Here is a 288,358-nt window from a genome sequence, read left to right on the forward strand (position 1 = left end):
CATATATTATTCATAAAAGGTTATCAAACGATTTTGCAATGAAATCAACGAGAGTCGTCAAATGCTTGCAGTTACTTTTTATAATTCGTCGTGACACTGCCTGAGCAAATGTTTTCCATAGCTTTCCACTTTCCGGTGTCTTCATATGTACCATTTTTGCCACATGTTTTTCGCATACACAGAAAAATACAGATTATTCATAATGAATCTATGACACTGCGTATTGTTTAAGATGGACTGGTACGATTTCGTATTATTTTCTACTTTAATGAGAGCTAATAATAAATTATTTCTGATTTCACTAATTCGATAGTGGCAAGAGGAGGTTGCAGGCGATACTCTGAGATGAAGATGTTGCCACAAGAATTCGTGGTCAGCTGCATCAAACCAGTCAGAAGACTGATGACTCCAAAAAGAAGAAAAAAAGAAAGAACTTTCAGTAACTTCTGCGCTTTTGTAGGAAGTAATTCACTCATTTAATCGTTACGTTTTTACAATGCGAACGCGCTAGTATCGTAATAACTCCGCAGCTAATGCAAACTTGCTTAAGTATTGGATTGTATTTCAAATATTGCAAGATTGTAGAAAAGGAGAAGGAAGATTGTAGCAAACTTTTGGCGTTCAGTTTGTCATTACATTTAGGCTTAAGTGGTACTACTAAAGTAGTGTATTTTGTGTGTAGATAAAAAGTAAATCGTTGATTCTTTATATGGATACCATTTAGAAGTTATCATCTCTACCTATTATGTTTCGGTTGTGAGAACGTTGTCGTTTTTGAAAACGACTAACAGTTATTTTGTCTCCGAAGTAAATATGTTAACTCAGTAACAGCATATACCTTTATTATGGTAGCTTTGCTCATAGTCGAGAGCTTTCTCATGTACACGAATCTCCTTTCAATAAAACAGCAAATCCGAAGTTTATACTTAAAATCAGTCAATGGAATAAGGCTGATTTGCAGCCCAGTAGAATTATTTCACTTCTGTTTTCCAACACAGAAGTGTAGGTGTATTACGCTTTCAGACTGCTCCCTGCATCCATCGCAGCAGGGTAGCGCTGTTGTCTCACAGTAGCCTCAAAGACGGAGTTCAAAACCAAAGGAACAGGGGGGAGCCAATGCTGATAAGTTACGTGGTGCACAGGTCTTTAGAAGACACTGTTCCTCGCTGACGTTGTTATAATGAGGCAAAACGGAACATACTTAATGTACTAATTGCATGATCAGCAGAAACAACAAAAGTCGAAGGAACACATGGAACGAAACGAAAGAAAATCTGTGCAAAACACCTGATAATGTAATACTCTCATTCGATGAGTATGTGGTAAACGACAGATATTGTATTGTATTGTATTGTATGATACTGGATGGACAGTCACACATCTAATCTCAGAATCGTCTGGCAGTTTCTAAGGTTTTTCCCATACATTTATCCTTGGTCGACTAGCTACTAGTTCTTACATATTTTTGGTAGTAAGATACTCACTGAAATTTTAGGCATCTTTTTTTCCCACTTCATCCAGTTGAATCTCTTATAGAAACAAATGGACAGTCTTTGAAACTAATTGCTAGCATCGTTTCCCCTTCATTGGCGTAAACCAGACTTAATTACTCAGTGTCGAATGGAATATACTGAATATACTGGATATACTAGAACTACCACAACTGTCACACAAGACCAAGTCGAGCGTCAGTCTGGTGTATACATTTCCCATCAGCCTGACGTCCGACTGGGAGCCTCTTCTGAACACGTTACGTGAAACAGTAACAAAAATGGTTCAAATGGCTCTGAGCACTATGGGACTTAACATCTGAGGTCATCAGTCCCCTAGAACTTAGAACTACTTAAACCTAACTAACGTAAAGACATCACACACGTCCATGCCCGAGGCAGGATTCGAACATGCAACCGTAGCAGTCGCGCGGTTCCGGACTGAAACGCCTAGAATCGCTCGGCCACATCGTCCGGCGAAACAGTAACAAGCAAGAAGAGAAGTATTGATGAAAAAAGTCTGTAATAATAATTCACTGCTGCAGATTATAGTAAGCAAGAAATTGCTTCTTTAACCCTGCAACTACTAAACAGTATTATCGTTTGAATGCGTGTGGTACATGGTTGACGTATGACATTAAATGTGCAAGAAATCACCATGCCGGTTTAATGGATTTTGCGTAGACAGGCAATCGTAATAGCCAATGAAGTGACAATTCGTTGGAATTAGGGGAAGCTCCAGTATCTAGATGGCGCTGATTAGGAAAGAAGAAAAAGAAGGAAATCTGATAAGACTGCAACAGCATGTACAACGTTGAAGCAACTGTGCAGAATAGTAACCTACTTGCGACACGCGTACTGCATTAGAGTGGAAGTTCGGACTTTTCTTATAGTTCAGTTGAACGTGTGAAGAACATGCTTCACAATGTATGACGAATGTATCTGGAAAGTGTCGAGCAAATTTTCAACGTAATATTTTGTGCTGAAAGAGAACTGACGACACCATACAATAAGTAAAAGGTAAATATCTACGTGTTGTGAAGTGGCAGACTACTGTTATGGTGAAAAGCAGTAGATGTAAATGTTTCCAGCTGTCATGGTGGCAAAGTGGTTGCAGCGTACCTATGAAACAAGCTCGAGGAGATTACGTGAATGTTAAAAATAGTACTGTACGTCTTATGTGCAATTTAGTGTCTATGGTAATCCGCAGATATTTATGTCGAGTCTACACTTTTCTTAATCTTGATTTAATACAGTATTTCAATAGTTATCACAAGCCTACAGTGCATGTATAGCTACGCAGTCTATGTTTTAGGTCTTGCGTATTTTCTAATAGTATAGTACATCATTATCCAATAGGTAAAAATTATAAACGTGCAGAATATCCGCGTGCCCGCTACGGTCGCAGGTTCGAATCCTGCCTCGGGCATGGATGTGTGTGATGTTCTTAGGTTAGTTAGGTTTAAGTAGCTCTAAGTCTAGGGGACTGATGACCTCAGATGTTAAGTCCCATAGTGTTCAGAGCCATTTGAACCATTTTTGCAGAATATCCATAAGAATATAAATTAAGACTGTAACACAGCAATTTACATTATAACAAGTATTAACTACGGATTCCATACTTACTAGAGAAATGACTTACTGAAGATATCATCAGTTTTCGTTACTACAGCGAAACGCTTTGCAAAAATGGTAAGAGTACGGTTACTAGAAAGGCTGAACGGTAGTATAATGAGTGACAACAGCAAAACAAAACATAGCTCCGAAATCTACATTTCGACCTGCTTTTGGGAACTCTCCAGATGCACTGAAAGTGAGTGAGGCGTACGTAACATTATTGTTAGGCACGGTATATGATACAGGGCGCGGCGTTTGCCGACGGCGGCAGAGGTGGGGCACAGTACCGGTAGCGGCATGACCAAGTCCCGTATGCAGCATAGCATCAGGTTAACCTGCGCGAAATTTTCAACATCGTTGCTGCTCATGGTCGTTCATCCGGGAAATATATGTTAATTTGAAAGAGCAATTACCCAATTCACATCTGAATGCTTTCCCCACAGACAGCCTCAGAAATAACAACACACAGTTGTTGCACTGCGATTTGACAGTTCGTCATTTGCTATCGATTAGCTGCATTTCTCCACAACGTTAAGGGAACTAAATGTTGTATTCCTTTTAAGTTACGAAATATGTCTGTCAGTCATATGCAGTACTCTATAGAATGGCAATTTCTCATTTGAAATCTACTAAAGGTCGCTGGAATTTGGTAAGTGTTCCTGTCTCTGTCACGCATTGAAGTCTCCAAACCCGGAAGCTGTTGTCGGCCTGTGTTCAACGTAACGTATTACATCCAGTCGCAGAAGCGGTAGTTTTAAATACTTTCAGGTCCCAAATGAAGGCAATTGCCTAGCAATTTAGAATGATAATAGTATGGACAGTGAAAGAATACACACTGAAAGCGCAAAAACCTCGTCCGTTTTCGACACAGAACCTCAGCAGAAATAGATTTCTGCGCAGAACCAATGTGCAGATGACCTGTTCCTAAAGTTTACAATATACGGTATACAAATAACACTAAGAATAATTGATAAAAATTTAATCACTTATCGATATAGTACCTTATCCTGTTATCTGTGTGAAAGCTGGGACTGCGTCGGGAAAATTTTGCACTCCTCTCTTGGACATTCGCCACGTCGATTCAGCCAGGGATGTCTTGCACAATACAAATAAATAAATCAATGAAAATTAAGTCTCACGGTCGAGCTCTCAATGTGCGAGCAATAAATGTCTTCGACACTTCGGGACGATAGAAAGTCTTCAATAATTTTCACACCTGTTGCTATTACATTTGCCAATAAAGCGTGCTGGCGGGACTTGTACGGGCAAAAATCGGTGCAAACTTGTATGCTGGCTCTGAGAAGCGACCGGAATAATTTTTGTGGTAGTTCACTATATGTACAAATGTATTTTCTCGATAATATTCAGTAATTTACGCGCCATTATTATTCACACGCAGAATACTACGCGGCTTTAATTGCTCATAAGAACGATAGTAAGATCAGTAAAAAAAGCGATAGAAATGTTTGTGTCTTGACCGTGCGTCGAAGTCTCCACTGCCGCGCTCGTTGTTGGTGCCTGTTCACCGAAACTTGACACGACGCGTCCTGAGTCACGCCCTCGCGTAGACCGGCCAGCGCGCAACGTTCCCGCGGCGCCTACCGCATCGACACTGACTGGACTGGAGGCTGGCTGGAGACGGGGCGGCGGCGGCACGCGCGCAGCATCCAGCGGGATCTGGAGCCGGTCCCCCACTCCGCACCGCACCGCCGCACCGCACCGCGCCTCGCCGCTCCACTGGCAGTCCGGAGAGGCGGGCCGCAGTAGGCGTGCGCTCGCGCTGCACGCGCCCGCCGCAACGCGCCGGTGGCACGCTTGCGCTCCGCTCATTTCACGTGTGACTGGCGGCGTACACTGGTGCCGACGGAAAAGGCAGCTGAAAGGGCAACAAAAGGAAACCTACTGTTTATGTTTTCCTGTTAGACACACTTCAGATACCCATGTACACAAATAGTGGGAGAATAACCGGCAGCTGTTTCTATGAAAGAAACTGTTATGAACTGACGAAACTACCATCGTGAGAGATGGTTCTCTAGGAGCACCTTCCATTCGCCATTGCGGATTGCAGCAAAACGTCTCCAATGTTTACGGTATAGACAGGCACTGTCGACTTTGCTATGGCACCGCGATCTTTCGACGATACCATTGAAATATTCTGCCATTCACATGAAGTGACCTATGGGAGATACGGAAAATCTGTGAGTAATTTTGTTTGCTCTGAGAGAAGACTGAGTGGATACTATAACACGTAAAAGATTAAGTCACTTTATTACAACATACATAAATTACTTAAGTGCACAATCCATTACCACAGGAATGTAACGAGTATTTACATCTGCTCTGAACATTGACGTATCACTTGACACAGACAAAATACAAGTCTCTCACTCAGTGTACATTTCACAACAATTTTTGATAGTTTTCTACTGATACACTGATCGCACGGCTGGCCTAATAGAAGACGATGCAATCGTCTTAGTCGATGATCGTGGACTAGTGCTGAGCGGTTCTGTGCTAGGCTGAAGTAGAAGGGCCGATGTGGTAGGCAGTGTCGTTCATTCGTCTCTGCGGCCTGCTGAGACTATCTTTTCGTGTGTCTGCGATGTAAGGTCCTACTTTGCTTTGGCGCCTCGTTCTTCAGAGGACTCCACAATTTGTTATTCCTATTAGAAGTATCAGAAGAAAGAAATGTAAAAAAGGAATTATTGAATATTGAAAGCAAGTAACTCAAAGCGAAAATATCTGAGTGCGAACCTGAACGACCAAACGAGTATTTAGAGTTGCTCAAGAAAATGTTCTTCGGTGCTGGATGCGGGTCAGTTCCGGAAGCAGGGCGCGCAGTCAGTGGTCTGCTCTTACCCGCAATAACTGCTGCTAGCTATGAGTGGAAATCCCCATTTTTTGAGATTACATTTCGGTATTCCAATTCCATAGCGTAGGCAGTCAAGTGCACACTGAGTAGTCTACTTCTCTTTGTGTCCAGGGCGGATGTTTCCGGATTGTTGAGGTCAATGAATGTCGTTTGCAACTTGTCCTTTCCACATTCTTGTCGTATTCTGGATGTAGTAAATTACGAGATATTGTTGGTATTTTATGAGGGTTTTCCTGGACGTTAATCTCTGAACGGCTGGTACTTGGTCATGTAATGGACAGCTAGGTTTGTATCTCCCTCTTGATCCTCTTGGCAAGCAGTTCCATACCTTGACCACCGGTTAGGTGAAGATCGATATAGGCTTGTAACAAAACTTACTTCTTCCACCATAAACAACATTTGTGTTCATATGTATCTCTGTGTACGTGAAATTCGAGAGACTAAAAAATGGAAAAGACTCCATATTGAATGTCGATGTCCTCTAACAGAAGGTAAGTGGCACTGGTCTAGACAATATGAACCTGTCGCTGGTCTGCTACAGTATGATTTAACTCTCCCCACGGCAGTCGAGAAGGTTTATATCATCCAGTAGGGGACCAATAGTGCTTGCTGTGCTCCATACTCGATCCCGCAGAGAGTGGCTGCATTCACGTAAGGTTTAGTGAAAAAATTTGTGGTACAAGAAAACTAACTACACTTTTGAAATCGGCGTGCCAGTTTAACTCTAATGCAGCTCAAAAGTCGAGCTCAAGAGAAAGTGTGCTACAATTTCTGCCCCATTGTTATAGGAAATCCTGTTGACTATGCTCAATCTCGCGGACAGGCCATTCCTGTGTTATCTACTGACAAGTTCTACAAAACATCGAATTTTAAGTGCATGCTGCAGCATCTGTCTCACTTAAAAACATCTTTACATTTTATGTCTTAAAGACCCGCCGTTGCCACCTACACACCGATATCTTGTTCCTTAAAGCACACAACATTTACCACAAAAATTCGGCTCGAGGATGGTTCATATAGACAAGCAATCATAGGAACAGTGTTACTTGCAGTCAACAGTTCAGTGGCTGAGAACATTTTTCCATTGGATACATTCACGCTGTCTGGATCGTCCATTCGATACTCGGTCTGTTCATAAAGTAACTCTACGATGCTGTAAATATACCAGTACTTCTTCGCTGCTCTAAAATCGACAATCGAACCCTATAAATTTACAGAATTCCGACGAACTCCCGAAATTTGTTGAACATTTGATATCTTTTAGCCAGTCGCCACTGTGGCTGTACAATGATTGGTTTGTTTCTTACCGAGAGGTATTGGTCCAAACCTCTTTACAACTAATAAAAACTCCATAGTTATTAGAGTCACTTTTAAAAATAATTTTTAGTTTAAGTTTGCTACCTAATGACTAGAAAAGACCCGTTGACATCATGTAAAACTTTCGCGCCAAGGACTAGCAAATTATCATAGCGAAAGTTAGACAGCTGCCGTGTGGTTCGAAACATCTACTCGGTATCTTGGTGATGTAATAGCCCGTATCAGCAACTGAGGTGGTCTCTTGCCTGCAATATAGGCTCCTGCACAGGTTGGTCAGAAATAGTCTGAAAAGATTGTAAGACTGGTGCAAAATAGGTCATGCTAAGAAACAAATGTAAAGAATACAATTCGATACGTAGCGCCGTTTCCGAGTCAATTGGAACTGAATTTAGCCAATCAGTCCGTTTCGAGTGAAAGTAGAGAAAATACATCATCATCTATGTCTACATGGATACGCCGCAAATCACACTTAAGAGCCTGGCAGAGGGTTCATCAAATCACCCTCACAATAATTCTCTACTATTTCAATCTGGAACAGCGCGCGTAAAAAACGAACACCTATTTCTTTCTGTGGGAGCTCTGATTTCCATTATTTTATTATGATGATAGTTTATCCCTATACAGCTCGGCGTCAACAAAATATTTTCGCATTTGGAGAAGAAAGTTGGTGATTGAAATTTCGTGAAAAGATTCCGCCGCAACGAAAAACGCCTTCGTTGTAATGATGTCCACCCCACATCTTGTATCATGTCAGTAACACTCTCTCCCCTGTTTCGCGATAATGCAAAACGTGCTGCACACCTTTGAACTTTATCGGCGTACTCCGTTATTCCTGTCCTTTAAGGAAAAGGCTTGCAAGATGCAGTTATACTCATGCCGTAGATAACAACACACGAGACTTCTCAGCCTTTGGCTGGGCTTCGACATTTACTACTGTCTCATGTCCAGTTTATATACCGCTCTCTTGTTCGGCTTCAGGAAACCAAACGAAGAAAGCGTTTGGAGACCCCGTCTCTAGTGGTCCGCTTGAATTTATGCGTGCAACGGCCTGATTGGCAAACTTCAGTGCTAACTAACTCGCAAACGGCTCAACGTGTCGGATTTTTTCCTGAACAGTTATTTCTCAGCACAAGCTACACTGCAACTCCCGTACAAGTTTTTAAGACTATTTCTGACCACCCTATATAAATCCTAAGGATTAAAATTCAGCGTAACAGGAATGGAATGCAGAGTCGGTCAATCGACACGTTATATAGATCGGCGCTGAGGACACATCTGGCACTACATAGCGCGTCTAAGGACTACAACCAAAAAGTTTGTTCGATCAGAGTTTGGCAGTTTGCTCTCTCCTGAGTGGTGATGGATCATTTGTAGCGTTCTAGGCAGCAGTTTCTTCCTGCACGTTGCTGGAGACACTGATACACAGTCAGCTGCCCTTGCAAAAAGGTTTGCCTGCTATGCCTACTTAATGAAGCTGTTTCGGTAACAAAAACACGCAGTGCTGTTAGGATGACTCAGATTCTCTAATGGAATCCATGGGTGACACGGTATGAAAATTTGCTTTTCTGAGATTATTATTTGTTATTTATAACTTGTAAATGGCGCTGCTGAGCGTTCATCTTCTCCCTTCTTGCCTACTTTTAGGTTTTTTGCTGTACCCAATTAAATCCCTACCGTCCACTGTCCCGATGTTTCTTTGTAACCTGACGTAGTTTGCTTACGTGGCTATTATCTTATAACTTCTTTTGCAAGTATGTGGTATATTAAGGACATAGTGCGGCTAACGGAGGAAGATTATTACATATTTTGACACAAATACTGAATTTTTTTTCCGTACTGTAGAAGATCATTACCGCAGTCGGGGAAGTGAGATTATTTTCTGAAAATATATTACTATGATGGAGTCTTTTCGAGTCATCAGCCGAGACAAAACGTTGTTCTGCGGCAACGTTTCGACAACTTTCCTATTCGTCATCTTAAGGTGAAGAGTAGGAAACTTGTTGAAACACTGAGCGACCCCTTGAGTCGGCTGATAGCCCAAGAAGACTTCATCATCGACATTTGTCGAGAAAGCCTGCATTACCATATTATATTACTATGTTTGCAGTAGTGGCTCATTACATACAAGAAAATCTTATTTACGTGAGCAGACTTGGTTTATGCCGCACTGAAGCACGCTGTGCCGCACAAAAATATATTTTTACAGTCTGATTTATGAAATTAAAAACTGACATACACCGTTATTGTTATTGATATGTATACTTCGTCGTAAATAATTGATTCTAGATGATACGGTATGGAACGTCGGAGTTCAAATATAAATGCGCTGTTCCGCTAAGTGGATTAGAAGCAGAGTTACGGCATTCGTTGAATTAGGCACGCCCAAAAGCCGCTACAGTGCAAAGCATGGAACATATGTTTTAGCGGCAATGAAGGCATGGTTTATAATGTACATGGCGTCTATACCTTACCTGCTGTGGCGTATAATTGGTGTAACTGCTACACGTGTGCTATTTCTTTTTCCATTTGCAGTCAGACGAGGCAGTACAGTCCGTTCCATAACCCGATGTTCGGCGACCTGTGGTTCCACGGTAGACACTGGATCTGTGTAAAAACTATTAGTTCTTTCGTAGAAAGTGGAAATGTTCATTGTTTTCAGATAAATTTCTTTGTTCGGGGGGGGGGGGGGGGGGAGATAACTTTCACAATGAGAGTATGAGGTATATAAGATGTTCCTGCTCGTGTGCGTCATTGGACTCATCTGCTTACAAGTGAAACAGAAATAACTGGTTTCTCACCAGGTACTGCGGAAACCATCGCAGTTATCTGGAGAAACAAGTTCTTAGATAAAGATAACTACAGTCCATGGAAACAATAAGAGTTAAAGTGGACTTAGAGGGCGCTTTCTCTCCGCGGAATCAACAGAAAAATCATCTGCAGTGAAAGTAATTCAACACTGTGCCACTGCAACGTTAACTTACTGTTGAAATGATAGAAATTGCACTTCGGCTGCCCCAGTGACGTATTCACCGAACAGAGGTTCACACTTGGAGAGTACAGTTCGCGATAATGTGTGGCACGTCTCTGTACCGTGAAGGAGACATATCACGTCGACACAAATGTTCACTTGTGTGAGAATCATCACTGTGGCTCCATTCCTTGAAAACGTGTTTCCTTTCGATATCCACTGTTTCCGCTACAACAGTCAGTGCTCCTGGTAAATGGTATTTTGAGTTACTGTCGATGCTTTGACAACCAGGATGTAGTGTATTCGCAGCCGGAGGTCTTGTTTCAGTATTTACCACACATATTCCGACAGAACATTAGTCTCGACACTTCTGATACTATTTCCTCATCGGTGCACTTTGCCTTAAGACTAACACAATTGGTTGACAAACACTTCTACAAAAACTTTTGACACTATATATTGCTATAGTGCTAGCCTCTAATTGGTGGCGTTCGTTTATATCTGAGAAAAAATTATTCTACTAACACGTAATACAATTTTTTTGGCCTTATTTCTTAATCAATAAAGCATAACTAGTTTACAGATATGATTCGGACTTATCACTGTAGAATTCCAATTACTTACCTGTAACGAAGGGTAAGACTGCAGCAGCATATCAATTCATATATCTTTATGTGTCGAGAATCAAACGGCCGATCACTAGAGGACAATGTGGAAATGAGTTGCTGTCAACACTTTATGATGGACATCTGACATGGTGCAAAAATTAATGGTATAGATCATCAAAGAAAAGGCTATTTAATCTCTGAGGTATCTGCGAGAATACGTTTTCAATCGTCAGTGCTAAAATGCATTAGTCTTAACTAATTCATTGTTTATTAACGTGGCTGGCTTATGCTAAGAGGGAGGGAATGTGGAAATTGGAGTATGAAGAAAGAGAAAGTGGGAGCTGGTCGAAAGATGTAGTGTACATTGCTTAGGTACTTCTCACCACGAGAGGCCTATGTCAAGACACTTGTTGAAGGAAGCCTGAGAGCGTTAGTAAATGCGTGCTGTACAACTTCCTGAAGAGGTGAAAATTGTAGAAACATAGAGACGAGAAGTAATTTACCATTGTACCCGTCACACGCTATAGGTATGTTGTTTTGCTCCTTCGGTTTCTTTAATCGAATTTCCGTTTCTGATCATTTACGAAATAGGTCTTAATTAGTTCAGTAACGACAAGCATTAGATATACATAGTAAATACACTAAACTCCAAAGATTATACGCAATATTTTTTGTCCGTAAGGGAATGTATGCTAAGGCGGATGACCACAGTGAGGTGGAGCGCTGACAAAGTGGAGACCAACGAAAAAGACTGAAATCAGATAAGGATGTCGGTTGAGAAAGTGATGCAATACTATACTTGAGCCGGCCGCGGTGGCCGAGCGGTTCTAGGCGCTTAAGTCCGGGACAGCGCGACTGCTACGGTCGCAGGTTCGAATCCTGCTTCGGGCGTGGATGTGTGTGATGTCCTTAGGTTGGTTAGGTTTAAGTAGTTCTAAGTTCTAGGGCACTGATGACCTCAGATGTAAAGTCCCATAGTGCTCAGAGCCATTTTTTACTATACTTGTTTTCTCTTAAAAATCAAATGTTGCTGCAGTTGTAGCAGAATAGTTTGTCGATGCACCACACTACTACCACTGAAAAAATCTCGGGTGATCAGCCGTGTGGTGGCGCCTTCTTGTCGCAACGTTTCAATGAGTTTTCTAACCATAATCTTCGCCTGAAGATGATTGTATGAAATGATTGAAACCTTGCGACAAGATGACGTCATCATTAGGCTGACCACTCGAGAAGATTTCGTCATTCGAATAAGCTGACAAAGCCTTCAGTCACAAATAATGTCATTGTAACAGCATCACTATATAAATGTAGTATTGTCCCCACCACCCCTCAAACTATAATTTTTGTTTTGGTTAGTAAAATAATAGTCGGACCCGCTCCGATTCAGTAATGCACTTGTCATGTTTCGAAAATTCTGATTTCTCAAGTATTAAATAAATAACTTAGTAAATGAGCGGTTTTGCAAATTCTTGTTGTACAGGTTCCGCAGAAAACTGTTGTTAATGTGATTTATTCTGACTAGCCTAGAATCGCAGTCCGCATGATATTTCAAACTGCCAGCTGATGTACACGTGTGTGAGACTGGTTTGTTTACAATGTTAGGCGAGTTTCATGGGTTCGGCGCGTCAGTGTGTTTCGAGTAATTGAATGCATTACTGGGTGCATAATTACTTATTGTTCGACAGTATACTTGCAGCAACTTAAAGTAGTAAAGGAGTTTTGCTATTTGGGGAGCAAAATAACTGATGATGGTCGAAGTAGAGAGGATATAAAATGTAGACTGGCAATGGCAAAGAAAGCGTTTCTGAAGAAGAGAAATTTGTTAACATCGAGTATAGATTTAAGTGTCAGGAAGTCGTTTCTGAAAGTATTTGTGTGGAGAATAGCCATGTATGGAAGTGAAACATGGACGATAAATACTTTGGACAAGAAGAGAATAGAAGCTTTCGAAATGTGGTTCTGCAGAATAATGCTGAAGATTAGATGGGTAGATCACATAACTAATGAGGAGCTATTGAATAGAATTGGGGAGAAATGGAGTTTGTGGCACAACTTGACAAGAAGAAGGGATCGGTTGGTAGGACATGTTCTGAGGCATCAAGGGATCACAAATTTAGTATTGGAGGGCAGTGTGGAGGGTAATAATCGTACAGGGAGACCAAGAGATAAATACACTAAGCAGATTCAGAAGGATGTAGGTTGCAGTAAGTACTGGGAGATGAAGCAGCTTGCACAGGATAGAATAGCATGGAGAGCTGCATCAAACGAGTCTCAGGACTGAAGACCACAACAACAACAACATATCTATTGAAAGAGGGTAAGGTTTATTTAACCTTTTTATTGCATTTTTTGCATGCGAGTAAAGATACGGGGAGAGTTCGTGAGTAATTTTATTCTTTTGTCTTGCGCAGTACGTTAAATGTAGTTCTTTTCGACTCAGATCCCACAACTCGAATTAATCACTCTGGATTAAGCCACATAATAGTTCAATGAGGTGACTCGATTCAGCTGTCAAGAACTGCACCTTTAGTGAAATCGAAACCTTGTGAAGTTCTTTACATTAAACTTATCCAATCGGTTGGCTGTGTACGGTACTGTATATACTGATAAACAGATTAAGTCACCATTTGAGCCGGGCGGTGTGGACGAGCGGTTCTAGGCGCTTCAGTCTGGAACCGCGCGACCGCTACGGTCGCAGGTTCGAATCCTGCTTCGGGCATGGATGTGTGTGATGTCCTTAGGTTAGTTAGGTTTAAGTAGTTCTAAGTTCTAGGGGACTGATGACCTCACATGTTAAGTCCTATAGCGCTCAGAGTCATTTGAACCATTTGATTTGTCACCATTTGAGCACACGGACACTTCCATTATTTAAATTTACGTCGACCAGTCCCGTTGTGTTATAGATTGACGTAACATCTGACTGAGTGTACAATATGTACGTGTCTTCATGTGGTGAAGAGGCGAAAACAGCAAAGAGTATCAGAGAGAACGAAGCGGAACTGCTAGGATCGCGCACCGTGCGTTGCGGTTAGCGGCCGGCAGGCGCCTCCTGTACATCACGTCTGCGGCGGTCTACGCAGTACATAGCCACCAGTACCCGCCATTGCGGAGCGCTCGCTTTTACAAAGGCACGTGAAGAAATCTCGCAGCTTTTTTCGCAGTCATAAATTATATATTTCTATAAAGCCGGGCCTCGTGCCGTTATTTACATAAATTTCGTCAGTTTTCTGTCTCTTCGTACGTCGGGTCCCTATATCATAATTTCGCCGGGAACCCGCCCGACGTGTTTTTGTCCGGATCAAATTTCGACAGCCGACGCTAGTTCGACCGGGAGGAGCGACACACACACACACTTCATGCGGCGGCAGCTCCCCGCTCTCACGAAATTAGGAGTTGAGCGGCGGAAAACAGGACAAACGGGAACAGCAGAAAACCGGTCACTCGAATCTGAACAGATCCGGAGTGACGCTAATTAAAACTGATTACAGATTCGAGCTGCTGACCGAATCGAATGGTGGGAGTTCCCGCCGGCCGGCGGTCCGGCCGGCTGTGTGGACGGCGCATCGGGCTGGAATCCCGGCGGCGGGTGACCTCGAGGCTGGACGGCGCCCGGCGCGCCGGGACGGTGGGCAGAGAGGGAAGGGAAGGGAAGGGAAGAGGCGAGGCAGGAGGCGCGTAGCGCAGGGGCCCGCCGCGGGAGTCACTAACCTCGGCGCGGCAACGCGTGCAGCCCACGGGCTCCACCCTTGCCCGCTCTCTGCCGCGCACTCGACCCGCCATCCAGCGGGAGGTCCCTCCGCAGCTAATGACCAAAGTCCGCTTCCAGCGGAGTGGAACACGCCTCCAGTAGTTATTCGACCAAAACAACAGAAATCTTCTACATCTTCACGAGTCATACTCCCCCCGAACTGAAATATTCCTAATATAATAATTCGTATTGAGACAAAATTGGAAACACTGGTTCCCATGAGATCATTGAAGTTAAGCGCTGTCGGGCGTGGTCGGCACTTGGATGGGTGAGCGTCCAGGCCGCCCTGCGCTGTTGGCATTTTTCAGGGTGCACTCAGCCTCGTGATGCCAATTGAGGAGCTACTCGACCGAATAGTAGCGGCTTCGGTCAAGAATAACATCATAACGACCGGGAGAGTGGTGTGCTGACCCCACGCCCCTCCTATCCGCATCGTCAACTGAGGATGACACGGCTGTCGGATGGTCCAGGTAGGCCACTCGTAGCCCGAAGACGGAGTGCTTTATTGAGACAAAATCAATAGTGCAGTTGTTCCCAGTCATTCTGAGACCATCACCCCTGAGTGCAAAATGTTACCTAAAACATACAACCCACTCCTTCAAACTCTCCGAACTACCATCAATATGAAGAGGGTCCTGCAATGAGTAATGCCCCACACTTTCTTCGAAGGCCATATTTATTGTTATGAGTCAGCATTTGGTGACAATACACATCAACATGTCTCGTCCATGTCCTATTTTTCTACGCAGTCTCCATCACATTCTATGGCCGTACGACAACGTTGTAAAAGAGCATGTATTCCCTGCTGGTAAAAGCTCTTGTCCTGTAGGTGTAGCCATGTTTTCACTACATGACTGACACTCTCGTTATCTTCAAAGTGTGTTTCCCGTAAAGAATCTTTAACGGGGGCAGGGGAGGGGGCGGGCGGTAGGACGTCAAACGGGCCGACTTGGAGCACGAGAGGCACCACAGGAGATTTTACTTTCCAGTGCCTATACTTTTACAAATAAATTCATAAAACTTTGTCAGCATGACCAGGAAGGATTCAGGATTCACACTCATAGCAGTGGAAGTTCAAGTTTTCTTATGTGTGAAATTTCATCATTTTTTCACTTACAGTTGGCTGCATTTGTTGCTATAGGTACATTTTTCTTCACAAGTAAGAGAGATTCTTTGATGAATTTTGCGCAACATACAAACCATACTTACAGATGTATGAAACTCTAGAATTTTCGAAATCTATTAAAAACTATGGTAAAAATTGAGATAATTAACTACATTTTTTTCTAAACATCAAGCTTAAAATGTAAGAGCTCATTCATTTTTTCATAAATTAAATAGATTCTAGAGTTTTAGACACCTGTGAGTATGGTTTGTATGCTGTGCAAAATTCATCGAACAGTCTCTCTTACTTATGAAGAAAAGTGTACCTATAGCAACAAATGCAGCCAATAGTAAGTGAAAAAATGATGAAATTTCACTCGTAAAAAATTTATTTTGTTATGTATTTGAACTTCCGATGTTATGAGTGTGAATCCTGAATCCTTGCTGGTCATGCTGAAAAAGTTTTATGAATTTACTTGTAAAAGTATAGACAGTGGAAATTAAAATGTCCTGTGGTGCCTCTCCTGCTCCAAGTCGGCCCGTTTGACGTCCTACCCCCCTTAAGCAGGCCAATGAGGTGGTATCAGAGGGTAGCAGGTCTGGACTGTAGGGTTGCAATGATGTCCAACCCAACCTCTTTGAATATCCGAGAGTCTCGATCGTTGCAGACGCACTTCCAATTCTGACCAACAACTGTAGAGCGAATTGTTGAATTGTGATGCGCCGGTCGCCACGAATAATGGCATCCGCACGATTCAGCACGCTTGGAGCAGCGACTGTGACAGGACGTCCCGAGTGTGGCTGATCATGGAGCCCCGTTTCTGCATTTACTGAGGCTGTAACTTTCTTTACCCATCGCCCAACTGTAACCCTATCAATTGCAACGTCGCCATAGATTGCACACATACGTTTATGGATGTTCACCACTGTTTCTTTTTCTGCACACAGTAATTCAGTAACAGCACGCTGCTTGTAACGTGACTCATATGTAGACGCCATTTTGACGCTGTACTACGGTTCTGCCATCTGCCAGAACGGTTCGAAACTTCACCGGTGCACAGAACAAACATGAAATGTGAAGTACCAACAGGGACGTTTCTCTTTGTGTATTAATGGCTTTTTTTTTAAAAAAAAAAAGTGAGACATTAGCTATTGAACCCTCGTAGCACCTTGCTAAACTTGCACGAAAAAACTTTCATGGAACACCTTTATTTCTAAACAGAACAATCATCAAATGTGAAGTACCAACAAGGACGTTTGTCTTTGTGTATTAATGGCTTTTTTTAAAAAAATGTGAGGCATTAGCTATTGAACCCTCGTAGCACCTAGATAAACTTGTATGAAAGAACTTTCAATGAACACCTTTGTTTCAAAAACGACGAAGGACAAATTAAATGTTTTACACTATTGGCCGTTAAAATTGCTACACCAAGAAGAAATGCAGATGATTAACGGGTATTCATTGGACAAATATATTGTACTATAACTGACATGTGATTACATTTTCACCCAGTTTAGATGCATAGATCCTGAGAAATCAGTACACAGAACAACCACCTCTGGCCGTAATGACGGCCTTGATACGCCTGGGCATAGAGTCAAACAGAGCTTGGATGGAGTGTACAGGTACAGCTGCCAGTGCAGTTCATCAAGAGTAGTGACTGGCGTATTGTGACGAGCCAGTTGCTCGCCCACTATTGACCAGACGTTTTCAATTGGTGAGATATCTGGTGAATGTGCTGGCCGGGGCAGCAGTTGAACATTTTCTATATCCAGAAACGCCCATACAGGACCTGGAACATGCGGTCGCGCATTACCCTGCTGCAATGTAGGGTTTCACAGGGATCGAAGGAAGGGTAGAGCCACGGGTCGTAACACATTTGAAATGTAACGTCCACTGTTCAAAGTGCCGTCAATGCGAACAGGAGGTGACCGAGCCGTAAAACCCAATGGCACCCCATACCATCTTGCCGGGTGATACACCAGTATGGCGATGACGATCACACGCTTCGAATGTGCATTCACAGCTATGTCCCCAAACACAGATGCGACCATCATTATGCTGTAAACAGAACCTGGATTCATCCGAAAAAATGACATTTTGCCACTCGTGCACCCAGGTTCGTCGTTGAGTACACCATCGCAGGCGCTCCTGTCTGTGATGCAGCGCCAAGGGTAACCGCAGCCGTGGTCTCCGAGCTGATAGTCCATGTTGCTGCCAGCGTCGTCGAACTGTTCGTGCAGATGGTTGTTGTCTTGCAAACGTCCCCATCTGTTGACTCAGGGACCGAGACGTGGCTGCACGATCCGTTACAGCCATGCGGATAAGATGCCTGTCATCTCGACTGCTAGTAATTCGAGGCCGTTGGGATCCGGTACGGCGTTCCGTTTTACCCTCCTGAACCCACCGATTCCATTTTCTGCTAACACTCATTGGATCTCGACCAACGCGAGCAGCAATGTCGCGATACGATTAACCGCAATGGCGATAGGCTACAATCCGACCTTTATCAAAGTCGGAAACGTGATGGTACGCATTTCTCCTCCTTACACGAGGCATCACAACAACGTTTCACCAGACAACGCCGGTCAACTGATCTTTGTGTATGAGAAATCGGTTGGAAACTTTCCTCAGCACGTTGTAGGTGTCGCCACCGGCGCCAGCCTTGTGTGAATGCTCTGAAAAGCTAATCATTTGCATATCACAGCATCTTCTTCCTGTCGGTTAAATTTCGCGTCTGTAGCACGTCATGTTCGTGGTGTAGCAATTTTAATGGCCAGTAGTGTACCATCAATATTAAGAGGGTTGTTCAATAAGTAATGCCCCACACTTTTTTCTAAGGGCATATTTAATTTTCAAGGGTCACCATTTGGTGCCAATATAGATCCACATGTCTCGTCCATGTTCTATTTTTCTCCGCAGTCTACATCACATTCTATGGCCGTACGCCAACGTTGTGGAAGAGCATGTATTCACTGCTGGTAAAAGCTCTTGTCCTGTAGGCGTAGCCATGTTTTCACTGCATGACTAACGTCATCTTCAAAGTGTGTTCCCCGTTGAGAATCTTTAAGCAGGCCAATGAAGTGGTAGTCCGAGGGTGGTAGGTGTGGACCGTAGGGTTGGTGAGGCAGTGATGTCCAACCCACCCCTCTTTGAATATCCGAGAGTCTCGATCATTGCAGACGCACTTCCAATTCTGACCGACAGCTGTATAGCCAATTGTAAAGTTGTGATGCGCCGGTCGGCACGAATAATGGCAACCGCACGATTAAACAAACCTGGATCAGAGGCTGTGACAAGACGTCTCGAGCGTGGCTGATGATGGGGCCCCGTTTCTTCTTTTACAGAGGCTGTACCTTTCTTTACCCATCGCCCAACTGTACTCCTATCAATTGCAGCGTCACCTTAGATTGCATACAAACGTTTATGGATGTTCACCACGGTTTATTTGTCAGCACACAAGAATTCAATAACAGTACCCTGCTTGTAACGTGAGTCGTAAGTACACGCCATTTTGACGCTGCACTACGGTTCTGCCATCTGCCAGAACGGTTCGAAACTTCACCGGCGCACAGAACAAACATCAAATGTGAAGCACCAACAAGGAAGTTTGTCTTTGTGCATTATTGGCTTTTTAAAAAAATGTGAGGCATTACTTATTGAACGTTCGTAGCACCTAGCTAAACTTGAATGAAAAAAACTTTATTTGAACACTTTTTTCTAAAATGTTGAAAGACACATTAATTGTTTTATTACAAAGCTAATGAGTCAACGAGACAATGGGTACTGCTCATTTTAATAACCTTTTCTTAAATAAAAATGTGAACCGATTCTCAGTCCATCGCGAGTCCTATCTACAATTTCTTCTCGAAAAAGAAAGCTAACTTTCCGCACTGAGGGTAGACACTTGTCACAAAACATGCTTCCTCTGCACGACTCCTCACCATACAGATGCTTGCTTCACTCACACCATGCACCCCGACCCTACCTAATCTAAAATGTATGCACTGTACGTACTCTTTGTAAAGCACTTGATTACTGGACTCTTTACTTCTTAAGTGGCAGAAACCGGAAGACTTCAGGCTGCCAGTGCATTGTATCTGACCAATGCCACTAATAATAACAGTGTAGGCTGTATGACAATGTAGCAGTTTTTACATAGTGTTATTTTGTTTTTGCCGTAAATTTGTTCGTTAACTGTTGCGAAGTGAATAACGAAGCAGTTCCTGGCCTATTGTGGGAGCTATTCACTACTAGGAAAAGGAATTATCATCAGATAATTAAGAACATGCAATATGTATGTCTCACATTTACTGTCACAGAAGCGTGGGACGAAGTACAGAGTATCTACGTAGTGGGTGCACTATGTGAGGAAGATGGTTATAGATTTGTTTCACAAGCTGTAACCTCCACTGCAGTGTGTTGCGCATTATTGTACGAGAAAAATTAGTTTTGTGACCGAAACAAGATTGAACCATTTTGTTTTTACCCAACAGAAAATTTCATTTTACCTGTCTGGTGGTAAGTACCCCCAGATTGGGAACCAATGCACTGGTGAATCGTTTTGAACAGGGATACCGCGGCATCTTTTCTAAAACATTTAGAAAATGACTACTACGGATTTGGAGGAAGATACGACAGCAGAGGATAGAAATAACTGAAATTTTGAAATTGAACGACATAAATCGGGAGTAACGTGTTAAATATTTAATAAAGTTGTGTGAAGTAAAAAATCACCAGACAACAAAGGAACTCAGAGACCATTACGCAAGCAAATGATAATGTAACTGCTTCGAATGGAGAGGTAGAAGAAGCTTTAAGTCTGTTAAAAAAACTGGAAGTTCCCAAGAAAAGAGAGCATTGCCAATGGACTACTGAAATATGGAAGATGTTCTCTAACTGAACAATTAACCAAGAAGGTTAATAACATATAACTAGTAATAAAATTCCAAATAAACGGAGAACTAGTATTAAAATTTTCACGTACGGATAAGGAAATAAGAAAGATCCGTCGAATCACAGAGGGATTAATCTACAGAGTTCAATTCTTAAACTGATTACAAGAAAATGGTAAATAAGATAAAAAGTATTACAAATCTTGAAGACGAGCACTATGGTTTTAGATCTGCTAGGTCATGCTGAGCTGCAGTAGAGAAGTTTGCTGAATACAACAGACCTATTTATGTTTCTTTTATGGTTTACAGACTTTCGACAGGATTCAGTTAACAGATCTTTTAAACTCGCTCTACAATAGGGGGATTCCTTCCAACTTAATAAAAACTGAAGACATTTGTCCAACAACGACATCCGGGCGATTATTGGTTCCAGGTTAACTATCTGCACAGCAGTTAATAGTGGTGCTAGACAAGATGACTCTTTGAGCCCGCTACTTTCTAAAATAGTCACGGGCGAGGTGATGAGAAAGTTATTGGGTTATGGTGGCTATAGCATAGGAACAAAGAAATAAAAACCATTTCTTTTGATCATGGTGCAGTTCTGCTGGCACACAGTGAAGACAGCGTGTAGAAACTTTCACATATATCCGATTTTTAGCCAAAACCTAAATATCGTAATATTCACTCAAAAAACCAAATGTGTAACCCAATCTCTGGAACAAATTCAATGCAAACTGTGAGTGGATGGGAAAATTATTTAGCCAGTAATGACATTTAAATATATTGATATTCTCACCAATGGAAATGACAAAAGGAAGTCGAAGAACAAGTAGGAAAAGAAAACAAAGTTATAGAGTGTTTAAATGATACTACACTCCTGGAAATTGAAATAAGAACACCGTGAATTCATTGTCCCAGGAAGGGGAAACTTTATTGACACATTCCTGGGGTCTGATACATCACATGATCACACTGACAGAACCACAGGCACATAGACACAGGCAACAGAGCATGCACAATGTCGGCACTAGTACAGTGTATATCCACCTTTCGCAGCAATGCAGGCTGCTATTCTCCCATGGAGACGATCGTAGAGATGCTGGATGTAGTCCTGTGGAACGGCTTGCCATGCCATTTCCACCTGGCGCCTCAGTGGGACCAGCGTTCGTGCTGGACGTGCAGACCGCGTGAAACGACGCTTCATCCAGTCCCAAACATGCTCAATGGGGGACAGATCCGGAGATCTTGCTGGCCAGGGTAGTTGACTTACACCTTCTAGAGCACGTTGGGTGGCACGGGATACATGCGGACGTGCATTGTCCTGTTGGAACAGCAAGTTCCCTTGCCGGTCTAGGAATGGTAGAACGATGGGTTAGATGTCGGTTTGGATGTACCGTGCACTATTCAGTGTCCCCTCGACGATCACCAGTGGTGTACGGCCAGTGTAGGAGATCGCTCCCCACACCATGATGCCGGGTGTTGGTCCTGTGTGCCTCGGTCGTATGCAGTCCTGATTGTGGCGCTCACCTGCACGGCGCCAAACACGCATACGACCATCATTGGCACCAAGGCAGAAGCGACTCTCATCGCTGAAGACGACACGTCTCCATTCGTCCCTCCATTCACGCCTGTCGCGACACCACTGGAGGCGGGCTGCACGATGTTGGGGCGTGAGCGGAAGACGGCCTAACGGTGTGCGGGACCGTAGCCCAGCTTCATGGAGACGGTTGCGAATGGTCCTCGCCGATACCCCAGGAGCAACAGTGTCCCTAATTTGCTGGGAAGTGGCGGTGCGGTCCCCTACGGCACTGCGTAGGATCCTACGGTCTTGGCGTGCATCCGTGCGTCGCTGCGGTCCGGTCCCAGGTCGACGGGCACGTGCACCTTCCGCCGACCACTGGCGACAACATCGATGTACTGTGGAGACCTCACGCCCCACGTGTTGAGCAATTCGGCGGTACGTCCACCCGGCCTCCCGCATGCCCACTATACGCCCTCGCTCAGTCCGTCAACTGCACATACGGTTCACGTCCACGCTGTCGCGGCATGCTACCAGTGTTAAAGACTGCGATGGAGCTCCGTATGCCACGGCAAACTGTCTGACACTGACGGCGGCGGTGCACAAATGCTGCGCAGCTAGCGCCATTCGACGGCCAACACCGCGGTTCCTGGTGTGTCCGCTGTGCCGTGCGTGTGATCATTGCTTGTACAGCCCTCTCGCAGTGTCCGGAGCAAGTATGGTGGGTCTGACACACCGGTGTCAATGTGTTCTTTTTTCCATTTCCAGGAGTGTATTTCGGAAACAAGCGTATAGGAAAAGATGCAGAAGGAAGAACATAGAACACAACAGTGAGACCAGTTATGACATACGTAGCTGAGACAATACTGGAAACATTAAAAACAAAAAGACTTTTGGTAGCCAAGGAAATGAAAATTCTGCGAAGGATTTTAGGGAAGACACTGAGATATAGAGAGAGAAGTGAAAATATTAGAAAAGGATATAAAGTAACTTGGTTAATGAGTGGGTACATAAGAGAACACATAGATTGGATGGATGAACGGAAGATTGTGAGGATAGTAAGAAATCTTAGCCGTTCAAGGAAAGAAGGAGTGACAAACTCAGGACAGACTGAGGGCTACTGAAGGAAATAGGCTTTAGCCAAGGAAGAAAGGAAGAAGAAGAACAAAAAGTGAAAAACAGAAGCTGGAATACAATGAAATGACCGCATGGCATTATTGGCGGAAGGACGCCTGTTGCTAGACTTCGCATCTGACGCCATTTTGACGACTTGTGCGTCGATGGTGAGGGGATTAAATGATGAAGACAACACAAATATTCAGTACCCAGCCGAAGAAAATCTTCGATATGGCAGGAAATCGAAAACGCGACCGAGAAGTAGCGACGCTAATCGCTTCCATTTTTTGTAAGTAGACTCGGAACCGCGATGCAATCTGACATCCTTCACTTGCCGTTACCAGAGCTGAAAGTTTTTAGTTTGTTGCAAATAAAATGCATCTATATCCTATTCTCATCCAATGCCGGTTGCGGTGATGGTGGCGTATTTGGATAATTTTTTACACGATAAATTTAACAATATTTTGTGTGTATGTGTGTGTGTGTGTGTGTGTGTGTGTGTGTGTGTGTGTGTGTTTTTACATACTTTGATTTTGCGCCGTTATTTGCATGTCTGCTATAATCCTACCCCGTCAAGCTCGTTCCTGGCAGTCCTATAGAGACGTCATTGTTTTCAACACGCCGTGACATCATTATTTTTAACACGCTAATAATGCACACTTCTTCCCGTGCTACGTAGTCTTCGTATGTAGCAACACTTTATTTATTTAAATACTCCATTAGAGTAGTTGTTATACATTTAAAGTCTCGTATTTACGAGCTTCTTCGATTGACGATCTTGAAAAGTGTATGTATTTGGAATATTAGCGGGGGGGAACTGTCCAAAACATTTAACAAATTACCACGAAACTGTAAATAACAATGGAAGATGGTCACATGTTCTTAGAGAAAATGCCCATTAATCTTCTAGTATTGGCACTAATAAAGATAAAAATACTGAAGACAACCTTTGGGAAAACTAATAATGGTGTTAAATAGAACATTTACCTTTATGTTTAAGTGACCCTGTCACTCAGTAGTGGTGTTGGTGGAGGGAACCACTTAACTCTCTACAAGGGGGGGGGGAGGGGAAGGGCTGATCTCTGCTGTCAGCCTTCATGATGATCCTTATTCTACAGCATACGAGCTCAAAGAGCAAGATCCACACAATTCGTCCAGTGAGAGATGGTGGAGGGCTGGGTGAGAGGGACTGATTTTGCCGCTGCTCTAAGTTCTCCTATCGGTCTAGATCAATAGCGGGAGGTTGACCTAGATTTTGGTGCTTGTATACCAACAGTGGATGGATGTCTCTAATTTTAGGCAATTTTTGTGTCACACAATTGTTCTAGAGGCGTGAGCGGGTGGGGTGGTTATCATGACACGTGACAGGCATAAGGTTACGTTGTGACATTCAGTTCACCACACGCAGTTGCTGCAGAGGTGTGGGCTGTGACCTTGACTCATATCATTATCTGTCTGTGTACCAGCATTGACATCCTACGGCCAGATTGCAACTGAAATGGAAGACACGTATTTTCGTTGCGTAGGCTGACTGTTTCGCTTTCGAATACTTTTTTATTAGTTTGTACGGAATTGTCGGGCAAAGGTTGTAGATAAAGTGATAAGGAGGCTTACATCAACTTAGATATTTAGAACAATATGCCACAGGTGTAAGAAATACTAATTAATGTTCCATTATCTTATAGACTAGAACTTCACGAAAGAAAAATAATTAAACGCTTGCGTTTAAACTAATGAAGGAGAAAACTAGGACATTAAGTATAAATTAAATGTTCCATGAATTAAGTGGAAAGAAAAGAAAAGGAAACAGTAATGGAGTAGAGATTTGGATAACCGTTCGCGTTTAGTAATTAAATGTTGAGTATGTTAAGTAGATAACTTGAGCTACTGCAGTTTTAAGAAAGTTCGCAACCAGACCAGCTGATAGTGGAGAAATCTCCTAAATTACAGTGTTCTAAAAGTAAAAAGCTTTTCTATTTTGAAATAGTTATACTTTTCTTTATTCAGTGAAGTACGTCGTTTCCAGGCGCTTGGGATATAACGTAACTAATTTTAAGGATGAAGGGGAATGAATTTTAGGATAACATTCAAAGCGTGAAGTTGGCAGTTCCATCGTGCGCCTCCTTGGTGGCCGGAAGGTGAATGGGTAACAAAGATGGAGGGTACTGGGGAAATAAAATACCAAGGGCGGACAAACCTAGCGCAGGAGGAGGACACATCTTGAAGCCGCAGAGAAGAAAATCTGTCTAGGACAGATAAACTCTGAAATAAAATGAGCTGAAATGAAGTTTTAAAGGTGGCAGCCCAACATTGTCCTATCCCTTCGCAACGTTTGCGACGCGGCCAGGGGACACTCGAATTGCTTAAAGCTCAAGGAAAATTACACGCAGGGTTGATCATTATATGCCGACGGCTGAAAGAAATAAGGTAAAGACGAGAGACAAATCACATATATCAGAAATGTTTGAAATAACAACGTGGAATGAAAGAAGTCCGACACATAAAGGAACAGAGTCCAAACAAGAACTACGCAAAGCTGAAATCAGTAACGCTTCCATCATGGAAACGGAAAAGAGATTAGAGGGAATGACTGAATTTTAGAATAGTGTGAAGATCTATTGTGGAGTGGCAAAAGATCAAACAGATACTTCTGGAGTCTCCATGTGGGTGCGAAAAGCATTAAAGAACGGAATACATTGTACTCTTTTATGAATGAAAAAAGAATAGTGCTGCGTTTTTAACTGTACACGTTCATAAATGAATGAAGAATAGTTCTGTGTCTTAAAGTTGGAGAGGATACGTCTCCATATTCTCTCTGTTTTCACCGGAAGAAGGAAGACTTCAAAATGCTAGAAAATACTAATGAATTTTATGACGTGATGCAGAACAATACAGGAAAAAAATTATTCTATAATTATCATGGTAGGCTTAAATGCCCGTGTGTTTAATGCACTGAATAACAATGAAAAGAAGTTTCTAGAGTTTTCCACATGTAATGAATTAAGAGTAACGAACACCTTTATTAAACATTGAGATATAATAAATTTACATTGGCAGCTCGAAGTACAATAGACTACATTCTCACAATGACAGAATCATGGGTGATAAGAAACTAAGAAAAAAGTTTTTAGTAAGATGTGACATACCTTTCTAAAAAGATGGAACAAACCACGCCTAACTTACAAGTTATACCTATTTCAGGAATATAGTATCAATTATATCTAGAGAGACAAGATGAGAAAACATGTGAATTGAAACGATTACGTAAAAATACAAGTGGAGAATGGGATATTATTAAAGAAAATACATCGCAAGATTCGCTGAAGGATTAGGAATGAGGAAAAAAAAAATATAAAACAGGATTAACGATTTGGAACGTCAATATCAACAAACTAATAAAATACAAAAGGAGGCGCATCTAAAAATTTTTCGTTAACTAAAAATACGAATTACAGGGGTAAATAGAAAAGCTAATCTGCTGTTGTAAGGAAGTGAATATAACGTGTAAGTTGGGGTCGAAATATAGGTCGACAGAATATGATATCCATGGAAGTATTCACGGAATACGAAACAAAACAAAAAAATTATAAAGCACTTAAATAAACAAGAATAAGATATTTTACAACGAAATATGATATCGGAAAAAGAATATTTGTAATACTTTAAATGATTATGGGCTAATAATGAAGAAGAACCAGAAAGAAACACCAATACCAGTGATTCTGTACACCTAACAAAAACGGAAGAACCGCAAAAAGCGTTTCATGTAACAGAAAGCAGAACGTCACCGCGGACTGATGTTATAAACATGATGAAATATGCATTTCACTAACTGATCTATTAAATTTTATGAATGTTTGATGGCTAAGTGCACACACGCCAGACGAATAGAATGAAGATTTGGCGTACCGTATTTGCAAGAAAGGCAATAAATCACTTTACACAAATCACGAGGGAATAACCCTACTAAAATCCTTTTACAATCCGTATACTAAAATTATAAACAAGCTATTACTAGCAAGAGTGGTAGCACATGTGTTAGAGGTATAACATTTAGAATAGGTAGATCATGTCCTGACAATCTTTCGACTTTCCCACAAGTAAATGAGAAAAGGGTTTGAGAAGGCAAAGCGAAAAATGCTACGTGAATCGCTAAAGGAAATGGGAGTATCAGTACTTCTGATAACGACAGTTCAGTCATTACTGAAAAATGATACAGTAAGGATCCATAATGCAAGGACCAGCCCAGAAGCTGCAGATATTAATGAAGCAGTTAGACAAGACGGGCCACTCTCTCCGACCTATTTCATTGTTTATATTGACAATATCACTCAAAAATTGTTCATTATACTGTTCAACTTATTAAGAAGTGATAATTTTAATTTAATGTTGCTCCTATTCACTGAATCTCAGCTTATGGTAGCAGAGACTGAAGAAAAGATTCTAATGGCTGTATTTCGGTTTAGTCAAAATACGAATGGGAATATCGGCAGATAACAGACATGATGGCATATGAAACAAATAAGAGCCAAAATTGTTGTAAATGGAGAAATAATTGAACAAGTAAGAGGATTAAAATATCTCTCAAATCAGCTAATGTAGAGCTAAAATTTGCTAGATTCCGATACTTGTGTGGAACTAAACAACGTACATTAAAACATAACGAACGCCAACAAAGATTAATTCAGCTTTACAAAGTAATAGCTTTGCCTCTGCTGCTGTGTGACGGTGGATGTTGGTCCCTAACATTCAAACAATTACGACGAATCGGAGCCGGCCGCTCTGGACGAGCGGTTCTAGGCGTTTCAGTCCAGAACCGCGCTGCTGCTACGGTCGCAGGTTCGACTCCTGCCTCGGGCATGGATGTGTGTGATGCCTTTACGTTACTTTGGTTTCAGTAGTTCTAAGTCAAGGGACTGATGACCTCCCTTAGTGCCTAGAGCCATTTGAACCATTTGAACGATTCAGACCATCAGTCATCAAGTTCTTCCGCTTTGTAGCGGCACATTCGCTGTAAAAGAAATTCACTATAAATGAAATTCCGATATTAAACTAATACTATATGTTGAGCCGATTTCAAACATGACAGAAAAATACCGATTGAGCTTGGAAGCCCATGTCCACCGTATGTCTAATAATAGGATAAGTAAATCTGGAGTACAATGTAGCAAAACAGGAAAACAATGGACGTCCCTTAAAGAAATGAATTGTGAGGTGGAACAGGCCAAAAGACCTAATCCTAGAAGACGACGATGATGACGATGATGATGATGATGTTCTGAAACAAAGATGGAAGGAGGAGTAATATTTTTTTAGCAGGTGGCACAACATGACGGTAAGTATCTGGATTTTAATGAATTTGTACTGCACCACGTATGACGATCACCAAGAAAATCAGAAGGCAAAAATAAATAGTTACCAAACACTGACACCTCTTCACTTTATCCCTGGTAAATCTGAAGGTAATATTGGCGAAGTAGCAGTTTATTTCCTTTTTTTCTACAAGCTTACATCCGTTTATGGAAGCAAACTCACAGATCGTAGCTACCACAGGGTGTGGGGTTGATGAAAAAAAGTGATGGAACCGAATTAGTGGATCCAGACGACGGATGAAGACAACTAGCGAGTCAAACTAAGCTGCGAGGGACAGATAACTGCCGGTATATCCGAATACATCGGTTACAAGCAAACTTTCAGACGAGCTAGAGTACTGGTAAACACACTGGACTCGCATTCGAACGGTCGACGGCTCAAACGCGCGTCTGGCTCTCCTGACTTAAGTTTTCTGTAATTTCCCTAAATCACTTCAGGAAAATGCTGGGATGTATATATGTGTGTGAAATCTTATGGGACTTAACTGCTAAGATCATCAGTCCCTAAGCTTACACACTACTTAACCTAAATTATCCTAAGGACAAACACACACAGCCATGCCCGAGGGAGGACTCGAACCTCCGCCGGGAACAGCCGCACAGTCCAAAACTGCAAATGCTGGGATGGTTCCTTCGAAAGGGCACGGGCGACTTCCCCACCCTTCCCTAATCCTGTGGGACCGATCACCTCGCTTTTTGGGGCCCCTCTACCCAAATCAGACAACCGACAAACGTTTCGCAGTGCTTCCTAACAGAACTGGAGGTTCCGTTATGCTTCTGACGAATGTTTACCTAGAGATATCCGTAACTATCCACGCGCAGAGCATTCCTGTTTCGAAACTTCCTGGGAGATTAAAACTGTGTGCCCGACCGAGACTCGAACTCGGGAGTTCGAATCTCGGTCGGGCACACAGTTTTAATCTGCCAGGAAATTTCATATCAGCGCACACTCCGCTGCAGAGTGAAAATCTCATTCTGCATTCTTGTTTCTACTAAACAATCCTCAGTCAAGGCGTCATTCCTACTTCACGATTTGCTTCCCAGATTTATTCCAGTAAGGAAATCCGCCTTGAACACTGATAGTGCCTGAAAATGGCTGCAATAATTCGATCAAGATATTAAAGGGTTTAGCGCATTCCCTATATTCCTCATCCTCTTAATCTGAAAGAATATCTGGGCACTCCACTAGGCCTCCCTAGATGGCTTTGATAAGTACTGGCACTGACGTTATCTCCGAATGCCCGCAGAGCCACAGTATCTGCAAAATACATCGATTCTAAATTGGTTACATTCCATGTTTCTGAATACCGTGCTACAGAATGAGCTGTTTTACATCTGGGTCGTTTGTCAGCCAAAACCGGGTGGTGAAGCGAGGGTATTCATCGAAAAGCCTGTTGAAGTACATCATAGCAATGTATCTGAGGCTAGTGTGTGTGTGTGTGTGTGTGTGTGTGTGTGTGTGTGTGTGTGTGTGTGCGTGCGTGTGTACGTGCGTCTGTCTGAACGTACGACTGTGTGTGCATGTGTGTGAGCCACAGTCGAATGAGTTGCAGAGAGACAAGTGGATGATTTGCTAAAGTAGCAATCCAAAAGTTAGGAGACGTTTAGAGTATTCGCTCCCATTGTTTACCTACTTATTCTACCGGTGTTTTGACTACTTTTTGGGAACAATTTCTTGTTTTCAAAACATAAGCGCCATGCTTCCCAGATCTACGAAACAATGGTCGGCTGAATTACCAGTACGTAATTCAGATCACTGAAGTACGGCAATCAGCGCAGTGCTGTTGTAATAGAAATTTATACCCTTCAATACCTGTAAAGCACAGTTCTCTTCGAGACTGGTACCGTATTACGCAAGACAGATACTTGCTGCTCTGTGTTCCAATTAACATTTCCAAGAACTTACTCATAACTGAAGTCAAAATAGAGATGGAATGCTAATGACACTCTCCGACTTCAGTTTGAAGATGACATGTTTCTATAAACAACCTCTTCATAAAACAATCTGCACTGCCACTTGACAGCTACGTAGGAAATTAACTGTACGATTTACATATATATACGGACACTTTACGTCGGACTTGACAGCTGTGATGCGCGAATAGATCTTTTGCTCCTCCTACTGCACGCTTACTCCTTGCATAATGGATTTTCACATCGCGTATGGTGCCCCATCACATAGCATCACGGCTTAGTAATATTGTTTTAACCTCTCATAAATCTTGACCCTCGCAATACCAAGGGCGTTGGAGGGGGAAAAGGGGGGGGGGATGGGTACTTCGTGTTCACCTTCGCAAAATATTGTAATCTAGTAATGTACGTAACGTTTCAAAATTTGGAAAAAAATATATGTTTTTAATGGTTTCTTAAACCAAATTCCGCAACGGTTTTTAATTTTTCAGTGAAACGTATCCGAAAAATGTAAGTCTTAGCAGGAAAAATATGACACTATTGGACTGCTGATCCACCTAGATATAAAACACTTTTGTTATTTATTTATTCTCCCCCACGAGTTTCAGTGACAAATTTCGCCATCATCAGTGGGTTCTTTCATTCTAAAACATGTGAGCTTTCGCAACAAATGCCATACTCACATCTTCAGGTTCAGGGATCTTCTTACACATCTACACATTAAAAATATGTTGTGAATAAAAGTCAAAGACACTTAACGGAATTTGAACTTTAAAAAACTACGGTGGTTATAATTGAGAGGCACCCACATGCCTTGCTCATACTGTGGCATCAAGCAGTCAGGCCTGCAAGATGAGCGGTCTGCCAAGCGAGTGGATTCATTTTTTATTTATCAAATAACATGAGCTCTAGTGCTCACAATCAAGTTACAAATTATTCTCCTGTTTGAATATTAACCAACGGAAACGGATAATGCACATCTCACTATTAAAAATTTACACAACTCTGATTGTTCACTACGCACCGGCAATACCACATTTTCGTTCTTATTCAACGGCTTTGATCAGCACGTGGCCATCGCACTGAATATGAATGGCGCACACATTATAAATTCTGGGTATCATGGCAACATACTATTCGAAGGAAAAGACCACCAATCTTTTTCTTTTCACCATCTTATTTATTCCGATAAATTCTATAACCTAAACACACAAATTCTATAACCTACAACAATAACACATGAGAAATTCCGCCCAGTGGGCATGGCTTTACATTGGTGATTCTCTATCTTATGGTCTCGTAATTATTTAAGGCTACAGTGCACTTTCTAGATAGGATGGTGGATCTTTTGCTATGTCTCACACTTCGACTCTCACAACCATCATCACGAAACTTTCCTCCAGACCGAGCGGTACAAAAGGAACATGCATAACCCACTACCTCTGAAACTACCCTGCTACTCTCCCATGCAAACCACACATACTTAAATTACATGACATACACCACACTGCAACATGGAATACAACACAAGGAATAGTCACAACATTATAATCACATCACTTTCAGCTTTCCCACTTCAATTAGTATTCATCCCAGTTCCACACGGCACTGCCCCACTTCGTAACTTTTCTTTCCTACTACGAACTCTGGAGGATATATGCACGTCTTCCTGTGCAATGCAAGCTAAGTGGCGTGGCTGGATAGACGGCTGGCTAACCTTGCTTCTCTCTCAGAGTATTATAGTTTGAATCAAGCGTCACACGGAAACATAACACGCAAAGTAATATTAAGAACATATTCATCACACATGCGAATCCTCAACTGATACCATGGACGAGTACTTCTCTTTATCCTTTGCCTCACACACAGACTGAGACTCACACAGTACTCACTACGTGGAAGTACTCGTCTCTAATTTCAAGTTCTGCACACGCCATTTCTGAAATATTTCCAACTTATAGGATACACGCCAGTAATTCAGCTTAACTTATGCACTCGGAAGTATTTCAACTTATTGCTACACGTGGTTTCCTTGTGATCGTTGGTCACTTCCGAAGATTACTACGATTCCCTTAATATTACCTGCCTGACATTTAATTCTCTCCACAAAAGTTCCTGAAATAGAGAAATTATTATTCCAAACTGCTCTTAAGTATTTCACATGCATACCATATCTCCACTCTTTTGTTTTTACGGAGCACACCTAAGACAGGTCTTACCAACACTACATCCAGCGGCAGAGTGCTGAAACATGGCCGATCATGGTGGGGGAGAACCATGCTACCATATTTGTCAGCCACATTTCAGGCGCTGAAAGCTCAGGTAAATTTCATCTCTTTGGTCCCACCAAAGGTAACCCAAGTACCGTCTCAAAGATGATTCATATATTGCATGGCTCTCAGCACTATGGGACTTAACATCTATGGTCATTAGTCCCCTAGAACTTAGAACTACTTAAACCTAACTAACCTAAGGACATCACACAACACCCAGTCATCACGAGGCAGAGAATCATATATTGCACATTCACTATCTGTGGTTAGCAGACGACCATACATTCATTCATTTCGCATATCTCACCAAACTGGATGTAGGGATTTATTTTGTGGGAGTGCACATGTGATCAATTAAATAAATAAATTGTCATTCTTTCCTACACTGGTATCCGGCTTCGGTGTATTAAGTGAAATTGAGATGTTATTACAAAAAAATGTTGTTCTGACAAGAATAACGATGAATGTTGTACCTATTTTCAATGTCGGGCGGTACTGTACCCTTCCATAATGTACCCCTCCCATCGGTGTACATATTACGTAAAATGCATTGGCACTGCTAAAATATTCCCAAAATTCGGGTTCTGGACGCTACTTATAGATCAGTACCTATTCAAAAAGTATTCTGTTAATAAAATTTAACAATTAAAGAAATTTGTTTCACTTAATTATTGATTTATTTTGTTTTTTTGTGGGACATAAAGTAACCCATTAGGTATTAGACGTTATGGAAATATGTTGCATTGCTAGGGTTAAAGCTATTTGTATAACTCCCCCTTGCTGAAAAACGATAGTTTATTGTTGCCCTGTTACATATCACAGTTAAATAATGGTTCTTCTGTAAGTATTAGCGTTATGTATTGGTCTGAGCGGTGTGGAATTAGACAGAACCAATCTTAAGAAGTCCTGAATGCATACCTCTAGCAAATTCTTAAAGTAGGCTGCTACTAATACAGTTTATGCAGGAAGTCTAGAAAGATCAGTGCTGAGAAATGTCTGACCAGAAGAAGCGATGGGGCGGCCGTTTGTCAGCACGCCATATATTAATTTGCTCTTATAATGATTAGGGTAGCCTAAAAGTGGCATCAGATACGTGATGAAACTGGTATCGCAGATTTTTTAGCTCGTTTGTTTAATAAGCACTCAGAGATTGAGTGATAGATATTGGTCGATAAGAAATGTAGGACTGCATAAAAAGACTGACGGCTCTAATACGGGAAGGAGGTATGCCTTACAAACAGGAACTGGTAGCCGCATTCCGTCAGAAGAATGGAATTCTGATATATTTTATTTCTGAAATTTTTGTGGATCTAATTAAACTGTTGGTTCTTTTCATAGACTATCCATTTCATCAATGTGTCTCTGTCAGATTTACCGATATGTGTCGTTTGCTTACCACAGTCACGGCCGGGACAGGTCTGGTTTCGATGAAATAATTTGATAAAGCAGAGGAAGCTGTTAGGCAGACAGGAATAACGAGACGAACTTTAATATACAAAAAAGAAGGCTCTCAGTGGGAGTTGACTTCCTTACGTGTACATAATTCGCCGCAGATTGGCACTGAGTCTGCTACACGCACTCTACTTTCAATACAAGTAAGTGGGTATCATACGTGATGTGGCATCCGCTAGATGTTGTTGCGAATGACAGCCATTCAGCAGAAATTACTTTCCCGAAAAACTGGTATCTCTTTCTGGAACACGTGATGGTATATTATTTTCTGGTAGTAAATCACTGTAATGGCCACGAAATATCACAATAACTACAGAAATTAATTGGACGAGTAAAATATCACCGTGAATCAGTTACAGATGTTAGTCATGTTGATCATATATATATATATATATATATATATATATATATATATATATATATATATATATATATATATATATATATATATAAAGAATTTTTATGTCAGTATTTAACAATGTCATTTGCAGACGGCGTTGTGTAAGAGTCCTCCCTTCCTCACAAAGTGATGGTCGTTGGCTAATGGTCCATATGTTAGTCCATATGTGAGGTACGCTGACTGTAGTCCGTATTTCACACAAAACCTTTCCTGACCGAAATTCAGAACTTTTGTTGATGGTACGTGTCATATTGAGCAGTAATAATAACAACAACATAACAGTAATGTACGAGTATAGACTTTCATCCGTTAGTTATCTCCCGTTTTCTGCTCGTGCTTCAGGGTGTTCTATTGGCTAAGGTTTCACATTTCTTCCACGCGCTATATGCGATTGAAGTAATAGAGAATTGTGAAGGTGGTTCGATGAACCCACTGTCAAGCACTTAAATGTGATTTGTAGAGTATCCATGTAGATGTAGATGAAGACGTAGATGTAGATGACTACTCTTGAGAGTAACCAAAACGATCGTCGATGTAACAAGACAATGAAACGCTCATATATCGGGAAAACATTTCGTTGAAAATAGTTGTATGTACAGGTAATCGTCTGATGCTACCACCCCAAGAAGCCGTGCATCTTAAAGGAATCAAGTGTTAAATGTGACTGCTAGGACTGTTTCTAAAGTGAGAATCGATTGTAGGTTTACTGATGGCAATCAGACGGAAGCGTGTGAATAAAGTCCTGCACCGGTACCATGCCTTGCAGTCTCGAATGGCCCTCGCATTCTGGTTTCCATCCGATAGATGCCTCACTAGCAGTTTTTTTTATGTCGTCCTTCAAAGAAGCACTGTGAAGAGGCTTCGAGCTTAACCCAGGACATGAGACGACGTTCGGCGATGGGAAATCTAACGCAGGAGTCGAGCTGGCTGCATCTTAACCAGTCGCTCAGATATCGATGCATGATGGGTGCCTGTAGTGTGAAACTGAGTGAGCTTGTCATGTGTTGCAATCGACTCTCGCTCCCTGTCAGCATGTAACCGGGAATAAAAGTTGTGATAGCTGTTGTTGTTGTTGTTGTTCCCAGTCCAAAGAATGTTTTAAATCAGCTCTCCTCGCTGCTCTGTACTGTGCAGGCCTCTTCATCTCCCAGTAACTATTGCATCCTACATCTTTCTGAATCTGATTACTCGTCTTATGGTTTTCCTCTACGATTTTTACCCCGCACGCCTCCCTCCAGTACTAAATTGGTGATCTCTTGATGCCTCAGACTGTTTCCTACCAAGCGGTCCCTTCTTCTGGTCAGGCTGTACCACAAATTTCGTTACTCTCCAGCATTCTTCTGTAGCACCACATTTCGATATCTTCTATTCTCTTATTGTGTAAACTGTTTGCCGTCCATGTTTCACGTACATACATTGCTACATTCAATATAAATACTTTCGGAAAGGACTTCCTAACACTTAAATCTGTTATACTCAATGTTAGTGAATTTCTCTTCTTCAGAGATGCTTTTCTTGTCGTTGCCAGTCTACATTTTATACTCTTCCTACTTTGACCATCATCAGTCATTTTGCTTCCAAAACAGCGAAACTCATCTACTACTCATTTCGTAATCTAATCTATTAGGCGCATTACGAATGTAGTGTTGTGGACATGTTGGGAATGTGGATCTCACGGGGAGCGTGCAAGGGATAAGTTCCTGCAGACACACTATTCTCTGTGCCCGCGGTGGCTCAGATGGATAGAGCGTCTGCCATGTAAGCAGGAGATTCCGGGTTCGAGTCCCGGTCGGGGTACACATTTTCAACATGTCCCCAATGAAGTGTATCAACGCCTGCTTCCAGCTAGGGTGTCTATTTAATTATCATTTCATTTCTAGCAAAGCTGCATGGTCATCCACGGTAACTGTTCTTTCGGGAACAGATACTACCGTCATATATACTTAATCTAATTCCCTCAGCATCACCTGATTTAATTCGACTACGGCTCTACGCCTAAGATTAAATAATTTCCCTTATTTCTTTGACGGACTGTGCCTGTATGGCTAGCTGAAGTGATGCAGTGAAATATAGTGTAACAGCGAAAATTCAGATATAATACCTTCTACATAATCCAAAATTTTCGCCGTTTAATATCCGCTGATAACTTGCACTGTACTTTTGATTCTGTAGCTGCAAGCTGTATTACAGAACCTACATTTAATAGGTGATCTGTTTTTGACTGTATGTAATTTATTGTAATTATTATTAAAATGTTGTAAATTGCTGGGTAATCTCCAAGGGTACTTTATTGAAATATATCGATAGCAAGCAAAAAATGGCAGTAGCTGTGCCGTTGTTTATCTTTTCGTATGGAGAGTCTCAGTCGCGTTGCGAGCAGAGAGGAGCGAGAGCAGCTTGAGCCATGAAAGAGTGCGGAAGTGTTTGTTGGGCGCTGCCGCCACCGCAGTGTGCGGCTATGCTCGCGCCTGGTTCGTTAACGCCTGGTTCGTTAACCTGGAGTGAAGAGGCGGAGGAAGCTGCAATTCCAACTACTGTCTGTCCCATAATTAACCGTGGCTCTGGAAACGACTCGGGGTTCTCATCGAACAGAAGCACCAGCCACAATGGCAGCTCGTCACTGGCGTCGGCTATATTCGCCGTCGTCCGCACAGCTATAAGACTATTCAGTTACAAATTATGAACTTACGGTGACATTGCCCAGCAACATTTCTTTCACAACGTATGAATAAAAAAATGGTTCAAATGGCTCTGAGCACTATGGGATTTAACATCTGTGGTCATTAGTCCCCTAGAACTTAGAACTATTTAAACCCAACTAACCTAAGGACTTCACACACATCCATGCCCGAGGCAGGATTCGAACCTGCGAGCGTAGCAGTCACGCGGTTCCTGACTGAGTGCCTAGATCCGCTCGGCCACCACGGCCGGCTGTATGAATAACTTGGATAATAATTGGCATGGTTAAAACTTGTAGGGCACCTGCGTTGTCGTTGTCCTCAGATATTATTACCATGCAGCGTCCCTTTCCTTTCCACGCAATCACCGAATGTTGTAAGAATATGAAAATTAACTATTTACTGCCAGTTTCGTGTATTTGCTAATGACCAGTTTCAGTCTAAATTTTCTGCCTCAGTAACTTTTCATTCTTTTATTGCATAACAGAGGCTACTAAAAGTGAAGTAAGATTTCGCTGGAAAAACTAACAGCTAAAGATACAGCACTAATTAAGAGTGTGCAATTTTATTTATTCTATATTTAGTTTAGCGAGTGACTTCTGCCGACTTCTTATGTATTTTACTGTTGTTATTTTAAAAACCAATTTCTCATTTGCTTAAAGTAAATTCAGTTCAATCTTTCAATAAATAAAAGTAAATTGCTTGCCTCTTTCCAAATTTTGCATTACGTTACACTGAGGTTACTGAAAGTAATTGTTTTACATAGCAAAATTTAAGTTAAGGCACTCATTCATTTAACAAGAAACTTTAATTAATTTTGCTTTCAAAATTTAATATTTCAGAAGACGTAAAAGCAAACTCAGTTCTTACTCATTCGTTTATTTTCTCGTGAACTATTGTTCTGTGGAAAAGTGTGACATTGCCCGGCCATGCAAGTGATTATTTTCCTAAATTTCTTTGCCATTACTTTTCCCTAGATTCTGGAGATTCATTGTCCTAGTCGGCTGGTGACTATTTAAGTATCCCTTCTTTGTGGCTAATCAGTGTTTACTTTGTGTTATCAGTGAATTTTGTTGTAAATATTCCTTGGTACCTTTTTTCCTCCCTGTGCGGTTCGTGAGCGAGTGCACTATATTCTACATATTTCAAAATTATCATCAGTATTTAGCTTAACTTAGAACAGATTCTTCCTTCAGAAGAGTCTGTTCTACACTTGCCTCCAACTAACTGGCGTTATTTTCCTTGGGTAACAATAGCCTTATTCATTGTAAAATTTGATTAGACATATGCAATCAAGGCAGTTATATCGCAATCCAGTAGGCCGATTAGGAAGGGGGAGGTTAAAACTGTATCCAGATTAATGTTATTAACTAATTTGTCTGAAAGATCAAACGTACATTAATCGAAAATGAAATGCTCTGGATAAAAGACCCTACTCGCAGGGATTAACCATTTATGTGAAGTGGCAACTTCTGCCACCGAATGTATCAGGATGACCCAATGTAGCGGTAGGAGGAAGACGGCACTGTATTAAGACTCGTCCGAGCTTTCCAAGTGATTCATTGCTTCCAACCACAGAGCCGTGTTCCCCTCGGTCTGTGTCACCGGGTCCCGAAATGCTGAGGACACAACTTTGCTGTCTGCGAAACAGCTTGGAGCGGAATAGCTGCCTCAGCGACCCGTGCATGCACCGTGTGTCGGCCTTGTACGTCAGCAGAGTTGCAGCGTCGTCAGGATGCCAGCAGTTGACTCAGCGGTCTGTGTCCCTGCCGACTTAGCGCCGCTCTATGTGAGGTGCAGGCGGCCAGCTGCGTGCTTCTTGCCGACGTGGATGAGATCGTGGCGACAACAAGCGCCCACGATCCGGAGTCCAGATCTGTGGGCCTCATCTGGGGATGCCCCCAGCGTGTGTCGGAAGCCAGGACGACTGCCACGGTAGCGAGACGTGGAGTGGCCCGCCGCTGGCTGGCTACGAACCCTGTGTCAGCCTCAAACGGTCGAACTAGCGACACACCGTAAACTTGAACGCTGCTGCGTGTAGGCGGTTATGCGACACGCGCCGCTGCCCAGGAGAGCTGGCACACTTGAATGAATCTCGTTAGAAACCCGCACCTATTTATACGCAGATGTGCGCCTCTGTTTTGCCATATGGGCCACTTCGCGTCACGTATTCATAACACGCTAGGTTGGCCAGTTGGCCCCTTCTGCCTGCTACGTACACTCTTTCAGCAATTTGATGGCCCTGTGTCCTCTATTCTACTTCTGGTGGAATACTTCAACTGTTGGTATGCGTTACTCACTGCAATCCGGCCCGCAACTGGCTGTAACTTGTGCTCAGAATCATATTAACAGAGCACAAAACTACCTTTCCCTATCCTAAACGGTGGTGCCGCTACATTATTCCCCTCTTCGAAAACACCCAGTCCCCGGGTCGACCCTTAACTAGCTCTTAACTTGTTTGGGTTGGCGCCTATGGCGTATTTCCTTACTATTAGAAAACTTAAATGTGGTCTGGTGCCTGTTAGAACCATGATACGAAACAATGTGGTTAGCACACTGGACTCGCATTTGGGAGGACGACGGTTCAATCCCGTCTCCGGCCATCCTGATTTAGGTTATCCGTGATTTCCCTTAATCGTTTCAGGTGAATGCCGAGATGGTTCCTTTGAAAGGGCACGGCCGATTTCCTTCCCAATCCTTCCCTAACCCGAGCTTGCGCTCCGTCTCTAATGACCTCGTTGTCGACGGGACGTTAAACACTAACCACCACCACCACCAATGACACGAAACAAAACGTAAAAATTCCTTGCTGGACGACCACTGCTCGATCAATCCCTTACGTACTCCTCTCACGCTCTTGGTATCCAATCCTCTGGAACTTGGAATACCCTTGGTTTTCCTCTTGGAATTAGCTCTCCGCCTGATCAGAAAGAAAACCACATAACAAAGTTAAGGCTGCGATGACACTTGGCACAGAGGTGTTCAAAATGATCGTTATTTGCCGTTGCCTTTCCCTATAGTGAGCGACATGCTTCACATGCTGTTCGGCTGACAAGCTCCCCTCTTGCTTTAAAATGAAGTGCTTTATGGATCTCAACAGACCTGGCTCCAGAGTTTGATTTAACAAGGTCGGATTCTGCATTGGCGAAAACTCTAAAATGGTTTCTGGCCATTACAGCTGTGGCTGCGTAACATTCAATTGTGTGACTCTTGAAATTGACGCTGACACGTGGAAGGTTGGTCCTATTATGTTACACTTAGTTCCACTGATTAAAATTCCGCTCCCCTCGAGTTCTATACGTTTCGCTTCTGCAAATACTCCCCGCTCAAAAAAACTTGCTACTACTATGAAATTCTCGTAGGTGGAGAATATCCAATGCATCCCAACCAGTTGCAAGCTCAATCTTGGCTCTACGATGTCCCTTGGACAGTCTATTCCTTTCCCCCCGGGAAAACAATAACTGCACCGTGCATGTGTCCGGATTGATACTTACCACCCTGGCTGGAAATACCGTTACCTTCCCTCTATGGCAGCCTCGTAATTCCTGCCTTACCATCTCGGCGTACCGGTTTCTAGTTGCCGAGATCAGAAATACCTCTTTAGTTTTCACTTCCACAAACTTGCTCAACGATCCATACTTCACTGGATATGGGTGGACCGTGTAACACTGAAACCTTGCGTTCTTCCCCATAACCAGGAATTGGACCAAAATATACACTCGCGCACGGTCGGTTGTTACCTTTACTGTTGCAACATCGTAAAAAAAACGGCAAATTTTGCTCGATGGGCTCCATTATTAAATATCACCCTGACGGTAGATCCTTCTGCACCTTGGGCAACCCGCGTAAATATTGATCCAGCGGTAACAAACTGATACTTATCTGGCCTTGCAATGCGTGATGCAGCGCTTCTTGCTGATTCGTTATTACTCCCTGCACATCCCACACGCTGTCAGCTACCCCTTGCAGAAGTCTGGTTAACACCACCCTGCTATCTAGCACTTCTAGATGCCCCTGTAGGGTTCCCGGGTTACGATTTATTATGTCTTCCGAGGCATTAGCGTGTTCCACAACCTGCCCTGCTAATGCGCGTAGCAACCGTGTGTTATTCAGGACTTCCCCTTCCAATGTCCCTATCTGAGTTGCATGCCAAGCTTCCGTTGCCTTTCTCTCCTCTGCGAGTTGTCTCACCACGTTCACCGTGTTGTTCACTTCTTTTATATCGCTTTCGTGTGCGGTTCCAAAAACTGTGTTTAAAATTTTTCCTCCTGCGTTCAGCCATCCATTACCCGTGGCACCGCTTCCCCCATCCGTCCTACTTGCTTCCGTAGCGTCTCATAAGCCTCATGCAATTTCTTTTAGTCCCATACAACTTCCTTCAGCATTCCCTTGCCCTCTGCACATTGACTAAGCTCTTCGAACACTTCCTCAAGCCTCCTTACTTCATTCCGCATTTCCAGTACTTCCCATACCATCCTTAATGCCCACTGGGGGATGTGAGCGACAACACACAATCTATTATTTGGGCTGGTAAAATAAATAACACAGGACTCCTGCGTACAGGATGAATCCATGGTGATGTTGCGAAGTTTTAGGGATAATAGAGAAGAGTAAATGTATCAATTTCAATGAAGGGACACTCGTCCGGGAACGGCAGAGTCGAAGTTGCAAGGCACGTTCAACAAGTAATGCATTTTTTTTCTCCGCCACCTTCGGTTGAAAAAAAATGGGGGTTTGTTGTGCGACATCCCAGAATATTCTCGCTCAGATCGGGTAGTTTCATACGCTACCGACGAACGGCGGAGCTATGCGTAGCCTTCAAAATGGCATGTGTAACAGACGTGCGTTCCAAGGATAGAGCTGAGTTTCCTTCGGAGGAGAGCATAGCAGATATTCATAGGTGCTTGAAGAATGCCTATGGACACCTGGCAGTGAACAAAAGCACGGTGAATCGTTGGGCGAGGTGTATGTCATCGTCACAACGAGCTGGCATCAACCTGTCCGATATCCCGTGTGCCGGCCGACAAAAATCAACTGTGACCCCTGCAACGATGGAACTTCAGCGCAGTCGTCGCCAAAAAAATACAAACGAGCTTCTCCTTGTCCATGACAACTTAATGCCTCACACATGTCTGCGCAGCCCAGACGGGCTCACAAAACTTCGTGGGACCGCTCTTCCTCGTCCACCCTACAGCCTGGAACTCGCGCCTTACAACCTCCATCTGTTTGGCGCAATGAAGGATGCACTCCGGGGGAAGCAGTAAGTGAATGAAGAAGAGCAAGAAAATCTGGCGCAGCGCTCTTCCCAGGTTGTCGACCCATTTGGCATCGTGGACACGCTCCTCGCACAGAAGCGACAGAAGATTTTCTCTGTGTGGAGTCTGTACGACGTCTGAGGCTGTCATTATGCCTGCCTTTTTTTCGCCAAATTTGAACTTAACGGCCTCACTCTCACTTCCAGTCCCAACAGGTGGCCATTGTGTTATATCCCCCCTCCAACAAGCGACAAAGGGCCATGATCAAAAAAGAAAAAGAAATATATCTGCATATGCCGCATTGCCTCAACATCTTAACACTCCGTGTTGACGAATGAAAATATTTGTGTCACAACAAAGCAAATATCTGTCGTATCTGTCAAAGGGCCTTTTCATACCACGTCTCAGTTTACCGTCCTACATTTTTGGGCGATTTAAGAAAACGGCACGTGCCCATTCACAAAGAGAAAAGCTATTTAAGACGAGGAGTAGAATTTATTCGCTACTTTTTGTTCTCAGCACATGCCTTTGTATCGGTGAAAGGATTACGAGGATATTATCATTATCAACAAGTACTGTCTTTTCTGTAAAATGAACTACAATCACCAGAAAATCTTTTGGATCGATCAGGATGACAGAGAGACCTTTGAAGCCAAGTAAAGGTTTCAACTTAATCTTGATCCTTTCCGTACCGGAGTCTACTTCGGAGGAGTAGTTCATCGTGACATTACTCTTAGAAAATCGCTTGTCTCGTAGATATACTTTCATATTTCTTTAATGCTCTTGGTTTCGTTGTCTTTTGCTACCCACATCTGTATGTAACTGACATTTTTATGAGATGTTTCCCACCGCAACGGTACTGCATTGCCCACAGCATCCGTCCAGTTTTTCGTTATCTTTGCCAAGTCTTCTGGAAAACTGGGAGTGTCACTTTATACAGGTACCCGTCACCCACAACATATAACTTCAATTAAAGATTTATATTCACACTGTGCAAACCAATGAGACGTGTCTGGTTCGGAATATTGTAACTCTGACGTGTGTAAAGGTTTCTTCAAGTTCCATTCGCATATGGATAAAGGGAAGAACGACGCTGTCAGATTTCACGAGATAGCGCCAGTTCAAACATTTCAGCATATCTAAGACGCCTCCCGCGAACCAATGAGTGAAACAAGCCTGTGACCATTGCTCCACCCTTACTTGCACACGTTCAAGATACTCTGTTAGTGCTGTTTTGTTTGGACTCCACACGCTTGAGCAATATTCTAGGATGTGTGACGTAAGTGCCTTGTAGCCAATTTCCTTTGTAGACTAACTGCATTGCCCAGTATTCTACGTACATATGTACCGAGTTCTATCATCTGTTTCACCTTCCATGGAGCCTATGTCATCATTACAAATCATATTCTGAGAAAATATTACAATCGGATATTTGCATAAGTCCACTGTACCACTTGTCTTAAATCATAACTTAATCTTAGGACCTTACGTCCACTCCTTGTGACCGAGTGAGATGGCGCAGTGGCTAGCACACTGGACTACTCGCATTCGGGATGACGACTGTTCGAACCCGCGTCCGGCCATCCTGTTTTAGGTTTACGATGAATTCCCTAAACCGCTTCAGGCGAATGCCGTGACGGTTCCGTGGATAGTTCACGGCCGATTTCCTACCTCGTCGTTCCATAATCCGAGCTTGCGCTCCGTCTCCAATGACCTCGCCGTCGATAATGTGAGGTAACTTAGCGGTCGCTGTACCGCCTTGAAATCTTATCATGCTCTACCTTTATATGCGTGCATATTTCGTAGGTTACTTTAATGTTGTCTGGCAGGTTGTTAATAAACAGCAAGGCTCCAAAGACAATAACCCGGTGTACACCTAACACGGTTTTGAGTGAAAAAAGAGGCGTTAAAAATCTAAGCCTTGCACAACGGCAACGGCAACGGCAACATACGCACAAGTGACCACCGATGCCGCAAGTGACGTAATCAAAGAAAGTTCGGTGGCTTCGTTACCGAAGATATGAACCTCTGGAGGCTAAAGATTTATGTGACAATGTGGCTGAAGTCATATCTTTAATAATAGTTGTCAGTAGTTTCCCATATTGCGGTGTGGAAGAATTGTGGCTTTCTCGTTGTTCGCCTCGACCCCCGATCACCAAGAGCACGGGAGGTAACCGATGCTACTACCACACCTCCAACACTAGGTTGTTATCTAGCAAACATTACTCGCAACAAAATTATCAAGTTTTTGTGCGTAAAGCTATAAATAACTAAAGTAGGGTAACAACCTGCAGAAAAGTTTCAAAAAAGTCCATTGTAATACATAGTCCACACGTTTAACACGAATATGTATCACACAATAACACAAAATTAGGCTCTCGTAGGTTAGCACTTTCCTCCACCGACACTTTCAGTTCTACTAACTGCAAGTTATATTCGATGAATCTATGTTTTAATTAAAGATATTACACATGTAAATGGTCTTTTCCTAGCAGAAGATCGTCTGTATACTTGTTATCTTGTGATAGAAATTCTTTTGCTGTAAGAAACATCCGGCTCTGAATCATTAGTGGAGTACAACTGGTATAATTGTGTGTGTGTGTGTGTGTGTGTGTGTGTGTGTGTGTTAGACGAGCACAATAGACGTTTTAAGACTCAAACCACAACCCAGTATCAATAACAAAACAATTACTTGGAAAGACAATGATATGTGTTATCAGTTTCGTAATCTAACCAGAAGGAAGCATGGAAGCAAGTGAATGATGATTACCAAATTAGCATGAAAGTACAGATCTCTTGTATAGACTGAAACATAAGAGTGAAGCTAAATTTCAGTTATATTTGGTCCTCAAATATGTCAGTTATTATCTGAACTCATAGCATGGAAAACTGATGAGATGTTACACAACACTCGGTCAGGATGCAGCTATCTGAATTTTCAAATTGCATTTAGCAATATGGTTAAAAGTAGAAAGAATATCTGCAGCTGTTGTGGTCTCACTTACAGGTTCCGCATTAGAAAATAACATTGATTTTATTTGTGGTTGTTACCTCAACTGAGATGCCAACAAACAGCTTTCTCGAAACGTGTAAATTGGAGGGAACAGTGAAGCTATTTTGTGATAACTTCCGCACCGTTCGTAAACAAAGATGGACGAGCCACTGATGTAGCAAACACGGCCGTTTGCGTTAGCCGCAGCTACCGAATCTCTCAACATTAATCAGAATGTGCCACTATAAATTCCGGCGCAGCATTTCCTTTTGCTGTAATCTCTGTAGCCGAATGCGGCCATGGTTTTTCAATCAAGAATCCAACCGGTTCCTTCAAATTGGATTCCAAAATCCAGACTACAAAGTTATCCTGTTAACAGCGCGGCAGTCGGAAGAATGTAAAGCTAAAATGCATAAATTAAATACGACAATCAACGGGTCCCGTAAATAATTTTGCTATTCTTAAAAGACCTGTAAAAACTGTAGATTGGTCGTGCAAAGGGACATGCTGGATGTCAAGGATAATGAACTGCTATCCGTGTAACTTTTTTTTTAAAAAAAAGGAAATATGTTTCAGTTTGCTGTACCTTTCTCCCAAAGATTAACTGTATCGTGTTTTGAGCGATAGATAACAGAATTATAACTTCTATTTTAAAAAAAGAACTGTATTCTGATTTTACTTCAGACACATCAAGAAATCATTAATAGGAAATGAGTAGCAATTAATTACCTTTCTAGCTACATACTAACTTCTCAATTAACTTTAAACTTCGGTCAATTAACACTTCAATGGATTTATGATTAAATCTCGCTGGTAACAGCCTCATTTGCTGCTGAGCGTTATACACAGCGTGTGTGGACAATATTTTTGAAAATATCTTGTTTTTAGACCTACAAAATTCATATTCATTTCTTCTTCCTTCGGTAATTATAATTCAACAAAATTCCCCCTACCGATGTATTTTTTGTATAAATATTTGGAAACATGTAATTTTACCCTGCCTTGCGTCGACTTTTCTTTTTTGCTTTATTCACTGTGGCACATTTGCATTTCAGAAATGCTCCTATAACTTAAGTCTTTTTTCATGTAAGCACCACAGAATATTCTTTATGTTAGAAAGTACACACACTGTTCTGTTACTCATATGTTTACGTTGCAAATAGACTAACAAGCAACGAAACAATAAATTTAAGCATCATTCCTGATGGACAGTTTTCCGCACGTCTCGGTGTTTATGATTTCATATCTCCTGAACATCGTGTTGTATCATGATTTTATTTTGAAGGTACATTAAACAGAGTACGTGAACACAGTCTCCTAAACTTATTGCGAATAGTTTTAGATGCGCAGAGGTAATAATATTGAAGTTTTTCACGAATCTCATGGTTTATGATGTTGCGTGATAATAAGGGATATGTGTTCCACGTTTGGTCGAAATTGATTCAGTGGTTTAGGGGGAGATGTGGAACACACACACACACACACACACACACACACACACACACACACACACTTACACACACATAGATACATACATTTTTGTAATATGTATGGATACTATTCGTTCTAAGTAAACAATTTAACTAGTAGTACAACCGGCAAAACATTTTATTGATTTATTACAAATGAACTGCTGATACAGTGCGAGCTAGTTATAATTTGCCAGTTATTTTCGTACGAATCTTTCAATTTTTGATCTGCATGTCGTGTGGTAGTACACTAGAACAAGGGGGAAAGGAAGCGAAATATGATGGTGCGTTCTTCAGCAGAATAATCCCAAACTCCGAAGAGATCCTGCGTTCAAACATAGTAATTTACGCGGACACAAGTGACACATAATTTAAACACAGGCAGTTGTGTTTTCGCGCCTACTACAACATTCGTTATTATGCCTCTCTGTCCGTATTAACTAACGTGTGTTTCATAGGCAAAAAAGTATGAAACGATACCCTCTCCCTAACAACAGTCCCATCTGCAGTATTCCATTTCATACAGCAGCAAAGGTTTAGTTCTAGCATGCGCGTTCCAGAGAAAATATTATATGGATGGTGCGTGAAAAATTATTTCTCCCTCTTTCGTAGAGTTCATCCCAAAACCCCGTGTCGCCGCAGTCACCAGTTAACCCAAAGGAAGCAAGTGTTGCATACCACCTGTCTGTGAGTTGTGTAAACTTCTTTATTTTTAACTGATTCTCTATCGGATTTTCTGAGACACAGATTGGGAATGAGCTCATCATTTACTTGAACCAGTGTGGAAAATCGCTTAAAAACCACACACTGTCTGGCTGGTGTACCAGTCCAGTACTTCCTTCGTGCAGGTTACCGCGCTATGTGTTAAAGTATACGAACAGGTGATATGTGATAAAACAGCAGTGGTAAAATAATAATTGAATACAATAAGCAATAAAAAATTCTTCGCGTGAGCATTGCTGCACCGGTAACAACACACGAGTGTATCGGTTTCTGTGGCTTCTCTCGTGAAACTGATAGGCCGTGTCCTTCTGTGTACGTAGCTTGGTAGATGGTTCATCCAGGACTGGTTTTTCGAGGGGCATTCAATAAGTAATGCAACTTTTTTCTTCTGAAAACAGATTTGTTTTTTTATTCAGGATTTCTATACACCATTTTACGCCCGACTATTTTGGTTACGAAACGTAGTCTCTGTTCAGTGCGACGGCTTTCACTACCTTAGGGGGCATGTATGCCCACGTGGTACCACTCTACTGGTCGATGTCGAGTCAGACATCTTGCTGCATCACTAGCCGCCCCATCATCGACGTATTGCATACCGAAGAGCGCATCCTTCACTGGGCTAAACTCGTTGCTCTTTACGGTCTTCCGTTTGCCAGCGAAGATACTAGGGGCACACTTTTGAGTAACGCAAATGGTGGACGAGTGTGTGAGCACTACTAGCAGAGACATCCACTTGTGAACCGTGGTGTTTGATTATGATACGTCGATACCTCGAATAAGAGTGACCGCAAGTTTCAGCATTGCAGGAGTGACACCAATGTGTGGTCTGCCGGCTCTCGGGAGACTGGACAGGTTTGCGCAACCTTGCGGTGATGACAGATGCCTCGCCAAACGGCTCACCGTGCTTTTGTTCACAGCCAGGTCTCCGTAGACATTCTGCAAGAGCCTATGAATCTCTGAAATGCTCTGCTTTTCTATAAAAAGAAACGTAATTACAGTTCTGTGTTTGGAATGCATCTCCGTTACAGAAACCAATTTAAAGGTTACGTACAGCGTCGCCATCTATCGGAATTTCATGAAACTGTAGCGACTGCAGCAGGAATATTCCACGATGCACCACAACAAATTACGTATTTTTTCAACAGAAGTTAACCGAGGACAGAAAGCGTTGCATTACTTATTGAACGCCACATATGATCTCGTCCACAACATTTCGAGAACTGATCTACTCATTTTAATGAGATGCTGCACAGTGTTAGCAAATGCCGGGAATCGAATACGAGTTGAAATAGCGGTGTAACACAAGAAACATCCTCCCAGCCCCCTTACCTGCTCACCCGCTTACAATCGTGGGCCTAGGCAACGAGTGCTTCGGAGTTAGAAATAACGTACCTGAAAATTGAATATTCGAGACAGAAAACACAATGATTTATTATTTTAAATCATTGTAGTACTATACGCAAGCAGTCCGTATGAGGCACGTTGCACCAGTTACAGTTGCGTTCAGCCAGTAGCACTTATTTGTGAGATAAGCAAAACCAAAAAGCTCTCTTCATAAATTAGTGGTAACAGCGTTTACAAAGAATCTGTAGTGAAATGTATTCACCTATAGTCGAGGTAAAACGTTTCGCAAGGGAAACAGGGTTTCATGATTTTATCATTGGTTCTTCTCCAACTGAAATGGATATTGCCTATTTATTTCAGTTGCAGACTAAGAATGTAATGACTACTGTTTCCATTTAGACAGGGTTTTCAGAAGTTAAAAGCTACGTTTTACTTACAGTCTGTCCCCTGGAGTCCTGCTAGCGTAGCTGAAAGCACAGAGCGACAGATTGTTAGAGGACCAGACCTGTGTCGATTCCGTTCGTTTGGTGGCGATTTTAGGCGGTTTTTGCGCTCATTTACAAAATGCTTGCCTCATTCCCGAGCTCCGTGTCGGAAAATACTGCATTAGAACATTTACACCACACAAAACAAGGTTTTCGTGACTCCAGACAGACGACGCACACAACTTCGCTCCCTTAGCTTCACTCTCGTCCGAGGCGTCAGGATGGGTGTCCAACAAGAAACGCACAAAATCATAAAAACAACGGACTTAAAGTGGCGAGATACACAGATTCCTTTCAAGTCCTCATGTCATTTCAGATTTTGCTTGTTATATATACCCCTGATATTTAATGGAAGATCTTCGTATAAATATAATCGCTCTTTCTTCTACCACTGCTTAAATTTCTGATAGATCGTTCGGTTTCACTTAGAACTGGACTTAACGACTTTTCCCCAGTAATATTTCATGTTACATTTAGGGTTCCGTATCGGGAAAAACGTAATCCTTATAGGATCATGTTGTGACGTAACAAGCTACTTACGCCACACTGAGAAGGGAGCCGAAAGGCACGCGTACACACACGCCGACTGGCGTCAAGTCTGGAACAGGATAACTACTGAATGGTAGCAAGAAAAGTACGTAGCTGCTTTATACTTAACTTTATTCTTTGTTGGTTTACAACGTTCTTGACATTTATACGATAACTCTCAAACTAGGTAAGGCTATGGCGCCTTGCTAGGTCGTAGCCATGGACTTAGCAGAAGGCTATTCTAACTGTCTCTCTGCAAATGAGAGGAAGGCTTCGTCCGTATTGTCGCTAGCAATGTCGTCCGTACAACTGGGCGAGTGCTCGTCCGTATCTCGAGACCTGCCTTGTGGTGGCGCTCGGTCTGCGATCACAGTGGCGACACGCGGGTCCGACATGTACTAAATGGACCGCGGCCGATTTAAGCTACCACCTAGCAAGTGTGGTGTCTGGCGATGACACCACAGATCACTTTGTTGTCCATCAGTCTCTGTGTCCCACTGTTGAAAACCCTTATTCTCAGGAACGGGTACACGTATCACATTGAAATTTTTTATTTTATTTATTTATTTATTTATTGTTCTGTGGGACCACATTGAGGAGAAGTCTCCATGGTCATGGAACGAGCCAATACATGAAATTATAACACGATTCTAGAAACAGATAAAATGAAATATAAAAAACATATTCAGGCGACAAGTCGTAAGTTTAAATAAAGAAAATCAACAATGTAACACTGGAATTTGCTTAATTTTTTAGCTCTTCCAGGAGCTCCTCGACAGAATAGAAGGAGTGAGCCATGTGGATACTTTTCAGTTTAGACTTAAAAGTGTTTGGGCTACTGCTAAGGTTTTTGAGTTCTTGTGGTAGCTTGTTGAAAATGGATGCATCAGAATACTGCACTCCTTTCTGCACAAGAGTCAAGGAAGTGCATTCCACATGCAGATTTGATTTCTGCCTAGTATTAACTGAGTGAAAGCTGCTAACTCTTGGGAATAAGCTAATATTGCTAACAACAAACGACCTTAAAGAAAATATATACTGCGAGGGCAATGTCAAAATTTCCAGACTATTGAATAGGGGTTGACAAGAGGTTTTCGAACTTACACCACACATAGCTCTAACAGCCCGTTTCTGAGCCAAGAATACCCTTTTCGAATCAGTAAAATTACCCCAAAAAATAATACCATATCACATAAGCGTATGAAAATATGCGAAGTAAACTACTTTTCGTGTTGAAATGTCACTTATTTAAGATACTGTTCTAATGGTAAATAAAGCAGCATTTAATTTCTGAACAAGATCCTGAACATGGGCTTTCCACAACAGCTTACTATCTATTCGAACGCCTAGGAACTTGAACTGTTCCGTATCGCTTATAATATGCCCATTCTGTCTTATCAAAATATCAGTTCTTGTTGAATTGTGACTTAGAAACTGTAAAAACTGAGTCTTACTGTAATTTAGCATCAAATTATTTTCCACAAGCCACAAACTTATTTCATGAACTGCATTATTTGATAATGTTTTAATATTACACACAAGATCCTTCACTACCGAGCTGGTGTCATCAGCAAACAGAAATATTTTTGAATCACCTGTAATACTAGAAGGCATATCATTTATGTAAATAAGAAACATCAGTGGCCCCAGCACCGACCCTTGGGGAACGCCCCACTTAACAGTGCCCCATTGGGACTGAACATCACTACCACTCTCAATATTGCGGAGAATTACCTTCTGCTTTATGTTCTTAAAGTAAGAGGCGAACCAATTGTAAGCTACTCCCCTTACTCCATAGTGGTACAACTTCTGCAGTAATATTTTGTGTTCGAGACAGTCAAAAGTCTTCGTTAAATCAAAGAAAACCCCTAACGTTCACAACCTTTTACTTAATCCGTCCAAAACCTCACAGAGAAATGAGAATATAGCATTTTCAGTTGTTAAGTCATTTCTAAAACCAAACTGTACATTTGACAGCAAATTATGTGAATTTAAATGCTCCAGTAACCTTGTATATACAACCCTCTCGATAACTTTAGCAAACACCCATGGCATAGAAATAGGTCTATAACTGTCAACATTATCCCTGTCTCCCTTTTTATAAAGTGGCTTCACTACCGAGTACTTTAATCGGTCAGGAAACCGACCACTCCTAAAGGAAAAGTTACAGGTATGGCTAAGTACATAGAACAATACTTCAGTATTCTGCTAGATACCCCGTCATATCCATGAGAGTTCTTGGGCTTTAGTGATTTAGTTATTAACTCAATCTCCCTCTTGTCAGTATCATGGAGGAGCATTTCAGGTAACAGCCTCGGAACACTTTTTTCTACGAGCGCTATATGATTCCCTGTTGGGACTAGGTTTCCATTTAGTTCACCTGCTATATTCAGAAAGTGGTTATTAAATACTGTACATATATGCGACTTATCAGTAACACGGACATTCCCACTACGCACTGATTCTATATCCTCGACCTGTCTCTGTAGACCAGCCACTTCCTTTACGACTGACCATATGGTTTTAATTTTATCCTGAGACTATTCTATCTGCATACCACATACTTTTTGCCTTCCTAATAACTTTTTTAAGCACCTTACAATACTGTTTGTAATGGGCTGCTGCATTTAGATTGTGACTGTTTCTAACGTTTTGATATAATTTCCACTTTGTTCTACAAGATATTCTTATACCTTTAGTCAGCCACCCAGGCTGCCTGTTTGTGCTAGTACCCTGTTTTGAACGTTCTAACGGAAAGCAACTTTCAAAGATCACGAGAAAATTCTTGAGGACTCTTGTTCCTTGATAATATTTACAAAGGTCTCTACAGCAACTGGATCAACTTTCCTAAAAAGATGATAACTATATTTAACATGTGTTGCAGCACAAAAATCTTTTAGAGTTAAAATTTGTGCATCATGATCTGAAAGGCCATTCACCTTTCTACTAACAGAATGCCCTTCTAGTAATGAGGAATGAACAAAAATATTGTCTATGGTTGTTCTACTGTTCCCTTGCACTCTCGTTGGAAATAATACGGTTTGCATAAGATTATATGAATTAAGGAGGTCTACCAGCATCCTTTTCCTTGCACAATCACTTATACAATTAAAATTAAGTCACCACATATAACTAACTTTTTGTACTTCCTGTAAAGTGAACCAAGAACCTCCTCTAGCTTTAGCAAAAATGTTTTGAAATCGGAGTCTGGGGATTTATAACTAACAACAGTAAGAAGTTTAGCTGCACTAAATTTAACCACACCTGCACATCATTCAAACACCTTTTCAGTGCAGTACTTTGAAACATCAATTGACTCAAATGGGATACCGTTTTTCACATACATGGCTACTCCCCCACACCGCAAAGAGCTCCTAGAAAAGCTGCCAGCCAACCTGTATCCTGGTAAAGGAAGCCTCTGAATTTTCTCCTTAGTTGAGAAGTGTTCAGATATACCAATAATTTCAGAGTCAACGTCTTTAAGCAGTTCACTAAGTTTATCTCTAATACCTTGTATATTTTGATGAAATATACTAATTCCCTCATTAATCGGATACCTAAGCTTTGTCGAAAGTGGTTTCTTTGTTAGAGAGACTTCCCTTAAGCAGGAATACCTATCAGCTGACTTCAATCTAAAAAAGGTACAGCTCTAACACCCACAACTACCGGAATTTTCCCATGAGTAATCCCAACACTCCCACCTAAGCTGTCACCTATATGCTTTGCCAACCTCCCGTTTCCATACCTGTTGAGGTGCAGGCCATGTCTAGTGAAACCCGCCCTGCTGATAGACTCCACCGACACCACTGAAGTGTGAGCCATTCTTTCTATCATCAGCGCACCCCCAAAACTCATGTTATTACGCCTGACGGCTGTATTAAGATGAGGCCGATCGTGACGCTGAAACAGTTCCACGAAATGCACATTCGTGTTGCCAGTCTGAGTGGCTATCTTTTGCAGGTCAACATCTATGTCATACTCCCCATCCCTGTCAATACTATTACCAGCCCCACCCACAATCACTACCTGATCCTCTTTAGTAAAATCCCTACATAACCCCCCTATGTTAACAGTCACCTGAGCCAATCCTGCATTAGGCTTCACAATGCTGGTAACCTGGTACTCACTCCCCAACACTTCCTGCAACTGGTGGCCTACACCTCTACCATGAAAACTACCTAACAGCAGAACCTTCTTCTTTCTCTTAGACTTTGCAACTGTCCTAGCCACCGTAACTGCTGAGGTCTGCTGCATACTTCCTACATCTACAGCTACTAGAGATTCCTCTCCACTAGACTCTGACAGTTGGTCATATCTATTACAAACACGAATAGTAAAACTGTCTGAAAATCTCCTTCTCCTAGCAGATCCCTTGCCAACAGCCAGCTCTCATTCCCCAACCCCCTTCGCCCTCCTCATCCTATGTAGCTCCTCCTGTGCGTTTTTCAACTGCACCTGAAGGGCACAGATCTTACGCTCCTGATCCTCTATCAACTTACTCTTGCTACATAACCTGCAGTTCCAGGAGAGGATCTCACCAGGATGCCCACTGGCTTCCCCACTGCATTCCCCCCGGTGAAAATACTTCGAACAAGTCTCATACCGCAATCCACTACTCACGAACCTACGGCAAAGCCCACACTTCTCACTCATGGTAAAATTTTACTTGGTGCCGTATAGTAAGGTTTACGGTTCCTTCCCGGTGAAATTAATTTAAGCATCTAAGTCAATGTAGTCAAAAGATACGGCCATTCACGTCACATATTTTGATACTCGAACAGTCAGTCATGAAAACCTGTAAGGTATCTCCCGTTGGCCTAGAATCATGACATTTGTTAGTAAGAAAGGTTTCGCAGTACAACTAAAGAAATAAACGCGAAAATGTTTATATCTAATTCTGTCACACGAAAAAAATGGTCATTTGATAACTAACAGTGTCCTTTATATTAATACCCCTTTCCCTCTGGAACGGGTAGACTATCAAGTTAGAAATGTGTATCACATACTGAAGTCTACGGCCACTTGGTTCCGTAAAAATGGTAAGCTTCTAAGTCAATTCAGTCAAAAGATACGGCCATTTATGTCACAAATTCTCAAATTCATTGATTAAATGCTACATAGTACTTTCCGTTGACCTAGAATAATGGAATTTGGCAAGAATCAATGTTTCGTTGAGAACGTAAAGGTATGAAAACTAAGAAAACTGATAACTGTATCACTCGAAAAAAAATTATTTTGCCATTTGTTATCCTACTTCTAACTTAAAATAAGAACATTCTCGGGACCGATAACTTGCCAGTATCAATATCGATAACAGGTAAAAATCGTTGAGATTCTCGCCTCCCAGGGTGGGTGGATTGTGTACGTATAATTGCGTTTGTGTGGAGCCCTCAGAGTATGGCCCATCGTTTTCTAACCAAATATGTTAACTTTTCCCTTTATCTCTGGTTTTCTGCAGAGAAGGTGTTCGTCTGCTATACCATAATACTCACTTATTCATGCATTCAATTTAAAAACCATGATTTCAGATATTGTTTCAATATAATTTCCCCCTTGCGGGTTCGGAGGTTATAATAGGCCCTAGGTCTTCCTGCCGGTCGTAAGAGGCGGCTAAAAGGAATTTCCTGCTTTTCGGCCTTGCATCTTCCGGTCCCCTTTAGGCTTTCACCTCAAAATTTTCTAAATTTTTTCAAAGGGCGGGTCTTTTGGGAAAGAAGGACTTCCCTGATGCGTCATATATCCATCGTGTACTTACACCTTTTGCACCGGTTATTGTCATGGCTCTGCAACTCACCTGCAATCCAGGTATATGTGTGAGGCCACGTTATGGAGTACATCATTACTTCCGCTGTTCACTGTCCTCTTTCGCCCCCATTTCAATGTTGGATTTCTCTGCACGCAATAGTCAGCACGGTAGCCACTCCGTCGTGATGCGGCCGTCATGTACCATCTTGGAAGCAGCTCTGTGACTACACAGGGATCGCACATCTGATACCTGAGATGCAACCTTCCCATGTATGCCAAGGGGTAGATGCCTGAATTCTTGGGGCTTCAGGAGTCCCAGCAACTACCATCCTGCCAGGTGGCCTTTGCTAAGGCTAGCTGTCGCCCGTGGGGAGAGCCCCTGGTCGGAGTGGGTAGCATCAGGGCGGATGACCCACAGTGAAGTGGACCAAGTCAGCTTTTTCTGGGGCTAGCTGGCCCCAACAATCAATAAGAAAGGCAAGCTTTAACTCCTAGAAAAATGACCCCCCAATCGTTCCCCTTCATCGCTACACCATGGGAGGAACGTTGGGGTACCGAATAAAGAGAGCCATATTCGCCTCACTACTTAGCATGCTGCAGAACCGATGGGGAATCTTTTCTGATTACAAAACAACTATTTTTGGTAGAACACCTAAAGAATAAGTTTGGGGAAGCGATGGCGCCATCCAAAATGTAAAATGGGTCAGTCCTGATTCAGACAGCATTCCCAGCCCAGCTGTGACAAGCTGGGTGATATTCCCAGTTTGGTCACTCCCCACAAAAGCCTCAACATGACCGAGAGGATTATTTTTCATTGCACTCCGACAACGAGCTAAAGATAATAGGAATGCTTTCATCTTGGCCTTTGAGGGTAATTCGCTACCTTGAAAGGTCAAGGTGATGGTATACCAATACGGTCCTCCGCCCCCCCCCCCCCTTTCGGTTCTTTAAGTGCTGTAAATTCGGGGGCACATGTCCTCCCGGAGCAATTCCAGCGCCACACGTCGAGATTGCAGATGTCCATTGCATCCGAATACTTCATGTGTCCCTCCTCCCTCGTGTATCAGTTGTGGAGAGCACCATGCCCCTGCTCACCAGACTGTGCAGTTCTCCAAAAGGAGAGAAAAATTATGAAGACCCTGGACAGGCTGACTTATCAAGAAGCTAAAAAGAAGTATGATCACCTGCACCACATTCGCTTAACATCATCTATGCTGCAGCTACAACGCCATCTTCCTCTGTGACGATGGTAGTCCCTTGGCTAAACCTCCTACAGTTGGCGCTCAGGCCCAGTTAACTACATCATCCAGTCTGGTGGTTGGAGGCACCTCTTTTCTGTTGCTCCCAAAGCATCTACTGTAGGAGTAACGCTCCCAATCCCCAAAATCTGGGGACATTGGTCCCCACACCCAGAGAAGCAACAGCCTCCTCTGGCTCCTCTCACATGGAAGGGATCTCTTGGGACTCTACCTTCCTAGGTCTCCCCGCCCCTCTCCCCATGCAAAAGTGAACACCAGCCAGTGGCTGAAGGAGCCACAAGCTGCTGGTCGAAGGGCTTCATAGCCTTCATCCATACTTCAAGCTACTTCAGAGAATACAGTTTCCTGCAATGTGGATCCCACCCTTCATGGCTACTGGGGTTATTACAAAAATCATACTGACTGTAACAGGATGTCAGGTGGAATCAGTAACTATGTCCTCTGGACGTAGTGCACCTGCGCCCCTTTAGAAGTTGAGGTTGTCAGAGTGAGGACAATGCAGGACGTCAGTATCTACAACATTTACCTTCCTCCAGATGATGAAGTACCACACCATGTAATGGCTGCACTAATATCTCAATTTACTTTTGGGTGATTTTAATGGCCATAACCCTCTGTGAAGTGGAACCAACAATACTGGCCATGGTAAAGATGCTGAGAATCTACTGACCCAACCCGACCTTCGCCTCCTAATTATAGTTGCCCCCACTCATTTCAGTGTGGTGCATGGCACATACTCGGCCACTGATCTCTCCATATGCAATCTTGGACTTCTACCGTCTACCCACTGGAGAGTTCACGACGACTTGTGTGGTAGTGACCACTTTCTGCTCTTCGTGTCCCTCCCCCCGCGTCACTCACCTGGACACTTACCAACATGGGCTCTGGGCAAGGCTGACTGGGACACTTTCACCTGCACTACCATCGCTGGATCTCCATACCATGGCAACATCGATGAGGTGATCCAGACCATCAATACTACTGTTGTTGCTGCACCTGAATCGGCAATCCCTAGTTCCTTAGGTTGCCCTCAGCAGAAGACACTGCAATGGTGGTCGCCGGAAATAGCAGCGGCCATTAGAGACCGTAGGCACGCCTTCCAACGTAATTAGCGGTAACTGTCCTTGGAACGCCTCATCTCCTTCAAACGGCTCTGTGCTCGGGTCCATCAAGAAATCAAACGTCGGAAACAGGTGTGTCGGAAGCAATACGTCTGCACCATTGGAACACAGACCTTTCCTTCCCAGGTTTTGACCACACTGATGCCTTTACGGATATCAAATACCTGCAGGCATCCCTGGGGTTTCCACGTATGGAGCTTTACACAGCGACCCAGACGGAACTGAAGAGCGTCTTTCTGAGCATTACCGCCGTGATTTTCGTTTCCTAAAACAGCAGGTGAAAGGAGAACACCTATTTTTGCTCCACGCCTCCCCGAGCCATATAATGCTCTCTTACGTGAGAGGGAATTTCTCACTGCCCTTGCTGATTGTCCTGATATAACCCCTGTATCAGGCCGCATCCATCTCCAAACGATTAAACATTTGTCAGCGGATTACCAGCGCTACCTCCTTGCTTCCTTCAACCGCATCTGGAGCGATGGCGACTTCCTGTCACAATGGCGAGGAAGTATCATCGTTCTAGTGCTAAAACCTGGTACGAACCCGCTAGGTGTGGATAGCTATCGTCCATCAGTCTCACCAACGATCTGTGCAAGCAGCTCGAATGGATGGTGAGACAGCGTTTGCGCTGGCTGCTTGAGTCTCGGGGCCTTTTGGCTCCGTTCCCGAACGGTTGTCGCCACCATCGCTCCACCAGAGACTGGGTCTACATGGGGGGGGGTCTGCCATCTGAACGGCCATTTCCCGCCGTCAACACGTTATTTCCGTCTTTTTTGACCGGACGAAAAACTATGATACCCTCAGATCAGATGACAGCAGCATAAGACTGTAGAAACCGGCCATCTTGTCATCTTGGAGCAATAAAAGTGTCTCCACTGCGACCGCAGCGTATGAAATGCGTTCATTTTCAAGAGCTTCAGAGCGTTCAGAAATTATGAACTGCAGTCTCGCACCACACTTTCGTCAGCTGGTTGCACAAGACCATCAGCCACTTCTGAATGTCTCCCTGCACTACTTTCATCACTGACCTCTGTGTAACCATCCTAGAATTCTCTGCACCACTCGGTCACAACACCACCACACACACCCTCATACTCATGCAGACTACACAATCGATGATGACTCTCGGTAGCACTGACGCATCCTGCTTGCAGGAAGTGAAGAACAGAACGAAATTCGCAATAGGTGGCAGCTCAGTAAATAACACCGTCGATTTTCATCGCTTGTTGCTTACACACTGATGAACGCAACAGAGAGCTGACTCACGCAAAGTGGCCTTCTGAGTCTACTTCTCCAGCTAAGGAAGAGTCATGAAGCTGCAAGCATTTGTTTATTTTTAATAGGCAGTCCTACATTAATTTATGAATAGTCTTATTTGGAGAGTTGCCTCAATACGTGGTGGCTCGGAGGAAGAGGGGCCATTCACTCCACTGGTGGCCGATACTTGCATTCCAATACGTGCATCTTCCTCTCAGTCGCTCAATCCCATATACATGACTTTTTTAGGAATAAGGATTTCGATTTCCCAGAGAGAGTGACAGCAATGCACAGTGCCCACAGCCGTAACGTGTGGTTGTGGTACTGCCTGACGAAGCTTCTGCCTGATAAAGCTTTCTTTGTTGAGAGTTTGGCCCCAGCTTTGATGAAGTTTCCTTCCCCCACTTGTAAATGGTGATAAAATGTTCTGAACCAACGCTGGAGTGAATCACGAGACCAGCCGAGGTCCGAAAACAAGTCAAAGTAGTCACGAGTCAGAGCAGAAAATCCTCAAGCGTAAACCAATTACCACAGCCGACGTACCAAACTACAGAGGCTTCCATGCACTACACTGCACTACTGTGTTGCTCTCAAGAGGACGTAATCTTCTAACGCAGGCTCACTACTTGGGGTCGAACACAGCATGCACCCTGTTCGCGTCCCGTGAGGGCGATGAGCAGGACACTGCTAACGTTTCTGCCTCGAAATCCAATTGACATCGCCGTCACAGTACACTAAAATTTCCATGAGCATGGTTGTACGTTGATCAACACAGTAAAGCTTCTCTTTGTGACACTTCTAACGGCATCTACCAATCGTGATCAGAACCACAGCACATTTCACTAGCACGCTTCCCTCCTCAGGCCGAATTCCCCTTCAAAACCCATAACGCTTGGTACTCCCCTCCCCCCCCCCCCCCCCCAAACTCGGACAGCATTGCAGAGGCTCTCGAACTTGTTGGAGTAGCATTTCAGCATTGAACAAAGCGTGAGATCCTGCTTGAAATCGAGGCGTAGGGTCTTTAATCAAATCAAACTATTGGTCCAGAGACGCCTACGATGCAGACTGAATTGGCGAATAAATATTTTCATTCGTCGCTTCAGTCGTTGCTTCAGTCTACATATACACACGTATCAAAAAAAGTTTTACATCACCTCGGTTCCGAGAGCTCAGAACCTGTACTGAAAATTGGAATAGAGATTAACATAAACATGATTTCCGCCCATTTTATTATTCATGAAATCCACACACTGCATGTTGTACCACCATACAGCGAGATCATCATAGGTGGTGGTCCAGATTACTGTACACACCGGTACCTCTAATACCCAGTAGCACGTCCTCTTGCATTGATGCATACCTGTATTCGTCGTGGCATACTATCCACAAGTTAATCAAGGCACTGTTGGTCCAGATCGTCCCACCCCTCAACGGCGATTCGGCGTAGATCCCTCAGAGTTGTTGGTGGGTCACGTCGTCCATAAACAGCCCTTTTCAATCTATCCCAGGCATGTTCGATAGGGTTCATGTGTAGAGAACATTCTGGCCACTCTTGTCGAGCAATGTCGTTATCCTGTAGGACGTCATTCACAAGATGTGCATGAAGGGGGCGCGAATTGTTGTGCATGAAGACGAATGCTTCACCAATATTCTGCTGATATGGTTGCACTGCCGGTCAGAGGACGACATTCGCGTATCCTACAGCCGTTACGGTTCATTCGATGACCACCAGCGGCGTAGATCGGCCCCACATAATGCCACTCCAAAACATCAGGGAACTTCCACCTTACTGCACTCACTGGACAGTGTGTCTAAGGCGTTCAGCCTGACCCTGACCGGGTTGCCTGCAGACGATTGTGTGGTTAAAGACATATGCGACACTCATCGGTAAAGAGAACGTGATGCCAATCCTGAGCGGTCCATTCGATATGTTGTTGGGCCCATCGGTACCACGCTGCACGATGTCGTGCTTGCAAAGATGGACCTCGCCATGGACGTTGGGAGTGAAGTTGCTCATCATGCAGCCTATTGCGCATAGTTTAAGTCGTAACACGACGTCCTGTGGCTGTACGAAAAGCATTTTTCAACATGGTCACTTTGCTGTCATAGTCCCTCTGAGCCATAATCCGTAGGTAGCGTTCATCCACTGCAGTAGTAGCCCTTGGACGGCCTGGGCGAGGAATGTCATCGGCAGTTCCTGTCTGTCTGTGTCTCCTCCATGTCCGAGCAGCATCGCTTTGGTTCACAGCGAGACCCCTTGTTGAAAGCCCATCCTGGCACAAAGTAAAATGCGGACGCGATCGAACCGCAGTATTGACCGTCTATGCATGGTTGAACTACAGGAAAAAGGAGCCGTGTACATCCTTCCTGGTGGAATGACTGGAACTTAGCGGCTGTCGGACTCCCTGTATCTAATAGGCACTGCTCATGCATGGTTGTTTATATCTTTGGACATCTCTGAATAGTGAAAGGGACTGTGTCTCTGATACAATATCCACAGTCAACGTCTACCTTCAGGAGTTCTGGAAACCGGGGTGATGGAACACGTTTTTTGATGTGTGTGTATCATAGATATCCGAGACCTGAAAACGTCTGTGGAACCATAGTTTCATTTTGTTGTGTACATAGTTCCGCGTAGTCAGCACGTACACAACTTTCCCACTAGAGCGCGCCCCGCTAAGCACAACAGCGCAGACGCAGCGCTCGTCCGTCTCCGCACTACGAGATCGCGCTGTCTTAGAGACAGAGCAAATTCTGCTTCCGCCGATCCGCGGATTAATATGTAACGCAGTCAGTGAGATTGCTGTTAACGTAGAACCTTTTCTCCTCGCGATCACACTCGCGCAGTGATGCCTGAACGCGCGAGGTATTATAACGAGTGTACAGACCTCCGATTAGTCAGTCTGCATTAGTCTGTACCAGTCTGCATTAGTTTGCACCAGTCTCCCCCTAATAAGATTACCATATTCCTGTGCATAACCATGAAGAGAAATGTATAGACACATTGTCAAGTATCAAAGATATGTGAGAATAAGATTAACGTATCAAGACCAAAGGAAGGTTGTCAATTGTAAATAGCATCCAGAATCAAGTTAAGTAAGGTTTATGATTATTATTATTTTAATAAATGTGTGTGAAAATTAATCAAGCTCTGTTTAAAGTTGGTCACCGTCAATCTGATGAATCTGACGGCAGCTTTAATAACACAAAATAAACTTTTTGACTGTAGAAATCCATAAGAAAAAAAACTATTGCCTTATTAGGTTATTAATCTGTCTTGCGGAGTGGATCTTTCGTCAGCCGGAATGCAGTATCAATCTCAGACGGAGTGGACACTAATTAGCACCGCCGCTAGCACGTAGGTGACATCCGGAGTGGCGGCGATGCCTAACGGAAAACAGAACGTTCGGGTTTAGCAGGAAGTGATTAGGATGTACGCGTCAGTTTTAACGTGGAAATCACATTACACCGCACGGAAACAGATGTCACACAACCCCTCTGCGATATACAGATATCAATTTAAAATGATGAGTGGGATATCATCAATAAAATTTAAACATGGAATCTTGCAAGTTGTAAAAACGAAACAGAACAACGCTAAAGGCTTTCAATACATGAAGTGAATGGCTTTGCTCTAAAGATAATTACCAAATGGTCATAATTTTAAAACCAATCACGATTATAGGATAAACTCCTTTCTTCCAGGAATGCTAGTTCTGCACGGTTCGCAGCAGAGCTTCTGTGAAGTTTGGAAGGTAGGAGACGTGGTACTGGCGGAATTAAAGCTGTGAGGAGGCGTCGTGAGTCGTGCTTCGGTAGTTCAGTTGGTAGAGCACTTGCCCGTGATAGGCAAGGTCCCGAGTTCGAGTCTCGGTCCGGCACACACTTAATCTGCCATCGAGTTTCAGAAATACGAGTATTTACACAGAGGTGACAGAAGTCATGGGATACCTGTTAATACCGTGTCGGGCCGCCGTTTTCTCGGCCTAGTGAAGCAACTTGATGTGGCATCGACTCGGCTTAGCCTGCCGCAGTGGCCGAGCGGTTCTAGGCGCTACAGTCTGGAACCGCGCGACCGCTACGGTCGCAGGTTCGAATCCTGCCTCGGGCATGGATGTGTGTGATGTCCATAGGTTAGTTTGATTTATAAAACAGGGATGGCCGTAGCATTTGTGAAACATGGATGCTATAACAAACATTATAAAAACAGGGAGTTCATAAAAGTATTAAATCAAAAAATGGTAACCATGAACTCCTATTTATTTCGAGTGAAACACAAGTGCACAAAGACAGGGAACTGTTTCGTTCTTAAATAATGGTTCAAATGGCTCTGAGTATTATGGGACTGAACATCCGTGGTCATCAGTCCCCTAGACTTAGAACTACTTAAACCTAACTAACCTAAGGACATCACACACATCCATGCCCTAGGCAGGATTCGAACCTGCGACCGTAGCAGTTCCGGACTGAAGCGCCTAGAACCGCACGGCCACCGGAGGGCCCTCTCTTTGCTGAAGCATTTGCTGGCGAGTATTGGGCGCTAGTAAGTTCTACAGTGCGCTCTTAGCAAGTAGCAGACTTTTTACTCTGTCTGTTCGAGTGTGAGACTTGTGCATGATTTTCATCACCAACGACAGCAGTTCTTCCCAGGGCTGACCAGTCAGGTCCATTATACACAGAGGTGACAAAAGTCACGTGATAGCGATGGGCACATATACAGATGTCGGTAGTATCGTGTACACAAGGTATAAAAGGGCAGCGCACTGGCGGAGCTCTTATTTGTACTCAGGAGATTCATGCTAAATGGTCCGCGACTTGATTATGGCCGCACAACTGAGAATCAACAGGCTCTGAACACGGAATAGTAGATGGAGCTAGAAGCATAGGACATTCCGTTTCGGAAATCATTAGGGAATTCGATATTCAGAGATCCACAGGTTCAAAAGAATTGCGTGAATACCAGACTTGAGACATTCCCTCTGACTACGGACGACACAGTGGCCCACGGCATACGTACGACGAACGTATCCGTTGGGACAGCGCGGCGCAATCCTGAGTTAATGGCCTACGGCGGCAGACGACTGACGTGAGTAGCTTTGCGATCAGTACGACATCGGCCGCAGCGCCCCTCTTGGGGTCCTGAGTATATCGATGGGACCCTGAATGGGAGGAAAACCGTGACCAGGTCAGATGAGTCCTGATTTCAGTTGGAAGAATCCGATGTTATTGTTAGAGTGTGCCGCAGGTCCCAGGAAGCTGTAACCTCCCCCTCACTTACCGACCTTAATGACAGTGAAAAATGAAACCGCGTGTACCTAATGGGAGTTTTGGAAAAGCAATCGTCACCGAAGTTAACCTGTCGGTAAAGAGGGAGGAAAGGGTTACATCTAAATGAAAGGAAATGTGCTAATGAAACTGGTGGAAATTAATTTTGAAAAGGGGTAAAGTTAATAAAGAAGGTAAATGTGCAGCCGTTACGTTAACAATTAACTAGCGGTAATTAGGTATTTGAGATTTGGGGAAATCACGGTCGCCAGTCCTAAGGACAATTACTATAGTAACTGAAAAAGAAAGGTTATTACACATATAATTAGCACTAGAAGCGTGGCAACTGAAGGTTGACACGTGTAGTGTGAAAACTGAAAGTTTGTCAGAAGTAATAAATTTCGCTACACCCTGACTTAATTTAGCAAAAGAATTAATAAAACCGGAAAATCGAAAGTTAATTTAGTGACTGAAGTTAATAGTGAGCTTTCTTTCTGAAGCACATCGACATTAAGTAAAATAAGGTTAGTCTTGGACTACCTCAACAATCATTTCAAAAGCAACTTGACTCTACGCAATTTAGAAACGAGAGATTTAACTTTGAACTTGAATTAAATGATTCTGAACAATTAACAATAGTAAAATGTAGTACGTACCAAGCTGAGCTGCAGTCACAGGTAAGCTAAAATACGGTAACAAAGCTCGCACTCTTAATTCGTGCTTGTGTAATCTGAATATTGTAGCCAGCTCTGAGACTTTAACTGAACTTTGAAATTAAAGCAGCGAAATAGAATATTACTTTAATGCTGGCGTTTGAATTTCAAAGTCACTCGGGTTCATTTCGGAAAAGGAAGGGACCCTGCTTGGCAATGCAATTGGGACAATGAGCAACAAAGGTTCATGCTAAGTTGCTGTAATTTTGCGAGGCAAATGGAACAATTTGAAAAGCTGAGGTCTGCCATACAGTTCTGAAACTTTACGTGCTTTTAGTCTTCCTTGTTGGTTGATTGAAGGTTTGAAGCCGTCGATCGAGGAGGTGGCGACAGTCACTCATTGTCGGCCGTCGCTGTTGCAGAAGCTGGATGTTGGCGCGCCTTCTTCTCGACACGGTCACCAGGCGAAACGGGCTCTTGATGTGCGCCAGCTAATGCTTCCCGTCCGCGACACCATGTCAGAAACTATCATCGCGAGTCGAGCGCAATTGCTTGCTGCCAAACCCCGAAAGCGCGGCAACTCGCGGGAGCGTCACACGACACCTGCTCCACTCGCTACTTCCGCCAGACTCTCACTCTGTTCCGCCCGCGCTCCACGCGGCCGAGTTAACACTACCAAAGATCCTACAAACTTTGATTCTTTACACGACCTATCGATGTAATCGTTCGATAGCAGTTTTCCCTAGGCAAGACCCAGCGTAAAAATACAAATAATATTTACGAAACAAACCAATTATACATCGACATGAGTGCATAAATATATATATACAAACAGTAAAACAATTACAATATATAAAGAGACAGAACTGTCATATCTTGAGGTAACAAAACAAGGAAAAAAAATAATAGTACAATAGATGGAAATAGGAGGATATGCATTTCCGGCGTTACACGTGCCCCACATTGTCTGAGGATGTTCGTGTAACGTAAACAGACTCAGAAAATGTCCCAAAAAAAGAAACAGCGGAAATGCATATGCTCAAAACATCAACAAAATTTAGCATTCTTCTAATTAACCATAAACCAATTTTTAGACAATAATAATTGAGTGGAGACACTCCTAATCTTATTCCACTCTGTCATCTTGCACAAAATAAAACAGGTTGACAACATATTAAAATTCATAGAAAACATAGAAAATGGTTTAGCTATCCAAAATCATTAAAATTCGTAACACTATGAGAAATGGAATACTATTTGCAAAATTAATTAGATTGCATGGTCATAAAAACAGGTAGATCAAAATACGCAAATTAATTATTAATTACATAGAATACACATTTTATATAACCTTTTCATAATTATTATCTCGTCATGAGATTCCACTTAACGCTAAACAAGAAAATAATATTCAGTAGATCGAAAAAAACGTAAATATTGACAGCAGAATTCTTTCAGCTGTCCAGGAAGAAAAACAATTCCGCCTTCCGTACTCGCAAGTACAAAGAATGCCGAGAACGGCACGGAGAGCCTACGGCGGCACAAGAGCCGACAGCGGCCCCGCCTCGTCAGTATTGTTGCGCCCGCCTGTGCGGCACGCTTGATCTCACTCGCCTGTCTAACGGCATTTCCAGAACGTCCGTTTCACTGAATTCTTTGGGAAAAACTCACTCCCGAGTAATCTCAAGGAGTCCATTAACACTATCACAGTGGATAACTCAACACTGTCCATCATCACACGCATGTACTAGCCTGAAACTTAAAACAGCGTCTAAGTACATCGGCAATGACTAGTAAATCACATCTTTATGGAATCTTACAGCTATTTACAAAATCATATTTACATTCCTTAATCTACTGTGACTCAGCTGAAAACTTAACTAGCAGCTTGGATTTTTCAGTTGATTAGATCATGATTAAATTGATTAAAATTAAATTGATTAATCAAAATTAATTACTTATTAATTACAACTTCTTTAATGACCTTGGTCAGTCAAAGGCATGGCAATCTAGCAAACCTTAAATCTTACACTCTATATTTACATATTGTACAAATTACCCATTGTGTGATATTAATCGATCCTAGGTTGGTACAATTTCAAATCTACTATATTTCGTATACCTAATAGCTTTCCAGAGCTTGGATACTCTAAGCAATAAGCATTTGTGTGAGGTATACCAATGACTTTATATGGTCCATTATAAACAAACTTAAATTTAGAGATTTCATTGTCTATCTCGCTCGATTTCTCATGAGCTTTTACAAGTACTAAGTCTCCGATCGCAAACTTAGCAAAACGCGCTTTAGCGTCATGACGACGTATGCGAGCATCGGCTTTTAGCTTCATTACTTCTCGCAAACGATCTTTTTTCACACCAATACTAATGTCAATCCGTGGAGGGAATTTGATTATCTCTTCCACTAAACTTTTACTTCTGTCATCCAGCAGGATTTCCTCTGGAGAAAATCCCGTCGATTCATGTCTCAAGGTGTTCATAATTCTCTCAAATACTGCTACATATTTGCCCCATGCCCTATGGTTGTGATGGCAATAGGTACGGCACAGTCGGCCTAGCTCGCGCATATACCTCTCAGCGGGATTCCCAGCCGGACAATAAGCTGAAATATGGATCACATCGACCCCATTACTTTCCATGCCTTCATTCCACAACTTAGAAGTAAATTGTGCCCCATTGTCTGATAGAATCGCCTTGGGCTTCCCAATATGAACAAAATAATCGTTCACCAGCTTGCTATAGACCGCTTTGGCTGTAGCTTTCCTAATCGGGTATAGTTTGATGAACTTGGAAAAAGCTTCTAGCACTACTAAAATGTAGGCAAAGTTTCCTGATGACTTGGGCAAAGGTCCGTACAAGTCCACGCACAGTAACTCAAAGGTGTCGTTAGGCCTTATACTTTGCATAGGACCACGACTCGTACAGTTGGTAACCTTCACCTTCTGACATAAATCGCAAGTTTTCACTCTGTCAGTAACTCGTTTTAACATGTTGTTGAAATGCACTACTTCACTCAGCTTTTCCGTACATTTCTTTGGTCCACAGTGACCATACGCCAAATGGTAGTAGTCTATTATTTCCCTGACGTATTTGCTGGGCCAGCATACCCGCCAAATATTACTATCTTCACCCTTACGTATGTACAAGATATGATCGTATATCTTGTAATACTTCCTTAATTTCTCTCCTTCTGGACTCTTTTCATCATATCGGGTTTTCACCATATTTAAACAACCATCCTCGTTCTGATGACGACGTAGATTCTTACAGATGTTCATTATTAATTTACGTCCCTCAACTTCTTTAAAATAGTACAATTTGACCACTCCATCTGCCTCATCTTTCAATAGACCTTGATTAGACTCGGGCAACCGCGACAGCGCATCCGCTACGCAATTGTCGGTCCCTTTTACGTAACAGATGTCATAGTTAAATTGCTGTAAATACAGCGACCACCTAGTCAGTCTTTCGTGAAGTAGTTTACAATCCTTCAGATAAGTGAGCGCCTTATGGTCCGTATGAATAATCACCTTACGGTCCCATAGGTAACCCTTGAACTTCTTGAATCCCCACACGATAGCGAGACACTCTTTCTCAGAAATCGTGTAGTTTCGCTCACTTTTTGATAAAGTTCGACTCGCGAACGCTATCGTCCGGTGTTCCTTATCCTCTCCTTTACCAACTTCTTGGAACAGTTCTACCCCCACCCCGTAATTCGACGAATCCGTTCCCAGATGGAAGGGTAGCGATAAATCAGGATGAAATAGTATGTTAGATCTTAACAACTCGTCTTTTAATCTCTCGAAAGCGGTCTGACACCCGTCAGTCCACACAAACGGAACATTTTTGCGTAAGAGGTTATTCAAATTTTCATCATTAAACACTTGTCCTTTTACAAATTTACGGTAAAATCCTGTGAGCCCTAGAAAACTTTTTAACTGTTTCCTAGACTTGGGTGGAGGACAATTCCTTATTGCCTCTAGTTTCTCTGGGTCTTTCGTAATACCAGCAGTGGTAATTACATGCCCTAAAAATTTCAGTTCCTGCTTCACAAATTCGCATTTCTTTAGCTTTAGAGTCATTCCGCCACGGCGCAATGCTCTAAAAACTTCATCTAACAGGTCACAATGGTCATGCCAAGTGGCATTGGCCAACAATAGGTCGTCAACATATACAGTTAATCTTGAACTCAAAGCCGGTCCTAGCACTTTATCTAGGGCCCTGATGAATACGGACACAGATATATTAAGTCCAAACGGCAGTACTCTATACTGATAACACCTGCCCGCAAACAAGAAGGCGGTGTATGGCCTAGATTCTTCTTCGAGTTCTATTTGCCAGTAACTAGCCATCAGATCGAGGCTAGTCATGAACTTAACGTCATGAAAACGTTGCAAAATCTCCTCCATACTCTCTGGTCTGTCTGTTTCACGTTGAACGACCCTATTCAACGTGCATGCGTCAATCACAATACGCACACTACCATCCCGTTTTGCTACAATGACCAAACCGTTATTGTATGGACTTGTACTTCTTTCAATCACTCCCCATTCGATCATCTTATCTATCTCCCGTTGCACTGCTTCCTTTTTGGACAGAGGTATAGCATACGGTCTCACGAAGAATGGTTCGTGCGGAATTACATGCAACTTGCATTTATATCCTTCCACAAGACCCGGTTTGTCTGAAAACACACTCTTATTCCTCATCATCACTTCATACAGGCCTCGTCTTTGTTCGTGTGTTACGTTTGACATACCGTCTACAATACTTTCCAATTCAGTTTCTACACTATTGTCAGTGCCGAGATTCCTCACATTACAGTAGTTCAAATTCATACCTACATCAATACCATTCGGCCAGTTAACAATGTGTATAGGCTGGTATTGCCTATGCACACCGTCTCCTGCCTCGTCAAAGCTAACTACTATCGTTTTATCTAGTGACATACATGTCAAAGTTTTGCTTTCGCAGTTAATCACTGCACGGTACTTTAATAGCCAATCTAACCCGATAATTACTTCCGTAGTTAAGTCTGGCACGACGACAAACTCTTGTTCAAATCGTGCCCCACATATCTCGAAGTTGACGAAAATCTGTTTTGTGACCGGTTTACTGGCCTTCCCAGTAGCACCGATAATTTTCACTCCTGTTACTGGCATAACTACGATGCCAGGTCTGTCTTTCAGTAACTCAAATATTTTCCCAGATACAGCACTCAATTCTGCACCGGTGTCAATCAACACGTTTAGTTGTAGGTCGTGCGTATTAACAGACACCACTATCTGTCTACACTTGTCCTCGACTGTTTCTTTATTTTCCCACAGTAAATCCTCGTCTATATCCAGGTCATTCCAGAAAAAACCATCCGGCTTTGATCCTAAATCCGGCTTATCTGGCGGCTTTTTCAGCCTCTGTTCAAATACAGTTTTAATTTCAACACGTTTGTCCTGAGGCTTAGTCTCTAGCTTCGCCTCCAATACCGAAACCTTTTCCTGTAACTCGTCAACTAGTGAGTGTTGCTTTGCTATCAATTCACTAATTGTCACCTTCGTTGATTCCACTTTGGTCAGATTGATCTCATCTGCCAATCTACCTGGAGGAATGTGCCCAGTAGCATCTGAAATTACTTCCTCTGGATCTGCGCAACCCACACTGCTATCGTCTGACTGTATAATGTCAGCTCTAACCTCATACACGCTGTAATCTATGTGCTTTTCTACCAATCGTGTCCGGCTATCACTAAAATTTTCGTAATCTTTCTCCTTAATACTCTCGCAATGTTTAAACTGGAGGTTTGCGTCGGATGGGTCGGCTACTTCTACCACTATAACTTTCGGTAAAGTCTGCCGGTTAGGGCCAGGACTTTCCGTTACTACTTCAACATCTAACTCCTGCGGGACGAAACACGACGAATCTTGCTCGTGCTCCCCATTAACATCAACTATTTCTGGTAAAGTCTGCCGGTTAGGGCCAGAACTTTCCATCACTTCACAAATACTATCTTCCTGTGGGACGAGACGCGGCAAATCCTGCCCGCGCTCCCCATAAACACTTCTCCCGTACAGGCCCCTATAATCTCTTAGTTCGTCGTATAAGCGACCGAACTGCCTTAACCAGACCTCATCCCTCTCTGCATCCCCTCGCTCGATGACGGACGTTTTATCCGACATCTGATCTTCTTTCAACACTTGCGAATCATTCTTAAACTCAATCTCCAGTTCCACTGTGGGTATTACAGCTGCCACTTTATAGTCGATTTCCGGAACACTACTTAAATTGTTCTCACTGACAGTGAATGTATTTTCTACTGCCGTGTCTACAGCTGATCTACTACTTGTGGGCGCACTCCTTTCTCCTAATACTGGCACACTCTCCCGCCGTTGATTATTCCATACGGAATTTTCATAACGACGACACCTGGGTTTTCTCCTGTTATTGGGCCGCCAAAATTTCTCCACGCCCGGTCGGCCCCTCACCGGCGCGGCTAATGGTTTCCCTGTCTCGTCCCAGCAGATACGCTCCCCGGATACTGCTGAGGCGGCTTGTCACACCCTCTGGCGTTATTACTATTCTGCGCAGCCCGTATCACGCTAGTATGATACTGGTTTCCGTCATTCCGGTTATTATTTGCATTGTACCGATTGTTATTACGGTCCGAACCATTATTGTCATTGCTGCGGTATGCATTATTCCCATGGTTATCGTTGTTATGGTTGGGGTGGTACCCGTTGTTGTTACCACGGCCTCTACCACTGTCGCGATTATTGCGCCAATTGTCCTCGTCCTCAACTCTTTCCAGGAAATCATTGATTGTCCTGTAATTGCTTCCTACGTAGCGTTTTGTATCATCTGGAAGCTTCTTGTAGAGTTCCCAGACTATTTCGGATTCCGTGCGGCGATCACGCAAATATTCCAACTTGCGGATCCAGCCCTCACAAAACTCCCTCATCGAACCGCGCGAATTCGCATCGAAAGGCCTCGATACGACAAATTCGCGCCAGACACTTTGCTGTTTTTGCTCTGACCAGTATTCAGCCAGAAACAAATTTTTAAACTCGTCAAAAGTCAGGTTCGTAATGTTGAGGTTTAAGCCCCAACGCTTGGCATCACCAGCCAGCACATCAATAACCGCATTAATTTTTCTCTCATTAGTCCATGACCTGGGTAAAACTCTTTCACAATTCTTAATGAAATCCGTCGCGTGTATACCGCCTTTTTTCAAGGGGTCGAACCGCTCCTCTTTCGTCAACAATTCCGAACTATGTGCACAGATTGGCACATAGCTCTGTTTTTCGTCAAGTTTCTTTTCTAATTCCGACACTCTCGTAATTACTTGGCAAGTGGTTGTCGCAAGCGTTTCCACTTCCCTCTTTTTCTCTTCGCAGGTATTAGCCTGCTCCCTCACTTTAGTGTCTACTTCGGACACTAAAGCCTTTAAAGTTTCCACCTTCTGTTGATCCTCTTTTTTCACTAATTGAATTTGTTCCGTCACCTTATTCTCGATGATCGGAGCAACTGCTTCTCCTACACTTTTCTCGATTCTGCTAATTTCGGAATCAAAGCGAGTATTTATGCTCGCAATTTCCGCCTGAACGCCTATCATTTCCTGTTTAAGATTACCGATTTCGGTATTAATTACAACAATATCTTCTTTGATTTTATCAACTTTGGTATTAACAACTCCAACATTGTTGTTAACAACATTAATAGCTTTGTTCTGATTGTCTAGCTTTCGTTCAATCTTTTCAGACTGAGCTTCTTGCTTGGCAGACAGAGCTATAATTTCTGCCGATTGACTCTTGATTTCATTAATCAAAACATTCAATAAATCAGTTAAATTCCCGGAGACTACCGGTTTTACTTCCGTAGCTGGTTCCTCTATACATGTTCCCCCGTATTCATCATCAAGGGGTACAGATTTGATTTTCGCTTCCGATTCCGAAACATTTTCTAAAGTTTGGAATTCCATTTCTGCTCTTTGTTGCGTTTCGGCGGTCGCGTCTTTCATGCTAGCCGCCTGCCCCTGAACAATGGGAACCGCCGTGCGCGTTTCCCACTGTTCGACCGATTGTTCCGTATCCAAGTCTACCAAATTTTGGTAATTGTTGCCTTCACTCATTTTAATAATTTTCAATATAAATGACAAATCTCAAATGTAATTAGGATTACTCCCACTACTTATTCTCGCTGACGTAACGGCCTGTACGTAACCAGTACTTTGTTACGAGATTTGCACATGCCAAATTCGTGTCCAGAACAACCTCAAATCCGAAGATTGTCCTGTCACCAGGTCGCCACGTGTAACCTCCCCCTCACTTACCGACCTTAATGACAGTGAAAAATGAAACCGCGTGTACCTAATGGGAGTTTTGGAAAAGCAATCGTCACCGAAGTTAACCTGTCGGTAAAGAGGGAGGAAAGGGTTACATCTAAATGAAAGGAAATGTGCTAATGAAACTGGTGGAAATTAATTTTGAAAAGGGGTAAAGTTAATAAAGAAGGTAAATGTGCAGCCATTACGTTAACAATTAACTAGCGGTAATTAGGTATTTGAGATTTGGGGAAATCACGGTCGCCAGTCCTAAGGACAATTACTATAGTAACTGAAAAAGAAAGGTTATTACACATATAATTAGCACTAGAAGCGTGGCAACTGAAGGTTGACACGTGTAGTGTGAAAACTGAAAGTTTGTCAGAAGTAATAAATTTCGCTACACCCTGACTTAATTTAGCAAAAGAATTAATAAAACCGGAAAATCGAAAGTTAATTTAGTGACTGAAGTTAATAGTGAGCTTTCTTTCTGAAGCACATCGACATTAAGTAAAATAAGGTTAGTCTTGGACTACCTCAACAATCATTTCAAAAGCAACTTGACTCTACGCAATTTAGAAACGAGAGATTTAACTTTGAACTTGAATTAAATGATTCTGAACAATTAACAATAGTAAAATGTAGTACGTACCAAGCTGAGCTGCAGTCACAGGTAAGCTAAAATACGGTAACAAAGCTCGCACTCTTAATTCGTGCTTGTGTAATCTGAATATTGTAGCCAGCTCTGAGACTTTAACTGAACTTTGAAATTAAAGCAGCGAAATAGAATATTACTTTAATGCTGGCGTTTGAATTTCAAAGTCACTCGGGTTCATTTCGGAAAAGGAAGGGACCCTGCTTGGCAATGCAATTGGGACAATGAGCAACAAAGGTTCATGCTAAGTTGCTGTAATTTTGCGAGGCAAATGGAACAATTTGAAAAGCTGAGGTCTGCCATACAGTTCTGAAACTTTACGTGCTTTTAGTCTTCCTTGTTGGTTGATTGAAGGTTTGAAGCCGTCGATCGAGGAGGTGGCGACAGTCACTCATTGTCGGCCGTCGCTGTTGCAGAAGCTGGATGTTGGCGCGCCTTCTTCTCGACACGGTCACCAGGCGAAACGGGCTCTTGATGTGCGCCAGCTAATGCTTCCCGTCCGCGACACCATGTCAGAAACTATCATCGCGAGTCGAGCGCAATTGCTTGCTGCCAAACCCCGAAAGCGCGGCAACTCGCGGGAGCGTCACACGACACCTGCTCCACTCGCTACTTCCGCCAGACTCTCACTCTGTTCCGCCCGCGCTCCATGCGGCAGAGTTAACACTACCAAAGATCCTACAAACTTTGATTCTTTACACGACCTACCGATGTAATCGTTCGATAGCAGTTTTCCCTAGGCAAGACCCAGCGTAAAAATACAAATAATATTTACGAAACAAACCAATTATACATCGACATGAGTGCATAAATATATATATACAAACAGTAAAACAATTACAATATATAAAGAGACAGAAATGTCATATCTTGAGGTAACAAAACAAGGAAAAAAAATAATAGTACAATAGATGGAAATAGGAGGATATGCATTTCCGGCGTTACACGTGCCCCACATTGTCTGAGGATGTTCGTGTAACGTAAACAGACTCAGAAAATGTCCCAAAAAAAGAAACAGCGGAAATGCATATGCTCAAAACATCAACAAAATTTAGCATTCTTCTAATTAACCATAAACCAATTTTTAGACAATAATAATTGAGTGGAGACACTCCTAATCTTATTCCACTCTGTCATCTTGCACAAAATAAAACAGGTTGACAACATATTAAAATTCATAGAAAACATAGAAAATGGTTTAGCTATCCAAAATCATTAAAATTCGTAACACTATGAGAAATGGAATACTATTTGCAAAATTAATTAGATTGCATGGTCATAAAAACAGGTAGATCAAAATACGCAAATTAATTATTAATTACATAGAATACACATTTTATATAACCTTTTCATAATTATTATCTCGTCATGAGATTCCACTTAACGCTAAACAAGAAAATAATATTCAGTAGGTCGAAAAAAACGTAAATATTGACAGCAGAATTCTTTCAGCTGTCCAGGAAGAAAAACAATTCCGCCTTCCGTACTCGCAAGTACAAAGAATGCCGAGAACGGCACGGAGAGCCTACGGCGGCACAAGAGCCGACAGCGGCCCCGCCTCGTCAGTATTGTTGCGCCCGCCTGTGCGGCACGCTTGATCTCACTCGCCTGTCTAACGGCATTTCCAGAACGTCCGTTTCACTGAATTCTTTGGGAAAAACTCACTCCCGAGTAATCTCAAGGAGTCCATTAACACTATCACAGTGGATAACTCAACACTGTCCATCATCACACGCATGTACTAGCCTGAAACTTAAAACAGCGTCTAAGTACATCGGCAATGACTAGTAAATCACATCTTTATGGAATCTTACAGCTATTTACAAAATCATATTTACATTCCTTAATCTACTGTGACTCAGCTGAAAACTTAACTAGCAGCTTGGATTTTTCAGTTGATTAGATAATGTTTAAATTGATTAATCAAAATTAATTACTTATTAATTACAACTTCTTTAATGACCTTGGTCAGTCAAAGGCATGGCAATCTAGCAAACCTTAAATCTTACACTCTATATTTACATATTGTACAAATTACCCATTGTGTGATATTAATCGATCCTAGGTTGGTACAATTTCAAATCTACTATATTTCGTATACCTAATAGCTTTCCAGAGCTTGGATACTCTAAGCAATAAGCATTTGTGTGAGGTATACCAATGACTTTATATGGTCCATTATAAACAAACTTAAATTTAGAGATTTCATTGTCTATCTCGCTCGATTTCTCATGAGCTTTTACAAGTACTAAGTCTCCGATCGCAAACTTAGCAAAACGCGCTTTAGCGTCATGACGACGTATGCGAGCATCGGCTTTTAGCTTCATTACTTCTCGCAAACGATCTTTTTTCACACCAATACTAATGTCAATCCGTGGAGGGAATTTGATTATCTCTTCCACTAAACTTTTACTTCTGTCATCCAGCAGGATTTCCTCTGGAGAAAATCCCGTCGATTCATGTCTCAAGGTGTTCATAATTCTCTCAAATACTGCTACATATTTGCCCCATGCCCTATGGTTGTGATGGCAATAGGTACGGCACAGTCGGCCTAGCTCGCGCATATACCTCTCAGCGGGATTCCCAGCCGGACAATAAGCTGAAATATGGATCACATCGACCCCATTACTTTCCATGCCTTCATTCCACAACTTAGAAGTAAATTGTGCCCCATTGTCTGATAGAATCGCCTTGGGCTTCCCAATATGAACAAAATAATCGTTCACCAGCTTGCTATAGACCGCTTTGGCTGTAGCTTTCCTAATCGGGTATAGTTTGATGAACTTGGAAAAAGCTTCTAGCACTACTAAAATGTAGGCAAAGTTTCCTGATGACTTGGGCAAAGGTCCGTACAAGTCCACGCACAGTAACTCAAAGGTGTCGTTAGGCCTTATACTTTGCATAGGACCACGACTCGTACAGTTGGTAACCTTCACCTTCTGACATAAATCGCAAGTTTTCACTCTGTCAGTAACTCGTTTTAACATGTTGTTGAAATGCACTACTTCACTCAGCTTTTCCGTACATTTCTTTGGTCCACAGTGACCATACGCCAAATGGTAGTAGTCTATTATTTCCCTGACGTATTTGCTGGGCCAGCATACCCGCCAAATATTACTATCTTCACCCTTACGTATGTACAAGATATGATCGTATATCTTGTAATACTTCCTTAATTTCTCTCCTTCTGGACTCTTTTCATCATATCGGGTTTTCACCATATTTAAACAACCATCCTCGTTCTGATGACGACGTAGATTCTTACAGATGTTCATTATTAATTTACGTCCCTCAACTTCTTTAAAATAGTACAATTTGACCACTCCATCTGCCTCATCTTTCAATAGACCTTGATTAGACTCGGGCAACCGCGACAGCGCATCCGCTACGCAATTGTCGGTCCCTTTTACGTAACAGATGTCATAGTTAAATTGCTGTAAATACAGCGACCACCTAGTCAGTCTTTCGTGAAGTAGTTTACAATCCTTCAGATAAGTGAGCGCCTTATGGTCCGTATGAATAATCACCTTACGGTCCCATAGGTAACCCTTGAACTTCTTGAATCCCCACACGATAGCGAGACACTCTTTCTCAGAAATCGTGTAGTTTCGCTCACTTTTTGATAAAGTTCGACTCGCGAACGCTATCGTCCGGTGTTCCTTATCCTCTCCTTTACCAACTTCTTGGAACAGTTCTACCCCCACCCCGTAATTCGACGAATCCGTTCCCAGATGGAAGGGTAGCGATAAATCAGGATGAAATAGTATGTTAGATCTTAACAACTCGTCTTTTAATCTCTCGAAAGCGGTCTGACACCCGTCAGTCCACACAAACGGAACATTTTTGCGTAAGAGGTTATTCAAATTTTCATCATTAAACACTTGTCCTTTTACAAATTTACGGTAAAATCCTGTGAGCCCTAGAAAACTTTTTAACTGTTTCCTAGACTTGGGTGGAGGACAATTCCTTATTGCCTCTAGTTTCTCTGGGTCTTTCGTAATACCAGCAGTGGTAATTACATGCCCTAAAAATTTCAGTTCCTGCTTCACAAATTCGCATTTCTTTAGCTTTAGAGTCATTCCGCCACGGCGCAATGCTCTAAAAACTTCATCTAACAGGTCACAATGGTCATGCCAAGTGGCATTGGCCAACAATAGGTCGTCAACATATACAGTTAATCTTGAACTCAAAGCCGGTCCTAGCACTTTATCTAGGGCCCTGATGAATACGGACACAGATATATTAAGTCCAAACGGCAGTACTCTATACTGATAACACCTGCCCGCAAACAAGAAGGCGGTGTATGGCCTAGATTCTTCTTCGAGTTCTATTTGCCAGTAACTAGCCGTCAGATCGAGGCTAGTCATGAACTTAACGTCATGAAAACGTTGCAAAATCTCCTCCATACTCTCTGGTCTGTCTGTTTCACGTTGAACGACCCTATTCAACGTGCGTGCGTCAATCACAATACGCACACTACCATCCCGTTTTGCTACAATGACCAAACCGTTATTGTATGGACTTGTACTTCTTTCAATCACTCCCCATTCGATCATCTTATCTATCTCCCGTTGCACTGCTTCCTTTTTGGACAGAGGTATAGCATACGGTCTCACGAAGAATGGTTCGTGCGGAATTACATGCAACTTGCATTTATATCCTTCCACAAGACCCGGTTTGTCTGAAAACACACTCTTATTCCTCATCATCACTTCATACAGGCCTCGTCTTTGTTCGTGTGTTACGTTTGACATACCGTCTACAATACTTTCCAATTCAGTTTCTACACTATTGTCAGTGCCGAGATTCCTCACATTACAGTAGTTCAAATTCATACCTACATCAATACCATTCGGCCAGTTAACAATGTGTATAGGCTGGTATTGCCTATGCACACCGTCTCCTGCCTCGTCAAAGCTAACTACTATCGTTTTATCTAGTGACATACATGTCAAAGTTTTGCTTTCGCAGTTAATCACTGCACGGTACTTTAATAGCCAATCTAACCCGATAATTACTTCCGTAGTTAAGTCTGGCACGACGACAAACTCTTGTTCAAATCGTGCCCCACATATCTCGAAGTTGACGAAAATCTGTTTTGTGACCGGTTTACTGGCCTTCCCAGTAGCACCGATAATTTTCACTCCTGTTACTGGCATAACTACGATGCCAGGTCTGTCTTTCAGTAACTCAAATATTTTCCCAGATACAGCACTCAATTCTGCACCGGTGTCAATCAACACGTTTAGTTGTAGGTCGTGCGTATTAACAGACACCACTATCTGTCTACACTTGTCCTCGACTGTTTCTTTATTTTCCCACAGTAAATCCTCGTCTATATCCAGGTCATTCCAGAAAAAACCATCCGGCTTTGATCCTAAATCCGGCTTATCTGGCGGCTTTTTCAGCCTCTGTTCAAATACAGTTTTAATTTCAACACGTTTGTCCTGAGGCTTAGTCTCTAGCTTCGCCTCCAATACCGAAACCTTTTCCTGTAACTCGTCAACTAGTGAGTGTTGCTTTGCTATCAATTCACTAATTGTCACCTTCGTTGATTCCACTTTGGTCAGATTGATCTCATCTGCCAATCTACCTGGAGGAATGTGCCCAGTAGCATCTGAAATTACTTCCTCTGGATCTGCGCAACCCACACTGCTATCGTCTGACTGTATAATGTCAGCTCTAACCTCATACACGCTGTAATCTATGTGCTTTTCTACCAATCGTGTCCGGCTATCACTAAAATTTTCGTAATCTTTCTCCTTAATACTCTCGCAATGTTTAAACTGGAGGTTTGCGTCGGATGGGTCGGCTACTTCTACCACTATAACTTTCGGTAAAGTCTGCCGGTTAGGGCCAGGACTTTCCGTTACTACTTCAACATCTAACTCCTGCGGGACGAAACACGACGAATCTTGCTCGTGCTCCCCATTAACATCAACTATTTCTGGTAAAGTCTGCCGGTTAGGGCCAGAACTTTCCATCACTTCACAAATACTATCTTCCTGTGGGACGAGACGCGGCAAATCCTGCCCGCGCTCCCCATAAACACTTCTCCCGTACAGGCCCCTATAATCTCTTAGTTCGTCGTATAAGCGACCGAACTGCCTTAACCAGACCTCATCCCTCTCTGCATCCCCTCGCTCGATGACGGACGTTTTATCCGACATCTGATCTTCTTTCAACACTTGCGAATCATTCTTAAACTCAATCTCCAGTTCCACTGTGGGTATTACAGCTGCCACTTTATAGTCGATTTCCGGAACACTACTTAAATTGTTCTCACTGACAGTGAATGTATTTTCTACTGCCGTGTCTACAGCTGATCTACTACTTGTGGGCGCACTCCTTTCTCCTAATACTGGCACACTCTCCCGCCGTTGATTATTCCATACGGAATTTTCATAACGACGACACCTGGGTTTTCTCCTGTTATTGGGCCGCCAAAATTTCTCCACGCCCGGTCGGCCCCTCACCGGCGCGGCTAATGGTTTCCCTGTCTCGTCCCAGCAGATACGCTCCCCGGATACTGCTGAGGCGGCTTGTCACACCCTCTGGCGTTATTACCATTCTGCGCAGCCCGTATCACGCTAGTATGATACTGGTTTCCGTCATTCCGGTTATTATTTGCATTGTACCGATTGTTATTACGGTCCGAACCATTATTGTCATTGCTGCGGTATGCATTATTCCCATGGTTATCGTTGTTATGGTTGGGGTGGTACCCGTTGTTGTTACCACGGCCTCTACCACTGTCGCGATTATTGCGCCAATTGTCCTCGTCCTCAACTCTTTCCAGGAAATCATTGATTGTCCTGTAATTGCTTCCTACGTAGCGTTTTGTATCATCTGGAAGCTTCTTGTAGAGTTCCCAGACTATTTCGGATTCCGTGCGGCGATCACGCAAATATTCCAACTTGCGGATCCAGCCCTCACAAAACTCCCTCATCGAACCGCGCGAATTCGCATCGAAAGGCCTCGATACGACAAATTCGCGCCAGACACTTTGCTGTTTTTGCTCTGACCAGTATTCAGCCAGAAACAAATTTTTAAACTCGTCAAAAGTCAGGTTCGTAATGTTGAGGTTTAAGCCCCAACGCTTGGCATCACCAGCCAGCACATCAATAACCGCATTAATTTTTCTCTCATTAGTCCATGACCTGGGTAAAACTCTTTCACAATTCTTAATGAAATCCGTCGCGTGTATACCGCCTTTTTTCAAGGGGTCGAACCGCTCCTCTTTCGTCAACAATTCCGAACTATGTGCACAGATTGGCACATAGCTCTGTTTTTCGTCAAGTTTCTTTTCTAATTCCGACACTCTCGTAATTACTTGGCAAGTGGTTGTCGCAAGCGTTTCCACTTCCCTCTTTTTCTCTTCGCAGGTATTAGCCTGCTCCCTCACTTTAGTGTCTACTTCGGACACTAAAGCCTTTAAAGTTTCCACCTTCTGTTGATCCTCTTTTTTCACTAATTGAATTTGTTCCGTCACCTTATTCTCGATGATCGGAGCAACTGCTTCTCCTACACTTTTCTCGATTCTGCTAATTTCGGAATCAAAGCGAGTATTTATGCTCGCAATTTCCGCCTGAACGCCTATCATTTCCTGTTTAAGATTACCGATTTCGGTATTAATTACAACAATATCTTCTTTGATTTTATCAACTTTGGTATTAACAACTCCAACATTGTTGTTAACAACATTAATAGCTTTGTTCTGATTGTCTAGCTTTCGTTCAATCTTTTCAGACTGAGCTTCTTGCTTGGCAGACAGAGCTATAATTTCTGCCGATTGACTCTTGATTTCATTAATCAAAACATTCAATAAATCAGTTAAATTCCCGGAGACTACCGGTTTTACTTCCGTAGCTGGTTCCTCTATACATGTTCCCCCGTATTCATCATCAAGGGGTACAGATTTGATTTTCGCTTCCGATTCCGAAACATTTTCTAAAGTTTGGAATTCCATTTCTGCTCTTTGTTGCGTTTCGGCGGTCGCGTCTTTCATGCTAGCCGCCTGCCCCTGAACAATGGGAACCGCCGTGCGCGTTTCCCACTGTTCGACCGATTGTTCCGTATCCAAGTCTACCAAATTTTGGTAATTGTTGCCTTCACTCATTTTAATAATTTTCAATATAAATGACAAATCTCAAATGTAATTAGGATTACTCCCACTACTTATTCTCGCTGACGTAACGGCCTGTACGTAACCAGTACTTTGTTACGAGATTTGCACATGCCAAATTCGTGTCCAGAACAACCTCAAATCCGAAGATTGTCCTGTCACCAGGTCGCCACGTGTAACCTCCCCCTCACTTACCGACCTTAATGACAGTGAAAAATGAAACCGCGTGTACCTAATGGGAGTTTTGGAAAAGCAATCGTCACCGAAGTTAACCTGTCGGTAAAGAGGGAGGAAAGGGTTACATCTAAATGAAAGGAAATGTGCTAATGAAACTGGTGGAAATTAATTTTGAAAAGGGGTAAAGTTAATAAAGAAGGTAAATGTGCAGCCGTTACGTTAACAATTAACTAGCGGTAATTAGGTATTTGAGATTTGGGGAAATCACGGTCGCCAGTCCTAAGGACAATTACTATAGTAACTGAAAAAGAAAGGTTATTACACATATAATTAGCACTAGAAGCGTGGCAACTGAAGGTTGACACGTGTAGTGTGAAAACTGAAAGTTTGTCAGAAGTAATAAATTTCGCTACACCCTGACTTAATTTAGCAAAAGAATTAATAAAACCGGAAAATCGAAAGTTAATTTAGTGACTGAAGTTAATAGTGAGCTTTCTTTCTGAAGCACATCGACATTAAGTAAAATAAGGTTAGTCTTGGACTACCTCAACAATCATTTCAAAAGCAACTTGACTCTACGCAATTTAGAAACGAGAGATTTAACTTTGAACTTGAATTAAATGATTCTGAACAATTAACAATAGTAAAATGTAGTACGTACCAAGCTGAGCTGCAGTCACAGGTAAGCTAAAATACGGTAACAAAGCTCGCACTCTTAATTCGTGCTTGTGTAATCTGAATATTGTAGCCAGCTCTGAGACTTTAACTGAACTTTGAAATTAAAGCAGCGAAATAGAATATTACTTTAATGCTGGCGTTTGAATTTCAAAGTCACTCGGGTTCATTTCGGAAAAGGAAGGGACCCTGCTTGGCAATGCAATTGGGACAATGAGCAACAAAGGTTCATGCTAAGTTGCTGTAATTTTGCGAGGCAAATGGAACAATTTGAAAAGCTGAGGTCTGCCATACAGTTCTGAAACTTTACGTGCTTTTAGTCTTCCTTGTTGGTTGATTGAAGGTTTGAAGCCGTCGATCGAGGAGGTGGCGACAGTCACTCATTGTCGGCCGTCGCTGTTGCAGAAGCTGGATGTTGGCGCGCCTTCTTCTCGACACGGTCACCAGGCGAAACGGGCTCTTGATGTGCGCCAGCTAATGCTTCCCGTCCGCGACACCATGTCAGAAACTATCATCGCGAGTCGAGCGCAATTGCTTGCTGCCAAACCCCGAAAGCGCGGCAACTCGCGGGAGCGTCACACGACACCTGCTCCACTCGCTACTTCCGCCAGACTCTCACTCTGTTCCGCCCGCGCTCCACGCGGCCGAGTTAACACTACCAAAGGTCCTACAAACTTTGATTCTTTACACGACCTATCGATGTAATCGTTCGATAGCAGTTTTCCCTAGGCAAGACCCAGCGTAAAAATACAAATAATATTTACGAAACAAACCAATTATACATCGACATGAGTGCATAAATATATATATACAAACAGTAAAACAATTACAATATATAAAGAGACAGAAATGTCATATCTTGAGGTAACAAAACAAGGAAAAAAAATAATAGTACAATAGATGGAAATAGGAGGATATGCATTTCCGGCGTTACACGTGCCCCACATTGTCTGAGGATGTTCGTGTAACGTAAACAGACTCAGAAAATGTCCCAAAAAAAGAAACAGCGGAAATGCATATGCTCAAAACATCAACAAAATTTAGCATTCTTCTAATTAACCATAAACCAATTATTAGACAATAATAATTGAGTGGAGACACTCCTAATCTTATTCCACTCTGTCATCTTGCACAAAATAAAACAGGTTGACAACATATTAAAATTCATAGAAAACATAGAAAATGGTTTAGCTATCCAAAATCATTAAAATTCGTAACACTATGAGAAATGGAATACTATTTGCAAAATTAATTAGATTGCATGGTCATAAAAACAGGTAGATCAAAATACGCAAATTAATTATTAATTACATAGAATACACATTTTATATAACCTTTTCATAATTATTATCTCGTCATGAGATTCCACTTAACGCTAAACAAGAAAATAATATTCAGTAGGTCGAAAAAAACGTAAATATTGACAGCAGAATTCTTTCAGCTGTCCAGGAAGAAAAACAATTCCGCCTTCCGTACTCGCAAGTACAAAGAATGCCGAGAACGGCACGGAGAGCCTACGGCGGCACAAGAGCCGACAGCGGCCCCGCCTCGTCAGTATTGTTGCGCCCGCCTGTGCGGCACGCTTGATCTCACTCGCCTGTCTAACGGCATTTCCAGAACGTCCGTTTCACTGAATTCTTTGGGAAAAACTCACTCCCGAGTAATCTCAAGGAGTCCATTAACACTATCACAGTGGATAACTCAACACTGTCCATCATCACACGCATGTACTAGCCTGAAACTTAAAACAGCGTCTAAGTACATCGGCAATGACTAGTAAATCACATCTTTATGGAATCTTACAGCTATTTACAAAATCATATTTACATTCCTTAATCTACTGTGACTCAGCTGAAAACTTAACTAGCAGCTTGGATTTTTCAGTTGATTAGATCATGATTAAATTGATTAATCAAAATTAATTACTTATTAATTACAACTTCTTTAATGACCTTGGTCAGTCAAAGGCATGGCAATCTAGCAAACCTTAAATCTTACACTCTATATTTACATATTGTACAAATTACCCATTGTGTGATATTAATCGATCCTAGGTTGGTACAATTTCAAATCTACTATATTTCGTATACCTAATAGATTTCCAGAGCTTGGATACTCTAAGCAATAAGCATTTGTGTGAGGTATACCAATGACTTTATATGGTCCATTATAAACAAACTTAAATTTAGAGATTTCATTGTCTATCTCGCTCGATTTCTCATGAGCTTTTACAAGTACTAAGTCTCCGATCGCAAACTTAGCAAAACGCGCTTTAGCGTCATGACGACGTATGCGAGCATCGGCTTTTAGCTTCATTACTTCTCGCAAACGATCTTTTTTCACACCAATACTAATGTCAATCCGTGGAGGGAATTTGATTATCTCTTCCACTAAACTTTTACTTCTGTCATCCAGCAGGATTTCCTCTGGAGAAAATCCCGTCGATTCATGTCTCAAGGTGTTCATAATTCTCTCAAATACTGCTACATATTTGCCCCATGCCCTATGGTTGTGATGGCAATAGGTACGGCACAGTCGGCCTAGCTCGCGCATATACCTCTCAGCGGGATTCCCAGCCGGACAATAAGCTGAAATATGGATCACATCGACCCCATTACTTTCCATGCCTTCATTCCACAACTTAGAAGTAAATTGTGCCCCATTGTCTGATAGAATCGCCTTGGGCTTCCCAATATGAACAAAATAATCGTTCACCAGCTTGCTATAGACCGCTTTGGCTGTAGCTTTCCTAATCGGGTATAGTTTGATGAACTTGGAAAAAGCTTCTAGCACTACTAAAATGTAGGTAAAGTTTCCTGATGACTTGGGCAAAGGTCCGTACAAGTCCACGCACAGTAACTCAAAGGTGTCGTTAGGCCTTATACTTTGCATAGGACCACGACTCGTACAGTTGGTAACCTTCACCTTCTGACATAAATCGCAAGTTTTCACTCTGTCAGTAACTCGTTTTAACATGTTGTTGAAATGCACTACTTCACTCAGCTTTTCCGTACATTTCTTTGGTCCACAGTGACCATACGCCAAATGGTAGTAGTCTATTATTTCCCTGACGTATTTGCTGGGCCAGCATACCCGCCAAATATTACTATCTTCACCCTTACGTATGTACAAGATATGATCGTATATCTTGTAATACTTCCTTAATTTCTCTCCTTCTGGACTCTTTTCATCATATCGGGTTTTCACCATATTTAAACAACCATCCTCGTTCTGATGACGACGTAGATTCTTACAGATGTTCATTATTAATTTACGTCCCTCAACTTCTTTAAAATAGTACAATTTGACCACTCCATCTGCCTCATCTTTCAATAGACCTTGATTAGACTCGGGCAACCGCGACAGCGCATCCGCTACGCAATTGTCGGTCCCTTTTACGTAACAGATGTCATAGTTAAATTGCTGTAAATACAGCGACCACCTAGTCAGTCTTTCGTGAAGTAGTTTACAATCCTTCAGATAAGTGAGCGCCTTATGGTCCGTATGAATAATCACCTTACGGTCCCATAGGTAACCCTTGAACTTCTTGAATCCCCACACGATAGCGAGACACTCTTTCTCAGAAATCGTGTAGTTTCGCTCACTTTTTGATAAAGTTCGACTCGCGAACGCTATCGTCCGGTGTTCCTTATCCTCTCCTTTACCAACTTCTTGGAACAGTTCTACCCCCACCCCGTAATTCGACGAATCCGTTCCCAGATGGAAGGGTAGCGATAAATCAGGATGAAATAGTATGTTAGATCTTAACAACTCGTCTTTTAATCTCTCGAAAGCGGTCTGACACCCGTCAGTCCACACAAACGGAACATTTTTGCGTAAGAGGTTATTCAAATTTTCATCATTAAACACTTGTCCTTTTACAAATTTACGGTAAAATCCTGTGAGCCCTAGAAAACTTTTTAACTGTTTCCTAGACTTGGGTGGAGGACAATTCCTTATTGCCTCTAGTTTCTCTGGGTCTTTCGTAATACCAGCAGTGGTAATTACATGCCCTAAAAATTTCAGTTCCTGCTTCACAAATTCGCATTTCTTTAGCTTTAGAGTCATTCCGCCACGGCGCAATGCTCTAAAAACTTCATCTAACAGGTCACAATGGTCATGCCAAGTGGCATTGGCCAACAATAGGTCGTCAACATATACAGTTAATCTTGAACTCAAAGCCGGTCCTAGCACTTTATCTAGGGCCCTGATGAATACGGACACAGATATATTAAGTCCAAACGGCAGTACTCTATACTGATAACACCTGCCCGCAAACAAGAAGGCGGTGTATGGCCTAGATTCTTCTTCGAGTTCTATTTGCCAGTAACTAGCCGTCAGATCGAGGCTAGTCATGAACTTAACGTCATGAAAACGTTGCAAAATCTCCTCCATACTCTCTGGTCTGTCTGTTTCACGTTGAACGACCCTATTCAACGTGCGTGCGTCAATCACAATACGCACACTACCATCCCGTTTTGCTACAATGACCAAACCGTTATTGTATGGACTTGTACTTCTTTCAATCACTCCCCATTCGATCATCTTATCTATCTCCCGTTGCACTGCTTCCTTTTTGGACAGAGGTATAGCATACGGTCTCACGAAGAATGGTTCGTGCGGAATTACATGCAACTTGCATTTATATCCTTCCACAAGACCCGGTTTGTCTGAAAACACACTCTTATTCCTCATCATCACTTCATACAGGCCTCGTCTTTGTTCGTGTGTTACGTTTGACATACCGTCTACAATACTTTCCAATTCAGTTTCTACACTATTGTCAGTGCCGAGATTCCTCACATTACAGTAGTTCAAATTCATACCTACATCAATACCATTCGGCCAGTTAACAATGTGTATAGGCTGGTATTGCCTATGCACACCGTCTCCTGCCTCGTCAAAGCTAACTACTATCGTTTTATCTAGTGACATACATGTCAAAGTTTTGCTTTCGCAGTTAATCACTGCACGGTACTTTAATAGCCAATCTAACCCGATAATTACTTCCGTAGTTAAGTCTGGCACGACGACAAACTCTTGTTCAAATCGTGCCCCACATATCTCGAAGTTGACGAAAATCTGTTTTGTGACCGGTTTACTGGCCTTCCCAGTAGCACCGATAATTTTCACTCCTGTTACTGGCATAACTACGATGCCAGGTCTGTCTTTCAGTAACTCAAATATTTTCCCAGATACAGCACTCAATTCTGCACCGGTGTCAATCAACACGTTTAGTTGTAGGTCGTGCGTATTAACAGACACCACTATCTGTCTACACTTGTCCTCGACTGTTTCTTTATTTTCCCACAGTAAATCCTCGTCTATATCCAGGTCATTCCAGAAAAAACCATCCGGCTTTGATCCTAAATCCGGCTTATCTGGCGGCTTTTTCAGCCTCTGTTCAAATACAGTTTTAATTTCAACACGTTTGTCCTGAGGCTTAGTCTCTAGCTTCGCCTCCAATACCGAAACCTTTTCCTGTAACTCGTCAACTAGTGAGTGTTGCTTTGCTATCAATTCACTAATTGTCACCTTCGTTGATTCCACTTTGGTCAGATTGATCTCATCTGCCAATCTACCTGGAGGAATGTGCCCAGTAGCATCTGAAATTACTTCCTCTGGATCTGCGCAACCCACACTGCTATCGTCTGACTGTATAATGTCAGCTCTAACCTCATACACGCTGTAATCTATGTGCTTTTCTACCAATCGTGTCCGGCTATCACTAAAATTTTCGTAATCTTTCTCCTTAATACTCTCGCAATGTTTAAACTGGAGGTTTGCGTCGGATGGGTCGGCTACTTCTACCACTATAACTTTCGGTAAAGTCTGCCGGTTAGGGCCAGGACTTTCCGTTACTACTTCAACATCTAACTCCTGCGGGACGAAACACGACGAATCTTGCTCGTGCTCCCCATTAACATCAACTATTTCTGGTAAAGTCTGCCGGTTAGGGCCAGAACTTTCCATCACTTCACAAATACTATCTTCCTGTGGGACGAGACGCGGCAAATCCTGCCCGCGCTCCCCATAAACACTTCTCCCGTACAGGCCCCTATAATCTCTTAGTTCGTCGTATAAGCGACCGAACTGCCTTAACCAGACCTCATCCCTCTCTGCATCCCCTCGCTCGATGACGGACGTTTTATCCGACATCTGATCTTCTTTCAACACTTGCGAATCATTCTTAAACTCAATCTCCAGTTCCACTGTGGGTATTACAGCTGCCACTTTATAGTCGATTTCCGGAACACTACTTAAATTGTTCTCACTGACAGTGAATGTATTTTCTACTGCCGTGTCTACAGCTGATCTACTACTTGTGGGCGCACTCCTTTCTCCTAATACTGGCACACTCTCCCGCCGTTGATTATTCCATACGGAATTTTCATAACGACGACACCTGGGTTTTCTCCTGTTATTGGGCCGCCAAAATTTCTCCACGCCCGGTCGGCCCCTCACCGGCGCGGCTAATGGTTTCCCTGTCTCGTCCCAGCAGATACGCTCCCCGGATACTGCTGAGGCGGCTTGTCACACCCTCTGGCGTTATTACCATTCTGCGCAGCCCGTATCACGCTAGTATGATACTGGTTTCCGTCATTCCGGTTATTATTTGCATTGTACCGATTGTTATTACGGTCCGAACCATTATTGTCATTGCTGCGGTATGCATTATTCCCATGGTTATCGTTGTTATGGTTGGGGTGGTACCCGTTGTTGTTACCACGGCCTCTACCACTGTCGCGATTATTGCGCCAATTGTCCTCGTCCTCAACTCTTTCCAGGAAATCATTGATTGTCCTGTAATTGCTTCCTACGTAGCGTTTTGTATCATCTGGAAGCTTCTTGTAGAGTTCCCAGACTATTTCGGATTCCGTGCGGCGATCACGCAAATATTCCAACTTGCGGATCCAGCCCTCACAAAACTCCCTCATCGAACCGCGCGAATTCGCATCGAAAGGCCTCGATACGACAAATTCGCGCCAGACACTTTGCTGTTTTTGCTCTGACCAGTATTCAGCCAGAAACAAATTTTTAAACTCGTCAAAAGTCAGGTTCGTAATGTTGAGGTTTAAGCCCCAACGCTTGGCATCACCAGCCAGCACATCAATAACCGCATTAATTTTTCTCTCATTAGTCCATGACCTGGGTAAAACTCTTTCACAATTCTTAATGAAATCCGTCGCGTGTATACCGCCTTTTTTCAAGGGGTCGAACCGCTCCTCTTTCGTCAACAATTCCGAACTATGTGCACAGATTGGCACATAGCTCTGTTTTTCGTCAAGTTTCTTTTCTAATTCCGACACTCTCGTAATTACTTGGCAAGTGGTTGTCGCAAGCGTTTCCACTTCCCTCTTTTTCTCTTCGCAGGTATTAGCCTGCTCCCTCACTTTAGTGTCTACTTCGGACACTAAAGCCTTTAAAGTTTCCACCTTCTGTTGATCCTCTTTTTTCACTAATTGAATTTGTTCCGTCACCTTATTCTCGATGATCGGAGCAACTGCTTCTCCTACACTTTTCTCGATTCTGCTAATTTCGGAATCAAAGCGAGTATTTATGCTCGCAATTTCCGCCTGAACGCCTATCATTTCCTGTTTAAGATTACCGATTTCGGTATTAATTACAACAATATCTTCTTTGATTTTATCAACTTTGGTATTAACAACTCCAACATTGTTGTTAACAACATTAATAGCTTTGTTCTGATTGTCTAGCTTTCGTTCAATCTTTTCAGACTGAGCTTCTTGCTTGGCAGACAGAGCTATAATTTCTGCCGATTGACTCTTGATTTCATTAATCAAAACATTCAATAAATCAGTTAAATTCCCGGAGACTACCGGTTTTACTTCCGTAGCTGGTTCCTCTATACATGTTCCCCCGTATTCATCATCAAGGGGTACAGATTTGATTTTCGCTTCCGATTCCGAAACATTTTCTAAAGTTTGGAATTCCATTTCTGCTCTTTGTTGCGTTTCGGCGGTCGCGTCTTTCATGCTAGCCGCCTGCCCCTGAACAATGGGAACCGCCGTGCGCGTTTCCCACTGTTCGACCGATTGTTCCGTATCCAAGTCTACCAAATTTTGGTAATTGTTGCCTTCACTCATTTTAATAATTTTCAATATAAATGACAAATCTCAAATGTAATTAGGATTACTCCCACTACTTATTCTCGCTGACGTAACGGCCTGTACGTAACCAGTACTTTGTTACGAGATTTGCACATGCCAAATTCGTGTCCAGAACAACCTCAAATCCGAAGATTGTCCTGTCACCAGGTCGCCACGTGTAACCTCCCCCTCACTTACCGACCTTAATGACAGTGAAAAATGAAACCGCGTGTACCTAATGGGAGTTTTGGAAAAGCAATCGTCACCGAAGTTAACCTGTCGGTAAAGAGGGAGGAAAGGGTTACATCTAAATGAAAGGAAATGTGCTAATGAAACTGGTGGAAATTAATTTTGAAAAGGGGTAAAGTTAATAAAGAAGGTAAATGTGCAGCCGTTACGTTAACAATTAACTAGCGGTAATTAGGTATTTGAGATTTGGGGAAATCACGGTCGCCAGTCCTAAGGACAATTACTATAGTAACTGAAAAAGAAAGGTTATTACACATATAATTAGCACTAGAAGCGTGGCAACTGAAGGTTGACACGTGTAGTGTGAAAACTGAAAGTTTGTCAGAAGTAATAAATTTCGCTACACCCTGACTTAATTTAGCAAAAGAATTAATAAAACCGGAAAATCGAAAGTTAATTTAGTGACTGAAGTTAATAGTGAGCTTTCTTTCTGAAGCACATCGACATTAAGTAAAATAAGGTTAGTCTTGGACTACCTCAACAATCATTTCAAAAGCAACTTGACTCTACGCAATTTAGAAACGAGAGATTTAACTTTGAACTTGAATTAAATGATTCTGAACAATTAACAATAGTAAAATGTAGTACGTACCAAGCTGAGCTGCAGTCACAGGTAAGCTAAAATACGGTAACAAAGCTCGCACTCTTAATTCGTGCTTGTGTAATCTGAATATTGTAGCCAGCTCTGAGACTTTAACTGAACTTTGAAATTAAAGCAGCGAAATAGAATATTACTTTAATGCTGGCGTTTGAATTTCAAAGTCACTCGGGTTCATTTCGGAAAAGGAAGGGACCCTGCTTGGCAATGCAATTGGGACAATGAGCAACAAAGGTTCATGCTAAGTTGCTGTAATTTTGCGAGGCAAATGGAACAATTTGAAAAGCTGAGGTCTGCCATACAGTTCTGAAACTTTACGTGCTTTTAGTCTTCCTTGTTGGTTGATTGAAGGTTTGAAGCCGTCGATCGAGGAGGTGGCGACAGTCACTCATTGTCGGCCGTCGCTGTTGCAGAAGCTGGATGTTGGCGCGCCTTCTTCTCGACACGGTCACCAGGCGAAACGGGCTCTTGATGTGCGCCAGCTAATGCTTCCCGTCCGCGACACCATGTCAGAAACTATCATCGCGAGTCGAGCGCAATTGCTTGCTGCCAAACCCCGAAAGCGCGGCAACTCGCGGGAGCGTCACACGACACCTGCTCCACTCGCTACTTCCGCCAGACTCTCACTCTGTTCCGCCCGCGCTCCACGCGGCAGAGTTAACACTACCAAAGATCCTACAAACTTTGATTCTTTACACGACCTATCGATGTAATCGTTCGATAGCAGTTTTCCCTAGGCAAGACCCAGCGTAAAAATACAAATAATATTTACGAAACAAACCAATTATACATCGACATGAGTGCATAAATATATATATACAAACAGTAAAACAATTACAATATATAAAGAGACAGAAATGTCATATCTTGAGGTAACAAAACAAGGAAAAAAAATAATAGTACAATAGATGGAAATAGGAGGATATGCATTTCCGGCGTTACACGTGCCCCACATTGTCTGAGGATGTTCGTGTAACGTAAACAGACTCAGAAAATGTCCCAAAAAAAGAAACAGCGGAAATGCATATGCTCAAAACATCAACAAAATTTAGCATTCTTCTAATTAACCATAAACCAATTTTTAGACAATAATAATTGAGTGGAGACACTCCTAATCTTATTCCACTCTGTCATCTTGCACAAAATAAAACAGGTTGACAACATATTAAAATTCATAGAAAACATAGAAAATGGTTTAGCTATCCAAAATCATTAAAATTCGTAACACTATGAGAAATGGAATACTATTTGCAAAATTAATTAGATTGCATGGTCATAAAAACAGGTAGATCAAAATACGCAAATTAATTATTAATTACATAGAATACACATTTTATATAACCTTTTCATAATTATTATCTCGTCATGAGATTCCACTTAACGCTAAACAAGAAAATAATATTCAGTAGATCGAAAAAAACGTAAATATTGACAGCAGAATTCTTTCAGCTGTCCAGGAAGAAAAACAATTCCGCCTTCCGTACTCGCAAGTACAAAGAATGCCGAGAACGGCACGGAGAGCCTACGGCGGCACAAGAGCCGACAGCGGCCCCGCCTCGTCAGTATTGTTGCGCCCGCCTGTGCGGCACGCTTGATCTCACTCGCCTGTCTAACGGCATTTCCAGAACGTCCGTTTCACTGAATTCTTTGGGAAAAACTCACTCCCGAGTAATCTCAAGGAGTCCATTAACACTATCACAGTGGATAACTCAACACTGTCCATCATCACACGCATGTACTAGCCTGAAACTTAAAACAGCGTCTAAGTACATCGGCAATGACTAGTAAATCACATCTTTATGGAATCTTACAGCTATTTACAAAATCATATTTACATTCCTTAATCTACTGTGACTCAGCTGAAAACTTAACTAGCAGCTTGGATTTTTCAGTTGATTAGATCATGATTAAATTGATTAAAATTAAATTGATTAATCAAAATTAATTACTTATTAATTACAACTTCTTTAATGACCTTGGTCAGTCAAAGGCATGGCAATCTAGCAAACCTTAAATCTTACACTCTATATTCACATATTGTACAAATTACCCATTGTGTGATATTAATCGATCCTAGGTTGGTACAATTTCAAATCTACTATATTTCGTATACCTAATAGCTTTCCAGAGCTTGGATACTCTAAGCAATAAGCATTTGTGTGAGGTATACCAATGACTTTATATGGTCCATTATAAACAAACTTAAATTTAGAGATTTCATTGTCTATCTCGCTCGATTTCTCATGAGCTTTTACAAGTACTAAGTCTCCGATCGCAAACTTAGCAAAACGCGCTTTAGCGTCATGACGACGTATGCGAGCATCGGCTTTTAGCTTCATTACTTCTCGCAAACGATCTTTTTTCACACCAATACTAATGTCAATCCGTGGAGGGAATTTGATTATCTCTTCCACTAAACTTTTACTTCTGTCATCCAGCAGGATTTCCTCTGGAGAAAATCCCGTCGATTCATGTCTCAAGGTGTTCATAATTCTCTCAAATACTGCTACATATTTGCCCCATGCCCTATGGTTGTGATGGCAATAGGTACGGCACAGTCGGCCTAGCTCGCGCATATACCTCTCAGCGGGATTCCCAGCCGGACAATAAGCTGAAATATGGATCACATCGACCCCATTACTTTCCATGCCTTCATTCCACAACTTAGAAGTAAATTGTGCCCCATTGTCTGATAGAATCGCCTTGGGCTTCCCAATATGAACAAAATAATCGTTCACCAGCTTGCTATAGACCGCTTTGGCTGTAGCTTTCCTAATCGGGTATAGTTTGATGAACTTGGAAAAAGCTTCTAGCACTACTAAAATGTAGGCAAAGTTTCCTGATGACTTGGGCAAAGGTCCGTACAAGTCCACGCACAGTAACTCAAAGGTGTCGTTAGGCCTTATACTTTGCATAGGACCACGACTCGTACAGTTGGTAACCTTCACCTTCTGACATAAATCGCAAGTTTTCACTCTGTCAGTAACTCGTTTTAACATGTTGTTGAAATGCACTACTTCACTCAGCTTTTCCGTACATTTCTTTGGTCCACAGTGACCATACGCCAAATGGTAGTAGTCTATTATTTCCCTGACGTATTTGCTGGGCCAGCATACCCGCCAAATATTACTATCTTCACCCTTACGTATGTACAAGATATGATCGTATATCTTGTAATACTTCCTTAATTTCTCTCCTTCTGGACTCTTTTCATCATATCGGGTTTTCACCATATTTAAACAACCATCCTCGTTCTGATGACGACGTAGATTCTTACAGATGTTCATTATTAATTTACGTCCCTCAACTTCTTTAAAATAGTACAATTTGACCACTCCATCTGCCTCATCTTTCAATAGACCTTGATTAGACTCGGGCAACCGCGACAGCGCATCCGCTACGCAATTGTCGGTCCCTTTTACGTAACAGATGTCATAGTTAAATTGCTGTAAATACAGCGACCACCTAGTCAGTCTTTCGTGAAGTAGTTTACAATCCTTCAGATAAGTGAGCGCCTTATGGTCCGTATGAATAATCACCTTACGGTCCCATAGGTAACCCTTGAACTTCTTGAATCCCCACACGATAGCGAGACACTCTTTCTCAGAAATCGTGTAGTTTCGCTCACTTTTTGATAAAGTTCGACTCGCGAACGCTATCGTCCGGTGTTCCTTATCCTCTCCTTTACCAACTTCTTGGAACAGTTCTACCCCCACCCCGTAATTCGACGAATCCGTTCCCAGATGGAAGGGTAGCGATAAATCAGGATGAAATAGTATGTTAGATCTTAACAACTCGTCTTTTAATCTCTCGAAAGCGGTCTGACACCCGTCAGTCCACACAAACGGAACATTTTTGCGTAAGAGGTTATTCAAATTTTCATCATTAAACACTTGTCCTTTTACAAATTTACGGTAAAATCCTGTGAGCCCTAGAAAACTTTTTAACTGTTTCCTAGACTTGGGTGGAGGACAATTCCTTATTGCCTCTAGTTTCTCTGGGTCTTTCGTAATACCAGCAGTGGTAATTACATGCCCTAAAAATAATAGTACAATAGATGGAAATAGGAGGATATGCATTTCCGGCGTTACAAAGCCATGGACCTAAGTTGTCAATAAGACACCGTGCAAGCTGGTGGTGGCTCCATAATAGTGTGGGCTGTGTTTACGTGGAAGGGACTGCGTCCTCTGGTCAAATTCAAGCTATCATTGACTGGGGATGTCTATGTTAGGCTAACTGATGGCCATTTGTAGCCATTCATCGATTTCATGCTCCCAAACTACGACATAATTTTTTGGGATGACATTGCGTCATGTCACCGAGCCACAGTTGTTCACGATAGGTTTGAAGCATATTATGGACAACCGTAGCTTCCGACATGAATCCCATCGAAAATTTATTCGATATAATCGAGAGGTCAGTACACGCACAATATTCTGCACCCGCCAACACTTTCCCAATTATGGACACCTATAGAGACGCCATTGCTCAGTGTTTCTGCATGGGTTTCCAGCGACTTATTGAGTCCATTACCGGTCGAGATGCTGCATTACGCCGGACAAAAGGGGGCCAAGGCGATAGTAGCAGGTATCCCATGACTTTTGACACTACGCTGTAACCATGTAACAATCTCCTTCGACACTCAATTTTAATATCGTTAATCGGTCTTGGAAGTTTAGTGCTGAAGCCCACAGACACACAACTTCTAATTCCCACTATCTGTTCTATTTCATTTTCCAGGTAGCCAAGGCTTGTCCATGTACCAACAGATGAGCTCCGTTCTCCCACTTCAGAACTTTTTGTATTATTCTGTGGGAGCTGCTACTGCTGTTTCATAACAGAGTCAACAACATTTCACTTAAATTGGCGCCAGCCTGACGGTTGCAGGTGTTGTGTTCCTAAGCACAAAAGAGCCGAATGGTCTCGTCTTTCACTCTATTTCGGTCTTACCTTTGCAGTAGCCTGCGCCTAACGTTCCCAGAACCCGCAGGGCATTCCAACACTACACTCCTCATCATTGTTAACTCGTGACGTGCCCCCTTAGCACCAGCGGACACCCCACATTAAAAAGTACACAATTGCTTTCCGCCATTTAGACAAGAATGTACAGGTTCCAACTTCTACCTAGATTGTACTCCTCTGCTGTAGCAGTGGTGTCTACCCTTTGGTGAGGACCGTTCTTCCATCGCCCCCATACTCCCCCGCCCCCCCCCCCCCCCCGCCACGGCCAAAAAAAAAAAATCACCGGACACTGACTTGCTCTACATCTGCATCTACATACATACTCCGTAAGGCATCGTGCGGTGCGTGGCAGAGGATACCCAGAACCATTACCAGTCCTTTGATTTGCCGGCCGGGGTGACCGAGTGGTTCTAGGCGCTCCAGTCTGGAACCACGCGACCGCTACGGTCTCAGGTTCGAATCCTGCCTCGGGCATGGATGTGTGTGATGTCATTAGGTTAGTTAGGTTTCAGTAGTTCTAAGTTCTAGGGGACTGATGACCTCAGATGTTAAGTCCCATAGTGCTCAGAGCCATTTGAACCATTTTTGAGTCCTTTGATTTCCTGTTACACCCGAAAACAGAACGAGAAAAAAACTACTGTCTATGCCTCAGTATGTGACCTAATTTCTCTTATCTTCGCGGTTCTGACGAAACATTTACATCGGCGGCTGTAGAATGGTTCTGCATTGAGGTTCAAATGCAGTTTCTCGAAATTTCCTCAATAATGTTCCTCGAAAAGACCGTTGCTTTCCCACGAGACATTCCGATTTGAGTTTCCGAAGCATTTCCATCATACTAGTATGTTGCTCGAAGCTACCGGTAACGGATCTAAGAGTCGACTTCTGAATTTCTTAGATGCCTTGCTTTAATCCGACCTTGTGCACTCGAATAGTACACAAGAATAGGTCGCACTTGTATCCTTTACAGATGAACCATAGTCTCGTAAAATTCCACCAATTAAATGAAATCGACCATTCGCCTTCCTTACTGCAGATCTTACATTCTCATTCCACTTCATATCGCTTTTCAGAGTTTCGCCCAGATATTTAAGCGACGTGACTCTTTCAAGCAGCACGCAACTACTGTTCGGCAGGCATCTGCTCCACACACAGTAAATAGCATTCCCAAGTACACATTTAAACAATCCTCGAGAGTAAGAAATTAATATGGAAATTGGTAGTTAGATGTGGCAGTCACTGAACTTAACTTTAACCATACTCGTGCTCTCATTTACAACTCGTAATTAGTTTCGATTGACTGTGTATGTTAATTGAATGGAGTTTCTCTATGGTACGGAGCAAGTTTAGACAAAACAGGTCACGTAACAATACCTCAGTCAGATGCAGATACTTATTCGGCGGCCCCCTTTAATCTGTCTCTGAGAAGTAGAATATAAGGCGGCTCCACGATATTCAGACTCCTTCTTATCATCATGCACTCATACGTAGTAGTTCAAACACATTCAGTGCGGTGCAGAATTACTATTCAACACCAGAAAGACCGTTGGCCATTCATAATAGGCAGAACGGGTGCTAGAGAAAATCATCTTCGCTATCAGAACTTCCAAGATGGCAGTCGCAAATTCTTTTTTTTTTTTTAAACCGGCGCCCATACAATAGGCGTAACCAGGACTGTTACACTTCTAGAGACCGACATTCACAAATTACGCCGGTTTTGCAGGTACACGAAATAGGAGGCTACTGATGAGCCAAAATATTCCGACGACATGCTTAACGGCATGTGGCTACCACTTTGAAATGCAATACAGCAGTGATTACGTGTAGCATGGATTCGAAAAGTCTCTGGTAGTTTACTGGTTTGCAGAGATCTGTGGCATTAGATGTCTACATACAGGTCACGTGAATTAAGGGCTGGTAGTTTGTCGGCGCAGAAAAAAAGCCCAATAGCATTCTAGATGTTATCCATCACGTTCAGGGCAGTCGAATTTGGTTGGCAAGACATCAGTGTGAATTCGCTGTCATGATTCTAAATCCATTGTAGCAGCATTCTGGAATTGTGACATGGACAGTTACCCGGCTAGACAATGCCATCAATTTTGGCGGAGTCATCAAGCATAAAGGGATGCAGCCGGCCTGCATTAACGTCCACGTAATCCACATCTGTCCACATCCACCTTAGATAACTACGACAGGTTCCATGAGATTCCGTGCGAGTGTACCACACAGCGTAATAATGCGCCCACCGGCCTGATTCCGTGGCACGGTACACGCTTCGAACAGCACTTCCCCTGAACCACAGAATATCCGGACATAACCACCGAATTCGTGTAGCAAGAAACGTAATTCATCCGACCAAATGTCACGCTTCCGTTGATCCACAGTCCAATCTCGGCGTTTCCATGCCTACTGGAATCGTAACTGACGGTGTCGCTGGGTCATCATAGCAATACGTTTATTTAATCGTATGGCTAAGGCCACACGTGGGGGAACGCTGTTCGATGGGTGCTGGTCTTCCAATTTGACGCCACTTCGGCGACCTGCAGTCGATGAAGGTGATAGGATGATGATGAGAAAAGCACAACACCCAGTCCCTGGGCGGAGAAAATTCCCTCACGGGAATCGGTCCCGGGCCCAGAGGATTGACAATTCGTCACGTTGATCATTCAGCTACCGGGGGCGGACATAGGGATACGTAGTGCCATAGGAATACGTAGCGACCACTGCTGCGGAGCCACACGTTGAGCAATTTGCGCTGAACGGTATGCCCCGAAACACTTGTACTGGAAGTGTCCTCTCTGCCACAGATAACCATCTGTCCAGCATTGCAGACCAGACCGGGTAAGCCTGCGACCTCTGTCTTATAATGAGACGTTGAAGCTACACATCATGTCGACAACTTGTCGTTTCATCGTTGTTCAAGAAATTTCCAAAGACTCTCACGACAGTAGCACACGATTTGCCGATCTGCTTCGTATTTTCTGAGATGTTCGTTCCAAGGTGCAGCGCTATAACATGCTGTCCTTCGCTGAAGTCTGTTATAACAGTGGATTTCCCCTCTTCCGAATCGTGTAGTCTCTAAAGCGTTTCTCCGTTCATCACTGCTCTGCTTATATACTTTCCCTACCGCAGCATCCAATCCAATCTGGCGGTGTGCAGCGGTCATTATGTTCCCGCTCATTAGTGTACGAGATGTACCTATGCAAACTATTGTGGTTGGTTTAGAGAGTAAAAGGAATAAACCATAGGGTCATCAGCCTTTTTCTCATTCGAACACGTCTCGGATTAAAAGCATTCCCCAAAAGGGTCTGGGAAAGTAAAAAAAATAAGAAATAAAAAAATAAAAAAAACCACACACGTCAAACTAGCAGGGAACCACGCTGAAAGAGACGAAAGAAGCAAGCCAAAGGGGGAAAATCTGCAAAAAAAAAAAAAGGACACGATAGCCGGTATTAAAATAATATAGCAGATGGCCTGGGCTGGCTGATCTCAAGAGTAAAAAAGGATTAGCCAGCCACACTGCAACCCAGTAAAAACTCCAGCCTAAAAACACAAGGGCAGAGAAAGAGAGATAGAGAAAAGATCTCTAGAGTCGGTTTACTGGTAGCCTGTTTGGCCAGCCTGTCAGCGAATTCATTTCCTACGATTCCGGTATGTTCCGGGCTCCAGACCAAACCCACTGAACGTCCACGGTTTAAAATGGCATAAACAGGCTCCTGGATAACGAGGGAAGCACTGGTCGAGAGCTTGTAGGCTGGTTAAGGAGTTACTACAGATGAGGAACGACGAGTGGATATGTTTAAGAGCGTGAGAGATGTCTACCAACTCTGCAGTGAAAACACTGCAGCTATCCACCAAGGAGCGCAGTTCAGTAGGATCAACGTGAGCCTAAGTGAAGCCAGCGTGACCATCGATCATCGAGCTGTCGGTGTATAGAAACACATGAGACATTCTCCTGTCCTGAAGCTCGCCGAGAATACAGAACAATGGGCGGCGGAGGGCCTCAGGAGGAAGTGAGTCTTTTGGGCGTTGTGATAGGTCCAAACGAAGCTGTGGCTGAGACATGGGCCATTGGTGCGGACGAGTGGACCTGGAGGTAAGGTGGTAGAAGAAAAGTCCCCAGTTCAGTGAGCAGGGACTGGACATGGACTGTAATTGGAATCCCTGATTGGGGCTGCTCTTGAAGGAGATAAATCGCCGTGGTAGGGAAAAGGGGACGATGATTTGAGTGTTTAGGCCAGTTGCTAATATGCACAGTATGACTGGCAAGCAGCCATTGTCGCCCAGTCCGCAATGGAGGAGCCCCAGCTTTCACGGGGAGGCTGTTCGCTGGGATCGTTTGGAAAGCTCCAATCACAAGTTGAACTTCACAGTGCTGTGTAGTGTCCATCATCAGCAACGCTGAGGGTGATGCTGAACCATACGCCACGCTCCCATAGTCGAGACTGGAGTGTACCAGGGCTTTGTACAGCTGCAGCAGTGTAGAACGATCTGCAACCCAGTCGGTGTGACTCAGGCATCGATGAATGTTAAAGTTCCACCGGCACATCTGCTTAAGCTGACGAAGATGTGGAAGCCAAATAAGCGGACGTCGAAAATCAGTCTTAAGAAGCAATGAAAACGATTGCATTTTCATTTCTGTGTTCATAGTACCTAATTGCAAATGTTTTTTAGAAAACCCACTGTAATCGCTACGTGACGATTAAGATGCAAAATAACGTATCAAGCACAGTACTTTAAGCAAATAAAAACAAATGCCTCGACCCCTAATCGAATCCTCGATCTCGCGCACGCTAACCCAAAACGGTGTTCGCCGCACCAACTCCACAGCACTGCTGATTCTACTGGCATAGGTAGTTGCCATATGTGTGATTACAGTGTTGCCAAATTTCCAATCTGCAACGTCCGTTTACTGCCCGAAATATGTGCAGGACCAAATTTTGTGACAGACACTTTTGTATTGCCAGCATGTGAGAAATAGCGCTGCAAAGCACGAGAGCGCGTGTTTTTCTTCATCCTGTATATAAAATTACCAGCGGCCTATGCCCATATAAAATCTATAGTAATTGTATACTAAGTGCTTACTGACAGTTCTAAAACAACAGTAATAATCAAAAACTTAAAAACCAATAACATTAATTTGCAAATCAGTATGATGTAGAAAAGGAAAACCACACTGGTGCGAGAGCGAATGCTAAACCGGCCAGACCTAGGGGGGTTGGGGGGGCAGGGGGTCACCGCGAGGTATCCCCACGAGGAAAGGGGAGGGGAGAGGGGTGGGCGCGCAGAAGACATGTGGTGTTGAACTTACTTCCAAAGGTTATCCAGAGGCAGTAGCAAGCCTTACTGGGTGCTAGGTGTTTACTACAGAATCAATATAAATAATATATGAAGTATAACGGAAAAAAATGTAGATGACTATAGTAAAATTAAAGACGTGAATGGCTCGTAACAGTGTATGTGCAAAATCGTCATACAGTGTGTAGAGGATGTCTGCAATCTATGCTGTGTGTCAAGAAGTACTGTAAATGAGGGCATTTGGCCAACATAGCAATAACGAAAATCAAGCAGATGGACTTTATCTGAGGTCCATGGTTAGTATTATGGCTGATGGGTGAGACAGGATCTGTAATGTCTGCGAGAAGGTATATCATAACAAGGATTCAAAATAATGGAGTAGAGATGAAATATTAAACGACTGCTGTATGAGATACCCGTTAAGTGTTCGATGCAAAGCGTACTTTCGTCACACAATGTGATTTGGGGGTAAAAGTATGAAACATTCAGCCTGTTTTACTGTAAGCGCCTACATGTCAGTATACAGCATGTTACAAAAAAGTACGGCCAAACTTTCACGAAACATTCCTCACACACAAAGAAAGAAAATATGTTATGTGGACATGTGTCCAGAAACGCTTACTTTCCATGTTAGAGCTCATTTATTACTTCTCTTCAAATCACATTAATCATGGAATGGAAACACACAGCAACAGAACGTACCAGCGTGACTTCAAACACTTTGTTACAGGAAATGTCCAAAATGTCCTCCGTTAGCGAGGATACATGCATCCACCCTCCGTCGCATGGAATCCCTGATGCGCTGATGCTGCCCTGGAGAATGGCGTATTGTATCACAGCCGTCCACAATACGAGCACGAAGAGTCTCTACATTTGGTACCGGGGTTGCGTAGACAAGAGCTTTCAAATGCCCCCATAAATGAAAGTCAAGAGGGTTGAGGTCAGGAGAGCGTGGAGGCCATGGAATTGGTCCGCCTCTACCAATCCATCGGTCACCGAATCTGTTGTTGAGAAGCGTACGAACACTTCGACTGAAATGTGCAGGAGCTCCATCGTGCATGAACCACATGTTGTGTCGTACTTTTAAGGGCACATGTTCTAGCAGCACAGGTAGAGTAACCCGTATGAAATAATGATAACGTGCTCCATTGAGCGTAGGCGGAAGAACATAGGGCCCAATCAAGACATCACCAACAATGCCTGCCCAAACGTTCACAGAAAATCTGTGTTGATGACGTGATTGCACAATTGCGTGCGGATTCTCGTCAGCCCACACATGTTGACTGAAAATTTACAATATGATCACGTTGGAATGAAGCCTCATCCGTAAAGAGAACATTTGCACTGAAATGAGGATTGACACATTGTTGAGTAAACCATGCGCAGAAGTGTACCCGTGGAGGCCAATCAGCTGCTGATAGTGCCTGCACACGCTGTACAGTGTACATGGTACGGCAACAACTGGTTCTCCCGTAGCACTCTCCAAATAGTGACGTGGTCATCGTTAGGGTTATTGTCAACTGCACGAAGAATTGCCTCGTCCATTGCAGGTGTCCTCGTCGTTCTAGGTCTTCCCCAGTCGCGAGTCATAGGCTGGAATTTTCCGTGCTCCCTAAGACGCCGATCAATTGCTTCGAACGTCCTCCTGTCCGGACACCTTCGTTCTGAAAATCTGTCTCGATACAAACGTACCGCGCTATAGCTATTGCCCCGTGCTAATCCATACATCAAATGGGCATCTGCCAACTCCGCATTTGTAAACATTGCACTGACTGCAAAACCATGTTCGTGATGAACATTAATCTGTTGATGCTACGTACTGATGTGCTTGATGCTAGTACTGTAGAGCAATGAGTCGCATGTCAACACAAGCACCGCAGTCAACATTACCTTCCTTCAATTGGGCCAACTGGCGGTGAATCGAGGAAGTACAGTGCATACTGACGAAACTAAAATGAGCTCTAACATAGAAATTAACGTTTCCGGACACCTGTCCACATAACATCTTTTCTTTATTTGTCTGTGAGGAATGTTTCCTGAAAGTTTGGCCGTACCTTTTTGTAACACCCTGGATACACACTTTATTTATGAGCCAAACAACTTGGCACTCTGCAGTCTCTTCCTCTGGCTTACCTGGTTTTATAACACAACATAAAAAATGCTAAAAAAGCCGGCCGCTGTGGCTGAGCGGTTCTAGGAGCTTCAGTCCAGAACCGCGCTGCTGCTACGGTCGCAGGTTCGAATCCTGCCTCGGGCATGGGTATGTGTGATGTCTGTAGGTTAGATAGGTTGAAGTAGTTCTAAGTTTAGGGAACTGATGACCTCAGATGTTAAGTCCCACAGTGCTCAGAGCCATTTGCACCATTTTTTTCGCGCTGTGATAACTCAGTTGGCAGAGTGCTTGGTCACGAGAGGCAGAAGTCGCAGGTATGTGCCCTTGCCAGATGCACAGTTGCAATCTGCCAGGAACTTTCAAATCTGCACACACTCCGCTGCAGACTGGAAATTCATTCTGGAAACCTTGTATATTATCTATTTACATCCGCTTCTGACAGTCGCAAAAGCTAAATTACTCGTAATGCTGAAGAAAATACTTTGTCTCCTGTTTCCTGAACACAGAGACTATATCGCAAAGTTGTTGACGTCAGTAGCAGCAGTAGCGATACGGCGTGTTCAAGAAGTTGTCAGCGAGTCAGAAGGACGAGCAATGCTAAGGTGTGCGCGAGCTGACAGTGAGTCAGCAGGGTGAGGGCAGCAAGAGCAGCACGTGACGCTGAGTGAGAGAACAGAATTTTAATTAGGCGCCGCGCGGCTCCATCGGATGCACAGATCAAAAAGCGGACTGTTGCTACCGGAAGCCGTTAGGAGAAATACTCAGGTCAACGGCACGAGAACACGCAGCGCCGTCTGTCTAATGAGGCGGGCGTTAACAGTGTTTGACATCTGTGGGTGAGGGCTTCCGGTCTATGGCCACTCGATCTTCGAGTCACGACCGTAATTTGATACATTAGCAGTGAGTGCGGAATTATGAATCATACTTCACCTTCAAGATTAACATGACTGCACAATCCAACGTTGAAGACCAGGATTGCAATATTCTAGGAATAGGTCTGCGGGAGTATTACAAGTTGCATTAAAAACTTGATAAGACTGGAGAATAACGGCCAAGCAGCTGCAGAGTTAAAGGTTTATCAACCCCCACCATGTGTTCGATAAATATACAGGGTGTAAACGGTACAAGGTCCCAAAATTATACGGACGGTACATCTCAGTGTGCTTTACAAAAAAGCTTAATGAAATGTCATTTCATCACGTTCTTTGTTTTTGCATTTCTAAAAGACAGATATTTGTAAGTTTGATAGTAGACGCATTTCTGTTTACATAATTCGCTGACGGCACACGACCATGCTTGCTTCTTACCAACATCGACGCGGCCGTCAGAGAAAGGTAACGGACGAACCAGAACAAAGTAGACATTGGACGTGTAAAACTACGCGGTGCGGCGGCTAGGTGCTACTGAAACAAGCAATGTAAACAGTCAGTGGGTTGTCAAGAACGTGTAATTAGTTTTACGTTGATAAAGAATTAAGTACAACCGACACTACCTTCTTTACAACATTACCGTAACGAAGGTTGTGGAAGTACAGAAAAGCTAATATCAAGTAAAATGTGTTTCTCTTAGTACTACGTAAATTGTTGTGCGTTAATTACAAACTTCTGTTTCCTCTGTTTAACGCAATACCGTAACGAAAATTAAATTCAGATTATTTTCCTTTTCTACAACAGTACGGCAACGAAACTGAAACCCACATTACTTTGTTTCCTGTTACACCAATATTACAATAAGTGTTCAGGATGCCGATCATTTGAGTCGACCCATACTTCACTACGGTGACACCAGTTTCGTCCCACTCGCTCACACACGCACGCACATTTTCCTTTGTGATACTGGTTGCATCGAAAATCCTCAGCGTAAGTTCGTCCACATTATTCACTTGCTGGGCATTAATAAGTTCCTTTATATGGCCCCAAAAGTAAAAGTGCAGTGGATATAAATCAGGACTGCGTCCTTGCCATCGACGTGGACCAAAGCGTCCAAATCATCGTCCTGTAAATCGTCTGTTCAAGAATATTCGCGCTCTGTGATCAATGTGCGATGGAACGCCATCGTGGAGAAAGCACATGTCATGACGTGCGGCTAAATGGTTCTGAGCACTAAGGGACTTAACATCTGTGGTCATCAGTCTCCTAGAACTTGGAACTACGTGAACCTAACTAACCTAAGGACATCACACACATCCATGCCCGAGGCAGGATTCGAACCTGCTATCGTAGCGGTCAGGCGGTTCCAGGCTGAAGCGTCGAAACCGCACGGCCACACCGGCCGGCGACGTGCGGCTAACGGAGTATTTTCTAATGATGTTGGTAGCTATGTTTCCTCTAGAAAGGTTCGGTAGTTGTTACCAGACATTGTTCAGGTAAAACGTAAGGCCGAATACGGTAACCATCGCCCATCCTTTTTTGGAAAGAAATGGTTCAAATGGCTCTAAGCACTATGGGACCTAACTTCTGAGGTCACTAGTCCCCTCGAACTTAGAACTACTTAAACCTAACTAACCTAAGGATATCACACACATCCATGCCCGAAGCAGGATTCGAACCTGCGACCGTAGCGGTCGCGCGGCTCCAGATTGTAGCGCCTAGAACCGCTCGGCCACTCCGGCCGGCTCTTCGGAAAAGCGGCTGTTGCTACTACTTGGCGCGGATCGTGTACACTCTACGTGTGCATGTCATGGATGGCTCAAATGGCTCTGAGCACTATGGGACTTAACATCTATGGTCATGAGTCCCCTAGAACGTAGAACTACTTAAACCTAACTAAGGACAGCACACAACACCCAGTCATCACGAGGCAGAGAAAATCCCTGACCCCGCCGGGAATCGAACCCGGGAACCCGGGCGTGGGAAGCGAGAACGCTACCACACGACCACGAGCTGCGGACGCATGTCATTGATATTGGATATTCCACCGTGAGTGAAGCGCGCTTCATCTGTGACGAGTATTTTGCTTACATAATCATGCTGCGCACTTTGCAACAAAAACCACTCTGAGCATTGTCGTCGCGGAGGGAAATCTTGCTCTTCCAACGCTTTTACACGTAGAATGTGGTAATAGTGCAGACGCCCCTATTTCTATGAGCGGTGAACGACAGTGTGCGATTTCACAATTGGCTGCTGGTGCTGTGAGTAGGATGCTCGTGAATGCGGCCCAGAATTTGTTCCTCAGCTTCTAACGTACGTTCTTCTGCCCTCCACACGTGGTAGTAAAGAGCCAGGATCTCTCAATCTATGCAAATTAAATATCCATTCGGAAAAAGTTTGCTGGTGTGATTTACTTAATAATAAAACAATAAAACGATAGGATATCACACGAAGACAATAAGTTTCGCGTACAGAAGTGAAGATAAAGATATTTATGTATATGTGTAGTGCATTGGGGACCTAGAAACGACAGAGAGGCTTCGTCCCTGCCGCCGTAGCCGTCAGTGGTACACAACCCGATAATAGGCCTCAGCACCTCAGCAGTCCGTGAATTCGTACAGCTGCCCTCGCAGCACCTTTTGCCTCTCCATAAATTAAATGAATGTCGCATGGTTCAGTGATAGTAAATCTCCCATCCTAACGTTCAACGGAATTTAAATAACATCTGCATCGGTAACTCGACGACTGCCGACTATCGGCGTATTACAGTGACTCAGCCACGCTGTCCGTTGTGGCCTGTGTGTTCGCGACTCACACCCGCAATTTCAGTATGTGCAGCTGTAATGTCTACTTTTCCGAAAGGAATCATCTTTTCTGCGACAACCGTAGCAAATGGACATACATGTTGCTAGACGTTTTACATAAATTACTTGTGTTCTGCTAACAGGATTTTCAGAACGAAAATACACCTATTGAACAAATTATTACAAAATAGTTAAAAAAGCCAAACGCAGAAGGATACAGGGCTAATCACATGAAGCTACTGTGTAAGATATGCAGGCATTAGCGATGGGTAAACTGTGGTAGGTGGAGGTTATTGCGCGAAGGAGTGTGCGCATAGCCGCACTGAACACTCACTGCCTTATTCAGCACTGACCCATATCAACAGATGGGAAAACATTTCCTTGTATTACAAACTATCGAATTTCTTCTTGTGTCTATTATTTGTTATCGAAGAATCTACTGCCATCGTTTGGTACGTTGAACCAGCCAGCTTGTCCGAAACGTTACGTGACAATATAGTGCTGAGGAAAACGTGCAGCACCACATATAAAAATCCTTGGACGTACAGTCAAAGCGTTTCATTGAAAATACCAGCCTTAACGAAGAGATCAGTTTCCGGTGGGACAAATCAGTAGCAGATCATGACCTAGGACCAGGGAACCACCAAATTAGATTCTACGAAACTACAGTTTCATCAAGGTTCGGATTACATCCGCATCTACACCTACATGGATACTCTGTAAATTATATTTAAGTGCTTCGCAGAGCGTTCATCGAACCATCTTCACAATTATTATCTATTATTCCAATCTCGAAAAGCGCGCGCGGAAAAACTGACAACTGAATCTTCCGTTGCGAGCTCTGATTTCCCTTATTTTTTATGGTGATCGTTTCTTCCTATGTCTGCGTCAACAAAATATTTTCACATACCGAGGAGAAACTTGACGATCGAAATTTCGTGAGAAGATTCCTCTCCAACGAAAAACGCCCTAGTTTTAATGAAGTCCACCCCAAATCCTGTATCATTTCAATAACACCCTCTCCGCTATTTCGCGACAATACAAAACGTGCTGCACTTCTTTGAACTTTCTCGATGTACTCTGTCAATCCTAAGGATATTCTAAAAGAGGGCGGACAAGCGTAATGTAGGCAGTCACTTTAGTAGATCTGTTATATTTTCTGAGTGTCCTGCCAGTAAAACGCAGTCTTGGTTAGCCTTCCCCACAACATTTTCTATGTTTTCCTTCAAATTTAAGTTGTTCGTAATTGTAATTCCTAGGTATTCAGTTGAATTTAGGACCCTTAGAGCTGACTGATATATCGTGTAACCGAAGTTCAACGGATTTCTTTTAGCACTTATGTGGATGACCTCACACTTTTCGTTATTCAGGGACAAACGCCAATTTTCGCACGATAGAGATGTTGTGGCGTACAGAGATGCCGTCGAAATTAAACGAAACAAAAAAAGGAGTGAAATTAGACGAGTTGTGAGCCGTAGTGGTAAATAAAGAAAACAGCACCATCTTTTCTGCAGTACAAGTTTCTTGTAATACATGACGGCACGACTCCGCAATCGTTGGCGGCGCTCGCATGACGTCACGACCCGTCCGTTGACCGGTTACCCACAAACTGTTTGGCTTGCTGAACTGGTTTGAGTTCGAAAATCATGATGTCTCCAGCATTTGGGCACGAGAGGTAAGATACAGAAACGTACCTTAAACAACGACCTAATGCGCATACAACCAAAATCGCCATGGATGTAAATACGGGCAGTGGAAGTATGCATTGGTACTTGCCGAGAAAAGCTTAACTTTTCGAATGAACACGGTAGAAGAGATACCATTAGTTAGTTCCCTCACCTTTTTCCTACGATTCAAACACACCTCGAGGACGCCGAGTTTTCTGAGGGTGAAGATGAACTTTATTTCGGCAGCTGCGTATCGATTCTACGGTACTACCGCACGGAGTCTGCGCTGCACTGAGCTCGCACGCATCAGACGCAACACGTGCTAGCCCCTGTGATGTATAAGTCAATGAAGTTACGTATAACGGGCCGTGATACCTGAGACAAGATCAGTAGCTTAGCGTACAGCACTAAAGAAGCAGAATCTGCCACACATACTTATAGATATAAGAAGAAAATGGAAGGTCTACAAACGAAGATAGTTTCTATTCCACCTATAGACATGGGCGCATAGTGTTATTAATAGTTAACAAAGTGTGCTGTCTGTGAATGAAATATGCCCAAGCTTACCAAATGGAGAAACTAAGCGATTGCACTGTGTAGACTGCCAGCTGTAGAAATTGCTGTTAATATCGATACTGGAATGTATAATTTTGTAACTTTTTATCTATATATATATATATATATATATATATATATATATATATAAAGTATATATATATATATCAACTAGTGAAAGTTTGCAGCTTTTTAAAACCTTTCTTAAGATTTCTTCCATTTCAGCTTACTGTAACTTTTATACTTCAACTTTTCTATCAGTCAGACTGTCTACATAGTGTAACAGTACAATCATTAGAAGTTGATGTGACCATTAACTGTATTGTATATGAAGCTTCTGTGTTTAAAGTACCGGGTGATCCAAAAGTCAGTATAAATTTGAAAACTGAATAAATCACAGAATAATGTAGATGTTGTTGCTGTTGTTGTGGTCTTCAGTCCTGAGACTGGTTTGATGCAGCTCTCCATGCTACTCTATCCTGTGCAAGCTTCTTCATCTCCCAGAACCTACTGCAACATACATCCTTCTGAATCTGCTTAGTGTATTCATCTCTTGGTCTCCCTCTACGATTTTTACCCTCCACGCTGCCCTCCAATGCTAAATTTGTGATCCCTTGATGCCTCAAAACATGTCCTACCAACCGATCCCTTCTTCTAGTCAAGTTGTGCCACAAACTTATCTTCTCCCCAATCCTATTCAATACCTCCTCATTAATTACGTGATCTACCCACCTTATCTTCAGCATTCTTCTGTAGCACCACATTTCGAAAGCTTCTATTCTCTTCTTCTCCATACTAGTTATCGTCCATGTTTCACTTCCATACATGGCTACGCTCCATACAAATACTTTCAGAAACGACTTCCTGACACTTAAATCTATACTCGATGTTAACAAATTTCTCTTCTTCAGAAACGATTTCCTTGCCATTGCCAGTCTACATTTTATATCCTCTCTACTTCGACCATCATCAGTTATTTTACTCCCCAAATAGCAAAACTCCTTTACTACTTTAAGTGTCTCATTTCCTAATCTAATTCCCTCAGCATCACCCGACTTAATTTGACTACATTCCATTATCCTCGTTTTGCTTTTGTTGATGTTCATCTTATATCCTCCTTTCAAGACACTGTCCATTCCGTTCAACTGCTCTTCCAAGTCCTTTGCTGTCTCTGAAAGAATTACAATGTCATCGGCGAACCTCACAGTTTTTACTTCTTCTCCATGAATTTTAATACCCACTCCGAATTTTTCTTTTGTTTCCTTTACTGCTTGCTCAATATACAGATTGAATAACATCGGGGAGAGGCTACAACCCTGTCTCACTCCCTTCCCAACAATTGATCCCTTTCATGCCCCTCGACTCTTATAACTGCCATCTGGTTTCTGTACAAATTGTAAATAGCCTTTCGCTCCCTGTATTTTACCCCTGCCACCTTTAGAATGTGAAAGAGAGTATTCCAGTCAACATTGTCAAAAGCTTTCTCTAAGTCTACAAATGCTAGAAACGTAGGTTTGCCTTTTCTTAATCTTTCTTCTAAGATAAGTCGTAAGGTTAGTATTGCCTCACGTGTTCCAACATTTCTACGGAATCCAAACTGATCTTCCCCGAGGTCCGCTTCTACCAGTTTTTCCATTCGTCTGTAAAGAATTCGCGTTAGTATTTTGCAGCTGTGACTTATTAAACTGATAGTTCGGTAATTTTCACATCTGTCAACACCTGCTTTCTTTGGGATTGGATTTATTATATTCTTCTTGAAGTCTGAGGGTATTTCACCTGTCTCATACATCTTGCTCACCAGATGGTAGAGTTTTGTCAGGACTGGCTCTCCCAAGACCGTCAGTAGTTCTAATGGAATGTTGTCTACTCCCGGGGCCTTGTTTCGACTCAGGTCCTTCAGTGCTCTGTCAAACTCTTCACCCAGTATCGTATCTCCCATTTCAACTTCATCTACATCCTCTTCCATTTCCATAATATTGTCCTCAAGTACATCGCCCTTGTATAAACCCTCTATATACTCCTTCCACCTTTCTGCCTTCCCTTCTTTGCTTAGAACTGGGTTGCCATCTGAGCTCTTGATATTCATACAAGTGGTTCTCTTCTCTCCAAAGGTCTCTTTAATTTTCCTGTAGGCAGTATCTATCTTACCCCTAGTGAGACAAGCCTCTACATCCTTACATTTGTCCTCTAGCCATACCTGCTGAGCCATTTTGCACTTCCTGTCGATCTCATTTTTGAGACGTTTGTATTCCTTTTTGCCTGCTTCATTTACTGCATTTTTATTTTTCTCCTTTCATCAATTAAATTCAATATTTCTTCTGTGACCCAAGGATTTCCATTAGCCCTCGTCTTTTTACCTACTTGATCGTCTGCTGCTTTCACTACTTCATCCCTCAGAGCTACCCATTCTTCTTCTACTGTATTTCTTTCCCCCATTCCTGTCAATTGTTCCCTTATGCTCTCCCTGAAACTCTCTACAACCTCTCGTTCTTTCAGTTTATCCAGGTCCCATCTCCTTAAATCCCCACCTTTTTGCAGTTTCTTCAGTTTTAGTCTACAGTTCATAACCAATAGATTGTGGTCAGAGTCCACATCTGCCCCTGGAAATGTCTTAAAATTTAAAACCTGGTTCCTAAATCTCTGTCTTACCATTATATAATCTATCTGATACCTTTTAGTATCTCCAGGATTCTTCCAGGTATACAACCTTCTTTTATGATTCTTGAACCAAGTGTTGGCTATGATTAAGTTATGCTCTGTGCAAAATTCTACAAGGCGGCTTCCTCTTTCATTTCTTCCCCCAATCCATATTCGCCTACTATGTTTCCTTCTCTCCCTTTTCCTACTGACGAATTCCAGTCACCCATGACTATTAAATTTTCGTCTCCCTTCACTACCTGAATAATTTCTTTTGTCTCGTCATACATTTCATCAATTTCTTCATCATCTGCAGAGCTAGTTGGCATATAAACTTGTACTACTGTAGTAGGCATGGGCTTTGTGTCTATCTTGGCCACAATAATGCGTTCACTATGCTGTTTGTAGTAGCTAACCCGCACTCCTATTTTTTTATTCATTATTAAACCTACTCCTGCATTACCCCTATTTGATTTTGTATTTATAGCCCTGTAATCACCTGACCAAAAGTCTTGTTCCTCCTGCCACCGAACTTCACTAATTCCCACTATATCTAACTTTAACCTATCCATTTCCCTTTTTAAATTTTCTAACCTACCTGCCCGATTAAGGGATCTGACATTCCACGCTCCGATCCGTAGAACGCCAGTTTTCTTTCTCCTGATAACGACGTCCTCTTGAGTAGTCCCCGCCCGGAGAACCGAATGGGGGACTATTTTACCTCCGGAATATTTTACCCAAGGGGACGCCATCATCATTTAATCATACAGTAAAGCTGCGTGTCCTCGGGAAAAATTACTGCTGTAGTTTCCCCTTGTTTTCAGCCGTTCGCAGTACCAGCACAGCAAGGCCGTTTTGGTTAATGTTACAAGGCCAGATCAGTCAATCATCCAGACTGTTGCCCCTGCAACTACTGAAAGGCTGCTGCCCCTCTTCAGGAACCACATGTTTGTAGATGTAGATAGATGTAGATAGAGAGGTACAAATTGACACACGTGCTTGGAATGACATGGGGTTTTATTAGAACCCAGAAAATACAAAAGTTCAAAAAATGTCCGACAGATGGCGCTTCATCTGATCAGAATAGCAATAATTAGCATAACAAAGTAAGACAAAGCAAAGATATTGTTCTTTACAGGAAATGCTCAGTATGTCCACCACCATTCCTCAACAATAGCTGTAGTCGAGGAATAATGTTGTGAACAGCACTGTACAGCATGTCCGGAGTTATGGTGAGGCGTTGGCAACGGATGTTGTCTTTCAGCATCCCTAGAGATGTCGGTTGATCACGATAGACTTGCGACTTCAGGTAACCCCAAAGCCAATAATCGCACGGGCTGAGGTCTGGGGACCTGCGAGGCCAAGCATGAGGAAAGCACACGATCATCACCAAACGACGCGCGCAAGAGATCTTTCATGCGTCTAGCAATATGGGGTGGAGCGCCATCCAGCATAAACATCGTACGTTCCAGCAGGTGTTTATCAGCCAGGCTAGGGATGATGCGATTCTGTAACATATCGGCGTACCTCTCACCCGTCACGGTAGCAGTTACAAAACCAGAATCACGCATTTCCTCGAAGAAAAAAGGCCCGATAACGGTAGGCGTGGTAAATCCAGGCCATACCGTGACTTTCTCGTCGTGCAATGGAGTTTCCGCGACAGTTCTAGGATTTTCGGTAGCCCAAATTCTGCAGTTGTGGGTGCTGACAGGCCCTCGGAGCGTGAAATGATCTTCGTCGGTCCACAACACGTTACTCAACCAATCGTCATCTTCCGCCATCTTCTGAAACGCCCACACCGTAAATGCCCTCCGCTTTACTAAATCGCCAGGTAACAGTTCATGATGCCGATGGATTTTGTACGGATAGCATCGGAGGGTACGCCTAAGTGTCAACCAAACAGTAGTGTATGGAATGCTGGTGCGACGTGCGACTGCACGAGCGCTGACTTCCCCGTACATAGAGGAACACGCTACGGTCTCCATTTCTTCCTGAACTGTCTCAGCAGCATTACGCCTTGTGCTCGGTCGGCCACTACGGGATCTATCGTCTGAACAACCCGTGGTTTCGACCTTCGAAATCATTCTCGCCACAGCTGCATTTGTCAACGGACCCTTACCCGCTCGAATCCTCTTCTTATGGCGTTAGGATCGTAACGCTGAACTAGCGCATTCCCCATTCTGATAATACAGGTTCAATAAGCGCCTTTTCAGGTAACGTCAACATGCTGCGACTGCTGGCGCATCTGATTCTCTCCCTCATTACAGTTCGTTTTATACACGATTGTCATGCGCAGTCACTGGCGTTTTACTGTCCAGTGCCATCTGTCGGACATTTTGTGAACTTTGTTTTCTTTTTTACTTCTAATAAAACCCCATATCATTCCAAGCATGTGTGACAATTTTTACCTTTCTATCAACATTATTCCGTGGTTTATTAAGTTTTCATATTGATACTGACTTTTTGACCACCCGGTACCTACGTGTACAATTAAGTACGTTATCTTAAAGCCTGAGCACTAAGCATCTAGCCTATTACTCGTGAATATTACGTTACTGCACAAAATTTTATAAATAATATCAATTCTTGTATCTCCAATACAAAACACTTCCACAACAGTTGAACTCAATAATATCAAAATGTATACCAAACCAGTTATTTTTCCACCGAATGTCACCTGAATAGACAATCAGTGCTCCATAAGTGCAAATATCAATGTTTAATTCCGGGCCTAATAATTACTTGGCTTAAATGTTGCATTTCTACGAAATAGGCTGAACGAAATCACGCAGCTTTTGCCATCAATTAAAATAAAGTTTCAGAATGGAATGCAAGTGAGCTAAGTGTCAGCAGATCACAAATTAATAATCGAGGTCGTGGACAGCAATGCGAGAGAGAATTGGTATGTTTTAAAAACATTACTAGACACTTTTTGTTGGTTGTACAGTAATTCGCAAAATTAGAAAAATGTGAAGAAGACCGCGTTACTAATCATTGTTACTGTAATTTGGATACCAGACACAAATCTCGTGAAATTAATTCTTTAGACAAAACTTCTTGCGTCCTTGAAATTAACTCTTCAGCCAAATCTTACATTCACGTTTTTGAAACTAAAAGGGAGTAAAGAATAATGTCTTCCTTTCCTCGAGTCAGCATTTACGAAGTATTTGAAACAACAGTATCGAAATACTAAGATAATGCAGGTTATGGAAATTTAGAAGCCATATCTGAATTTGTTTCTTATACATGATCACCCACTTTCCGCAATGCTTGCTCAAACGACTTCATAGCCGGATACTACCTTCTTTAATATGTTCCAAATCATAGCCACAGCAATTCAAAATCAGGCCTTCACTCCAGCACACACCTGCTTCGACCGACCCTCCACAAAGCAGTGCTTGTCTAAATGGACTACCTACTTGATAACCACATAAACTTTATAATCCAGGCAGCCTCCTTAGGAAAAGTGTTTGGCTTTGGCAATCATCACAAACTAAATTGTCCTCTTTCATAAGGCAACAGCCTTTCACTTTACCGAGACACGATGGGGACGATATGCTCAAGGAAAGAGTAATGACATTCCTTTGGAGCAAACAACCTAGCAGGAACTCAACGGAAAGTTAGAAGCTAGCTCTACCAGATTCAGATACTGATAAAGACATTCTTGCTCTTTTAGTTGATGAGGGCACAGCAAAAGTAGTAGTAAGAAAAGAAGACCACCGAAGTAAAATCCATAGTATATTCGAACCAGAAAGACAGAGAGATCTTAAGGTAGATACCACAACTTCTGTGGCCAGGGTAATCAACAAGCTAATAAAAATCTCATCAATTTTTTCCTAATAGTAAGAAGTGCATCGCCACATTAGCTGCATCACCACACAGCTGTGTGATGTGCCAAATATCACAAAGTCAGCATTTTATTACGTACCATTTTTAGTTATACTGATTGCCCCAAGCGAGGTGGCGCAGTAGTTAGCACACTGGACTCGCATTCTGGAGGACGGCGGCTCAAACCAGCGTCTGGCCATCCTGAATTAGGTTTTCTGTGATTTCCCTAAATCGCTTCAGGCAAGTGCCGGAATGGTTCCTTTGAAAGGGCACGGCGGACTACCTTCCCCATCCGTCCCTTATCCTACGGGACCGATGACCTCGCTGTATGGTCTCCTCCCGTAAACGAACCAATCACCCAAATGATTTGCCAATGTATGGAACTGCCAACCACTTGGCAACACTCATATAATCACATGTAGGAAAAGCGGACACTTGTAGATTCTGGTCACTTTTTCGAAAAATTAAGATCACTCTGGCTAATTCCAAGACATACACTAAAGCTCAAAAGTATCCAGACGCTCCCAAAAACATATGTTTTTCATATTACGTCCATTGTGCTGCAACCTACTGCCAGGTACTCCATATCAGCGACCTCAGTAGTCATTACACATCGTGAAAGAGCAGAATGGGGCGTTCCGCGGAACTCACGCACTACGATCGTAATCAGGTGATTCGGTGTCACTTGCGTCATACGTCTGTACACAAGATTTCCACACTCCTAAACATCCCTAGGTCCACTGTTTGCTATGTCATAGTGAAGGGGAAACGTGAAGGGACACGTACAGCACAAAAATGTACAGGCTGACCTCGTCTGTTGACTGACAGAGACCGCCGATAGTTGAAGAGAGTCGTAATGTGTAATAGACAGACATCTATCCAGACCATCACAGTAGAATTCCAAACTGCATCAGTATCCACTTCATTACTATGACAGCTAGCCGGTAGGTGAGAAAACGTGAACTTTACGGTCGAGCGGCTGCTCACAAACCACCATCACGCCGGTACATATCAAACGACGCCTCGCTTGGTGTAAGGAACGTCAAAATTGGACGACTGAACAGTGGAAAAACGTTGTGTGGAGTGACGAATCACGGTACACAAAGTGGCGATCCGATGGCAGGGTGTAGGTATGGCGAATGCCCGGTGGACGTCATCTGCCTCTGTGTGTGGTGCCAAAGTAAAATTCGGAGGCGGTGGTGTTATGGTGTGGTCGTGTTTTTCATGGAGACGGCTTTCACGCCTTGTCGTTTTGCGTGTCACTATCACAGCACAGGCCTACATTGATGTTTTAAGCACCTTCTTGATTCCCACCGTTGAAGAGCAATTCGGGGATGGCGATTGCATCTTTCAACACGATCGAGCACCTGTTCATAATGCACGGCCTGTGGCGGAGTGGTTACACGACAATAACATCCCTGTAATGGACTGGCTTGCACAGAGTCCTGATCTGAATCCTACAGAACACATTCGGGATGTTTTGGAATGCCAACTTCGTGCTAGGTCTCACCGACGGACATCGATACTAGTGCAGCACTCCGTAAAGAATGGGCTGCCACTCCCCAAGAAACCTTCCAACACGTGATTGAACGTATGCCTGCGAGAGGGGAAACTGTCATACAGGCTGAGGGTTGGCCAATGCCATGTCGAATTCCGGCATTACCGATGGAGGGCGCCATGAACTTGTAAGTCATTTTGAGCCTAGTGTCCGGATTCTTTTGATCATATAGTGGACCTTCGGTTGCCGACTAAGGTCATAGGGCAGGTCGCTCAAGTCGTATTCCTTAAGGGAGAATTACAGTATATCTTAGGACAATTTATACAACACGAATTTTTTCGCGAACACTGATTCTTTATTTCTTAAGCTATCACCCACATTCCACACAAATAAGAAAACGTATTCGAAAAATGAGTTTTAAAATATTTTTGAAATCTGCACCCGTCGGTACGATTAAGGCGCCTTGTTTTACTTCGCATCCCCTATAGTGCAAGTCGTACATAGGATACGAAGTCTGCGACGACATAATAAATCCATGGAATCATGTAACAAAGCTTCACAATAACAAATTACAAGCTGTAAACGTGACGTTATTTCAATAGTTCCACGTAATCGAATTAGAAAAAGGAATCAAAATATAAATTCTTTCGAAATTAAACTGCTTAAATTGACATATCCTAGACCAGTTGGTTTGAACACAGGTACCACGGAAATATTTCTTAATTTTACTTTCCACGCCATAGCGTGGGTCATGTACACATGAACAATGTGTATTTTCGACCTTCCGTACACAGTTGATATAACCAATTCACTCTGTCCTTTATTTTTTTACTCTTGTTAAAGTCTTCATCCGCCAAAATGTTTTTTATAGGTTTTTGCATAGATTTATTCTTTTTACTAACTTTTTCTTTGGCTTCTGTTTCCTTTCTGCAAGGACTTGATGTTAGTTCGGTGCAGTACTTCCGCATAGACTGCGCACCGACCTGTGGAGCGCCGCGAAACGGCGTCATGAAGGCGCTGACCCTCGCGCCAACGGAAAGAGCGGGCAGCGCCACGCCTCCAGTAAGACAGAGTTCAGCGCCCCCTGTCACCGTTGATTTAACCAGCCGCCCATTGCTGGTCGGCCTGTACGGTCGCAGACTTCCAGAACATAAGTAATGATTACAGTAGTAGGTAGACAATATATAGCCTGTGTTCTGCGAATAATAATAGTGAATGAATGTAACTGCACATAGGAGGCACAAGAAGATAAGTTTATTTTCTTTTTAGAAGTAAAGTACTCAGTTAATCTTAAAGTGTTATACACAGATCATTTTGGATTCCTGCCACTGGACTTCTCAACTTCTTTCCTTCCTTGTTTGTGTCCGTGCGTCTCCCACAGTAGCCGACACAACAATATTCATTGTTGGTTGTTTCGTATTTTTCTTGGTAACTGTTGTTATACACAGAATAGGAGGTTAATGTATCGAGAAAGACTTTATTGGTTGACTGATAATTTCGAAAACTGTTGCAATATTGTTTTCGTTTCCACGTTCTTGAGATACTTTAGTAGATCCAGACTGATCACTGACAAGGAAACCTCTCCATCGCACCCCACTCAGATTTAGTTATAAGTTGGCACAGTGGATAGGCCTTGAAAAACTGAACATAGATCAGTCGAGAAAACAGGAAGAAGTTGAGTGGAACTATGACAAAATAAGCAAAATATACAAACTGAGTGGTCCATGCTCAAGATAGGCAACAACAAGGATCAAACGAGCTAAGGGGTGCCGTGGTACCGTGGTTAGCGTGAGCAGATGCGGACCGAGAGGTCATTGGTTCAAGCCTTCCCTCGGTTTAAAAGTTTATTTTTCTAACTTTCGTGATAAACGCTTATGTTTTCATCATGTGACAAACGCTTATTTTTTCATCACTCTTTTGGGAGTGATTATCACATCCACAAGAAAACCTAAATCGAGCAAGGTAGAAGAATCTTTTTACCCAATCGCCAAGTGTACAAGTTAGGTGAGTCGACAACATATTCCTGTCATATGACGCACATGCCGTCGCCAGTGTCGTATAGAATATATCAGACGTGTTTCCTGTGGAGGAATCGGTTGATCTATGACCTTGCGATCAAACGTTTTCGGTTCCCATTGGAGAGGCACGTCCTTTCGCCGACTAATCGCACGGTTTTGCGGCGCAGTCGCAAAACACAGACACTAAACTTGTTACCGTGAACAGAGACGTCAATGAACGAACGGACAGATCATAAGTTTGCGAAAATAAAATTAGTAAAAATTTTCACTCGAGGGAAGGCTTGAACCAAGGACCTCTCATTTCGCAACTGCTCACGCTAACCACGACACCACGGCGCTCCTGAGCGCACACGCTCCTTGATTTTGCTTATCTTGCACATGGACTACTCAGTTTGTATATTTTGCTTATTTTTTCATAGTTTCACACAACTTCTTCCTGTTTTCTCGATTGATCTGTGTTTAGTTTTTCATGGCCTATCGAATGTGCCAACCTACGAGGGGTGTTCAGAAAGTAAGCTCCGATCGGTCGCGAAATGGAAACGACTATGAAAATCCGATAAAGCTTTGCACAGATGTGTTGGGTAGTGTCTCTAGTATAACCCCAGTTAGCATCACGTCGCTCTTCTCATTTCTGAGCTCGCAGTGAGTGCGTAAAGACGTCTAGAAAATAGTGTCTGCCGCCAAGTACGAGGGCCTGGTGAGAAATTTCGCCTGAAGCTATGCAGCTAACATTACATAACTGTCGTGCTGTTTCGTCTTCACGACAATTCTCAGCCGCATTCTGCAGGGGCAATGAAGATGCTCCTGCATCGTTTTCAAATGGAAATGTTAGATTACCCACAATACAGTCCGCAATTGTCTCCCCCTGAGTTTCATCTCTGGTCACATGAACCGCTGTCTTTGAAGACAACATTTTGACACAGACAACGAGGTGTAGGCCAGCGTGGAGAATTGGCGGAAAGCACTGGCGGCTGCCTTCTATGATGAGGCTACTGAAAAGTTGGTACAACACTATGACAGAAGTCTAAGTCAGAACGGCGACTACGTAGAGAAGTAGCTGAAAGGTATAGCTAATTGTTACAAGTAAAACATTTCTGATGTTCACTGTGGTTTCAATTTGGCAATCAATCGGAGCTTACTTTCTGAACAGGCCTCGTATAACTAAATCTGAGGGGGGTTCCCTTGTGAGTGGTATTGCAACGTTAGGCGGCCTTCTAGATTTTCGCGTTATTGCTTGAATTCTATCAGCCGATTACTGGTCTGATTGGTCAATAGTTATACACTAGTAGCTAAAAAGTCCTCTTCTTTGACGGCATTTCTATGGTAAGGCTACAAGCCTTTTGCCTTAAAACCGCTTAGTGATATGTCCAGACAGACTGATCTGGAGCATGGGTTACCCAGAAGTCGAGCAATGTTAGCTTGTCTTGACTCTTCAAGGATTTCAACGTAGTCACGAAGCTGCCGCTTCATTGCAGCTGTTTTCTCTTGTTTTAAAGAACATGTGCAACGGCTGTACACGTTGAGTCGTGTAAGCAGCAAATGGCAGTATGATTATGCTATTATCACGTGCCAGCTGAACTGCCTCTAAATTTAGGGTGTGTGCTATACATTCAATAAAGGGAAAATTGTTTCTGGTACCTTTTGTGCATTTTGTGAAATGTTCTTGCCATCGTACAAACTGTTCTGATGATATCCATTCATTTGTCGAGGGCTCAAATGCTTTGTTTGGCGAAGCTTCATTCATTGCATATAAACACGTCGTGTAGAGGGGAGCCGGAACGATCCATCTCCTCCATGTTAATTTTACTGAATAGAAGGAACATTGTGGCTAAAAGCATTAAACATATTGCTCTGAAATTTGGACTAGATGTTCAGTGAATATTTCCGTACAAAGTTATAAACCATGTTAACAAATATTTATTGGAATTTGTTTTACAATTTTTTTAAACAGATACTTATTTTTTTCTAACATTTTGCACTTTTCCTTCTTTAACCCTTGAATTATACAATATTTTTTTACAATTTGTTGTAAAAATGAAGGAAAATAAGTAAACAATATTGTGTATAAATTTCACTGATATACTGTTAGCAGTTTTATGAGAAAATATTCCTCAAAGATGAAAATTTTAAAGTTACGGGAAATGGCTTCCAAAGTTTTTTAATACATTCCTACCCCATATGATGGATTATCAGCATCCTCTTCTTTTTCCCGTGTTAGTTTCCTTTTCACTGGTCTTTTCTTCTCTTTTGCTGCATGTTGTAGGCTTTTGTCTCTTCTTCCTGCATCTCTTAGTCTTTCTTCATCCATTAGCACATTGTGGAAATGGTGTTGTGTTCTGGTTTGAAACCTAAATGTTTCAGCACATCACATTTGCTAATGTTTCCTTCATTGTATGTTGCCACTGCATCATACACTTCAAAATGCAATGTTTTTATCTGTACAAACGTTCTTTTCGGAATCCTAATCCAAATTAAATTATTAAGACTTTGATTTGGATTTTGTGTTTTCCCATGTAAACACTTTTCCAATAAACTTGGCTGTGATAAATCTCTGAATATGGACTTATTTACATCAATTACAGCATTTGTCAAACTGTTTTTTATGGACATATGCCTTTCCTGATTGGTACTTACACCATGAGTCATCACCTGCGAGGCACAGTGCATGTTGTGGTTGCTCTTTTGTTGATGCAGTATGAAAAAATAGTGCCCATACTGTTCTTCTCATATGATGAATGCTTCTTGTATAGTGCTTCATTGCATTCCCATAATACCTCTGTAATCTATCAGTTGCTTCATCTGTCAATCTTCCTCTTCCTCCAGGCGTCTTACCATCACGAAGCTTCTGGGATCCTAATGTCTGCTTTAGTTTGTGCAAGCGAGGCCCAATGCGCTTCTGCACATGTCCAGTGCACTTGTGTTTTGTAATGTGAATTTCATTTCCATAAGATTTGAGTTCCTCTAAAGCTTTATATCCCCTAGAACCACCATCTCCCAGATAGTTAGTGTATCGTACATTAAACCATTCCTGTGATCTGGAAAAAATTGCTTTCACTCCCTCTACTTCCATCGCTCCACTCGCGCCATGAAAATTTGCTTCACAACTTTCACTGTGTTCGTCCTTGGTATTTCCCTTACATCTACAACGTTTTGAGAGAACGGAAACATCAATTATTTTGCAACTGTCTCCACTGGTAGTTGTCACAACTCCATTTAGAGATTTATGACCTCTACATTGCCATGATCCATCTAAAGCAACAGTTAAATCTCTACAATTTCCATTACTTGTCACAGCTTCTTCAACTGCTTTGTTCATTGTTGCTTGAGCAATATCTTCAGCAGAAGATCCCACCAATTCATTATGAAATCCAAACTTGGTTGATGGTTTTGGCAAGTTCATAATTCCACATAACATTATTCCTGCAGCACTGCCCTTGCCAATGCAACGCAAGCCATACACTAGCCTCACATTTATATCATACACCTTCTTTCCACTATTAACACTACGAGGAATAGTGTTAGAATTAGAAAACGAAACTTCTGTAGTACATTTGTGACACTTCAATAACATTTTACATGCCAAATCAATGTGTGAAGTTATTTTTAATTCCAGTCCACTTTCTTTGCAAACTTGGCGTAATAAGTTATGTTTCAAAATATTAGAGAGCAAGGAAATGTAAATTATTTCATTCACATCAGTACAGTCACTTTCATAGTTTTCAAATTTTTCTTTGCTCTCACAAAGTTTCTTGCTGGAAGTAGTTCTATCACATTCATTTGGAGTAGTCGGTGAAGCAGTCTGAGCAGCATCTCCCTTCGAAAAAACCAAAGATTTCATCTTTCAATCTTTTTGCCTTTTCTTAAACGCTCGACTGCTGAAACGAGGCATATTGATATCCACAAACCAAATACGTAAAACAGGTACTAGCAAAATTCGTCAAATACGCAAAATTGAACAGCTGAACAACACAAAACAAACTCCACTAGTCAACACATACTGTGTGGCGTTTATGTTTACCGATATGAACAGTCACTTGTCACAGAGATAAAGCCATACAACGTTGGAAAACAAAACACTGTCTAATTCCGCAAAGATACCCTGCTTGCTGCCAGCGAGCGGCGCGGTCATGAGGTGACACACGAAGTCTCTACAACCGTTTACGCGGCGCGTCAACTTTGCAGCGATAAAAAACACACTTAGAATTCACTTAGAAGGGTAAACTTGATTTGTTTTATTCAGAAAATTCCAAATAATTTTATAATCAAAAAAACCAAAAAACGTTAATTTCGTCAGTTTCATCGTTCTGGCTTCCCTTAAGACCCCCTTCTCCGCTTGTGATTGTGTCCACTTGGTGTTTGCCTTTTCGGGCAATTGCTTTAGACTGTTTGCGATTTCTGGATAGTGCGGTTTCATTCACATTATATATTTGATCAGCAGTAAGCTTATCTTCATCTACCATTTCGTTTATTTATCATTAATACGCTCTTTATTAAACATCTTCCTTCATTGCATTGATACTCTTTGGGAAATCACAAGGAAAAGAGGGGTAATCTTTCATAAACCTGTAATACTGTTTTTTACTAGCTATTTTTTTCTGTATTGAGGCGATGTGGTGGATGATATTTCTCAGAAAATTGATAGGCAAATTTCCTTAATTCAGGGACAGTTAGTCCGTGTAATTCATCTTCGATCTCTGCTTTCATATCATAGGTCTTCCAAATTTCTTTTTTCTTTTAATTTAAACTCTTCAAATGACGATGCAGTTTAAGCTTTGGTATCTCTTCTACGTGCTTCTTTAGATCCAATTTCAGTATTCTGATATCTCAGTAAAGCTTCATCCATACCTCCTGAGTCCGTTTATTGTACACTCGGTTCCTCATATTAATCAGCTGAAACAAACAACTTTTCGTTGGTATGTGATTTCCATCAACGCCCAAATAGTACCAGTGCGACTAACGAATTCTCTGCAGATACGTCTTAGGCAATGGGACCACTTCCATTTCAAGCCAGAGTTACAAGTATAACCTCAAAGTTTTGCATCTTTCGATTATGCTTAAATGATTAGCGTAGTACCACGAAAATAGACATGATACACAACATTTACTTTAGCATCAGATTCTTCTCTGAAACTGCTTGCAAATGACCGACAGAATGTTATGAAACCTGTCAATCAGACTTGCTTTTTAAATACTTTCCTTTTACGACAGACAGCAGTCTGCTCACTTGTTTTTGCTTACTCCCACGGCTGTATAGTTCGGTTTTACACCACTTTATGTCGCATTTTATAAACGTGGGATAAGATATTACAGGAGTACGGCTTAGGATGTGGTGCGACTAACGCAGCATTCTCTACACTTATGAGTCAAAACCTGAGGATCACTGCCCACTGTGGCGCTGAATGTTGCCTGTTGGCGATATGGGCGCGTAAGTGTGTAAAGTGTGGTGTCACCGCCAGACACCACACTTGGTAGGTGGTAGCCTTTAAATCGGCCGCGGTCCGGTAGTATACGTCGGACCCGCGTGTCGCCACTGTCAGTGATTGCAGACCGAGCGCCGCCACACGGCAGGTCTAGAGAGACTCGCCCATGTTGTACAGCCGACGTTCATAGCAATGGTTCACTGACAGTGGCGACACGCGGGTCCGACGTATACTAAAGGACCGCGGCCGATTTAAAGGCTACCACCTAGCAAGTGTATGTGTCTGGCGGTGACACCACACAAGACGAAAGAGGTACCATTCAAGCGACTGTACGGTTGGCTAGTGAGGAATTCCACTGGCATACGGGATTTTGTCAAAGGGCAGAGTGTTGTGGCCTGACGCCTGCGAACGAGGATGTCGGAAACGACGAAGGTGGTCGGCAGGTCGCGTGCTACCCTCATGAGACTCTATGGGAAGTGGTTGAAGTACGGTGAAGTCACAAGTAGGCGAGAAGCTGTTGGACGCTCGCGCCTCATCGCAGAACGTGGAGCTCAGCTACTTACCCGCTCTGTAAAACAGCCGATTTGATATACATGTGGTGACAGAATACAATGCTGCTGCAGGCTCAAATGTTTCCGTGCACGGCGTTTAGCGAGCAATATTTAACAAGGGACACAATGTAGACAATCTCACCCTCGATATACTGGAACTGCAGCAATCCATCACTGACCACAATGCTGACTTACGTAAGGTCAATGAGACTTTCCTCAAGCCTAGGATACGTTCCAACATCCTATACTGCAGATGCTACCGGACTGAACGACCTACGCGTGAAGGGGGCACTGCCACCTTCATTCGACGTTCCATCATTCATCGTGGTGCTCTACGGTCTGAGCTACCCAAGCACGACTCAGGCCCCCTTCTCACAGCTTTTACTTCCTCCAGTACTTCGTCTCCTACCTTCCAAACTTCGCAAGAGAGCTTTTGTGAATTTTGGAAGGTAACAGACGAGGTACTGACGGATGTAAAGCTGTGAGGACGGGGCGTGAGTCGTGCTTGGGTACCACAGACGGTAGAGAAGTTGTCCGCGAAAGGCAAAGGTCCTGAGTTCGAGCCTCGGTCCGGCACACAGTTTTAATCTGACAGCAAGTTTCGTATCAGCGCACTCTCCGCTGCAGTGTGAAAATTTCATTCTGGAAGTAGATAATGCTGGGACAAGGAATTTAACATGAGACACATGGAGCCGCAAATGTCAGAAACTCCGTAAAAGTTGATGATAAATATTGAAAATGACACGCCACCAGATAACGTACCTCGGCCCAAGCGTAGCCGTGGAGCCTAAAGGGCTGTCGCAACTGATCTTTCCAACCCAAGTCAAGTATTCTCGTCGGTGTGGCTCTGAGCTTACATGTGACAGACAGTATTTTTATGAATTGCGTCAGACAGTTACGTGTTTACATTAAGATTTACTATTTTATTTACTGGTCTCGTGCTCTCCACTGATTTACTGCAAAGTGCAGTACAACAAACACCTAGCGTATTGCGTAACAAGTAAATGAGTGCAAGCTTTCGAATTGTGTTACTATTAGTAAGCGATCTACGTTTCCTTTGGTACATGAAATGCGTACACAAATAAAAGATGGAACAAAAGTGAAAAAACACAAAGTAAGAACAACATTTTCTTGGTTAAAAAGAGGACAATAATTTTGCAGCGTCTACATTTACGACAGATAACACAGGTGATAGAAAAAAGAGTAGCTTAGCAGAGCCATGTCCACTACCGGTGATGGAAGGATCAGAAAGCCCAAACCGAGTGAGGTGGTGCAGTGGCTATCACATTGGACTCACATTCGGGAGGACGACGCTTCAAACCCGTGTCCGGCCATCCTGAATTAGGTTTTCCGTGATTTCCCTAAACCACTTGTGGAAAACGCCGGCATGGTTCCTTCGAAAGGGCAAATCCACTTTCATTCTCTATCCCTCCCTACTATGAGCTTGTGCTCTGTCTCTGATGACCTAGTCGTCGGCGAGACGTTAAACACTGGAAGTTGGACGTTAATACTTCATTGCGAAGGTGACCAATGATTCTGTTGTCGTGTGTGTATGCAAACTCTGAGTCAGATATTACTATCGCGAGTAGCAGGGAGCGAGCAGTTGTTGAAAGGAGTCGGAAGTGGTCGGACGGAACCTGCAGTGAAGAGAAGCTCCGTGACATGAGAGATCGCAGCCTGCCGGGATCTCGCTAGTAGCGCCGGAGAAGACTTTGGTATTAATTGAGGATTTTTGGTAATCTGTCTTTTTGTTGTACGTAGTTGTTGCTTGCTTGTGCATTTTGTCTGATCTGTGTATGCATACATTGAGGGTAATATTCGTATCTTTGTTGTGGTGAGAGACGTGTCTATTGAGTATAAGCGTTGTGGAATAATTAACGCCTATGTAAAGTTTGTCAGTGTTTAAATAATATATTTTTGTGGATATTGTGTTGTATGTATTATACGTTAACCCGGGGCCTAGAAACGACGGAGAGGCTCCGTCCACGCCGCAGCCGCAGTGGTCCACAACCCCACAGTTATTAGCGCAGTCCAATTCACCCCTCCGCCGCCTCTCACCGAAACACTGTTTCAGGGTTATTGTGCGGTTCGGCCCCCGGTGGACCCCCACAGGGAACGTTTCACACCAGACGAGTGTAACCCATATGTATACGTGGTAGAGTGATGGTGGTGCACACGTACGTGCAGAACATGTTTGCTCAGCAATCGACTACATACACTCCTGGAAATTGAAATAAGAACACCGTGAATTCATTGTCCCAGGAAGGGGAAACTTTATTGACACATTCCTGGGGTCAGATACATCACATGATCACACTGACAGAACCACAGGCACATAGACACAGGCAACAGAGCATGCACAATGTCGGCATTAGTACAGTGTATATCCACCTTTCGCAGGAATGCAGGCTGCTATTCTCCCATGGAGACGATCGTAGAGATGCTGGATGTAGTCCTGTGGAACGGCTTGCCATGCCATTTCCACCTGGCGCCTCAGTTGGACCAGCGTTCGTGCTGGACGTGCAGACCGCGTGAGACGACGCTTCATCCAGTCCCAAACATGGTCAATAGGGGACAGATCCGGAGATCTTGCTGGCCAGGGTAGTTGACTTACACCTTCTAGAGCACGTTGGGTGGCACGGGATACATGCGGTCGTGCATTGTCCTGTTGGAACAGCAAGTTCCCTTGCCGGTCTAGGAATGGTAGAACGATGGGTTGGATGACGGTTTGGATGTACCGTGCACTATTCAGTGTCCCCTGGACGATCACCAGTGGTGTACGGCCAGTGTAGGAGATCGCTCCCCACACCATGATGCCGGGTGTTGGCCCTGTGTGCCTCGGTCGTATGCAGTCCTGATTGTGGCGCTCACCTGCACGGCGCCAAACACGCACACGACCATCATTGGCACCAAGGCAGAAGCGACTCTCATCGCTGAAGACGACACGTCTCCATTCGTCCCTCCATTCACACCTGTCGCGACACCACTGGAGGCGGGCTGCACGATGTTGGGGCGTGAGCGGAAGACGGCCTAACGGTGTGCGGGACCGTAGCCCAGCTTCATGGAGACGGTTGCGAATGGTCCTCGCCGATACCCCAGGAGCAACAGTGTCCCTAATTTGCTGGGAAGCGGCGGTGCGGTCCCCTACGGCACTGCGTAGGATCCTACGGTCTTGGCGTGCATCCGTGCGTCGCTGCGGTCCGGTCCCAGGTCGACGGGCACGTGCACCTTCCGTCGACCACTGGCGACAACATCGATGTACTGTGGAGACCTCACGCCCCACGTGTTGAGCAATTCGGCGGTACGTCCACCCGGCCTCCCGCATGCCCACTATACGCCCTCGCTCAAAGTCCGTCAACTGCACATACGGTTCACGTCCACGCTGTCGCGGCGTGCTACCAGTGTTAAAGAGTGCGATGGAGCTCCGTATGCCACGGCAAACTGGCTGACACTGACGGCGGCGGTGCACAAATGCTGCGCAGCTAGCGCCATTCGACGGCCAACACCGCGGTTCCTGGTGTGTCCGCTGTGCCGTGCGTGTGATCATTGCTTGTACAGCCCTCTCGCAGTGTCCGGAGCAAGTATGGTGGGTCTGACACACCGGTGTCAATGTGTTCTTTTTTCCATTTCCAGGAGTGTATTACACGTTAACCCGGGGCCTAGAAACGACGGAGAGGCTCCGTCCACGCCGCAGCCGCAGTGGTCCACAACCCCACGGTTATTAGCGCAGTCCAATTCACCCCTCCGCCGCCCCACACCGAAACACTGTTTCAGGGCTATTGTGCGGTTCGGCCGCCGGTGGACCCACACAGGGAACGTTTCACACCAGACGAGTGTAACCCATATGTTAGCGTGGTAGAGTGATGGTGGGTCACACGTATGTGCAGAACATGTTTGCTCAGCAATCGACTACATAGTATAGCTGAGGCGGAATAAGGGAAGCAGCCCGCATTCGCCGAGACACATGGAAAACCGCCTAAAAGCCATCCATAGACTGGCCGGCTCACCGCACCTCGACACAAGTCCACCGGGAGGATTCGTGCCGGGGACCAGGCGCTCCTTCCGGCCCGGAAAGCCGTGCGTTAGATCGAATGGCTAACCGGGCGGCCTTTGTGAATATAGTAAATTAAAATGTTATTGGTTTCTTTACTTTTTTTCACCGTTAAGGCTAGTTCACCAAACCTTTCCTGATCATTCTACTTCTCTATAAAGAAAAACGATGGCAGTAGTTGTTGCAGTTATTATGACCGCGCATTGCACTCTTCATGTATTGGAGTACTCTTTTTGAAATATCTGTAGCATGTTGCTGATGACGCAGTTACAGCTGCAAGACGAGGTAAGTTGTCCGTTAAGTGCAGAAGCATTGCAGGACAACTGTTAGGAGTTATTAGAGGATATTTCAAAACTTGGAGTGAAATACTTGAGAACTGATTTCTTTGTGATTTGTAAGAGGAGAAATTAATTTCTGTTTTCTTTTGTTCTCAATCTGAGTTCTGTTATTGTCAGAGATGCAATGTCTCGCATTTCCGCACGTCCTTCAATTTCCGCACGTCATTCAAGAGAACAAACTATAATTACATATATAGAGGAGTTTAATCGTAAGTAATTACAATCCAGTTTGAACACTAATCTCGTCTTCCTCCGACAAGCCCAACTGCTTCGCTTTTGGCGAGATACGTCATCCGGTGATGTCACTTGTCCAACATTTGTCATCATCCTTTGGAGTCTTTCCCGACTTTTGTGGCCCCATATATCTTACAATAAATTACATCACTTCGGAGGTTCTTGAACTTTAACAAGAATTACCTTGTAAGTGCGTATGCTTATGTGAGATGTTCGTAACTGCATTTACCATAGCGATCAGGGACTGATTTTGGGCTGGTAGCGGACGAGTTCAAATAATTACCGTTCACGAAATTTCTTGTAAGTTACTGGTGGTAATGAGGTGAGTGTTGCGTTATATTAACTGTCTACAGAGTTTTTTGACAGTGCGTGTCTCGTGGCATGCTTCGTGATGTACCCGCTATGGATGTCACCTGTAGTAAAGAGTTACGCTGCGTCCACAGTGGCACCGACAGCGGTCGTCAGACACCGTCGCCAGAGATTGCCCGACAACATCGGCCGATAGCGTGGTCATAGCGCGACCGTCAGTTTTTGGCAGGGTCGAAGGATGTTAGGGGAGGTTAGAATCTATTCTATGTATGAAGTAGGTTACAGTTTAATCTCTTAGGGTGGGTGGATACCACGACGCCTCTATGCTTGGATACGACTGCTGCAGAGCGGCTTCTGCTATTGAGGAGACGCAGAATGCAAGAAAATTAGCTTTCCTGTCTCGTAAAGTATGTTTAAATGGCTCTAAGCACTACGGGACTTAACATTTGAGGTCATCAGCCCCCTAGAACTTAGAACTACTTAAACCTAACTAACCTAAGGACATCACACACATCCATGCCCGAAACAGGATTCGAACCTGCGACAGTAGCAGCAGCGCGGTTCCAGACTGAAGCGCCTAGAACCGCTTGGCCACAGTGTCTCGTAAAGAACATGGCGAGTATTATACACATTGTCCTCAGTTAGCGGAATAACCAGGAAAGTTTTACGAATATTTGAGATGACGAGAGAAACTTTCTGTTACATACTCGAGATAATTCTTGGCGATCTTGAAAATCATTATAAATACGCTGTTTCGCTGTATTTGTTTGAAGTTGTAAAGTTAACTCTCTATGACTGTCATTTAGCACACGTGTGAAAGACACATAAAGTGTAGCATAAGATACTGTGATAACTTGAAACAGCTAAAAGTAGAAATACATATCGTGCACGACATTTACAAACCATTTCATATTAACAGAATCACTATCGTACTGTCATAAAACGCCAGTAAGATGTAACAGTAATTTGTAGACAACTAATGACAACCTACACAAAAAAGATCAGTACTGTAGCTATAAACATGCACCACCCTGTTCACTTGAACAAAATATTTTTTGACGTCTACGCTTAAAATTTCCAATATAGATTTTGTCCATTTGACGTTTCGAATAAACCAGCAATTCCAGTTCCATAGATTCCGAACTATATCCCGATTACGATAGTTTCATCCTCAGGGTGCCACAAACATTCTCTTCCTTCGACAAAACTTATCATTTTCTCACGCGTCATGTTTCTGTCGATTTGACAGAAGAAACCAAACTGATTCGAAACTTCCTGGCAGATTAAAACTGTGTGCCGGACCGAGACTCGAACTCGGGACCTTTGTCTTTCGCGGGCAAGTGCTCTACCATCACATCGGCGCACACTCCGATGCAGAGTGAAAATGTCATTCTGGAAACTGATTCGAATTTCAGCAACTGTCACCAGATGTACGTTCAGGAGATAACATCGGAGCCGGCCGGCCGGCCAGGGTGGCCGAGTGGTTCTAGGCGCTACAGTGTGGAGCCGCGAGACCGCTACGGTCGCAGGTTCTAATCCTGCCTCGGGCATGGATGTGTGTGATGTCCTTAGGTTAGGTAGGTTTAAGTAGTTCTAAGTTCTAGGGGACTTATGACCTCAGAAGTTAAGTGCTCAGAGCCATTTGAACCATTTTTGATAACATCGGCTGTAGTGTGACCGCGCACGTAGTGTCGTACAGATTTAAAAAGATCGGCCTTCTGCTACCAATGTCGGTTGTCGGCGGAATCCACCGATATCGGATGTGGTGTCACCGCCAGACACCACACTTGCTAGGTGGTAACCTTTAAATCGGCCGCGATCCGCTAGTATACGTCGGACCCGCGTGTCGCCACTATCAGTGATTGCAGACCGAGCGCCGCCACACGGCAGGTCTAGAGAGACGTTCTAGCACTCGCCCCAGTTGTACAGCCGACTTTGCTAGCGATGGTTCACTGACAAATTACGCTCTCATTTGCCGAGACGATAGTTAGCATAGCCTTCAGCTACGTCATTTGCTACGACCTAGCAAGGCGCCATTATCATTTGCTATTTATCTTGTGATGCATGTACCGTCAGACCGATGTTCACCAATTATGGATTAAAGTTAAGTATTCCAGAAGCTACGTACCTTTTTTGCTAGTCTCTATTCCTCTAACTGTTCCAGACCTCACGCCAGCCTGCGTGAGCTTAAACGCGTGCCTTTCGGCTTCCTCCTAGTGGCTTGGCTGTCTTGCCATGTCACAACATCGGAGCCACTGAGGCCGCAGTTGTAGTCATAATAGAAGTAGGTAAGAATGGTAGAGACAGGCAGTCACATGGCTCCTAATTGTTGGCCTCGTTGCTGTGGTAACGCCCGTCTCTTTCTTGAGAGCTGGGATGGCGTGCGCGGCAGGCGCCGCTCATTTCCATAAGCGCGGGGCGCGGTGCTGAGTCAGCGGCTGCGGCCTGCTGCTTTCCGTGCGTGCCCGCTACTGGTTTCGTGCGACACGTCCGGCTGCTGCCGGCCGGCGCGCAGCACACGCGGAACAAGACGTAAACACAGCCGCCTGGAGCCGTACGTCATGCCCGCCCGCCTGACCGCCGCTGCAGCTGCCGGTGGAGGGAACCTGCTCGGCGCGGCCTCTGATGTCGGCTGCGGCCAGGTAGCGCAACACGGCACTCCGCTCTTGCCGGCCGTGCTCTATGCCGCTAATTACGCCCGCTATGGCCGCTTAGCGCTCTCGGCTGAAATACGACCGCGTCGCTGTGCGGCGCGCACTGACGGCGCGTACAGGCTTTCCATTAAGGTAATGCATCGCTATCGCGGACATGGTGCGCGAGATAGGTTCAACGGCAGTACGTCAGTCACCGTAACTAAGCGATGCGAGACGCTGCGTTCCCTTTCCTATACGTCATGTCCTGAAGCTCTGACTCTTTATCCTAATATATGTCCCCAGAGCCTCTCCTGAAATGGGCAGTAAGTTCACTGCCTCGGTTTTGGAGCAGTGTTACCTTTCGGTAAGAGCCACTGAAGTAAAGTAACATACCTACAGAACATTAGGTAATTTCCAACAATGATTGCCTATCGAAGTCGCAGGGTCAAAAGGATACACATAGAACGTGCGATTGTAAATCGATCATGCGATTCTGGTAGCGGGTGTTATCACTATGTTTATGGTTCAAATGGTTCAAATCGCTCTGAGCACTATGGGACTTAACATCGGAGGTCATCAGTCCCCTAGAACTTAGAAGTACTTAAACCTAACTAAGGACATCACACACATCCATGCCCGAGGCAGGACTCGAAACTGCGACCGTAGCGGTCACGCGGCTCCCGCCTGAAGCGCCTAGAACCGCTCGGTCACTCCGGCCGGCTCACTGTGTTTATGGTGGTCGCTGTAGTAACAACAAAAGAGAAGCGTTACAAAAGTACAAAAGTAAATACAAAGGATACGACTTACCTTACTGGTGTATGTGATCTGTACGCTACGGGGAAAACTCCCTTTTTGCCATAGCCTCGATAAATTATGCCAATATCACGCAAGAATGTGAGTAGAGTGTCACTTGCGTTAATTTTTCCCTCCAAACCCAAATTGTTGAAATAGAGTTACGGAATCAAGCACAGTTCATCTCTTTGTCCTGGACGCACTTCTCTTTTAGTGGAAGACTTCACAGATTTCCATAGCCGCTCGATATTCTGCGTGTGCACACTGGGATCATCCGAAGACACGAACTCTACAGAGTGGTTGACGAATTCGTGGTCGAATCCTTCTCCTTTGTGTGTCTTGCAGGACTGAAACCCGTATGTAATGACTTTACTACCGGAAAGTATGAAGTGCTTTACAAGACCCATTAATGTGACCCTAACTCTGGACAATACTCTCACAACAAAAGACTTCCGGGACACTCTTTCTATTCCACCGAATACCCAATTATGATCGATTTCACGCTTCGAAAGTCGTCCTTTCTGGTTCTTCCTTCTAGCTATGTAAGATTCGTCCAATTCAGCAACTTTACTCGGTCCACCAATCGGTACGCTGTCGTTCGTCACTACCACATAACACACTTCTCTGCAAAACCCGAAGTAGTAACGCACGGTATTAGCAGATAACTGAGTTTCCGATGCTGTTGCTTGCAAGGTGTAGTCTCGAAACCAGCAACGTGGAAGAATTTCGCTTGTCTGGGTAGATAATTTGGAAGAGCCGAACCACGTATTCTTCTTGATACTCGCTCATTTTCCGCACTGCCCGCAATGAAATTGTAACGGTATTTCAGCCCTCAAACTCTTCTTACAAGGTTTTACACACTTCGCACCACCACAGTCTACGCAGTCCCTCCTTTGATCGTCCGGTAGCACTACATATTTTCGACAAAAGCTCGATCAAGTTTTACGCTGGATAAGCATGCAATTAGAGTTTTCCATGTGAGAGGATCCGCCGGAGAAACGTAAAAATAACCGGACATCCCACTCACTATCGACATAAATAGTCCGGTTTTCCGTAGCAGCTCACAAATAATTCGCGGAGGTGTGTATTATAATTTAGAGCAACTAAGGGAATGACGGAAAACAGATAAAAATGACGATCACAAATAACTGATCATAACGCCCGCCACCAGAGTCGCATGATCGATTTACAATCGCACGTTCGATTGTATCGTTTAGACCGTGCGAATTCGATAGGCTATCATTCTTGGAAATTACTGAACATTAACGATCCCAACTTACAGGTTAGCTGATGACGGGTAAATCAATGAATTTAAGATACTTAACCTTGGTCTGGAATAGATTGAATCGAAATTTACGGATTATAACATGCTGTGCCGTAACTCTTCCAGCGAAATATGAGACAACCTATAGATTCGTATCTCATACACACGGTACTCAGCAGCTGTCAGGAAACTCAGCAATTTCATTGTGATTAAACGTTGACATCCTCTGCAAACGATTTGTTTTTAATATTTTACTACCTTTTTACCTGCCTTCACATATGAAACATGTATACTGCACACATATCTCCTTGTTCTGAACTAAACAACTCCAGAAAGGATGTTACATAAATTTGTCGTATACAGTCTTTTAATATGGTCTTTGGCACCGAAACACATTGACAAAGCCATCTGCTCTCTCCAGTGCTTATTCTCGCGACACAATAAACAGCAGGAGTAAGAGGAAAATTGGCACTTAATGCTTTTAAGCTGTTTCAGATCAAATAAGTACACTAGAGAAATACCAGCAAATCGATTAAGAAATTTTTAAATGTCACCTCCTTGTAATCTCCGCCCCCATCACTAGGCATACGAAGCATATCTTACTCTTACACTACTTATACACAAAACATGAATAATGAATTTACAAATTTTATAAGAATTGTTCTAGGCGTCCCTGAGATATCCTTTTGTGTCACTCCTTTTCGCTGCCACATTCAGAAGTTGGGATGCATGAGGAGATTGCTGCCACAGAGATTGTTTTCCAGGTTGCAAGTGATATGCATACCAAACGTGGAAGAAACTGCTTCGGGCATTAATGAATGGGTGGTGTGTCTCTGTGTTTCCACCCGACCTTCCACCGAGACCCTGCCTCTCCTCCCTCCACATATGCAAACCAACACCCACACAGATGAAAGGAACCGGATCGGTTGCTTACAAGATGGCACGTGATACTATAGATACGTAAAGAGAATCTGGAAAAGTTTAAATCTGTCTCCTAGTATAAAGTTCCCACTCGATTCCTCTCTCCACTCACCCACCTGCTACATCACAACCTGTCCTCGTCCCACCTGTCGCTGCTCACCCTCTCGCTCTTCCATTTCACACTCTTCCACTTGCCTCATAGTATCCACTTCCATTTACAATTACCAACTATCCATCTCCATCTTCCACATGCTTCCTACAACCTATCCTCCCTCTCTCTGCTCATCTTTACCTCCCCTATCTTTCTTTCTGTTTCCTCCTCAAACCCCTCCCTCTCCATTTCGTCCTCCACTATTTCTATTGTATATCTGTTCCACATCTCTCTGCCATTTCCTTCCCCTCTCACTTTCTATCTCCTTCTCCAATTCTCTCTGTCCTTCAACTCCTCCCACCCCTCTCAGTCGATACTCTCGGTCCATATCCTCCACCTTCATTCTTGGTCCATTTCATCTTCACCCCTCTCTCTGACCATCTCCCTCTGACATCGCCATCAGATGCCGCCATCAGTCCAACTCCCCCTGCTGCCCCCTGTTCTTATCTGCCTCTTGCTCCTCTCTCACTCTATCTCATCCTCCCCTTCTCTCTATCTCCTCATTCACCTCTCTCGCTCTATCTCCACATCCCCCCTCTCTTTGTCTATTTTCTCCTTCCCTCCTTTCAGTTCATTACGTCCCCTCATTACTCTCAGTCCATATCCTCCTCCCTCTCTCTCAATCCATATCCTCATATCCCTCCCTTACTCCATCTAATGATCCTCCCTCCCACTGTCCATCTCTTTCTGTCGTCTCTCTCAGTCAACCTCCTCCTCCCTACCTGTCTCTGTCCATCTTCTTTTCTCCCTCTCTCTGTACATCTCCTCCTCCACTTCTCTCCGTCCACTTCCATCTCCCCCCTCTCTCACTCCATTTGCTTTTCCTCTCTGTTTCTGTCTCTTCTCCCCCACCTCTGTTGTCCATCTCCTATGTCTCTACCCCCCACCCCCCCCCCACCCCTCCGGCCCTCCAATGTAACGTAGGTGCTCCTTACCCACACAATGCTTATTTTTAGACAATAAATGTTATTTGTACGATATGTGATTAAAAGAGATTTAGGAGGCGGTGTGAATGATACATACATCAATTTCTAGAATATGTATCTATATAGATTAGGCCACTGGTATCACATCTTATTCCCATTTTCAGTGGAACATTCAGAACACATGTCAGAAAATTAAAATATTCATATACTAACGTAAGTTTACCAATGTTTCTGTAGGACATCTTCAGTAGTAACTCATTCCAATGTCTTGAAATTTCTGACTGGTGTGTTCATATTCATGCAAAAACGCTGTAGTGATACAATGCTAAATTTCGGATATGTGAGATGGTTAGTTTACAGACTGTCCGCTTAACAGCATTTTTTGTGCTGTATACTATTTTGTTGCGCATGCCAAGCGTGGCATGACCCTTTAACCACTGTTGACAGCATCTGGTAGTAGACACCAAACTTTCAAGCATTCTGCTTATGCTGCCACGAATTTTCCAGTAGGCACTGCACGTATGATAACGTAACCTTGAATCCTATAAGCATTCCCTATCAAATTATCGCACAAAGCTAGTAACCAACTTACTTAGGTATGTAAGCATGACTGTTTTAAGATTCTCCCTTCACTTCTGTTGTGCTGCGCTGAGGATAGACATGACGGCCGATACCAGTCAAACATTTTATATTAATAAATAAAAAAAGAAAAGAGGTGTGTGGTACGCATACGATGAAATTCACGAGCTATGAACCATTATTTTTACCACACAGCGAACTTATTTATTCCATATTTAGTTACTAACGTTGACGAGTGATTGTAGCCGTATTAGGAATGAAGTGGGGGGAACTTCTGTTCAGAGCTATGAATGGCAGATGTATTTTAAAGCTGATAAATGTACATAAATTGAGATGGGTACGACATAAATAATTCTTGCGATTTCAGATTACAGTATTAATATTTTCCTTGGCTCGGTGATATTCGATTGAGTATCTAGGCGTAATGGTGTAGAAAGCAACAATCAATTAAAGAAGGCGAATGACTGACTATGTTTTATTGGGGAGTTATGAAAAATTGTGGAGCTCATATAAAGGTGACCGCGCAGAGAACTACTAGAGAGTGTGGGATCTCTACCAGGTCGATATCAAAGACAGAGGCGTGTTGTGGTATTGTTACCTAACCTAAAAGTTTGGTACAACGAGGAGTGATCTTTGACATAAGCTATCTGCTCATTCTAGAAAACAAACGTGGATGTGGAAAGTTATTGAGCTATTTAGCTAGAGGGTGGGGGGGGGGGGGGGGCTAAAATTGCCCTGTACCTTCTATAATACACATTAACGTACTGAGATACTCATCAATATTTGGAAGATATAGAATCAAGTCACCGCAGTTAAGCTTGTTAAGAATATTTTTATTTTTACAACACTGTAGTAGCTTCTACGAGAGAAGCGGTAAATACAAAGGGAAAAACATGTCATGAAATTGCTCCAGTGTGTGTGTGAATTTAAAGCATTGTTGTAATATACGCACTTCGTGGAATGGACTTTTGGAGATTGTATGGCATTCTTGACCAACTCATTCTGTTTCGGCGACAGTCACTCCTAACTATATCAGCTACAATAGCTACGCAAGTGCAAGGCATGACTCTCTTTTACTTGATGACTTGGAATGTTGTCCAGCGAACTCTGTCACCCCGTCCCTGTCATCCACCCTTCGTTACACGCCATCAAGAACTCGACTTTTCCTAGTGGAAATGTAGAGCAAGTTTACATTGTACAGGTACTGCGCTAAAATTATTATTGGGACTGAGAACTGGCTGAAACCCGGGTTGGAAAGCCCTGAGGTAATTATCTAGTCATGGAATGTACATCGGAAAGACAGATTAGAGGCCTTAGGAGGAGGAGTGGCTCGCGGGATTAGCCGAGCGGTCTTAGGCGCTGCAGTCATGGACTGTGCGGCTGGTCCCGGCGGAGGTTCGAGTCCTCCCTTGGGCATGGGTGTGTGTGTTTGTCCTTAGGATTATTTAGGTTAAGTAGTGTGTAAGCTGAGGGACTGATGACCTTAGCAGTTACGTCCCATAAGATTTCACACACATTTGAACATTTGAGGAGGAGTCTTCATTGTAGTTGAAAAAAATATTGCCTCTATTGAGGTCGAAGTTGAGTGTGACCGTGAAGTTATCTGGTCGCGTACAACAACAGGTTTAGGAGAATTCAAATTAATTGCTGGATGTTTTTACCGGCCACTCGATTCTGCTGTGACAGTTCCAGAACCATTCAAACAATGTGGATGGTCAGTAACGGGTAAGTACCCAGGTCATGCTGTACTAGTTGAAGGCGACTGTAACCTACCGAGCGTAGACTGGGATGTCTATGGATTCATTGCGGGGGTTACAGACAGACAGCTATGCGAAGAACTTTTTTGAACACTTTTTCCGAAAACTACCTCGAGCAGCTAGTTCAGCAGTCCACTCGCAATGTAAATATCTTAGACCTGGTAGGTATGGTACAAAGAGGCCAGACTTTATCGACAACGTCAGTATTTAAACGGGGATTTGCGATCAAAATTTCATTACAGGAATTATGGTTACGAAAGTTAATAAATCAGCTACGAAGCCTAGGAGAGTGTTTCTGCTAGAAGGAAGAGATAAGCAGTTGTTAGTGTCTCACTTACACAGTTAACTGACATCTGCTAGTTCTACTGACATGGATGTAGAGGAATTATGAGCAAAGCTTTAGTAGACTGTAAATCGCGGTCTGGAGAATTATGCGCTTGGTAAGTGGATTAAGGACGGGAACGACCAATTATGATTTAATAATGAGATTCGGAAACTGCTGAGGAGAGGCTGTTGCACTCTCTGTTCAAACGAGTACTCGCAAATGACGAGACGGAAAGGTTAGTAGACACTCACGTGTCTACGGAAAGATCTATCGGCGAAGTACACAACAACTACCACCGTCATACCGTAGCAAAAAGCTCTGACAACGTGCCCCACAAAATTCTGGTCATATGTAAAATCGCTAAGTGGGTCTAAGGCTTCCATACAGTACTTGTTGACCAGTCTGGTGGGACAGCTGAAGATAGCAAAACGAAACCAGAATTTTAATTTTCACGTTCAACAAATCGTTCACGCAGGAGAATCGTACAAACATACCGTCGTTTGATGATCTAACAGACTCCCGTATGGCCGACATAGTAATAAGCATACCTGACGTAGAGAAACAACTAAAGGAGTTGAAACAAATAATTCACCAATTAGGTTTTTCAAAGAGTACTCTACGGCATTACCCACTTCCATTTGTCACGAATCTCTCGTCCAGCGCGAAGTTCCAAGCGACTGGAAGAAAGCGCAGGTGACTCCTGTGTACAAGAAGGGCAAAAGAACGGACCCGCAAAATACAGACCAATATCCATAACGTTGGTTTGCTGCAGAATCCTTGAAAACATTCTCGGTTAGAATATAATAAACTTACTTGGCACCGAGAAGCTTGTCTCGAAGAATCAGCATTGTTTTATAAAGCGTCGCTCGCGCGAACCTCAAGCTGCACTTTCTCTCATGACATACAGAGAATTATGGATGAAGGGCAACAGGCAGATTCCGTATTTCTAGATTTCCGAAAAGCGTTTGACGCGATGCCCCATTGCAGGCTGTTCAAGAAGGTACGAGCATACGGAACAGGTTCACAGATATGCGAGTACCTCCAAAACTTCTTAAGTAACAGAATTGTCCTCTACGGTGAGTATTCATCAGGGGCAAGGGTATAGTCAGGAGTGCCCCAGGGAAATGATGATGGAACCGCTTGTATTCTCCCTATGATTTGGCGAAGAGGATGGGCAGCAATCTTCAGTTGTTTGCTGATGATGCTGTGGTGTACAGGAAATTTTTGGTAAGTTCCTATGGGATCAAACTGCTGAGGTCATCGGTCCCTAGGCTTACACACTATTTATCCTAACTTAAACTAACTTACGCTAAGGACAATACACACACCCATACCCAAGGGAGCACTCGAACCCCCGACGGGGGGAGCCACGCGAACCGTGCCAAGGTGCCTCAGACGACGCGATTTGTATGTACGGGACGGTGTCGAAGCTGAGCGTCTGTAGGAAAATACAAAATGGCTTAGATAAAGTTTCTAGTTGTTGCGATGAATGGCAGCTAGCTCTAAAAGTACAAAAATGTAAGATAATGCAAATGAGTAGGAAAAGCAAACCCATAATGTTCAGATACAGGTTCTGGAGACCGTATACAGGACGTTAGTGTGACATGTTCTGGAGTACTATAGGAGAATACAAAATGACTTAGAAAAAACTTCTAGTTGGTGCGATGAATGGCAGCTAGCTGTAAATGTAGAAAAATGTAAGATAATGCAAATGAGTAGGAAAAGCAAACACATAATGTTCAGATACTGGTTCCGGAGACTGCATATAGGACATTAGTGCGTCATGTTCTGGAGTACTGTTACAGTGTTTGGGATCTGTAGCAGGTCAGATTAAGGGAAGACATCGAAGCGATTCAGAGGCGGGCTGCTGGGTTTGTTATTGTTAGATTTGAGGAACTCGCAAATGTTACGCAGAGGTTTAGTGGGAGCCCCTGGAGGAAAATCGACATTCCTTTTAAGAAATACAGGGTGATTCAAAAAGAATACCATAACTTTAGGAATTTAAAAATCTGCAACGACAAAAGGCAGAGCTAAGCACTATCTGTCGGCGAATTAAGGGAGCTATAAAGTTTCACTTAGTTGTACATTTGTTCGCTTGAGGCGCTGTTGACTAGGCGTCAGCGTCAGTTGATGCTAAGATGGCGACCGCTCAACAGAAAGCTTTTTGTGTTATTGAGTACGGCAGAAGTGAATCGACGACAGTTGTTCAGCGTGCATTTCGAACGAAGTATGGTGTTAAACCTCCTGATAGGTGGTGTATTAAACGTTGGCATAAACAGGTTGCAGAGAATGGGTGTTTGTGCAAAGGGAAAAGTTCTGGACGGCCGAGAACGAGTGATGAAAATGTAGCACGAATCCAGCAAGCATTTGTTCGCAGCCCAGGAAAATCGATTCGCAGAGCTAGCAGAGAGCTGCAAATTCCACAATCAACTGTATGGAGAGTCCTACGAAAAAGGTTAGTTATGAAACCTTATCGTCTGAAATTGGTTCAAGCACTGTCTGCAGCTGATAAGATTAAAAGAATCGATTTTTGTGATTTTATTCTTGCTCAAATGGAAACAGATGAATCTTTCGTTTCAAAGATTGTGTTTAGTGATGAAGCAACTTTCCACACTAACGGGAAAGTCAACCGTCACAATGTCTGTATATGGGGCACTGAGAATCCGCGGGAAACAACTCAGTATGAACGTGACTCGCCTAAGGTGAACGTTTTCTGTGCCATTTCAGCCAATAAAATTTTTGGTCCCTTTTTCTTCGAAGGTGCTACTGTAACTGGACTACAGTATCTGGAGATGTTAGAGAATTGGCTGTTCCCTCAGCTCGAACAAGAAGCACAACAATTCATATTTCAGCAATATGGAGCGCCATCACATTGGCACTTATCTGTCCGTAACTACCTGAACGTCAACTACCCGAGGCGATGGATCGGCCGCCTGGCAGCCCGTGACAGAGCACTTCATCACTGGCCTCCAAGAAGCCCTGATCTTACCCCCTGCGATTATTTCTTATGGGGGTATGTTAAGGATATGGTGTTTCGGCCACTTCTCCCAGCCACCATTGATGATTTGAAACGAGAAATAACAGCAGCTATCCAAACTGTTACGCCTGATACGCTACAGAGAGTGTGGAACGAGTTGGAGTATCGGGTTGATTTTACTCGAGTGTCTGGAGGGGGCCATATTGAACATCCCTGAACTTGTTTTTGAGTGAAAAAAAACCTTTATAAATACTCTTTGTAACGATGTATAACAGAAGGTTATATTCTGTATAACAGAAGGTTATATTCTGATTCTTTCACCCTGTATTATTAAGCAGATATAGCGAACCGAGATTCTGTTTTCCCCATATACGTTTCACGTTATAAGCACGAAGATACGTTAGTTATGGAGGACAAGACAGTAACTTTGTCCATTTCAGTCGTGAATGGGGCAACATACGTGTTTGTAAACTTTTATTGTAAGGATTCGACTGCGAGAATGTGTTTCGAAATCTGACTGCGGGAAAGTAAATTGGAAATGCATATTTAGTTCCCTGTCTCTTAAAACATCCGTAACGGAAAGAACACTGCTTGCATTCAACACTGTGACTCATTAAACTTTTAAACTGATAACTCGGCTCTGGAAAAACTCAATGTCCCCTTTTTTATTATTTAATTTTGGCTTACCTGTTGCACAATGGAAACAACGTGACACTGCTCTTGCCCTGCAAGCGCGTCGCATTTGCTGATCTACAACTAAACGGTGAGATGCGCCTGGTGCAATGCGCTCTTATTTAAAAAAGGGCAAAATACTTAGTTCCTGACAAATATGAAAAAGTAAAAGTCATAACTGATATTTTGGTACGGACTTTGGATGCGGACAATGACTTGGAATAAATTATAACATTAAATGTAATTAAAGTAGTCTTTAACATCAAATGAGATATTTTCAAAAATGTAACCCGTAAAAGTTGCATTAAATATTTAACATTTATTAAAACCTCCAAATTCAAATCCAAAATTATGTGTAGCTGTTTATCTTTCCTACTAAAGTCTCTAGACGTCTGAACCAAGAATGCGTGAATACAAGCTGTCGCAATAAAGTATAAAATCTAGAATGAATTTCCTTAAATTAAATCCTTTTCTGTTAGTTACCAAAATAATCATAAAATATTGCTCTCAAAATGCTTCAGTCTCAAATAATTAATCAGCAAATCAAAATATCGCACTTCCTCAGAATATTACTGTATCTGTACTCCTCGGCCTATGCCGTGCTGTTACTTAGTACGCATTACTGCCGAGCCGACTATTGCGTCTGCTGGTCTCACGATTAACATTACGCATCTTGCAAAGCAAGCAAGGCTCCATGCGACACAGCATCTCTGATGACTCTGAGCGCTTATTATTTCAAACAGTATAATGTGCTTACGCGTTCCTGACATCCAAATACCAGAGAAATGCCCATGAAATTACCTACTGACCCTATCACAACGCCTTGGTCTCTCCACCCAGAATTTTTCAGAGTTAGATTTGTAATTGAAAATGGTTCATCTGCAAAATTCGTTAACGAAGTTACAATTTTCGGATTAAGTACTACCATTATAATGAAAAAGTACATGAGTCCAAATAATACAGTAACAGTAGTGGTAATGAAAGGAATAAATCATTGTGTACAGGCGCACAAACATAGTCGTATACATCAGGTATCCATGAGACAGAAGTTAAGAAATGTGAAAATCTTTATCACGTAGAAATGCCAGAGTTAGTCTTTTATCTTTTCTTGTTGTAGGTTCTTGCTATTTTGTTTTCTTAACATAAGTTTCTGCAAGAAACACACGCTGCACATTGTCTGTGAAATTTCTTGCTAAAATATAAGTTCCGTCACAAATGTTAGATTTACACTGCTCTAGGTTTTGTTGTGTCCTGAGTAAAGAGTACTGTTGTCGGTAAAATACGCAAAGAAATTAAGAATTATACTATGTAACAAATAAGTGAGCCAGGAGTATACGACTTTCTGCTGGCAGCTGCTTATCCAACGGCGGCAGAATTCGGCAATAACATGATTGTACACAGTACAGCGTCGAAGTCCTGTAGAATTGTTCGTTGAAGTGATCATTATCGGAGACAATTGTTTCATATGATTGACAACCGTAGAACAAGCTGATTAGTTCATTGTGAGAAGGCTAGGAGGAGACTCAGAGGAAACTGCATCAGTCTGTTAAATTCTCCTCTGACAGCTCAAAGCAAAAGATATCTCATAACAATGCAGCTGAGCGTCAAGTTCCGCATTTGACACAGAAGTTGCTTTCTGTGCAATTGAAGAGAGCTATGCTGCCTCTGTTGTGAAATGGTATTTATTTTTTTATTTTTTTTCTTTGTGGCCAAACGTAAATCTTAATAAAAGGTGCAATCAAAAAATTACGGAAAGTAATTGTCGTAATTCCATATGCAACACACAGTAAAAAATGTAAGTTCATTGCTTATTAGTAGAACAAAATAATTTTAATAAATAAGCATTGACATAAAATGACGGCATCAGTAAGAAAACCATGTGACACATATCAGTTACAAAAGAATATGTCTGCCTTGTACAGTCATGAATTAATGCTTCTCTGCTTAAAACTTACATACAGCAAAACACGAATACATAGTTGTATCTAAGAAATGCTACTTTTTGCAGAATTTCACGAGCTTGTCTAACTACTGGGAAAGATAGTAGATGAGAAAGAAGGAAAAGGATAATAATTGTTCCCATTCATAGAAATGTCTTATTATGGAGTCAATCGTCAGTTTGTCAAACACAAGTGAAACTTGTGGGTATCTAATCTACGTATGTACTGACTAAGAAGTCTTATCCAAGAAGTATTTGCTTAACGTACTTAAATATATGACAAGTAGAGTGGTAAATAATGAAGAATTGGTGTACATAGATTACTGCTAAACATCGTGGAATAAACAGAAATTATATGTGAAACTAAGTGGTGATGACCTGCTGAGAGAAACAAGTATAAAATTAGCAACATGAACACCGGTAGACTATCTCATAACCAGAGTGAAAGAGCAGTTGCCTACAGGAAAAAAATCGTTTGGAACGTAATGCCAAATCAAATGCAACATCCTCTCCACAACGTTATCAACAACCTCCTTCCTCAATGTGTACGAAATCCCTTTCTCAGGCAAAAAATCTGGTAAACCTGAAAAATTGTAAAGTGCACATAGCAAGCAAATGACAAGTTCCCTAAACATATTGGGTCTTCCTATACATCACGAATACATCGCTTAAAGCGCTGCCACACAAAGCTGTATCAAAATGAAATCTGCATAACGTCATATCCACTTCTAAAATTGCTCCAAGACGTCCTCATTGGTCTTCAAATCAATATAAAAGTACCAATATGTTTCCTGACATTGTTCATAAATACTGTCTTTGCAATAATTCGACTCAGGCTGCTGAAAATATTGAATTCTTCCAGCAATTTACCAACTTCTTCAAAGAAATGTTACCTGATCTGCTAGAGCGTCCAACCCCAATTACCTTTACCTGTAAATTCTACTGTAAAACACAGTCTCCCTATAAGATAAATTACTACCTTGATCTCGTACCTGTGAAAACATTTTTTTATGTGTTCGTCATTTGTTTCATTTCCCTTTCATTTTATTCCGTCCTCCTGGTTATATATCTAAAAAATGAACTACATGACGCATAGTGTGTGAAATACAATCTTAAATTAAATCCTCTTCTGTTACTCATAAAAATAATCGTAATAAAATATTATTCTCAAAATGTTTCAATCTCTTTCACCATCTCGAATAATGAATCAGTAAGTCAACACGTTCTATTTCCTTAGCTTGATCTCGTACCTGTGAAAACATTTTTTTATGTGTTCATCAATTGTTTCATCTCCCTTTCATTTTATTCTGTCCTCCTGGTTATGTATCTAAAAAATGAACTACGTGACGCATAATGTGTGAAATACAATCTTAAATTAAATCCTCTTCTGTTACTCATAAAAATAATCGTAATAAAATATTATTCTCAAAATGTTTCAATCTCTTTCATCATCTCAAATAATGAATAGTTAGTCAACACGTTCAATTTCCTTGGAATACAACTGCAACCGTACCACTCGGCCCATGCCGATCTCTTACTCATGACCCACCACTGCCGACTACTGCTGCTCCTCATCTTACGATTAACAGTTCGCGTCATCTCCCGCGCATCTTGAAAAGCAGAGATGATTCTAGCAAGCTTCCAGGTGACAAAGCATCTCTGATGTCACAGAGCGCTTATAATTTCAAACAGCACAAAGGCACTTACGCGTTGATGATATCCAAATACTAGAGAAGTGCCCACTAAATTATCCATAGCCGCTACCAGTAGTACGGGATACTCTCCGCCAGGCGATGTAAGGTTGATTGCGGAATATCGATGTAGATGTATGGAAACTTCCTATGAGTCACCGTAATAGCAGCTGAAAAATGGGAAAGCCTTTATAAACAATGCATTTCTGTTAATAAAAACTTCCTTACGTTTAAAATAATTTTCACTTTACGTTTATAAAGCTAAATCCAGGATTCCACAATACTGAACACACGCTCTAAGACGGAAAGAAGAGGACGACGGACCACGAAGGGCTTATCCGAATAGGATGGAAATCGATAGATGTCATGTACATGAACAAATGAATACAATTGCAGAAGAATTGGTTCAAAATGGTTCAAATGGCTCTGAGCACTATGGGACTTAACTTCTGAGATCATCAGTCCCCTAGAACTTAGAACACCTAAACGTAACTAACCTATAGACATCACACACATCCATGCCCGAGGCAGGATTCGAACCTGCGACCGTAGCGGTCGCTCGGTTCCAGATTGGAGCGCCTAGAACCACTCGGTCACTTCGGTCGGCAGAAAAATTGGATGACATATTTTAGACAAAGAGTTTCACAAACTGGAGTACCATTTCTTTCCCTAGCAGGGCCTCTTTGGCTGTCATCCGCGACACCTTTACACTACTGCGGTACGTCGACGATATTCTGCACCCTGTTTTGTTGCCCTTCGTGTCAAGCCAACCTGGGGTTACATTTGTGCAACATAATGGCCGCCCGCACGCACACGGCGAGAGATTCTTGCGTGGGCTCCTTTATATTTTAAGTTACCTCTTTTTGATCTTCAGCTCGGAGTATTCTGAGAACCTTGACTTGTTAAATATTCTTCTTATCTGTAGAATAACTTAATTCTTACTAAAAACCAGGATTTGGCAATTGCGATCTTTTAAGGCTGTTAGTGCGCCTTTAAATGCAACACGTATTAGATGGTAAGTATCTTGTTACATGAGACCTTCTGAGTAAGGAATAATTTGTTCAGTACATGCATGTATATAGTGATGATAGAATCTTCTGGTCATTGGTATACCTTGACAGTGTGGTTGGTACAGAAGGCTCATTGCCGACTTACTCCAAGTACTCTAAACTCACTTGTAACGGCACGGAGAGTAGGCGAAATACCTCATGCAAGTAATAAAATACACAAAACAGGACTTGTCCCCTAACAAATCTTCCTACATAACAATTAAAGCTTTATGTTCTGAACGATTATCCTGGATAACAAATGGTTCAAATGGCTCTGTGCACTATGCGACTTAACTTCTGAGGTAATCAGTCGTCTAGAACTTAGAACCGCTCGGCCACATCGGCTGGCAAAAGGGCGACTTCCATGTGTGCCTTCTTCACAAGGCTAGATTAATTTAGCCGAAACCTGGTAAAGACCAGAAAATGTGTGCAACTGAGGCTGATTCCTCAAAATATTAGTCTATCACAGTTGCTGCCGGGGCTGCAATATGCTAAAAATTCTTAAAAAAGTAGATAAAAATAAAAAAATAAAAAAAAAATGTGACAGAGGAAGTGCTTCAGCTCGGCCGACTAACTGAAGGACACAGTAGAGGAGTGGCTGCTGTCACAGTCACAGGAATTCTGAGGACAGGGAATACTTCGGCTCGTGGGACAGTAGGATACTGGCACTTGGTGATTACTTTTGAATAGAGACTTCAATTATACCTGCAATAGTATGTCCACCTTTTTTTCTTATTTATGTCTTTTTAAGGTGTTCTCGTCTCATGTATGTCAGTAACGGTTAAAATGGACTCATGGCGCAGTTACATAATGCCTCTCTCACGGAATCAAGAGACAACAAGAATTTGATTTTTCATTATTTGATACAATTATTAAGCAGATTAAATTTTAAAATGCTTCCATGATCTAGCCATTGAGCGATATAATGTTAAGTTAAAGGCAGAACACAATGTAACAAGTGTTAAATAATCATCTTGTGGTGTTGCAGTGGTATATACCAACTAACTTCCAACTACTGTCAATCTGTATATGTGGGTCAAATATATAGGAATTTCAGAACCAGGTGCACAGAACATCTCACAGCACTGAAAAACAATAGCCCACACTCGACATTCGCTCATCATCTGACAAGCACAGGATCACCACCCAACAAAAGCTGAAACTGACTTAAAGATTCTCAAAACTAGTAACAGGCTATGCCAAAAATTAACAATAGAAGAAAGCTGTCACATCAAAAAATCAGTAGCCCAAGGAAAGAAGTACTAAATGAATATATATCACTGTTCAATTAACCCTCTTTGCCACAGGTGGAGAACTGTATAAATGACACCCACAACAAAACTCCACATGGTAATCCCGCAGAATTAAATTTCCCTCTCCCCCATACTGCACAACATTCACTCTAGATGCCTTTCCACAACAACCCCTCTCTATCTCTCTCTCTCTCTCTCTCTCTCTCTCTCTCTCTGCTTCTCCCTATCTCACAGTTCTGAACACACACACTCATAAGCACAACCGCGAACACACACACACACACACACACACACACACACACATACACACACACCAAAAACGCCAATAATACTTCAAATATGCGAGCATGCCACGAAAGAAATGAATATTACACAGCCACAATAACACGTAATGGCGGCCAGAACACTGCAGAAGTTCGACAAATAGTCGAAAATGCCTGTGAAACAACAAAAGTAGTAGAAATCAGCGTGTTACCACACCAAAAACAAAGGAGACAAACACCAAAACATCAAAGCTGTACGTTACACGCAAACATACTCAATTTCGTTCGAAAATGCAAACTAAACAAAAACAAAAATTAAGTTTTGCTGTTTACAAATGACAAGTTGTAGATTGTGTAGCAGACTCATAGCTACCAACATAAACATTCAATACCTTCATGTAAGATATGTAAACTAATGCGTCCATCCACCCTTTTTCCAAATCACCTATAAAACCGGAACATTAGACGTGCGGTAATAAACAACATACAATGCATCAGCTCGTAATACATAATTCAACTGTGGCTCTGAGCACTATGGGACTTAACATCTATGGTCATCAGTCCCCTAGAACTTAGAACTACTTAAACCTAACTAACCTAAAGACGGCACACAACACCCAGTCATCACGAGACAGAGAAAATCCCTGGCTCCGCCGGGAATCGAACCCGGGAACTCGGGCGTGGTAATTCAACTGTAAACTGTAAACAAGCCAGATATAATATTTGGCAACATTCACAGATGTAAACATCTAGCACAAAACGTTTTCTCTAAACATTAAAACGCAATAGCTATTTTACAGAAAGGAAATAAACTAAGCCTCTGAAGATAGCACGAAACGTGCTAAAACATGTCTGGGTAAAACAAGACCTCAAAGGTGTCTTGCATAAGGCGGAATTCCTCATCCAAGAAGTACCAAAGTTAGAAACCGTATGTTCCATCTTGGGACATGGTAAGTTACAGTGCACAGAGTACCAAGACCATATTAATCCATTATTTGAGACTTGCATCAAACTTCACAAACTCAAACCTATTTGAAACTTTTCTTGCCCCCCGCCCACTCCCCCCCCCCCCCCCCTCCCATGCACACACACAAAATAATGAAAGGGGAAAATTTTACCGTTTATTACGTTTTTTATTGATGTAGTAAAACTTCAACATCAGACACGATGTTTTAATTTATTAGTTCCATACTATGAACACTACTCGCAACAGACGTTGCTGATAGTATCCAGATATAGCTCTGAATGTATTGGTTTCGACTTTTTCTGTGTCCTATCGGTGAATAATCCGAAACCAATAAACCCATCATAATTCGGGTTTTTAGCGTTCAAGTGTAAAGGTTTTACCTGGTTACTGTCTAGTAATCAACACATCAACTCATTTGCACAGTAATCACGCGTCTGAAGTTGTTTCATACATGAGAGCACGTATTAAATGTGAAGGGGAAATTGGTTTTTGACCTAATGGGTAATCGATATATTTTAATCAGTGATATTGCCTTCAGCTGTGTATTACGAGTATTTGTGTAATTAAGTTCCAACACATTTTTGATTGTTTGCAAATAAAAGGGCAATCAACAGAACAAACAGAAATTACAAGCTCCCGCCGCCCGCCATAGCCCTCTCGCAGTCATCTCGTCACAGAGATATCCTTGTTATCCCTTTGCGATCTACTTCCTCCTAGAAATATAAAATTGCCCCATAAGGCGATAACGTTGACGTACTTCATAAAAATAAAACAAGCAGCCGCGCTGAAGTAGTTAATACAAGTTAATACAGCTGTTACTAAAGGAACGTCTCGAAATAGTTAACGCATTAAGGTCGTGTGACTCACGAACAGTGTTTTCCAGCTGTAACGAAAAATACGCAACGTGATTAACCTAAAATCACTAGTTAATTACGAATGCAAAAATCGTAGTATTTAACAAAAATGGAAAATCTACTAAGGAAATTGTAAATATTTGGAAAATGCGTTCCTTTACACTGCAAGTAGTTCGCTTAAGTGCTCCTCGTATTTATACGGTCAACTCACCAACGCCCTGTCCTTGAGGTAGCCCTCTGTCACACAGGCGCCCAACGATGGAGGCAATGCCCTCGGCATGAACAAACGGTGCACACGCCGAAAGTCACGACAGCGTCCAGATCACATATTTGCAATGCGGACGTGTGAACTATTGGGAGTCTACCGACAGGCCTTCAGAAATGTGAGTGGAACCGGTAAGCTTTTGCTGTTCCAACATTTTTCTGCTGCTGTAGTCTTTACTCACGTGCTCAGGTCATGGGAAACCACTGTTCTTTCTAGGGTTTCGTGCCTTAATAGGTGAAACCAATATCCTTATTGGTTCAATTCGTTGTCCGTCTGTCTGTCTGTCAGTCTGTCCGACTGTTAAAACGCCTTTTCCGAATGCACGGGTGGACGTACCAAGCTGAAATTAATGTCACATACTGACATCCATGGTCCCTTTGTGGTGCAAAGAAATGAAAGATTCTAAGTCAATGCAATCAAAAGATACAACCATTCATGTCACGTATTTTAATGCTCGCAAACTCACTTGCCAAAACGTACAGGTTATTTCCAGCTGCCCTCGAACATGAAATTTGACAAGAAGCAAGGTTTGACGGAACAACGAAAGTAAAAAATTTGAAAACTGTAAATTTGTAATTACATCACACGAAAAAAATTTGTCATTTATTATCTGACTCTCTGTCTGTCGTCCGCCTATTAAGACCTCTTTTTCTCAGGAAGTGGTAGAAGTATCTCATGTCACGTCTATGGTTCCATGGCTGTATAATGAGCGTTTCCTTCCAAATCAATGCAATCAAAAGATACGGTCGTTTCATCTACATCTACATTTATACACCGCAAGCCACCCAACGGTGTGTGGCGGAGGACACTTTACGTGCCACTGTCATTACCTCCCTTTCCTGTTCCAGTCGCATATGGTTCGCGGGAAGAACGACTGCCGGAAAGCCTCCGTGCACGCTCGAATCTCTCTAATTTTATATTCGTGGTCTCATCGGGAGGTATAACTGGGGGGAAGCAATATATTCGATACCTCATCCACAATCGCACCCTCTCGAAACCGCGATGCAGAGTGCCTCTCTTGCAGCGTCTGCCGTTTGAATTTGCTAAACATCTCCATAACGCTATCACGCTTACAAAATAACCCTGTGACGAAACGCGCTACTCTTCTTTGGATCTTCTCTATCTCCTGTGTCAACACGACCTGGTACGGATCCCACACTGATGAGCAATTCTCAAGTATAGGTCGAACGAGTGTTTTGTAAGCCACCTCCTTTGTTGATGGACTACATTTTCTAAGGACTCTCCCAATGAATCTCAACCTGGTACCCGCCTTACCAACAATTAATTTTATATGATCATTCCACTTCAAATCGTCTCGTACGCATACTCCCATATATTTTACAGAAGTAACTGCTACCAGTGTTTGTTACGCTATCATATAATCATACAATAAAGGATCCTTCTTTCTATGTATTCGCAATACATTACATTTTTCTATGTTAAGGGTCAGTTGCCACTCCCTGCACAAAGTGCCTATCCGCTGTAGATCTTCCTGCATTTCGCTGCAATTTTCTAATGCTGCAACGTCTCTGTATACTACAGCATTATCCGTGAAAAGCCGCATGGAACTTCCGGTACTATCTAGTAGGTCATTTTTATATATTGTGAAAAGCAATGGTCCCATAACACTCCCCTGTGGCCCGTCAGAGGTTACTTTAACGTCTGTAGACGTCTCTCCATTGAGAACAATATGCTGTGTTCTGTTTTCTAAAAACTCTTCAATCCAGCCACACAGCTGGTCTGATATTCCGTAGGCTCTTACTTTGTTTATCAGGCGACCGTGCGGAACTGTATTGAACGCCTTCCGGAAGTCAAGAAAAATAGCATCTACTTGGGAGCCTGTATATAATATTTTCTGGGTCTCATGAACAAATAAAGCGAGTTGGGTCTCACACGATCGCTGTTTCCGAAATCCATATTGATTCCTACAGAGTAGAAATGACATGATACCCGAGCAAAAAGCATGTTCTAAAATCCTGCAACAGATCGATGTCAGAGATATAGGCCTATAGTTTTGCGCATCTGCTCGACGACGCTTCATGAAAACTGGAACTACCTGTGCTCTTTTCCAATCATTTGGAACTTTCCGTTCCTCTATAGACTTGCGGTACATGGCTGTTAGAAGGGGGGCAAGTTCTTTCGCGTACTCTGTGTAGAATCGAATTGGTATCCCCTCAGGTCCGGTGGACTTTCCTCTGTTGAGTGATTTCAGCTGCTTTTCTATTTCTTGGACTCTTTTTTCTTTCGATGCCAGCCATTTTTCCGTTCGTGCGAGCATTTAGAGAAGGAACTGCAGTGCGCTCTTCCTCTGTGAAACAGCTTTGGAAAAGGGTGTTTAGTATTTCAACTTTACTCGTGTCATCCTCTGTTTGAATGCCATTACCATCCCAGAGTGTCTGGATATGCTGTTTCGATCCACTTACTGATTTAACGTCTGTCAAGTAGGTACATAGAATTTTACTTTCGAATTCACTGAACGCTTCACGCATAGCCCTCCTTTCGCTAACTTTGACATCGTTTAGTTTCTGTTTGTCTGAGAGGTTTCGGCTGCGTTTAAATTTGCAGTGAAGCTCTCTTTGCTTTCGCAGTAGTTTCCTAACTTTGTTGTTGAACCACGGTGGGTTTTTCCCATCCATCGCAGTGTTACTCGGCACGTACCTGTCTAAAACAAATTTTACGATTGCCTTGAACTTTTTCCATAAACATTCAACATTGTCAGTTTCGGAAAAGAAATTTTCGTTTTTATCTCTTAGGTAGTCTGAAATCTGTGTCCTATTACTCTTGCTAAACAGATAAACCTTCCTCCCTTTTTTATATTCCTATTTACTTCCATATTCAGTGATGCTGCAACGGCCTTATGATCACTGATTCTCTGTTCTCCGCTTACAGAGTCGAAAAGTTCGGGTCTGTTTGTTATCAGTAGGTCCAAGATGTTATCTCCACGAGGCGGTTCTCTGTTTAATTGCTGGAGGTAATATTCTGATAGTGCACTCAATATAATGTCACTCGATGGTCTGTACCACCCGTTCTAAATATGTGAGTGTCCCAATCTATATATGGTAAATTGAAATCTCCACCTAAGACTATAACATGCTGAGGAAATTTATGTGAAATATATTCCATATTTTCTCTGAGTTGTTCTGCCACTAATGCTGCTGAGTCGGGAGGTCGGTAAAAGGAGCCAATTATTACCCATAATAATTCACAGGAACTATCCACTTTTATTTCACTACAGGATAAACTACTGCTAGCAGCGACAAACACACCACCACCGTTTGTATGCAATCTATCCTTTCTAAACACCGTTTGTGCCTTTGCGAAAATTTCGGCAGAATTTATCTCTGTCTTCAGCCAGCTTTTCGTACCTATAACGATTTCAGCTTCGGTGCTTTCTATCAGCGCTTGAAGTTCCGGTACTTTACCAATTCCAGCTTCGATAGTTTACAATTACAATACCGACTGCTGCTTGGTCCCAGCATGTCCTGACTTTGCCGCGCACCATTTGAGGCTGTTGCCCTTTCTGTACTAGCCCGAGCCCATCTAACGTAAAAAAGAAGCCGCCCAGTCCACGCCACACAACCCCTGCTACCCGTGTAGCCGCCTGCTGTGTGTACTGGACTCTTGACCTATCCAGCGGAACCGAAACCCCAACACCCTATGGTGAAAGTCGAAAAACCTGCAGCCCACACGGTCGCTGAACCATCTCAGCCTCTGATTCAGACCCTCCACTCAGCTCTGTACCAAAGGTCCGCAGTCAGTCCTGTCGACGATGCTGCAGATGGTGAGCTCTGCTTTCATCCCGCTAGCGAGACTGGCAGTCTTCACCAAATCAGATAGCCTCCGGAAGCCAGAGAGGATTTCCTCCGATTCATAGCGACACACATCATTGGTGCCGACATGAGCGACCAGATGGGTGCACCCTGTACCCTTCATGGCGTCCGTAAGGACCCTTTCCACATCCGGAATGACTCCCCCAGGTATGCACACTGAGTGCACATTGGTTTTCTTCCCCTCCCTTGCAGCCATATCCCTAAGGGGCCCCATTACGTGCTTGATATTGGAGCTCCCAACTACCAGTAAGCCCACCCTCTTCGACCATTCAGATCTTGCAGACTGAGGGGTAACCTCTGGAACAGGGCAAGCAGCCATGTCTGGCTGAAGATCAGTAGCAGCCAGAGACAGAGCCTGAAACCGGTTCATCAGACAAACTGGAGAGGCCTTCTGTTCAGCCCTCCGGATCATCTTTCGCCCCCTGCCACACCTCCCACTCAACCATGGGTGAGGGGTCAGCCTCAATGGCCGGCCCCAGTGACCATGCAGTTGTAGGCGCGACTGCTACGGTCGCAGGTTCGAATCCTGCCTCAGGCATGGATGTGTCTGATGTGCTTAGGTTAGTTAGGTTTAAATAGTTCTAAGTTCTAGGGGACTGATGACCTAAGATGTTAAGTCCCATAGTGCTCAGAGCCATTTGAACCATTTGAATCAGCCTCAATGTGAGCAGTATCCCGGGCAGCCACAGCTGTAGTCTGATCGGGGGATGCGTGGGACGAGCTGGCCGTCCCCAACAAACCCTCGTCCGGACCCCCACAGTGATGGCCATTGGCAACAGCCTCAGGCTGTGTGACCGAAGCCAATACTGCCTGAAGCTTCTAGCAAAGGGATGCCAACTCAGCCCGCATCCAAACACAGTAGTCGCAGTCCCTATCCATGCTAAATACTGTTGTGCAAAGAACATCTGAACTAATCTACAGAGAGCACAAACAATTCGAGACAAAACTTAAACGTTTATTAAAATACATGACTGCCGAGTAAATGCAGTTATTGCGTTTATGTAATATGTTCTGATACTCGCAGACACACTCATCATAACTCACACTTGACTTTTTTTTGTGTCATCAGTATTCTGACATGTTTTATGCGGCCCGCCATGAATTTCTCTTCTGTGCCAACCTCTTCACCTCAGAGTAGCACTTGCAACTTCTGTCCTCAATTATCAGCCGTATCTATTCCAATCTCTGTCTTCCTCTACAGTTTTTGCCCTCTAGAGCTCCTTCTAGTACCATGGAAGTCATTTCCTGATGTCTTACCATATGTCCTCTCGTCCTGTCCCTTCTTCTTGTCGCCGGCCACGGTGGTCTAGCGGTTCTGGCGCTGCAGTCCGGAACCGCAGGACTGCTACGGTCGCAGGTTCGAATCCTGCCTCGGGCATGGGTGTGTGTGATGTCCTTAGGTTAGTTAGGTTTAAGTAGTTCTAAGTTCTAGGGGACTTATGACCTAAGTAGTTGAGTCCCATAGTGCTCAGAGCCATTTGAACCTTCTTCTTGTCAATGCTTTCCACATATTCCTTTCCTCTCCACATTCCACATTCTTTACTTTATCGCTCTACTACTGACTTAGAATGATGAAACATGGAAAGAAGTAGGTTCCACAGTACAAATAAACGAACAAATCCTAAAATCGTTAACTTGGAATTACATCACACAAAAAAATTTCTGTGGTCATTTGTTATCCAATGTCAAACTTGAAATTAAAACAGTGACTAGTTCTGCAGTCAGACTGACTGGGTCACAATAGTAATAGTCAAATAACAATCGAGGAATGACTTTAATTTTTAAGGGACTCGTTTCACCCCGTATCTAAGTGCAGTAATCGCTCTTTGACATCAGATAATGTGACATATGAACAATAATCATTAATTCCTGGATGTCTGACTTTTACTATTGCGACCAAGTCAGCCTGAATGGAGAACTTCTGTTTATTATAATAATGGTCACTTGCCTCCAGCATGACATTATGTCACATATATTTTATTGAAATTAAAAAATTCTCGAAAATCTAGGAAACCCTGGGGCCGATATCTTGCAAGTGTCAATGTCGATAATCGGGAAATCTGGTCGAGGTTCTCTATTTCCGGATGGATGAATCGTCGGTATACATAATTAAGTTTGTGTGGTGTCCTCAGTGTGGGAGTCTTACTCCAACCTGACCATTTCTTTTAATGTGTGGACCAATAGAAGTTCGTTAATTTCCGCTGACAGATGAAGCAGTGACAAGTCAAAGTTAACATTTTCTTCCTAAACTCCTACACGTAGCCATTTTCTTTGGTCTCATGTATAACGAGGTCTAGAAAAGCGTAAACTAGTATGCAACTTTTATTGCATTTCGCTTTGTCTTGTGATAACGTCGAGCTTTTAATATTGAATCACTGTCACTGATACTACACTGCACAATTTTTATATTACACATTCTTTTTCTTTTAAGCTGTACGAATAAGCAGAAACAGGTCGCAGCCGCACGCAAAGTCTATTTTGCTGTTAATGTGCGCTACACTTGTCGCTACACACTGTTATATTCGGCGCACGAGCGATGGGATACAGCATCTCCCAAGTAGCGATGAAGTGGGCATTTTCTCGTACGACCACTTCACGAGTGTACTTTGACTATCAGGAATCCCGTAAAACATCAAATCTCCGACATCTCTGCGGCCGGAAAAAGATCCTGCAAGATCAGGACCGACAAAGTATGAAGACAATCGGTCAGAGAGACAGAAGTGCAACACTTCCACAAATTCCTCAGGACTTGAATGCTGGGCCATCAACCATTCAACGAAACATCATCGGAGCCGAAGGTCCATGCATGTATCCTTGATGTTTGAACGACACAACGCTTTACGCCTTTCCAGGGCCCGTCAACACCGACATCGGGCTGTTAAGGACTGGAAACATGTTGCCTCGTCGAACGAATCTTGTTTCAAACTCTACGGAGCGGATGGACGTGTACGGGCACGGAGACAGCCTGATGAATCGATGGACCCTGCGTGTCAGCAGGGGACTGCTGAAGCTGGTAGAGGCTTTATAATGGTATGGGGCCTGTGCAGTTGGAGTGATATGCCACCCCTGATGCATCTAGATACAACTCTGACAGGTGACACGTACCCAAGAATCCTGTCTGATCATCTGTATCCATTCATATCCATTGTGCATTCCGACTGACGATGGTAATTTCAGCAGGACGTGCGACGCTCTACAGTTCCAGAATTGCTACAGAGTGGCCTCAGGAACACTCTTCTGAGTTTAAACACTTCCGCTGCCCACCAAACTCCCAAACATAAACATTATTGAGCATATTTGGGATGCCTTGCAACGTGCTCTTCAGAAGAGATCTCCAGCCCCTCGTATTCTTACGGATGTATATACAGCCCTGCAGGATTCATGGTGTCAGTTCCTTCCAGCACTACTTCAGGCATCATTCGAGTCTATGCCACGTTGTGTTGCGGCACTTCCACGTCCTCGCGGAGGACCTACACGATAATAGACAGGTGCACAAGTTTCTTTGGCTGGTCAGTGTTTATCTAACAGACACCACCACACCAGTTGAAATCGGTTATAAAGAGTTATCGTTAGTGCTGGACTCCAGTAAAAGTAACTGATCTCCTGATGAGGATGACATTAATATGGAACTTTTCGAATTCAGTGACAGGATATTCAAGGAGCGGTTGCTGAACATGTAAGTAGGCTGTTTAGGTTTTTATATTGGTAACGCCAAGTAGCGCTCTGTATGAAAATCACTGGCTGTCCTGTGTGCAGTCTGTGTCTGGTTCGCATTGTTGAAAAATTCTCTATTGTAGTGGGCAGTTAGATGTGAACAGCGCGTAGCGTTGCGCAGTTGGAGGTGAGCCGCCAGCAGTGGTGGATGTGGGGAGTGAGATGGCGGAGTTTTGAGAGCGGATGATCTGGACAGAGACAGTAAATTTGTAAGACTGGATGTCATGAACTGATATATATATTATGACTTTTGAACACTATTAAGGTAAATACATTGTTTGTTCTCTATCAAAATCCTTCATTTCCTAACTACGCTTATCAGTAGTTAGTGCCTTCAGTAGTTAGAATCTTTTATTTAGCTGGCAGTATTGGCGCTCGCTGTATTGCAGTAGTTCGAGTAACGAAGATTTTTGTGAGGTAAGAATTCGTGAAAGGTATAGGTTATTGTTAGTCAGGGTCATTCTTTTGTAGGGATTACTGAAAGTCAGATTGCGTTGCGCTAAAAATATTGTGTGTCACTTTAGCGAATGTCTGAGTACGTTCAGTTTTGCTCAGCTGTAACGTAGGGGTTTATCGGTACAGTAATTCATTAATTTTTCTAAGGGGACATTACAACCATTATGAACAGAATCTGGAGAGAAGAGAGTGCACCACAAAGATGGCAGAAAGCAACTGTCGTCCCAGTCCATGAAAAAGGTGATTCAGAGACGACAGTAACTACAGAGAAACAAGCCTAATCAATCAAGGTCCAAAATTTACTAAGGCATTATAAAATGAAAATTTCAGACATTTTATGAACGCTCTTGGTACAAGAACAGAAAAAGATTCTGGGAAGGTAGATCTTGTGCAGATGGCTAACTCACATTCTAGAGGAGAATAGAAAAAAAGAGAAAACACGCTATAGGTGTCATCATAAATAATGGCGCAAAGGCATACATTTGAAAGTACATCATACTAGACGCAAAAAGTCTCATTAAACACGTGCTCTATAATGCATATCTTAACAGCTGTGAGCGCTTCTCCATGTTCAATAATGTGAAATAAATCTCTTCTACTGCAATCTCTTTGCTTTTAGAGGAGGCAGTATCTACCAAACAAGAGAAAGTGTACAGTAATATGAGCCCTAGTGTGCATACCTTAAGAACTGTAAGCACGTGTTCCGTAGAAGAGATGTTTTTCAGAGTAGCGATGGTAAAGAAGGGCTCATAGCACCTGTAGTAAACACTTTAGAGGCCATGTTTATTGCACATTTATATTTGCACACGACAGTTAGGTCTTTAGCTGGACCGTGTATACATCATGGAAGGATCGAAAACACATCACATTGGAAGGCGTGTGCCTGCAGATCTAATAAATACATGTCAAATTTATACCAGTCACGTAACTCGTAGAATTGTTAATTTTTTTCTTAGTAGTCAACCACTGTGTTCTGAAACTAAAGTTTAGTATCTGGTTACATTCTTGTTCATAAAAGTAGCAGACTGCCCAAGACGCCACAGCGGTTGAAGCACAGTTTGGAAAACCTAAATAAGATACTTTTCCTAAAATACTCCCCGTCGTCACAGTGTGTCACACACAATAACTGACGATAGATCGTTAAAAATTGAAATACTTGTATTTTTAACAGAAAGCTTCGTACCGAGCGAGGTGGCGCAGTGGTTAGACACTGGACTCGCATTCGGGAGGACGGCGGTTCAATCCCGCGTCCGGCCATCCTGATTTAGGTTTTCCGTGATTTCCCTAAATCACTCCAGGCAAATGCCGGGATGGTTCCTCTGAAGGGGCACGGCCGACTTCCTTCCCCATCCTTCCATAATCCGATGAGACCGATGACCACGCTGTCTGGTCTCCTTCCCCAAACCAACCAACCAACCAACCAAAGCTTCGTTTGACTGATGTTAATCGCTGGAATTTTACTGTTTAGATAAGGTATTTGAATTGTGTGCACGTAACGAAATTTCGGGAATGCATTTGTCTAGGTAAAATATTTAGGTGCTTAACACCGCTAGATCACAGGTTCATTGAAGCGTGAGATAAGCCAGTGCAAATGTGTGATGCTGGGTCATTACTAACCGGTGTATCAGCCAAAACGTGGAATACACGCAAGCAAACGTGTAAGCACTGTGTTGTTCAGTTGCCTGGCATCAGTTTGGTCTGTCCATGTAGGGACGGTTAATGCTGGTTGTGGATGACGCTGGAGTTGTCGTCCAATGGTGTCCCATGTGCACTCGACTGCATACAGATCTGGTGATCAAGCAGACCAATACAACATGTTGATACTCCGTAGAGCATGTGCCGTTACAACAGTGGTATGTGGCCGAGCGTTATCCTGTTGAGAAACACCCCATGGAATGCAGTTCACGAATGACAGCACAAAATGTTGAATCACCAAATTGGCTTAAAAATTTGCAGTCAGGGTGAATGGAACAACGACGACAGTGGTCCCACTGTCAAATGAAAGCGCACTTCGTACCATAATGTGTCTAGCACTCAAAGAGGATGGTTGCAGGTGCTCAACTGGGCACTTCCTAGCCAACACACGGCCATCACTGGCACCGAGGCAGAACCAGCTTTCATCAGGGATTCACAATAGGCCTCCACCATGCCCTATAATGAGCTCTCGCTTCACACCACTGAAGTCACAGATGGCAGTGGTTTGGGGTCTGGGGAACGCACGCTATGGGGCGCTTGTCTCGGGGCTGTGCTTAAAGTAATCGACTTTTAACAGTTCTTTGTGCCACTGTGGTACCACCTGCTTTTCAGATTGCTGCTGCAGATGCAGTAGGATGCGCCAGAGCCATACGCTGAACACGATCATCTTGCCTCATGGTAGTGCCACGTGGCCATCCAGAGCCGGTCTTCTTGCGACCGTACATTCTCATAGCCACAGTTGCCAACGATCATGTACAGTGGCTACATTCCAGATAAATCACGTTTTATGCTTTATCGGAAAATGGCCGTTGGCGTGTACGGCGTGAAACGGTTGAAAGCAAACACCCTGCGTATGGTACGACCTATGAAATGTTTTTATGGCATTCCCTGGGCGATTTCGTCATTCTGGAAGGCACAACGGTATGGATCTATCATTGGGGACCATGTCCAGGTCTACATGCACTTTGTTTTTCTTCAGCGTGATGGCATCTAACAGCAGAACAATGCAACGTGTCACGCAGCTCACAGTATACGTGCACTGTTCGAAGAGCACCGGGGTCAATTTACCGTACTCCCCCCGACACCAGACCCCCCCTAATTAAAACCCAGTCGAGAATCACCAGGAAGCACCTCGATCGGACTGTTAGCGCCATCGACCGAGTGCGACGGCGCAGTGGTCAGCACAATGGAATCGCATTTAGGAGGACGACGGTGCAAACCATCGTCCGGCCATCCAGATTTAGATTTTCCGTGACTTCCCTAAGTCACTGTAGGCAAGTGCCGTGATGATTCATTTGAAATGGCACGTCCGCTTTCCTTCCCCGTCCATGACACCACCCGAACTTGTACTTCGGCTCTAATGACCTCGGTGTCGACGGGACCTTAAACCCAATTCTCCTTCCCTTCTTTCTGTCGCACCATTGGTTCACAACCGAGAAACCTAGTGTAGCTGGACACGGCACTGGAGTCGGCATGCCTCCACATCCCTGTCGTACCTTCCAGGACGTCACTGACTCTCTTCCTGCACGTCTCGTAACAGTCCGCGCTGCAAAATGTGGTGACTGAGGCTTTAGACAGGTGTTAAGATTAATGTGACTGGACAGTACAGTTCACCACCCTGAACCTCTCATTTGTTTCCGACCGCGGCTCGTTCGTGGTAGCGTGCGTCGGCGTTCTGGAGCAGGAGTTCCATCAGTCCGAGGGTTAGTTCTGTGTAGTTGCTAAAAATTTCTTTGTTAAATCAAGTGAGGGGTCCGAAGACATTCTGAAATTGTAGCGAGCGTCAGGGTTCTTGATTAATCGATCCCTGGTTCATACCTTAATAACGACGATTTCCAACTAGTGTGGTACTGAAGACGTGGCACTGGTGCGGTCGTCAATCGCGCCACACATTTCCTGCAGACGAAGTCCTGCGACTACTGACTTGTTGGGCCGCATTGAACGCGGTTTTCCGCATTTGCGGGGAATTAGATACAACACATCTTTGCGTAAAGTAACAGTGGTGTTGAGAAGTCTCTACTTGCAGACACTCGAAGAAAAAAAAACCCGGTTAGCCAAGCACGTTACTGCACACTCTTCGCTTGTTAAATAGTTTGTGTTTTTAGGGCGGTTTCCCATGTTCAACTAGGTAAATTCTGGGCTGGTACCCATATTCCATTTCAGATACAAGCTACGCAAAGATTTAGAAAACATATCCACACTTGTGCACGAGACTTATTCTAGGCGCAGACTGAGGGGTACATGGCTTCCGTCCCGGATACAGTCATGGCGTCAGGGAGGGCACCCCCAGCTACCACTAACATTGCCGCAACCCATATAACAATGCCGACCCCGTAGAGAAAAGTGAAAATTAAGACAAGAAGAAGACGCTCGAGTTGTTGCAACAAAATACAATAAGCATCTTTCAGGATACACACTTCGAATTTTCTTCATCTGCCTCCTAAGTATGTATCCCGGAGCAGAGCTTGCGTGTAAAAGTAGTCAAATAACCACCGCCAGAGACGTGCATAAACAGGTGATCTTCCGATAATCAATCCGTGAATGAAACGGGAAGAATCAATACAAATCACAAAAACGGATGTACGTGTGAATTTCACATCTCTTCCTAAGCCACTAGACTGATTTCAACCAAACTTGATACACATATCGCTTACTGTCGGCAAAGAATAGCTGCGGGGGTAAGAACCACCTACCTGTTAAAAAGGTGGGGTGAAGAAGAGGTGTGGCTTAAAACACGCGTGTATCCGGACGTTAGGCATGAAGTACACTACTGGCCATTAAAATTGCTACACCACGAAGATGACGTGCTACAGACGCGAAATTTAACCGATAGGAAGAAGATGCTGTGATATGCAAATGATTAGCTTTTCAGAGCATTCACACGAGGTTGGCGCCGGTGGCGACACCTACAACGTGCTGACATGAGGAAAGTTTCCAACCGATTTCTCATACACAAACAGCAGTTGACCGGTGTTGCCTGGTAAAAAGTTGTTGTGATGTCTCGTGTAAGGAGGAGAAATGAGTACCATCACGTTTCCGACTTTGATAAAGGTCGGATTGTAGCCTATCGCGACTGCGGTTTATCGTATCGCGACATTGCTGCTCGCGTTGGTCGAGATCCAGTGACTATAAGCAGAATATGGAATCAGTGAGTTCAGGAGAGTAATACGGAACGCCGTGCTGGATCCCAATGCCCTCGTATCTCTAGCAGTCGAGATGACAGGCATCTTATCCACATGGCTGTAACGGATCGAGCAGCCACGTCTCGATCCCTGAGTCAACAGATGGGGACGTTTGCAAGACAACTACCATCTGCACGAACAGTTCGACGACATTCGGAGCAGCATGGACTATCAGCTCGGAGACCATGGCTGCAGTTACCCTTGACGCTGCATCAGAGACAGGAGCGCCTGCGATGGTGTACTCGACGACGAACCTGGGTGCACGAATGGTAAGACGTCAATTCTTCGGATGAATCCAGGTTCTGTTTACATCGCCATGATGGTCGCAACCGTGTTTGGCGACATCGCGGTGAACGCACATTGGAAGCGTGTATTCGTCATCGCCATACTGGCATATCAGCCTGCGTGATGGTATGGGGTGCCATTGGTTACACGTCTCGGTCACCTCTTGTTCGCATTGACGGTACTTTGAACTGTGGGCGTTACATTTCAGATGTGTTACGACCCGTGGCTCTAACCTTCATTCGATCCCTGCGAAACCCTAAATTTCAGCAGGATAATGCACGACCGCATGTTGCAGGTCTGTATGGGCCTTCCTGGATACAGAAAATGTTCGACTGCTGCCCTGGCCAGCACATTGTCCAGATTTCTCACGAACTGAAAACGTGTGGGCAATGGTTGGGCGAGCAACTGGTTCGTCACAATACGCCAGTCACTACTCTTGATGAACTTTGGTATCGTGTTGAAGCTGCATGGGCAGCTGTACCTGTACACGACATCCAAGCTTTGTCTGACTCAATGCCCAAGTGTATCAAGGCCGTTATTACGGCCAGAGGTGGTTTTTCTGGGTACTGATTTATCAGGATCTATGCACCCAAATTGCGTGAAAATGTAATCACAAGTCAGTTGTAATATAATAATTTGTCCAATGAATAGACGTTTATCATCTGCATTTCTACTTGGTGTAGCAATTTTTATGGCCAGTTGTGTATTTTGGAATGGGAGCATTCAGTGACTAATAACAAACTTAACGTATAATTTCAAACCTTTATGACACTTCTCTCGCTGACGACCATCAAAAAACGGTGAAAGGAGAAAAAGTTTACAACTTACTACATTTTCGCTGTTCGTGCAGGGAACTGTCGCATCGAATATGAAGCTGTCATTTACAACGTCTGTAGTATTAACTGTACTGACGAAACGTATTGCAGACAGTATTCACATAAAATATGACGCTCAATGTACCTTGTGCGGTACATAGTTCATGAGATGTGACGCCATAAATTTGGCGCTGCATGGAAACGAAAATGCAGGGTGAAATTCGCTAGAGAGGCAGGTGAAATATACGTAGAGTATTTGTGAAATATGTTCAGTATCTGCGCAATACATGTGACACGCGCGTATGCCGGCAGAGCCACGGGTACAATACTCCTCGCAAACCCTTCGATCGATTTCAAACAAACTTGGTACGTATATTGCTTACTATCTAGCTTCAGCAGCCACAGACTGTGGCCATGCGTGTGTGATGTGCGTTTGCGCGCGCGTGTGAGTGTGAGTGTGTGTGTGTTTTGTTTTGACAAAGGCCTTGTTGGTCGAAAGCTTATTTTGTGACAGTGTTTTTGTTGAGCCTATCTGCGACTCAGCATCTCCGCTACTGTTTGGTGAGTGGCAACTATTCTTTTCATAATGTTGTTACATTCCATCCTGGACTTTCCATTGTCTGTACCATGTGGAAAGAAATACTGTGCGGGTAAGAACCAGCAAGCTCCTGCTGGGGTGGGAGTGACAACGTGGAGAGAGAAGGGGGGAAGAGGAAATAAACAGAGATGTGGGGGAGAAGAAGACGGGCAGGGTTGAGGATGCAGAGGGTGTTGCTCTCTCGGTTCAAAAGAGATCGCACAAATCACGACAAGCGAAGGTTAGTTGAGATTCTTGTGTCTGTGAAAAGATCTATAAGCGAAACATACAACAGCTACCGCTTTAGCAAAAGAAATGGCACAGAACCAAAGAAAATTCTGGTACTATGTAAAATTTCTAACCGGGTCTAAGGCTTCCATTCCGTTCCTTGTTGACAAGTCTGATGTGGCAGATGAAGATAGCAAAAGGAAAGCTGAAGCTCAAGAAATGGTTCACACAAGAGAATCGAACAAACATACCTTCATTGACCATCGTACAGACACCTGTATGGACGACGTAGTAATAAGCACCCCCTGCGTAGAGAAAACAATTGAAAGATTTGAGCCGGCCGGGGTGGCCGAGCGGTTCTAGGCGCTACAGTCTGGAACCGCGCGACCGCTACGGTGGCAGGTTCGAATCCTGCCGCGGGCATGGGTGTGTGTGATGTCCTTCGGTTAGTTATGTTTAAGTGGTTCTAAGTTCTAGGGGACTGATGACTCAGCAGTTAACTCCCATAGTGCTCAGAGCCATTTGAACAATTTGAAAGATTTGAAAGCAAATAAATCACCACTTCCGGATGTAATCCCAATTCGGTTTTACGAAGAGTACTCTCCGGCATTGGCCCCTTACATTGCGAGCATTTGTCGTGAATCTCTCGTCGAGCACGAAGTCCGAAGTGTCTGGAAAAAAGCGCAGGTGACTCCAGTATGTAAGCAGTGTAAAAGAACGGACCCGCAAAATGGCAGACCAACATCCCTAACTTCGGTGTGCTGCAGAGTCCTTAAACATATTCTCGGTTACACTGTATTAAACCTTCTTGAGGCTAAGAAGCTTATGTCCAAGAATCATTAGGGTTTTAGAAAGCATCGCTGGTGCGAAACTCAGCTTACTGTTTTCTCAGATGATATACTGCAGACTATGGATGAAGAATAACAGGCAGATTCCATGTGTCTATATTTCCGGAAAGCATTTGACACGGTGCCCCATTGCAGGCTGTTCAAATGGTTCAAATGGCTCTGAGCACTATGGGAGTTAACATCTGAGGTCATCAGTCCCCTTGAACTTAGAACTACGTAAACCTAACTAACCTAAGGACATCACACACATTCATGCCCGAGGCAGGATTCGAATCTGCGACCGTATCGGTCGCGCGGTTCCAGACTGAAGCGCCTACAACCGCTCGGCCACACCGGCCAGCTGCAGGCTGTTAACAAAGTTGTGGGCATATGGAATAGGTCCACAGATAGGTGAGTGCTTCGAAGACCTCTTAAGTAACAGAACCCAGTGAGTGCTCATCAGAGACAGGGGTATCGTCAGGAGTGCCCCAGAAATGTGTGACAGGACTGCTGTTCGTCTCTATACAGATGAATGATTTTCGGACAGGGTGAGCAGCGATCAGTGCTTGTTTGCTGATGATGCTGTGGTGTACGGAAAAGTGTCGAAGTTGAGTGACTGTAGAAGGTTCCAAGACGGATAAAATTTGTAGTTGGTGTGATGAATGGCAAGTAGGTCTAAAGCGAGAAATGTTACTTAGTCCGGATGAGTAGTAGAACGAACCTGTAACTTCCCAATACAGTCTTGTCGTTTAAATATCTGGGCGTAACGTTGCCAAGCGATATGAAATGGGACGAGCATGTGAGAACTGTGGTTGTTGTTGTACTTGTGGTCTTCTCTCTTTAACTTAGCATCCATCATTCTGTTTTTATAAATGTCCCATTCAAGAAAAAAAAACAATAGTTTAAACTGGGGTCATACCGATCCCACTGGTTGTTGTTGTTGTGGTCTTCCGTCCTGAGACTGCTTTGATGCAGCTCTCCATGCTACTCTATCCTGTGCAAGCTTCTTCATCTCCCAGTACCTACTGCAACCCACATCCTTCTGAATCTGCTTAGAGTATTCATCTCTTGGTCTCCTTCTACGATTTTTACCATCCACGCTGCCCTCCAATGCTAAATTGGTGATCTCGTAATGCCTCAGAACATGTACTACCAACTGATCCCTTCTTATAGTCAAGTTGTGCCACAAATTTCTCTTCTCCCCAATTCTACTCGGTGGTAGGGGAGGCTAAAGGTAGACTTCGGTTTATTGTGAGAATTTTTAGGAAAGAGTGGTTCACCGATATAGGAGACCACACATACTACGCTGATGCGACCTATTCCTGAATACTGCTCGAGTGTTTGGGATCCGTACAAGCTCGGATTGAAAGAAGAGATCGAAGCAATTCAGAGGCGCGCTGCTAGATTTGTTACCGGTAGTTTCGACAAATCACGTGAGTGTTACGAAGATGCTTTTTGAACTCAAATTGAAATGCCTGGACGTATGGCGACGATTTTTTTTATTTTTATTTTTTTTTTTCGAGAAGAACTCTTGAGGAAATTTAGAGAACTGGCTTTTGAAGTTGACTGCAGAATACTCTACTGCCGCCAACATTCACTGTGCGTAAGGACCTCAAAGATAAGATACGATAAATTAGGGCTCATACGGAGGCATATGGAATCCCGTTTTTCCCTTGCTCTGTTTGCGAGTAGAACAGGAGAGGAAATGACTAGTAGTGGTACAGGGTACCCTCAGCTATGCATGGCACGCTGGATTTCCGAGATGTAGATGTAGATGTAGAAGATGGATAGAGTGGAGGGGAAAATGGACAGAGGAATGGAAGAGGAGGAGATAGACAGAGAGAAAGGGGATGAGGAGACAGACAGTGGAAGGAAAGAGGTGGAATGGACAGTGGAAGAAAGAGGAAGAAATGGACAGGGAGGTGGAGATGGACTGAGAGAGGTGGCAGGAGAGGATGAACAAATATATGACTGGAGGAAAAGGGCATAGAAAGGAAAGAGGAAATGGTCAGAGAGAGAGAGAGAGAGAGAGAGAGAGAGAGAAAGGGGAGGATGAGATGGATGTTGAGGAGGAGGATGAGGTAGAAGTTGTGAGAGGGAGATGTACGGGAGAGGTAAAGGTGAACTTAGTGTGGAGTGGAGGTGATGGACAGAAGCGGAAAGAGCAGATGGAGAGAGGTGGTACAAGCAGATAGGAAGAGAGTGTGGAGACGAACAGATGAACACAGAAAGAGTGGAGTAGCAGATGAGTAGGCGGAGATGGCCAGAGAGTGATGGGTGGAGGAGGTGTACAGAGAGAGGGGGGAGAAGGGGATGAACAGAGTGGAGGAGTGAAGAGATTGACTAACAGAATTTGAGTAAATACATACATGGGCAACACCGTATACTCAGCTAGTCCTTAATACGCGATCACATAGGCGGTACCCTCTACCACACACTCCGTAGGGATTTGCAGAGTTTAGTCAGAGATCCAGACCTGCTCAAAATCTCGTTTCGATGTCTTTCAACTTTTATAACGTGAGGCATTCTCGCCCGATGAAACTGTCAGATACATTTTAAAACAAAGCAACTGGCGTCAGAAAAACAGCGCTTAAGAACGCACAGTTTTAGTTTCGTATATATACCGTTTCTTTAAAGTAATCTTTTTTGTGATGGAGGGAAGAAATTTCTTATGCACATCGTCAGATGATTACTTTGCACTGGCACGTTAATGTAAATTTCGATCAAGTATCTACAGAGCAGAAAACTCCCGTTCAAGTGGAAAAGGATTTACCAATTATCGAAAGCGATCGTTGCAACACTCGGCCGTCGACATCGGAGTGGTATCCCTTTCAAGAGCGGAGCGAAGAAAACCGATTGACTTCCGTTGCAGGAGCTATGCGCTCTAGTCTGCTTATCTGCTAAACCAGTTTGCTCCATTAGGATGAAAGCAACTGCTCAAGAAGCCGGAGCTTCTCCACGGCACCAAACCTGGTAGCACTACAGAAAGCAATGTCCAAAACCTAATTATCATAATAAACTACTTTTTCTTCGTTTCGCTGCGCTCATGCGCCTTACAGCCAAATGATTATGTCTCCTAAATGATTATGTCTCTTGTTCAGCAGGTTGACGTCAAATAATTACTTTTAGAAACACAGGCATTCAGCTGTGTATCGCTTGACCTGCCACATTTTGAACGCGATATTACATAGTCTACATACTTCTGGAAGAACACTGTAAACTAAACGTGAAGGTATTCCTGTGCGTGTGACGATGCTACCCTCTATTATTGCGAGATGCCATTAAAATATTCTAATTGGACAAATATCATATCAAGTGTATCTTTTTAGAAATGACAACGCTAGTAAAGTGCAACTAATAAATGTCTGAGGAGGAAGATCGTGCAGCAATAAATTACATCACTCATCTGTTTTTGTGGCTCCCCGTCGAAAACCTGGCTCGCTGCAAGGTATGGCTCGCTGTAGCAATAATCCAGCTGTAGCAATGATCCAGGTTTTTGTCTTTCAGATAAGAACACTGCAAGGTTAAATTAAATCCATTCGTTGGTTTATTTCCTTCACTTCACGCAATATTTTTGTGCTTCCACAATGGTGACATTACAAATTTCCAACGTGGTATTATGTGCCAACAACAAGAAAATGCTCCATGTTTACCTTAGAAAAGATTATAACAGACTTCTCAGCCCACGCCACGACATCTTAGGCCAGGAAGACCAGAGATGCTAAACTGGTGGCACAGCGATCTTACGGTGTATAGATTTTTACATTCAGAGAAATGTACTTACAATTAATTGTTTCTTTACAAAGTTTTCAAATTTTTACCCAGAATAAATTACAGAAACAACAATAACAACTATAATTTTAAGATAAAGTAGAATTTGTAATAAAATCGAAAGTATGAAAAATATTTATATTAGTTGAAAAATAATTAAATATCTATGTTAGGTTCACCGTCTGAGGATAATTTTTTATAATTGAATATAAATAAAATAACACTTTACTGTTTGTTTACTCACAAACAAAAGTTTATGCCCGTGTATTGTGTGTTAGCTTCATCTCTGCGACAGATTTTCAACACGATCTGTAGTTTTAAATAGCTTCACACAAAAGGGCATAAACTACCAATATGTTCTCCTGGAGTCTTCAGCATCAGCCTCTACGTGTAGATGGCAACAAGGTAAATGTTGTGAAGGACATATCACACAACCGTATTTATATGCATGCATGACCGCTGTAACGTAACGTTAGTATTATGGTATGAAGTATTAATATGTTTCTTCTTTAAGGGAATCTACAATTTTATGTACCGTGGTAAATGGAAGTATACAGCGATACAACTCGATTTAGATTGATAGGTAAAACTTACTCAAGCTGTAAACCAAAGCAAAAAAAGTTTACATCTGTCCAAACCATTGCTACAGGGACTTTTAACGTGCATTTATTGTGTTAGGATTACTAAATATTTTGGAGAGCTTCTAGGAGCCACTATTTTACTATTTTGTCGTTACATATAAATACAACTTGATGTACAGCTACACACTATGTGATCAAAAGTATTCGGAAACCTGGCTGAAAATGACATACAAGTTCTTGGCGCCCTCCATTGGTAATGCTGGAACTAAGTATGGTGTTCAGGCCTGGCACGAAGACGGCATTCCATAACATCCCGAAGGTGTCCTATAGGATTCAGTTGAGGACCCTGTGTAGGCCACTCCATTACAGGGATGTTATTCTCGTGTAACCACTCCGCTACAGGCCATGCATTATGAACAGGTGCTCGATCGAGTTGAAAGATGCAATTGTCATCCCCGAATTGCTCTTCAACAGTGGGAAGCAAGAAGGTGCTTAAAACATCAGTGTAGTAGGCCTGTGCTGTGATAGTGCCACGCAAAACAACAACGGGTGCAAGCTCCCTGTATGAAAAACACGACCACACCATAACACCAGCGCCTCCGAATTTTACTGTTGGCACTACACACGCTGGTAGTTGACGTTCACCAGGCATTCGCCGTACCCGCACCCTGCCATCGGATCGTCACATTGTGTACCGTGATTCGTCGTTCCACACAATGTTTTTCCACTGTTTAATAGTCCAATGTTTACGCTCCTTACACCAAGCGCGGGGTGGTTTGGCATTTACCGGCGAGATGTGTGGTTTATAAGCAGCCGCTCGACCATGAGATCCAAGTTTTCTCACCTCCCACCTAACTGTAATAGTACTTGCAGTGGATCCAAATGCAGTTAGGAATTCCTGCGTGATGGTCTGGATAGATTCTGCCTATTACACACTATGACTCTCTTCAACTGTCGGCGGTCTCTGTCAACCAGCAGACGAGGCCAGCCTGTACGCTTTTGTGCTGTACGTGTCCTTTCACGTTTCCACTTCACTATCACATCGGAAACAGAGGACCTAGGGATGTTTAGGAACGTGGAAATCTCGCGTACAGACGCATGACACAAGTAACACCTTATCACCTGACAACGTTCGAAGTCCGTGTGTTCGCCGGAGCACTCCATTCTGCTCTCTCGCGATGTCTAATGGCTACTGAGGTCGCTGATACGGAATACCTGGCAGTAGGTGACAGAACAATGCACCTAATATGAAAAAACCTATGTTTTCGAGGGCGTCCGGATACTTCTGATCACACTGAGCATTTGCGTCTGTTGAAATAAATCTGTAATAGATTCGAGTTAGACAGTTTCTAATAATCCTTACTACTTCTGTTTTACGCTTTACATCTGTGGAAGTATCTGGTAGTTATAACTAAACTGACGGTGTTCCGGATGCAGGCGTGCGGTACGTATACGTCGAAGGATCCTGATGGTTATCTTTTTCATAAATCGGTGCACTGACGGAGTGTACTGAGAAAATATTAGTTTCACTTTCTGTCACTAGGTGCAAATATGGTGCTATAGACACTCAGAATGTGGTGTGATTGCAGGAAATGGGGAGGAACAATCAAACACATAGGAACGTTGGCGCTGGCACGTTTATTGGGATGTGTTAACAAGTTACAACATGTGTTCATTGTGGCCTCCAGACTCCGCTATATACTACATCTGTAACGCACAAGATCGACAGTTGCTCGCAGGACATCTGGTGTAATCAGAGCGATGTCATACGTTACAGTTCGGAACTGGAAGAATCCGGATACGTCCATGATGGACGCGATCATTTAGATGTCCCCACAACCAGAAGTCACGTGCATTTAGGTCGGGCGATTTGAATCGCCACACACTTAGAAATTGCTTAGAGATGATGCGGTCGTTACCAATGTTTCTCAACGCAAATACACTCCTGGAAATTGAAATAAGAACACCGTGAATTCATTGTCCCAGGAAGGGGAAACTTTATTGACACATTCCTGGGGTCAGATACATCACATGATCACACTGACAGAACCACAGGCACATAGACACAGGCAACAGAGCATGCACAATGTCGGCACTAGTACAGTGTATATCCACCTTTCGCAGCAATGCAGGCTGCTATTCTCCCATGGAGACGATCGTAGAGATGCTGGATGTAGTCCTGTGGAACGGCTTGCCATGCCATTTCCACCTGGCGCCTCAGTTGGACCAGCGTTCGTGCTGGACGTGCAGACCGCGTGAGACGACGCTTCATCCAGTCCCCAACATGCTCAATGGGGGACAGATCCAGAGATCTTTCTGGCCAGGGTAGTTGACTTACACCTTCTAGAGCACGTTGGGTGGCACGGGATACATGCGGACGTGCATTGTCCTGTTGGAACAGCAAGTTCCCTTGCCGGTCTAGGAATGGTAGAACGATGGGTTCGATGACGGTTTGGATGTACCGTGCACTATTCAGTGTCCCCTCGACGATCACCAGTGGTGTACGGCCAGTGTAGGAGATCGCTCCCCACACCATGATGCCGGGTGTTGGCCCTGTGTGCCTCGGTCGTATGCAGTCCTGATTGTGGCGCTCACCTGCACGGCGCCAAACACGCATACGACCATCATTGGCACCAAGGCAGAAGCGACTCTCATCGCTGAAGACGACACGTCTCCATTCGTCCCTCCATTCACGCCTGTCGCGACACCACTGGAGGCGGGCTGCACGATGTTGGGGCGTGAGCGGAAGACGGCCTAACGGTGTGCGGGAGCGTAGCTCAGCTTCATGGAGACGGTTGCGAATGGTCCTCGCCGATACCCCAGGAGCAACAGTGTCCCTAATTTGCTGGGAAGTGGCGGTGCGGTCCCCTACGGCACTGCGTAGGATCCTACGGTCTTGGCGTGCATCCGTGCGTCGCTGCGGTCCGGTCCCAGGTCGACGGGCACGTGCACCTTCCGCCGACCACTGGCGACAACATCGATGTACTGTGGAGACCTCACGCCCCACGTGTTGAGCAATTCGGCGGTACGTCCACCCGTCCTCCCGCATGCCCACTGTACGCCCTCGCTCAAAGTCCGTCAACTGCACAAAGGGTTCACGTCCACGCTGTCGCGGCATGCTACCAGTGTTAAAGACTGCGATGGAGCTCCGTATGCCACGGCAAACTGGCTGACACTGACGGCGGCGGTGCACAAATGCTGCGCAGCTAGCGCCATTCGACGGCCAACACCGCGGTGCCTGGTGTGTCCGCTGTGCCGTGCGTGTGATCATTGCTTGTACAGCCCTCTCGCAGTGTCCGGAGCAAGTATGGTTGGTCTGACACACCGGTGTCAATGTGTTCTTTTTTCCATTTCCAGGAGTGTATTTCACAGTGTAGCGACATGTGGTGTCTCCCCATCATGCATGAAAACAATGATGTGGACGCAGGTGCGTTCTTGCAAAGCTGGAATCCCGTGTTGCACAAGGAGGTCCTTATAAAGTGCACATGTCACTGTACAGTTAAGACGCCCAAGAAGAAAAACGGACCGAGAATGAAGGAACTCGTGATACCACACCACACAGTCACTTAAGATGAGTGAAGTTGATGTTCCTGTACAACACGTGGCGGAATAGAACACCATATGCGTGAGTTCTGTGCATTCACGTCACTGAGCAGATGAAAATGAACCTCTGTCCAAAGAATACTCCCCTACCATATGTCATCCATTTTCATGCGTGCCAAAAAACGAAGGACAAAGTCACGGTGTTGTAGTTTATCTTGGGTCTTCATTTGGTGCAGATTCTGAATCTTGTAGAGATGGCAGTGTAAAATGCGACGCAAAATATTTTGGACTGTTGCCCAGGGTAGAGACACATTTCACGCGACACAGATTGAGCACTTGCAGGAAAATTTAAGACTTGTGCTCCGCTGTCAACTATAACTACAGCAACTAATCAATAAATGCCATGGGAGTGAGCCACATCCCACTCGTTGCTGTACCACGTTATTCAGCCATTTCTTTAAGTTTCCTGATGTATTCTTTAGCCCATTTAGAGTCGTAGTGCCTTTTTGCAGCTGTTTCTGCAGGCGATATTCCCGCAGTGCAGCGCTGCTACTACTACCGTTTTGATACAACCAAACAACTTTATCAGCAGCGCACGGTCTTTGTTCTCAATAGCCATCGTGTTTCGTATGGCAAACTTCAACCTTCTTAACCCTTTAGACCAACAGTCACTTCATAAAGGAAATCAACACGCATCACCTAGTGACAAACAGCATACTGACGTCAAGAAAGGAAACAGTTCACATTCTGACTGCTTACAGCGCCAAATTTTCAGATGATGGCAGAAAGTGAAACTATTATTTTTTTAGCATACTCCACGAGTTCACCGATTAGTGAACGTACTTAAGATGTCTTAGCGTCGTGCGATGTACAGTCCGGGCTGCACTGCAGCACTCAGAAAACGTCAGTTTAGTTATAACCACCCGGTATCATTTAGTTCTAACTTATGTGACTTCTAATTCCGTTATTGAAGAACTGAAAACTGGACTTCACATGTTATCACAAATGTCACATTTTGGTTTGGGCCTCTATAGAGTTATTATCATGAAAGAAGGCTTAGAATGAGACAATGACTTGGTTGGGCTTCTGTCACCGCACAACAGTGGAGAAGATTTGGGACCTTAAGTGTTACTCCAAAGAACAATGTGGACTGCTCTTTGTTTCAACTTCATTACTTTCTTTGTAAATACGAGTTTTATGAGGCGTTGGTGGAATTAATTCGTATCATAAACTATTAAAATATCGAGAGTGTGTCAAAATGATGTAACAGATTTTATGCCTTAGTGTTGTTGTGGTCTTCAGTCCAGAGACTGGTTTGATGCAGCTCTCCATGTTAATCTATCCTGTGCAAGCTTCTTCATCTCCCAGTACCTACTGCAACCTTAATCCTTCTGAATCTGTTTACTGTATTCATCCCTTGGTCTCCCTCTACGATTTTTAACCTCCGCGCTGCCTTCCAGTACTAAATTGGTGATTCCTTGATGCCTCAGTATATGTCCTATCAACCGATCCCGTCTTCTAGTTAAGTTGTGCCACAAATTACTCTTCTCCTCAATTCTATTTAATACCCCCTCATTAGTTATGTGATCTACCCATCTAATCTTCAGCATTCTTCTGTAACACCACATTTCGAAAGCTTCTATTCTGAAACTTCCTGGCAGATTAAATCGGTGTGCCTGACCGAGACTCGAACTCGGGACCTTCGCCTTTCGCGGGCAAGTGCTCTACCATCTGAGCTACCGAAGCACGACTCACGCCCGGTCCTCACAGCTTTACTTCTGCCAGTATCTCGTCTCCTACCTTCCAAACTTTACAGAAGCTCTCCTGCGAGAGAGCTTCTGCAAAGTTTGGAAGGTAGGAGACGTGCTACTGGCAGAAGTAAAGCTGTGAGGACCGAGCGTGAGTCGTGCTACGGTAGCTCAGATGGCAGCCGGCACGGTAGCTCAGCCTGTTCGGTCAGAGGGTTAGCAGCCCTGTGTAATAAAAAAAACTGAGTAAATAACGAACTTAAACGAATTTCTTACGATGTCCGCACCGAGCAGATGGAACAAACGAAAGCGAACAAATTGAGATTAAAAAAAAAAAAAAAAAAAAATTGTAGAGCACTTGCCCGCGAAAGGCAAAGGTCCCGAGTTCGAGTCTCGGTCGGGCACACAGTTTTAATCTGCCACGAAGTTTCATATCAGCGCACACTCCGCTGCAGAGTGAAAATCTCATTCTAGCTTCAAATTCTCTTTTTGTCTAAACTATTTATCGTCTACGTTTTGCTTCCATACATGGCTACACTCCATACAAATACTTTCAGAAAAGACTTTCTGACACTTAAATCTATACTCGATGTTAACAAATTTCTCTTCCTCAGAAACGCTTTCCTTGCCATTGCCAGTCTACATTTTATATGCTCTCTACTTCGGCCATCACCAGTTATCTTGCTCCCCAAATAGCAAAACTCATTTACTACTTTAAGCGTCTCATTTCCTAATCAAATACCCTCAGCGTCACCTGATTTCATTCGACTACATTCCAATTTCCTCGTTTTACTTTTGTTGATGTTCATCTTATATCCTCCTTTAAAGACACTGTCCATTCCGTTCAGCTGCTCTTCCAGGTCCTTTGTTGCCTTTGACAGAATTACAATGTCATCGGCGAACCTCAAAGTTTTAATTTCTTCTCCATGTATTTTAATTCCTACTCTGAATTTTTCTTTTGTTTCCTTTACTTCTTGCTCAATATTCAGGTTGAAAAACATCGGGGATAGGCTACAACCCTGTCTCACTCCCATCCCAACCATTGCTTCCCTTTCATGCCAATCGACTCTTATAACTGCCATCTGGTTTCTGTACAAATTGCAAATAGCCTTTCGCTCCCTGTGTTTTACCCCTGCCACCTTCAGAATTTGAAAGAGGGTATTCCAGTCAAAATTGTCAAAAGCTTTTTTCTAAGTCTACAAATGCTAGAAACGTAGGTTTGCCTTTCCTTAATCTATTTTCTGAGATAAGTGTTAGGGTCAGTATTGCCTCAGTGTTCCAACATTTCTACGGAATCCAAACTGATCTTCGCCGAGATCGGCTTCTACCAGTTTTCCCATTCGTTTGTAAACAATTCGTGTTAGTATTTTGCAGCCGTGGCTTATTAAACGGATAGTTCGGTAATTTTCACATGTGTCAACACCTGCTTTCTTTGGGATTGGAATTATTATATTCTTCTAGAAGTCTGAGCGTATTTCGCCTGTCTCATACATCTTGCTCACCAGATGGTAGAGTTTTGTCAGGGCTGTCTCTCCCAAGGCTATCAGTAGTTCTAATGGAACGTTGTCTACTCCCGGGGTCTTGTTTCGACGTAGGTCTTTCAGAGCTTATGCCTTAGTATCGTTAAGAAAATTATTGTCCTTTAGAGACCTTTGTGTCGCAAACAAAATGATTTTTCTTTATGCATGTAACGTACAAAACAACGTGTTCCTTGTGTACGAAATGTAGAGACTGCCCTCATGCGTTGGATTGTGACTGACGGTGTGCAAAACCCAAACCACTGTTCTTCTCACTTAAGCTGTGACGTGAACAGGAGCATCTATGACTAAATGGGATCCTGCAGAGAATATTACCGCCCTGAAACATAAGTATGACTAGTTTGAATGGTCTGACGTTGGAAACCTTGGATTCTGTTTCACATCATATCCGTCTTTCAAAATGTTTTCTTTTCTTTAGTTGTGACACGAAATGTGGCGATAATCTTTCACGCTGACATTCTGGCTTCCGGGGAAGCTTGGTCTTCCGCACCAGAGGACAGAAACAAACGAAGTACACTTATCATACTCTATCTCTAAGTTGTTCATAGTGATGACCGCTATGAAAATATTCGATATCCATCGGAAAAATCGAGAACGCGGAGATACAGAACACAGAAGACATGGTACATTTTTCAGTGCAAGTACAGTGCAAATGACGTCTAGAAAATTAAATAAAAGTTGCTGTTCTTGACGCACTCGATATACTGTAAAAGAGCGACTGTCGATGACGAAAAATGGAACGATTAGGATGGGACGAGAGTCTTTTCACACAGTAGAGTCGAGTAGGTATTTAGACGAAAGACGAACTTCCTAGTCCACGCTATAAATTTCAGCCCCGAAGCTTCAACCATAATGGAAAATGAACTGTGAATAGTACATACTATAGTAAATTTCAACCGTCTTTGCAGCTAACCAGTACGAGCACATTCTCGCTGGAATCATGAGATGCGGAATTTGTCGGAGCGCACAGAGGGTGACAACAGTGGCGAAGGTGGTACGATGGACACAGAGAGGCGTCTTGCTACACTGGGAGACACACTCGCGCTGATTTTAGGCATATGGCCCATTGACTTTGTCGTGAGATACATGGCAGTGATATACTGACTTCGGAGACGGAACAAAGAGAAGGCCAGTGACATTGTGGGTGATTATGCTAGTAGCAAATTAGAAATAAGAAACAAGTTAGTGAGTGTGAGGCATGTGGCAGGAAGCAAGCGAAAGCAGTGACATGGCTTGACGCGTTTATGATTTATTTTTTCTTTTTAGTCACTCTTCTGACTGATGCGGCCCACCGCGAATTCCTCCCTAGTGCCGTACTTTTCACCTCAGATTACGTCCTCAGTTATTTGTTGAATGCATTGCAGCCTCTGCCTACCCAACAGATTTTCACGATTACCATCTGCAGCCAACTCTAGTACCATGGAAGTTATTGCATGATGTCTTAACATACACTTTGTCGATTCTGCAAAAAACTTCCTAACTCTTTGAGTTCACCTGGTTTTCAATATTCTTCTGTAACAACTGATGTCAAACGCATCGATTCTTTTTCTGCTCCGTTGCTCCCACGGTCCATGCTTCACTACCATACAATGCTATGCCCCAAACGCACATTTTCAGCAATTTCTTACACGGACTAAGACAGATATTTGATACTGTTAGACTTTTCCTATCGAGGAATTCCCTCCTCGCCTGTGCTAGTCTGCTTTCGAGGTCCTCCCTGCTTTATCCCCCATGTTCTAATTTGCATCCAAGGTAGGAGAATTATTATTCGACCACAATATAATTTCGCCTGGGAGTGAGGGCACATCGTTCGGCTTATCATGACTTTTTATCGTGGTATTGCACGAGGACACACTGAACCACTTGATAGTATATGCAAAACTGTCTAGAAATCGTTCACAGCGCGATACGTTTTCCTCAGCCACCACTGTACTTGTTTACTGTAACATCACTGTGTGTTTCCGATGATGGACACAGGAGGCCAAATACAATAATATCATGGTCGGATAGTACTTCATTATTTCTACTTCATGGTTCTAATTTTGATGGTAAGTTTCTCACTAGTCTCATTTCCGCTACACTTTATTACTTTCATCTTTCTTGGGTTTACTATCAGTCTGTAATCTGTAGACTTTTCATTCAGTTCTGTATGTCCTTATAATTGTTCTTCGCTTTTATTGAGAACAGCAATGTCATCAGCGAATCTTATCATTACCCCTGAATTTCAATCCCAGTTTCAAAATTTTATTTCTGCCATTGCTTCTTCGATATAGAGATTGGATAGTAGGTGATAAATACTGCACTGCTGTCTTACTCGCATTTAAATCCGTGAGCTTCGTTATTGATCACCCATTCTTATTGCTTCCTCTTGGTTTTGTTTCATATTGTATATTATCTACTTTCCCTATAGCTCACTCAAATTTTTCCGACAATTTCGAACATCTTGCACCATTTTACATTGTCGAGCGATTTTCCTTGGTCGACAAATTCTATGAAGCTGACTTGCGTTTATCAAGCACAGTATCAGAACTACCTTTACCTTTGCGAAAGCCAAACTGGTATTGCTTAACGTTGACAAAAGATTACTGGTGGGTGGTATCCACATATCTCGTCATAGACCACACCTGAAAAGGCTTAAAGTCTTAAATAGAGAAACAGTGCTGTTTGTAATTGTGAACAGCCTGGATTGCCACAGTATGTCATGATGGAGGGTACAATCAACAGATATGTACATGAGAAAGAAATATGTATGTTGAGAGACAAATATATACATTACATTCTCAAGGAAAGACTATTGTGTGATGTGTTCAAAAGATAAGCCAGGAGGTGTCATCATATATTTTACAACTGTATCGACCTGTGAGACATGTCAAGCCAGAGGATTTCAAAATGGTTCAAATGGCTCTGAGCACTATGGGACTCAACATCTGAGGTCATCAGTCCCCTAGAACATAGAAGTACTTAAACCTAACTAACCTAAGGACATCACAGACATCCATGCCCGAGGCAGGATTCGAACCTGCGACCGTAGCGGTCGCGCGGTTCCGGACTGAAGCGCATAGAACCGCTTGGCCACCGCGGCCGGCCCAGAGGATTTCACAGGGGGGACACGAGAGGACAGAAGCAGAAACTGACGACAAAGGTTACAGCTACAGATGAAGGTCAAAGGAAACGAGGAGGACGAGGAGGGAAAACACGAGATGACAGAATATTAAGACTAGAACAAGAATTGCGTCGCAGTTGTTAATTGGATGCGTGTAATAGGTCACAAGAATAGAAAATAAAACTGGTCAGAGTTGGAAAAGTTGTCATCGATAAGCAAATTCAACACCATATAAAACGGCCAAAAGTATTCTAACTCCCTAAAACATTTTCATCGTTAATAGGAATCTATAGTGGGGATACAGATGTGGACAGAAAGAACATGCTTCTATGGTCTGACACTCCTTCTATCAACCAATAAATTAATTAATGTTACAGTTCTATATTCGGCATGTTGTGAGAGTGATCTGGAAGGTAACTTTAGATAGCAGCAAGTCGAGGATGTGCGCTTAGGGGATGTAGAGATAGGAATACTCTTACAGGGCCATCCCGTCCCTTTTTCTTGTTGGCGCTCTCAGTATGTTCATTTCTTCGCTTATTCCTTAATTTACCTGTGCACTAAATTTTCAGCGTCCTTTTATTTCACCATTTCTCTTTCCGGTTTTCCGACATTCCATAAACCACTAGCGTAAAATATTTTGTACCAAGCGTACGTTCTCAGAAAATGCTTCCAATTATTACGACCAGAGTTTCAAACCAGTTACGTTCTTTTGGACAGGAATATATTTTGTTACTCCGCTTCTCTAGTCTATACTTCCTTCTTGCTCTGTCCTTCATGTGTAACTTCGCTTCCACGGCAGCAGAACTGCTTCACTTCGTCTGCTTCGTGGTCTCAAATTTTGATGTTTCAAGTTTATTAATAATCTCAATTCTGTTTCTCCTGATTAATTTAGTATTTCCTTGGTTAATTCTCAGTACATATTCTGCACTTATTCGACTGTTATTCGATTCACTAGGTCCTGTAATTATTTTTTACTTTCACCGAGGATGGCAATGTCATTAGTGAACCTTATCATTGATATCCTTTCACCCTGAACTTTAATCTCAGGTCTTAAAGGTTCTTTTATTTCCGTCAGTGCATCTTCGCTGTACAGATTCCTAAGTAGAAGTGAAAGTTTGAATCCATTTCTCACACACTTTCCAATCCAGGCACTTTGTTCCTGGTTTGACATTCTAAATTCTCTCTGTTCGCTCTTGTAAATATTATGTATTACTCGTCTTGCAGAATAGTTAACACCTAATTTCCTCAGAATGTCGGACATCTTGTACCATTTTACATCATCGAACGATTTCTCTAGGTCATGAAATCCTACGAACGTGACTTGATATTTCTTAAGTTTTTCTTTCATCACCAAGCGAAACACCAAAGCTGCTTATCCGGTTAATTATCTTATCGTTCCTAAACTCAAAGCAATCGTCATCTTACAGATCCTCAGGTTTTTTTTTTAATTCTTCTGTATATTATCCATGTCAACAACGTCGGTGCATTAGCTGTTAAGCTGACTGTGTGGTAGTTGTCACACTTATTTGCCCTTGCTACCATTGGGTGTGCTAGGATGACATTTTTCCGAAAATCTGATGGTATGCCTCCAGTCTCGTTCGTTCTACATACCAATTGAAACAGCCGTTTCTTTGCCTATTATCCAACTGTTTTTAGAAATTCCTAATTAATGTCATTCATCCCTTCTGCTTTGGTTGATCGTAAGTCCTTCGAAGCTCTGTTAAACTCTAACTCAAATACTGGATCCCCTCTGTCATATATATAGGTTCCCATGTCTACTTCCATAACGTCATCAGACAATTCCTTTTGCTCGTAAAGGTCTTCAGTGTTTTGTTTCCACCTATCTGCTCCCTCCACTGCTCTCAACGATGGAATTCCCATATTCTCTTAATGTGGGCGCTCTTGCTCTTAATTTCACCGAAGTTTGTTCTGACGTTTCTATATCCGATTCTGTGTTTCCGATAATCATTTGTTTTTCGACTTCTTCACTTTTCGATTAGGCTTTGCTGCACTTCGTTTTTGTTTTATTGCTTAGTAACTTAACAGTGCTATATTCCGGTCTTTTCCTGAGAATTTTGTGCCTACTTTTTGCGTCGATTAGTTGAAGTATTGCTACTGTTATGCAAGGTTTCATCATAGTTATATTCTTTGTACCTATGTTGGTGTCCCTAATACCTCAGAATTCCACTTTTTTCCACACTTATTCCAGATTAATTTCTTTAACTTCAGTATTCTCTTCATTATTAATAATTTGTGATTCGCAGTTGGGTACTCTTGAGAATTTAATATCTGACTGCAGAATCTCTCTTTTACCGTGATGTAACGTAGCTGCTATCTTCCCGGGTCTCTAGGCCTTTTCCAAGAATACTTCCTCCTCTTGTGATTCGTGAACAGTGTATTGCTATTATTAGTTGAGTCTTGCAGTTCCGCCCGCATCTCGTGGTCGTGCGGTAGCGTTCTCGCTTCCCACGCCCGGGTTCCCGGGTTCGATTCCCGGCGGGGTCAGGGATTTTCTCTGCCTCATGAAGGCTGGGTGTTGTGTGCTGTCCTTAGGTTAGTTAGGTTTAAGTAGTTTTAAGTTCTAGGGGACTTATGACCACAGCAGTTGAGTCCCATAGTGCTCAGAGCCATTTTTTTTCTTGCAGTTCCCTCTCTTATTTCTATTACTAAACCCATATCCTCCAGTAACTGTCTTCTAATCCTTCTCATGCAACCGCGTTCCAGTACGCAATGTGCATAAAATTTTCATCTGCCTTCATCTCCCTTCCAATATCCTCAAATACTTATCTCTTCCTTTTCGGTTTGTGACGTCGGCATGTGCGTATTCATGATCTATCTATGTTAACTGTCGTCTACTGTCGATTCTTATGAGAATATATCATCACCGAACTGTTCACATTAACTCACTCTCTGTCTTACCTTCCTATTCATAACGAATCCTCCCCCTGTTACACCGTTTCTGCTGCTGTTGACATTACTGTACTTGCGTCTGACCAGAAATCGTTATCTTATGTCCATTACACTTCATTGACACCCAATATATCCAAACCGATCCCTTGCATTTCTCTGTTGCTGATTTTCCAGTTTCCCTACAACGTTCAAAATTCTAACATATCGCTCTCTGACTCGTAGAGCGTTACCTTACGTTGTTCATTGAATCTTTTTCTCAGGGTAGCCTCCTGTTTGCAGTCTCTTCCACTGATATATATTACGCAGTATTTTACGTAACGAGAGTAGCTGTTATTCTGGTATCATGGAATCGCTTTCTTTTCTCTGTGGTAGCAGTAGCCACTAGACGGTATACTTTACATGTGCCGCCAAATAGACAGACCATACTGTTTCATTTTATTTTAGCGTCGCAAAACATCTTCGATGGTACTATCCAAAAAATTTGTATGTGTGCGAAATCAGCTACCTGCAATCAACACTTCGTTTGAACATTACAATACGCACAGTTAAAAGAATCGAGCTTTGTTATCCGCTCGTGGAACAAAAGAGGCAGTTCCTGTTTTAAACTAAACGAGAAACTAGTGATTACGTTCTGGCCTCTCGTATGCGCTCACTATCGAAACAACTTGATAAAATTAAGTTGCATAAACAAACGTGACATTTGCCACATTACGATTGATTCAGAAAGTTTCAGACGGAGCATTTTAGGAAAATGTCTTCCGGAAATAACATAATCCGTTCTGATTTGACTTCGACACGGCTGAAGTTTTGTGTAGTGCCCGGGACTAACAGCACCGCGAGAGGTCATCGTGACTCACATGGAAGTCTACCTTTCGTCCTCCAGCAACTGTTTTTCCACCTAATCGGTAGGCTTCATGAGCCAAATGTGTTAGTCACCACTACATGACACACAGTGGCGTGCCGACTCTAACTAGAATACAGAACACATATTCACGAGAACACTGACGTGCAGGGGAAACTGCTTACGGATCAGTATTTTGTCTTCCTTAGAAATTTTAGTGAGAAGCTGGTGCAAGTCTATATAAGAAACATCATTCCTTTGTCTCGGTATAGCCTTTGCAGCCTCATTTTGTGCGATTTTTCTATTAAAAGTTGTATTACAATTCATTATCCCTCGTGTAATAATCTACCCTTGTCATTCTGTTGGTCAGAAGGATCGAAATGTACTATTTGTTATATAAAGTATTCTTTGCACATTACAAACAAAGTATCGAGTATGACAATCGATTGTCGACGGGAAGCTCCAGAGAGCTTTAGTGATGTAGCGAAAACAGTGGTCTAGGCAGCAGCAGTATGGAGAACTCTAGTCTTCAGGGTAGAAATTCATCATATTTGCACATTGGTGTTATTTGCATCACCTGCCATTCTGCATTTACGGAAAAAGTTTCCTTCGCTCTGTAAGGGATTACCGCTGATTATTTTCTTATCTCTGTTTATGTAACTTAGGTCGCTTACTGTAACAGTGTCTGAAGCTGGAAACTATCACTTCAGTACAATATTACAATACTTCACTAAAAGACACCCACACAGCCAGGAGAAGTACTGCCCTTCCGTAACCAACTAAGGGTGCAATCTCTCTTTTTATCCTGCAAATGATAAAAGGAAATTTAATGCTGTTGATGTATTTCGTGTGCTCTGAATATTTTCTATGTATATTCTACAAGAACTAGACAAGCAGTTACATTTTACTCGCAGTCCATTTTTATTCTTTTGTACAAAGATCTCTACTGTTAAAATAGATCGCATGTCGTACTCAAAAAAGTACTGATTATTCTCCTGGAGAATACTGCATATTTCATGTCTCCTTGAGGGAAATAAATTTTCAATACCTGCCACTATGATACCGAGTGCAAAGTATGTGGTTGTAAGGCAGTGCATTAGTTCCGGTGTTAAACACGTAGAAATGTCGATTCACATTGAAAAGTAGGTGCACTTGCAATTTCTAATGCCAATTCATTCAAAATGTTTCTCATCGGTCGTGACGTACCTGAGGAAACGATGTCACATTTTTTTTCGAGATGCATCTGTGTTATCGACCACACGTGATTTTACTTACTATACATACACAAAGATTTGGATAATAAGGCACCTTATGTATTGATTTATTCTGCATCTGAAGCCGCTGGTTTCTACTAGAACAGAATGAATGCGTAAGGCAATACTGAAACAGTTTTCCTATTAGTCTGTCAATATCCGGATCGCAGCAGACCTTAAAACGATGTAACGGAACTACACCAATTTTGGAACAATTCGTTTTATTGTCTTCCAGGAGTCTGGAACATCAGAAAGAGTTTCCGTGTGGGCAGTCAATGGAAAAGTATTTCCTTTTATGTTGTTATGATACTGCAGCATGCTGCAGTTAGCGATGAACGAAAGTATGCCCACCTTTCCCCCGCACGGTCAGGCAGCTTGGCATCCAGTGTAGGTATACATAGCTGTGGAACATGTTACGTGCTTTTCCTACGTTTAACTTCCCATTACATCGGAGAGAAGACAAGGGAACTAGCGGCAGCGAAGAGAATTCTCTCTGGTGTAAACTCTAGGCGCGCGTGAGCAGACGCCATTTGTTCGTGTTCGGCTCACATTCACTCGTGTACCGCTAGTAGTTGGTCTTTAAGCCAATCATCAAATGAATTATGCTTCCCCCCGCTTCGGTGTTAGCAGTACTGAAATGTTTCATCTTTATCTTGTCTACTTCTGTTGTTGTTGTTGTTGTTGTTGATATGGTTCTATGAGAGTTGAAGCAGCAGAAAAAAAGAAAAACAAAAAAAAAATTGTGCATCTGGGAACCAAGAGATCCACAGCGCAAATACCGCAGGAAAGAAATAAAACTGGAGAAAACTGTCAAAGTACTCAAAGTTCCTACTGGAGACGTGAAGAAAGGAATAAATTCAATTAGTGCTCGCGTCAGATGGGAACTGAGTGAATAAGCAAAGATTTCTTTTTTATTTTTATTTAAAATGAAAAGCGCCTTAAATTTCTCTGGAAGTAAACAAACTCGAATGTGTATCTAGTATTCCGATTAAAATGACAATTATTCGGAAGACTGATCATTGTCCGTATCTGAAATTGCATGGCTGATGTATCACTGTTAGGTTAGAGAGTTTTGATGATAAGTAGAAATGGTTTAGGTGGGATTTGTCCTCTAACAAACTACACTACACTCTATACGTTGGAAACATCATCGTGCGTAATACAAAGGAGCAAGATCAATTAGTTATTGGTTAGAGTACAAAATAGTATGCTCAAGTAACCATTAATAATGACGCAATATTGTGCGGATAATTATTGTAGGTATACATTGGTTCATATTGGTATTGTTCAGTTTTATACACTGAAACGCCAAAGAAACTGGTATAGGCATGCGTTTTCAAATACAGAGATATGTAAACACGCAGAATACGACACTGTAGCCGGCAACGACTATATAAGACAATAAGTGTTAGGCGCAGTTATTAGATCGGTTACTGCTGCTAAAATGGTAGGTTATCAGCATTTAAGTCAGTTTGAACGTGGTGTTATAGACGGCGCACGAGCGATGGGACACAGCATCTCCGAGGTAGCGACGAAGTGGGGATTTTCCCGTACGACCATTTGACGAGTGTACCGTGAATATCAGGAATCAGATAAAACATCAAATCTCCGACATCGGTGCGTCCGGAAAAAGATACTGCAAGAACGGGACCAACGGCGACTGAAGAGAATCGTTCAACGTGACAGAAATGCAACCCTTCCTCAAAATGCTGCAGATTTCAATGCTGGGCCATCAACAAGTGTCAGCGTGCGAACCATTCAACAAAACATCATCGATATGGGCTTTCGGAGCCGAAGGTCCAATTGTGTACCCTTCATGACTGCACGACACAAAGTTTTACGCCTCGCCTGGGCCCGTCTGCACCGACATTAGACTGTTGATGACTGGAAACATGTTGCCTGCTCCGACGAGTCTAGTTTCAAATTGTATCGAGCGGATGAACGTGTACGGGTATGGAGACAGCCTCATGGATCCAATCATCCTACACGTTAGCGGGGAACTGCTCAAGTTGGTGGAGGCTCTGTAATAGTGTGGAGAGTGTGTAGTTGGAGTGATGTGGGACCCCTGATGTATCTAAATACGACTCTGACGGGTGACACCTACGTAAGCATCCTGTGTGATCACCTACATCCATTCATGTCTATTGTGCATTCTAACGGACGTGGGCAACTCCAGCAGAAAATGCGACACCCCACACGTTCAGAATTGCTACAAAGTGGACACGTTGGAAAGCGGATTGTTACCTGGCGCAATTAATGTAAACTGGGTTTTAGTAAGTGTTGAAAGTTGCACTGGTAAGTTATACGTATCTAGTTTGTACTGCACAAGAGGACAGTTGTTATTACAGTCGTTCTTTATCTATCACTAGGTAGCATGTTACGCTCTCATGCCCACCAACGTGATGTGTAACATGCCAGTTCAGACGACGAGGAATGGAAAACTGGTCATTTGTCTAGAAATCGCTCATTCTTCCAAATTAATTACCAGCACCTTTTCAGCAGAATTACTGCACAGGGAAGCACATGGTGGTAATACGAGTACTCGTAGAATAGCAAACTGCAGCCTCAAGGAAATCCGCCCCACCACAACGAAACAGTGTGAACAACTGATACAAATGTTCCAAGTTTCCATACGCGCACTAATGTATATATGCTCACAGCAACTAATAAACGTATACGACCGACAATTTCGGCGGACGTCGTATACTGAATTTACTGGTTCAAATCGCTCTGAGCACTATGGGACTTGCCGGCCGCGGTGGTCTAGTGGTTCTAGGCGCGCAGTCCGGAACCGCGGGGCTGCTACGGTCGTAGGTTCGAATCCTGTCTCTCGCATGGATGTGTGTGATGTCCTTAGGTTAGTTAGGTTTAATTCGTTCTAAGTTCTAGGGGACTTATGACCACAGCAGTTGAGTCCCATAGTGCTCAGAGCCACTATGGGACTTATCATCGGAGGTCATGAGTCCTCTAGAACTTAGAACTACTTAAACCTAACTAACCTAAGGACATCACACACATCCATGCGAGAGACAGGATTCGAACCTACGACCGTAGACTGAGTGCCTAGAACCGCTCGGCCACACCGGCCGGCTACAGAAGTTATTATTACATTCTTGAAGTTCTTTTCTTCGATAAGTGCTGGGGCTTAACAGTAAAGACTTAAAATAGTTGTTTTCGTCATTTCATTACATTCTACAAAGGTAAGGTTTTACAAAACTAAATTTTTGTAAATGCTTTTTTGGCCAGTAATCAGCTTTTCATGTATCATGTTTAAAAGTGATCCGAAAGTTTGCGAATTTACTATTACAATCCTTGTTCAATTATTCTGTGCCCGAACTCACCGATACCATAGTTTTGTTTTAAGCCGCAGAGGTTAATATCAGTACGAAAATAACACCGACTATGTGTCATTTTTACTGTCGTCCTTTTTCTCCATTCATGTTCAGAAAAACAGAACACTTTTAACGACTATTCGTATTCACAGGACATATACATTAGTATGTTATGCATAAATGATTAGCATTCGAACCAAGTCGGTCCGTGGGTGCAAGATCAACACGATTATCGCGGCGCGGCGCCAACCACCGGTAAAACGCGCCTGCGGCCCTCGTTGTCGGTGCAAACCGAAGGTATTGGATCGGTGTGACTTTAGTAGACGTGTAGGATGGCTCGCAGACGTTTGCACGAACCGGGCTATCAAATCAGTGAGCTTGAAAGAGGACGCGTTGTAGGCATGAGAGAATGTGATGCATCCATCCGGGAAACCGCTGCTTGTGTGGGACAAAGTGTTTCAGCAGTGCAACGGCTGTGTGCAGAATGGTTCGCGGAAGGCCGTTGAACATGACAAAATGCGTCAGGTTGCACCACTCAGACCACGTCCCGAGAAGATTGACTCCTCATCCGAATGGCATTGCAGCACAGATCTGCGTCCTCGTAGGCTCTGGGCCAACAGTGAAACAATGAAACACATCGTACACTACCGAGGTTGACAGTCCCTTACCGTTTATTACGGCATCGGTTACATGCGGATTATACACTTCTCCGCCTGCCTTTGACGAATGTGCAGAGACATGCTAGACGGCAATGATGCATGGAACGACGTCACTGAGGACAGGAATGGCATCAGGTGGTGTTCTTGAACAAGTCCTGGTTATGTTTGAAAATGATGACCACATTTTGGTTCAAAAATGGTTCAAATGGCTCTGAGCACTATGGGACTCAACATCTGTGGTCATAAGTCCCCTAGAACTTAGAACTACTTAAACCTAACTAACCTAAGGACATCACACACATCCATGCCCGAGGCAGGATTCGAACCTGCGACCGTAGCAGTCGCGCGGTTCCTGACTGAGCGCCTAGAACCGCTAGACCACCGCGGCCGGCACATTTTGGTTCGCCGCAGACAATGGGAGCGGCATCGCAGTAACTGCACTCGCATAAGGCATACAGGGCCATCTGAAGGCGTTGTGATGTGGGGTGCTATTGGGTACGACCACAAATCACAGTAGGTGCGTGTCCAGGGCACTGTGACCAGTGTGACGTACGTGAATGACATCGTGAATCCGGTAACCATACCCTTTCTGCGCAACACCCCAGACGCCATTTTTCAGTACGACAGTGCATGACCAAATGTTGCTGCACATTTTACGCTAAGAGCATATGAATATTTGTTCTAATGTTCCTGTGTAGTGCGGTTTTTAATATTGCTCCAATGTCTTTGTCATCACTGACACCGGCTGTCTGGTGTTTGTCTAATTGCGCTTTTATTCTACTTCATGAGTGTGTTTCTTTGCTAACTTCGTAATTGTGACCTATTCTGCTTCTTTGCGTTTATGTTTCTTTGGCACTTAACAACAGTTGTTGGCTGTATGGTCCTTGTAACCCAAAGCCAAAGTAAAGATATTAAAAAAAATGCTGCTACACGAACACGTGCTTCTTGGTGTCACACGATGTCAGCCTTTTGCCATCGCCCGCCAGATTATCACACTTGTCGCCAATCGAAAATGTGTGGAATACTGTGAAACGAGGGGTGCAGCGTTGTAATCCAATGCCACCCAGCACAGATGAACTTTGGAACCAGGTGAATGCAGCATGGGTGGCTATACGACAGTACGCCATTCGCACCCTACAAATGTCAATGCCATCACGCACGGAACAAGTTAACAGGGCCATGGAGGACACTCTTCCTACTAGGCAGCGTGACAGATGCTGAACCGCGGTGACTTAAATGCTAAACATATGTACAGAACATACTAATGTACATGACCTGTGAATATGAACGTCCTATCTCTAGCCCTCCCTCGCTCGCGCGAATGACACTCGTGATCCACATGACTTTCCCACTCAATTTTGTCTGACAGGGCAGGATTGAGATCGCGCCATTTTCAGTACCTTTCTCATAACTCTCCAGCAGTTAGCTCCAATCATTGTTGGCTTTCAGTTACGAAAGTTACATTGTTTATGAAACATTATTATAGTCTGGAGGACACCAGTCATGGGCGCGAGCTCTGTTGCCATAATCTGAAACAAAGTAACTCTGCATTACTTTATTCCTTTCCGAGATTCAATCGATCTTTCATGTGGGTAAATTTGGACTGATTGAAACTGACTGCAGTTACCCTCCATGTTACCTAGTATTCTGCTTATTTTTAGACTCTGGAAGAAATGTGAAAGCAAAAAAAAAAAAAAAAAAAAAAAACCTCGGACAGAGTTTAGTTGAGATCCTAATGTATGGTTGGAATGGTTCAATGAGCTAGTGATGAAGATGCTCAGAGACTAAGGACTGTGTTCATGAAAGCGGTCATGATTCAGGAACAGAACCAGAACTACAGAGAATGATGAATATGAGTCACAGGAAGAAGTAACTCAAGAGGATGCATTTCTTTTAGGGAAAGATGGAATAACCAAATAGAGGAAAAATAAATATCCTACCATTGTTAGAAGCAGATCTTGCAATATTATTACGCATTTGCCTGGACCAAAACATCAAGCTCGTATAAAAAAGACAGAAATAGAAATTCTGAATTTGTTCTTGGATGAAAACCTAATGCATTATCGCAACAAGCACTAATATACCCATCAGTGAAGTTCATGGCAACTTATGTAGGGAAAGGGACGCTAAAAAAACATATGCGATAGAGATCAGAGCTTTCATTGGTTTGTTACATCTGTGTGGATCTTTGAGATGTTCTATGAAGAGTATATCGAAATTGTGGTATAATTCAAAGGGAAACGGACTTGAATCATGTTATTTATGCATAAGTGATAACCGATTCAGATTTATGTTGATATGTGTTAGGTTTCATAATATCCGTGATAGAGTTGTTCGCAGACAGACAGACAATTTGGCTTCTATCAGAGAGCTAGTTGAACTATTCACGAACAATTGGCAAAAATATTTTTCACCTAGTGAATATCTTACTGTTGACGAACAGCTTTTGGCATTTAGAGGAGGGCCGACCGGTGTGGCCGTGCGGTTCTAGGCGCTTCAGCCTGGAACCGCGTGACCGCTACGGTCGCAGGTTCGAATCCTGTCTCGGGCATGGATGTGTGTGATGTCCTTAGGTTAGTTAGGTTTAAGTAGTTCTAAGTTCTAGGGGACTGATGGCCACAGAGCCATTTGAACCATTTGAACCATTTAGAGGAAACTGCCCATCCGATTCAGGCAACATATCCCTAGCAATCCAGCCAAGTATGGGTTAAAGGTGTTTGCTTTGGTTGATGTAAAAACAGCTTACGCTTTGAATTTAGAACCGTACGTCAGTAAGCAACCAGAGGGACCGTGGTATGCCAGTAATTCAGGTGAAGATATTGTTCTTCGAATGGTCGAACTGTTTCAAACGTTAGAATATACTATACTGTGTATGAATATTAAATGTATTATATTTAGATTTAATAAGAAATCATAAAATCATTCATGAAGACCGTTCAAAGTATACAAATAGACCGCTTGTTTTGTGAATGACACCTGTCATCCACGCGAGTGACCATGTCACGAAGTTTCGCGCGAGTAACGGAGGCCTACTTGTTCACGGTGTTTGTTTTTTCGGAACATGAGTGCACTTCTGCAAGTGCTCATCGGTATACCGTGATATAGTTCAGCATTTCGAACAGATTTTGACTGATACCAATAAGAGTAGTGATTATTTCTCAAGCCGAAATGGATGGGTGCGATATCCACCATTGAAGATGGCTTTGCTAATGAATTAGGTGTTTGGGTTACATGTTGTTATTGGTTGCTAGTAGTAGCAGGCGATACATTTAAATCTGCAGCTGCTATTCGAGGGTCTTGCTGGACACTACAATTTAATTGTATGTTCCGTGACTCTGTTCCTTCGTATATCATCTGATCAAAAGTATCCGGACACGGCTAAGTAACGTGAGCTGACTGCTAGAGCTGCGATCTCATTAGCTAGGCACTAACAACAGAATGTATACTTATATGGATATGGTGTCTGTTCTTTCGGACATGTCCGAAAGAACAGACACCATTGATGACCGGCAGCCGTCTAGAACGAAATTAGAATTGTATATTAATACCTTCAGCTGCTGACGGGGTTGATATATATCAACAAGGACAGGTGAAAATGTGTGCCCCGACCGGGCTCGAAACCGGGATCTCCTGCTTGCATGGCAGACGTTCTATCCATGAGAGCCACCGAGGGCACAGAGGATAGTGAGACTGCAGGGCCTTATCCTTTGCACGCTTCCCGTGAGACCTACATTCCCAACTGTCCACAATCTATATTCGTAGTGTTCCTAATAGATATTCGCCCATTCACTCATTACTCGCGCCACACTAAGCTGACGAGTCCCGTAAGAGTTCGGGCAAAGCGTGGGCATTCGCACAGAAGAAGGTCAATGGCCAGGTAGCCTTTAACTATTTGAAGATGGCGCGAGTAATGAGTGAATAGGCGAATATCTATTAGGAACACTACGAATGTAGGTTGTGGACAGTTGGGAATGTGGGTCTCACGGGAAGCGTGCAAAGGATGAATCCCTGTAGTCGCACTATCCTCTGTGCCCTTGGTGGCTCTCATGGATAGAACGTCTGCCATGTAAACAGGAGATCCCGGGTTCGAGTCCCAGTCGGGGCACACATTTTCACCTGTCCTTGTTAATATATATCAACTCTCGTCACCAGCTGAAGGTATTAATATATAATTCTAACAACAGATTGGGTCGTCCAGGAGAGCTAAATGACTTCTAACACGGATTGGTCATTGGATATAACATTAGTAACTGATCCTTCAAGGAAATTTTCATCCCGCTATAGCTGCCGAAGTCGACTGCTGGTGATGTGAGTGTGAAATGGAAACGCCAAAGAAGAACCACAGCTAAACCAACTCTAGGCTACTTCATGTACTGACAGAGAGGGACCGCCGAGCACTGCAGGGGTAGTTGTAGAAACTCACATGAAATCAGGGGAAGTGGTTACTCGTGAGCTCCAAAGTGCAACCAATAATCCATCTACTACAATAACTGTGCGTAGGGAATTAAAGTGAATGGGGTACGATGGTCAAGCAGCTCCTCATAAATCGTCCGCAGCTCGTGATCTAGTGTATAGCATTGCTACCTCTGGATCACGGGCTCCTGGGTTCGATTCCCGGCCAGGCCGGCCATTTTCTCCGTCCGGGGACTGGGTCTTTCTGTTGTTCTCATCATCTCATCATCATTTGCGGAGGGGCGAGATTGGAATTGGAAATACTGGGAACTCGTATGGGCGCTGATGACCTCGATGTTGAGCGCCCCACAATCCACTATCATCATCATCATCATTATCATCATAAATCAATCATTTCCAAACGACCCTTCAGATGGTATCAAGAGCGACATCACTGACAAGGGAACCTCCCCATCGCACCCCCCTCAGATTTAGTTATAAGTTGGCACAGTGGATAGGCCTTGAAAAACTGAACACAGATCAATCGAGAAAACAGGAAGAAGTTGCGTGGAACTATGAAAAAATAAGCAAAATATACAAACTGAGTAGTCCATGCGCAAGATAGGCAACAACAAGGAAAGAATTAGAGCAGGAGTGCCGTGGTCCCGTGGTTAGCGTGCGCAGCTGCCGAACAAGAGGTCCTTGGTTCAAGCCTTCCCTCGGATGAAAAGTTTAACTTTCTGTTTCAAGTTTATGTGACAAACGCTTATCTTTTCATCACTTTTTTGGGAGTGATTATCACATCCACAAGAAAACCTAAATCGGGCAAGGTAGAAGAATCTTTTTACCCATTCGCCAAGTGCACAAGTTAGGTGAGTCGACAACATATTCCTGTCATATGACGCACATGCCGTCGCCAGTGTCGTATAGAATATATCAGATGTGTTTTCCTGTGGAGGAATCGGTTGACCTATGACCTTGCGGTCAAATGTTTTCGGTTCCCATTGGAGAGACACGTCCTTTCGTCTACTAATAGCACTGTTTTGCGGTGCGGTCGCAAAACACAGACACTAAACTTATTACAGTGAACAGAGACGTCAACGAACGTACGGACAGATCATAACTTTGCGAAAATAAAGAATGAAAACTTTTCACCCGAGGGAAGACTTGACCCAAGGACCTCTCATTCAGCAGCTCCTCACGCTAACCACGGGACCACGGCGCTCCTGAGCACACACGATCCTTGATGTTACCTATCTGCAGATGGACTACTCAGTTTGTATATTTTGCTTATTTTTTCATAGTTCCACACAACTTCTTCCTGCTTTCTCGATTGATGTGTGCTTAGTTTTTCAAGGCCTATCCATTGTGCGAACTTATAAGTAAATCTGAGGGGGGTGCGGTGGGGAGGTTCCCTTGTGAGTAGTGAATCACTGGAAACGAGTGATTGGAGTGATGAATCACACTATACACTGTGGCAGTTCTATGGAAGGGTTTTGGTTTGGCGAATATCTAGAGGCGTTACCTGCTGGCACGTGTAGTGCCAACACTAGAATACAGTGCCGATGATGTTACGTTATGGGGGCTATTTCGTGGTTAGAGCTGGCCCCATTATTGCAGTTAAGAATACGATACATTCGGAAGGATACGAAGACATTTTACGGCCTTGTGTACCACGAGCAGTAGAGGAACAATACGGAAACCATGACTGCGTCAGCATGACAATGCCCTCTGGGAGTTCTCTGGCTGCCCTAAGCGTCCAATCTAATAACCTTCTTTGGTTTCCGTTCTTGAGGAAGAATAAGCTGTCATTCCTCCACAGACATTCACACAGATCATAAAAATGTCTTCAGCAAGTCCAATCCGTCGTAAAGACGCAGGGTGGACACGCGGGATATTAATATCCACAGGTAGATGCTTGGATAATTTTGATCGGACACTGCATACTGATGTCTTTGAGAATTAGTAAGTAATTTTCATTCGCAGATGAGCAGTGATCCATAGGTAAATCGATACTATTGATTCATTTGACGGCTTCGGATCACTGTAACTGAGCATGTATTACCAAACATTAAAGTGTTTTTTTGCTCTGTAATCATGAATAACTTTATCTTTTACAGCTTTTCATGTATCATATTCACAAGTGATCCGAAAGCATGTTTTGCAATGATCTGCAGTAGGATTATCGAACATATACTCCATTCTAACATTATGAATGGCCTCCATAACCAGAATTTGTTGACAGATAGTCAGCGCGGATTCAAAAAATATCGTTCTTGTGATACTCAGCTAGTCTTTATTCTCAAGAAATAATGAGTTCCATCGACAGGGGATGCCAAATTGATTCCATATTTTTAGATTTCCAGAAGGCTTTTGGCACCATTCCTTGCAACGACTTCTAAACAAATTATTTGCCCATGAAGTATCTCTTCAATTGCACCACTGGGTTCATGAGTTCCTACCAGAAAGGTCACAGTTCGTAGGAATTGAAGGGAAGTCATCGAGTAGAACAGAAATAATATTTGACGTTTCCCAAAGAAGAGTTTACGCCCTCTACTGTTCCTAAGCTACACAGACGACATAGGAGATGTTCTGAGCAAGCCTCTTAGACTGTTTGCAAATGATGTCACTAACCGTCTTGTAGAATCATCATATGATCAAAACCAATTGCATATCGATTTAGATAACGTATCAGGATGGTCCGCAAAGTGTCACTTGACTCTAAATAACGAAAGGTGTAAAGTCATCCACATGAGTACTGAACGAAATTTGTTACAGTTTGGTTACTCGATAAATTACACAAATCTAAAGCTGCAAATTCAGCTAAATGCTTTTAGATTACAATTACGAATAACATACATTGGAACGATCACATAGATAATATCGTAGGGAAAACAAAGAAAAGACTGCGATTTATTGGCAGAACGCTTAGAAAGATGGTTGGTCGGTTGATTTGGCACAGGGGTCCAATCGTATTAGGGAAGAATGGGGATGGAAGTCGGCCGTGCCCTGTCAAAGAAGCATCCGGGCATTTGCCTTAAGTGATTCAGGTAAATGACGGAAAACCTAAATTACGATTGCCGGATGCGGGTCTGAACCGTCGTCCTCCCTGATACGAGTCCAGTGTGCTAACCACTGCGCCAACTCGCTCGGTGCTTAGAAAGTGCTACAGGTCTAGTACAGAGGCTGCTTGCACCACACTTGTCAGCCCTCTTCTGGAGTACAGCTGTGCAATGTGGGCTCCGCAGCAGATCGGACTGACGGAGGACGTTGAAAAAGTTGAAATGAGGGCAACTCGTCTTGTATTACCGCGAAATAGGGGAGAAAGTGCAAGAGACACCAACACTCTCCTCCGATTGCGAAAATATTCTGTTAGCGCCGATCTGAATAGACTGAAATACTTCTTATTTTAGTTAAAATACGCTTATTCTTTGACTTACATTTCTTTCGGATCATTACACCCTGCCAAATGCAAAACAATCATCTACAGCTACCGTACGTAACATGGGTACTGGGATCAGGTAGTTGTACAGCCAAAAACTACTTTGCGTTTAAGAACACTATGAAGAGAAAAGGTACAAAATCTGATAAGTACACTAGATGTTCTAATGATGTTTACAGTACGAAGTGGAAAGTGTTGTACCTTGATATATTCTAACGCTTTTCGACTTTAGCCAGCCTTGCAACTGAAGTTTAATACATTTCATTGTCCCATTTCTAAAGGACTGAATTCATTTTTTGTATGCTGGAGTCTTTCTCCGAAATTACAGAAATTACTCCGTGAAAGTAAGTTTTCTTTTTGAGAATTATAAAAGCATGTTGAAAGGTACAATATCGTCATCTACGTAGGAAGAAATACTCTACTAAAATTAAAAAAAAAACCTTTCGAGAAAATCTTACCAACACTGTAAACTGTATTAACTATTAGAGAAAAAGGTACAATGTCGAATATGGGGAGTAATTTTGAATACTATGATTTCTCGCCTTGTAGGTGCTGTACTTTGGTTAGCTGTTTAAAATCTACGTTCAACAACTGTAGACTGCTTTGGGATGCATTCATATTACAGTTGGCAGCCGTTTCCAATGAGTTGAGCCGTTTCGACGAATTCACTAGGAGGCATCATTCTTACAGGTTTCTGAATTTCAGTTCCATTCTTGTCATAACAAACAAATTATTAATATATTTTGTAAACAGGCGTATAGCTAATACATTAAGCAGTAAAATGGCGTGTTTGTTGCCCATTTAAAAGTAATTTTACGATTTTATTTGCGTTTCTGAATTCAACATGGCTGTGTCACTAGTATTCCATATTTATACTGTAGTATTCGATATTTGCAATCTACTTTCACAATTTCTTTTACTAAAAGGAGTTGCTTAAGGAACGACTTCACGAGCTCGAAAGCAATGGGATGGCTCTGCTGTGCAAACAGCAATTACAAATGTTGGACAAAGGAAAATGTGCCACTCCAGAAATCTGGATGTTATAATCTCGCATGCGAAACCATGTCAGAACCTTGTGTCTGCCTTCTCATGCCTCCCACAAGATGCAACCTAAGGATAGAACTTTCATGAGCCCCTTGAGGTCTACCTCAAGTGCCAGACAGGGGAGATAGGAGTGAATGGGTTTAGGGAGACAGGAACACACTCGTTAAACCCTCGTATTTTCATGTATACAGAGTTCATAGACAGCAATGAAGGAATAATTAAGGATTTACCTAACGATCCAGTCAGTGGACCATCTGGAGGGGTTGTGGCTTCTTAAAATGGAAGGGCTAAGGTCGATGTCGAGGGAGGAACATCCGCAGCCACATCTGACATTGCACCTTGACAAATCTCACCCGTTGTAGAAATGGAGAAGAGGCCAGAAACGAAGGTCAGAAAACCATATCCTTCAGGAATCCTATCCTTGTCTCCAAACAAGAGATCTCTTGAAGTATTGACGACACCAACAAACAAACCGCAGACAAAGAAGCAGAGGTCACAAATCGTATGAACCAAAAATCATCTGATTCTGAGGATGATGTTTTTGGTGTGAGAGATAATTCGTCCACCCTTAGTAGCGTTCCGGACTACAGCGTTCCCACTAGTGAAGATGGCGATTGTCTCTTTTGCTCAGGTAAAGATTCGCAGAACGAGGCAGGGGAAGAATGTGTAATGCGTCTACTGTGCCCAATGTGGGCGCACACTGAATGTGCACGTTACGGTAAAGGACGAGATGTGCATGACTTCTGCAAGTGAAATTCCTTAGCGTAAGGAATTCAATAACTAAAAATGGTGTATTTCACGTTTTTTCTATTGTTTTATTGTGTTTTATAGTGTTTCCTTTCACAATGGTTTATTATCGCCGGTCGGAGTGGCCGTGCGGTTCTAGGCGCTACAGTCTGGAACCGCGAGACCGCTACGGTCGCAGGTTCGAATCCTGGCTCGGGCATGGATGTGTGTGATGTCCATAGGTTAGTTAGGTTTAAGTAGTTCTAAGTTCTAGGGGACTGATGACCTCAGAAGTTGAGTCCCATAGTGCTCAGAGCCATTTAAACCATTTTTTTGATTATTATCTTTTCATTATTTGTTGTAACTTTAACAGACTTGAAACGAACAGAGTGTTCTATATTTGTACCCTATAATCTGAAGTACCAAAAATGTCAAAGTTTGTATTAAGCGTAATTTATAAATGTTCCTAATGTATTATGTATTCGAAAACATGGGAAGCTTTAAATACATTCCAGAGTATGTACTACAGTTATTTTGTGTTCTTAATGTGAAAATTGAGAAATTTATGGACGAGAAAACATAATGGTATTCCATACTGGTATCACTTCCTCTACTCTATGATACGCCAATAATCAGGAAGTGAAATCGGTCTCAAAGAGGAAGTTTCACCAAAATCCAACATAACAGGTATTTTCGTTTTAATAACAACTGTTTCAAAGTAGCTCAAATTTCCATTTTCAACACAGGTAAACCTGTTAATATATCAGAAAGACTCAGTTCATTGGTAGGTATCGTACATGTGACTTCCAGTCTTTCTTACTAATGCCAGCACGAAGTTCGAAGCCGGCCAGTGTGGCCGAGCGGTTCTAGGTGCTTTAGTCCAGAACCGCGCTGCTGCTACGGTCGCAGTTTCGAATCCTGCCTCGGGCATGGATGTGTCTGATGTCCTTAGGTTAGTTAGGTTTAAGTAGTTCTAAGTCTTGTGGACTGATGACCTAAGATGTTAAGTCCCATAGTGCTTAGAGGATTTGAACCATTTTTTGAACGAATTTCGTGACATCATATTAAGCACTTTATGCAACGAATCCCTACCTATCCGTTCTTATCTTCAGACTATAGCTGGTAACAAAAAATACACTGCTCATCAGCATTCAACACGTCATCTCAAGAGATTAATGACATAGCAACATCTTTATATGAAGACGAAGAAAGTATCCTTCGCTGTTTGGGTGGTTTCTTAGTTTCGTTTAGAAAGTAAATCAAATAAATCTTTCAGGCTTCAGTTTGATTCCTTCTTTCTTTCCTTCGTCCTCTAAAGCTTCGTTTATTGTATTTGTTAGTGTAGTTCCGTCAGGTTTCATTCACTGTTATTAGCTTTCCCAGCGATTGCTTTAGGTTAGAGTTGAACTTCAACGGGCGTTACGGTTCTTCTCTCTTCCTGAATTCTCCATGATCCAGAGGAAATATTTCTCACTTTACAAAACCACTGATGATGTTAGCTGGAGAAAATGCACGTGGAAAAGCTGTATTCACAATTTGAGGCACACGATACTGGTCACAGGTGTGTGAGAATGAATCACCATCCATACACCAACATCTAGGTTTAAGCAATACTTTCAAAGGTCCGTAGTCGTGAAGGTGCAGTTGCTTTAGTTTGTTTGAAGTAAGGCATGGGAAAGTGAGTTTTCTAATACTAGTATTAGACGCCCGTTCAACATCCACAAATGGTTCAAATGGTTCAAACGGCTCGGAGCACTATGGGACTCAACTTCTGAGGTCATTAGTCCCCTAGAACTTAGAACTAGTTAAATCTAACTAACCTAAGGACAACACAAACATCCATGCCCGAGGCAGGATTCGAACCTGCGACCGTAGCGGTCTTGCGGTTCCAGACTGCAGCGCCTTTAACCGCACGGCCACTTCGGCCGGCAACATCCACAATCAGGTGTTTTCAAGGATGATAAGAATAAATAGAAAGCGCTCGTCTCTCGTACACTTGACAAAACTGGTGAATCGTGTTATTATTCTCGTCGTCAGTTGTTGTAATGGTTCAAATGGCTCTGAGCACTATGGGACTTAACATCTGAGGTCATCAGTCCCCTAGAACTCTGAATTACTTAAACATAACTTACCTAAGGACATGAAACACATCCATGCCAGAGGCAGGATTCGAAACTGCGACCGTAGCAGTCGCGCGGTTCCAGACTGAAGGGCCTAGAACCGCTCGGCCACTTCGGCCGGCAGCTATTATAATGACAGGTGGACAACGCTAAATAGAAACATATATTGCAGGTTCTGCAGTGAAGTCGGTAAGGAACTGGCTGCATAGTCTCTATCTGCAACGGCAGAAATAATTAGTAGTAGTTGGTAAAAAATAATATATATTGTACTTAACTTCTGTTGCAGGCTTCTTCATATGCTGCATACATATAATTATGAACTGATATCTAGAGAGGCATTACTTATGCCATACTTAACTAAGCGCCTTGTTAGAGGTTGCTTCCTATCAGCTGAAGGCTATGCTACATTCCCAGTTGGTCCGCAGCTCGTGGTCGTGCGGTAGCGTTCTCGCTTCCCGCGCCTGGGTTCCCGGGTTCGATTCCCGGCGGGGTCAGGGATTTTCTCTGCCTCGTGATGACTGGGTGTTATGTGATGTCCTTACGTTAGTTAGGTTTAATTAGTTCTAAGTTCTAGGGGACTGATGACCATAGATGTTAAGTCCCATAGTGCTCAGAGCCATTTGAACCATTCCCAGTTGACGTCCCGAGCAATGGTCGACGAGAGCTCGCTAGATACTTGTCACAAGCGGCGGAGCGGCGCTCGCGGCGCTAGTCGCGACTCGTGGGTCCAGCGATATCTATTAAGGACCGCGGTCGATATTTGTAACCCCCAACGTGTGTGGTATCGAACGTTGATACCATAAATTGAACGATGTATTTTAGAAATGTTTCATAATTTGTCATCTTGATGGAACTGCTACTCCTAAGCTCCCAGGTGGACCACAAAACGCCATTCATTCCTTGAAGGAAGTCCTGGAAAATTTCATCATCCGTGGACAGTGGCTTTCTGTTGCACTGGCAGCTGTAATCGTACTTGTAAGCGTTCCTGTTTCTGTTGATGAGCGAATTCCAACTTGTTTTGCTCCCTGTGTAACGATAATTCGAGCGGGAGTTTGGATTATTGAGAGCCCAGATTCGTATAAATTCCAAATTCGGTGTGAAGGGATGGGACCATAGCAATTTTGCACATTTTCTAAGTTATTGAAAAAGTTATCAACATCAGGTTTCTTGAAACTAATAAAACGCGATACATGTGCTGCCTCTGTTTCTTCAATGTGAGTGCAGTATGTCTTCGCCTAAAATAACTCATACACTCCATAACAGCTATTTTCTCATCATTCAACCATCGAAATTTAGTTTTGTCAGTAACTGCAGATTTGTCAGCAAGTTCCCGAAATCTTTTATTAGGAGAGCCGCAATTCAAATTTGAAACCTGACTTGTGTATTCAGTCAGTCCTCTTCTTCAACATTAAAAATATGCTTCAGATCCCAATCAATATATGAAATTTTTGCTTCCAGATTTTATTGGTGTAGCTAGTATCAGATATGCGGCAGTAAATGTTGATGTTGATGAAATGTGGATGTTGAAGATTGGCAATCTGACAATACTGCAATCACATGTGCAGGAACTACTTGTGTCAGCATGAAGCTGTAGTATAGTGCAGTTGGTGCAATGGATAGCGTTTTGGTAAGCACGCAGGAGGTCAAGGGTTCGATTTTGGGTCGAGGTGTATTTATTCTTATTTGATAATTGTAGTTTGCATGCTACAGTATCTAATACTAATGCTACAGTATCTAATACTAATACAATTCGAGTCCAAGGCATGCAAAATGTTTTTTCAGGGTGGCCAATCAAAAGATTGTACTTCCATTTCTGAGTTCGTAGTATGTATGCACAAATATTTTGTAGAAGACCCACTGTAATCACTGCATGACGATTAGGACGCCAGATACTTTTGCACGTCGTGGAGTTGAATTGTTTCGCTCCAATGCATCTACTAGATTCCAAACCTGTTTTCTGTGTACCCTCCCCAAATGTTCCTATCCATTAGTACCAACTATTATTCTTGCAACGTTCAGGTCCATTACATTTCGTTAGGGCCTCAGGTTACCAGAAGGACTAGCAACGTGCTTTTCAAATAATTTCCAAACCCGGTTACCATTTTTATGTGTTATCACCGTGCAACCACTAATTATGCCTTTCTACATTGGGTCTGATAAGGCAAGCTCTTTAGTAAGTGTCTCCAAGCGTTAGGTGGAACACCCCGTTGCGACTATGACGTGTTTTTATTGTACGTCCTGTTCACCAGACAGGCACTACTTGCTAGTAGAGCAACGCCCTCGTTACGGACTCCATGTACATTCCTACACATATAGTGTTTTCTTCTTGTGACATTCGAGAACAGCGTGGCGGACGTATGGCATACACAGACGATGTATATATGGATATGCTTCTCGTCCTTCGTGCGTGTGATATGGGGGATGGTGTTGAATATGCTGTTAGATATCCCGATCTACATCATCCATATAAAACGTGTTCCGTCGTATGGAGCTTTGTCTTCAGGGGACAGGTTCTCTCTTTTCACCACCGCGTGACAGAAGTCATCTATGGGCTCGCGGTACTGCAGCTACTGAGCTAGCTGTCCTGCAGGTCACACACCGAGAACCCCAGCTATGTACAAGTAGCGTAGCAAGGCGGCTGCGTGTCTCGTAAAGCGCGGTCGTTGACGTGCTGCACGGACATGGGTTGCACCCCTGTCACTGTTACTTAGCGCAACACCTGCATTCTGCAGACCGCCGTCTGAGGATGCAATTCTTTGAATGGTTCCAACAACAACAGGACGCCAACGACAACTTCATAAACACTGTTATACGGGCGGATGAACCAGCGTTCCTCCGTGAGGGTGTCTTTAATATGCACAATGCCCAGCATGGGTGCGACGTTAACCCGCACGTCACCCGTGACTGTATCAAGATCGCTTTAGCAGCAACATCTGTGACCGAATACTGGGAGACAGGAGTTTTGGTCCCTACTTGCTGCCTAACTGACTGACTGCTCGAAAGTATCATGCATTGAATCTTCCTGGCAGATTAAAACAGTGTGCCAGATCGAGACTCGAATTCGGGACCTTTGCCTTTCGCGGGCAAGTGCTCTACCGTCTGAGCTACCAAGTACGACTCACGACCCGTCTTCACAGCTTTAAGTCCGCCAGTGCTTCGTCTCTGCAGAGTGAAAATTCCATTCTGCAAACACCCGCAGGCTGTGGCAAAGCCATGTCTCCGCGATATCCTTTCTTCCATGACTGCTTGATCTGCAAGTTTAGCAGGAGATTGGTTCAAATGACTCTAAGCACTATGGGACTTAACATCTGAGGTCATCAGTGCCCTAGGCTTAGAACTACTTAAACGTAACTAACCTAAGGACATCACACACATCCATGCCACAGGCAGGACTCGAACCTGCGGCCGTAGCAGCAGCGCGGTTCCGGACTGAAGCGCGGTTCTAAGTAGTTTTAAGTGTAAGGGACTAATGACCTCAGATGTTAAGTCCCACAGTGCTTAGAGCAATTTGAACCATTCTCCTGTGAAACTTGCAGATGAAGCAGTCATGGAAGAAAGGATATTTCGGAGACATGGCTTTGCCACAGCCCGGGGTTGTTTCCAGGATGAAATTTTCACCCGCAGAGACGAGGTACAGGCGGAATCAAAGTTGTGAGGGCGGATCGTGATCGTGTTTGGAATTGCCCGCGATAGGCAAAGGTCCCAATTTCGATTCTCGGGATGGCACACAGTTCTAATCTGCCAGGAAGTTTCATATCGGCGCACACTCCACTGTAGAGTGAAAATTTCAATCTGGTACCATTTCACGCAAATTATTTGCCTGACGGACTGGAAGATCTTCCCCTTCACGTTTGGCAGAAGTTATAATTCCATCATGATAGTGCACCTCCATACTTCGGAATTAATGTGCAACGGTGCTCAGACAGAACATTTCTAGGGAAACGGCATGGAGCGGGAGGTCCTGTCTTGACCTAAATCTCCTGGATTTCTTCCCACTGGGACACTTGAAGGAGTCTGTGTATTCAACTCCACCAACACATGCGGAAAACTGATAGCAGACATTCATCCTGCTCTTGTATCTGTTGATTCAGCCGTGTTGCGAAGAGTCGAGAGCTGTGTGATCCAGTGGGTCGCACAATTTTTGGATGTGCAGGGCGGTAGCTTTGAGCATCTACATTGAGGACAGCGTATTCTTTTGCAAACGTCATGTGGTCATTAATATGGAAATTATTATTGTGACTCGTTGCTAGACTGTTACATGTGAGCGGACGTACTGTATGTAGTACAAATGGCTAGCATATGTTGAGTTATTTAATTGTGGAATTATCTTTAGCATTCCGAAAGAGATACTGTTTTCGTAGTTACTCCATCCTACGATAGCTCATTTATGTCAACTGTCTAACTCTGTCTTATCTGACCACGTTTCTGTGATGTTCACTGTTACAGAACACTGTACTATGTAAATGTCGAATACATGTGACTTGGGAAACTGCGTATAGTAAAGTATTATAGGGCAGAATGAAAGTGGTAAATAAAGAGAAATACGCCTCGACCCAGAAACGAACCCTCGACCTCAACCCAAAACACTGTCCACTGCATCAACTGCACAGCACTACTCCTCTCTGCTGACACAGCTAGTTACTGTACCTGTGATTGCAGTGTTGACAGACTGCCAGTCTTTAGCGTCTATTTATGCCGGAGAATGCACAGGGAGAAATTTTATGAGAGAAGTTTTTGTATTTCTAGTATGTGAGAAAGTCCGAGTGCGCGAATTTTTCTTTTCTCCCTTTTATTTACATATATGTGTGTGTGTGTGTGTGTGTGCGTGCGTGCGTGTGCGTGCGTGTGTGTGTGTACGTGTTTTTACAGGCAGCTTTATTGTGTTTCTTGTATTTTAAAGGCTTTGAAACTATGAGCGGTAACTTGAAGACTGTGGCGTATGCTCTAGTAAACAGAGGTGCGACCACATTGCAACTGGGGCTTTCACTTTGTACAGCAGATTCTGAAAATGACAGTGGTAAAATTTTTATTTTTTAAGAAAATTTTTTAGACATTGAAGGTATATTGTCTTAAAGTTCATGCATCTTCATTGAGTTTAACGAGTTTTTATTGGCTGAAGAATTTATTATAATTAGCTTTCAGTTTTTGATTGTGAGTTTTAGAGTTGCTTTTGGTGGCAGTTGATTCTAATTAAATTGTAGATGAGCTGTATATTAAAAAAGAAGCTATTTTGAATATTTAAATCAGTTTGTTTCAAGTATCATCGTTTTTATCCAAGCCCAGCTCGTTACTACTCTACCACCTAGGTCACCACGATTTCAACATCCACTTTTTCTGAATGCTATTTCTGAAACAGTGTACCACTGGCCTGAGAGCGGTGCGTGTGAACCTAGGCAAACATTTTGCGTCCTGTCTCCATATTCAAGATCAGAAGGTTCTTATTCTATACCACTAGCAGTCGCATATCTGCACCCTTTGTTGTCATGTGCAGCAATTTGATGCACAGTGTAAGGGCATTAGATTACATCTGTGACCCAAGTTTTAACTAACCTCACAGAAAGATGAATGCAACACACCATTGACAACATAGCGGGAAAAACCATAGGCCTATAGTGAACGCAGAAGCAATATTTAGGGACAAGGGAACAACAAAAATGTTTCAAATGGCTCTGAGCAGTATAGGACTTAACATCTATGGTCATCAGTCCCCTAGAACTTGGAGCTACTTAAACCTAACTAACCTAAGGACATCACACAACACCCAGTCATCACGAGGCAGAGAAAATCCCTGACCCCGCCGGGAACCGAACCCGGGAACCCCGGCGTGGGAAGCGAGAACGCTACCGCACGACCACGAGCGGAACAACACCTCAATCTGGTATACACCATGTACAGACAATTTGGCGAAAACGTGTGATGAAGAGAGTGAAATTGTTCCGCTAGAGGGGATTACAAGAGCGGAACCGTAACGGCACTCAAACAAGGAACCCACTAACGAGGGGACCGAAGAATGCGACTCAAAAGTCAGCGCCCTACCACAGAGTTGCGAAATGACAGGATCTACACGGACCCGAACAGGGACAGGTAGCACTTCAGGTAACGTCTGTTCAAGATCTGACTGACATTGACTGTAGTGGACCCATGACAACAACTGGGACCAAATGCACCACGAGGAAGAGTTCTGACCCTCAGGATAAGGAACGAGAAAGAAAATTATGATGTACACGCAGCGCTATCTGGTCATAAGAAGCAGGTGAAAAAAAAAAAACATTAACGTCAGCAAAAACGCTTTGGCTATAAGAAACTGGAAGACACAGAATCATTCCCTGTTGGCTACGGAACAAAACTTGGACAAGCACAGGTCTCATCATGGTTTCAGTTCGAGCTGTGAAGATGATGAAAGATTGATTAGAAGCTTGCATCAAAGCTATAGCCTTGCGACCAGATTGTAAATAATTCACAAAGGTCATTAGCAGTCAAGCAAGAACCAAACTGTTAGAGGTTTTGGGATACTTCCAGAAATATGCAGCCCTACTGCATAGGATGACTGGCATACTGGGAGACTATCGGGAACTCGTCCATCTTACTTGGGAAGTGCAGGCGACTTTGGATATTCAGTCTCGATTTCCAAAAGGCCCACAGTAGAATAGAATTCGACTACTTTGAAAGAGTCGTGAATAAAATGGTTATTGATAGGATATTTAGTGAAAAAGAAATTTTGGGAATGTAGTACTTTGACACCAAAATTCGACTGGTGAGGACTTTTGGAACAGTGACAAAGAACGATCAGCCTATGACTAAATAAGGTGGTTCCAGAAGGAAACCAGAGAACGCCAGAGCATGAATCTCCAATGTAGACATTAATTATATTTACTTATTGATTTTGTGACATGGGGATGGAACAGTTTGCAATGTAATAAACGTGATTACACTAAAGCATGTTAAATACTATTAGGTTTAGACTGGGCAAGGAATGGATAACTGTTGGCTGTTGTTGGGGAGTCAAGAAGTACCAGTAAACCGGAAGACAGAGGGAACTACATGAAAAAAATTCTTAGGGTCACTGACATTCCAATTAATAGTACATTTTTACGAACTCCGTTAACAATCCTGATTTCATTTCGTTTTACCAATAACGGGATCGACACTTCAAAAACTAGCTGTAATACGCAAACTGAAAATAATCACCCTAGTGGAAACTGTTTTATAGGTTTGGGCAATACTGGTAATTCGAGACTGGATGACCTCCACCGGATTCAGTATTTTATCCCTGGAGAATTTCACTTTAGGTTCAAATTCAAATGGCTCTGAGCACTATGGGACTTAACATCTGAGGTCATCAGTCCCCTAGAACTTAGAACTACTTAAACCGAACGAAACTGAAGACATCACACACATCCATGCCCAAGGCAGGATTCGAACTTGCGACCGTAGTGGTGGCGCGGTTCCAGACTGAAGCGCCTAGAACCACTCGGCCACAACGTTCACTTTAGCATTTAGAGAAACAGAATGGTATAAAAAGAAAAATGATCATTATTATTTACATAATCAACACTCCTACCAATACCGAAGTGCCTTTTGGAGTGGCAAGGATGTGTGACACTACGATTAATCTTCTCTGGTTGGTCCGAGAGTAAGGGATTCACCATTGGCTGGTAACATAAGTTTGTGGTTTGATTTCTAGGTACCGTAGACACAATGGTTTCCCATTCCCTTTTCTTTCATGACAAACAAATAAATAAACGTTCAATATGCATTCTAACAGTAAGCCACTTCTTCGGCAACGACTCTTTCATCAATGGCTGTGATGTCACCATAGCGTAGTGACCGGGCGGACTTCGCATGCACCAGCATAATCATGGATATGAAAGAATAGCTCCTTCTATCGATCCACCATAAAGAATGAACTTCCGTCCTACTATCATTTCCATTACATTTAAAAAGAGAAGTAAATTGAAGAAAGCTTTCTTGACATCCTACGATATCGTTGTTGACTCCCAGATAAAATCTTCGTCTTGAATTTCTCCTTATTCTAAGTTTCTTTGTACAAAACCACCCCCAGAAAAACAGCAGTTTATTCCTTTGCCAGTTTCTAGATTCTGCAATGTCGATTCAATGCCGTGCCATGTGGGTGATATTTGAGAAATTTTATTATTTGTAGATCAATGTTTGGCGGCAGTAATTTCTTTATTATTTAGTGTTATATATAAGTAATATTCACGTGGTAAGCATTTCTGTTTGCGTGTTCTTTGCTTCGACTTTACTCTATGAATTGCTTTTTTCATCAGTAAAATTGTTTAATATCCTTAAGGATTCTTTCGTATTTCCACGTCCATAGCTTGATTACACATAAATTTCTCCATCTGTTACGATGAGTTGGTATTATCGACTCCAGACATGTAAATTCGTCCCACGTATAAAAGAGGCTTGCCTATAAGTGCCAGCTGTTGGTTACTCATGTGATGAGAAATGTTATGGCTGTTCTCGAATCGCTGAGTCGAAGCTTCGTATTGACTTGACGCAAGGTGGAGAGTTGCTCGCACTCGTGCTTACAACGTTATAAACTTTTTAAAAGCCATCTGGAAACATTTATGGCCTAGCGCGATTGCACAGACAGATAATAAGCTATCAACAACCGTTAGATAACTACTGCCTGTGTCTGGAATTAGTTGCTTCGTTCGCTGGAAACTGGCTTTGATTGTCGTTGGTTCAAACCCGACCGCTGAGACTTCTTTATAGACTGTCCATGGTAGAAACAGGAATGTTGAGAAAGACTACTATCAAATTGATCACAAGAAATTTGTCAAGTTAGCATCTGTACGGATGACAGCAATAAGCTCTTGCAGCGTGTAGTGCCCTACTTGTATAGTTATTGTTGACTATGTAGACAAAAGGAGAGAAATATCCACCTGTACAGTAGTAGCAAAAGGACAGCCAAGCTAATAGATCAACGAAAATAGATGAGTCGCAGTTCACATCGCTACGCATAGACGAGAGAGAAAGAACATAGAAACTCCAATTAGGCTGGTGATAGGCATCTGATTTCCAACTCTTCTTCTCCCATTCAAAGCCAAATCAAAATTCACCCACAAGAAGCATTAATAGCAGCTAGTTCCATCCTAGCACTACCCGCTATCTTGCGTTAATGACATTCACTGAGAAGAAAGGTAATTTTAGCAATTATTTACAGCTTCAGTAAAGGAAAACCTTCCTCATATACACCTACGTCGAAAATGACAAATGTGCTGTAGGCGTGATGTAGAACGTTGACATCTTTTCAATCAAAGCATTATGCAGGCATAGAAACACTTTTCTAAGGTAACCTTTTGAACAATTTTCTTGCATAAGAACATTCACCTGAACACATAATACAAATATTATCTATAACAAAACTGAGGCGCTTCCCACAATATAATAATCTGAAAAATTGCGTATTCAAATTTTAAAAAGTGGGCTATAACTCCAAAAGTTAAATAAGTACTTTGACTGATCTCTGCAGATTAATAATGCTTGCCGAAAACTATAAAATTGTACAGATATGATGGTAAAATTCAACAACAAATCATTGCAATGAAGAGGCAGCGTTATCAAAAGGAAAGATGATTGGCATTAGCTTTTGTGTAACTATCCAAAGATAAGGTTGTGATGAAATAACAACAGCAAAATGCATTTTATAACCTCTCATCTCTACACAACTACGTACCAGATGTATTCTTGATGTTGTATGCTGCATTATAATGACTCATTGTTGAATAAGGAAACGAAGCAACATAAAATCTCGGGCTATTGCCGCTTTGCGTGTTATGAACAGTAAATGATATGCTCTCTCATATGCCTAAACCTTCATCAGTCCCTATGGAGAGTATTTTTTGTTTGCCGTCTGTTAAATACAAATAATGTAATGCTGTATACAATCGTCAGTCCCACATCCCGGAGCCAACGTGACAATGGATGCTATAACAATAGCATTGGCTACGAAAGAAAGCAGTTCCAATGTTGATGGAGCTATAATTCTTTAATCTCCGTTATTTTATCAGCAGTGGGAAGAGAGGTGAGAGGTACACTTTCTGATCACCCCGCCACGAGCTAATGTAGATCACACAGTATGTTACATAATGATACCAGCAAAAATAACAGGTCTGTATTTTACACAGTGCACTCACATTAATATGACCATCGCCTAGCAACGTGCAGTAACCGCTCATAGATGGCAGGTGGCAGATGGATGGTAGATGGCAGCATTACCATTGGAGGTATACAAATATTGTTGGCGGACGTGGAGAACAGAGTAATCATTGTCGTAATGCGGAAACAGGGCAATTTGTCTGACGCTTAAAAAGACATGATCGTTGGCTTTATACCGTGCATGGCCAAATTTCGCTATCCAAACGGATGTCCAGGGAACTGTGATGCACCTCAGAGTGACAGGGCGAAGATGTGTACAGACGAGTAGACATGCAACTGTTCAGCAACTGACGGCCCAGATGAACCAATGGGCTACAACAGCGTCTGCTCAACGAAAGTTCAGCGAACCTTGCTGTAATTCGACATTCGCTGCAGGTGCCCAGTTCATGTATCCATGCTATGTGCTATTCATCGGTGACGAAGTCTGATATTTGCACGTCAGCATCGCAACTGGACGTCCATTGAGAGGCGACAGCTGGCTTTTTGAGATGAATCAAGTTTCGTACCCCATCGGACATACGACCGTTCCCGTGTACGTTTGAAAGCAAACACCCTGCAAATACCGTCGGAAGGGTTCATCATTCTGGAAGACACAATAGATCAACACAAGTATACATCTGTCTTTGGGAACCATGTCCACCCCTACATTCAGTTTGATTTTCCTCGGCATGTAGGCATCTACCAACAGGACAATACAACGTGTCACACTACTCAGAGTGTACATGCGTGGTTCTCAGAGCACCAGGATAAGTTTATTGTAGTCTCCTGGCCGCCAAATTCCCCGGATTTAAGAGCAGTCGATTAGCTATGGGTCCTCAAGAAACCCAGCGCAGCTGGCCACGGCAATATAGTCAGAATGGCTCCACATCTCTGTCGGTATCATTCCAGATGGTTCAAATGGCTCTGAGCACTATGGGACGTAACTTCTGAGGTCATCAGTCCCCTAGAACTTAGAATTACTTAAACCTAACTAACCTAAGGACATCACACACATCCATGCCCGAGGCAGGATTCGAACCTGCGACCGTAGCAGTAGCGCAGCTCCAGACTGTAGCGCCTAGAACCGCTCGACCACTGTGGCCGGCTATCATTCCAGAACAACATTGACTTCCTGCATATTTCGCAATGTTTCTCGCGGCAAAAAGTCCTTGATCTGGCTTGTGACAGGTGTTCACATTAGTGTGACCAGATATTGCATTACTGATCCCATTATAGTGTACCGTCGAATGAGAAAATTCGGTAAAAGTGGCGATGATCCAGCAATCGGTGGCCCACCTGCACTACTTTGGATAAACAGTATGCGTAACGATACTGGGTTTTGCGCTATTCATACACCTGATTCCTGTAACGACACTACGTGATCAAAACTATCCGGATACCTGGCTGAAAATGACTTACAGCTTCGTGGCACCATCCGTCGGTAATGCTGGATTTCAGTATGGTGAAGGCCCACCCTTAGCCTTGATGACAACTTTCACTCTCATAGGCATACGCTCAATCGGGTGCTGGAAGGTTTCAGCCCATTATTCACAGAATGCTGCACCGAGGAGAGGAATCGATGTCGTTCGGTGAGGTCTGGCACGAAGTCGGCGTTCCAAAGCATCCCAAAAGTGTCCAATAGGATTCAGATCAGGACTCTGTGCAGGTCGGTCCGTTACAGGGATTTTATTTTCGTGTAACCACTCCGCCACAGGTAGTGCATTATGAACAGGTGCTCGATCGTGTTGAAAGATGCAATCGCCATCCCCGAATTGCTCTTCGACTGTGGGAAGAAAGAAGGTGCTTAAAATAGCAATGTAGGCCTGTGCTGTGATACTACTACGCAAAACAACAACGTGCGCAAGCCCCCTCCATGAAAAACACGACCACACCATAACACCACCGCCTCTGAATTTTACTGTTGGCACTAGAAACGCTGGCAGATGACGTTCACTTGGTAATTTCTATACCCCCACCATGCCATTGGATCGCCAAATTGTGTACCGTAATTTGTCGCTCCACATAACGTTTTTCCACTGTTCAGTCGTCCAGTGTTTGCGCTCCTTACACCAAACGAAGCGTCGTTTCGCATTTACCGGCGCGATGTGTGGCTTAGGAGCAGCTTCTCGACCATGAAATCCAAGTTTTCTCAACTCCCGTCTAACTGTCCAGTACTTGCACTGGATCCTGATGCAGTTTGGAATTCTTGTGTGTTGGTCTGGATAGATGTCTGCATAATATTATACATTACGACCCTCTTCAACTGTCGGCGGTCTCTCTCAGTCAACAGACGAAGTCGGGCTGGAGGCTTTTGAGCTGTATGTGTCCCTTATGTGGTACCGAGCGCCGCAGGTTTTGAATCCGCGCCAGAGGGCATGGCACTCGATGACCACTAGAGGTCGCTGCAACAGTCGAGCCGTAAGCTGTGGCGGCACCCACTCCTGGCCTCGAGTCTAACGTGAGGGCTCCAGTGCGGATCATGTGGTCCCAGCAGCCAATACCGACATACCCTGTCAGGTATATAGGTGGCTGCATCTCACTCAGCGAGGCACCTCCAGTACACCTCTTGTAATATGCCGATGACACCGCATTCCTCGCCCTCGCTCCTACCGTCACCTCACCTGGATCCCTCATCTCCACTGCATCCAATCCAAAGCCCACAACCGCCTCAGACTCCTAAAACTCCTACCTGGCTTGACATGGGGGTTGCACCCCCCTACCATCCTCCACACCTACAAATCCTTAATCCATCCCATCCTCTGTTACGCCAGTCCTGCCTGGATATCTGCCCCCTCCAAATTCTATAAGTCCCTCCAGATCCTTGAGCGTCATGCACTCTGCCTCGCCTTCCGTATACGCCTCCCGTCACCCACGTGGATCCTCTATGACCTCATTCCCCTCCCCCATCTGCTCCTATTCCTCAAACATATCCGCATACTCTACACCTGCCGCCGCCTTGATCCCCCTCACCCCCTGGTTTCTCCTCTCCTCTCCCATCCCCGCCCCCTGCTACGTCTTCACTGTTGTGTCCCCCCTACCCTCCATCTCTACACCCTTCATATCCTTTCCCAAGGTGGCTTCCAACTCCCCCTCCCGGATGATGCCCTCTCTCCCTCCATTTATCCCTCGTATCAACTCTGATCCTCACCCCCCTCCTTTCCTCCATCCTTTTCTTGGGCTCCCTCTCCCCCCCTTCCATACTCTTTTTCCCCACCTAGCCTCCCTCTGCCCCCCTTCTCTCCCCCAAGTCCTTTTGCATTTGCCTCCTCTGCCTTATCCCATTCCCTCTCACGTCTGCCCTTCCCCTCCCCCTCTTATGTGTCCTCTTCCTCCTTTGGTTCCCCCCCCCCTTTCGTTTTTCCTCTCCTCTCTCCTTGTTTTCCACCTCATCTGTCCAGGTCCCCCCCCTCACCCCACATCTGCCGTAGGCTGTGGTGTGTCCTCTTTGTGCCGACATTTTAGTGCAGTGTTTACAGTGAGTGTTCAGTGATGTGTGTCTCTTCCGAAGTGTTGCGAACGGCCATCATACTGTCGCTGGGTGTGATTTTATATCTCTTGCGAACAGAAACCAGACTGTCGCCATGTTTTTTTTTAAATTGTCTGTCTACTATGTTACCTGTCTGCATCCTGCGTATTCTTATTCTCTTTGCCAACCCTTTGCTTTATGTTTTAACTTTCCCCAATTTTCCACGTTTACAATTTAAGTCCCCGTTTTATCGCCTGCTTTTATTTTTCTTAACTTCTCCTTGCATTTTAAAAAGTCTGTAGGCTGCAGAGCAGCGTAATAAGCTGCTGCCAGCCCGTCCCCTTCAGGGGGAATCGAAATACAATAAAGGAAACGAAAAAAAAAAACTCAGCGAGGCAGTCTGGTGTACTAGTTGATTCAGTTGACATCTCGCTTACAGACATCGTATTTACGTTGTGTGTGCTTACTTCCCGTTACGAGTGGGCGTTGTTTTGATTTCGTGAGATAGTCTCTTGTCACCTCGTTGCTTAGTACTTTGTTGTTGATCTTGGTGTCTTGCTTGGTTGTCTGTCTTCGTGCTTGTCCTTCCATTCCCGTTCATCCTTTCACCTTGTTTGTTCGCGGGTCGCTCCCATCGGTCCCGCCGGGTTTTCGTTAGTGCAACCCTGCGACAGTTCCCGCCGCAGTTACAACACTTAACGTTTCTACTTCACTATCACATCGGAAACAGTCGACCTAGAGATGTTTAGGAGTGTGGAAATCTCGCGTACAGACGTATGTCGCAAGTAACACCCAATCACCAGGCCACGTTGGAAGTCCGTGAGTTCTGCAGAGCGCCCCATTCTGCTCTCTCACGATGTCTTATGACTAGAGGTCGCTGATATGGAGTACCTGGCAGTAGGTGGCAGCACAATGCACCTAACGTGAAAAAATGTATGATTTTGGGGTGTCCAGATACCTTTTGTCTCATAGTGTATCTACAACTGTAGTTGCATCGCTGTAGGGATAATTAGTGGAGCAAGTAGTTGCTTGAGAACTTGTGCTTTGCCTCTAATAACAGCGATATGGACGCGAAGAGATACTCAACTTTTATAATGTGAGGTTACACGTTTGTTTTCTTATCGACTGATCAGAGAGCGGCAACAGACAAGAATGGAACAACTTTCACTGGGTATCTGGAAAAACAAATATATACGATGCAGTACTTTGCTTTGTCAGGTCATAAAGAATACGGAGATACGTAAGTTAATTTTTCTGACCGGGATTTAATGATGGAGGGAAGTGGATCAGCATTGCATTCAGGTTTAAATAAGCACTTGGCCATCTGTATGTGGTTGCTAGCTCCGCGTGGGTTCTTTGGTTAGGCCAGGGACGATATTCATCGCGACTTCACCTAGTCTGAGTACGTGCTACGTGTCTAATGTTCTCGTATGGGCGTCAGATGCTTTCTTGAGAGCTCTCTTCCAAACTCCTGACTTCTGAATAAATTGGTTTTCACTGTTCGTTATTTAATAAGAGGCACTCTTGCTTTATATGTTAGGTATGCTAATGACGTCCGGCTTTTAAAATGAGGAGCGCGGGTTGGTGGCACCTGTTTGTTTCCTCGACCTTCAAAATCGCGTTCACAATTTTGTGTATATTGGTAATATTGCAAAGTTTCAGAGGCACAGTGATACTGTGGTGGTGTACTGTCGTTTTATATCGAATGCAATGTCAGAAGTCCAACAGTTAAACTACTCAGTTGAGTTTTCCGTATCAACCAGCAGTAGCAGTAGATTTGTTGCATGTTATATCCAAGACACACGCAAAGATATGAAGGAATATCTCTTTATTTCTCTCATTCGGATGTCGACCACGGACAACACGGACCCCGCTCCTGTGATCTCCTCGACGTTATTGCTAGCAAACACAGATGTGAGAACACCTTTTCGAGATTGTCACCACGTTAGTGCGTGGATGGCGGGGCTCCACTTCAGGAACAGAAGTTTGTAAGTGGACTGTTGTAGCGACAAAACCAGTTAATTCACCTGCAACTCAACAGACGTCCGTGCGATCGCCGAGATTTCACGGCATTAAATGTTTGAATTTTTATTGTTGCAGCTGGTCTCTCTTTTACATTGTGTTTCTTAGTATTTCAGTACTGTGTAATAAACAGCCCTGTGATGCTGAGATGTCGACAATGGGGAATAAAGAAGACGGGATTTACCTAATGACGCTAAGGAACGGAGAGAAACTGGCCGAACTGCTGAAGTTGATAAGAAATTAATTTCACATGAAAACGGGAAGTCTTGTAAATCCTCCTCTTAAGTGTTTTGATGTCACCACTGAAACAGGAAAAGTTGAAATACTACGCAAACTTAAGAGTCTGGGAACATATATTGGTCGGAATGTGTATTTTGGAGATTTCATAACAGTGCTATGTATTAACTCATGCTGACTACGTCAGACACAAGAAGAAGTGAAGTTACGAGGTGCGGCATTTGCGTAGGGAGGTAGAATTTCTGTAAGATCTGACGATAAGCGTGATATATCAGTTTGTGAAAAAGCGTTTTGTGAGTACATGGTAAACAGAAAAGGCTGAATTTATACCGCAAATGGGGTAAATACGTATCTTCACAAGAAGCTACACGAATCTACAAGACCGTTGATATACATAAGCAGTTTTCAATGTACAGGAAAATTTCTGATATTTAAAGAAATTTATCCTAGAGTTGTGTGAAACCTACACCTGCATTGTGGCATGAATTTTAACATATCAATCGAATACCAACTTGGTGACATGTGCGCTCATTCTAATTACTTCTGAGCCAAATTAAATGCACTGTCCCCAGGAAAAGATAAAGGAGAAATAAAAAAGTTAACCATCACCTACTTTCATCACGAAAGAAAAGCTGAAACATTCTTGAGCACAAAACAGATGCAAAAAGCAACGCTATGAAATGCAAGCAGCTGGACAAAATTTGTTTTGATTTTGCTGAAAATATCTCATTACCAAATATAGCTATGAAAGATCAGTGTCATAGCGTCAGTTATCAATACATACTTTCAACATCTACGTTCTCTCCACGGGGCAGTCGGTTTCCTATGTGTACCATGAGGGTAATATCCTAATGTGGCAGCATCATTTCTTTTTCATTTCCTAATGAACTACCCAGATAACAACTTTGAAGAGTTCAAAGTGTTTTGCGAATGTGCCGGAGGACAGAAGAAAAGGAAATATGTTCCTAATTTTACGCTTCATTTACTATGTCATTCAAAATAACATCAATGACTTCACAAACATCAAGATCACATTTCCAGAATGGAATGCGATAAGAACGTTGGTTTGTGACATTTGAAACAATGGATGGAGACCCCCAGAGGACTTATAAGCATGACTGAAAATTCGATAATGAAACGATCATCTTTCATTGCGGAGACAGTCTGTCACGAAATAGTCTACGAATGAAAGACTTTTTAAACCATAAATATGTACTACAATGTCCGTTAAACAGCCAATCCGTGAAATAAACAGGCATTATCCAGTTACACTAACCTGATGAACTGGAGAGACTCTTTCAATGGAACCATTATATCCAACATTATAAGAAAGCCTGACAAATGTGCATCAAAACATAAGACACGAGAATTCGAGCTACTTCCTTTGTCCTACACAGGGAATCTTGAGTGGGCAAATTTTCTGTTAAAATTGGTCACGTGCAAAGATATCTGCTGGTCGCCTACATATTTCCAGACGAAATTACGAAGATTTAGTAGGGCTCATTAAGTTCTGTTTCAGGCAGCAGTTGAAGTTTTCCATGGATTGTCACATGATCGGTAAGTTAGAAGATAACTTTCAGTTTCCATTGTTACAAAAATGTCATTAGAACTGATCATAATAATAATAGAAATGATAATAATAATGTTAGAAATGATAACAAAAATATTTGAAATTATAGTAAAACATTCGCAGTTACAAAGAAAATCAAGAGCAGCTCACTCACAGTACTTCAGAATTATCTGATTTCTTTCCTAAATTGTTGGTAGTTTAAATGAGTTTCTCGTTTTAGTTTCATATCTTTGTTCACTTAACACAAGACTTAAGTATTTCACTTTCTTTCAAATATAACTTTCTATGAAAAGCAACAATTGCGTTTGCAACTATGAACAGTGCTTATTTTATTGGCTCTGAGCGCTATGGGACTTAACTTCTGAGGTCATCAGTCCCCTAGAATTTAGAACTACTTAAACCTAACTAACCTAAGGACATCACACACATCCATGCCCGAGGCAGGATTCGAACCTGCGACCGTAGCGGTCGCGCGGCTCCAGACTGTAGCGCCTAGAACCGCTCGGCCACCCTGGCCTGCTAAAGTGCTTATTCCGTTTTGAAATTAAAAGTTTGTTCTCTGACTCCATCTAAAACGTGATTTACCTGGTTCTTTCCCTGGACCCTCAAATGAAGAAAGGGACCATACGTGAAAAACGACGACCGTAGTGACGGTCGAACGTTTTTCGAAAAAGATTCAGTGATTCCACTGTTTTACAGAAGTGCTAGAATTATTTGGTCAGTTGCCACTGTGAGGATTCTTGTTGATCGCAAAAACACAGGATTCTGCGACCGTGTTGCGTACTAAGTTCACACAAGATGATAACTCCGTCAAAGGAGAAATGCACACTTCACTTTCTGAGTGAGTTCTTGTGGCAGCTCCACCGTCTAACGAAATAAACTAATATATGTGTGTATCCGAAGTAAGGCTATAAGTCTTCAGAGCCCCATACAACTTCTGAAACATTAGAGTATAACTTTTTCTCCAAATCGGAATTAGAGAAATCAGTCTAAATTCAATTACAAGTTAAGTTGACGAAGACGTTGCTCTAACGACGCTGACACGTATTAAGCTTACAGCTGATACACGTACATGTATTGAGCGCCCATATATTCCCATCCTTCCCCATTTTCGTATTTTCAGCGGAGGGGAGTGGGGGAGGAGATTAGTGTTTAACGTCCCGTCGACAACGAGGTCATTAGAGACGGAGCACAAGCTCGGGTGAGGGAAGGATGGGGAAGGAAATCGGCCGTGCCCTTTCAAAGGAACCATCCCGGCATTTGCCTGAAGCGATTTAGGGAAATCACGGAAAACCTAAGTCAGGATGGCCGGAGACGGGATTGATCCGTCGTCCTCCCGAATGCAAGTCCAGTATGCTAACCACTGCGCCACCTCGCTCGGTATAATTTTCAGCGGAAGCTAATCATCTCATTCAGTACAGATAATGTTCACTAAGTGATCAAAAGTATCCGGACATCCCTAAAAACATACCTTTTTCATATTGTGTGCATTGTGCTGCCAGGTATTCCATATCAGTGACCTCAGTAATCATTAGACATCGTGAGAGAGCAAAATGGTGCGCTCGGCGGAACTCACGGACATCAAACGTGGTCAGGTGATTGGGCCTCACTTGTGTCATACGTCTGTACGCGAGATTCCCACACGCCCAAACATCCCTAGGTCCACTTTTTCCGATGTGATAGCGAAGTGGAAACGTGAAGGGACACGTACAGCACAAAAGTGCACAGGCCGACCTCGTCTGTTGACTGACAGAGACCGCCGACAGTTGAAGAGGGGCATAATGTGTAATAGGAAAACATCTATTCAGACCATCACACTGGAATTCCAAACTGCATCAGGATCCACTGCAAGTACTGTGACAGTTAGGTGGGAGGAGAGAAAACTTGGATTTCAATGTCGAGCAGCTGCTCATAAGGCACAAATCAAGCCGGTAAATGCCAATCGACGCCTCGCTTGGTGTAAGGAGACTAAACAATGGACGATTGAACAGTGCAAAAACGTTGTGTAGGGTGACGAATTACGATACTCAATGTGGCGATCCAATGGCAGGCTGTGGGTATGGCGAATGCCCGGTGAACGTCATCTGCCAGCGTGTGTAGTGCCAACAGAAAAATTCGGAGGCGTTGGTGTTATGATGTGGTCGCTTTTTTCGTGGTGGGGCCTGGCACCCTTTGTAGTTTTGCGTGGCACTATCACAGCACAGGCCTACACTTATGTTTTAAGCACCTTCTTGCTTTGCACTGTTGAGCAATTCGGGGATGGCGACTGCATCTTTCAACACGATCAAATACCTGTTCATAATGCACGGACTGTGGCGGAGTGGTTACAAGACAATAACATCGCTGTAATGGACTGGCCCTCACAGAGTCCTAACCTGAATCCTATAGAACACCTTTGGGATGTTTTGGAAAGCCGACTTTGTGCCAGGGCTCACCGACCGACATCGATACCCCTCCTCGGTACAGCACTCCGTGAAGAATGGGATGCCATAGCCCAAGAAACTTTCCAGCACTTGACTGAACATATTTTTGCAAGAGTGGAAGCTGTCATAAAGGCTAAGGGTGGTTCAACACGATACTGAATTCCAGCATTACCGATGGAAGGCACAACGAAATTGTAATCCATTTTCAGCCAGGTGTCAAGATACTTTTGATCACATAGTGTATCACTTCGAACGGTACCATACGACCTTTTCCTTTCAACCATTTGATTCATACTGACGGGATGTGTAGGGCATGACTAGCACTTCTGCAGACGTAAACGGGAAGCTGCCACTATGAACCTTTTTGAGAAAACAGAATTTGAAAATTCTATTTGTGCCTATTCATTTTATATGGTCACGACCACTACAACAGTTCGCAGCCTAGAAAGTAAGCGCTTAGTTTCACAAGCGCAAGATCCGTGTATCAAATCTCCCTCCTAACATTTGTTTATTTCTTTTTCTTCGTCCTCACATTTTTCTAACGAAATATTTATTATGACTGAGCAAATTATCACTATTGTTTGATTCATCTATTATTTTCACAACCTTTATTCTAAAAACAGGAGAAAAAATTCGTAAGGTGATTGCCATCAGAAAAAGTTCGCAAGAACTTTCAATCAAATTACGTAATCCAGAACGAGATTTTCACTCTGCAGCAGAGTGGGCGCTGATATGAAACTTCCTGGCAGATTAAAACTGTGTGCCGGACCGAGACTCGAACTTTGCCAGAAGTAAAGCTGTGAGGACGGGGCGTGAGTCGTGCTTGCGTAGCTCAGTTGGTAGTGCACTAGCCTGCGAAAATCAAACGTCCCGAGTTCGACTCTCGGTTCGGCATACAGTTATAATCTGCCAGGAAGTTTCAAATTATGTAATTTTTTATTTGTATTATTACTATACCTACATCTGAGACAAGTACCTGCGGAGCACTGCGCGAATCAGAACGATTTTGCCCTTAGAAATAAGCAAAACAGTAGACATTGAGACATAAAGCACTTCTAATGAACGACACATTTTTGCACATGCATTGCTTTTCTTCAGTGTACCTATCGCAAAACAAATTTGGTTTACATTCGTAAACAGTTTTCAGTCTTCATATAATTTCATGGCGTATCACACATATCTGTCCTTAGAATGACGAGGGAATGGGAAAAAAATGTAACGGTTATGGGATTCGATTCCCAGACCCTGTGGTGATAAATCTAAGATCTTGCTTGCTCGGCTGCGGAATCCTTGATCGCTAACTACCATGTAGTATGTAACTATGCCTAAAATTTTCAAACTCGATTTTGTCGAAAACGGTTGAGAGTTGCGTCTTCCTGTTTGCATCTGTTGAAGTCCTAGCAATGCCCTACACATCCTGTCAGTATAAATAAAATAGGACCGGCCGCTGTGACCGAGCGGTTCTAGCCGCTTCAGTCCGGAACCGCGCTGCTGCAACGGTCGCAGGTTCGAATCTTGCCTCGGGCATGGATATGTTTGATGTCCTTAGGTTAGTTAGCTTTAAGTAGTTCTAAGTCTAGGGGACTGATGACCTCAGATGTAAAGTCCCATAGTGCTTACAGCCATTTGAACCATTCTGAAATAAAAAAAGGTGAGAGCAAATTCGTACTGTTCCCTTGATATCGCTGCGTGCATATACGGATATCCTCTGTGAATTCACAAATTCCTTAAAGAAGATTTGGTAAATGTGTGGATAACTAAAATATTTTTCAGTGAGATTTCAGAAACTTTGTTTCCACAAAACAGTATTTTATTTTCTAGTGACAAACGTAATCCTTTGCAAAAAAAAAAAAAAAAAAAAAAAAAAGATAAATTCTTGATGATACGAAAACTTTGTAATTTTTAACTGTTGGTCTAAAGATTCTCCTAGTATGTGCCAGTTATTGTCTAATCGTTAGCAAGGTAGTCACTTAGAAGACCTGCATTTCCAGTCTGGAAAACACAGACAACTAGCATTCCAGAAAATCAGTGACTTCACCTACTTAGATACACTACATGTAGAATATTTAACTTATTGGAACTTTCGCACAAATATGACGCTGACTATTAAAATTATAACTGCAGAAATAATAGCAGATTACAATATTTTTGTTATTTTGTGTATGTGGTACATCGGGAAGAAACTTTTAGGAGATTTGGTGGTGTTCAGCGCATGAAGTTTAGTACACAGTGCCACCAACTCTTGCAATAACAATGGGTCTAAACTGGATGGGAATGGAAATGAACAAATCTTGTATGAAAAGTATGGGTACATCATTGTATGCTGCTTGAACTTGTGTCAAAGCACATCAACCACAGAAGCCAGCAAGTGATGGCATGTGTGGCGAGTGCCTCTTGACAACCCATAACCGCATGTTTTCAGTGGGTGAGACGTCTGGAGATCTAGCTGGCCAGGGCAGTAATCAAACACCCTCTATATAGAAAGTGAAGACAGCACGAGTGGCACCCTTTCTGATGCTCCTGCATGGCTAGGCGAGCAATGTGTGAGTCCTCTCCAGTGCTACTTGCTTGTGGCCATTGAGATCGTACTTGGCATTGTGTATGGCCCTCATGGAATTATCAGTAATACATTCGCATGATGGTCACAGGATCACAATCAGCACGAGCAGCAGTATTGCTGAATGGTTGAACACTTCCTCCACACACCACAGTCTGCCACTGCAGAATTGAGACACCTGTTGGTAGACGTTTCTCCTTCTGACAAGAGGCACAATGTGATCCTTTCTGATAAGCAAACAACACTCAAATGCGACTTATTACGTTGGCACTTTGCAACAAAATCACAGAAGAGTATAATCGCTGTATGCAGCTCCGACGAATGAGAAACATCAATATTGCCACACCTGCTAGATCTTCGCCATGCTACCGCCACAGTTCTTCTGTCTATAGCTAAGCAGAGGAATGCCACAGTTCGCAATTAATGTCAAGATGACGGCATTGAATTGGAAAGGCCAACAGTGTATTAAATGTTTTAGCCACCATTTGTGTGACCATTATGCCAGTAATGCTTCAAGCGAAGAGTCTTATAAATTTATCTGTATCAAGTGGTACTTTGAAAAAACAGGAACTCCAATGTGGAATATCAACAATGTTAGCAAAAGGATAGATTGCTGCACGCCATAAAGACGACCCTTTTGACTTGCAAACAGTTACAGAAAAAGACTGTTAAACATTACAGCATTTGGCCAAAGCCTCCTTCAGCGATGAAAACGCACACTCATTCACACAAGCAACCACATATCACGCACATATGACTGCTACCACCAGAAGCTCCAGCCAGAATATGGCTGTCATGTGAAAAATAATCTGTGTCATTTGAAAAATAATCTGGAGTGGATGGAGAAGGGGGAAGTTGGTAGCACTGTCTGGTCAGGCATGCACATACTATATGGCAGCCAGGCACAGCGTCTTGAGGTGGGATGTGGGGGAAAGAACAGGGAGTGGGAAACGAGGGGAGCAGGGAAGGGAAAAGGATGGGTGGGTGTATTGGCAGAGGGTGGCACACAACCAGGGTGAGATGATGTGAAGAGGGAAGAGGTGATACATCAGAGGGAGTGGAAACTGTTGGGAGGAGGTTGTGGGGACAGTAGGTTAGTCCTCCTGTTTCATGTACCTTCCCTCTCATTACCCCATGGTAACCTTCTGTCCACACACCCTCCATCCCACAGTTTCTGCCCCCTCTCCTCCATTTTCACGTTCCCCCAACTCATTGGGTGCCCCACTCCCCTTTGTGCCAATGCATGCTTCCCTGCTCCCCGCTCATCTCCTTTCCTGTCCCCATTTCCGCCCCCACACCCCACTTCTCGATGCTGCACCAGGCGGTCCCGTCACGTCGCCACCTAGTCCCTGCGTGCCTACAGACAGCACTCTTCACGCGCTTACCCTGCTACTTGTGCCTTGATGAGCATTACATTTGCTTATGTGAATGTGTGTGTGTGTGGTTTCTTTGCTGAAGCAGACTCTGGTCAAAAGCTGTAACGTGTAAGAGTTTTCTTTTTGTGCCTGTCTGCAACTCAACGGATTCTTTTTATGTCAAGTGCTACTTTTATATTCACAGACAATTGTAAATACTCAAAACACTCCTGAAAAACAATGAATGAGATGGAATTCAGTAAATCTTTATATCTATAATGTAATAAACTGATCTAATATTTCACAAGTTCTAGCTCCGCACTGTCTCCTTCTGGAACAAACTAAATAAAAGCCTACTGTTTTGCCCGCGAGTGGATTTTCGTATGGCACAACACTTATTAATTAGAAACCCACTGTGTAATCTTTACTCAAACACAGAAGGTAGATGGTGTGATTCTTATCCGTTTTGTGGAGTTGTGCGGAAATGCTAGTTATTCAAACATCCAGACTGAATGTTTGTTATGTGCGTCATTCGTGGTGTTGTGATTTTAAGTCTGAAGTACAATTAATAATCAAGGGAGCTTTTCTCTATTATATTCATGGCCTTGGTAGCTCCTACCATGCGTATTTCCCCTCGACTGTATTTTCTGACACTCATACTTTCATAACACAGTTGCAAATATGGTATTATTTTCCAACAAATGAATAAATAAAATAAAAATAAAAGAATTTTAAAAAAGTCTTAAAATGAAACTTCCTGGCAGATTAAAACTGTGTGCCGGACCGTTACTCGAACTCGGGATCTATACCTATCGCGAGCAAGTGCTCCACCATCTGAGCTACCCAAGCACTACTCACGCCCCGCCCTCACAGCTTTACTTGCGGCAGTATCTCGTCTCCTACTTTCCAGACTTCACAGATGCTCTCCTGCGAACCTTGCAGAACTAACACTCCTGATATTGCGGAGACATGGCTTAGCCACAGCTTAGGGGGTGTTCCCAGGCTGAGATTTTCACTCTAGAGCGGAACGTGCGCTGATATGAAACTTCCTGGCAGAAACGTTGTGGGAACATTCTTTAGAACGAATCGCATCTTTCTGTATTGGTAGTGGCCTTCGGGTGTGGAAAATGCAGTTTTCGGATGATCCTGTGGAGCCACTCGACAGATTCATGGTCGAAAAGTACTGGCACTGCCCCAAGTGACCCACAGTCTCAGATATATATGGAATGGGGTATGCTATTCAGATAACGATAGTCACGGGAGAATTTCTATTTCCTTGTCCCATTCATAGACTTTTTTTGACATAACAACGATCTCGGCTACCCAAGGACTATTCTACCGTCCGCTATTTGCTGTTTAATAAAATCCTTCACTATCAGTTGCAAGTACCTTGGTACACCATAGCGTCTACGGTAAGCTGTTGGTTCGTTCCCCGTTAATATTCTGTGCCGAACTATCGGAGTTGCTGCCAACGACCCTCGTGGAAAAAACAAATCCTCAAATTCCGATAACAATTCTTTCACCCGCTCCTACTCCACTCCTTTCAAATGTGCCATTTTCTTACGTAATGCAGTTCTATCGACGGTTCGTGGGTTTGCTACGGACGCCACTCGTGCACCAATCCTCCTCACCCGGAATCTCAATCCCCTGTCATCATACATTTCAGGTTCACTTCGGTGGTGCTTTAATTTTCTACGGTCACGGTCACTACTCGCCTCCCTTTCCTCTCCCGTACATGTACACTGCTAAGTTCCATAAAACAACCTAAAGGATCGACGACGTCATTTTCTTCTAACGCTTCGACAACGCACACCGTACAGCTAGGCAGACTTGACACCACATTCACCCAAAGCCAAAACTCTTAGGTAAGTGGTTCAGTTGGTTTGTTCACAACGTTGAACGTCCGTCGTAACAGTTATTCATTGCCAATGGATTTCCCTAGCTGAAATAACATCCCACTAAGCCCCACAGTTCTCTGTCCAATGTAAATTTTGGCACGATGCTGAAACAAGAAATCTGTTATATCCTAGCCAGTAATGCCACCCGAGCCCGCTGCCAAAAGGTTGGCAGCATCGAAGTCCGGACGCCGTCCGCATAAGCAGCGCCAGCGAGACAGGAAATCGCCGCAAGTCTGCGCGCGCCACCGCTGGCTTCTGGTTTCTTAAGCGCTGGAGTCGCGAGCGCTAGGACAGTTCTGTATTCGCCGCTCAGTTGTATACTCGCCGCCGAATTGTGTACTTGCTAGTCAGTTGTGTGTTAATCGCAGCAGAGTTGTTGTTTGTCGTCAGCCGACGCTGACCTAGCCGCTCCGACTCGAACTAGACAGATCTCTGTAGACACGGAGTTCACTACTGTGTTTCTGTATCTTCGTTAATAAAGATAAGTACCGACTTTTATTTAATCAGAGTGTTTGGGTTTTCATCTTTCTGTTCACTGTTCCAGCGGACCGGTCGGCCCGCTATTAAAAGTGTGGCGGTGACTTCGTAATCCGTTTCTACAGCGAATTGCTTGTCGCTACGAACGCCGCCACAAAACTGGCGACGAGGGCCTCCGAACTCGTGTGCAGGGCTGGTTCAACTTGTTTCTGGTTATACTAATTATAGCGATAAAATTTTGGGGGCTGGTTTAATTTGTGTTCACTATGTCTGCCGAATTACAACGGTTGATCTTGTTACAGAGTCAGCAAATACAAAGTCTGGTGGAAGCAATCGCCAAACAAGCGGCTAATCCTCCAACACAAAAGGAACAAGCACAGGCAGCACCACCTTTCCGTGCTTTTGATGCATCAAGAGAACAATGGCGAGAATATTTCGCGCAGTTGCAGGCGCACATGACAGTCTACAAAATCACGGGTACTGAGCGGCAGCTTTATTTAATTTCCACTGCAGGCGTGGAAGTCTATCGACTACTTTGTAAGTTGTTCCCGGAATCCAAGCCAGAAGCTTTAGACTATGACGTTGTTGTTAACAAGCTTGCTGAGTATTTCGAGTCGCGAGTTCATGTGGCAGCAGCCAGATTCAAGTTCTTCAGATTAAAGAAACTGCCACATCAATCTAATAAACAGTGGTTAACAGATTTACGGGGCCTCACCCGTCAGTGCCGATTTAATTGTGTGTGTGGAGCTTCCTACAGTGATGTCATTTTACGAGACGCTATTACTCAAAACATTGCAGATTCTCGTATTCGTGCTGCTATCTTAAAGTTGCCTGACCCGTCATTAGAGACTGTGATGAACATCATTGAAGCCCAAGATACTTTTGACTATGCTGTGAGTTAGATCAGCCATGTATTTCTCAAATTGCCTGTGCTAAGCAAGTTATGTCACGCCCGCGGCCCCACCGGCAGAGTCAGACTGTAAACACTAGCCGGCTGCGTCATGTTACACACATTCGTCAGCCGCGTGTGCAAAATGATAGAGTTAAGTCTAGCCCTAAGTGTGTTCTTGCTCATCCTCGTCAACGTTGCCCGTTAAGAAACGCGGTTTGTCACTTTTGTCAAAGGAAAGGACACATCCAGACTGTTTGTTTGCGTAAACGCAAGAACAATTCTAGTGCTGCCCAGCGCATGGATATTCATGTTCTTCAAAGCCAGCCCGCCCAGAAGGTTGCGTTTAAAGACTCTTCCACGGTTCGTGTGGGTAATAAACTTGTTCGCAATAAGCCACCCACCCAGCCCTCTGCTAAGCGACCCAAGCGTAATTCAAACGCTGTAAAAAGTAATGTACAGACTGCAAGTGAAGCGGGAGTTGTTGTTCCACCCGCCCAACCCACGAGTTGTCGTAAGCAGCGAACACGCGCTAAACGCGCTGATTTCGTGTCTTCCGCCTCCACTGCACCGATCCTGAGACAGTGTAATGAACTATTTGTGAAGCTACGCATCCAGGATAAGACCTTCAATTTTCAATTAGACACTGGTGCGTCTGTGACTCTCATAAATAGTGCTACGTATGCGGCTATCGGCCGCCCTAAACTTTCAGCGGCAAAACATTCTTTGGCTACTTATAGTGGAGAACAAATTCCTGTGTTAGGTGTATGTAGCGTGCCAGCCACATTCCGTGGCAATACAAAAACAGTTTCATTCACAGTGCTCCGCGCTACAGACAGTGTAAACATTTTCGGATTAGACTGTTTTAACTTGTTTGGCCTGTCTATCCAAGACAATGTGTTGCAAATTAATTCTGTTGTTGTTCCTCAAGACAGCATAACCGATTTGTGTAAACGATACAGTGACATATTTAAAGACGAACTAGGTTGTGCTGCGAACTTTGCCGCTCATATTACGTTAAAAGATAATGCTCAGCCTCGATTTTTTCGTGCTCGTCCAGTGCCTCACGCCCTCCGGGCACCTGTAGCAGATGAACTTCGTCGTTGGCAAAACAACGGTGTTATTCAACCCGTTTCAGCGAGCCAGTGGGCTTCTCCCTTAGTTATTATAAAGAAACCGTCTGGCAAGTTACGTTTGTGTGCTGATTTTAAGTCGACAGTTAATCCTCAGACTGTCATTGATTCTTTTCCTTTGCCTAGACCGGACGAGCTGATGGATAAGTTAGGGGAAGCTCGTTTCTTTTCCAAAATTGATCTCCGTGAAGCATATTTGCAATTGCCCCTCGACGAGGAATCACAACAGTATTTTGTCATAAACACGTCGTTGGGGTTGTTCCGTTTTCTGCGTTTGCCTTTTGGTTATGCGTCAGCTCCAGCTGTTTTTCAGCGTTTTTTGTCACAACTTCTGGCTAATGTGCCATCGTGTTGCAACTATTTAGACGATATTGTTGTGTCCGGTCGGACGCCTGCTGAACATTTCCGTAATTTGGAGTGTTTGTTTACAGTGTTGTCTCAGGCAGGCCTACGTTGCAACATCGATAAATGTTCATTTTTCCTTACGGAGATGGAGTATCTGGGACATGTTATTAATGCTCAAGGCATTCATCCCTCCCAGTCACATTTAGCAGCGATTCGTGATTTGCCCGCCCCTCGCAATCTGCAGGAATTGCAAGCAGTTGTTGGCAAATTGACATATTATATTAGGTTTATACCTAATGCATCACAGATTGCTGCACCGTTGCATCGTCTCCGACGTAAGAATGTTCCGTTTGTATGGTCACCTGATTGCCAATCAGCCTTTCAGCAGCTTAAAGAGGCTTTATTGAATGATCGTTGTCTGGTCCATTACGACCCTAACAAGCCTCTGGTGTTAGCTTGTGACGCCTCTTCTTTCGGCCTCGGTGCTGTGTTGTCTCACCGAGTCGGTAACACCGACCGTCCTATTGCGTTCGCATCTAAATTGCTAAACAAAGCTCAGTGTAATTATAGCCAATTGGACAAGGAAGCGTTGGCTATTGTGTTCGGTGTCACAAAATTCCATCACTACCTCTATGGTAGACCATTCTATTTAGTAACAGATCACAAGCCCCTTACGTCACTGTTTCATCCGTCTAAACCAGTTCCTCAGCGGACAGCTCAGAGACTACAACGTTGGGCTCTTTTGTTATCACAATACCAGAATGAGATACTGTATCGCCCTACAGCTCAGCATGCAAACGCTGACGCGCTTTCTAGATTGCCGGTTGCTGCGGATGATGTCTTCGATTCCTCTGACGACTCTTGCCATCAGATTGACGCCGATGAGCATCAATCCCTCCAGGATTTTCCGATTGATTATCGTCAGGTGGCACGTGAGACAGCTACGGATCCTCATCTGAGTTTACTATTACGTTTTGTTCAACGTGGTTGGCCGTCCAAGGCAAAGGACATATCGGATCCTGTGGTTCGTCGCTATTATCCGCAACGTCATCTGTTGTCTGTTTCGGACGGAGTTTGCTGTTACGCACCGAGAATGACCAGCTTCGTGTAGTGGTTCCCCAAGTGCTCCAATCCAAGGTCCTCGACTTGTTGCATCAAGGTCATTGGGGAGTGGTCCGCACCAAGCAGCTGGCCCGCCGTCATTGTACATGGATCGGCATTGATAAGCAGATTACGCAGATGTCTACAGATTGTTCGACGTGTGCCGAACACCAAGCTGCTCCGCCTCAACGCTATTTTGAGTGGCTCATCGTGATAGATGCATTTAGTAGTTTTCCGTTTGTTGTGCCCATGCAGTCTACAACGTCTGCACAAACTATACAGGCGTTGACTTCAATTTTTTGTATTGAGGGTCTTCCAGAAGTTTTAGCGTCTGACAATGGTCCACAATTTACCTCTGCTGAATTTGAAAGTTTTTGTTCTGCCAATGGCATTCGCCATGTTCTTACTCCGCCGTTCCACCCTCAATCGAATGGTGCAGCGGAACGTTTTGTACGCACATTCAAGGATCATATGGACCGCCTTCGTGCTACGCACTCTCGTCGGCAGGCCCTCATCACGTTCCTGTCGTCGTACCGGACCACGCCACGCGACGGTCCTTCGCCTGCGGAGCTTCTCCACGGCCGTCGTCATCGCACCCTACTACGGTTGTTGCACCCCCCGCGGTGCAACCCGCCGCTTCTGAGCATCGCACGCGTTTTCAGCGCAACGACGCCGTTTTTTTCAGAGTTTATCACGGTCGCCGTCGTTGGGAACGTGGTACCGTGATAAGTGTCCAGGGTCGCGGTTTTTATACTGTTCAAGGTGCTACTGGGGTGCACAGGAGGCATCAGAACCAGTTGCGCCGCGCTGGCCGCCCGGATTCTGCCGCTCGTTCTTTGTCCACAGATTTGGTCCGCGGCGGGTTCCAGCCGCGCCTTCCGACTTCGCTGCCGCCCCCAGGGCAGCAGCAGCAGCCGTCGCCGCTACCACGCCGACAGCCCGTCCCGTTGATGCCTCCCTCGCAGCTTTATCCGGGAGCGCCCCAGGTGGTCGCTCCGGCGCCTGCGGTCCCTCTTCAGTCGCCACCGCCTTCGGAGCTGATGGACGTCGACCCCTCAGCCGGGCCGCCTTCCCAAGCGGTGGCTGTGCAGCCTGTCCTGCAACCGCTTTCCTTGGGCACCCCCAAGGAGTCTGACACCGCAACGCCTTGTCCGACGCCCACTCAGCAGCCGTCGACGCAGCGTCAGGAGACGCTGCCTCCCTTCGTGGGTCCCGACGCCCCGTCGCGTCCAGTACCAGAAGCTGCGCCCGTGGTCACAGGCGTTCACCCTGACCTCGGTTTTCAGTCGGTGTTTCCCGAGGCCCCGCGCAGCCAATGCTGGGGTGCGGACCGGGGACTGCCACCGACAACAGTCTCCGCCCCGGTCTCTTCTGCTACGCCTGCGGCCAGACCCCTCCCCGGCCGTCGACGCTCGCCACGTCATTACTCAACGACGGTGCGGTGATTTGGGGGGGAGGAGTGTTATATTTGTGTTGTTTGTCGTCAGCCGACGCTGACCTAGCCGCTCCGACTCGAACTAGACAGATCTCTGTAGACACGGAGTTCACTACTGTGTTTCTGTATCTTCGTTAATAAAGATAAGTACCGACTTTTATTTAATCAGAGTGTTTGGGTTTTCATCTTTCTGTTCACTGTTCCAGCGGACCGGTCGGCCCGCGATTAAAGGTGTGGCGGTGACTTCGTAATCCGTTTCTACAGCGAATTGCTTGTCGCTACGAACGCCGCCACAAAAAAATCTACCCTTACTATAGTGCCGTAGCCTTCGCTTACGGGTGGTACAATCTCCACACACTGATCGAACTGAACCTTCCTTGTTCTAAAATGCACTTGCGCTGACACCAACGATGTTTCTTCCCCATTCCGTGTTCCACGCAACCTATAACGTGGTGGGTTCAACTTCCTTTGACCTACCAGCGTCTGACTAGCTACGGGCACATGCGCTCCGGTGTCCCACCAAAACTTCAATTTTCTCATTCCTGTAAAACTTAGCACTGAACATTCCACTTCTGCATGTGTTACTTTTAGCACTGAAATTAAGTGGGAACTCCCTTGGGCTCCCTTTGCCGTTTAACGGCTACTTGACATTACCACGATATACTTTGTTACTTCAGGGGCAGGAAGATGTTATCAACTAGTCCACGCCTAACTTACAGATATGGCTGCAATCCACTGCTACAGATTCACACTGAAACAGTCTTACGTGTTGACGCCACCCTACGATTATTTCGACTGATGACTTAGCAGTAGAGTTAATTTTTTTGGGGAAGGGGAACGGGGATCAGAAAGTATGATCAACGAACATAACGTTTGTCGGAATGTCTGCTAGAATTAACAGATGAACTTGGCATAGCTTCAACTGAGACAATCGCAGTTATTACTTAAAAATTTTTTTCCTTACAGTTTCCTACTTCATGCACTTTTTTTATCAAACAGTATTAAACAGCACCTGCACAGCCTCTACAGATGTAACTCTATCCCGTGTTTAAGAAACAAATTGCCCTTTCATTCTCATACGCCGTTAAATACAGGTGTCAGGCTATGACTATAATTATTGGCTGTAACTTTTACTCTTTCTCTGCAAATGTACACTTTTGTGTCTCCTTTCGCCTTGTAGCGGTAATAAGTCCGTGATATGACATTAAAGATTAACACCAGCAGCACATTTGCTAGAGGCTCGTCAGAAAAATAGGAAACACATATTCATGCTACGAAGTGGAGAGAACTCTATTTATTACAACTTGTGAAATTACTGGGAGACAGATGCATCGATACAGCTTGCAACAAACAATACAAATCCCAAATTCCCTTCAATTTAAGAAGCGTTTAAGGAAAAGAGGTATGCAGCCACCAAACACTTTGACGTTGCACTGTACAACGTCAACAAAATCTTCTGATGAAAGGGATGAAATGTAAATAAGAAAAGTCAGAGTTAGAAAATGCCTGTATCTGCAGATGCTAATCTTCTCTTACTGGACGAAACAAAGCAGATGTGCAAGAAAGCTATGAAAAGACTGATCATTTACATAAGTTAAAAGCGAAAGAATTTCAAAACGGAACATGACGTGGGAAAAGTGTGTCTCAAAACATGGAACTTATCTACAACTGATATACAGAAAAGCAAGAACAATCGGATGCTATCTTATAAATCCCAAATTAAACATCGCATTTCATACAGGTGGGTACGGGATGCTTATATGACATGTATTGCGCGCACGGAAGGAGAAGTGCATGTTGTAGAAGAATATAAGTGAGCTTTCCAGAATTACAGACAACCACAAACGGAACATGCAACAACAGGGTAAATTTCATTATGCGACAACGTCGGATGTAAACGTGTGCAACACCAGTGCGATATGGTGAAGACATATCAAAAAAAGTTTTCCATCACCTCGGTTCAGAGAGTTCCGTAACCTGTACAGAAAATTGGAATAGAGATCAACATAAACGTCATTTGCACCCTTTTTATTGCTCATGAAAACCACACACTGCATGTTGCACCACCACACAGCGAGACCTTCGGAGGTGGTGGTCCAGATTGCTGTACACGCCGGTATCTCTAAGACCCAGCAGCACGTCCTCTTGCACTGATGCATGCCTGTATTCGTCGTGGCTTACTATCCACATGTTCATCATGGCAGTGTTCGTCCAGATTGCTCCACTCCTCAACGGCGATTCGGAGTAGATCCCTCAGAGTGGTTGTTGGGTCACTTCGTCCATATATAGCCCTTTCAATCTATCCCAGGCATTTTCGATAGGGTTCGTGTCTAGAGAACATGCTGGCCATCCCAGTCGAACGATGTCGTTATCCTGGAGGAAGTCATTCACAAGATGTGCGCAATGGAGGCGCGAATTGTCGTCCATGAAGACGAATGCTTCGCCAATACGCTGCCGATGTGGTTGCACTGTCGATCGGGGTATGGTATTCACGTATCGTACAGCCGTTCGGGGTCTCCCATGAACACCAGCGGCGAACGTCGGCCCCATGTAATGCCACCCCAAAACAGCACTCATCGATGAAGATGATGCCAATTCTGAGCGGTCATTCGGCATGTTGTTGGACTCATCTGTACCGTGCTGCATGGTGTCGTGGTTGCAAAGACGGATCTCGCCATGGACGTCGGGTGTGAAGTTGCGCACAGTTTTAGAGGTAACACGACTTCCTGTGGCTGCACGAAAAGCGTTACTCAACATGATGACGTTGATGTCAGGATTCCTCCGAGCCATAATCCGTAAATTGCGGTCATCCACTGCAGTAGTAGCCCTTGAGGAGTCTGAGCGAGGCATGTCATCAACAGTTCCTGTCTCTCTATATCTCCTCCATGTCCGTATAAGATCGCTTTGGTTCACTCCGAGACGCCTGGACACTTTCCTTGTTGAGAGCCCTTCCTGGCACAAAGTAACAATGCGAAAGCGACCGAACTGCGGTATCGGCCGTCTAGGCATGGTTGAACTACAGACAACACGAGCCTTCTGTCTCTTTCCCGGTGGAATGACTGGAATTAATCAGCTGCCGGACCCCCAACGTCTTTTCGGCGCTGCTCATGCCTGATTGTTTACATTTTTGGTCGGGTTTAGTGACATCTCTGAACTGTCAAAGGGACTGTGTCCGTGATACAGTATCCACAGTCAACGTCTAACTGGGGTAATGCAAAACTTTTTTTGATGGGTGTTGTTGTTGTTGTGGTCTTCAGTCCTGAGACTGGTTTGATGCAGCTCTCCATGCTACTCTATCCTTTGCAAGCTTCTTCATCTCCCAGTACTTACTGCAACCTACATCCTTCTGAATCTGCTTAGTGTATTCATCTCTTGGTCTCCCTCTACGATTTTTACCCTCCACACTACCTCCAATGCTAAATTTGTGATCCCTTGATGCCTCAAAACATGTCCTACCAACCGATCCCTTCTTCTAGTCAAGTTGTGCCACAAACTTCTCTTCTCCCCAATCCTATTCAATACCTCCTCATTAGTTACGTGATCTACCCACCTTATCTTCAGCATTCTTCTGTAGCACCACATTTCGAAAGCTTCTATTCTCTTCTTGTCCAAACTGGTTATCGCCCACGTTTCACTTCCATACATGGCTACACTCCATACAAATACTTTCAGAAACGACTTCCTGACACTTAAATCTATACTCGTTGTTAACAAATTTCTCTTCTTCAGAAACGCTTTCCTTGCCATTGCCAGTCTACATTTTTTATGCTCTCTACTTCAACCATCATCAGTTATTTTACTCCCTAAATATCAAAACTCCTTTACTACTTTAAGTGTGTCATTTCCTAATCTAATCCCCTCAGCATCACCCGATTTGATTTGACTACATTCCATTATCCTCGTTTTGCTTCTGTTGATGTTCATCTTATATCCTCCTTTCAAGACACTGTCCATTCCGTTCAACTGCTCTTCCAAGTCCTTTGCTGTTTCTGACAGAATTACAATGTCATCTGCGAACCTCAAAGTTTTTATTTCAGTTCCATAGATTTTAATACCCACTCCGAATTTTTCTTTTGTTTCCGTCACTGCTTGCTCAATATACAGATTGAATAACATCGGGGAGGGGCTACAACCCTGTCTCACTCCCTTCCCAACCACTGCTTCCCTTTCATGCCCCTCGACTCTTATAACTGCCATCTGGTTTCTGTACAAATTGCAAATAGCCTTTCGCTCCCTGTATTTTACCCCTGCCATCTTCAGAATTTGAAAGAGAGTATTCCAGTTAACGTTGTCAAAAGCTTTCTCTAAGTCTACAAATGCTAGAAACGTACGTTTGCCTTTTCTTAATCTTTCTTCTAAGATAAGTCGTAAGGTTAGTATTGCCTCATGTGTTCCAACATTTCTACGGAATCCAAACTGATCTTCCCCGAGGTCCGCTTCTACCGGTTTTTCCATTCGTCTGTGAAGAATTCGTGTTAGTATTTTGCAGCTGTGACTTATTAAACTGATAGTTCGGTAATTTTCACATCTGTCAACACCTGCTTTCTTTGGGATTGGAATTATTATATTCTTCTTGAAGTCTGTGGGTATTTCGCCTGTCTCATACATCTTGCCCACCAGATGGTAGAGTTTTGTCATGACTGGCTCTCCCAAGGCCATCAGTAGTTCTAATGGAATGTTGTCTACTCCCGGGGCCTTGTTTCGACTCAGGTCTTTCAGTGCTCTGTCAAACTCTTCACGCAGTATCTTATCTCCCATATCATCTTCATCTACATCCTCTTCCATTTACATAATATTGTCCTCAAGTACATCGCCCTTGTATAAACCCTCTATATACTCCTTCCACCTTTCTGCCTTCCCTTCTTTGCTTAGAACTGGGTTGCCATCTGAGCTCTTGATATTCATACAAGTGGTTCTCTTCTCTCCAAAGGTCTCTTTAATTTTCCTGTAGGCAGTATCTATCTTGATGGGTGTAGTTATGTTAAAAAGCTTTCTGCGTAGCTAGTAAGGTCAAGACGAAGGTGTAGAAATGTTGAAGGAAAAGATGAAATCGTAAGACTGGTTTACTGACGAAGTTGCCATCATCACTAAAACTGGAAAAATATATTTACATCTCACGAATAGCGAAGAAAAGCCCGTGTTGAGAAGAGAACTGGAGAAGGGAAGAGGTTAAACAGGCAAGTTTTAATTTCCGTGTGTTCCACATTTGGCTGAAATCAGGCCACATATTGTACTCGTATAGTTACTTTTATTCCTCTAGATAATTGCATCACATTATTCCTTAGATATGCTCGATTTGTCATTGGCATTCTGACTGTAGCCACAATTCACATTTTTTATGGTTTTATTTATTTGCTATTTTCTTATAATCCGTTATATGTATGAAACAACAGACCGCATCTTGCACACGAATTGTCATTGATATAGACTATAATTATTTTAACATAATTTCAAATGGAATATTACAACTAAGCAGTGTGGCGTTTAAGGGAAAGAAGGTACATAGAATATCTACACATAAAGAACAATAATAAAAAGAATAAAAAATAAATGTCTACATAGTATCGTTCTGGTGTCTGGTGGACACACATATTGCCATCCGGAATCCAGAAAGCATACGCTACCGATCTTCTTTACAATGAAACACTGGTAGATCACAGTTCACATGGTCCCATACGATCTCACGGCTCAAATTACTCAATTATTCGAAGACATCAACAAAATTGTATTCTTAAAAGTCTTAGGAGAAACCCGCCCCTAATAGCAATTAAAGGTGAGAATAACTGTTACATTTTATTATGCACGACAAGACGTTTTCCTTTTGTATAACAACACAAGCCACAAGAACGGTACTCTCATAATTTGTTCAACGTGAAAAACTTAGTATGAAGGGCATACGAAATAAATTTCACTAAAGGAAGACAGATTAATTACACTGAATTAGCTGTCCCATCTGATACCACTATCCTATCAGCAGATAAAAGATACCTTACCTGCATGCTATTTATGCCCTATTACAGCTCTGGCCCTAAGGCAGCCGGCGAGGTAGCTCAGCGTGTTCGGTCAGAGGGTTAACTGCTCTCTGTAATAATAAAACTGAGTTAATCGACAAACAACGAATTTAAACGGGTGTCTTACGACGTGCGCACCGAGCAGATGCACCGAGCGAAAGCGAATAAAAATGAGATTTTTTTTCATAAAAAAAGGCTTGTGTTCCCTCGAGAATGTGTGATACAGAGAGGGACAGTGAATAGATCACAGACCAGTAGTAGACAAACAGTAAATCAGTGGGACAATTCTATACTGTACTTTTAGAAGCACATTTGAATTCGAAGTACGCTTGTTCGACATAGGATGACATCAGTGCGAAATTCTGGATTACTCATCGGGTAGCCGGTCTTCCGTAGGGAATTGCAAGTAACGAGAGAGCAACAGCAGAAAAAATAACAGACCTTCTAAATAAATTTGTTGACTGTGAATTTGTTGCAATTGGCCGTATTGGGCGTAGATCTACTACCCAAAATTGACACATGAATGATTGTATTTTGTGCTGGACAACGAGTCGATCTCGGATTTCCCACTTATCGCCAGCTGCCGCCTTAACCACTTCGGTTATTCGTGAACGCTACCTGGCCTTCCGTATGTCGCTCTGTCCACAGCCTTATATTGTAGTCACCCAAATCCACCAGCTATGCTCGCAACATTCCTTGAACCCCCGAAGCAGGAAGAATTTGACAATGAGCAGCCGAGGCCAATGTTGTTATCGTCGTGTGCCCGCGTACGTTCTTCTTTCTTTTCTTAAAAAAAAAAAAATTCGAAATAACTACAATCATACATCTTAATCCACTACCTAACTACATTTGTGGGTCCTAAATTTACATTCGTATTACAGATACTGCAGCTTAATTTACTAAGACTGCAGGTATGTTAGTACTTCCGATACTTATCTACTGTGGGCGTTTCTAGTTTAGGTTTACAAAACTTACGTGTATGTCTGAAAGAATAGTCGCTGTTGACGTTGCACGGATGTACGAAATACTTCGAGATTAATTCGATAACTGCGAATTCCATGACTTCAACTGCGTTAGGTATAGAGATCTACTACCCAATACCGACATATGAAAATTTCTGCCAATTCGTGACAAACACAGATATCCTGCATATCAGGACCGGTCATCTTAACCACTTCGGCCATCCGTGCACACTTCTCGCAACTGACCCACTGTTGAGTAGTAGATATGAATCTAATACAGCTGATATGGAGGAATTCGTAGTCAGCGAATTAATTTCGAATTACTGCACACAGGCGTGGATCACCAGTAATTTGTAGTCTTTCAGATTTGTATTTAAGTAAGTAATAGATGGTTCAGGCTTTGGAGTAGGGGTGTCCAGCCCCTGGCCCGCAGGCCACATGCGGCCCAAAACAAATATTAGTACTACGCAAGAAGTGAGCTTCTATCACGCACCAGGTACCTCATTGATAATCCCGTGCTTAACATTGCCGCCTGTACTATACATGAACCCAGAGTCTCGTTCTTATATGCCGCCAATCCGTCAGCCGCGCAAGTTCAATTGCAACTGCGAAACTAGAAATTGAGGGACGAGCACCGAAACTGATATATGGAAATGCAAGTGCATTCTGTGTTATTCCGGTACAGTTGTGGAAAGAACCTTTTTCACCGTAGCTATGACCAGTGCAAGTCACCAGAGTACAATATTCTTCATGTACCCTCGTGCTTTACAATAACCTGTATTATCGGATGTTTTGCAGAAGCAAGGTGGCTTACTTGAGAGCAGATGTTAAAAAAGAATTTCTAGCATTATTAGCGACAATAAATCGTTCACATTGTCAAATGAAACACCGGTCTTCAAAAAATAAACCTACTTATCACTACAATGTTTCAAGCAATAAACAAGTTGCAAATGAATTCTGGCAAGGACAAGTTAATGGATTTTTTTTTTTTTTTTTTCATGTCGTCACCCTGGCCAAACTTAATCCTAAAGACCAGATGAAATGCGCAGCCATACTTTTCGATTGAATGCGAGGATTTGAAGTTCGCCCCTTACATTTGTATTCATGTGACACCTTCTAAAAACAACATAGGTACGTTGCCGGGCGACTTGCACGTGGAATGCACTGAGTTACAGTGTGACATTCAAAAGAAAAACTAGGTTATGCATCTTTGTTGGTTGGTTCAAATGGGTCTGCGCATTGTGGGACTTAACATCTGATGTCATCAGTCCCCTAGAACGTAGAACTACTTAAACCTAACTAACCTAAGGACATCACACACATCGATGCCCGAGGCAGGATTCGAACCTGCGACCGTAGCGGTCACGCGGTTCCAGGCTGAAGCGCCTAGAACAGCTCGGCCAGATGTTTGTTGGTCTTTCACAAACCATAACTGCCCAGATACAAACATCCTTCAATTAATTCATCGGTTTTGCACTACAGTACTTTCGTCAATTTGTTCTGTGTGCCTCATAAAGATATAACGATTGGCAGTCAGAGAACTTGTAATCTTATTTATAAACAGATCAATTGTGTTACACTAAATGAAGAAATATATGTCGCAAAGTCATCTGTTAGGACTTAGAGTAGCATTGCAAAATTACTCATGTTTATCCTACATATCCAGCTGTGGCAATACGAGTAGCGTGAAAATGAAGAGATTAGAGCAAGTACTGTATTTTGTATGTGCGAACTTCATCTTTATTTTGTGCTCCTTTACGATCTGGAACGAATGTCTCGCAGCCTCATAAATTTCAGTTCCGACTCACTGCGTATTACTCCGCTGACATGTGTAACGAGTGAGACATGAGTTGCACCGTGGCTGACCATATGTGGCTGTCTGTAGGGCAACCTGCCTCCCACGTACGCACTTGCGTTCCAAATTAGCACACATGATTCAGACCCTCATTTCAAATGTCCAGTGAAGCAACTAAATAAAGCAACACTGAATAAAACAACTTACATAAACTTCGGCAGTCTACTCCTACAAACCCTGTAGGCAGTTGAACAGAAAGTAATTCTAGGGCTGTCAGATGTCACACTCTTCGTGGACGTTCCCGGTTTCATATTAAAGAAAGCGGTATCCCTTGGAAAGCTTTAGGTACGGCAGTTGTCCCTGGATTAGACATGATCTTTCAGATGTAGAAACACATCTACGAACTTTCGCTTATGTCGCACAAGACCTTCTTGGTGTTGCAATTTTTTTTTCCGTCAGTGCATATAATCAAGCTTCTTCACTGACATATCTAATACACATGAACTGTCTTATTCATGGAAACTCTAGTACACTCCTGGAATTTGAAATAAGAGCACCGTGAACTCACTGTCCCAGGAAGGGAAACTTTATTGGCACATTCCTGGGGTCAGATACATCACATGATCACACTGACAGAACCACAGGCACATAGGCACAGGCAACAGAGCATGCACAATGTCGGCACTAGTACAGTGTATATCCACCTTTCGCAGCAATGCAGGCTGCTAGTCTCCCATGGAGACGATCGTAGAGATGCTGGATGTAGTCCTGTGGAACGGCTTGCCATGCCATTTCCACCGGCCCCTCAGTTGGACCAGCGTTCGGGCTGGACGTGCAGACCGCGTGAGACGACGCTTCATCCAGTCCCAAACATGCTCAATGGGGGACAGATCCGGAGATCTTGCTGGCCAGGGTAGTTGACTTACACCTTCTAGAGCACGTTGGGTGGCACGGGATACATGCGGACGTGCATTGTCCTGTTGGAACAGCAAGTTCCCTTGCCGGTGAAGGAATGGTAGAACGATGGGTTCGATGACGGTTTGGATATACCGTGCACTATTCAGTGTCCCCTCGACGATCACCAGTGGTGTACGGCCAGTGTAGGAGATCGCTCCCCACACCATGATGCCGGGTGTTGGCCCTGTGTGCCTCGGTCGTATGCAGTCCTGATTGTGGCGCTCACCTGCACGGCGCCAAACACGCATACGACCATCATTGGCACCAAGGCAGAAGCGACTCTCATCGCTGAAGACGACACGTCTCCATTCGTCCCTCCATTCACGCCTGTCGCGACACCACTGGAGGCGGGCTGCACGATGTTGGGGCGTGAGTGGAAGACGGCCTAACGGTGTGCGGGACCGTAGCCCAGCTTCATGGAGACGGTTGCGAATGGTCCTCGCCGATACCCCAGGAGCAACAGTGTCCCTAATTTGCTGGGAAGTGGCGGTGCGGTCCCCTACGGCACTGCGTAGGATCCTACGGTCTTGGCGTGCATCCGTGCGTCGCTGCGGTCCGGTCCCTGGTCGACGGGCACGTGCACCTTCCGCCGACCACTGGCGACAACATCGATGTACTGTGGAGACCTCACGCCCCACGTGTTGAGCAATTCGGCGGTACGTCCACCCGGCCTCCCGCATGCCCACTATACGCCCTCGCTCAAAGTCCGTCAACTGCACATACGGTTCACGTCCACGCTGTCGCGGCATGCTACCAGTGTTAAAGACTGCGATGGAGCTCCGTATGCCACGGCAAACTGGCTGACACTGACGGCGGCGGTGCACAAATGCTGCGCAGCTAGCGCCATTCGACGGCCAACACCGCGGTTCCTGGTGTGTCCGCTGTGCCGTGCGTGTGATCATTGCTTGTACAGCCCTCTCGCAGTGTCCAGAGCAAGTATGGTGGGTCTGACACGCCGGTGTCAATGTGTTCTTTTTTCCATTTCCAGGAGTGTATTTTATGCCGTATTTTATGCCACTTTAAATATCATGCTGAATTATTGAGGGGATCTATATTTTAATTCCAGCTGATCAGCTAAGAACGAAAGTTTTTACTGTCGTAGCGCAGTGAGGCTGCTGGGTTTCCACTGTTGCCTATTACCTCAGTTCAGTTTAAGCTTTGCACTAACATGACTCCCTGTTTCTCTGTCTGTGTTATGTTGCGGTTAATTTGTTATTAAACTGTTGGATTGTTTCAAGTGAACTCAAACCGCCAAAGAAGAGATGTTCATTCCAAGAAAAATATTCAGAAGAATCGTTCTTCATAAAACGAGGGAGAACTGACTATCAAGTAGAATGGATAGTTCGTAACCGTTACGTTTCCATTGCACATGGGGGAAGAGCAGATGTTAAGGGCCATTTAGTTAGCATAAAACAATAAATGAAACGTGTACTCGGCAAGCAATTGAAAAAATAGACAGCTATTTTGTTTCAAGTTCATTTAACCATGGCAAAATTGTAACAGTAACGAAATTGACAATGTGCCATCATACCGTTAAACTTTATATATCTCTGAAATCAGTAGACTTTACTTCAAGGCTAAGCTTCAAACTTCTTAATGATCCCGAAGCAGCAAAAAATGTGACGTTGGGCAGAACAAAATCAACAGCAATTGTGAAATCAGTATTAGCGTGCGACACTCTGAAACATGCGAAGATCTTTCAAGATCCGTTATTTTGGTATAGCTACAGACATTAGTAATCCCAAAACCGAGAAAATATTTCCATTCATTAATTCCCTTCTTTTAAGCTTGAGAGAAGTAGCTCGGTTTCTGCTTCCCATTTCTCTAGGTAACATATTAAAGTGATTAGCACTGCGAGATCACGGGTTAATTTTACCGCGAGATAAGCCACTGCGAATGTGAAATTCTGGTACATTAATAACCGATATATCCGCCACACTGTTGACTGAAAGTATGAAAATGGTCATGCATTGTTTGGTAAAGGAGCTGGATGTCAGTCTGTGGGATGGCGTTCGATGCCTGTTGCACTTTGTTGTTCGATACAGGGAGGGTAAATGCTGTTTGTGAATGACGCAGGAGTGGTCGTCCGTTCATGTCCCTAACGGCTGTGGACTAGGGTCGGTGGAGTGCAGAATACAGGGCGTCTGTCTCAGAGCTGTCCTCGAAGTAGCCGATGTGTTACAGGTCGTTGTGTCATTGTGGCGCCACCTGCTGCTCAAACTGATGCTGCAGATGCAGTACGATGTGTCAGAGCCATCCGTCGAACTCAGAGGTCATCCCTCTCGGTAATGCCAAGTGACCATCCGCAGCCTGGTCTTCTTGCGACTATACATTATCATGACCAGCGCTGGCATCAGATTTCTGTACAGTGGCTACATTCCAGCAAAGTCTTGTCGCATTATCGCAGAAGAAGTATGCAGCTTCTCCTAGCCCTGTAATAAGACTTCGTACAAACTCGGCGAGATGTTGTAATGGCCTTTTTGTCGCCTTATCGTATTCTGAACTAATATCGAATCACCACGTCCAGTACCAAAGGTAACTAACGCTCACGACAGTTACGGCGCGTATTTAAGGCAAAGATGATTTGCATCCCCATAGTGGCGTTACTAGCGACACTCTTACGCGACTGGCTCGAAATTTGATTAGATATCATCTTTCAGATGATCTACCAACTTTCGCTTATGTCCCATAAGTCCTTCTTGGTGTTGCAAATTTTTTTTTTCCGTCAGTGTATATCATCAAACTTCTTCACTGACGTATCGGGTGATCCAAAAGTCAGTATAAATTAGAAAACTGAATAAAAAAAGTGGTTCAAATGGCTCTGAGTACTATGGGACTTAACATCTGAGGTCATCAGTCCCCTAGAACTTAGAACTTCTTAAACCTAACTAACATAAGGACATCACACACATCCATGCCCGAGGCAGGATTGGAACCTGCGACCGTAGCGGTCGCGCGGTTCCAGACTGAAGAGCCTAGAACCGCTCGGCCATACCGGCCGGCCAAAACTGAATAAATCACGGAATAATGTAGATAGAGAGGCACAAATTGACACACATGCATAGAATGACATGGGGTTTTATTAAAACCAAAAAAATACAAACGGTCAAAAAATGTCCGACAGATAGCGCTTCATCTGATCAGAATAGCAATAATTAGCATAACAAAATAAGACAAAGCAAAGATGATGTTCTTTACAGGAAATGCTCAATATGTCCACAATCATTCCTCAACAATAGCTGTAGTCGAGGAATAATGTTGTGAACGGCACTGTAAAGCATGTCCGGAGTTATGGTGAGGCATTGGCGTCGGATGTTGTCTTTCAGCATCCCTAGAGATGTCGGTCGATCACGATACACTTGCGGCTTCAGGTAACCCCAAAGCCAATAGTCGCACGGACTGAGGTCTGCGGACCTGGAAGGCCAAGCATGACGAAAGTGGCGGCTGAGCACACGATCATCACCAAACGTCGCGCGCAAGAAATCTTTCAAGCGTCTAACAGTACTTTGTTTTCTTTTTGGTTCTAATAAAACTCCATGTCATTCCAAGCACGTGTGTCAATTTTTACCTCTCTATCTACATTATTATGTGGTTTATTAAGTTTTCAAATTTACGCTGACTTTCTGATCACCCGGTATATCTAATACACATGAACTTTCTTATTCATGGAAACTCTAGTATTTTACGCCGTTATAGATCTAGAACTACTTTAAATATCATGCTGAATGTAATATGGTCCTAAAGCTATTACAATTATGAAACGTGGTACCACGCATTCGATGTTTGGAAAATGTCGAATGTAACTAATAATAATGGACGTATATTTTCACGCTTATAAGGTAAATATACATTAACAGACGCGCCTACAGCTGCTAGCACGTGGCTCTGGGCTGACTCAGCCCACCGCACAGTGCGTGCTGCGTCACAGCTCGGGCAAAGCTACGTAGACAGAGAGGGCGCAAGCGGCATGCGCCTCTCACCGTCATCTGCCCTAGCAGACGTCTTGCTCGCGTTTGCTACACATATTTCAAACGACCACAGTGCGCGTTTGATGATGACTTGATGTGTAATTTTCTTAACAAGATACTGGATTTTTAGTTCGTTCACGTAACGCTCGCTAACGCTCACGTAGACTGTATGGCCTGCACAAAATTGGAAATTTGTGGTAAAATCTTATGGGACCAAACTGCTAAGTTCATCGGTCCCTGAGCTTACACACTACTTACTCCAACTTAAACTATCTTACGCTAATTACGACACACACACACACACACACACACACACACACACACACACCCATGCCCGAGGGAGGATTCGAACCACGAGAAGCCGCGCGTTCCGTGACAAGACGCTTTAGACTGCTCGGCTACCCCGCGCTGCTGGCCTGCACAGATTTCTTGATTTTCCTTTACTCAAATTTTTTATGTTGTTCACAGACTGTAAAACCTTGTTATCTTTTCACGGTAATTAAGACCATAAAAGCAAGGTCTTTTCCGAATGTGCTTCTGACCTAAAAGCGATCCTAGTAGCTGGTGTCGTTTTCGTTCGTCATGCCTTTTCCATTTTTGTGGAAATATTTTCCTAGAAACTTAAACCCCCTAACGCGTATTTCCTTATATCAAACCGAGAACTGAAATCCCAGTTTCCATAGATTCAGCTTAAAACTATTTTTACCAAAAATGAATATTTTCTTAAAAATTTTCAATTCCTACTTCACCCCGTTAGGGGAAAAATTTCCAAAAGCAGTGAAACACATATTTTAACGGAGAATCTAAATAATCATTTTCACACATTTAGCTTCGAAAGTGCACCCTTAGGGCGCTGAACTTCCAAGAACGCTGAAACACACATTTTTATAAATGTAGTTATAAAATTCTTTAGTAGCTTCTTTAACAATGATTTATTTCTAAAAGATCTTTACCCACTGTTTTACCATCTTAGTGGTTGAGTTTCCAAAAATGCTGAAACACGTATCTCTTTTTCTGACTGAGAAACCAAATACCAGTTTTCATAGTTCTAGATTCAAAACTGCCTTAATAGTGACACACTGTTTTATCGTCTTAGAGGCTGAATTTCGAAACATCCTGAAACACCTATTTCTTCTGAGTGACAAACCAAATATCAGTTTTCGTAATTCTAGCTTCAAAATTGACTTAATGCCGACGTATTGTCAAAAAGCCTTCCATCCCGTGTTTCATCCCCTTAGGGGCGGAATTTCAGTAAGTCCTTCCTTAAACGACGCCTACAGTATAAGATCAACACCCTATCGAAATGTAAAGGCTCTATCCTTAGCGATATTGGCTGGGCGATGATGAGTCTGTAAGGGAGTTACTCAGTGGAGACATTGCCTTGTATCGGCCTATGTAGACATTCTGATTTATTAATTCAAAAGCTCACAAGAACGCCCCCTCCCCCCCCCCCCCCCCCCCCCGCCCACCCTCTTCTTAGCATAAGAAGTTTGGTCCCTTAGGAATTCACACATATTTGAACATTTGATGATTTAATAATGATTAACTGAAAACTAACAATTTCCTGACTGAACTACAGGGTGATTCAAGAAATGTCTCAGTTTAGCCAATGAGTCCGTTGAGGACGACGTGAGGAGCGTACAGTATGACTGACCGTATTATCCCATCCGAGTTTAGTGGATCGCACTGTCGTATTTTCTGCAGAGTGCAGTTCTACTTCTTGCGATTCTAACAAGGAAAACTCCGCATCGCACATCCCTCAGATTTAGTAGTAAGACGGCTCAGGGGATAGCACGTCTAAAACTGAATATACATCAAGCATGAAAACAGGGAGTAAGTGTAATGGGCTGTGAAAAAAAAGAAGCAAAATCAAAACAGTGATCGGCCCAGTCTCAAAATGTGCAGCATCGAGCGAACTTGAGCAGCCACGGTGTCATGGTCGTGTGATTAAGATATTAAGCTGCGAAGGGGGAGATCCGTGCTAAAATTTTCCTTGTGCCTCATATTTGTTTTTCGTAAAATTGTGAACTGTACCGCCAGTCACTGACGCGTCGGCTCACTGTATTCAAATTTGTGTCTGTGTCATGGTGTAACATCCGTTTGCAACAGCGATAGCCGCCCGGGGTGGCAGAGCGGTTTTAGGCGCTCCAGTCTGGAACCTCGGGACCGCTACGGTCGCAGGTTCGAATCCTGCCTCGGGCATGGATGTGTGTGATGTCCTTAGGTTAGTTAGGTTTAAGTAGTTCTAAGTTCTAGGGGACTGATGACCTCAGAAGTTAAGTCCCATAGCGCTCAGAGCCAACAGCGATATGTCAGGAAGGGACCTCCAGACGTACTTACATCCTATTTATTCTACACAAGTACGACATGTTATAATTCGTGCATTCAGTTTTGAAAGTTTTGACTCTTGTATTCGTTTGTGTTAACATCGTTCACACCCGTTTATTTGCTGTTTCCATTTCTGTGAGGCCTATGCGGCATCTCTCCTGCTCTCATTATTCATCAAATTTACTTGAGATGGTAACACATTTTTACCATATGACTCATATTATTCTATAACCAATGAATAGTATAACAACTGCCAAGACTACAGAAGGAGAACAGACACATCAATAATCGGACGGAACTTTCATAATTTTCTGAAAAACAAAATAAATGTGGGCAGGAGGGAGATTTTAACAAATATCACTCGCGTTGCAGTCCAACAGCATGACCACAAAACCACGAGGCCGATATTCTTGCATTTCACACCATGTTGCACATCTTGAGCTTGGAGCGTTCACTGTTCCTATTCTGCTTCTTTTTCGCAGTTCAGTACACTTCCTTCCTGTTTTCATGATTGATCTGTATTGAGATTTTGACGGGCAGCCATTGGGCCACTTTACCACTAAGTCTGAGGGGATGCGATTCGGAGTTTCCCTTGTAAGTCATGAAGCCGCCAGCTATATAATTCGGAACAACGTTCAGAAGGAATGCCATTATGAGGTATTTATTTACTAAACATCATAAAATGATAAAAATCGATTTAATTAATAACGATTAACTCAAAAGTAATCATTTCCTGACTGAATTACAGGGTGATTCAAGAGTAACTGTACACAACTCATGGATGTAATGTGCATCAAAATAAGAGCAAAATATTAAATTAAGTTGTTTCTGAAATTGCTTTATTTCCGAGATATGCTGTAGGTTATGGATCACAAGTGTTTCGTAAACAACGAAAAATTATTTCTTCTCAAAAAGCAAGGACACGAAGGGACACGAAACTCAACACAACTACTTATTGTAGATAAACCCGAAACCATATTTAACATGATGTCCATGAAGACGAAGAAGGTGGCGTGATCGACATCTTATCGCTCTCGGAATGTTGCAGGCTCCGTTCATGATGATGATGATGTTTGGATTGTGGGGCGCTCAACTGTGCAGTTATCAGCGTCCGTACAAATTCCCAACCTTTGCTCCGTTCAAACTCGCCACTTTCATGAATAATGATGAAATGATGAGGACAACACAAACACCCTCTCGAGGCAGGTGAAAATCCCTGAAAAGAAACAAACGAACAGAGAAGACGCACCACTTCACGAAGTGCTGCTCTACTCGTCGTTCTTAGACCTTAGCCCGCAACGGTGGTCAGTGCTACCAACAGCCCTTATGCTGCACCATATCAGAGCTTGCTCGCAACACTGCTCGGCTCTTGAGGTGACGTCATAAGGCAGGTCAGTGGGGCCGCGGCCAGGTGCCTTCTCGTCTATGCGCGACTCTGTTCACAGTGTTTCCATAGCACACCGGTGCTTGCGTAAAGCACCGCTCGGCCCTTGCGGTGACGTCACGGGCTCGCTTCGTCCGAAATTGTTGCAGCGTTGAGCGGCCTCTGTGCACGACTCTGCAACGATCGGCTGGATCTGCCTGCTGGTCCACGCAAGGAATTTTTGTCACGGTGAATCCATGACTCACTGCTTGCATGAATCGTCAAATTGTATACGGGCGATACTCTTTGCTATGCCACACATTCTACAGTAAGTAATTCCCGCTAGTGTATTGAGAGCATGACTTACTAAACTGATGGTTCGGCCATATACATCTGTCAGCACCTGCTTTGTTTGGAATGGGGATTATTACATACATCCTTAGTGAAGTCTAAGAGAATTTGGGTAGCCTCGTACACAATGCAATAGGAAGTAGAAGAGTTTTGTTATGATGTGTGTGGTGTCACAGCCACACACCACACTTGCTAGGTGGTAGCCTTTAAATCGGCCGCGGTCCGTTAGTATACGTCGGACCCCCGTGTCGCCACTATCAGAGATTGCAGACCGAGCGCCGCCACACGGCAGGTCTAGAGAGACTTCCTAGCACTCGCCCCAGTTGTACAGCCGACTTTGCTAGCGATGGTTCACTGACAAAATACGCTCTCATTTGCCGAGACGGTAGTTAGCATAGCCTTCAGCTACGTCATTTGCTACGACCTAGCAAGGCGCCATTACCAGTTACTATTGATGCTGTAAAACGTACCGTCAAGACCGATGTTCACCATTTATGGATTAAAGTTAAGTATTCCAGCAGCTACGTACGTTTTTTGCTAGTCTAATTTCCTTTACCTGTTCCAGACCTCACGCCAGCCTGCGTGAGCTAAAACGCGTGCCTTTCGGCTTCCTCTCATACCGGATTGGCTCTCTTGCCAATCCACAACAATGTGTTCTCAATAGGATCACAATAATCTTGAGGGAATGCCTTACATCCCAGAAAACCTTGCGATACCTTCAATTTGTACAACCTTCTTTCACAATTCTGAAACTAATCATTTATAGTGATTAAATTTCTTTCTTGATGAATGCTTGCAGGTAGCTTCACGTTTTCATCTTTTACCTCAGTCTATGTTCTACTATTTTCCCACTCTTCCTGAAACTGAATTCCTGCTTCTCTTCAAAATTACATTATCTTCTCCATTAACGAGTTGAATAATTTCTGTTACCTCGTCATATATCTTTCATTCTCTTCATCATCTCCATACTTAATTGGCAAGTTTACATTTTAAGTTGTGTCACTTTTGGCTAAGACATTGCGTTAAAATTTCGTTTATAATAGTTCACAAAATTTCTTGTTTCCTTATCCATCGTTAACCCTCAGACAGTACGGTGGTTGAAGACGAAGTAGATGGCATAGTCGTGTCGGATCCGACGGACCACTTTTCGATGAAGTATGTGTGGATAAAGGTACACAGTAAGTATTATTATTGAATACATGATACATGTCAAAAATCCTTTTTGTAGACTTAACATAGATCCGTTAGTACTCAGAGGCCGACTAATCCAAATCAAAGCACATACACAAAATGAAACACAATTCCTGAATTTTTTTATCACATTTAGATTGCTCCCTGTCACTGAATCAGTAAGTATAAGAACATACTGGGTCGACGTGGGTAAACCATCCCTTTTCTTTGTTACTCTTTTCCAATATATGGGATGGCTAAAATGAAATACAACGTTCTGGCGTTACACAGCGAAACTATTTTTAGACCATGCTGATCAGTTTTTGATGGTATAAACATTCTAAAGGGACACCGACCACGAAACTCAATGTTTCATCCACCTCAAATACTCGGACGGGCTATAATACTGCAAGCAATCACTTAACAAAAGTGTTTCTTATTTCCCGAAACGCAGTAAATTTATCTGTAGCTTTTCTCGATTCCCTAGTACTTTTATCATCGAATCACAAATTGTATAGAAGCAAACTTTCCCGCGACGTGGCACAAAGAAAGATCGGTGGTCCATACATCTCGGAAGACATATCATCTTGGCATAAGTCAGAGTCTTTCAGAGACTAATGGGAGATTGTATCTCAGTTACATTTGTCGGATGTGAAAATGAATTCCTGGGATCACTGTACTTGAGCTCCGAATGCTCTGTTTTGGTATTAGTAAGATTAAAAATATAATGCATCATTTCATCTGGCGTAAAAAGTGAAAGTAATGTTTGTCGTCTACAATCCGTCGCGCCTTCCCTTCATGTCCATGCGGGTGAGTAATCATTTGAAGAAGGGGTTCATGAATATTTTCAGCGTAAAGGCTTGTCAAGGTCCTGATCGATTGCTCGTTCGTACCTATCTCAAAATTTCTATCTTCTGTTTCTTCTTCTCTCACCCACATTACCACTGTCGAAAATATTTTCTACTGTATCACTATTCATAAGATTTCCATCGTCAGATTTTGACGCAGACTTCCAAGTCAGGATCTGAAGGATTCTCCTGGTGACGTTTTTCATCTAGAACTACCTTAGGTGATTGTAACAGTTGTTTCGAAGCCAGTTTCGCATCAAAACTGCGAGAACAGATTCGCTGTAAAATCAGCAACATTACTGGTACAGTAGGGTGAGATACGACTCGGATACATGCAGCAAGCCAATATCACTTACACGATAATGTTTGCCATGAATACCTTTTGTTCTGGTCATTCTTAAACAGTGTATTTGTCATTTAACGAAATCGTCGTCTGCTCACAGGAAGCCCAATGGAAATGTACCGGCCGCCATGTGATCCTCTGCCTTGCGGCGTCTTGCGGACCCGGTGTGAAGGGACAAGTGATTAGCAGACCGCTGTCCCAGCCGCTTTGCAGACTTCCCAGACCCTTGGCCGCTACTATTCGTTCAAGTAGATACTCAATTGGCGTCACGAGGCTGAGTGCATTTCTTACCAGTCCTCCCAGCAAGGAATAATTCTTGGCAGTGGCGGGAATCGAACCCGGATCCTATGCATGGCAGCCAGCTACACTGACCACACATTTACAGAGGCAGACATATTTGTCTTTACTAGGTGAAATTTATTGCTGAATTCAAAGAGTTTTTTCCTCACTCACTCCTTATATCGATCCTATTTTCCTCTGTTCCTTTACGGCTTTCCAGTACTCGAATATTATTCTAGAATGAGATTTTCACTCTGCAGCGGAGTGTGCGCTGATATGAAACTTCCTGGCAGATTAAAACTGTGTGCCCGACCGAGACTCGAACTCGGGACCTTTGCCTTTCGCGGGCAAGTGCTCTTTCAGGAGTGGTAGTTCTGCAAGGTTCGCAGGAGAGCTTCTATAAAGTTTGGAAGGTAGGAGACGAGGTACTGGCAGAAGTAAAGCTGTGAGTACCGGGCGTGAGTCGTGCTTCGGTAGCTCAGTTGGTAGAGCACTTGCCCGCGAAAGGCAAAGGTCCCGAGTTCGAGTCTCGGTCGGGCACACAGTTTTAATCTGCCAGGAAGTTTCGAATATTATTCTATTTTCTGTTCCTTTATAAAAGTAGTTACCCTTTCCTAAACTCGCTGTTGTGTATCACTCTGTACACAACGATAAGGAGAGATGGACTACAGATTGATTCAGCAACTGTCCTCTAAGGAAAGCTGGACAGGAGCAGAGATGATTAGCGAACAAGTTAACACAGTGAACAGAAGGTTTACTTAACTTGCATTTCCCCAAGTGTCCGAAAACTAATTACTAATAATGCAGCAAGAAATAGAGCCCAGCTGTCGGTGTCAGCATAGATGAGGCTCTCTGAAGTAAAGCAGGTACAATGGCTTCGAGTGCGAGGCATCTGTGCGGCTGCTGCCGGCCGCCGTCATATATCATGGCAAGAGCGGGTGCTCATGGTACAGAATCGTCAGAGGTGTGGCTCGGCGGGCTTGCACTACTGAGTCTGCCAAATCCAGTCCGACCAGTGTCGGCGTCTCATGGAACCTTGCAGTTCCCTTGCCAAATTTGTCACCCCAGTAGGATCTCACTGAAGTTGGAAAGAAAAGCACAGGTAACTGCGAAGAAACCACGGGTAACACGAGAAATACATCAGTTGATCGATGAAAGAAGGAAGTACAAAGATGTTCATGGAAATTCATGGCTACAGATATACAAGTCACTGACCAACGAAATACGTAGGAAGTTCAGGCAAGCTAAGATGGAATCGCTGCATGAAAAATGTGAAGAAATCGTAAAATAAACGATTGTTGGGTGACTCAGCATATAGGAAAGTCGAAACAACCTTCGGTGAAATTAAAAGCGAGGGCGTTAACATTAAGAGTTGAATGGGAATTCCACTGTCAAACGCAGAGGAGAGACTGGACAAGTGGAAGTGGTAAATTGATCTCTTTGAGGGGGAAGATTTGTCTGATGTGATAGAAGAGGAGTTTATTTTGAAGAGGTACTGGTTGGTTGTTTTGGGGAAGGAGACCAGACATCGAGGTCATCGGTATCATCGGATTAGGGAAGGATGGGGAAGGAAGTCCGCCGTGCCCTTTGAAAGGAACCATCCCGGCATTTGCCTGAAGTGATTTAGGGAAATCACGGAAAACCTAAATCAGGATGGCCGGACGCGGGATCGAACCGTCGTCCTCCCGAATGCGAGTCCAGTGTCGAACCACTGCGCCACCTCGCTCGGTCAGAGGTACAGGATCCAGTATTAGAATTAGAATTTAAAAGAGCTTTGGAGGACTTCAGATCAAACAAGGCAGATGGGATAGATAACGTCCCATCAGAATTTCTAAAATCACTGGGGGAACTGGCAACAAAATGACTATTCACGTTGGTGTTTAGAATGAATGAGTCTGGTGACATTCCATCTGACATTCGGAAAAAATATCATCCATACGGTTCCGACCACTACAAGAGCTGACAAGTGCGAGGATTATCACACAATCAGCTTGACAGCTCATGTTTCCAAGTTTCTGACAATAATAATATACAGAAGAATAGAAAAGAAAATTGGGGATGTGTTGGATGACGATCAGGTTGGCTTTAGGAAAGGGAAAGGTACGGGAGAGGCAATAGTGACGTTGGGAGTGATAATGGTAGCAAGACTATAGAAAAATCAAGACACGTTCATAGGATATGTCGACATGGAAAAAGCCTTTGACTACGGAAAATGGTGCAAGCTCTTCGGAATTCTGAGAAAAATAGGGGTAAGTTATAGGGAGAGACGGGTAACATACAATATATACAAGATCAAAGAGGGAACAATGATAATGGACGATCAAGAACGAAGTGCTTGGATTAAAAAGGGTCTAAGACAGGGATGTAGTCTTTCGCCTCTATCCTTCAGTTTGTACATCGAAGAAGCAATGGCGGAACTGTAGTTTCCTCTTGCATTCACCTACAGCACGTTAAGGTCATGTTATAAGGCGAGATCGACAATCATTCAGACTGTGGGCTTCCTGCAACTACTTAAAAGGCTGCTACCCTCCTTGAGCAACCACGGATTGTTGTGGGCTCTCCATACGTGCTCCACCGATGTGGTTGCATCTGCAGTATGACTATCTATATCGCTGAGGAGTACATACCTTCTCAGTGCGGCAAGACCCGTGGTTAGTCAGGGGAGGGTGGTGATATTATCAACATTATTCTCAGCATTTCAAGAGGACGCATTTGGATTGAAGAGTTGAAACATATAGGCCTATGGCACTCTCATTCAGTTTAAGACACTAGCAGATTAATGTCGCCAAACAGAAAAAGGTAGCAGCGTAAGTTCGAACGTAGGGATGAAAGTCAGCTATAATAATTCTGAAATACTATTAACCAAAACATCGAAATAATTGTATGTAGTACAGTGTAGACAGCAACTGGATGGACTGAGAAATAAGTAAATAGAAGAATAAAAACAATTTTGAAAAATTTTACAAATTAAATATGGCTGTAGAAATGAATGTTGCAGTTCTATGAAACAGGAAGTTTCTAATCAGTGCCTATTAAAACTTTCGACTCATGTCCCTGAGATAACGACTTCGAAGCAAAAACCACGAAACAACTGAGAGCTGCTTACCGAACACTGGAGAGGTCTTTTTTTGTTTTTGAAAATTCTAAGATGGAATACAAAAACAGTATGAGCAATTGAATGAAACCCAATGGATAGTTATGATTGCAATGAAAATGCAATGGCAATGAACAGAATATGTAGCCAAGCGACAGAAGAAAAGATCGTGATAATGAGCTTATAGGACGCTGGTAGCTGGTGCAACAAATATGCATGTAAATGAAGGCTGTAATTCACTAATGAAACTACAGAGGACGTTTATCTAATAGTGGATAGTGGGGGTCAAACCGAAGATGATGCTGTTAATGATTGCAGATAATACTTTACTGTCACACAAATCATATAATGTTCTTCAACGAAGGACAAACTTTCCTTAGTTAAACCAATCTTAGTACATAAACTTCTCACACTTGCGTCCTTTAAATGTAGTGCCACATTAATCTTTCGTTGTACGTTCTAACCCGTAGCTATTGGACTGGAAAGCTTACTAGAGCTTTTTAGTATATTTTACTCATGTTTCACTCGTGACAGCTCTTTTCTCTACAACGAGAAATGTTATGTTCACCTGCACTAACTATTTTTACTACAATAATTATTGTTGTTACTTTTTGCAGATACCTGTTTTCTACTGACAAATTACGGTGTCAGATATAAACAAGGTGGCTTCAGTGTTGCTCGGCCATACTCCCTGTATTGCCGAAGCAGTGACAACTCACTCTCGCTTGGCGTAATTTGCGTCGCTCTCCAACAGGACGCAGGCAATGTGGGAACTGGGTAGTGGCTACATTATCGTGTGCGCCACTTCTCTCTGAACTTCTCTCATGTAGCTTCAGAAGTGTGCGTTCTCGTGTTCGCCATTTCCACGTATCACATAGACGTCGGATACTGAGAACATAGTTAACCGATTAAGAGAACTCCTTGAATAATCGCACGCACACTGCCATGTATTCCATGCATCGGCTCGTTAATACGGGGCACTCATGTGGTATGTGTGCGCATCGCCTACATGCCGCGCAAACTGTCGCTCTGAGCATTACACTGTACAGAATTACCCAGTATTTCCTGGCATGTTCATCCTGTGTGCCGATCTAGTACACAGCTTTAGTCTGCTTAGAAGTTTCGCTACAAGACACAACCCGCTGAACACTAAAGGATCCATCCCTATTATTAATACAGTAATTTTTAGGCAGAACTGACTTTGTCACACAGGCTCCATTAGAATTAAATATGTCTGTACCACGATAGGAATGCTAAACTTCTAACTACAGGTAAAGTGAAGAGACTCATATACGTAAATCATCTATTTATGTCGACTGGTATGGTCGACGCAGTAATGGTACAAAGCAGGTCAGCTGGCCGGAGTGGCCGAGCGGTTCTAAGTGCTACAATCTGGAACCGTGCCACCGCAACGGTCGCAGGTTCTAATCCTGCCACGTGCAAGGATGTGTGTGAAGTCCTTAGGTTATTTAGTTTTAAGTAGTTCTAAGTTCTAGGGGAATGATGACCTCAGAAGTTATGTCCCATAGTGCTCAGAGCCATTTTTTGAAAGGAGGTCATAAATCTATCTTCGGTAAGTTACAGGCACAGATTTCATTCAAAGTCACAATGTTGCGGAGGTCTTTAGTCCGAATACTAGTTTGATGCAGATTCTACATGCTACTCTTATCCTGTGCAAGCCTCTTCATTTCCGTATAACTTCTGCAACCTACATCCTACTAAATCTGCTTACTGTATTCATATCTTGGTCTCTCTCTACGGTTTTTTAACCCCTACACCACTATCCAGTAATAAATTGGTCATCCCTTGATGTCTCGTAAAGTATCCTACCTGCAGGTTATTTCTTCTGCTCAGATGGTGCCACAAATTTATCCCCCCCCCCCCCCACCCCCCACCATTTCTGCTCAGGATCTCCTCATTAGTTGCGTGATCTACTCATCGAAAATTCAGTAGTCTTCTCTACCATCATATTTCAAAAGCTTCTTTTTTCTCCTTGTGTAAACTGTTTATGGTCCATATTTTACTTCTATACATGTCTACACTCCAGACAAATACTTTCAGAAAAGACCTCGTGACGCTTTAATCGGTATTCGAAGCCAACAGATTTTTCTTCTTTTGATTAACGCCATTGCCAGTCTATATTTTATATTTTCTTTACTCTACCATCATCAGTTATTTTCCGATCGAAACAGCAAGACTAATCTACTACTTTAAGTGTCTCGTTTCTTAAGCTAATTCCTCAGTATCACCCGATTTACAAGCGACGACTCCTTTCCATTATCTTTATTTTGTTTTTGTTTATTACATTTTCATCGGCAAACCACAATGTTTCGTCGACTTTCACATTAACTATATTTTATATGCAAATTATGTAGGTCGAATTAATATTCCTTTATTTTTATGAAATATTACCTCATGGTGAGTAACAATACATGAAGTACTTTCGGGCTGTTTTACTTCTTGATAGTTACATTTGACTGGGATGACAATTTCTCTGACAAATAACAGATCAAAGCGGTACGAAGGGCAGCATGGAAAAGGTGGCGCTGATGGCAGGTAGGCCAGTGTTCACCAAAGGCTGTTGTGTGTACTGGACAGGATGAGCGGATGCCCATCATGAGCCGACACAATGCACATAGCAAGCAGGTAACGCTGCGGCAGTCCGCACAGTCGCATGGGAGTGGTCGGAATTCTGCACGAGGTGACCACCGCTCCCACGTTCCTAAAGTGTTTCTCTCTGGTGATGGCGTTGTAAAGGTACAGGTAAGGTCCCGGAAGGGGGGCAAGCATGAGCCTTAGGACAGAGAATGAGCAGAAGACGGCGCCAGTCTGCCGGTAGGAGAGCAATATACCTGTGGTCGCTACGCAGCCTCTGTGAAACCTGCAGGCATTTACGGCTCTACGCTCTCTGCAGCAAACGGAAGATGGCGTGTGTGGATTTCATAAATGTGAGACTGCAACTTTCTCATCTCAAAATCATCTATAGTTTGGACGAGAAGAGAATAGAAGCTTTCGAAATGTGGTGCTACAGAAGAATGCTGAAGATTAGGTGGGTAGATCACATAACTAATGAGGAGGTGTTGAATAGGATTGGGGAGAAGAGACGTTTGTGGCACAACTTGACTAGAGGAAGGGATCGGTTGGTAGGACATGTTCTGAGGCATCAAGGGATCACCAATTTAATATTGGAGGGCGGCGTTGAGGGTAAAAATCGTAGAGGGAGACCAAGAGATGAATACACCAAACAGATTCAGAAGGATGTAGGTAGCAGTAGGTACTGGGAGATGAAGCGGCTTGCACAGGATAGAGTAGCATGGAGAGCTGCATCAAACCAGTCTCAGGACTGAAGACCACAACAACAACAGCCACCGACAGTAGCAATGGCGGACAACACAACAATGCGTTTAAAAAATTACAGGATCTGCTGTTGGCTTCGGCTTTTATTGTTGGCAATGTACTCAGTAAATCTTACAGTGTTAATGGGCTGGAGGAAGACGCCATTCTGGCATGCATAATTTTACGACCTCTAATTTTTGCAACCACTGTCACCAGATCGTGGAAACGAATCAGTGTGCTAATAATGTAGTAACATTCCTATTTGTTCCTTGTGTTGAACTTAGGCCAACTTTAGCAACTTATAACTGTTTCACGTTCTTATGATAATTTGTCAGTGTATAGGATGTTACTAAACGTGTTTGTGCTATGCTTCACTTCAAGTACTGCACTCGTTTTGTGTGAAGATTTGTGGTAAATTTGACTTTCATTAAATACGTAACTCACCTTGACAAAAAAGTGAAATCACGTTGCCACTATTCCACAACCCATGTGAAGTCTGTAGGGCCACAATTCAGCGTTATTAAAGCCCTTGTGCACCAAATGACAGTTTGCAGTCTCCATTGGACATATACCTACTGATACAGGTTAATTATCTAAATGCGTAGGCGATGGAGTACCAGATACTTTTTACCTTCTTTTGAAGACGTAGCAACCCAAGCATATTGACAACCCTAGGGCTGCTGCCTTGAAAGAATCAGCTGAATATTGTTCATTAATGTGTGAACTACTTTCTTTAGTCACTGAAATCTGTATCCATGCGCCTTCTTTTCCTCATCCTCACTCCTCACCTTATACAAGCTATGTGAACAACATATACCTGGTGTTTGCAACTGGACATTTGCTCAGTCTGAACGCTCCCTAAAATTATTCCGCTGCCTTTCCCTCTTCCCCATTTTCACTTAAAACTACCTATATTTCATCTTCTAGAGGCGAGTAAAAAGCTGGTTCACCAATATGGGCAGGAGAAATAATTGCTCACATATATGTTGCAACGTCATAATGAGTATTGTAGACAGGATATTTCTGGACTTCGGGATCAACCAGCCCTGTATGTATGGTACAATGAAGATAACTTCAGCATTTGGAGCCGTGCCAAGGTTGAATTCTTAATTTTTATAAAACATCTTAATTCCATTTCACGTATAAGATTCCTCCGTCTCACACTACATTCTTAGCCAATGACCCTCATCTTGCCTCATACCACATTCTGTACATGATAAGCCCACGAGCATACAACACTACTTCCGTACTGATCACTGTCATATTTTACGTGTTAACCGAAGAGGTCAGCAGAAATTTTACTAACGCCCAGTCACAGAAGAACTAGCCTGATCACTTTAATTGTTGTGTTTTCGTATGCACCACAGACAGGTAACATGTACTTATAATTTGTGTTGCTATAAATAACCAACATAAAAATAGTTTGTCTTAGTGCAGGTATGTTCTTATCTTTGCATTAAACCAAACCATACAATGTACATTAAAGGCCCAAACGTGTAGAGAAATCTTAATCGATATAAGAACAGCTTTTACCAGAGTATCTTTTCACCTTGATACTATTGAAGGCTTGCAACGTCAGTACGGTCTTTTAAAATTTTTTTAACAAAAATGTAAACGGTCTTAAATCTTATATTGAACTCGTATCCTGTGACACCCCGTGATGCCCAGCTTACAACGTAAGGAGTTAATCATATTCTTCGAACTTCAGTGTCGAAAGCATTGCTTAAAAGGTGCAGTCCACAGCAGCAAAAGAAATATAGTGATTACCGTCATGCGGATGCACAACTCAACGGAAGAAAGGAATGGTATGGAATATTTTCAGAATCAACACAAAGCATTTCCTAGATCAGGTCTTCTGGTGAGAACACTTCACATGCACGTTATTTGGGAGAGTACAATGAGGTTAATGTTCAAGCATTCAGAGTCAGAAAAGTGAAACGTTGTAAGTTTTATTCGAATGGGGAAACTGGAAAAATCTGAAGAAAGAGATGGGAAAGCTACAGAGATGGGAAAGCACACTGAGATTTAATCTGCAGCATTAAGCTTGCGGTGATACATACATTCAAGTAAAGAGGAGAATTATCGGAAACGAAGTTCAATGTCACGGTAAAGAACTGTTTTCTAAAATCAAAACGTCTGGAATTTAAATCATCTTCAAAAATTAGATAATTAGTCTAACAGTATGCGTTTCTCCTCCATTGTCTTGTGATACAGCAAAGAAGTCAGGGTACGAGGCCTTGACACTGCAGACGCGTCTCCGTTGATACTAACAACTAGTCTGTCTGTGTACACCAATAACAGACTATAATGTCAGAGAACCACTTCTTTCAAGGACTGTTGAATGGCATCAAACAAGTAACATCATGCCACAGAAAAAACATAGATGTACCAATGTCTGAGACTAAAAACAGCAACGTATGTTGACTACACACTGAACTATTCAGCTCTTTGCAATTTTGAGGCATTGTTTTAACATCATGACTGTTTGATGAAGTTGTTAAGTGTCTCTATATATATTAGACGATTTGGTGATTTAAACATGGAGTTTATAAATGTTGATAACAAAGTGGCTACGCGCAATATATACTAAAAAACGAACTATATATTGTCTAACTGGAATTGTTTTGTGAGATATGTGCATAATCCGCAATAGCTGAGTGCATGTATTATTCAACACACTACAGGCTTGGATGATAAGCAATCAGACGCTTACCTGGTATACATGGAAGATACCAACAGTAGTATGGAGTACAGAAATTATGAATTAACGGTTATGGTTTTGATTTATGGTGAGGTACAACAGCATTCTACTGTTGCTGCCTGTACGCATGCTCCAAATATGCCCGGTCAACAGTTACTAGTTTCAAGAACATTTGTGTATGCAACCTGTACTCAGTTAAGTCATTCGCTGCATCCCGTTGCAGTGAAAGAGACAATTCTGCATGATGTCGTTAGTTGTCACTGTCATCTGTGACAATTAATGTGTTCACTAATGTATCCTTCCATGTGCAATCTGTTCCCCAGGTGGACACAGAGCTTGATTTTCAACTGTATACAAAGTTGTCTAATATTTTGCTAAACCCATACATCGCATGCCAACTATTTCTCTGTGATGTACTAACAGTTTATCAGAAAAGGCAGGTTCACTCTCTATAACCACTACACCTGAAATCATAACCAATAATTTCCGTAGAGTGAGATTTTCACTTTGCAGCGGAGTGTGCGCTGATATGAAAGTTCCTGACAGATGAAAACTGTCCGGCACACAGTTTTAACCTACCAGGAAGTTTCAATAATTTACGTGTCCCTCCCGATGGTGACTTCTCAGAAAGGATTCTCAATCAGCGAGTGGAGGAAATGTTTTTGCTAGCACGATCGGACCGTAGGAACTACCATCACGTTTATGAGGTGGCGACTACATACCGCATCTTCAGAAAGCCCTTCCTCAGCTGTCATCGGGACAAAATATGTGGCCGCTCATCATGAACGTATGGTGGCCGGTTTTTCCTTGAACGGTGGACTGGACGCAACAGCTGTTTCAGGGCTAGAACCATCTGCCGATCTCACGCTCTGCAACTGCTGGTTATAGGTAGAAGTATCAAGATGATTTTATGTAAAAAATTGAAGCTTCTAAGTCAATGCAGTCGAAAGATACGACCATTTGTGGCTCGCATTTTGACACTCGCAAATTAACTGATCAAAACCCACAGTGTACTTCCCGTCGACGTAGAATCATGAAATTTGACAAGGAGCTAGATTTTACAGTGCAACGAACGGCAGAAATAAGAAAACTGTTATTTCGTAGTTGTTGCTGTTGTTGTGGTCTTAAGTTCACAGATTGGTTTGATGCAGCTCTCCATGCTTCACCTCTGAGTAACTGCTGCAACTTACATCCTTCTGAATCTGCTTAGTGTCTTCATCTCCTGGTCCCCCTCTACGATTTTTACCCTCCACGCTTCCCTCCAATACTAAATTGGTGATCTCTTGATGCCTCAGAACCTATCCTACCAACTGATCCCTCATTTTTGTCAGGTCGTACCACAAATACCTATGCACCAGAATTCTATTCAGTACCTCCTCATTAGATACGTGCTCTACCCATCTAATCTTCAGCATTCTTCTGTAGCACCACATTTCGAAAGCTTCTATTCTCTTCTTGCCCAAACTATGTATCGTCCATGTTTCACTTCCATACATGGCTACACTCCATACAAATACTTTCAGAAACGACTTCCTGACACATGAAGCTATACTCGATGTTAACAAACTTCTCTTCTTCAGAAACGCTTTCCTTGCCATTGCCAGTCTACATTTTATATCCTCTCTACTTCGACCATCATCAGTTATTTTACTCCCTAAATAGCAAAACTCCTTTACTACTTTGAGTGTCTCATTTCCTAATCTAATTCCCTCAGCATCACCTAATTTGATTCGGCTACTTTCCATTCTCCCCGCTTTGTTTTTGTTGATATTCGTCTTATAGCCTCCTTTCAAGACACTGTCCACTCCGTTCAACTGCTCTTCCAGGTCCTTTGCTGTCTCAGACAGAATTACAATGTCATTGGCAAACGTCCAAGTTTTTCTTTCCTCTCCATGGATTTTAATTCCTACTCCAAATTTTTCTTTCCATAACTGCTACTCACGTCTTTTTATTTTCTTCATTGCTTGCTCAATATACAGTTTGAGTAACATCGGGGATAAGCTACAACCCTGTCTCACTCCATTCTCAATCACTGTTTCAAAAAAATGGTTCAAATGGCTCTGAGCACTATGGGACTTAACTTCTGAGGTCATCGGTCCCCTATAACTTAGAACTACTTAAACCTTACTATCCTAAGGACATCACACACATCCAAGCCCGAGGCAGGACCGTAGCGGTCGGCGGTTCCAGACTGTAGAGCCTAGAACCGCTCGGCCACCCCGGCCGGCCAGTCACTGCTTCCCTTTCATACCCCTCGACTCTTATAAGTGCCATTCCGTTTCTGTACAAATTGTGAACAGCCTTTCACTCTTGTATTTGACCCCTGCCACCTTCACAATTTGAAAGAGAGTATTCCAGTCAACATTGTCAAAAGCTTTCTCTAAGTCTACAAATGCGAGAAACGTAGGTTTGCCTTTCCTTAATCTATTTTCTAAGATAAGTCGTAGGGTCAGTATTGCCTCTCGTGTTCCCACATTTCTATGGAATCCAAACTGATCTTCCGCGAGATCGGCTTCTACCAGTTTTTCCATTCGTCTGTAAAGAACTGGAGTTAGTATTTTGCAGCCATGACTTATTAAAATGACAGTTCGGTAACTTTCACTCCTGTCGACACCAGCTTTTATTGGGATTGTAATAATCATATTCTCGAAGTCTGAAGGTATTTCTCCTGTCTCATATATATTGTCTAACAGAAAGCAGAGTTTTGTCATGTCTGGCTCTCCCAAGGATATCAGAAGTTCTAACGGAATATTGTGTACTCCTGGAGCCTTTTTTTTTTACGTAGATCTTTCACTGATGTTTAAAACTCTTCACACATTATCATATCTCCCATATCATCTTCATCTGTATCCTCTTCCATTTCCAAAATGTTGCCCCCAAGTACATCGCCCTTGTATACATCCTTTATATACTCCTTCCAACCTTCTGCTTTCCCTTCATTGCTTAGGGCTGGTTTTCCATCTGAGCTCTTAATATTCATATAGGTGGCTCTCTCTTCTCCGAATGTCTCTTTAATTGACCTGTAGGCAGTATCTGTCTTACACCTCTACATCCTTACATTTGTCCTCTAGCCATGCTTGCTTAATTATTTTCCACTTTCTGTCGATCCTTTGATTGAGACGTTTTATTCCGTTTCGCCTGCTTCATTTACTAAATTTTTATACTTTCTCCCTTCATCAATTAAATTCAGTATCCCTTCTGTTACCCAATGATTACTACTAGCCCTCGTCTTTTTTTACTTATGTGATCCTCTGCTGCCTTTAATATTTCATTTCTCAAAGCTACCCATTCTTCTTCGGCTGTATTTATTTCCCCTATATTTTCAACTGTTTCCTAATCCTCTTTCTGAAACTCTCTACAACCTCTGGTTTTCCGTTTATCCAGGTCCCATCTCCTTAAATTCCTACATCTTTACTGTTCCTTCAGTTGTAATCTACAGTTCGTGACCAATGAATTGTGGTCAGAGTTCACATCTGCCCCTCGAAATGTCTTCCAATTTAAAACCTTGTTCCTAAATCTCTGTCTTACCATTATATAATCCATCTGGAATCGTCCAGTATCTCCAAGCGTCTTCCACATATACAACCTTGTTTCATGATTCTTAAACCAAGTGTTAGCTATGATTAAGTTATGCTCTGCATAAAATTCTACCAAGCGGCTACCCCATTCGTTCCTTACCCTCACTCTTTATTTAGCTACTACTTTTCCTTCTATTTCTTTCCCTACTGTCGAATTCCAGTCCCCCATAAGTATTAAATTTTCGTGTCCTATAATTGTCTGAATAATTTCTTTTATCTCGTCACACATTTCTTCAAACTCTTCATCATTTGCGGAGCTAGCTGGCATATAAATTTGTACTACTGTGGTAGGCGTGGGCTTCTTGTCTATCTTGGCTACAATAATGCGTTCACTATGCTGTTCATAGTAGCTTTTCAGCGTTCCTACTTTTTTATTCATTATTAAACGTACTCTTGCATTACCGTTGTTTGACTTTGATTTTGTATTTATAACCCTGTCTTGTTCCTCTTGACACCGAACTTCACTAATTCCCACCGTATCTAATTTTAACTTATTCATTTCCCTTTTTATATTTTCTAACCTACCTACCCGATGAAGGGATCTGAAATTCCACGCTCCGATCCGTAGAACGCCAATTTTGTTTCTCTTGATAAGGACGTCATCCTGAGTAGTTTCCGACCGGAGATGCGAATGTGGGATAATTTACACTCCAGAATATTTTACCCAAGAGGACGCCATCACCATTTAACCATACAGTAAAGCTGTATGCCCTCGGGAAAAATTACGCCTTTAGTTTCCCTTTGCTTTCAGCCGTTCTAAGTACCAGCACAGCAAGGCCGTTTTGCTTAATGTTACAAGGCCAGAGCAATCAATCATCCAGACTGTTGCCCCTGCAACTACTGTAAAGGTTGCTGCCCCTCTTCAGGATTCACACGTTTGTCTGGCCTCTCAACAGACACCCCTCCGTTGTGGTTGCACCTACGGTACGGCTATCTGTATCGTTGAGGCACGCAAGCCTCCCCACCAACGGCAAGGTTAATGGTTCATGGGAGGAGGGGGAAGGGGAAAGTGGAATTCGTAATTGTAACATAAAACTCAAAAATCATTTGGTTATTTGTTACCTGACTGTCTGTCTGTCCGTCCTTCTGTTGAGACCAATATTTTTCAGTAACTGTTAAAAGTACCAAATTGCAATTTGTACCCCATATAAAGATCTACGCACTTTTAACGGTATGAAACAACTGAAGCTTCTAAATCAATGCACTCTAACGATACGGCAATTTATGTCACGTATTTTCGTACTCGCGAAACCATCCATCAGTGCCTATAGGGTGCTTTCCGTTCGATCAGAATCATGAAATTTAGCAAGAAGCAAGATTTCACGGTATATGTAACGGAAGAAATCCGAATATTGTAATTTGTAACTACATCACACGAACAGAAATATTTTTTGCCATTTTTTCATCTTTCTCCCTCTGTTGGTCCCTTAAGATACCTTTTTCTCAGAATCGGGTAGACGTATCTATTTGCAATGTATGTCACATTCTAAGGTCTACGGTTGCTTGACAATGTAAGACATTTACATCTCTAAGCCAGTGCAGTAAAAGTTGGGACCATTTATACAACACATTCTGATACTCGCAAACTCAGTTTCTAAAATCGATAGGGTTCGTCCCGTTGACGTAGAATCATGCAATTTGGCAAGAAGTAAGGTTTCACAGTACAAGTAAACGAAGAAAATCCGAAAATTGTGGAATTATATGACATAAAAATGTCTTTTTGTCATTAGCACTAACACTGCATTTACAATCGGTCAGTACCACAACAGAAAAACATTAATGCACGCAAACTCAAATTGTCAATTTTTGTCATGTTTCAGTAAGTACACTAAAAATATTCTGTGAACTCTACTTTCTCTAGATATATAAACCGCGGTCCCCTGCTCGTCTCTTTTTGTGTGTGCAGGATAGTGTCAGAAAGTACTGTACAGATGTTTATACCGTCCTGGAATTTCTGGGACCAATATCTTGCCAGTTTCGCTAACCATGAAAGAGAAAAATTGTTGGGATTCCCGATCCCTGGGATGCATGAAGTATCTGAATACATAATTAAGTTTCTGTGGAACCCGAGGTGCTTCCAACCTACTCGCACTTGGTATTAGTACCTGTTCCCCAGGGAATTTAAGTTACTTTTTCCCTTCCAGTCCATGAGCTCATCTACCATTCCATATAGACTTAACAATATTGTATCCATCCCCCTGTTCCAAACCGATCCTAACCTTACCTGGCATCCCTTTCATGTCCTAACGCATATGTGGTGTGCGTACTGTAAGACCTTCGGTACACACACCATCACATTATTTGACTTGTCGCTCCAACGAAGTAGGCGAGTGTCAGCAATAGGTCTCGTGGTCTTATAGTGGCGTGTTTATCTTCTGCCGTTAGGTCAGACGATAGAAATGCCACTTGCACGCTTAGTGTAGCAGATTGACGGTGACCAACTTTCAACAGAACTTGATTAATTTTCACACACATTTATTAAAATAATAACTAGCATAAAAATTACTTAACTTGGTTCTGGATGCCATTTACAATTGACAATCTGAAGTTCCTTTGGTATTCGTACGTTAATCTTATTCTCACATATATCTCTGATACTTGACAAAAGAGTCTATACATTTATCTTCATGGTTATGTACAGGAATATGATAATCTTATTAGGTGCAGACTGAAACTTGACTATAGACTGGTACAGACAAATGTAGAACTCGTACAGACTGGTACAGACTAGTGCAGACTGGTAGAGACTGGTGCCAACAAATTCAGACTGACTAATCAGAGGTCTGTACACTCGTTATAATACCCCGCACGTTCATGTATCACTTCTGCGAGTGTGATCTGTGACGAGAAAAGGTTCTACGTTAGCAGCAATCTCATTGGCTGCGTTACATATTAATACACGGATCGGCGGAAGCAGAATTTGGTCTGTCTCTATGGCAGCGCCATCTCGTAGTGCGGAGACGGACGAGCGCTGCGCCTGCGCTGTTGTGCTTAGCGGGGCGCGCTATAGTGGGAAAGATGTGTACGCGCTGACTACGCGAAACTATGTACACAACAACATACTTATTAATTATACTTATTAGTTATACTTTCCACACATACATTTCACATCCATATCCATATGATATCATTCTAAAACTCCCGCTATTTCCGATGATCTCACATCCCATTCCCTACACAGATTTACCAGGATCTTTCATCACATCATGCTGATAAGAAAGAAAACGTATGTAACATCTCCGTCATTTTATCGTAAACATGAACACTTGTTTTACGTTCTAATACTTTTTTATACCGAGACTACAAAATTAAAAAGACAGTGCTGAAGAGCAGCTGTTTCTGTCCTACTAGCAAAACACTAGTAGGGTGAACATAAATGACAGACAAATTTTAAAAATACAACTCGATATAATGTTTATGATGGTTCACCACATGATGGTAAATGGACAGCTTGGAGGATTTTTGGCTCAAACACGTCAACTATGTTTTACTGATGTAAGCATCACCCCCCATGAACCATGGACCTTGCCGTTGGTGGGGAGGCTTGCGTGCCTCAGCGATACAGATGGCCGTACCGTAGGTGCAACCACAACGGAGGGGTATCTGTTGAGAGGCCAGACAAACATGTGGTTCCTGAAGAGGGGCAGCAGCCTTTTCAGTAGCTGCAAGGGCAACAGTCTGGATGATTGACTGATCTGGCCTTGTAACATGAACCAAAACGGCCTTGCTGTGCTGGTACTGCGAACGGCTGAAAGCAAGGGGAAACTACAGCCGTAAATTTTCCCGAGGACATGCAGCTTTACATGCAGCTTTACTGTATGATTAAATGATGATGGCGTCCCCTTGGGTAAAATATTCCGGAGGTAAAATAGTCCCCCATTCGGATCTCCGGGCGGGGACTACTCAAGAGGACGTCGTTATCAGGAGAAAGAAAACTGGCGCTCTACGGATCGGAGCATGGAATGTCAGATCCCTTAATCGGGCAGGTAGGTTAGAAAATTTAAAAAGGGAAATGGATAGGTTGAAGTTAGATATAGTGGGAATTAGTGAAGTTCGGTGGCAGGAGGAACAAGACTTTTGGTCAGGTGATTACAGGGTTATAAATACAAAATCAAATAGGGGCAATGCAGGAGTAGGTTTAATAATGAATAAAAAAAATAGGAGTGCGGGTTAGCTACTACAAACAGCATAGTGAACGCATTATTGTGGCCAAGATAGACACAAAGCCCATGCCTACTACAGTAGTACAAGTTTATATGCCAACTAGCTCTGCAGATGATGAAGAAATTGATGAAATGTATGACGAGATAAAAGAAATTATTGAGGTAGTGAAGGGAGACGAAAATTTAATAGTCATGGGTGACTGGAATTCGTCAGTAGGAAAAGAGAGAGAAGGAAACATAGTAGGTGGGTATGGATTGGGGGGAGGAAGTGAAAGAGGAAGCAGCCTTGTAGAATTTTGCACAGAGCATAACTTAATCATAGCTAACACTTGGTTCAAGAATCATAAAAGAAGGTTGTATACCTGGAAGAATCCTGGAGATACTAAAAGGTATCAGATAGATTATATAATGGTAAGACAGAGATTTAGGAACCAGGTTTTAAATTGCAAGACATTTCCAGGGGCAGATGTGGATTCTGACCACAACCTATTGGTTATGAACTGCAGATTGAAACTGAAGAAACTGCAAAAAGGTGGTAATTTAAGGAGATGGGACCTGGATAAACTGAAAGAACCAGAGGTTGTACAGAGTTTCAGGGAGAGCATAAGGGAACAACTGACAGGAATGAGGGAAAGAAATACAGTAGAAGAGGAATGGGTAGCTCTGAGGGATGAAGTAGTGAAGGCAGCAGAGGATCAAGTAGGTAAAAAGACGAGGGCTAACAGAAATCCTCGGGTAACAGAAGAAATATTCAATCTAATTGATGAACGGAGAAAATATAAAAATGCAGTAAATGAAGCAGGCAAAAAGGAATACAAACGTCTCAAAAATGAGATCGACAGGAAGTGCAAAATGACTAAGCAGGGATGGCTAGGGGACAAATGTAAAGATGTAGAGGCTTGTTTAACTAGGGGTAAGATAGATACTGCCTACAGGAAAATTTAGAGACCTTTGGAGAGAAGAGAACCACTTGTATGAATATCAAGAGCTCAGGTGGCAACCCAGTTCTAAGCAAAGAAGGGAAGGCAGAAAGGTGGAAGGAGTATATAGAGGGTTTATACAAGGGCGATGTACTTGAGGACAATATTATGGAAATGGAAGAGGATGTAGATGAAGATGAAATGGGAAATAAGATACTGCGTGAAGAGTTTGACCTAGCACTGAAAGACCTGAGTCGAAACAAGGCCTTGGGAGAGCCAGTCATGACAAAACTCTACCATCTGGTGAGCAAGATGTATGAGACAGGCGAAATACCCACAGACTTCAAGAAGAATATAATAATTCCAATCCCAAAGAAAGCAGGTGTTGTCAGATGTGAAAATTACCGAACCATCAGTTTAAAAAGTCACAGCTGCAAAATACTAACGCGAATTCTTTACAGACGAATGGAAAAAGTGGTAGAAGCGAACCTCGGGGAAGATCAGTTTGGATTCCATAGAAATGTTGGAACACGTGAGGCAATACTAACCTTACGACTTATCTTAGAAGAAAGATAAAGAAAAGGCAAACCTACATTTCTAGCATCTGTAGACTTAGAGAAAGCTTTTGACAACGTTAACTGGAATACTCTCTTTCAAATTCTGAAGGTGGCAGGGGTAAAATACAGGGAGTGAAAGGCTATTTACAATTTATACAGAAACCAGATGGCAGTTATAAGAGTCGAGGGGCATCAAAGGGAAGCAGAGGTTGGGAAAGGAGTGAGACAGGGTTGTAGCCTCTCCCCGATGTTATTCAATCTGTATATTGAGCAAGCAGTAAAGGAAACAAAAGAAAAATTCGGAGTAGGTATTAAAATTCATGGAGAAGAAGTAAAAACTTAGAGGTTCGCCGATGGCATTGTAATTCTGTCAGAGACAGCAAAGGACTTGGAAGAGCAGTTGAACGGAATGGACAGTCTCTTGAAAGGAGGATATAAGATGAACATCAACAAAAGCAAAACGAGGATAATGGAATGTAGTCAAATTAAATCGGGTGATGCTGAGGGGATTAGATTAGGAAATGAGACACTCAAAGTAGTAAAGGAGTTTTGCTATTTAGGGAGTAAAATAACTGATGATGGTCGAAGTAGAGACGATATAAAATGTAGACTGGCAATGGCAAGGAAATCGTTTCTGAAGAAGAGAAGTTTGTTAACATCTAGTATAGATTTAAGTGTCAGGAAGTCGTTTCTGAAAGTATTTGTATGGAGTGTAGCCATGTATGGAAGTGAAACATGGACGATAACCAGTTTGGACAAGAAGAGAATAGAAGCTTTCGAAAAGTGGTGCTACAGAAGAATGCTGAAGATAAGGTGGGTAGATCACGTAACTAATGAGGAGGTATTGCATAGGATTGGGGAGAAGAGAAGTTCGTGGCATAACTTGACTAGAAGAAGGGATCGGTTGGTAGGACATGTTTTGAGGCATCAAGGGATCACAAATTTAGCATTGGAGGGCAGCGTGGATGGTAAAAATCGTAGAGGGAGACCAAGAGATGAATACACTAAGCAGATTCAGAAGGATGTAGGTTGCAGTAGGTACTGGGAGATGAAGAAGCTTGCACAGGATAGAGTAGCATGGAGAGCTGCATCAAACCAGTCTCAGGACTGAAGACCACAACAACAACAACAGCATCACTTTTTGTGATTTTGTAATTTTTTGTTAATTTGTTGTTTCCCTTATTATAAAAAATAATAATTCTCTATGAAATTATAGTTCATTCCTTTGAACTTCCGCTTGGAAATGACAGAGAAGGAGAAATGGTCAATCACGGAAAAGTAGTCATTTCATACTATATTTACGTATGAATGTTATTACTACCTGACATGTGTCCCTTTGTTTTTGAAGAAAGAGACAGCCTGGGCAACATTTTGCAATAAGGCTTCTAGAGTCCTTTTGACTGATGGTTCTACTGCAACACTTACAAAGTGTTCTACAGTTACGATTCCCCGTATACAGCACACTACATTGGCGATAAAGTAACACTGTTTTCAGACCACAAGGAAAAAGTTCAAAAGAGAAGTAGTTTTAGTTTCCAGATTTGAATGAAGGAGCAGAGATTCGGCTTTGGACTGAATTATTAGAATTTGTAATCATAGCAATGGAAGAAGTGTTGTGTGGTACTTTTTACCGTTTTTAACATCAAGTGGCGCGATACCAACGTAACTGCTTCTTATATTTGACTTAATGGTTCTATTTTGACATATTATTAGATGATTTGAAGTTATGCCACCAGAGAGGTAGAGTTCTATCAAATGCAGAAATGCAGTAGCCTATTGCCTATGATTTGCGTATTGATCCAACACGACAATCTTCTTCAAAAATATTTTTAAAGGTTTGAAAAGTTTGTAATAGCACCATATAACAGACAGACAGAAATAAGAAAGTGTGTAAGCTAATATTTGTCCAAATATTTGAATCTGTAACGTTAAGCTCTTTATATTATTACCTCATTCAAATGCAATCCTATGAAGTGCTCCCATGACTCTTATGGCAGAATATTATGTTACTTTATTTTACTGCAGATTTTTCAGGTTTTATTCACAATATCTCTTTATGCCTTTTGACACACGTTAATGAAACATGTTATAATAAATTCTGGAAACAGATTTTAATCCATCAACCTTACCATAAAGTTTAAAATGCTTTTTCGCAATGTAATCCCGCATTCCCAGATTTTTAGATTCACATACCGGTTACAGTATTCAATAAAACTTGATATATTGCTTCTTAGATGTACAAACAAGTCCTCGATAACGCATATTCTTGCCGCCTCCGCTGGTTGTAAAGACGGACTCAGTTTTGTTTCTTCCATGTAAAGGCTGTAGTTGTTTGTCACAAATTGATGCTCTAACATATTGGTACCCGTATGTCTGTACTGGCAATATCTGTTACTGCTATGTTACCACTTACACTGAGGTTACAAAAGTCAGGCCACTGACATATACACATATAAAGATAGCGGTTGTATCGCGTACACAAGGTATAAAAGGGCAGTGCATTGGCAGAGCTGTCATTTGTACTGAGGCGATTCATGTGGAATGGTTAGTGGCGTGATTATGGCCGCACGATCGGGATTAACAGACATTGAATGCGGAATGGTAGTTGCAGCTAGACGCATAGGGCATTCCATTTCGGAAATCGTTAGGAATTCAATTTTCCGAGGTCCACAGAGGCAGAAGTGTGCCGAAAATACCAAATGTCTTGCGTTACTCTCGCCACGAACAATTCAACGACCCACGGTCTTCACTTAATGACAAAGGGCAGCGGCGTTTGCGTAGAGTTGTCAGTGCTAACAGACAAGCAAGTCTGCGTGAAATAACAGCAGAAAGGGATGTGCGTCGTAGGACGAGCATTTCACTTAGGCCAGTGCGACGAAATGTGGCGTCAATGGGATTCGGCAGCAGACGACCGACCTGTGTGCCTTTGCTACCAACACATCACATGCAGCGTCTCTTCTGTGCTTGTGACCATACCGGTCGCACCCTCATCATCATCATCATCACCATCATCAGCCATTTCAATCATTAAATGATGTGGCCTCTTCGAGTCGTGGATTCATGTAGGCTTTCGGCAGTCTTCTCCAAGTGGGACGGTCTTGGGCAGTTCTCTGCCAGGTGTTACCAGCGATCTTCTTGATGTCTTTGTCCCATCTGTCTGGTGGTCTTCCTCTAGACCTCCGGTGCTCTCTCGAAGTCCACTCCAGTACTAGCTCCGTCCATCTGTTGTCTTTTCTTCTTGCGACGTGGCCAGCCCACTGCCATTTCAAGGAACCTACTGTCTCTAAGATGTCATTAACCTTCGTCACAGACCGGATGTCATCTGCCCTTTTCCTATCCTTTCCTGTAAAGTCCAGCATAGATCTCTCCGTGGCTTGGTCAGGTGAGTCCCGATTGTAGTTCGTAACAGCCGGTGATGGAGTTCGAGTGTGACGCGGGCCCCACGAATCCATGGACCCAAGTTGTCAACCAAGAGACTGTGAAGGCTGCTGGTGGCTCCATAATGGTATGGGCTGCGTTTATATGGAATTGAAAGGGTCCTCTGGCCCGTCTGAGAAGATAATTGACTGTAAATGCTTAAGATGGGCTATTTGGAGCCCATTTGCAGCCGTTAATGAACTTCGGGTTCCCCAAGAACGATGGAATTTTCGTAGGGACCCAATTGTACGCGATTGGTTTGAAGAACATGCTGGACAGTCCGAGCGAATCATTTGGACACCCAGATCGCCCGACAAGAACCCCTACGAACGTTTATGGAACATAATCGAGAGGTCACTTCGAGCACAAAATCCTGCAGCGGCGACACTTCTGCAAGGATGGACGCCTATAGAGGCAGCAGTTCTGCAGGGGAGTTCCAACGACTTGTTGAGTCCATGCCCTGTCGAGTTTCTGCACTACACCGGGCCAAAGGTGGTCCGGCATGACATTACGAGGTATAGCATGACCTTTGTCAGCTCACTGTATATGGATTCGTACACTTTATACGTTATAAACATATTTTGTAGCTAGAATGAGATTTTCACTTTGCATCGGAGTGTGCGCTGATATGAAACTTCCTGGCAGTTTAAAACTGTGTGCGGGACCGAGACTCGAACTCGGGACCTTTGCCTTTCGCAGGCAAGTCCACGTTTGCAAGGTAGGAGACGAGATACTGGCAGAAGGCTGTGAGGACGGGCCGTGAGTCGTGCTTGGGTAGCTCAGACGGTAGCCGGCACGGTAGCTCAGCGTGTTCGGTCAGAGGGTTAGTCGCCCTCTGTAACAAAGGAACTGAGTTAATCGATCAACAACGAAGTTAAAACGGATGCCTTACGACGTCCGCTCAGAGCAGATACAACTAACAAAATGAGATTTAAAAAAAAAGAAAAAAAAAGAAAACACGGTAGAGTACTTACCCGCGAAAGGCAAAGGTCCCGAGTTCGAATCTCGGTCCGGCACCCTGTTTTAATCCTTCCAGGAAGTTTCATATTTTCTAGCTGTCCTCATGCTAACTGGTTTTGTGTTTTAGCACAGATGGTGAGTATTGTAGTCCAGATCTAGATCTGCAATCAGTTACTGATTTTTGCGACTGGCTGCTGACCTTCAAATTTAAAGAAAGAAGAGATAATTTGATAATGAATAATAATTAACTTGCAGTAATTTGACAGAAGAGATATAAAGGAAAGAAGAAAATTTGTTATAAAAAAAGATGATTTGTTTCCTTCTCCCTCTCTTTCTACGACAAACACAACAATTTTCGGATTTCTTCCGTTACATATACTGTGAAATCTTGTTTCTTGCTCAATTTCATGATTCTAGTCGAACGGAAAGCACCCTATAGGTATTGGCTCTGAGCACTATGGGACTTAACTTCTGAGGTCATCAGTCCCCTGGAACGTAGAACTACTTAAACCTAACTAATCTAAGGATATCACACACATCCATGCCCGAGGCAGGACTCGAACCTGCGACCGTAGCGGTCGCACGGTTCCAGACTGAAGCGCCTAGAACCGTTCGGCCACACTGGCCGGCCCTATTGGTATTGATGGCTGGTTTCGCGAGTACCAAAATACGTGACATAAATTGCCGTATTGTTATAGTGCATTGATTTAGAAGCTTCAGCTTTTTATACCGTTAAATGTGCATAGATCTTTATATGTGGTGCAAATTACTGAGACAGGTAAAAGTAAGTCAGAATCTAACCAGGTGCCACACTTCTAGACAGATTCTCAAATTCGCTGGCCGTGAAGAAGAGAAAGCGTTATTGTTCCGGTCGAAAGGGGGCCACACACATTTGGCGCCGGATAGCGGACACGTGTTAACAACGCGAAGATTTCACTGAATGCGTGATCAGTTTCATCGACACGGAGAACAAAGGGACGGCGAGTGTGCGGTGCCGTTGCCGGTGCCGTAAACAGACTCGTGCCCGAGATAAGCCGTGGGGTGCCCGCGATGTTGGACCGGGGGGTGGGGGGGGGGGAGAGACTGGTGTTAGAGGGGTGAGTGGGGGGGGGGGGGGGGGAACGGCGTTGGCCGCGACTGCGGGGGCGGCAGGATTCGGGCCCGGCGCGGCGCTTGTTAATTGGTCACGACAGCCGCGGGCGGCGCTGCGGCAGACTATCTGCTATCCGCGCAGCCGCGATGGCCCGGCGGCGGGTCCACGCTGCTTGCATATCCCAGCAGCCACCGCGCCCGCAATTAATGGCCGACGTGCTCTCAGATGCTGTTTTATAGGTCTGTGGCAGGGGTGCCCACTAGCCTCACCTTTGGAAGTCGCCAGTTTATGGAGCTGACTCGCAGACTATCATTGTTTGGAGACTAATAGTTAAATTTTACGAAAAACATGTAGTTTACCATGTAGCTGACTATATTTAGAACTTCCTTCAAAATTTGTGAACACTGAAAATACACTACTGGCCATTAAAATTGCTACACCACGAAGATGACGTGCTACAGACGCGAAATTTAACAGACAGGAAGAAGATGCTGTGATATGCAAATGATTAGCTTTTCAGAGCATTCACACAAGGTTGGCGCCGGTGGCGACACCTACAACGTGCTGACAAGCGAAAATTTCCAACCTATTTCTCGTTGCTAGAGATCCAATGACTGTTGGCAGAATATGGAATCGGTGGGTTCAGGAGGGTAATACGGAACGCCGTGCTGGATCCCAACGGCCTCGTATCACTAGTAGTCGAGGTGGCAGGCATCTTATCCGCATGGCTGTAACGGATCGCGCAGCCACGTCTCGATCCCTTAGTCAAGAGATGGGGACGTTTGCAAGACAACAACCATCTGCACGAACGACATTTGCAGCAGCATGGACTATCAGCTCGGAGGCCATGGCTGCGGTTACCGTTGACGCTACATCACAGACAGGAGCGCCTGCGATGGTGTACTCAACGACAAACCTGGGTGCACGAATGGTAAAACGTCATTTTTTCGGATGAATCCAGGTTGTGTTTACAGCATGATGATGATCGCATCCGCGTTTGGCGACATCGTGCTGAACACGCACTGGAAGCGTGTATTCGTCATCGCCATATTGGCGTATCACCCGGCGTGATGGTATGGGGTGCCATTGGTTACACGTCTCAATCACCTCTTGTTCGCATTGACGGCAATTTGAACAGTGGACGTTACATTTCAGATGTGTTACGACCCGTGGCTCTACCCTTCATCCGATCCCTGCGAAACCCTACATTTCAGCAGGATAATGTACGACCACATGTTGCAGGTCCTGTACGGGCCTTTCGGGATATAGAAAATGTTTGACTGCTGCCCTGGCCAACACATTCTCCAGACCTCTCACCAATTGAAAACGTCTGGTCAATGGTCGCCGAGCAACTGGCTCGTCACAATACGCCAGTCACTACTCTTGATGAAGTGTGGTATCGTGTTGAAGCTGCATGGGCAGCTGTACCTGTGCACGCCATCCAACCTCTATTTGACTTAATGCCCAGGTGTATCAAGGCCGTTATTACGGGCAGAGGTGGTTGTTCTGGGTACTGATTTCTCAGGATCTGTGCACCCAAATTGCGTGAAAATGTAATTACATGTCAGTTCTAGTACAACATGTTTGTCGAATGAATACCCGTTTATCATCTACATTTCTTTTTTGTGTAGCAATTTAAAGGCCAGTAGTGTAGTTTCGTGGTAAATGTTCTCTTCTAATAATATAACGGTAATCACGAAGAGCATTCAAAAGCCACCAGTTTTTTGTCGTAACGACTCTTATAAAGTACACTGTCCGAAGCACTGAAGCTTTTACTAAAACACCATTCAGGACTTCGTTATTGTGACAGCTTAGAGTAGTAACTTCAGCGACATAGTGTCTAAGAGCTCTTAACATTAATTTTAATAATGTCGGCATTTATAAATCATTATATTATAAAAAATATTTGCAGTCATCTGATAAAAATTACGAAGATTGCTGCAAAGTAGTGCCTCCGATTTTTTTATGTGAAGATACTTACAGCTTAAAAAATAAAATTACGTTATTAATGTTCTACGTCATTATTCTTGACGTCCACATACTTGCAGCTCTCTGGCGCTGGTGGTCTCCGTATTGTACAGTTTAACATGGTGGGGTGTAACGTAATTACTCCAGAGCTCAAGAAACAGCGCGCTGTAATGAAATTTCGATTTCGAACAGTTTGACCGCACATGGAGCAGCCATCCCTGCGGCGTGACACCGCTAGACAACACACTAGACCTGCAACATCTACAACAATCCGACGCCTTGGGTTCTCTGTCATCCATCATCCTCTGTACGGTCCCGAATTGACCCAGAACGATTTTCATCTGTTTCCAAATTTAAAGAACGTCTTCGAGCACTGTGATAGTGATGAAGCGGTGCAAGTAGTGGTGAGGCTGTGCCTATGTCAACATCGTCAAACATGACGGCATCAACAGACTGGTCTCTCGGGCCGGCCGTGGTGGCCGAGCGGTTCTCAGCGCTTCAGTCCGGAACGACGCGACTGCTACGGTCGCAGGTTCGAATCCTGCCTCGGGAATGGATGTGTGCGATGTCCTTAGGTTAGTTAGGTTTAAGTAGTTCTAAGTTCTAGCGGACCGATGACCTCAGATGTTATGTCCCATAGTTCTCAGAGCCAATTTTTAGGTCTCTCGGTGGGAGGAATGTGTTGAGAAATAAATATCTAGACATGAAGAATAAAGATATAGTGTGTTATTAAAAATTGTTTTATTTGAAAAGATTTTAAAAATTTTATTTCAAAACTTCGGAGGCATTACTGTTCGCCATGCCCTGGTATTATCTTCAGTTCTTTGTAATAGAAATTAAGAAACTATAATTTTTAAAGCTGTTCAGGAAAATAAAGTTAGGAAAAGTATTTTGCACGGCTTAGCTTGAAGACATTTTATTAAGGAATGAAGTGGCTGTGCGGTAGGTGCGATAAACTCGTCCATGCAGTCAGCCGTATATTTGGTCTACGACAATAATTTAAATGAAGAAAGAAAAGAATACTAATGTAATAAGATTGAAGGATGATATCAGCAGTACAGTAGTGTTGAATTTAAGAAAGTGGTATGGCAGACGCAAATGAAAAATGAAAATGTACGTAGAAAATTGTTCAAATGGCTCTGAGCACTATTGACTTTACTTCTGAGGTCATCAGTCCCCTAGAACTTAGAACTACTTAAACCTAACTAACCTAAGGACATCACACACATCCATGCCCGAGGCAGGATTCGAACCTGCGACCGTAGCGGTCGCGCGGTTCCGGATTGTAGCGCCTAGAACCGCTCGGCGACCCCGGCCGGCGACAGAAAATCCCTTTCATGCGGTACCAGGATTAAGCATTACAAAACAGCGATCCATCCAGATGCTTCATATACAGGGTGTCCCATTTTCTTGACCACCCTAAATAACTGTTTGTCCAGATGCAAATTATAAAATGTTTCAACCAAATGTTCTTTAGCCGTCAAGGGGACATCAATCAGAATGATTGCCGTCGTTGTAGCTTTGTTTTTCACAAAGATATGAACAGTGGTATGACTTTTTTAGATGGCCCTCTGTATTATTTATTCGGTGATTTATTTCCTCTCCTAAAGACCTATTCAAAAATGTATCACAGTATACCATTCACTGAAACACAACGTTATTAATTACATAACACAACAGTGACTTTGAGTCCGGGATCACAAACTCGTCCACTTGATGGAGTTGTCAGAAAACAAATGAAAACCAAGTAAAAACATAACACAAAATTGACTTTGACTCTCCTGTACCATGGCCCATGAGTAGAACATTCGAAGGTGCTCGAAGTGGTGACCCTGGCCATCGATACACTGGTGCACTCGTCGAATGAAAGAATTGTTTACTGCTTCCAGTGTTGTCTGCTGAGGAGAATTACAAGCAAGCACGATACGTTCCTGCATGTTCTCTGGAGTTGTTGGAATATAGTGACAGACAACGTCTTTAATGCATCCCCAAAGAAAAAAGTCCAGAGGATTTAAATCAGGAATCCGGGCAGGCCAAGTAACTATTCCTCCTCGATTAATCCATCTGGCAGTATACCTTCGGTTCAGAACACGACGTGCACGCAAGGCATTTTGCGCTAGACATCCATCGTGTTGATACAACATAAGCATTTTGGTTCTAAGCGACACTTCATCCGGAAGAGGAGGAAGAATTCGTCTGAGGAAGTTGGCATACGCTATGCCGTTTAGCTTACCACTGATGAAATAAAAGCCAATAATTGTCGTAACAAGCAACCCACACCAGGCGTTAACTCTCCATTGACGCTAATGCGCCACCTATCTGCCGCGTGGTCAGAGGCACCTTGTCACGGCCCGTCAAGATGAATGGGACACCCTGTACAGCAGAAACCTGAACCATGAATAGTATAGGTCTCACAGATCAACTAGAACTAAAAGAAACAAAACTTAAGAAAAAGTATAGGAGAAAAATTTCGTGACAACAAAATACAATGCATCAAAAATGAGAGTCACTACAAAAAAATAAAAAATAAAAAAATAGAGAGAGAAACTCACTATGCGAGAAAGGAGACCAAATTTTCGGACGTCTCGTCAGATTGAATTCTAATGGATGGACTAAACGAGTATTTGATTTCTTCCAGACCCACATAACGAATCATAAATGGTTAGCGGAAATTGGAAAAGACCTGAGAGAGTTAAAAGTAACAGAAATGTCATTACTCGATAGAACAGCTTAGATAAGTACTAAAGCCGAAAAAATGAGGTTCGAAGACAAGTTTCTAATGAAGTCAAACCCGTCATCTCGGAAGAGGAAGGAAGAAGGTCAGAAACAACAAAGAAATACTGCGCAGAAAGGAAGGCACAAAACGCAAAGAAGTGACTGATTCATCTTACTCCAAAGAGGGGTAAACGGAAGAAGAAGAATCAACAGCATCCACAGGGATTGCTGGCTCGGGAATTTGTGATCAAACAACTGCGTGTGCTAACCTCACGCCTCGTCCAAGGTTATTTAATCTGCGAAGTTAACAAATAGCGAATATACGATGAAGTTACACAGAACATTAAGAAAGAATGTGCCATAAATTTCAGTTTAAAGAGAGAAAATTACACTATTAAATTGATTGTAGATGGTACTTGTATAGATGGTTCAAATGGCTCTGAGCACTATGGGACTTAACATCTATGGTCAACAGTCCCCTAGAACTTAGAACTATTTAAACCTAACTAACCTAAGGACATCACACAACACCCAGCCATCACGAGGCAGAGAAAATCTCTGACCCCGCCGGGAATCGAACCCGGGAACCCGGGCGTGGGAAGCGAGAACGCTACCGCACGACCACGAGATGCGGGCGTACTTGTATAGAATCCGTAAAAAACATAGTAGTTTTAGGAATGAATATCTGTTGTCAATTGATGTGGTGTTAGCTCACAAAGATACTTATAAGCAGAAAGTAATCATCTAGTACCGTCCTTATCCCATGATCATATGCAAGGGTCAGTGCCTTTTAGTTACGTACTGTTCTAACTTACACTTAATTCTTAGCTAAGAAATTGTTTTCTGAGAAATTATGCTTAAAATTTGAACACACTACTCAAAAAAAAATTACTAAACGAATAGTAACTAAAAATAGTAATCAGGCTCACTGATGTTACATTTATTTTCAAAAAACCCAGAACATCTCGAACGACTAGAGATGGGATATTCATATTCACAAGAAATGTACATTAGTATGTTCTGCAGAAATGATTAGCATATCAGTTGCCTCGTTTCAGCATGTGTCCTGTTGCCTAGTAGTCACAGGATCCGCCACGGTCCCTGACACCTTGTTCCATGCGTGATGGCATCGACGCGTATCAGTCGCGAAATGATATAGTCATCCATGTTGCATTCACCTGGTTCCAAAGCTCATCTGTGGTGGTCGACATTGGGTCACAGTGCTGCGCCCGCCGTTTCAGCATATCCCACACATTTTCGATTGGCGACAGGTCTGGTGATCTGGCGGACCAGGGCAAAAGGCTGACATCCTGTGACACCGAGAAGGCACGTGTTCGTGCAGCAGCACGTGGTCGTGCATCGTCTTGCTGAAAAAGGGCGCCTATGGTGTTTCGCAGGAAGGGTGTGGACGCGAGTTGCAGGATGCCATTCACATAGGTCACACTGGTCGCAGTGCCCTGGACACACACCAACTGTGATTTGTGGTTGTACTTAATAGCGTCCCATAACATAAGGCCGTGAGTTGGCGCTGTATGTCATTTACGAATGCAGTCACTGTCTGCGGCGAACCAGAATGCGGCCATCATTTTAAAAGAGACAGAACTGGGTTCTTCCTAAAACACTATCTGACGCCATTTCCGTCCCTAGTGACGTCATTCCATACACCATTGCCGTATGGCATATTTCTGCACATGCGTCAAAAGCAGACGGAGAAGGCCGGCCGAAGTGGCCGTGTGGTTAAAGGCGCTGCAGTCTGGAACCGCAAGACCGCTACGGTCGCAGGTTCGAATCCTGCCTCGGGCATGGATGTTTGTGATGTCCTTAGGTTAGTTAGGTTTAACTAGTTCTAAGTTCTAGGGGACTAATGACCTCAGAAGTTGAGTCCCATAGTGCTCAGAGCCATTTGAACCATTTTGAACCAGACGGAGAAGTGGACGACGCGCACGTAACCCGTTCCGTAATAAACAGCGACGGACTCTCACCCCTGATAGTGTACGATGTGTTACCCTGCCCCACTATTGCGCCACAGCCGAGGAGGACGCAGATCTGCCCTGAAATGCGATTCGCATAATAATTTTATGTAACATTGTTGGCGAACAACAATCTTTACTGTTATACAATCAGTTACACTGACTGAGAGCTCCACAGCGGGTTAGGCACCACGGCCGTCATCATTGTGGTGCAAACTCTGATCGTAGTTAAAAGGCCGAAACCGATCAGAAACTAACATCGGCTGCGATCAAGACTGTTTTTACACAATTATTTTAATTCCATTCGTATGAAATGTCGATCTTCTCGAGGGGTGGTCTGGGTGATGCGACCTGACTCATCTCGTCGTGTTCTGCGTCCTTATATGAACCGTTCTGCACACACCCGTTGCTCTGTCGAAACACTTGATCCCACGCGAGGAGCAGTTCCCCGAATGCAAGCATCACATTCTCTCGTGCGAAAAATGCGCTCTCTTTCAAACCCACAGATTTCACGGTACAGTTCGGTGATATACTGCAAGGCACGTTTTCTCGTCTCCTCAAGTCACACAGATCCATTGCCTTCGGTTTATAGCGACAAAAAGAGCCCCGGGCAACTTTCACCGGTAGTGGTGATGTGCCGCGATATCGATGTTGACCTTGAAGCCGCGAGCCGACATTGTTCAAAAGCTTACCATTTTTGCAGAACATACTTATGTACATGTTCTGTGAATATGAACGTCCTGTCTGAGGTCATTCTAAGCGTTCTGCTTTTTATGAACGTGAGTCGACCTCGTAATTGTGAATTTTAGCAACACCCTGTGAGTGATTTACCACTAGTTGCCTGCATAAAAGAAACCTTCGTTATTAGCGTACATTTTATACAGTGAAGGATTCCTTAGAAAACATGGAGAGGGTGAAAAATTTTAGCGCAAGTAAACACAGTGCTGCCCATTAAAATTGCAGTAACATTAAGGCGGCGTGCAACGAACATCAAATAGGCATAAAATGTCGTACGGGCTTGGATATATAAACGACTGCTATTTCAGCGCAACTGCATAAAGCACATGAGAGCAACGTCGACTTATTTCTGTGTGTAGGGGAGGATTACGCAGTGGGCTTAGCATTTAATAATGATTGAATGTTGATCGTTTGTGAGGTGATGGTGTTTTGCCTCAAGTAACTAGGGGAAACACTGACCGGCACGTGTAGCAATTGGACAGCGGGGTCCCACACTGGCACGTGGGGGTTACCGGCTCTTGTCATATTGAAATACGTTATCGCTGTATCGATGTATCGAAGAAAACATACCGACGTATTGGCCTATAAAAATTGTCGGCTGCACATTGTAAATATATTGCCGGCTTCAGAGCTATAATTTATTATTATATATTCTGCACATCAACAAGCTAGTAGCCTGCTCATTCCCTTTAGAGAAAGAACTGAAAAGAAAACGGTGCACGATAGCAACTTTGCTATCAATGGTAACTGCATGTTAGTGGCACAATTAAAGGTGTCCGATGGGTATATCGTTCCGTTTCGTCACATTCGGATTTATCTGGAACGCTTCATGTTGACTTCTCTGTTTTGTTTCTTTATTTCTTCAAACGCTAGAGACGTAGTAGTTTAGCGTCAAAATTGCGTCGTGAAGTTAAACGTTGTAGTTTCTGTTGCTGGCGCCGAGCGCCGATTACGTCAGTATTTCCTCTCACTCGTCTCCGCCCACCATAAAGACCAGTCTTGTGATTTAGAATTTTGTTCATAATTTTCAGCCACCGTTTTTGAAGAATGTCGATGTGAAATATTTACACATTCGTTGTGTTAAAAATTGCTTTTTACCGCAAATGGTGTTCTATTTCTTCATGTCGAGTGTAATCGCACTTTTTTTCGTGTCACCTATCACCTGTACTTGCTTCACGCAGTCAAACAGAAAGACTGGACGTGATCATAGCTCAAAAACAAGTAAGACTTCTTCACACAGTAAAATAAAATTATATTCTACTTCAATTTCAAAAGAACAATTTCGAATTTTTCCGAACATTGTGAAAAAAGTATAATATAAAATAAAAATACGGCTTTTTGCCATTTAGATATCGATAAATTGGTGTAAAAACGCATCGTCTCTTTATATCGAATCTTTTGTAATAAATATCGACACATCGACATTTTGGCAGCAGCCCTACCAACGAGATTGGTGCGCGAGAGAACAGATACATTGTTCGTTCGTCTGTGCAGGAACGCACGAAGATTTTCGTGTCAGCAGGCGCAAAATATTTCCTCCAACCACGTGCTTTACAAATTTTAGATCATTATTCTCTGTTAATTATTTTCTGCTGTTGGTTTCTACAGTGCACTGGAAGCACCTGGCCGATGTCATTAACATAAACAAGTGAAACAGTATAATTATAGTAAAAACTGTTTTTTTCATTCCCAGATTTTACATTCTGCACCATCTGCGTTATTATCTGTTGGTTCCACTGTAAGTCCTGATTGACAAGTGGTGCAGTGATTGGCAACTGAATTTCAGCATAGACAAATATAGCCTATTGCTCACAGTTATGTGAAGAAACCGCCATGTTTTCTATCACACTACTGCCAAATAAGCTCTGCAGCGAAGTAACGAGAAAAAACCTCATGAAAGTGTTGTCGGAAAGGTAGATGCCATACCGAGATTCACTGGGAGAGTAAATGGTCGCCATCCTAATTAGGCATATTAATTTGAAACATTATGTTTAAGAAAATTGAATATGAGTTGTTGAAGTGACTTTCATTGAGGTTCCCTTTGAATAGCACATTGGATACACACGAATACAGGGCGATCTAAGTTGTGGGTAGCAGTAATTACCATTATTGCGTCAACCAGTAATCATTCAAAGCAATGTAGTGCCCCAATCTTATAATAACAGTTACAATCACCATCATTATATGATTCAGTACTGAGATGTTACTGAAGGAAACACTGAACTAAAGTTGGCCATGAATAGATTTCTCACTCAACTAACATATAAATACCACAACTAAAATTAAATAATACTACGTATACA

At 43.2% G+C, this 288,358-nt stretch overlaps 1 non-coding gene across 1 annotated transcript; it reads left to right on the forward strand.

Moving 5' to 3' along the window:
• The first annotated feature begins 36,385 nt into the window (after window positions 1-36,385).
• On the forward strand, window positions 36,386-36,460 carry Trnat-ugu. The gene has a single exon. It is a non-coding gene; the product is annotated as a tRNA-Thr (tRNA).
• Window positions 36,461-288,358: the final 251,898 nt, after the last annotated feature.

This window comes from Schistocerca piceifrons, chromosome 1, assembly GCF_021461385.2.
Source record: "Schistocerca piceifrons isolate TAMUIC-IGC-003096 chromosome 1, iqSchPice1.1, whole genome shotgun sequence".
In the NCBI taxonomy this organism is placed as follows: domain Eukaryota; kingdom Metazoa; phylum Arthropoda; class Insecta; order Orthoptera; family Acrididae; genus Schistocerca; species Schistocerca piceifrons.